This window comes from Pan troglodytes, chromosome 1 (assembly GCF_028858775.2).
Source record: "Pan troglodytes isolate AG18354 chromosome 1, NHGRI_mPanTro3-v2.0_pri, whole genome shotgun sequence".
In the NCBI taxonomy this organism is placed as follows: domain Eukaryota; kingdom Metazoa; phylum Chordata; class Mammalia; order Primates; family Hominidae; genus Pan; species Pan troglodytes.
Genome location: NC_072398.2, coordinates 116,460,162 through 116,748,519, shown reverse-complemented (window position 1 = coordinate 116,748,519; position 288,358 = coordinate 116,460,162). Strand labels below are relative to the sequence as shown.

At 41.9% G+C, this 288,358-nt stretch overlaps 3 protein-coding genes, 5 long non-coding RNA genes and 7 pseudogenes across 17 annotated transcripts in view; 8 read left to right on the top strand and 7 right to left on the bottom strand.

The window, feature by feature from the left end:
* The window catches only part of LOC107967697 (uncharacterized), a 71,940-nt gene extending 1,069 nt beyond the window's left edge, over window positions 1–70,871 (top strand). The window contains exons 3-9 of one of the 2 annotated variants that reach the window (XR_010152750.1): window positions 294–671; window positions 836–946; window positions 1,944–2,048; window positions 28,247–28,371; window positions 28,903–29,010; window positions 45,921–46,076; window positions 70,450–70,871. This is a non-coding gene — a long non-coding RNA (uncharacterized LOC107967697). Of the gene's footprint in view, window positions 1–293; window positions 672–835; window positions 947–1,943; window positions 2,049–28,246; window positions 28,372–28,902; window positions 30,387–45,920; window positions 46,077–70,449 lie in introns of those variants that run through there. The other variant, XR_010152749.1, reaches the window with a different exon arrangement.
* LOC469809 (3 beta-hydroxysteroid dehydrogenase/Delta 5-->4-isomerase type 1-like) lies at window positions 10,157–17,727 on the bottom strand (annotated as a pseudogene).
* Window positions 21,307–22,578, top strand: LOC134808839 (glyceraldehyde-3-phosphate dehydrogenase-like; annotated as a pseudogene).
* On the bottom strand, window positions 41,112–48,698 carry LOC469446 (3 beta-hydroxysteroid dehydrogenase/Delta 5-->4-isomerase type 1). Its single transcript, XM_009428209.4, has 3 exons — window positions 48,478–48,698; window positions 44,486–44,650; window positions 41,112–42,336 (listed from the first exon to the last, which is right to left on the bottom strand). The coding sequence occupies exons 1-3, from the start codon at window positions 48,626–48,628 to the stop codon at window positions 41,525–41,527; spliced, it is 1,128 nt and encodes a 375-aa protein (XP_009426484.1). The 5' UTR covers window positions 48,629–48,698; the 3' UTR covers window positions 41,112–41,524.
* On the top strand, window positions 59,158–60,316 carry LOC134808842 (glyceraldehyde-3-phosphate dehydrogenase-like; annotated as a pseudogene).
* An 11,357-nt stretch (window positions 70,872–82,228) lies between the features above and the next one.
* Window positions 82,229–88,815, bottom strand: LOC469444 (3 beta-hydroxysteroid dehydrogenase/Delta 5-->4-isomerase type 1-like; annotated as a pseudogene).
* Window positions 88,816–92,920: 4,105 nt separating this feature from the next.
* LOC134808843 (glyceraldehyde-3-phosphate dehydrogenase-like) lies at window positions 92,921–94,098 on the top strand (annotated as a pseudogene).
* Window positions 94,099–109,430: 15,332 nt separating this feature from the next.
* On the bottom strand, window positions 109,431–117,251 carry LOC469442 (3 beta-hydroxysteroid dehydrogenase/Delta 5-->4-isomerase type 1-like; annotated as a pseudogene).
* Window positions 117,252–120,507: 3,256 nt separating this feature from the next.
* LOC469441 (glyceraldehyde-3-phosphate dehydrogenase-like) lies at window positions 120,508–121,847 on the top strand (annotated as a pseudogene).
* A 10,746-nt stretch (window positions 121,848–132,593) lies between these two features.
* Window positions 132,594–161,467, bottom strand: HSD3B2 (hydroxy-delta-5-steroid dehydrogenase, 3 beta- and steroid delta-isomerase 2). Of its 2 annotated transcripts, none has more exons than XM_009428261.5 (4): window positions 157,409–161,467; window positions 140,558–140,788; window positions 136,563–136,727; window positions 132,594–134,314 (listed from the first exon to the last, which is right to left on the bottom strand). In XM_009428261.5, exons 2-4 carry the CDS (start codon window positions 140,697–140,699, stop codon window positions 133,503–133,505), a joined length of 1,119 nt encoding a protein of 372 aa, XP_009426536.1. In that variant the 5' UTR covers window positions 140,700–140,788; window positions 157,409–161,467; the 3' UTR covers window positions 132,594–133,502. The 2 variants fall into 2 exon arrangements, with proteins under 2 accessions (XP_009426536.1, XP_513690.2); XM_513690.9 differs by lacking the exon at window positions 157,409–161,467 and adding an exon at window positions 140,917–140,984.
* A 553-nt stretch (window positions 161,468–162,020) lies between these two features.
* On the bottom strand, window positions 162,021–194,065 carry HAO2 (hydroxyacid oxidase 2). Of its 6 annotated transcripts, XM_003308289.7 has the most exons (9): window positions 187,277–187,404; window positions 175,451–175,670; window positions 174,958–175,096; window positions 173,107–173,258; window positions 171,105–171,382; window positions 169,322–169,531; window positions 163,872–164,030; window positions 163,451–163,520; window positions 162,021–162,353 (listed from the first exon to the last, which is right to left on the bottom strand). In XM_003308289.7, the coding sequence occupies exons 2-9, from the start codon at window positions 175,479–175,481 to the stop codon at window positions 162,298–162,300; spliced, it is 1,095 nt and encodes a 364-aa protein (XP_003308337.4). In that variant the 5' UTR covers window positions 175,482–175,670; window positions 187,277–187,404; the 3' UTR covers window positions 162,021–162,297. The 6 variants fall into 6 exon arrangements, with proteins under 6 accessions (XP_003308337.4, XP_016780250.3, XP_016780258.3 ...); XM_016924761.4 differs by lacking the exon at window positions 163,451–163,520 and having other exon boundaries at window positions 187,277–187,405; XM_016924769.4 differs by lacking the exon at window positions 163,451–163,520 and having other exon boundaries at window positions 171,105–171,307; window positions 187,277–187,405.
* LOC107967721 (uncharacterized) lies at window positions 176,878–218,726 on the top strand. Of its 2 annotated transcripts, XR_008548479.1 has the most exons (8): window positions 176,878–176,998; window positions 195,306–195,447; window positions 199,612–199,762; window positions 207,611–207,650; window positions 211,727–211,815; window positions 211,953–212,046; window positions 217,094–218,023; window positions 218,124–218,726. It is a non-coding gene; the product is annotated as an uncharacterized LOC107967721 (long non-coding RNA). The 2 variants fall into 2 exon arrangements; XR_002938868.2 differs by lacking the exons at window positions 217,094–218,023; window positions 218,124–218,726 and adding an exon at window positions 212,543–213,343.
* On the top strand, window positions 182,841–186,201 carry LOC107967719 (uncharacterized). The gene is made up of 3 exons (XR_001708449.3): window positions 182,841–183,574; window positions 184,800–184,921; window positions 186,066–186,201. It is a non-coding gene; the product is annotated as an uncharacterized LOC107967719 (long non-coding RNA).
* Window positions 218,727–222,077: 3,351 nt separating the features above from the next.
* LOC104002118 (uncharacterized) lies at window positions 222,078–228,398 on the bottom strand. Its single transcript, XR_674200.5, has 4 exons — window positions 227,899–228,398; window positions 227,528–227,684; window positions 226,965–227,071; window positions 222,078–225,282 (listed from the first exon to the last, which is right to left on the bottom strand). It is a non-coding gene; the product is annotated as an uncharacterized LOC104002118 (long non-coding RNA).
* On the top strand, window positions 227,106–280,861 carry LOC107967725 (uncharacterized). 2 transcript variants are annotated; one of them, XR_008548480.2, is made up of 5 exons: window positions 227,106–227,733; window positions 227,873–228,012; window positions 230,687–230,753; window positions 246,682–246,749; window positions 278,877–280,861. It is a non-coding gene; the product is annotated as an uncharacterized LOC107967725 (long non-coding RNA). The 2 variants fall into 2 exon arrangements; XR_010152735.1 differs by lacking the exons at window positions 227,106–227,733; window positions 227,873–228,012 and adding an exon at window positions 228,480–228,856.
* The last annotated feature ends 7,497 nt before the right edge of the window (window positions 280,862–288,358 follow it).

Sequence of the window (288,358 nt, the reverse complement as noted above, 5' to 3'; positions counted from 1 at the left end):
GACAGGCATGTTATTCGTGGAAGTGTAAGTTAACACAAACATCTGGTGAGTATGTGACAAGATATTTTAAACTTTCACACTTGACCCAGCAAGTTCAGCCAGATATTTATTTTAAGGAATAATCAGTTGAGATTAGACCAAGAGGTCATATGGGACATCTCCTTGCACATAGAAAGCTCTACATATGAGCTCTAACATATTAATCGAGCCCTTTACTATGTATCAGGTGCTTTACATATATTATCTCATTTAGTTTTTAAAACGGACTTTATTTTCTATGATAGTTTTAACAGCTAGGAGGAGAGAAACAGTGTGATGTGATGAGTGAAGCAGAGCCTATTCGGGAGAGGATGGTCAGGGATGTCTCACCTCACTGGGGCGGTGACAGTTCAGCTGAGATCTACATGTCAACAGAAAGCCAACCATGAGAAGAGGGGGAACATCATTTTATGTAAAAGGAATGATAAATGTGAAGATCCAGAGGCAAGAAAGTATTGCGTGTTTACAGAATTGAAGGAAGGCCAATCTGGCTGGGACACCATGAGTAAAAGAGAGAGTGATGAAGACAGGAGTTGGAAGGATGAGCAGATCATGCGGTGCCCAGGAGAGCTGGAGATCAGTTTAGAGTCTATAGTAAATGGAATGGGAAGCCCCAGAAAGGTTTTATATAGGTGAGACATAGGATTTGAGTTTACTTAAAACATCTCTCAGGCTGTTGTATGGAGAACAGAATGTGGCAAGCAGCAAGAGAGATCATGGGAAAAGCCAGTGCTGAGGGTGTTCATTTAGAGAGAGATTTTTTTTCTCTAACCTTCTTTCGTTTTTTGTTTTTTAGTGACAGGGTCTTCCTCTGTCACCCAGAGCACTGGTGTGCAGTGGCGCAATCCTCAACTTCCCAGACCAAGAGATTCTCCTACCCCAGTCCCAGGAGTGTCTAGGACAACAGGTATGCACCACCATGGCTGGCTAGGCTTTTAACAAATTTTTAATTCTGTAGAGATGGGGTCTCCCTATGTTGCCCAGGGTGGTCTTGAAATCTTAGACTCAAGTGATCCTCCTGCCTTGGCCTCCCAGAGTGCTGGGATTATAGACATGAGATTTTGTGCCCAGCTATCTCTAACTTTGATGTGTGTGAGCCTCTGCCCAGATTCCAATTAAAGAAACTATACCTGGTCACCGTGGAATTCTTGAGGTTTGATTAGTTTAAGCGACAGATTTTCTTAACCTTGGAGAACTTTTCTGTTTGTCTTTTAAATGTAGAGAGCAATTAGTTGAAGTGAAGCCTAAGTACCTGTAATTTTGTAGAAACTCCCTGGGTGATTTTAATGGGCAAAGAGGGTGAGAACTCTTTAGGACCAATTAGGGACCCCCTTTCTTTCTTGGGGATTACAGTAAGTATAATACATAAGGCTCAAATCCTCTCCTCCCCCAGAATTATGGAGGCAAAGGGCAGTGCAAGGTGCATCAGGCTTTGTCTGCTCCTGGCAGGCCACCTTTCACACAACTACTCCAAATAGGGAAGACAATATCATAAGTAAGAGCCAGGAAAAGTGCCTGTCTTGGCTGTCCATCAGATGACAATGGAATAGGTGTGGAAGGCTGCTGCTGGCCTTCACTGTCTTCACCACTCACAGTCAGCCTTCTTCTGCTTCTCTCAGATCTTTATTCCCCCAACTCAGCTCACTTAACAAAGCAAAACCACAGGAGTGACTTGTTTTCTCAGCTGCCCTTGGCAATCACATAATTTCCATCCTCTCTGCCCCTGGCGGGAGGGGAGGAGCACACTTGGCCCGTCTCCAGCATGAATTGCCTAGTGCTTGCTCCTCTGTCTCCCTATCACAGCTGCAAGTACCCTGTAGATAGCAGTTTTTCTGCTGCCAGACTGTGGTTTTAAGGTCATTTCTGCTAACGCAAAGCACATTCCAATGGATTTCAATTTCCAGCTGCTCCTGTGAGATCCAGGCCACTTTTCTCAGTGCTCTCTGCATCCAGCCAGTGCCCTGCCTTATTCTAGCAGCCAGGAATGTTCAACTTTGGAAGCCAGTGAGGTGGGTGGCAAGTTGTTCCATATACCACGTTTCCCTCTGTTTAAGAAGTTTGAAAATGGTATCAGTGTATGTGCGGTGTTCAAGCTGGCATTCTCACGAACATATTTGAAGGATGTTCAACACAAGTAAAGCAATTGACAGACTCCTGTTCATGGAGACTAGGGAATCACTGGAAGCAGTTCCATGCAGTCTTTTTATTCACTGAAGACACTCCACTGAGATGCTTTTCTGAAAGCATCAAGGGCTGAGGTAGGGAGTGGTTCTGCCTGGGTGTTCTGATACCATCTGTGTATGGCTGGCCTTCCCCAGGCCCCAAGACTGTGACTCATTAAGAGCAGAGACTCTGGGAAGTTCACCCCTCAGCTGAGTGGACATGTTCCAGGCATAGTTCTCAATGCTGGGGAGACAGATATGAGAGAGGTAGAGATGCTTACACATTCCAACACCATTTAAGGGTGAAGGTGAAGGCTGATTTTGTTTCCTGCCTGCCCAACCTGCTTGGGGTGAATTATTTTGCCAACTGTACATATGACTTTAAGGATTTGGCCCCTGGGGCTGCAGGTGGTGAGAGGTGGACAGGGTGAACTTCATGTCAAGGCTTCCCATGTTATGCTAGGGCAAGACGGTACATTCAACAAAGGCTCAGTGTTAAGCAGATTCTCTGCCAAGGACTTTGCAACTATAAGTCAGGGTTCCCACCACTGCTGCAAATTAGGCAATGTCCACTGTACCTGGCTTTGTTGGGTGAGGGAAGGGACAGTGTGTAACCTTGGAAAAGCTAATTCACTTTGTCAAGGGGCTGGAAAAGGATCTGGCTAGACAGGCCTCTTGTCAAGGGCAGCATTAGCTAATGTCTGAAATGAGGGTCTCCTCAAGGTTTCACCTGAAGTAGCTCTGCCGATTTCTGTGTTGAAGTTAATAGAGTTGGTAGAAATCACAGACATGACTTCATAGCCTGAGATTCACTGGACTGACACAGCCACTGCTGAGTGTTGCTGCAGCCTAGACCAAGCCCTATAGGTATTCTTCATCTTGCTCTCATCTGTGCAGTGGAAAGATGCAGGTATGAGGTGTGGGGAAATCAAACCAAATGACAAACACGAAGGCTCTTGTAAGATTCAGGGGCTCGTGTGAATGTTAGGAAGCAAGGTGGTTACCAGGTGGTTGTGCTCAGTGCTGCAGAGAAGGGGCTGCTGAGGGGCATCCTAAAGTCTTGTGTCATAGCTCCTGGGAGCCTAGAAGGAGGAGAGGTAGTTGCTGTGCATGTGGCCTCTGTCCTCTGGGATTTCCAGCTCCTGGGGCAGGGTGATGAGGGAGTGAGAAGGCATGGCCTCCCTTTCCTGAGAACAGGAAGAAAGAAGGAACTAGTTCTGCTTCTCCTTTGAGGGTGTGCTGTGCGTGGAGTGTGCAGGGCAGAGCTTTGACATTAACTGGCAGTGGACTTGAGCAAGGCATGACTTTTCTGGGTTTCTGATTCCTCTTCAGTAGGCACTATCTCTATTGGCTCTGCCCACTTTTATGTCTAGTGATTTTCTAAGAATTTTAAAACCTACTTGGGAAACATCCACATTTTAATGTAAAGACAAAAGTCCTTATTTAAGTCATCACTAAGTTCTGCAGTTCAGTGGTCAGCAGATATCAGGGAGGGAGGGCATAGGCCACACTTTTTGGCCCCACTTCTTGATCCTTGACAACCCTATGAGAGGTATGATGCCCCTTTCCCAGTGAGGTGCCAGGTGCCACTAGAGCCAGGGAAGTGCTGGGAAACCACTTTCTCAAGCGGCTTCAGCTTCATGCAAACAAATAAGCACATGGAGGCTTGTGTTATTATGAAGTTTAGCTGCAGAAGTGTGCAGGTGCCAGAGGATGCAAACCATCCTACTTTTTTACAGCCCAATGTCACTGGCAACAGACCTTAGAAATGAGCCATAACCTTCATTTCGCAGGAAGGGAAACAGACCCAGGAAGGTGAAGAGATTTGCTTAACTTTGATGGCAAAATTGAAATGAGACCTCAAGATTTGCACCCCTCACTCTCATTTGTAGAAATATTGTTTCTAAAATGAAAGAATACTTGTTTCTTTTTGCCCTCCTCTCCCCCTTTCCTTAGTCCCTCTCACAGCCAGCTACTTTTATTTCTGTATCGTGAAACATCTGCCTGTCTCCGTTCGTGGAGCACCCTCGTTCCTCAAGCTGTTGTTCCCATGGGAGGTTGGGCTGTATGGGCCAGACAAATGGCTTAGATAGCTGACTTCTGGTTAAACCTGCCCTCTGCCCTCTTTCAAATGTCTCCCATCCCAGTTTTTTTAAATCCCTTCATAAATATGTTGGTAGGGCAACCTTCTAGTTCTATGCCTTCACCCCCCTTTTCATCTTAAAGGTAGCAAATCCTAGGTCACTATTACAGATGGTGGTCTAGGTGAACATTGGGAAAGTCATCTTGCTTCCCAGGCCTCAGTTTCCTCATTGGTAAAATGAAATAAGGAAAGGAGCCCACAGTTAAAAGCTGGAGTAAAGGTCTCTAGATCCTTCTTTAACTTCAATTTAATAAAAATTTTAGAGATGAGGTCTTGTCTGGCCTTGAACTCCTGGATTCAAGTGATCCTCCTGCCTCAGTCTCCTAGTAGCTGGGGCTATAGGTGTGCCCCTCCATGCCTGAGGAAGCTTTCTTTAGCTCTAAAATCTGAACTCCTCAAGGACATTGATCTGCCCTGGAAGAACCAGGGAGCCTTTTCCATTTACCCACCATAGGTCAGGCAACAGGTGTTTTGCCTGCTGCTGAAAGAAGTTCTCATAATCAAGACTGCCTGCGTATTTTACAGGGATCAGTGCAAAATGAAATGTGGGGTCCCATGGCAGCCCCTTAAGCCAAGCTCAGGGCCTGGGTGATGGCACAGGCCATGTGCCCATGGAACTGCTCTGCTCAGGGCTACACCAGGGATTTGACAGACTCCAGCTGATGCAGGAAGGAGTTAGGTCTGGGCTCATGAGAAGGGTATTCCTACCTCAGTGGCCAGGGTTCATGCTAGGATGACAATAGTCCCACAGCCCACCTCACGCCCACACCTCTGTCACCAGTATCTGTTTAGGAAGAATGGCTGACTTTGCTAGTGCTGGTTCTTCCATTTCTTGAGGAAAGAGTCCGCTGTTCAATAGGGAGCTTCAGGTTTCCAGAACAGATTACTGACTGTTTTGGAGTCTGCAACTGACCCCAGTGCCCCTGCTTTTGGGGACAGAGTGGCCAAGCCACTTTCTTCTGTTCATCTAGCCTTCCCCCTTCACTTCCTCATAATGAACCTCTTTCATGCCTCAGATCACCGACTCCATTCCCTGCTCATTAGACTTGGGTGGCATCTTGGTCCATGATTTAAAAAAAAAAAAAAAAAAGGAAAAAAATCCCTCCAAATTGCCACCAGAGTCTCTTGATGTCTCAAGAAGAACATGTAGCCAGAGATGTTGAGTGATCCTCACTTGAGTTGCCTAAGAGTGTGAGATTCTCTTCTGAATTTAATTTTTAAAACAAAATTTCTTTTTCTTATAGTATAAAAATGCTCTGGGCCTTGAACCATTTCAGGTTTTGGATTTAATTCCCAGTCCCTTTATAACCTTGGCAGCTGGGCTTCACTTTCATCAGCCTTTCCATTTCCCTGCTTGTAGGCCTCTCACAACCCCACTCACTCTTCATATCACACAAATGAGTTCATTCTTAGCTCCATACACTCTGTGCGCCTTCTCTTTCTCCTGGATCTCTTTATGATGATCTAGCTTCTTCAGGTTCATGGACACCTTGAAAAGTCATCTGTGAATTCTTTCTTACTTTGTCATTCAAAGCATTCTGCTCCCTGACTGTCTATCCCTTCCTCTCTCCATTCTAACAGATGAGTTTACTTGTGTTTCATCCTTCCATCCATCCATCCCTCCATCAGCCCATGTGTCTATTTTGTGTCAGTCACTGGGGACAGAGAGATGACATGGTGAGTTACTGTCCTCAGGACACGGCAGTGTAGGGGTGCGGAACAGGATATATAAATGAAAAATTAGTGAGAGTGCAACTCGATATGCACAAGACACAGAGGCTGTAAAATGAGACATATTGGATAGTAAATAAGGAGCTGGGAAGGATGTGCTGGCAGGAGAGCTGGGCACCCTTTAAGCGGAAGGAACACCATGCACCGGCCTGGGTGGATATAAAAGCATGCTGCATGCAGGAAGCGCTGAGTTTGGAAAATTGTTGAGGCACAAAGTAGGAGAATCTGGGGACAGGGCAGGGATTGGTGAGAATTAGTCTGGAGTGTCAGGCAGGGTCCAGGGCTTCAGAGGCCCTCTATGTTATGCTAAGGCTCTCAGGCTCATCCTGACAGTCCTGGGGCTCCTCCTATTGGTTGGTTTTAAGGAAGGGAGTGACGTGGTGAGACTAGTTTGGAGAGAACTCTGGCAACACTGCTGAGGATAGGTTTCACGGGTGATTCTCCAAGACAAGGAGGCCTGTTGGGGGTACGAGTAGGAATGATGTTACCAGGGAGGAAGACGACACGTTCAAGAGGTGTTGTGGAGGTAAAGTTGGTAGCACTGAATGATAGGTGGGCGGAGTGGGGGGCTGCCATCCAGGTTTCTGGCTTGAGAAAGTGTGTGCTTGGGAATTCTGTGCCCACACCCAGTCCTGTCTCAACTAGCGGCCATTCTGTCTCAGGCCTGCCGCAGTTGCCCCTGTATTCTGTTTTGTTACCAACACATAAATCAGGCCTTCATTTCTTACCTAGATTCTTCAAGTATCCTCTTCATCTCTTTCAGTCCATCCTACAACGTGCTGCCAAGGTAATCTTCCAGGGACAGCTGAACAATTTCCATTGCAGAGTGAATGATGTCCCAGCTTTTAGCATCACCATCAATATTCATTGCTAAAGGAGACATTCTTTTCCTGTAGAGTCCAATTTTTGAGAGAAGATGAGCCATGTAATATGTGAAGTAATTGAATGTCAAGTCTTCTTTAAGCGGGGGTGGGGCACAGAATTCCTACTCTGAGGGCAATGAAGGAAGCAGGCAGGATGTCTCCAGGGATGACCCCAGGTGATCCTGCCTGTGCCCATCATTTTTTTCAGGTGTATCTTCCATGTCTCCCCTGGCCTTGGGCTTTCTGGTCTGGTCTCATTGCTGCTTAAAATGGACCCCTTTCTCACCTGGGTCTTTGCAGACTGCATTGTCTCTGCCTGGAATAATTTCACTCACATTCCTGTCTGTTGAAATCCTACCCATCTTTTGATATCCAGCCAAAATGCAAGGACCCCATGAGTCCCCTGTGGGAATGGATCCTTCAGAAGCATTTTCCTTTCTATGGCACTCTGCATATTTACTATGCACAGCACCTAACATGTCTTGTATTTTATCTCCCCCACTGGACCACTAGATTGGGAGCAGAAATGGAAAATCAGAGCTCTTAATCCTGGGTCCAGCCTGTGAATGTGTTTTGCTAGTTTGCATGTTTTTTCCCCACCAAATTTAATTTATTAAAAAATTATAACCTATGTTAAATATACAGAAAAGGTGACAATACGATATAATAATGTATATTTGGGACTTTTCACCAAGAATGAACAGATTTGCTGCTGACATCTCACCACCTACTTTTTAAGAAATAAAATATTACACATACATTTTGAATACTAGCCCACGCATTCCTCTCTTGGAGCAGGTCTTTGAGCTGTTTTTTAAAATTTAGAGTTAGTTGCTAATATTTAGAAATCAAGAGATTTCACATAAAAGTTGGCCTCTGGCTACTTTCCTGCCAGTTCTCAGCAGGCCATCACGGGTTCCCAGCCCCATCCTGGCCCTCAGAGCCTGGCTCTCAGGTGGTGGAAACTTTTGTCAAGTACCTGAGCTCCTCATCTGCCCTCCATACATGCTTCCCAGAAGACGGGGGGCCTCCTTATGCCCCTCGTCTTCCTCTGCACCACTGCCCATGCTGTGCCCCCTGTCTGGACCCAGGAATTCAAGGCCTCATTTAAGTCCCACTGGTTCCTGTGGCTTTTCCCAGTGACCAGCTCAGCTCCATTCTCTGTACTCATATACACCTAGCCCTTAAGCCGGTGGCTGAGAACTTGCCTGTGTTTTCATTCATTCCCTTGCCAGGTACCCTGCAGAGCCACCTAGATGGAGGAAAGGGACCCAAAAATCCCCACTGGGTCAGGCTTCCTTGCTCTTCCCTCCGAGACTTGCTGCCTCCATGTGGTGCATGGCGTGAGGTTCAGCGAGGCTTGCTTGGTGCAGGAGCTCTGCCTGCCTGGCACCCTCAGTTGTAAGAAGGGATGGCACATTTTGTTGGCCGCAACACTCCGAGGCCTTTGTGCTTGTCCAGTTGAGACTGCTGGCCCATCCAATTTCTTCCTGTCTTTCTGTGATGACCCCTCACTGCCCATTGGAGGTATAATATTTCCCATCACTTCTCTGTGAACATTGCCCTCATTGGTCAATAGGAGTGGGGTTTCACTAGGCTGAAAAACCAGGGGGAAAGGCTCTTGTCCCAGATTCCACCACCCTCCTATCCTTCCCATGCTATTTGTCATAAACATATGGATGGTGGGCATGCCTTACAAGAGCTGGAGAGGTGCTGGCTCTTGCATTTTGTTCAGTGGATGGGGCAAGAGGGGTGTTCCATTTTTCACTTTACCCCACTGCCTAGGGCCATTCCACCCTGATGCTGGTGCTGATCACCTGTCCCTTGGTGCTTTGAGGTTAATCATCTGTAAATTTTCTGTGTAAGAAAGAAGCCATCTTGATGTTGAGTGTTACCCTCATCATGGCTGTGATATACCCAGGTCCAGAGGGAGACAGCTTCCCTTCCCACACTCTGGACCCACAGCAACCTCCTCACCCGCTTCAGTTCAACTGTGTCCCTAATCCCCCTGAAAGTGTTTCTTTTGACCGTTGCTTCTTTGGTTGATTAATGACTATGTCATCACTGAAGTCCCCAAACTTGTCTTTATTGGCCTCCTCTCCTCAGGGAAATTGAGAAGAATGCGAGGGCCAGTGATAAAAGGGGAGATGTAGGGAAGGAGAAGCTTAAGGAGTTGGAAGAATAAAGGAAGAAAGGATATGATTTAATGGAAAGATGGATAAAAAAGGAGGGAGAGGCAGTTATATCTGGGGATGTGGGATAGTAGACTTCTACTTTTTGAGCTGAGTAGGAGATAAATTTTCTGGGAAGCTCACCCTTGTTCTCTTTACTTGCCCAGGAACCTATGGTATGGCTTCATTGTGTGATTTGAAAGGTTGAAATGCAGGGTTATGAATAACCAGAATGACCAGCACACATATAGCCATGGGAGGTATGTTCTACAGACCTTCAAGGAAATTGGCACTGAAGCTGGTGGAGGCTAAATGCATTTTTCCTTCTCTCTCCCCTGCTCAGGGCGGTTTGGTAAGGCATGCAAACCTTTTCAGGTGCCCCTCAGGGATTCTCTTGGGTTCTAGAGAGTTTCCTGCATGGAATTGGGCAAGAAGGAGGTAACCCATGGGAGTTGGGGCTCTCTCAAGGAATGGCACCCCATGCTCCAGTGCTCTGCTGTACCACTGACAAGACAAATTCAGGCTGAGTGTTTCAGTGGAAAGATAAGGACTTTCAAGGCTGACTCCCTGGTAGCAGGTCTAGTCACTAATCAGTTGGTATGAACGTGAACAAGTTTCCCCCCTGATAAAATGGAAATAGTCATCTCACATCAGAGGTTTCTGATGAGTATTAAATAAGGTAATATATGTCATATGTAGGTCATGTTGTAGTTGCCCGAAACATACTAGAGCTTATTCAGTCTTCATCCACCCTTCCTGACCCTCCCACTACTCTGCCCACCCCTCAAACCCTGGTTTCATGGTACTCTTCTAAATTGGAGATGGTGATACCTTGAAATGAAGGGAAAGGAGGAAAGTATGTATTAATAGAAACCACACCTCCCTCCAGTTAAGCATTAAAGCATTTATTGCTCTTTTCATTGAACTGTGTGAAGAAATAGGAGATTAAAAAAAAAAAAAGAAATACTTTCTCATTTAAGAGGGGAAATGGAGCTCTAGTAGTCACAAGAGACCCTCAAGTTAAAAGAGATCCCAAATTGTTCAGAATTAGCCACTGATATTTGGTAACGGCAAATCACATTGTCTGTCCTTTGGTATATGGTTAGCACAGAAAGCTTCTGGTTGGGCCAGTGACTGCGCAGGTTTTGATGACACGAGGAAGACAATAAGTTGGCCATTGTGTGAAAGGGAGGCAGCAGGACTTGGGCTTGTGCCCTTGTCACCTTCTGTATGAAGCCAGGAGGATGAAGCTTGATGATATCTCCTGTAGCGATTGAAGGGGAGTTGACAGGTATAAATTGGCCTGAGCAGGAATCTCACTATTTCCAGCAGGAAGCCAATCCAGCATATCAGGGCTAAAGGAAGGCTCCATCTGGAATCAAGGCAGAGGCCAAATTCTTTGCTCAGGGTGTAACTAAGGTTGTCATAGCTTTGGTAAGACGTGTCATCTGAGATATAGTAGAACTGTCCTCGGATGCTTAGGGCCTTCTTGGGGTCCTGCAGGGACCACAAGACCAGAATGTGGGCCCAGGCCATATTGCCAACATAGACTGTGTTGATATGGATAACTTGCTGACACTTGACAGGATCCCATTGTAATGGGGCCTCATTTGTAGTGGCAGAAAGTATAGGGCTTCCTTCCTCATAGATATACATGAGTCTTAAGGCACATATGTACAAGATACCGCTATTTTTCAGTGTTCACCCATTAGCTGCCAGCACGGCCTCCTCAGCAAGCTTTTTGCTCTATGGATATGGAGCAGGCCATATGTTTTCCAAAGGCTCTTATTCGTGGCCATTCTGGATGATCTCATTGCAGGAGTTGGGCCTGGATACTTCTATGATGCTGGTGTGGATGAAGCCTGGCATACTAGCTTGGACACAGGTTCCCAACAGAAGTTGGGTACCTGCCCACGAAGAGTATGCTGTCAGTGTCAGGAAATATCCCTATGGGGCCGCAACCACGTGCACAGATCCATGTGCCCCACTCCCCACTCCCAAGTGCAGTGGTTGTAACACACTTGGGTTACAACTGAGTGTTGTATTCTTCTGTGGCTCTGACAGAGATTGGGCCATGCTGCAGCCATAGGAAAAACATAAAAATAAAAATAAATGAACATTTGGGCTCTAGAGAGGAAGAATTTCTAGACTTTTGGGTTTTGTGGACGTGTGTGTGTGTGTGTGTGTGTACGTGTATACTTTAATTTTGGAAAAGAATCTAGGGTTATCACTTTATATTTTGGCAAGTAAGAATATTGGAAAATTATGATTTTTCATTGATACCATTAAAGACAGATTATTTAAAATCTAAAAAATCAGGAAGCTACACTCTGAGAATATGGACAGTCCCAGTCCTTAGGCACAAAAGGGCAGTGGAAGAATTCACATCACGCACACACATTCACAGTTGTATATTAAGGCAATATACGCTCTTAAATATATACATGCAATTGCTGGTATTTTTCTCATTTTGTTGAGGACTAATAAAACTTTTTCTCATTTTATTGAAGACTAATAAAACTTTGACTAGCAAAACCAAATCCCTGAAGTCACTGAGCAAATAGTGTGTTTGGGGAGATTCTGGATACCCACACACTTTTCCTGATTGTGTGTTCTCCAGGCAAGCTGCTTCCAATTCTGGTTGTGACTCTGTTTACCCAGTTATGTAAAGGGGGGGTGGTGGTAATAAATAAACCTTCCTTCTACTTAGTATTCCAAACCCTGCACTGGTGTTTCCTGTGGAGCCTGGTGGAGGACTGGGGAGGGAGTGTGCCCTCTGCTGGTAACACCTGCATGGGGAGGACCTTGCAGCCTCCCCTGAGCTGTGTGAAAGCAAAGCTCATGGAGGTATCCAGAGCATCTTCCCTTGAAGAAGGAAGAAAAATCATGGGCAAAGGATCATTTTTATTTGCTTATTTTTGTACTGTTGGCTCCTTTTAAAGTCTCTGTGCAATTTGAGTTTCTGGAGAGACAGTATCATCTTCAAAAATTAATCTAGTGGCAGAGAAAATATGGAGTTAGTTTACCTTCAAGGGGTAAATGACCAACGTTGTGAAGTATTCTCTAAGCCTGCCAGTGGTAATGGTTTTAGGAAACAGATGCCTCTAACACTTCCCCTGTCATTTCACATCCCCTGTTGCTGGGAGCTGTAGAGAGTAAGAATTAAAATGAAAAACTAGTTTTCTTAGCATACTCCTTGCACTGTAGGGGTACTTACAGGTTATGGGTAAGTAGAAACTGAAAAGGTTTTTTTTTTTTTTTTTTCTTTTAGATGGTGCTGGAGACCCAAAAGCAATTAGTTGCATTAGAAAAGGCATCAGAGTAGACTGAATATGGAGGGCCAGGCCAGCAGTGGGGTGCTATGGTCCTGAAGAGACTGGGCTCTGGGAATCAGAGGGTGAGACTACATGACAAGATTCTTTAAGCCAATGTGTCTGAATTTAAAGTAGGTTGGAAAGCCACAATTTGCAAAAACCACCCAATATTTAAGGGATGAGGATCGAATGAGGCTGCACTTTGGGCACCTGGCAAGAAATGGCTCTGTAATAGTAGGCCCGGTGGTGAGCTGAAGAGATTGTATTCTGGATACGGGGAAAATCTTATGGTTAAGAAAATATTGTGGGAAGGCATGTGCTGGATAATTCTGTCCTGACAGACCTCTGTGAACCAGCTTTGCTAGTTCTCTCAAGAGGACTTCTTCTTTGAGGTGGGCAGGAGGGCTCTGAATGTTCTCATCAGCCTGCACACAAGGTTCAAAATGATGACTATGGTGACATCTGGAAGGTATGATTTTTGCGCTGGGAGGCAAGCGGTGGCTTGACATCAAGAGTCTGAAGTTGGAGTTTAGTTTATCTTTTATTGGAGCCACAGTAGAAAGAGCATCCACAGCCTTTGGAGTCACACAGGAGTGAATTTAAAGCCTAACTCACCTACTTACTTACTTACCTGGGGAGCCTAGGACAAGTTACTTGTCATCTCTTAGCCCTAGTTTTATCATCTAAAAAACTAAAGTTAGCAGTCTTGAACTCCCTAGTTGGTAGTGATCAGCAAAGACACTTGGCCCAGAGTACAGCAGGTGTTCAGTGGAGAAACTTCTCTTTCCATCCTGTCCTTCTTTCTGATTCTCATTTTCCCACATTGCTCCATCTCCTCCCCAGGATACTGTACCTTTCACATTGGCTTTCATGATAGACTGTCTGTGAGTGACACCGAAGACGTCAATGATAGAGGCAGTGTGGACGACGACCAAGACGTCCTGGCAGGCTCTTTTAAGGCATGACTCATTCAGAATGTCTCCTTCCAACACTGTTAGCTTGGTCTTGTTTTGGAGCTTTGCATGAACATGGGTCAGGTCATTGCAATGATTTCTGGATCTGGCTAGGAAGTTTTCTGATAAAGGTGATGTTTCATAAGTGCTCAAGGATGTTAGAGTCGGGGTGTTAGAGTGGAGGGTGTACATTCCATAAAAGGAACAAGTAAACAAAGACAGAGAAATCAGCATGTGTTGTGGTTGATTGGGAAAGAACAAATATTTGTTTGTACCTCACCTCACTCCAGGAAAGTAATCTGAACAGTGAGTTGTCAGGTGTGCTTAGAATGTAAGCATTGCTAGAGCCATGGGAATCTCACCAAATTTCTTAAGGGGAGTAGGGTGATTGTGGAGAGTTGGGTATAAGAGGAAAATATTTTAATTTAATTCTATATGTAACCAGGAATAATGATTTTGGGTCTCTAGCATCATGTCAAATAAAACCTATTATTTATGTTTAAAAGAAGTACAAAAACAGACTGGCCATGGTGGCTCACCCCTGTAATTCCAGCCAGCACTTCGGAGGTTGAGGTGGGTGGATCACTTGAGCCCAGGAAGTTGAAACCAGTCTGGACACCGTGGTGAAACCCTGTCTCTACTAAAAATATAAAAATTACCCAGGCTATAGTGCCTATAGTCTCAGCTACTTGCGAGGCTGAGGCAGGAGGATGGATGGAGCCCAGGAGGTGAAGGTAGCAGTGAGCCAAGATTATGTCTCTGCACTCCAGCCTGGGTAGCAGAGCAAAACGCTGTTTCAAGAAAAGAAAGAAAGAAAGAAAAAAAAAAAAAACCGTAAAAGGGAAACAGAAGCAGAGTTGTGATGCAGGAAGTTAACCTTGGCTTGAGGATATAAAACGGACTGGTATAGGGGAAATGAGAAAGCCAGGTGATCAAGAGATTAATCGGAATGTCTGTGCCAACATTTAGATGAGGACTGGAACCAGGGTCGAACAGTGGAAGCAGAGGAGGGGAGAGATACACCAGGTTTGAATTTCAGACCTTACCTTGAAGGTCCTGGTACCTATTGGAGCTGGGCTGAGAGGAAAAGGAGAAGATAAAATCACCCCTACAGTTTCCTGCTTGGGCAACTGGGAGGAGAGTGGAGCCATGACTCAGGAATTGTACATAAAATGATGAAATGATGAATTATGAATGAATGAATTTCATTGAAATGATGAATTTCGTTGAAAACTCTTATCAAAATAGCATCAAAAGCAGACAGCGATGCTGACAATGAGTTAGCCATGGATGAACTGACATTCCAACTGTCTAGCCAGGGGCAGTGGTTACAACATCAATGTCTTCAGGCTTCTCTGAAATCCACAGGTAGTTATGCTGCCAGTAAAGTTATCACCTGGAATTAACCCACAAAATGAGCACCATGCTACATGGAGCTCGGATAAATACTCTACTCTCATTTGTGCTTTATAATTTGCATACGGCTCACAGCTTGCTTATTTCCTTGTATCTCTATCTCAAGAGGTAGGTATTCTGAGTCCCACTTTATTGGTGAGGAAACTGAGGCTAAGAGGTTAAGGAGAGATCTAAGGCCAGGCTTCTAGTGAAGGCTCAAACCTGCCCATCCCACCTGCCATTTTTGTACCCCGTACCCCAGGTGCAGGACTGGCTGTTTAGAATCAGCTTTTCTGAGAAAGGGTAAGAATAAGCCAGTTTAACTGAAACTGGCAACAAAGGCTAAAGAACAGTGAGAGTAAAAATCAGAGTGAAAAATTCAAGGCTGGAGAAATTCCTTCTTGGGGTACAAGCAGGACCGTTTGCTCTCCTGATGCCTCTGCCATGTTTTGTTTACTTCCAGACCCTTCCCTTTGTCAGGCAACTCTAAGAAGGTCCTGCAGTGGGGGGAGGTAGGAAAGAGGCTGTTGGGGAGGAGGTGGCTCACAGCCTGAGAGTGGAATTTTCTCTGGTTGTTTTTCCACCTCTGCCCTTCCTACTCCCTTCCTCTGCTTCTTCTTTGCTGCCAACTTCAGACAGACTGGCTCAAAGGAATTGCTATGTCAAAGCAGAAGAACTCCAAAGCAGAGAGAAAAGGACTCTTCCCCCAATGAGTTTTCAGGGATCTAGAGGGACCAAGAAAGGGGACTTTTGTTGATGAAGCCATAGCTCCCTCCTTCTCCAAGGCACTGTGGACTTGGCAAGTGTTTTATGTAGACTAAATGCAGTTGCTTTTATGGCATGACTTGAGCTAGAGGGAGGTCTAGAGAAGCTGCTAGACAACTACAGCTTAAGAGCACAGAAGCTGCACTACACTGTCTGGGTTCAAATCCAGCTTTGCCATAATCTAACTGTGGTACCTTGGACAAGTTGATTAACTTCTCTGTCTCGTCATCTGTAAGAAATAAGACTAATAATATTACCAATCTCATAGGGTTGTTATGGGAAGTAAATGAGTCAGCACATGCAAAACCTTTAGCACAGTGCCTGGCACAGAAAGAACACTGAAAGGATTCTCTGTTTTTGTCTTCATACAGGCCCTGCCCATCCATTATGCCCCCTGCATTTTCACCATAGCGGAACTGTTCCTCTAGGCTGAGCATTGCTTTTTTCCTGATATCAGATGTTAGATTGCAAATATTGCTGAGACACAAGGATTACAAACATTTAATATTGGTCGTGCATTCATATTTGTTTATCAAAGACACCATTAAAACAGAGAGTGGAGGAAATCTGACATTTGAAGAGGTCAGAGAAGAGTGAAAGGAAGAGTAGATTGTTGGGTGTGGTCCCAGAGTGCTGTCAATGGGGGGCTTCTCTGTGCACAGGGCAGGACCCTCTGGGCAGCCAGAGCCCACATGTAGACACACAGTCCCCCCAATCATTTGGGTTGGGGAAGATGACAGGGAATTGGTTTGGGACACACATGGAGGCAAAGGAAGAGACTGAAGACCCACCTTGCCAAGCATCAGCTCAAGGGCCAAGTGATGAAGCCTCTGGATGAAGCTCTGGTCTGAGCTCTGCTACACATTAATCAGATGTTCTTGGCAAGTCACTCTGTTTCTGCACCTTGATGGGTTCGTAGTTCAGTTGGATGTTACCCCTCTTCTTTTTTTTTTTTTTTTTTTTTGAGATGGAGTCTTTCTCTGTCATACAGGCTGGAGTGCAGTGGCATGATCTCAGCTCACTGCAACCTCCACTTCCTGGGTTCAAGTGATTCTCCTGCCTCAGCCTCCCGAGTAGCTGGGATTATAGGGGCACACCACCATGCCTGGCTAATTTTTGTATTTTTAGTAGAGACGGGGTTTCACTATGTTGGCCAGGCTGGTCTCAAACGTCTGACCTCGTGATCTGCCCGCCTTGGCTTCCCAAAATGCTGGGATTAGAGGCATGAGCCACCGCACCTGGCCTGTGACCCCTCTTCTAACTCCCTCATGGGTCTATTCATACAAGGAGTTGCTACTTCAAATTCTGCAGTCAACTTATTGTGGTGATAACAGACAAATGGTTAAAAAAAGTCATATATGTGAAATCTAAATGAAGCATGTCTGGCCTCATACTGCCTCTTACTCTGTCTCTGCTCTGTGCTGTGCACTAGTGCGCACTCTCTCCCTCTCACTGATGCTCTCTCTCTCTCACTCTGTCTTTCTCATTCTCTCTTTGTGATTCTCTCTCCCCTCATTTCTCTCTGTCACACACAAATGCACACACACACTGACACACTCATCTTTTTTTTTTCCATTTCCTTTTATTTTACCTTCACTAAAGATGCTAAGGATGCTACAAAACGAAACAAAGCCCGGGGCAGTCTAGAGAGACAGGGACTCACTGGTGAGGTCTCCAGATAAATAGTGTTTTCTGTGAGTGTTGCACAGCAATTGGCAAGACAAAAAGCTTCAGAACATAAATGAGTTGTAGACAAGAAAGAGAATTGATGTGGGATTTTTTAGATGAGAAGAAAAAATGCATGGAGGCTGAGGTGGCTACCTCTCAAGTTCTGTGTCAGGGCCAGAATCCAGTCTCCGGACATCCCATCCAGTATCTTTCCCACTATGCCATTTTATACTATTTAATATTTCTTTTTTGATTACTGTGGATGTGGTATTGGCTTTGATTTGACTACAACTTTCCATAACTTGCTAGACAAGTTCCACCTCCCAACATGCATGGAGGGTTTAAGATGGAGCCAAACACCTATAACTCAAGTTTACTTACTGGAAAATTCCTTCCTCAATTCTGGTCTGAAGGCCTTTTCCAAGGCCCTGATCTCCTTCAGCTCCTTCTCCTTCACCAAGAGATGGATGATTCTCTGATCCAGAAACATTCCTGCTCCTGTCACAAGGAAGTTCCAGGCCATCATGGCTAATCCAAAGTAGCAGGAAACCCTCGCCAGGGAGCAGAAGATGCTGGGGAACAGATCTGATTCTAAGGTGACCCAGGAGAGGGCTAAGAAGACTGGTCAAATGGTTATATACTCACACAGATCCCTTATTTTCCTCCACCCTCTTTTTTTGCAAAAATTCTGTGTCCCCACCACTGCCAGTGGTAGTTAAAAAAAAATGAAAAAGCTCTAGCCATTTGTTAGATTGTTAAAAGGTGGACTGAGTAATCAGGGTGCTGGTCACCTCATCCCCTGTGGCAGGTCTGAAGCTTTATGCACTGTGGCTTCTGGCCCAGCTCGTTATCAATTTGTACTCTGGCCACATACTCATTGCTGTCTCCTCCTGCAGGATCCCTTATCTCAGGAGAATAGTGACCTTTAGGTTATATCTAGTTCTTCCCAGGAACAGTAGGAGAAATCCAATCTTAAGGCTGCAGTGTGATAGAGTCTTGGGTTTAGTCTTAACATGATACTGGCCAGTTGATACCAGCTGTCTGGGATCTGCAACCTGTGATCTTAAACTAGAGTGGGAGAAATCTCCCAGTGAAATGTGAATTTTGTCCTTGTGCAATAAATACATCTGGAGGGAAATCTACGTTAGCCCATTATCTCCTCTGTCAGAGTATCATTTGAAATGTTGCTGCTATCTTGCAGAGTTTAGAAATTTGCAAGGGTGACAGCTCCAATCACTAAGTTTTATGGAGGTGACTTTCTTTCGAGCTCAATATATCCAAAACTTCAATCGCCATTTTCCCCTGGAGACTTCTGTGTTCCTAGATGAAGAACATCATTGAAGGAAAGCTATCTAGTGATAACCACTTAATGATATGACCTGTACCACAAGAATAGGGATTTTTAGTTGTATGCCACAATGACTTTTATCATAGATGTTTGAACTTATCTTATATTTTTGCCTGCAAAACAATTCTCAGCAAATTCCTGGAGATGCTGTAAGTGCTTTTGAAGCCTATGCCCCAGAACTGCCCACATATCTCCATCGTAAGCTCCCCAAGACACTTTCCTCTATTTTAAAAAATCGAGATGTAATTTATAAATAAATCAATGCCCAGATCTCCAGTGTTCAGTGTCAGTGAACCTTGACAGTCATATATGCCCATTTAAGTACCACCCAAAAGAAGATATAGATCATTTCTTTCACTCCAGAAAGATTTTTCTGCCTGTTCTCTGTTATCTCTCTGCCCTTCCCTCAATCCACCTCATAGGTATTGTGCATGGAGTATAGAAAAATTGACCATTGGTTGTCTCTATTGTTTGTTCATTTTTCTATTTCATGATTTTCATTATTTTTTAATTGACTTACATTTATTGACTTTGGGTTTATTTCACTCTTCTTTTTCAGGATTCTTATGATAAAATCATAGATAATTAACTTTACTCCTTTGCTCATTTCCAGTATAGACAATTAAAGTTGTAAATTTCTCTCTAGACACTATGTTAGCTGTATCCAACATTTTAATGCTGGGTTATCATCATTCAGTTAATGATGTTTAAAATATTTTCTTGTGATTTCTTCTTTGACCCAAGTGTTAATCAGAAGCATGCTGCTTGTTTTCTAAAAGTTGGGGATTTTCTAGATATCTTATTATTATGCCTTTATAATCAAATACTATTGTGGCCAGAGCATATACTCTGTATGATTTTGATCTTTGGATATATATTGAGACTTGTTTTATGGTGCAGCATATGGTCTATGTTGGTGAACATGCCATAAGCCCTTAACAAGAATGCTTTCTGCAATTGTTGGAAGTAATACTCCAGAAATGGTTTGGTTTGAAACCCCACTCTAGGTCTTGCCCTCCTCCCATGTTGTAGACATTCACCTTCTAGTTGGGATCTGAATATCAATGCTTCAAACGCACTTGCCTAGGAAAGGTTAGCCCTGTGACCCAGGATGCAGCAGCTTGTTCTCTGAAGCTAAGAGAACTAGCTGCAGGCCCTGGATCTTGCTGAGACATGTGGAGCACTACCTGAAACCACTCAGGTGCATCATGTGCCTTTACGTGCTATAACAGATGCTGGAGTGCACCTTAACAATCCCCATCGCCTTCAGGAGAGGGTCACTCATTTCCTTAGCTGTTGAGAGTTCTGGAGGCTGGTAGATTTCAGCCAGTGTCTCTTGGAGTCTCTGAGTGAAACTAATACATGTAAGCACTAAAGAAAGCAAGAAATAAAACAAAGAGCAAGACTGATTAGGGGTCAATAAGGCCACACTGCTAACATTCTTTTGTTTTTAAACAGCTTTACTGAGGTATAATTGACATATCATAACATTCACCTGTTTTAAGTGTACAGTTTAATTATTTTTAGTAAAATTTTAGACTTGTTTGACCATCATCACAATCTTGTTTTGGAACATTTCTATAATTCCTAAGAAATCCCTCATGCTCATCAATACCACCCCTTATTCCCACTCCCCAGCTCCAGACAACCCCTAATTGACTTACTGACACTACAGATTTGTCTTTTCTGGATATCATAAAAATAGAGTCATACAACATGTGGTTTTTTGTATCTGTCTTCTTTCACTTAGATTAATGTGCTTTTGTGGTTCACCTGTGTTGTAGCACGTATCAATATTTTATTTTTTTAGGTGCTAAATTCTATTAAATTGTATGGATCACTCCCATTTGTTTATTCTTTCATCAGCTGATAGATATTTGATGTGTTGCTACTTTATGGACTATTATGGATAAAGCTGCTACTAATATTCACATTCATGTGTTGTGTGGAAATAGGTTTTTTTCCTTTGGAGTAGACAACAAGGAATGAAAGTGCTAGGTAATACGGTAAATGTATCTTCAACATTTTAAGAAACTGCCAAACTGCTTTCCAACATGGCTGCATGTCCCATCAACAATGCATGAGTATTTCAATTTTTCCACATCATTGTTATTTCACTTCCTCAATTGTTATTGTCCTTCATTTTTATCATAGCATTCTAGTGGGTAAGAAGTGGTGTCTCATTGTAGTTTTGATTTGCATTTCCCTGCTGACTGATGATACTGACCATCTTTTCATGTGCTTTATTAGCTATTCCTACACCTTTTGGTGCAATGGCTATTCAAATATTTTGCCCAACTTAAAATTGGTTTATTTATCTTTTTGCTATTTAGTTGTCAGTGTATTTTATATTTTGGATACAAATCTTTTATCAAATGTATGACTTGAAATTTTTTTCTCAGTCTCTGGATTATATTTCCATTATCTTATTGATGTCTTTTAAAATGCAAACAGTTTTAGTTTTGATCATGACTCAATATTTCAACTTTTTTCTTCTACCAGGAAACATCGGGATTTTGTCGAACTCAAGTTCATGAGTATGTTAATCTATGTTTTCTCCTAAGAGGTGTATAATTTGGCCTTTAAATTTAGGCCTATAATCCATTTTGAGGAAATTATTGCTTATGTGTTAGTTAACGGCCAAAATCATAGGGTCAATTGATTTTCACAAAAGTAATTCATTGGAGCAAAAGGATAGTCTTTTAAACAAGTAATACTGAGACAACTGAATTGTCCACATGATGCTCGGGGAAGGTCAGCATGCTATGTCAAGTGATACCCATCTGAGTCACCACCTATTGGTATCAGATTTTGCAAAGAATTTCTCAATATGATAATTATGGGTGAAATAATATGCTGTAGCTTTCTGCTTCTCCCGTTCGACAGACAGCCACATTTTCTTGTGCAACGCCAGCGGCATCCCCAAGGCACCACAGTGAAGGTGAAGCCTGGAGTCAATGGGTTTGGCTATATTGGGTGCCTGGCCTCCAGGGCTGCTTTTAACTCTGTTAAAGTGGATACTGTTGCCATCAATGACCCCATCATTGACCTCGACTACGTGGTCTACATATTCCAGTATGATTCCACCCACGGCAAATTCCATGACACCGTCAAAGCTGAAAACGGGAAGCTTGTCATGAATACAAATTTAACCACCATTTTCCAAAAGCTAGATCCCACCAGAATCAAATAGGGTGATGCTGGCCTTGAGTACATCATAGAGTCCACCGACATCTTCACCACCATAGAGAAGGCTGGGGCTCGCTTGCAGGAGGGATCCAAAAGGGTCATTATCTCTGCCCCTCTGCTGACGCCCCCATATCTGAGACGCGCATGAACCATGAGAAGTATGACAACAACCTCAAGATCATCAGCAATGTCACCTGTACCACTAACTGCTTAGCACCCCTGGCCAAGTTCATCCATGACAACTTTGGTGTCATGGAAGGACTTATGGCGACAGTCCACACATCGCTGCCACCCAGAAGACTGTGGATAGCCCCTCCAGGAAAGTATGCCATGACAGTCGCGGGGCTCTCCATAATGCCATTCCTGCATCTCCTGGCACTGTCAAGGCTATGGGAAATGTCATCCCTGAGTTGAACAGGAGGCTTACTGGCATGACGTTTCGTGTCCCCACTGCCAACATGTTATTTGTGGACCTGACTTGCCTATGTAAATCCTGCCAAAAATGATGACATCAAGAAAGTGTTGAAGCAGCATCGGAGTTCCCCTTCGAGGGCATCTTGGGCTGCACTGAGAACCAGCTTGTCTCCTCTGACTTTAACTGCGACACCCACTCTTCCACCTTCGATCCTGGGACTGGCATTGCCCTCAGTGACCACTTTCTCAAGCTCATTTTCTGGTATGACAGTGAATTTGGCTACAGCAAAAGGGTGATCGACCTCATTGCCCACAGGGCCTTCAAAGAGTAAGATCTCTGGACCACCAGCCCCAGCGAGAGCATGAGAGGAAAACAGAGGCCCTCAGCTTCTGGGGAGTCCCTGCCACACTCAGTGCCCCACCACAATGAGAATCTCCCCTCCTCACAGTTTCCATGCAGACCCTCTGAAGAGGGAGAGGCCTAGGGAGCCCCACCTTGTTGTGTACCATCAATAAATTCGTCTGCGTTCAGCCAAAAAAAAAATGCTGTATTAGGAAAACTCACAAAGATTACTAATCAGCAAAAGAATAGATTGCATGATTTCCCCATCCTCCTATCTTACACTGATGCATAAATGGTCAGGAAATTACTGGGCTCACAATATGAGTCTGTGTTTCAGTGTAGGAAGACTAGTTTCCCTTACTATAATTTTTTATCGTGTTAGCATGAGGACACAGCTTTATCAATGGAGGAACACACAGGCTTTTGGTGTGAAACAGTCTAGATTTAGGTGCCAGCTGTTCACAACATTATCTGGGAAAATCAACTGCCCAGAACCTAGAGTTTTTGGGGCTCGTGCAAAGGGTTTTCCTTTTCTTAGGAGAGAAAGCCACCCATTCTATAGGGACATATACTAGGTAGAGTCCCTCATGCTGGGAAAAAGAAAATCCCTCTTCTTGGCCAGCTTATTAAACTTCTGGGTTACTTTAGAATAATTATACCCCTTGTGCTATAGTCCTAGAGAGGTCAACTTGGACATGAGTAGCGTAAAGTGATTTTTAAAAGCCCAGGACTAGATGAAATAAGCTAGGGTAAGAATATTCAAGGATAAAAGGAAAAGTTTCTAGGCTGAATCCTGGAATAGACATATCGACATTTAGAGGTTGAACAGAGGAGGAGGGACCAGCTAAAGATACTGAGTAGGAGTCGGTGGCCGGCAGGAGGAAAATTAGGAGCGGATGGCGTTGTAAAAGTCAAGTGAAGAAAGTATTTCAAAAAGAATGTGGTCCACTATGTTGGATGCTTCTGATGCATGAAATGTAACAGGAAGAGAATTGATCATTTGTTTTGGCAACATCATAAGTAATTTGGTAATAGCAATTTCCACAAATAGTTGGGTTGAAAGTTCAACTGGAAAGTCCAACCCACATTTCTTCTGTATGTTGAGGAATAGAAGAAAAATGTGAAGAGAGTGACTATTGAAAACAACACTTGTTCAAGAAGTTGTGCCATGAAGATCTCAGAGTAGAAAGGTGTTACAGCCAGTGGAGTGAAGAGTTTGTTTTTGTTGTGTTGTCTTAAACTGCACTACTCCTTTATTGATCCTTAGCACCTTGTACACAGTAGATGTTCAAATATTGTTGAGTGTTTGACTAAATAAAGTGTCTATGTCTCATACATCTTTTTATTACCATAAGAATTTGCACATCTGACATAATAGGAACTTAATACATGTTTATTGAATAAAGAAATGGAAGGATGGGTGAACAATCAAGGACTCTAGAATGTCTTAGTGCTTTCAAAACTTAGTGCTTATGGACTAATACATAAAAGGATATAGAAGAGAACAGTGACCACAAAAATGAAAAAAGTGGAAAGTTTCCCATACTAATGAGAGCCTGGGACTTTTGCCCAGGCCAAAGATGTTTGCCAAGGAGGAGCAATTTTCTTCCCATTCAGAGAATGGATATGAATAGGTTCTCAGGTATTTGAAGTGTACTTGAAGAGCCAGTTGTCAGAAGTAAGAAAGAATGGGCAATTCTCCCCACCATACAGGGAGAACTGGGACCAGAGCTTTTGGTTTATATGAGCTCAACTTTGCTGTCTTTCCCAGAAGGCCTTCAAAGTGAGGAAGGAGTAGGCTTTAGAAAAATCTGATTTCCTTCTTCTACTTATTACTCTGTCTGCCAGTTATCTTGGGTGGGGTGAGGTCACATAGATGGCATTCAACCAGGTGCTCTAGATGCTGACAGTGATGGTATAGTAGCCAGCCTCTAAGGTGAATCCAGTGATCTCTACCTCCTGGTATTCATTCCCTTGTACGTGGGCTAAAACTAGTGAATTGTTTTAGCCGGTATAATAGGACAAAAGTGATGAAATATTACTTCCATGATTAGATTAGAAAGTATTGTGACTTCCATCTTGCTTTTACACTTCCGCTTTCTCATTGGCTTTGATGAAGCAAGCTGCCATGCTGGAGAGGACAATATAGCAAGGGACTGAAGGCATCCAACAGTCAAGGGGGAACTGAGGTTTTCAGTTTAGTAACCTGCAAGGAACTGAATCTCCCAAGAACTCTGCAAGGGAGCTTGAAATTAGATCTTTCCCCAGTTGAGTTTTCAGAGGAAATCAAACTTTATGCTGATGCAAGAGCTCTTGAAATTCCAATGTTTAAGAAAAAAAAAGGTAGATTGTCATACTTCCAGTGAGGTGCCTTTTTCTGTGGGGATTTCTTTTGCATTACAAAGAACATGAACCCTTCATCGAACCCAGTGTGAAAGCCACAAGTAGTTTAGTAAATATTAAAATATCTCAAGTTACTAAGTGTTGGTGAAGATGTGGGGAAACAGGCGTGTTATTTTTGGAAGTGTAAGTTGATGAAAATTTCGAGTGAGTATCTGACAAAATATTTTAAACTTTCACACACTTGACCCAGCAAGTCCACTCTAGAACTTTATTTTAAAGATGAATCAGTTAAGATCAGACCAATAGGTCATACGGGACATCTCCTTGCACATAGAAAGCTCTACATATGAGCTCTAATAATATATTAATTGAGCCCTTTACTATATATCAGGTGCTTTGCATGTATTATCTCATTTAAGTTTTAAAGTGGGCTTTATTTTCTATAATAGTTTTAACTTCACAACAAGATTAAGGGAAACAGCAGATAGTTCTTGTATACTCCCACATCCAAACATACATAACCTCCCCCACTATCAACACCCTCCACCAGGATGGTACATTTATTAAAATGAATTGACCTGCATTGACACATCTTTATCACTCAAAGTCCAAAGTTTACTCTTGGTCTTCTACATTCTCTGAGTTTTGACAAATGTATAATGACATATCACCACCATTTTAGTATCATCTGCCCTAAAATCTTTGTCCTCTACCTATTCATTCCTTTGTGCACCCTGACCCTGACAGCCATTGATGTTTTTACTGTCTCCAAGGTTTTGCCTTTTCTAGAATGTCATACAGTTGGAATCACAGTGCATGTACCCCGTTCATTTTGGCTTCTTCCATTTATATACATTTAAGTTTCCTCCATGTCTTTTTATGGCTTGATTGCTTTTCTCTTCTTTATCACTGAATAATATATCATTGTCTGGATGTACCACAGTTTGTTTATGCATTCAATTTTCGAAAGACAATTTGACTTCTTCGAAGTTTTGATAATCATGAATAAAACCCCTATAAAGATCTAACCAGCCAGGCACGATGACTCATGCCTGTAATCCCAGCACTTTGGGAGGCTGAGGTGGGCATATCACCTGAGGTTGGGAGTTCAAAACCAGCCTGACCAACATGAAGAAACCCCGTCTCTAATAAAAACACAACATTAGCCAGGCATGGTGGTGAATGCCTGTAATCCCAGCTACTTGGGAGGCTGAGGCAGGAGAATCACTTGAACCCTGGAGGCAAAGGTTTCAGTGAGCCAAGATCATGCCATTGCATTCCAGCCCGTGCAACAAGAGCGAAACTCTGTCCAAAAAAAAAAAAAAAAAAGAAAGAAAGAAAGAAAAAAAAGATCTAACTTCAAAGTAAGTTTTAAGAAATAAGTTTCCAATTTGTTTGTGTAAATTAAATAAAGCATGATTGCTGGATCATATGGTAAGAATATAAGAATATGTTTAGTTTTAAAAAAAACTGCCAAACTGCCTTACAAAGAGTCTGTACCATTTTGCATCCCCACCAGCAATGGATGAGCATTCTTGATGCTCCACATTCTTGCTAGCATTTGGTGTTGTCAGTGTTGTGGATTTTCACCATTCTAATGGATGTGCAGTGGTATCTTATTTTCATTTTAGTTTGCAATTCTCTAATGACATATGATGTTGAATATCTTTTTACATGGTTTTTTGCATTCTATACATCTTCTTTGGCAAGGTGTCTGTTCAGGTCTTTTGCCTATGTTTGTATCAGATTGCATTACAAATGTAAGAATTTCTAGGAGTTAAGAGATTCCTTCTGAGATTTTATATGCACCTCTTCAGTTTACTGTGGACATTCATTTTTCCCTGTTTCTTAGCAGTGGAGAAAAGTATTTTGGCATTATCTTAATATTCTTGCCATTTCCCTTGGAATTTTGGATCTTGTCCTCTGAGTACAGACACAACTTAAAAAATTACACACATGTGTGTCCAGGAGCACAGTTATCACCAGGTGGATGTATTCAAAGAGAGCTTCTACTACATTCTCTTATAAAGTAAGCTAACATCATTGTCTGCATTGTCTGTATACCAGATTGCTTTAATACTATATGCTCATGTGATTTGTTTCACTCTTACCACAAACCAATCTCTGTTGAATCCCAGAAGTCCTCAGCTGGTGATTTCAGGGTTGAAGAGATGACCTTAAGCAGTCCGTTATGCCTGCTTTGAAGTCCCTGTAATAAAAAGAAACTTTGGTAAATTTTGCAACATGATTACTAGCCAGCATGAAAGCATGAAAAAAATTGATTCATGAGACTGTGATTGGGTGTTTGGAGAGGTGGATGTTATCCTGCTTATGTTTTCTCTGATTTCAAGTCTTATCTTCAAGGCTTTACTTATTTATTTATTTAACCACAAAGAACAATTTAGTACTGAGATGTTCTTATCTTTTTCTGATGTGAGGAGAATCATGAGACCATGGCTATGAATTGAACACAAATAAAAAGAGAGTGAGAAAAGTTGTATGTGAGAAAGAGTTCTATGATCTAGATGTGAACTTCCAAAGAGTAAATATCTAGAAAGGGCACCAAGTCCCACTGTCTGCGAGGCAGATTCCTGATGGAGGACAAGGGTATGAGGGTTGGGGAACAGGCCAGAGGAGAGCAAAGTCTGCCTAGGTTTGATCATATGCTGTAGGACATGGCTGGTGGGAGAGCTCTCTAATGAGTCTGCCCAATGTCTGAGGTCATGTTCTTGGAGACTCCTGAGTAAGAGGAGATTTCTTAGACTTAAGTCTCTGCCATTTATTTAGCTCTGTAGTACTTTATTGAGAAAGCCTCCATCTATCTACTAAAGCTATCCAATATGACCAAAATAAAGATATATCCTTTCTTATTTACTCTTGAAGAACTGAACTAGTCAATTTTAATTTGTTTCTATGGTTCCTGAATCCCTGATCTGAAAACTCTCTGCTACTTTTCTTGAAGGTCATTGCATTGCACAGAATAAATATTAGTCAATGGGCCATAAAATCCTGTAACATTCTAGGTCTTGACAATGAATATTTTACTCTTTCCTTCACTCCTGTGTTTTTTCTTGTCTCTGGCCTTGGCTCTGTGACTTGAAGTAAAAAATATTCCCAAAGTCCCTTGCAGCAGTGCATGAGTTAGGCTATACCAAGATTACCCTTGTCCCGTATTCCTTCTTGATCTTGTGAAATTGTATGGTCTTAATATATCTCTTCCAGATCCATAGGTTGAATTTTAATTGCCAATGTGATAGGATTTAAACTGGTTCCTTTAGGAAATGATTAATATATGATGACAGGGTCCTCATGAATGGGACTGTGACCTTATAAGAGGGCTTGAAAGAACTAGGTGGCTCCTTCCATTCTCCCACCATGTGAAGACACAGTGTCCATCTCTTGCAGAGAATGCAGCAACAAGATGCTGTCTTGGAAGGAGATGCTGGGCTCTCACCACACATGGAACATAACAGGACCTTCATTACTGACTTCCCAGCCTCTAGAACATGAGAAATAAGTTCCAATTGTTTGTAAGTTATCCGACCTCATATATTTTGTTATACTAGCACAAACAGACGAAATCATAAAGCTTCCATTTTTTTCCAAGTCACATGTTGCCACACAAATCAGGGTAATGGAGGTCATCTTCAAGGATCATGGTCATCTGGGCATCCTGTCCCACTATGGCACTGTTACTGCTGCAACAGCCAGACAGTCACCCATAGACATGTTCTTTCTTAGTATGTCCCTGAACTTTCAGCACAAGCACTCCATCTTTGCTGCCAGATTAAAGACCCTCCACTCTGTGTCCTGAAATTATCAGTCCACCAAAGCAGCAGCCAATTTGAGACCTGAATAAAAAGTGAAGGCCTAACAGTGGAATCATGGTCAATTTCCCTTTTCTTTTTATCAACCCATTTACAGTGACATCTAATTTAGACTTCTGAGCTTCTTTTAAATGACCACAATTCTCCAAAGTACCTACTATTTTTCCAAGTATTCTAATGACACCTGCTTTTTTCCCCTTTCCTCTGATTTTCCTCTGCTGCACTGTTTAATAGATAGAGAGTATGGGAATCTGGCAACATGGCTGAATAAGAACAGCTCCAATCTACAGCTCCCAGTGAGACCAACGCAGAAGGCGGGTGATTTCTGCATTTCCAACTGAGGTACCTGGTTCATCTCATTGGGACTGGTTAGACAGTGGACGCAGCCCATGGAGGGTGAGCAGAAGCAGGGTGGGGTGTCGCCTCACCCAGGAAGCACAAGGGGTCTGGAAACTACCTTCCCTAGCCAAGGGAAGCCATGAGGGACTGTGATATCTGGCCAAGATACCATGCTTTTCCCGCAGATTTTGCAACCTGCAGACCAGGATATTCCCTTTGGTGCCTACACCACCAGGGCCCTGGGTTTCATGCACAAAACTGGGTGGCCATTTGGGCAGACATTGAGCTAGCTGCAGGAGTTATTTTTTGTACCCCAGTGGTGCCTGGAACACCAGCAAGACAGAACCATTTCACTCCCTTGAAAGGGGCTGAAGCCAGGGAGCCAAGTGGTCTTGCTCAGTGTGCCCCACCAGCATGGAGCCCAGCAAGCTAAGATCTACTAGCTTGAAATTTCCACTGCCAGCACAGCATTCTGAAGTCAACCAGGGGAGCTTGAGCTTGGTGGGGAGAGGGGCATCTGCCATTACTGAACCTTGTGTAGGCGGTTTTCCTCTGACAGTGTAAACAAAGCCACTGGGAAGTTTGGACTGGGTGGAACTCACCACAGAACAGCAAAGCTACTATAGCCAGACTGCTTCTCTAGATTCCTCCACTCTTGGCAAGGCATCTCTGAAAGAAAGGCAGCAACCCCAGTCAGAAGGTCATAAATAAAAGTCCCATCTCCCGGAGACAGAGCACTGGGGGATGGGGTGGTTGTGGGCACAGCTTCAGCAGAATTAAACGTTTCTGCCTGCCAGCTCTGAAGAGAGCAGTGGATCTCCCAGAACAGTGCTTGAGCTTTGCTAAGGGACAGACTGCCTCCTCAAGTGGGTCCCTGACCCCACATGCCTCCTGACTGGGAGACATGTCCCAGCATGGGTCAACAGGCAGCTCATACAGGAGAGCTCTGACTGGCATCTGGCAGGTGCCCCTCTGGGATGAAGCTTCCAGAGGAAGGAGAAGGCAGCAATCTTTGCTGTTCTGCAGCCTCCACTGCTGATACCCAGGCAAACAGGGTTTTCAGCAGACCTCCAGCAAACTCCAGCAGACCTGCAGAAGAGAGGCCTGACTGTTAGAAGAAAAACTAACAAACAGAAAGCAATAACATCAACATCATCAAAAAGGACACCCACACAAAAACCCCATCTGAAGGTCATTAGCATCAAAGATCAAAGGTAGATAAATCCACGAAGATGAGGAAAAACCAGTGCAGAAATGCTGAAAATTCCCAAAACCAGAATGCCTCTTCTCCTCCAAAGGATCACAACTCCTCACCAGCAAGGGAACAAAACTCAACAGAAAAATGAGTTTGACCAATTGACAGAAGTAGGATTCAGAAGGTGGGTAATAACAAACTCCTCTGAACTAAAGGAGCATGTTCTTTTTTTTATTATTATTATACTTTAAGTTCTAGGGTACATGTGCACAACCTGCAGGTTTGTTACATATGTACACATGTGCCATGATCGTGTGCTGCACTCATTAACTTGTCATTTACATTAGGTATATCTCCTAATGCTATCCCTCCCCCCTCCCCCACCAAACGACAGGCCCCAGTATGTGGTGTTCCCCACCCTGTGTCCAAGTATTCTCATTGTTCAATTCCCACCTATGAGTGAGAACATGCGGTGTTTGGCTTTCTGTCCTTGTGATAGTTTGCTCAGAATGATGGTTTCCAGCTTCATCCATGTCCCTACAAAGGACAAGAACTCATCCATTTTTATGGCTACATAGTATTCCATGGTGTATATGTGCCACAGTTTCTTAATCCAGTCTATCATTGATGGACATTTGGGTTGGTTCCAAGTCTTTGCTATTGTGAATAGTGTCTCAATAAACATACATGTGCATGTGTCTTTATAGCAGCATGATTTACAATCCTCTGGGTATATACCCAGTAATGGGATGGCTGGGTCAAGTGGTATTTCTAGTTCTAGATCCTTGAGGAATAGCCACACTGTCTTCCACAATGGTTGAACTAGTTTACAGTCCCACCAACATTGTAAAAGTGTTCCTATTTCTCCACATCCTCTACAGCACCTGCTTTTTCCTGACTTTTTAATGATGGCCATTCTGACTGGTGAGAGATGGTATCTCATTGTGGTTTTGATTTGCATTTCTCTGATGGCCAGTGATGATGAACATTTTTTCATGTGTCTGTTGGCTGCATAAATGTCTTCTTTTGAGAAGTGTCTGTTCACATCCTTTGCCCACTTTTTGATGGGATTGTTTGATTTTTTCTTGTAAATTTGTTTAGGTTCTTTGTGGATTCTGGATATTAGCCCTTTGTCAGATGAGTAGGTTGGGAAAATTTTCTCCCATTCTGTAGGTTGCCTGTTCACTCTGATGGTAGTTTCTTTTGCTGTGCACAAGCTCTTTAGTTTAATTAGATCCCATTTGTCAATTTTGGCTTTTGTAGCCATTGCTTTTGGTGTTTTAGACATGAAGTCCTTGCCCATGCCTATGTCCTGAATGGTACTGCCTAGGTTTTCTCTTAGGGTTTTTATGGTTTTAGGTCTGACATTTAAGTCTTTAATCCATCATGAATTAATTTTTGTATAAGGTGTAAGGAAGGGATCCAGTTTCAGCTTTCTACATATAGGTAGCCAGTTTTCCCAGCATCATTTATTAAATAGGGAATCCTTTCCCCATTTCTTGTTTTTGTCAGGTTTGTCAGAGATCAGATGGTTGTAGATGTGTGGTATTATTTTTGAGGGCTCTGTTCTGTTCCATTGGTCTATATCTCTGTTTTGGTACCAGTATCATGCTGTCTTGGTTACTGTAGCCTTGTAGTGTAGTTTGAAGTCAGGTAGTGTGATGCCTCCAGCTTTGTTCTTTTGGCTTAGGATTGACTAGGCATGCAGGCTCTTTTTTGGTTCCATATGAACTTTAAAGTAATTTTTTCCAATTCTGTGAAGAAAGTCACTTGTAGCTTGATGGGGATGGCATTGAATCTATAAATTACCTTGGGCAGTATGGCCATTTTCACGACATTGATTCTTCCTACCCATGAGCATGGAATGTTATTCCATTTGTTCGTATCCTCTTTTATTTCATTGAGCAGTGGTTTGTAGTTCTCCTTGAGGAGGTCCTTCACATCCCTTGTAAGTTGGATTCCTAGGTATTTTATTCTCTTTGAAGCAATTGTGATTGGGAGTTCACTCATGATTTGGCTCTCTGTTTGTCTGTTATTGGTGTATAGGAATGCTTGTGATTTTTGCACATTGATTTTGTATCCTGAGAATTTGCTGAAGTTGCTTATCAGCTTAAGGAGATTTGGGGCTGAGACGATGGGGTTTTCTAAATATACAATCATGTCGTCTGCAAACAGGGACAATTTGACTTCCTTTTTTTCTATTTGAATACCCTTTATTTCCTTCTCCTGTTTAATTGCCCTGGCCAGCACTTCCAACACTATGTTGAATAGGAGTGGTGAGAGAGGGCATCCCTGTCCTGTGCCAGTTTTCAAAGGGAATGCTTCCAGTTTTTGCCCATTCAGTATGATATTGGCTGTGGGTTTGTCATAGATATCTCCTATTATTTTGAGATACATCCCATCAATACCTAGTTTATTGAGAGTTTTTAGCATGAAGGGCTGTTGAATTTTGTCAAAGGCCTTTTATGCATATAATGAGATAATCATGTGGTTTTTGTCTTTGGTTCTATTTATATGCTGGATTATGTTCATTGATTTGCGTATTTTGAACCTACCTTGCATCCCATGGACGAAGCCCACTTGATCATGGTGGATAAGTTTTCGATGTGCTGCTGGATTCGGTTTGCCAGTATTTTATTGAGGATTTTTGCATCGATGTTTATCAGGGTTATTGGTGTGAAATTCTCTTTTTTGGTTGTGTCTCTGCCAGGCTTTGGTATCAGGATGATGCTGGCCTTATGAAATGAGTTAGGGAGGATTCCCTCTTTTTCTATTGATTGGAATAGTTTCAGAAGGAATGGTACCAGCTCCTCTTTGCAACTCTGGTAGAATTCAGCTGTGAATGCATCTGGTCCTGGACTTTTTTTGGTTGGTAGACTCTTAATTATTGCCTCAATTTCAGAGCCTGTTATTGTTCTATTCAGAGATTCAACTTCTTCCTGGTTTAGTTTTGGGAGGGTGTATGTGTCGAGGAATTTATCCATTTCTTCTAGATTTTCTAGTTTATTTGTGTAGAGGTGTTTATAGTATTCTCTGATGGTAGTTTGTATTTCTGTGGTATTGGTGGTGGTATCCCCTTTATCATTTTTTATTGCGTCTATTTGATTCTTCTCTCTTTTCTTCTTTATTAGTCTTGCTAGCAGTCTATCAATTTTATTGATCTTTTCAAAAAACCAGCTCCTGGATTCATTGATTTTTTGAAGGGATTTTTGTGTCTCTATCTCTTCAGTTCTGCTCTGATCTTAGTTATGTCTTGTCTTCTGCTAGCTTTTGAATGTGTTTGCTCTTGCTTCTCTAGTTCTTTTATTTGTGATGTTAGGGTGTCAATTTCGGATCTTTCCTGCTTTCTCTTGTGGGCATTTAGTGCTATAAATTTCCCTCTACACGCTGCTTTGAATGTGTCCCAGAGATTCTGGTATGTTGTGTCTTTGTTCTCGTTGATTTCAAAAACATCTTTTTTTCTGCCTTCATTTTGTTATGTACCCAGTAGTCCTTCAGGAGCAGGTTGTTCAGTTTCCATGTAGTTGAGTGGTTTTGAGTGAGTTTCTTAATCCTGAGTTCTAGTTTGATTGCACTGTGGTCTGAGAGACAGTTTGTTATAATTTCTGTTGTTTCACATTTGCTGAGGAGTGCTTTACTTCCAAGTATGTGGTCAATTTTGGAATAGGTGTGGTGCGGTGCTGAAAAAAATGTGTAGTCTGTTGATTTGGGGTGGAGAGTTCTGTAGATGTCCACTTGATGCAGAGCTGAGTTCAATTCCTGGGTATCCTTGTTAACTTTCTGTCTCATGGACATGTCTAATGTTGATAGTGTGGTGTTAAAGTCTCCCATTATTATCGTATGGGAGTCTAAGTTTCTTTGTAGGTCTCTAAGGACTTGTTTTATGAATCTGGGTGCTCCTGTGTTGCATGCATATTTATTTAGGATAGTTAGCTCTTCTTGTCTAATTGATCCCTTTACCATTATGTAGTGGCCTTCTTCGTCTCTTCTGATCTTTGTTGGTTTAAAGTCTGTTTTATCAGAGACTAGGATTGCAACCCCTGCTTTTTTTTTTGTTTTCCATTTGTTTGGTAGATCTTCCTCCATCCCTTTATTTTGAACCTATGTGTGTCTCTGCACATGAGATGGGTTTCTTGAATACAGCACATGGATGGGTCATGACTCTTTATCCAATAAACTAGAAAATCTAGAAGAAATGGATAAATTCCTCGACACATACACCCTCCCAAGACTAAACCAGGAAAAAGTCCAATTCCTGAATAGGCCAATAACAAGTTCCGAAACTGAGGCAGTAATTAATAGCCTACCAACAAAAAAGCCCAGGACCAGATGGATTCACAGCTGAATTCTACTGGAGGTACAAAGAGGAGCTGGTACCATTCCTTCTAAAACTATTCCAAACAACAGAAAAAGAGGAACTTCTCCGTAACTAGTTTTCTGAGGCCAGCATCATCCTGATATGAAAACCTGGCAGAGATACAACAACAAAAAAGAAAATTTCAGGCCAAAATCCCTGATGAACATTGATGCGAAAATCATCAATAAAATACTGGCAAACCGAATCCAGCAGCAAATTCAAAAGGTTATGCACCATGATCAAGTTGGCTTTATCCCTGGGATGCAAGGGTGATTCATCATACACAAATCAGTAAATGTAATCCATCACATAAACAGAACCAATGACAAAAAACACATGATTAGCTCAATAGATGCAGAAAAGGCCTTAGACAAAATTCAACACCCCTTCACGCTAAAAACACTTAATAAACTAGGTATTGATGGAACATATCTGAAAATAATAGGAGATATTTATGACAAACCCACAGCCAATATCATACTGAATGGACAAAAGCTGGAAGTATTCCCTTTGAAAACTGGCACGAAACTAGGATGCCCTCTCTTAACACTCTTATTCAACACAGTATTGGAAGTTCTGGCCAGGGTAAGCAGGCAAGAGAAAGGAATAAAGGGCATTCAAATAGGAAGAGAGGAAGTCAAATTGTCTCTGTTTGTAGATGACATAATTGTATATTTAGAAAACCCCATCATCTCAGTACAAAAACTCCTTAAGCTGATAAGCAACTTCAGCAAAGTGTCAGGATACAAAATCAATGTGCAAAAATCACAAGCATTCCTATACACCAATAACAGACAAACAGAGAGCCAAATCATGAGTGAACTCCCACTCACAATTGCTACAAAGAGAATAAAATACCTAGGGATCCAACTTACAACAGATGTGAAGGACCTGTTCAATGAGAGCTACAAACCACTGCTCACAGAAATAAGAGAGGGCACAAACAAAAGGAAAAACAGTCCATGCTCATGGATAGAAAGAATCAATATTGTGAAAATAGTGATACTACCCAAAGTAATTTATAGATTCAATGCTATTCCCATCAGGCTACCATTGATTTTCTTCACAGAATTATAAAAAACTGCTTTAAATTTTATATGGAACCAAAAGAGAGCCTGTATAGCCAAGACAATCCTAAGCAAAAAGAACAAAGCTGGAGGCATCACACTCTCAAAAGAAGACATTTGTGTGGCCAATAAACATATGAAAAAAAGCTCATCATCACTGACCATTAGAGAAATGCAAATCAAAACCACAATGAGAGACCATCTCACTCCAGTTAGAATGGTGATCATTAAAAAGTCAGGAAACAACAGATGCTGGAGAGGTTGTGGAGAAACAGGAACACTTTTACATTGTTGGTGTGAGTGTACATGAGTTCAATCATTGTGGAAGACAATGTGGTGATTTCCCAAGGATCTAGAACCAGAAATACCATTTGATGCAGCAATCCCATTACTGGGTATATACCTGAAAGATTATAAAGACCCATGCTTATGTATGTTTATTGCAGGACTATTTATAATAGCAAAGACTTGGAACCAACCCAAATGCCCATCAATGATAGACTGGATAAAGAAAATGTGGCATATATATACCATGGAATACTATGCACCCATAAAAAAAATGAGTTCATGTCCTTTGAAGGGACACGGATGAAGCTGAAAACCATCATTCTCAGCAAACTAACACAGGAACAGAAAACCAAACACAGCATGTTGTCACTCATAAGTGGAAAGTGCACAATGAGAACACATGGACACAGGGAGGGGAACATCACACACCAGGGCCTATCGGGGGGTGGGGGGCAAGGGGAGGGATAGCATTAGGAGAAATACCTAATGTAGATGACGGGTTGATGGGTGCAGTAAACCACCATGGCATGTGTATACCTATGTAATAAACCTGCACATTCTGCACATGTATCCCATAACTTAAAGTATAATAAAAAAATAAAATAACATAAAAAATAGAGAGTATGATTTTTGTTGGGGAATATTTTATAAGTATTGCTCTTCTGTCCAGAGTGCAACATTCCATAGTTATCTCCTAGCGATATAAAGGATGTGGAAAAAAAACTATAATCCACTGGCTGTTTCAGTCATTACTGAGCTGCTCTTTTAAGATCTTTTGTTCTGAGAAGAATCAAAGGAGCTCCTTTGAGTCAGACACTATGGAAAACAATTTTTTTAAGTCACTGCTGATTTGAAAGTTTGTTGTTCACTTTCCTGAATTCTGTGTTCTGAATTGCAGTTATATGAAAGCAGAGCTGTACAATGGTAGTTTATTTTTCCTTTATAATATGTGGATGGTATACGTCCTATACATATATTTGGGTTAAACAAATAGTCTTAAAAGTTATTACCAGAGGGACTGCCTGTGGGACTGCTTTCTCTTTTGGTGTTTTCCATGCAAATGTTTCCTTGACCCAGCTCTTGGCTCTGTGGGTTAATCTGGGCAAAAGTGGACCTGCACAATGGCATGGGTTCATGCAGGAAAGTGTCCAGTCAAGGAATGATAGAAGACTTTTCAAGTCTGTTGGCTTAGGTAGTGACCCATTCTGCTGGGTTCCATCCTAACTCACTGTTTTCCTCCTCTGACTGCTATAATTCTCCAGATGTGCTGATGTAGTTTGGTCCAGCTTTGCCTCCATGGATTAATTTATTTAATAAATATTTATGGGGCTCTCTATGACATTGGGCATGATTCTAGATTCTTGGGAATGTAGCGGGGAGCAAGACTGTCTAAGGTCCCTATTCAGGTACAGATAAACAATAAAATAGACAACTGATAAGTTAGTTACAGGTTGCGGTAACAGCTAGAAGGGGAGAAACAGGGTGATGTGATGAGTGAAGCAGATTGTTTTTGGGAGAGGATGGTCAGGGATGTCTCACCTCATCCTTAACAGTTCAGCTGAGATCTACATGTCAACAGAGAGCCAATCATGAGATATGAGGAATACCGTTTTATGTTAAGGGAATGATAAATGTGAAGATCCAAAGGCAAGAAAGATTTGCTTGTTTATGGAATATAAGGGAGGTCAATCTGGCTCAGGCATCATGAGTGAAAGGGAGAGTGATGAGGAAATGCGTTGGAAGGATGAGCAGATCATGCAGTGCCCAGGAGAGCTGGAGATCAGTTTAGAGCGTATAGTAAATGGATCGGGAAGCCACAGAAAGGTTTTAAATAGGTGGGGCATAGGATTTGGATTTACTTAAAAACATGTCTCAGGCTGTTGTATGGAGAACAGAGTGTGGCAAGTAGCAAAAGATCATGGGGAATCCAGCGCTGACATTATTCATTTAGACATTCTTTTTTTTCTCTAACCTTTTTTCCTTTTTTATTGTTTTCTTATTTTCTGACAGCGTCTTGCTCTGTCACTCAGAGTACTGGAGTGCAGTGGCATGATCCTCAACTTCCCAGGCCAAGTGATTCTACTACCTTAGCCTTGGGAGTGGCTGGGACCACAGGTGCACACCACCAAGCCCTGATTGGCTTTTGATACATTTTTAATTTTGTAAAGATGGAGTCTCCCTATGTTGCCCAGGGTGATCTTGAAATCCTAGGCTCAAGTGATCCTTCTGCCTTGGCCTCCCAGAATTCTGGGATTATAGACATGAGCCTTAGTGCCCAGCTATCTCTAACTTTGCTGTTAATGCTTATTCCCCTGTCTCCCTGTCACAACCTCAAGTGCCATGCAGATTGCAGTTTTCTGCTGCCAGACTGCAGTGTCAAGGTCATCTCTGCTAACCCAAAGCACATTCCAATGGATTTCAATTGCCATCTGTTCCCCTGAGATCCAGGCCATCTCTGCTAACCCAAAGCACATTCCAATGGATTTCAATTGCCAGCTGTTCCCCTGAGATCCAGGCCACTGTTCTCAGTGCTCTCTATATCCAGCTGGTGCCCTGCCTCATTCCAGCAGCCAGGAATGCTCAGCTTTGGAAGCCAATGAGGTGGGCAGCAAGTTGTTCTGTATCCCATGTTTCCCTCTGTTTAAGAAATTTGAAAAAGGTATAAGTGTACATGCTGTGTTCAAGCTGGCATTCCCATACATATATTTGAAGAATGTTCAACACTAGTAAAAGGACTGACAGAGTTCAGTTCCTGGAGACCAGGGATTCATTGAAAGTAGTTCCATGCATTCTTTTTATTCACTGAAGACACTCCACTGAGATGCTTTTCTGGACCTACTATAGCTGAAGTAGGGAGTGGTTCTGCCTGGGTGTTCTGATACCATCTGTGTATGGCTGGCCTTCCCCGGGCCCCAAGGCTGTGTCTCATTGAGAGCAGAGCCCCTGGGAAGTTCACCCCTCAGCTGAGTGGGCAAGTGCCGGGTATAGTGCTCAATGCTAGGGAGACATATATGAGAGAGGTACAGAGGCTTACATATTCCAACACCATTTAAGGGTGAAGGTGAAGGTTGGTTTTGTTCCCTGTCTGCCCAATCTGCTTGTGGTGAATTATTGTGCCAACTATAAGTATGACTTTAGGAATTTTGGGCCAGGGGCTGCAGGGGGTGGGAGGTAGACAGAGGGAATGTCTTCATATGAAGGCTTCACATGTTATGCTAGGGCAAGATGGTACATTCAGCAAAAGCTCAGGCTGTGCTGGCTAGTGCTTTCATTCATTCCTGTGCCAGGTACCTTGCAGAGCCACCCAGCTGGAGAAAAGGAACCCAAAATTCCCTACCAGGTCAGGCTTCCTTGTTCTTCCCTCGGAGCCTTTTCAGCCCCCCCATGTGGTGCATCAGGTGAGGTGCAGCAGGGCTTGGTGCAGGAGCTCTGCCCGCCTGGCACCTGCAGGTGTAATAAGGGATGGCACATTTTGTTAGCCACAAGACTCTGAGGCCTTCGTGCTTGTTCAGTTGAGACCATTGGCCAATCCAGTCTTCTATTCTCTTACTTCAAACACCCCTCACTGCCTGTTGGAGATAAATCCTTTTTCTTCCCTTGCCTGTGAAAATTGCCCTGGTGGATTAATAGGTGTGGGGTTTCACTAGGCAGAAAAACAAGGAGGAAGGGCCCTTTTCCAAGATTCCACCACCCTCCTTTCCTTTCACTGCTATTTTGCATTAACATATACATGGTGTGCATGCCTTTCAAGAGCTGAACAGATGCTGGTTCTTGCATTTTGTGCAGTGCCAGGGAAGGATGGGTGTTCCATTTTCCATGTTACCCTACTGCCTGGGGCCACTCCATGCTGATGCTGGTGCTGATCATCTGTCTCTTGGGGTGTTGATGGTGGTGGAAACCTGTTCTTCTGGACCAGAATGTGCTTACCTTTTCCCTTCAGAATGAATACTGAAACTATCTCTTTGCAGTAATCAAATTCAACTGATTAATAATCTGTAAATTTCCCATGTAAGAAGCAAGCCATCTTGAAGTTGGGTGTGACTCCTATCATGGCTGTGATACACCCAAGTCCACAGGGAGATAATTTTCCCCTCCCCACACTCTGGACCCACAGCAACTTCCTCACCCACTTCAGTTCAACTCTGTCACTGATGCCCCTGAGAGTATTTTTTATTTGACTGTTGCTCCTTTGGTTGGTTAATGACTATGTCATCATCGAAGTCCCCAAGCTTGTCTTGATTAGCCTCCTCTCCTCAGGGAAATTGAGAAGAATGAGAGAGCCAGTGATTTAAGGGGATTTGGAGGGAAGGAAAGAGGCTAAGGAGATGAAAGAATAAAGGAGGAAAAGATATGATCTCAAGAAGAGAAGGAGAATGAAGAGAGAGGCAGTTAAATCTGGGGATGTGGGACAGTAGACTTACTTCTTGGGCTGAATAGAAGGCACATTTTGGGGGAAGTTTAAACTTGTTCCCTTTACTTGCCCAGGAACCCATGGTGTGGCTTCACTGTGTGATTTGAAAGGGTGAAATGCAGGGTTATGTATGATCAGAATGACTAACACACATATAGCCAGGTGTGTTCTAGAGACCTTCAAGGAAATTGGCATTGAAGGTGGAGGCTGGAGGCATTTTTACTTCACTCACCCCTGCTCAGGGCCATTTGGTAAGGCATTCAAACCCTTCCAGATGCTCCCCAGGGATTCTCCTGGGTTCTAGAGAGTCCCCTGCATGGGACTGGGCAAGAAGGAGGTAACCCAACGGAGACGGGTCTCTTCCATGTATCGGCACCGCATGCTCCAGTGCTCTGCTGTACCACTGACAAGACCAGTTCAGGCTGCGTGATTCCGTGGAAAGATAAGGACTTTCAAGGCCAACTCCCTGGTAGCAGGCATAGCCACTAATCAGTTAGTGTGACTGTGAACAAGTTTCCTCAGTGGTAAAATGGGATTAGTCACCCCCACCAGATAGGTTTCTGATGAGTATTAAATAAGATAATATATGTCATATGTAGGTCATGTTGTACATGCCTGAAAGGTAGTAGAGCTTATTCAGTCTTCATCCGCCCTTCCTGGCCCTCCCACTACTCTGCCCTCTCCCCAACCCAGGTTTTATGCTACTCTTCTAAATTGGAGATGGCAATACCTGGAAAAGAAGGAGAAAGGAGGAAAGTATGTATTAACATAACTCACACCTCCCTCCACATTAAACATTCAAACATTTATTGATCTTTTTATCAAACTATGTGAAGGAATGGAAGATTAAAAAGAAAGGAAATCCTTTCTCATTTAAGAGTAGAAATGGAGCTCTAGCAGTCAAAACGACCCTCAAGTTAAAAGAGTCCCTAAATTGTTCAGAATCAGCTACTGAGACTTGGTAACAGCAAACCACATGGTCTTTCCTCTGGTATATGATTAGGACAGAAACCTTCTTGTTGGGCCAATGACTGCGCAGGTTTTGATGACATGAGGAATACAATAAGTTGGCCATTGTATGAAAGGGTGGCAGCAGGACCTGAGCTTGTGCCCTTGTCACTTTCTGTATGAGGCCAGGAGGGTGGAGCTTGATGACATCTCCTAACAATACCCACATGCACATCTCTGTCATCCTTAAATCACTGAGTCTTGGACTTCAGGGTCTCCTTGTGCCGGTCCACAAGGGAACCAACCCACTCCACCGTTTTCTGCTTGGCTTCCTCCCAGCTGTAGAGTGGCTTATATGCCAGATCTCGCTGAGCCTTCTTATAAGAGAAGGTGAATACGCTATTTGACAATGTGACTATGTGGCGGTTGAAGGGAGGTCGATAGGTGTAAATTGGCCTGAGTAGGAAGCTCACTATTTCCAGCAGGAAGCCAATCCAATACATCAGGGATAAAGGAAGGCTCCATCTGGAATCAAGGCGGAGGCCGAACTCTTTGCTCAGGGTGTAATTAAGGTTATCATAGCTTTGGTGAGGCGTGTCATCTGAGATATAGTAGAACTGTCCTCGGATGCTTGGGGCCTTCTTGGGGTCCTGCAGGGCCCTCAAGGCCAGAATGTGGGCCCAGGCCACATTGCCAACATAGACTGGGTTAACAGTGGAGAACTTTCCAACACTTGACAGGATCCCATTGTTGTTCAGGGCCTCGTTTACACTAGCAGAAAGGAATCGGCTTCCTTCCCCATAGATATACATGGGTCGTAAGGCACAAGTGTACAGGGTGCCGCCGTTTTTCAGATTCCACCCGTTAGCCGCCAGCACAGCCTTCTCAGCAAGCTTTTTGCTATGTGGGTATGGAGCGGGCCATGTGTTTTCCAGAGGCTCTTCTTCGTGGCCATTCTGGATGATTTCCTTGTAGGAGTTGGGCCCGGCTACCTCTATGCTACTGGTGTAGATGAAGACTGGCACACTAGCTTGGACACAGGCCTCTAACAGGAGCTGGGTACCTGTCCATGAAGAGCATATTGTCACTGTCAGGATATATCCCTAAGAGGTGCCAACCACGAGCACAGATCTATGTGCCCCACCCCCCACTCCCAAATATGGTGGTTGTAACAGACTCAGGGTACATTCTTCTGTGGTTCTGTCTGAGATTTGGTCGTATTACAGCCATAAGAAAAATACCAAAATGAAGAGAAACTGACATGTGGGTTCTGGAGAGTAAGAATTTCTAGACTTTTGGGTTTCATGGATGTGTGTGTGTGTGTACTTTAATTTTGGAAAGGGACCTAGGGTTATCACTTTTTATTTTGCCAAGTAAGGGTATTGACAAATTATGATTTGTAATCAGTACCATTAAAGTCAGATCATTTAAAATCTAAAAAATCAGGAGGCTATACTCTGTGAATATGGACAGTTCCAGTCCTTAGGCAAAATGGGCAGTTGAAGAATTCACATCACACACACACATACACCATTGTATATAGGCAATATAAACTCTTCAATATATATGAAATTGTTGGTACTTTTCTCATTTTGCTGGGCTCTAATAAAACTTTGTCACAAGGACCACCCTGGAGTCACTGAGCAAGCAGTGGATTGTGGGGAGATGCTGGAAACCCACACTCTTCCTGATTGTGTGTTCCCTGGGAAAGCTGCTTCCAATTCTGGCTGTGACTCTGTTTACCCAGTTATGTAAAGTGGAGGTGATAAACCTTCTTTTAAACTCTGCCCTGGCGTTTCCTGTGGAGCCTGGTGGAGGGCTGGGGAGAGAAGTGTGTCCTCTGCTGGTAACACCTGCAGTGGGAGGACCTTGTAGCCTCCCCTGAGCTGTGTAGAAGCAAAGCTCATGGAGGTACCCATAGTGCCTTCCCTTGAAGAAGGAAGGAATTTCCTAGGGAAAGGATCATTTTTATTTACAAATTTTTGTATCTTAGCCCTTTTAATGTCTCTGTGCAATTTGAGTTTCTGGAAAGACAGCCTCATGTGTTCAAAAATTAATCTTGTGGCAGAGAAAATTTGGAGTTAGTTTACCTTCAAGGGGGAAATGACCAACATTGTGAAGTATTTTCTAAGCTTGGGAGTTATAATGGTTTTAGCAAACAGATGCCTCTAACACTTCCCCTGTCATTTCATATCCCCTCCTTTTGGGAGCTGTTGAAGTAGTAATTAAAATTAAAAACTGGTTACTCTTAGCACCCTCCTTGCACAGCAGGGGTACTTAGAAGTATGGGTAAGTAGAAACTGGAAGTTTTTTTTTTTTTTTCTTTTATGGTGCTGGAGACTCAAAAGCAATTGGTTGCTTTGGAAAAAGAGTCAGAGTAGACTAAATGCGGAGGGCCAGGCCGGGGTTTGGGGTGCTATGGTGCTGAAGAGACTGGACTCTGGAGATCAGAGGGTGAGATTTCTGAGAAGATTCCTTAAGGAAATGTGTCTGAATTTAAGGTAGTTGGAAAGCCATACTTTGAAAGGAAACCCCAAGCATTTAAGGGATGAAGATTAAATGAGGGTGCACTTTGTGCACCTGGCTGAAAACGGCTCTGGAATAGTAGGCCCTGTGGTGAGCTGAAGAGATTGTATTCTTGATACTGGAAAAATCTTACTGTTAAAAAAATATTGTGGGAAGGCATGTGCTGGATAATTCTGTCCTGACAGACCTTGTGAACCAGCTTTGCTAGTTCTCTCGAGAGGACTTCTTGTTTGAGGTGGGCAGGAGGGCTCTGAATGTTCTCATCAACCTACACACAAGGTTCAAAATGGTGACTACAGTGGCACCTGCAAGGTCTGCTTCTGGCCTGGGAGGCAAGGGGTGGCTGGGTATCAAGAGTCTGAAGTCAGAAATTAGTTGACTTTTGATTGGAACCACAGTAGAAAGAGCCTTTGGAGTCACACAGGGGTGAGTTTAAAGTCTAACTCTCCTACTTGCTTACTTACCTGGGGGACCTTGGACAAGTTACTTGCCCTCTCTCAGTCCTAGTTTTATCATCTAAAAAACTAAAGTTAGCAGTCTTGAACTCCCCTATTCGTAGCGATCAGCAAAGGCACTTGGCCCAGAGCACAGCAGGTGTTCAGTGGAGGGACTTCTTTTCCCTTCCTGCCCTTCTTTGTGATCCTTAATTCCCCACCTTGCTGCATCTCCTCCCCAGCCTACCATACCTTTCACATTGACATTCATGATAGACTCCCTGTGAGTGACACCGAAGACATCAATGATACAGGCGGTGTGGATGATGACCGAGACGTCCTGGCAGGCTCTCTTCAGGAATGGCTCATCCAGAATGTCTCCTTCCAGCACTGTCAGCTTGGTCTTGTTCTGGAGTTCTGTGTGAACACAGGTCAGGTCATTGGAATGATTTCTGTATCTGGCTGAGAAGTTTTCTGATAAAGGTGATGTTACATAAGTGTTCAAGGATGGTTAGAGTAGGGTGTTAGAGTGGAGGGTGTACATTCTACGGAAAGAACAAGTAAAAAAGGCACAGAAATCAGCATGTGTATCAATTTCTTGGAAAGAGCAAACATCTATTTCTCTCCCATCTCATTTTAGAAAAGTAATCTGAGCAGTGAGCTGTCAGGTATGCCTGGAATATAAGCATTGCTAGAGTCATGGGAAGCCCATCAAATTTTCTAAGGAGAGTAGTGTGATTGTAGAGAGTATGAGGGAAAAGTTTGAAGTTAATTCTGTAAGTAATGAGAAATCATGTATAGAATCATAATTTTGGGACTCCAGCATCATGTTAAAGAAAACCCCTTATTTATATTTGGAATAAAATGACAAAAAGGCCAAGCCCCGTGGCTCATGCCTGTTATTCCAGCACTTTGGGAGGCTGTGATGGATGGATCACTGGAGCGCAGGAGGTTGAGACCAGCTTGGACAACATGGGGAAATCCCATTTCTATTAAAATACATGAAATAGCTGGGCATGGTGGCATGTGCCTGCCTGCAGTCCCAGCTACTCTGCAGACTGAGGTGGGAGGATAAATGGAGGCTGGGGTCTCTGGTTCCTGGCAGTGAGCCAAGATCACACCTCTGCACTCTAGCCTGGGTGATAGAGCAAGACCTTGTCTCAAAAAAAAAAATCCACACAAGCAACAACAAAAAAAGGAACAAAAGCAGGGTTGTGGTATAGGAAGTTAATCTTGGCTTGAGGATATAAAATGGACTGGTATAGGGGATTTGAGAAAGACTGATGATCAAATGATTAATCAGAATGTCTGTGCCAAAGTTTCGATGAGGACTGGAAGCAGGGTCCAGCAGTGGAAGCAGAGGAGGGGAGAGATATACCAGGTTTGAATTTCAGACCTTACCTTGAAGGTCCTGGTACCTATTGGATCTGAGCTGATAGGAAAAGGAGAAGATAAAATCACCCCTACAGTTTCCTGCTTGGGCAACTGGGAGGAGAGTGGAATCATTACTCAGGAATTGTGGGTGGGCTTCAATGATGAATTTCCCTGGAAAACTTTTATCAGATATCATCAAAAGCAGGTAGCAATGCTGAAAATGAGTTAACCACCAATGAACTAACATCGCAGCTGTCTAGCCGGAGGCAGTGGTTACAACATCAATGACTTCAGGTTCCTTTGAAATCCACAGGAAGTGACGCTGCCAGTAAGGTTGTCACCTGGAATTAGCCCACAAAATGAACACCATGCTACATGGAGCTTGGATAAATACTCTACGCTTGTTTGTGCTTTATCATCTGTATGCAACTTACAGGATATTTATTTCTTTTTACAGCTATCTCATGAGGTAGGTATTCTGAGTCCCACTTTACCAGTGAGGAAACTGAGTCTCAGAGAGGTTAAGGGACAGATCTAAGGTCACGTTTCTAGTGAAGGCTTAAACACGCCCACCCTGCCTCCAAGCTTGTACCCTGTACACCAGGTGCAGGACTGGCTGTTTAATATCAACTTTTCTGTTGTTTAATATCATTCTTTTCCAAAGAATAAGCCAGTTTAACTGAAATTGGCAACAAAGACCAAAGACCAGTGAGAGCAAAATTCAGAGTGAAAAATTCGAAGCTGGAGAAATTCCTTCCTGGGGTACAAGCAGGACCACTTGCTCTCCTGATGCCTCTGCCATGTTTTGTCTACTCCCAACCTCTTCCCATTGTCAGGCAACTCCAAGAAGGTCCTGGAGTGGGGGAGTCAGAGAAGAGGCTGCTGGTGGTGATGTGGGTAACAGCCTGAGAGTGGGATGTTCTCTGGTTCTATTTCCACCTCTGCCCTTCCTGCTGCCTTCCTCTGCTTCTTCTTTGCTGCCACTTCAGACAGACTGGCTCAAAGGAGTGTCAAAGTGGAAGAAGTCCAAAGCTGAGAGAAAAGGACTCTTCCCCAGTGAGTTCCCAGGGATCTAGAGGGACTAGGAAAAGGGACTTTGTTGATGAAGACATGGCTCCCTTCTTCTCCAAGGCACTGTAGACTTGGCAAGTGTTTTATGTAGACTAAATGGAGTTGCTTTTATGGTGTAAGTTGGGCTAGAGGAAGGCCTAAAGGAGCTGTAGGACAAACTACTGCTTAAGAGCACAGACGCTGCACTAGTCTGTCTGGGTTCAAATCTAGCTTTGCCATATGCTAACTGTGGGACCTTCAAAAAGTTAACTAACCTCTCTGTTTCTATCTCCTCATCTTTAAAAAAGGAGGATAATATTACCGATCTCATAGGGTTGTTATGAGGAGCAAATGAGTTGGCAAACCTTTGGCCAAGTGCCTGGCACAAAAAGAACACTGAATGCTTTCTCTGTTTTTATCTTCATACAGACCCCTGCCTGTCTATTATATGATCTGCATTTTTACCATAGGGGAACAATACCTCTAGGCTGAGCATTGCTTTTTTCTGGCTTCAGATGTTAAATTGCAAATATTGGTGAGACACAGGCAAGGATTATAAGCATTTAATATTTGTTTATCAAAGACAACATTAAAACAGAGGGTGGAAGAAATCGAACATTTCAAGAGGTCAGAGAAGAGCAAAAGTAGAGTGTTGGGTGTGGTCCCTGAATGCTGTCAAGTGGGGGATTCTCTGTGGGCAGGGCAGGACCCTCTGGGCAGCCAGAGCCCACATGTAGACACACAGTCCCCCAAATCCCCTGGGTTGGGGAGGAGGACAGGGAATTGTTTTGGGGCACACCAAGGAGCAAAGGGAGAGACTGAAGATCCACTTTGCCAAGCATCAGCTCTGGGGCCAAGTGAAATAGCCTATGGATAAAGCTCTGGTCTGAGCTCTGCTACACATCAATCAGATGGCCTTAGCAAGTTGCTTTGTGATTCCGGACCTTGATGCGTTCATTGTCCAGTTGGATGTGATGCCTTTTCTACCTGCCTCATGGGGCCATTTGTACAAGGAGTTGCCACAGAAAATTCTGCAGTCAATTTCTTTTTGATGATGAGCAACAGAGGTAAATGTTTTTTTTTTTTTTTTAAAAGCCATATATGCAAAATCTAAATGAGGCATGTCTGGCCTTATACTGCCTCTTACTCTGTCTCCGCTCTGTGCTGTGCACTGTGCACACACACTCTCTCACTGATGCTCTCTCTCTCACTATATATTTTTCATTATTTCTCTGTCTTTCTCATTGTCTCTGTCTCTGAGTCTCTCTCCCCGACTCTCTCTCCCCCTTATTGTTTTCCTCTCTCTCTGTCACACACACCCACTTATACACTCATCTTTACCTTAACTTCCTTTTATTTTGCCCTCACTAAGGATACTAAGGAAGCTGCAAAACAAAACACAGCCTGGCACGTTCTAGAGAGACAATGACCCATTGGTGAGGTCTCCAGGGTAATGGTGTCCTTTATGAATGTTGTACAGCAATTGCCAAGACAAAAGCTTCAGAACATAAAAGAGTTGCAGACAAGAAAAAGAACTGATGTGGGATTTTCTAGACGAGAAGAAAAGAGGCCTGGAGGCTGAGGTGGCTGCTTCTCAAGTTCCGGGTCAGGGCCAGAATCTAGTCTCTGGAAATCCCACCCAGTATCTTTCATACTATGCCATTTTATACTATTTAATATTTATTTCTTGATGACTTTGGATGTGAGATTGGCTTAGATTTGGCTACAAATTTCAATAACTTGCTAGACAAGGTCCATCTCCCCCCACACACATGCAGTGTTAAGATGGAACCACACACCCATGACCCAAGTTTACTTACTAGAAAATTCCTCTCTCAATTCTGGTCTGAAGGCCTTGTCCAAGACCCTGATCTCCTTCAGCTCCTTCTCCTTCACCAAGAGGCGGATGATCCTCTGTCCCAGAAACCCTCCTGCTCCTGTCACAAGGCAGCTCCAGCCCGTCATGGCCATCCAAAGTAGCAGGAATCACTCACCAGGAAACAGAAGATGCTGGAGATCTGATTCTAGGGTGACCCTGGAGAGGGCTAAAAAGAGACGTCAAATGGTTATATACTCACACAGATGCCTTATTTTCCTCTACCCCATTGTTTTGCAAACATTCGGTGTCCCCATCACTGCAGGAGTAGCTGAAAGAAAATGAAAAATCTCTAACCTTTAGTTAGATTGTTAAAAGCTGGACAGAAGAGTGGACGTACTTTTCACCTCATTTCCTGTGGCAAGTCTGAAGCTTTATGCACTGTGGCTTCTGGCCCAACCCTTATCACTTTGATCTCTGGCCATGTACTCATTGCTCTCTCCTCCTGTGGGATCCTTATCTCAGAAAAATAGTGACCTTTGGGTTACATCTCTAATTCTTCCCAGGAACAGGAAGAGAAGTCCCATCCTAATGCTGCAGTGTGGCAGAGTCTTGGGTTTAGCCTTAATAGGACACTAGTCAGTTGATACCAGCTGTCTGGGATCCACAATCTGTGAACTTAAACTAGACCAGGAGAAATCTGCAAGTGCAATTTGAATTGTGCCCTTGTTCAGTAAATCCATCTGGAGGGAAATCCATGTAAGCCCATTATCTCCTCTCTCAGACTATCATTTGAAATGTTGCTGCTGTCTTACAAAATTTAGAAATTTGCAATGGTGACAGCCCCAATCACTTAGTTTCATGTGCGGTGACTTTCTTTCCTACCCAATATATCTGAAACCTCAATGGTCATTTGCCCCTGGAGAGCCCTGGGTTCCTAGATGAACAACATCATTGAAGGAAAGCTATCTGGTGATAACCACTTAATGATATGGCCTGTATCACAAGAGTGGGGATTTGTGGTTGTATGCCCCAATGACTCTTATCATAGGTGTTTGAACTTATCCATATTTTTGGCTGCAAAACGATTCTCAGCAAATTCTTGAACTGGACATACTGTGAATGCTTCTGAAGCCTATGCCCCAGAACTGCCCAAATATCACCGCCATAAGCTTCCCAAGACACTTTACTCAAAAAAATTGAAATATAATTTACATGCATTAAAATGCCCAGGTCTTAAGTGTTCAGTTCAGTGGAACTTGACGGTTATATATGCCCATGTAAGTAGCACCCCAAAAAAGATATAGACCATTTCCATCACTCCAGAAAGTTGTTTTCTGCCTGTTCCCTGTTAATTCCCTGCCCTTCCCCCAATCTACCTCATAGGCAACTACTTCCTGATTTTTATTCCCACAGTTCTCATTTTATTTCTATATTTCTCTAATTTTTTCTTCTAAGATCTCTGTGGTTCTGGATATATATTTAAATATAAAATTATTTTGAAATGAAGTTTTGTGCAGGGAGTACAGAAAAATTGACCGTTGATTGTCTCTTTTGTTTATTTTTCTATTTCATGATTTTCATTATTTTTATTATTGGCTTACATTTATTAATTTTGTTTTTTTTTTCACTCGTTTTTCACATTTTTTTTTTTTTTTGAGATGGAGTCTTGCTCTGTCACCCAGGCTGAAGTGCAGGGGCACCATCTCAGCTCACTGCAACCTCTGCCTCCCGGGTTCAAGCAATTCTCCCACCTCAGCCTCCGAAGTAGCTGGGATTACAGGTGCCCGCCACTGCACCGGGCTAATTTTTGTATTTTCAGTAGAGGTGGGGTTTCATCACGTTGACCAGCTGGTATCAAACTCCTGACTTTGTGATCTGCACGCCTCAGCCTCCCAAAGTGCTGGGATTACAGGCGTGGGCCACTGCACCCAGCCCCGTTTTTCAGGATCCTGAGTAATCCTTTCCTATTTCCACTATAGGCATTAAAAGTTGTAAATTTCTCTTTAAGCACTGTGTGAGCTGTACCCAACATTTTGATGTATTGGGTTATCATCATTCAGTTAATAATATTTAAAGTTTTGTCTTGTGGTTTCTTCTCTGACCCAAGTGTTATTCAGAAGTGTGTTGCTTGTTTTCTAAAATTGAGGATTTTCTAGATATCTCATTGTTATGGATTTCTAATTAAATACTACTGTGGCCAGAGCATATGCACTGTATGATTTTGATTCTTGAATATTTAGTGAGATTTGTTTTATGGTCCAGCATATGGTCTACATTGGTGAACATGCCATAAGCACTTGAAAAGAATGCTTTCTGCAGTTATTGAAAGTAATACTCTACAAATGATTTAGTTTGACACCCCACTCTGGGTCTTGCCCTCCTTCATGTTGTAGACATTCATCTTCTACTTTGGACCTCACTACCAATGCTTCAAAACCACTTGCCTAGGAAAGGTTGGCCTTGTGCTACAAGATGTAGCAGCTTGTTCTCTGAAACTATCAGAACTATTTACAGGCCCTGGGTCTTGCTGAGACTTGTGGAGTACTATCTGAAACTACCCAGGTGCATCGCATGCCTTTGCCTGCTGTAGCAGTGCTGGAGAGCACCTTAAAGATCCCCCATTGCCTTCAGTGTGGGGCTGGACTTTCCTTCAGCTGTTGAACGTTCTGGAGGCTCGTAGATTTCAGCTCATGTGTCTTGGAGTCTCTGAGTGGAAGCAATAAATATAAGCCCTAAAGAAAGGGAGAAATAAAACAAAGGTCCAGAGTGACTGGGAACCATACTACCAACTTTCTTTTATTTTTAAATAGGTTTACTGAGGTATAATTGACATCACATTTGCTTGTTTTAAGTGTACAGTTCAATTATTTTTAGTAAAATTTTATACTTGTGTGGACCATCACTGTAATCCTGTTTTCCAACATTTCTATCATTCCTAAGAAATCCCTCGTGCTCATCAGTCACCATTCCTTACTCTTACTCACAGCTCAAGGCAACCTTTAATTGACTCACTGACTTTACAGATTTGCCTTTTCTAGACATTATATAAATGGAATCATAGAATATTTGGTCTTTGTATTTCTATTCTTTCACTTAGCTTAATATACTTTTTTTTTTTTTTTTTTTTTTGACACAGAGTCTTGCTCTGTTGCCCAGGCTGGAGTGCAGTGGTGTGATGTTGGCTCACTTCAACCTCCACTTCCGGGTTCAAGTGATTCTCCTGCCTCAGCCTCCAGGCACCTGCCACCATGCCTGGGTAATTTTTGTATTTTTAGTAGAGGCAGGATTTCATCATGTTGGCCAGGCTGATCTAAACTTTTGACCCCAAATGATCCACCCACCTTGGCCTCCCAAAGTGCTGGGATTACAGGTGTGAGTCAACACACCTGGCCAGCTTAATGTTCTTTTGTGGTTCATGTATGTTGTAGCACGTATCAATATTTTACTCCTTTTAGGTGCCAAACCCTATTAAATTGTATGGATGGCTCCCATTTGTTTATTCATTCATCAGTTGATCGATATTTGATGTGTTTCCACTTTATGGACTATTATGGATAAAGCTGCTATGAATATTCACATTCATGTTTTCTGTTTCTTTGGGGTAGACAGCTAGGAGTGAAAGTGCTAGATCATAAGGTAAATGTATATTTAACATTTTAAGAAACTGGCAATCTGTTTTCCAATGTGGCTGCATGTCCCATCAACACTGCATGAGTAGTTCAATTTTTCACATCATTGTTTTTTCACTTCTTTCAATTGTTTATTTATTTATTTATTTATTTATTTTATTATTATTATACTTTAAGTTTAGGGTACATGTGCACAATGTGCAGGTTTGTTACATATGTATACATGTGCCATGTTGGTGTGCCACACCCATTAATTCGGCATTTAGCATTAGGTATATCTCCAAATGCTCTCCCTCCCCCCTCCCCCCACCCCACAACTGTCCCTGGAGTGTGATGTTCCCCTTCCTGTGTCCATGTGTTCTCATTGTTCAATTCCCACCTATGAGTGAGAACATGTGGTGTTTCGTTTTTTGTCCTTGCAATAGTTTGCTGAGAATGATGGTTTCCAGCTTCATCCATGTCCCTACAAAGGACATGAACTCATCATTTTTTATGGCCGCATAGTATTCCATGGTGTATATGTGCCACATTTTCTTAATCCAGTCTATCATTGTTGGACATTTGGGTTGGTTCCAAGTCTTTGCTATTGTGAATAGTGCCACAATAAACATACGTGTGCATGTGTCTTTATAGCAGCATGATTTATAATCCTTTGGGTATATACCCAGTAATGGGATGGCTGTGTCAAATGGTATTTCTAGTTCTAGATCCCTGAGGAATCACCACACTGACTTCCACAATGGTTGAACTAGTTTACAGTCCCACCAATAGTGTAAAAGTGTTCCTATTTCTCCACATCCTCTCCAGCACTTGTTGTTTTCTGACTTTTTAATGATTGCCATTCTAACTGGTGTGAGATGGTGTCTCATTGTGCTTTTGATTTGCATTTCTCTGATGGCCAGTGATGATGAGCATTTTTTCATGTGTTTTTTGGCTGCATAAATGTCTTCTTTTGAGAAATGTCTGTTCATATCCTTTGCCCACTTTTTTATGGGGTTGTTTGATTTTTTCTTGTAAATTTGCCTGGGTTCATTGTAGATTCTGGATATTAGCCCTTTGTCAGATGAGTACGTTGTGAAAATTTTCTCCCATTTTGTAAGTTGCCTGTTCACTCTGATGGTAGTTTCTCCTGCTGTGCAGAAGCTCTTTAGTTTCATTAGATCCCATTTGTCAATTTTGGCTTTTGTAGCCATTGCTTTTGGTGTTTTAGACATGAAGTCCTTACCCATGCCTATGTCCTGAATGGTATTGCCTAAGTTTTCTTCTAGGGTTTTCATGGTTTTAGGTCTAACATGTAAGTCTTTAACCCATCTTGAATTAATTTTCATATAATGTGTAAGGAAGGAATCCAGTTTCAGCTTTCTACACATGGCTAGCCAGTTTTCCCAGCACCATTTATTAAATAGGGAATCCCTTCCCCATTTCTTGTTTTTGTCAGGTTTGTCAAAGATCAGATAGTTGTAGATATGCGGCATTATTTCTGAAGGCTCTGTTCTGTTCCATTGATCTATATCTCTGTTTTGGTACCAGTACCATGCTGTTTTGGTTACTGTAGCCTTTAATATAGTTTGACGTCAGGTAGCATGTTGCCTCTGGCTGTGTTCTTTTGACTTAGGATTGACTTGGCAATGCAGGCTCTTTTTTGTTTCCATATGAACTTTAAAGTAGTTTTTTCCAATTCTGTGAAAAAAGTCATTGGTAGCTTGATGGGGATGGCATTGAATCTATAAATTACCTTGGGCAGTATGGCCATTTTCATGATATTTATTCTTCCTACCCATGAGCATGGAATGTTCTTCCATTTGTTTGTATCCTCTTTTATTTCATTGAGCAGTGGTTTGTAGTTCTCCTTGAGGAGGTCCTTCACATCCCTTGTAAGTTGGATTCCTAGGTATTTTCTTCTCTTTGAAGCAATTGTGAATGGAAGTTCACTCATGATTTGGCTCTCTGTTTGTCTGTTATTGGTGTATAGGAATGCTTGTGATTTTTGCACATTGATTTTGTATCCTGAGGCTTTGCTGAAGTTGCTTATCAGCTTAAGGAGATTTTGGGCTGAGACAATGGGGTTTTCTAGATATACAATCATGTCATCTGCAAAAAGGGACAATTAGATCTCCTCTTTTTCTATTTGAATACCCTTTATTTCCTTCTCCTGCTTAATTGCCCCGGCCAGCACTTCCAACACTATGTTGAATAGGAGTGGTGGAGAGGGCATCCCTGTCCTGTGCCAGTTTTCAAAGGGAATGCTTCCAGTTTTTGCCCATTCAGTATGATATTGGCTTGGGTTGTCATAGATAGCTCTTATTATTTTGAGATACATCCCATCAATACCTAATTTATTGAGAGTTTTTAGCATGAAGAGTTGTTGAATTTTGTCAAAGGCCTTTTCTGCATCTATTGAGATAATCATGTGGTTTTTGTCTTTGGTTCTTTTTATACCTTGGATTACATTTATTGATTTAGTGTATGTTGAACCAGCCTTGCATCTCAGGGATGAAGCCCACTTGATCATGATGGATAAGCTTTTTGATGTGCTGCTGGATTCGGTTTGCCAGTATTTTATTGAGGATTTTTGCATTAATGTTCATCAAGGATATTGGTCTAAAATTCTCTTTTTTGTTGTGTCTCTGCCCAGCTTTGGTATAAGGATGATGCTGGCCTCATAAAATGAGTTAGGGAGGATTCCCTCTTTTTCTATTGATTGGAATAGTTTCAGAAAGAATGGTACCAGCTCCTCCTTGTACCTCTGGTAGAATTCGGCTGTGAATCCATCTGGTCCTGGACTCTTTTTGGTTGGTAAGCTTTTGATTATTGCCACAATTTCAGAGCCTGTTATTGGTCTATTCAGAGATTCAACTTCTTCCTGGTTTAGTCTTGGGAGGGTGTATGTGTCGAGGAATTTATCCATTTCTTCTAGATTTTCTAGTTTATTTGCATAGAGGTGTTTATAGTATTCACTGATGGTAGTTTGTATTTCTGTGGGATTGGTGGTGGTATCCCCTTTATCATTTTTTATTGCGTCTATTTGATTCTTCTCTCTTTTCTTCTTTATTAGTCTTGCTAGTGGTCTATCAATTTTGTTGATCTTTTCAAAAAACCAGCTCCTGGATTCATTAATTTTTTGAAGGGTTTTTTGTGTCTCTATGTCCTTCAGTTCTGCTCTGATTTTAGTTAATTCTTGCCTTCTGCTAGCTTTTGAATGTGTTTGCTCTTGCTTTTCTGGTTCTTTTAATTGTGATGTTAGGGTGTCAATTTTGGATCTTTCCTGCTTTCTCTTGTGGGCATTTAGTGCTATAAATTTCCCTCTACATGCTGCTTTGAATGTTTCCCAGAGATCCTGATATGTTGTGTCTTTGTTCTCGTTGGTTTCAAAAAACATGTTTATTTCTGCCTTCATTTTGTTATGTACCCAGTAGTCCTTCAGGAGCAAGTTGTTCAGTTTCCATGTAGTTGAGCAGTTTTGAGTGAGTTTTTTAATCCTGAGTTGTAGTTTGATTGCACTGTGGTCTGAGAGAGAGTTTGCTATAATTTCTGTTGTTTCACATTTGCTGAGGAGTGCTTTACTTCCAAGTATGTGGTCAATTTTGGAATAGGTGTGGTGCGGTGCTGAAAAAAATGTATATTCTGTTGATTTGGGGTGGAGAGTTCTGTAGATGTCTATTAGGTACACTTGATGCAGAGCTGAGTTCAATTCCTGGGTATCCTTGTTAAGTTTCTGTCTCGTTGATCTGTCTAATGTTGACAGTGTGGTGTTAAAGTCTCCCATTATTATTGTGTGGGAGTCTAAGTCTCTTTGTAGGTCACTAAGGACTTGCTTTATGAATCTGTGTGTTCCTGTATTGGGTCCATATTTATTTAGGATAGTTAGTTCTTCTTGTCTAATTGATCCCTTTACCATTATGTAATGTCCTTCTTTGTCTCTTTTGATCTTTGTTGGTTTAAAGTCTGTTTTATCCGAGACTAGGATTGCTACCCCTGCCTTTTTTTGTTTTCCATTTGCTTGGTAGATCTTCCTCCATCCCTTTATTTTGAGTCTATGTGTGTCTGCACGTGAGATGGGTTTCCTGAATACAGCACACTGATGGGTCTTGACTCTTTATCCTATTTGCCAGTCTGTGTCTTTTAATTGGAGCATTTAGCCCATTTACATTTAAAGTTAATATTGTTGTGTGTGAATTTGGTCCTGAGATTATGATGTTAGTTGGTTATTTTGCTCATTAGTTGATGCAGTTTCTTCCTAGCCTTGATAGTCTTTACATTTTGGCATGTTTTTGCAGTGGCTGGTACCAGTTGTTCCTTTCCATGTTTAGTGCTTCTTTCAGGAGCTCTTTTAGGGCAGACCTGGTGGTGACAAAATCTCTCAGCATTTGCTTGTCTGTAAAGTATTTTATTTCTCCTTCACTTAAGAAGCTTAGTTTGGTGGATATGAAATTCTGGGTTGAAAATTCTTTTCTTTAAGAATGTTGAATATTGGCCCCCACTCTCTTCTGGCTTGTAGAGTTTCTGCCGAGAGATGCGCTGTAAGTCTGATGGGATTCTCTTTGTGGGTAACCCGACCTTTCCCTCTGGCTGCCCTTAACATTTTTTCCTTGATTTCAACTTTGGTGAATCTGACAATTATGTTCTTGGAGTTGCTCTTCTCAAGGAGTATCTTTGTGGCATTCTCTGTATTTCCTGAATCTGAATGTTGGCCTGCCTTGCTAGATTGGGGAAGTTCTCCTGGATAATATACTGCAGAGTGTTTTCCAACTTGGTTCCATTCTCCCCATCACTTCCAGGTACACCAATCAGACGTAGATTTGGTCTTTTCACATAGTCCCACATTTCTTGGAGGCTTTGTTCATTTCTTTTTATTCTTTTTTCTCTAAACTTCCCTTCTCGCTTCATTTCATTCATTTCATCTTCCATCACTGATACCCTTTCTTCCAGTTGATCGCATCAGCTCCTGAGGCTTCTGCATTCTTCATGTAGTTCCCGAACCTTGGCTTTCAGCTCCGTCAGCCCCTTTAAGGACTTCTCTGCATTGGTTATTCTAGGTATCCATTCGTCTAATTTTTTTTTCAAAGTTTTTAACTTCTTTGACATTGGTTTGAATTTCCTCCTGTAGCTCAGAGTAATTTGATCATCTGAAGCCTTCTTCTCTCAACTCGTCAAAGTCATTCTCCATCCAGCTTTGTTCCATTGCTGGTGAGGAGCTGCATTCCTTTGGAGGAGGAGAGGTGCTCTGCTTTTTAGATTTTCCAGTTTTTCTGCTCTGTTTTTTTCCCCATCTTTGTGGTTTTATCTACTTTTGGTCTTTGATGATGGTGATGTACAGATGGGTTTTTGGTGTGGATGTCCTTTCTGTTTGTTAGTTTTCCTTCTAACAGACAGGACTCTCAGCTGCAGGTCTGTTGAAATTTGCTAGAGGTCCACTCCAGACCCTGTTTGCCTGGGTATCAGCAGTGGTGGCTGCAGAACAGTGGTGGCTGCAGAACAGCGGATATTGGTGAACGGAAAATGCTGCTGCCTGATCGTTCTGGAAGTTTTGTCTCAGAGGAGTACCCGGCCGTGTGAGGTGTCAGTCTGCCCCTAATGGGGGGTGCCTCCCAGTTAGGCTGCTCAGGGGTCAGGGACCCACTAGAGGAGGCAGTCTGCCCATTCTCAGATCTCCAGCTGTGTGCTGGGAGAACCACTACTCTCTTCAAAGCTGTCAGACAGGGACATTTAAGTCTGCAGAGGTTACTGCTATCTTTTTGTTTGTCTGTGCCCTGCCCCCAGAGGTGAAGCCTACAGAGGCAGGAAGGCCTCCTTGAGCTGTGGTGGGCTCCACCCAGTTCGAGCTTCCCAGCTTTTTTGTTTACCTAATCAAGCCTAGGCAATGGCGGGCACCCTTCCCCCAGCCTCGCTGCCACCTTGCAGTTTGATCTCAGACTGCTGTGCTAGCAATCAGCGAGACTCTGTGGGTGTAGGACCCTCTAAGCCATGTGCGGGATATAATCTCCTGGTGTGCCATTTTTTAAGCCCATTGGAAAAGCACAGTATTAGGGTGGGAGTGACCCGATTTTCCAGGTGCTGTCTGTCACCCCTTTCTTTGACTAGGAAAGGGAACTCCCTGACCCCTTGTGCTTCCTGAGTGAGGCAATGCCTCTCCCTGCTTCAGCTCACGTACGGTGTGCTGCACCCACTGTCCTGCTGCCGCTGTCTGGCACTCCCTAGTGAGATGAACCCTGTACCTCAGATGGAAATGCAGAAATCACCCATCTTCTGCATCGCTCATGCTGGGAGCTGTAGACTGGAGCTGTTCCTATTCAGTCATCTTGGCTCCACCCCTCTTCCAATTGTTTTTGTCCTTCTGTTTTGTTATAGCATTCTAGTGGGTAAGAAGTGGTGTCACATTGTAGTTTTGATTTTCATTTCCCTGCTGACTGGTGATGCTGACTGTCTTTTCATGTACTTTATTGGCTATTCTTACACCTTTTTGGTTAAGTGACTATTCAAATATTGTGCTGATTTTAAAATTAAGTCATTTATCCTTGTGTTCTTTAGTTGTAATTGTATTTTATATTCTGGATAGAAGTCCTTTACCAAATATATGTTTTGATATTTTTTCTCATTCTGTGGCTTGTCTTTTCATTTTCTTTTTGATGTCTTTTAAAGAGCAAATGTTTTTAGTTTTGATCATGTCTCATTTTTTAACTTTTTTTGTTTAGCAGAAAAAGATTTTTTTCTTTATTTAAGGTCATGAACATGTTAATTTATGTTTTCTTCGAAGAAGTGTATGGTTTACCCCTGAAATTTAGGCCTGTAACCCATTTTGAGAGAACATTTGCTTATGTGTGAGTTAATGGCCAAAATCATATGGCCAATTGATTTTGACAAAAGTAAATTCAATGAGGGAAAAGGATAGTCTTTTAAACAAGTGATACTGAGACAACTGAATTGTCCACATGCTCAGGGGATGTTAGCCTGCTATGTCAAGTGATGCCCATCTGAGTCACCACCTATTGGCATCAGAGTTAACAAAGAATATCTCAATATGATAATTATGGGTTAAATAATACACTGTAGCTTTCTGCTTTTCCCGTTCAACAGACAGTCACATCTCATGCAGCGCCAGCTGCATCCCTGAGACACCATGGTGAAGGTGAAGCCTGGAGTCAATGGATTTGGCCATATTTGGGCTCCTGGTCACAAGGGCTGCTCTGAACTCTGGTAAAGTGGATATTGTGGCCATCAATGACCCCTTCATTGACCTTAACTTCATGCCCTACATGTTCCAGTATAATTCCACCCATGGCAAATTCCATGGCACTCCCAAGGCTGAGAACGGGAAGCTTGTCATCAATGGAAATTCCATCACCATCTTCTGGGAGCTAGAGCTCACCAAAATCAAATATGGTAATGCTGGCACTGAGTACACCATGGAGTCCACTGGTGTCTTCACCACCATGGAGAAGGCTGGGGCTCACTTTCAGGGGTGAGCCACAAGGGTCATCATCTCTGCCCCCTCTGCTGACATCCCCATGTTTGTGATGGGTGTGAACCATCAGAACTGTGACAACAGCCTCAAGATCATCAGCAATACATCCTGTACCACCAACTGCTTAGCACTCCTGGCCAAGGTCATCCATGACAACTTTGGTGTTATGGGAAGACTCATGACCATAGTCCATGCCATCACTGCCACCCAGAAAACTGTGGATGGCTCCTTCAGGAAACTGGCATAATGGACATGGGGTTCTCCAGAACATCATCACTACATCTGCTGTCACTGCCAAGCCTAAGGGCAAAGTCATCCCTCAGCTGAACAGGAAGCTCAATGGCATGGCCTTCCGTGTCCCCACCACTAATGTGTTGGTCATGAATCTGACCTGCCATCAGAAAATACCTGCCAAATATGATGACATCAAGAAGGTGGTGAAGCAGAATTGGTAGGCTCCCTCAAGGGCATCCTGGGCTACATTGAGCACCAGATTGTCTCCTCCAACTTTATCAGCATCATGCACTTTTCCACCTTCGATGCTGGGACTGGCATTGCCCTCAATGACCACTTTATCAAGTTCATTTCCTGGTATGACAATGAATTTGACTACAACAACAGGGTGGTGAACCTCATTGCCCACATGGCCTTCAAGGAATAAGACCTCTGGACCACCAGCCCCAGCGATAGTATGAGAGGAAAAGAGAGGCTTTAGCAAAATCTCTTTTCCATTGCCTACTTATTACTCTGTCTACCAATTATCTTGGAGGAGAGGTCAAATAGATGCCATTCAGCCAAGAGTTCCAGAGGCTAACAGTAATGATATGGTAGCCAGCCTCTAAGGTGACTCCAGTGATCTCTACCTCCTGATATTTGTACCCTTGTGTGTGGGTTGAACCTAGTAACTTGCTTTTAACTAGTATAATATAACAAAAATGATGGAATGCCACTATCATGATTAGGTTAGTAGGGATTGTGACTTTCAACTTGCTTTTACAGTTGCTCTTTCTCTTTGGCTTTGATGAAGCAAGTTGCCCTGGTGGAGAGGACAATATAGTAAGAAACTGAGAGCAGCCAACAGTCAAGGGGAAACTGAGGCTCTCAGTCTAATAACCTTAGAAGAACTGAATCTTCCAACAACTATATAAGTGAACTTGAAAGTAGACCTTTCTCCAGTGGAATCTTCAGATGAAAACAGAGCTTTATGCCAATTCAAGAGCTCTTGGAACCCCAATGTTTAAGGGAAAAAAAGAGGTAGACTGTCATATTTCCAACAAGCTGCCTTCTTTCCTTGGGGATTTCTTTTGCATTACAAAGAACATTATCCCTTCATTGAACCCAGTTTGAAAGCCACAAGTAGTTTAGCAAATATTAGAATACCTGAAGTTACTAAGTGTTGGTGAAGATGTGGGGAGACAAGCATGTTATTTGTGGAAGTGTAAGTTGATACAAATTTCTAATGAGTATCTGACAAAATATTGTAAACTTTCACACACTTGACCCAGCAAGTCCACTCCAGAAATTTATTTTAAAGAATAATCAGTTAAGATCAGACCAAGAGGTCATATGGGACATCTCCTTGCACATAGAAAGCTCTACATATGAGCTTTAATATATTAATTGAGTCCTTTACAATGTATCAGGTGCTTTACATATATTATCTCATTTAACTTTTAAAATGGACTTTATTTTCTGTAATAGTTTTAGCTTCACAACAAAACTGAGGGAAAATGCAGAGAGTTCTCGTATACTCCCACCCCAACACATACATAGCCTCCCCCACTATCAACACGCTCTACCAGAATGGTATATTTGTTACAATGAGTTGACCTGCATTGATACATCTTTATCACTCAAAGTCCAAAGTTTACTCTTGTTCTTGCATATTCTCTGAGTTTTGACAAATGTGTAATGACATGTCACCACCATTTTAGTATCCTCTGCCCTAAAAATCGTCTGTGCTTTGCCTATTCATTCCTCTGTGCACCCTGACTCTGACAGCCATTGGTCTTTTTACTGTCTCCACGGTTTTGCCTTTTCCAGAATGTCATATAGTTGGAAACACACTGCATGTAGCCTGTTCATATTAGCTTCTTGCATTTAATAATATACATTTAAGTTTCCTCCATGTTATTTATGGCTTGATAGCTATTTTTTGGCACTGAAAAACATACCATTGTCTGGATGTACCACCGTTTATTTGTATATTCTCCTACTGAAGGACAATTTGGCTGCTTCCAAGTTTTGATAATCATGGATAAAACTACTTTAAAGATGAAACCTAAAAGTAGGTATTTGTGTAGACATAAGTTTACTATTTATTTGTGTAAATGCAATGGAGCATGATTGCTGGATCATATGGTAAGGATACGTTCAATTTTATAAGAAACTGCCAAACTGCCTTACAAAGTATCTGTACCATTTTGCATCCCCACCAGCAATGGGTGAGCATTCCTCATGCTCCACATTCTTGCTAGCACTTGGTGTTGTCAGTGTTGTGGATTTTCACCATTCTAATAGGTGTGCAGTGGTATCTCATTTTCATTTTAGTTTGCAATTCTCTAATGACATATGATGTTTAGTATCTTTTCATATGCTTTTTTTAAAAGCTGTATATCTTCTTTGGCGAGGTGTCTGCTCAGGTCTTGTGAATACCTATATCAGATTGCATTCCAAATGTAACACATTTTTAGAAGTTAAGAGATTCCTTCTGAGATTTCATATGTACCCTTCAGTTTACTGTGGGCATTCCTTTTTTCATGTTTCTGAGCAATGGAGAACAGCCTTTTGATATTATCTTGACAATATTCTTGCTCATTTCCCTTGTAATTTTGGATCTAGACCTCTAAGCCCAGAGACAACTTAAAAAATTACATACATGTGTATCTGGGAGCAATGTTATCACCAGATAGCTGTATTCAAAGACAGCTTCTACTATATTCTTTTATAAAGTAAGTTAACATCATTGTGTGTATACCACATTGCTTTAATACCATATGCCCATGTGATTTGTTTCACTCTTAGCCCAAACCAATCTGTAATGTCTCCCGCAAGTACTCAGCTGGTGATTTCAGGGTCAAAGGGATGACCTTATGCAGGCCATTATGCCTGCACTGAAGTGCCTGTAAAAATAAAAATAAAAAAAAGCACTTTGGGAATTTTTGCGAAGTGATTAGCAGCCAGCAGGAAAGCATGAAATAAAATTGATTTACAGGACTGTGATTGGCTATTTGGAGGGGTGGACGTTATGCTACTTACCTTTTCTCTGATTTCAAGTCTTATCTTCAAGGCTTTATTTATTTATATTCTTAACCACAAAGAACAATTTAGTTGAGATGTTCTTATCTTTTTCTGATGTGAGGAGAATCATGAAACCATGGTTATGAACTTAATACAAATGAAAGGAGGCTGAGAAAAGTGGTATCTGACAAAGAGTTCAATGATCTAGAAGTGAACTTCCAAAGAGTAAAGATCTAGAAAGGGCACAAAGTCCAACTGTTCATGAGGCTGATTCCTGATAGATGGCTGGGGTGTGAAGGCTGGGGAACAGGCCAGAGGAGAGCAAAATCTGCTAGGTTTTGTCATATGCCATGAGATGTGGCTGGTGAGACAGCTCTCTCATGAGTCTGCCCACTGTCTGAGGTCATGTTCGTGGGGACCCCAGGGTAAGAGAAGATTTCTTAGACTTAAATCTGTGCCATTAGTTTAGCTCTTTTGTACTTTATTGAGAAAGCCTTCATCTGTCTACTAAAGCTATCCAATATGACCAGAATAAACATGTCTCCTTTCTCATTTACTGTGGAAGAACAGGACTAGTCAATTTTAATTTGTTTTGACAGTTCCTGAATCTCTTATCTGAAAACTCTCTTTCTACTACTTTTCTTGGAGGTCAGTGCATTGCACAGAATAGCCATTAGCCAATGGGCCATAAAATCCTGTAACATCCTAGGTCATGAGAATGAATATTTTAGGGTATTTTTTTCTCCCCGTTCCTTCTTGTCTCTGGCCTTGGCTCTGTGATATAAAGTAAAAATAATGGCCAAAGTTCATTGCAGCAGTGTGTGAGTTAGGCTATACCAAGATCACCCTTGTCCCATATTCCTTCTTGATCTTGTGAAATTATATGGTCTGAATATGTTCCCTCCAAATTCATGTGTTGAAACTTAATTGCCAACGCATTAGTATTTAGAGCTGAGGACTTTAGAAAGAGATTAATGTATGAGGACAGGGCCCTCATGAATGGGATTAGTGACCTTATAAAAGAACTTGAGGGAAGTAGGTGGCCCCTTCCATTCTTCTGCCTCATGAAAACACATTGTCCATCTCCTGCTGAGGATGCAGCAACAAGAACCCATCTTGGAAAGAGACACTGGGCTCTCACCAGACATGGAACATACTGATACCTTGATCATGGACTTTCCAGCCTCTAGAACATGAGAAGTAACATTCTTTTATGTGTAAATTATCTGATCAAATATATTTTATTATACTAGCACAAACAGACTAAACCATGATGCTTCCATTTTTTACAAGTCACATGTAACAGAAATCAGGGTCTTGAAGGTCATCTTCAAGGCCCATGGTCATCTAGGTATCCTGTCCCACAACGCAACTGTGACTGCTGTGTCAGCCAGACAGTTGCCTCTAGACATGTGCTTTCTTAATATGTCCCTAAACTTTCAGCATGGGCACTCCATCCTTGCTGCCATATCAAAGACCTCTCTTTGGCCTCAAATTATCAGCCCACCAATGCAGCAGCCAATTTGAGACCTGAATATAAAGTTAAGGCCTAACACTGGGATCATGGTCAATTTTCCTTTTGTTTTTACCAACCCATTAACAATGACATCTAATGTGGCCTTCTGAGAACCCTTTTCAATGACCACAATTCCCCAAGTATCCACTATTCTTCCAAGTATTCTAATGACACCTGCTTTTTTCCCCCTTTAATCTGGGTTTTCTGTGCTGTACTGTTTAATAGATAGAGTATGATTTCTGTTGGGGAATATTTTATAGGTATAGCTCTTCTGTCGAGAGTGCAATGTTCCATAATAATCTCCTAGAGGTATAAAGGATGTGCAAAAAATTAGAATCCACTGGCTGTTTCAGTCATTTCTGATCTGCTCTGTTAAGATCTTTTGTTCTGAGAAGAATCAAAGAAACTGCTTTGAGTCATACACTTTATGAATTTGTTTTTTAAACAGACTACTCATTTGAAGGTTTGGGTGTTCACTTCTTTTTAATTATGGGTTCTGAATTTCAGTTATAGGCAAGAAGGCTGTATGACTTTACTTCATTTTCCCTTTCTAAATATGTGGGTGGTGGACACCCTATACATATATTTGGGTTAAGCAAATAGGCCTTCCAAGTTATTACCAGGGAGACTGCTGTGGGACTGCTTTCTCTTTTGACATTTTCCAGGCTAATGTTCCCTTGACCCAGCCCTTGACTCTGTGGGTTAATCTGGGCAAAAGTGGACCTTTACTGTGGCATGGGTTCATGCAGGAAAGTGTCCAGTTGAGGAATGATAGAAGACTTTTCAGGTCTGTTGGCTTACGTAGTGACCCATTCTGCTGAGTTCCATCATAACTTACAGTTTTCCTCCTCTAACTGCTATAATTCTCCAGATGTGATGATGTATTTTGATCTGGCTTTGTCTTCCTGGATTAATTTACTTAATAAATATTTAGAAGGCCCTCTATGACATTGGACATGATTCTAGGCTCTTGGGAATGTAGCAGGGAGCAAGACTGTCTAAGGTCCCTATGCAGGTACAGATAAACAATAAAATCTACAACTGAGAAGTTAGTTGCATATTGTTTTAACAGTTAAGAGGGGAGAAACAGTGTGATGTGATGAGTGAAGCAGAGCGTATTCAGGAGAGGATGATCAGGGACATCTCACTTCATCAGGGCAGTGACAGTTCAGCTGAGATCTACATGTCAACAGAGAGGCAACCATGAGAAGATGAGGAACACCATTTTATATAAAGGGAATGATAAATGTGAAGATCTAGAGGCAAGAAAGTATTGCATATTTATGGAAGAGAAGAGAGGCCAGTCTGGCTGAGGCATCGTGAGTAAAAGGGAGAGTGATGAGGAAGTGAGTTGGAAGGATGAGCAGATCATGCAGTGCCCAGGAGAGCTGGAGATCAGTTTAGAGTGTATAGTTAATGGAATGGGAAGCCACAGAAAGGTTTTAAATAGGTGGGACATAGGATTTGAATTTACTTAAAAACATGTCTCAGGCTGTTGTATGGAGAACAGAATGTGGTAAACAGCCACAGAATGGGAAAAGCCAGTGCTGAGGCTATTCATTTAGATATTCTTTCTTTTTTTTTTTAACTTACTTTTTTACTTGTTTTTTGTTATTTTGAGACAGGGACTTGCTATGTTACCCAGAGTACTGGAGTGCAGTGGCATGATCCTCAACTCCCCAGGCCAAGTGATTCTACTACTTCAGCCTTGGGAGTGGCTGGAAGCACAGGCGTGCACCACCATGCCCAGGTAGGCTTTTAACACATTTTTAATTTTGTAGAGACAGGGTCTCCCTATGTTGCCTAGAGTGATCTCAAATTCCTAGACTCAAGTGATCCTCCTGCCTCAGCTTCCCAGAGTGCTGGGACTATGAACATGAGTCTTCATGCCCAGCTATCTCTAACTTTGCTTTTGAGTTGGCCTCTGCCCACATTCCAGTAAGAGAAACTGTACTGGGTCAACTTGGAATTTTTGAGGTTTGATTATTTTAAGCTATAGATTTTCTTAACCTTGAAGAGCTTTATTGTTTGTTTGTCTTTTCAATGTAAAGAGCGATTAATTGGAGTGAGGTCTAAGTACCTGTATTTTGTAGAAACTCCCCAGGTGATTTTAATTGGCAAACAGGGTTGAGAACTCCGTAGGACCAATTAGGGACTGACAGAGCAGGAACTCGCCATCTTGGCCAAGCACTGTCATTTTAAAATTCACCTTGATCAGAAACTGACTAAATCCAAAGCAGATCAGCCTAATGGCTAAGGTCAGCAACATCCTGTCAACATCTCTTACCAGAAACATTCCAAACCCCTTCCCAACGAGAGACATGCCAGCCCTGAAATAACCTCCTGTCTGGTCAGAAAGACGTCAGCCCCAAGATAACCTTCCCTCCAGCCCAAAGACATTCCAACCCTGCCATAAACTTCTTCCCTACACAGAAATATTCCTAGCTTGTCATAAGCGCCCTCACCCTAATACCAATATATACTCTTAGTCTGTAAGAGAGAATGCTCCTGACTGAAATTGGCCAAAAGCCCCTCTCAGGTTTATTTTTCTAAAATAAATCTGTCTTTGACTGTTGAGCCACATTTTGTGTTTCTTTCCTCTTTAACTCTTATATTTGGTGCCAAAACCCGGGATGAGTGCTGAGGGTAGAGCTCTCTTGCAACCCAGGAAACAGTGGGCAATGGCAGCTCATCCTGAGCTAACTCCTGGATTCTGAGGGTCTCTGGCCACCTGCCCCGTCTTCTCTCCTATTTCACTTTTTTGAGCAATTTGCATGAGGAGGACAAGTAACCTGAAGGGAACTGTGAGGCTCTGGCAAGGGCTACTCCCTAGAGTATTCAAAACCCTCAGTCTTGGGAATCCACCTCCAACCACTGGCAATGTGTATTTCACTCTCTTCCCTCCTCCTCCCTCAACCTCTCTCTCTCTCCTCTCTCTCTCTTTCTTCCTTCCTTGTGCAGCTCCAGCCTAAGAGGCCCTTTGCCAATTCCAACTGGAACATCCAGCATCAGACACTAATCCAGCTGACTGGTAAAATTTGCCCTCCCCTGGTTTTCTCATGGTACCCAGGAAAGTCAGGTCGGCCATCCCGGTCCTTGGAGGACCAGTGGGACTAAGCTAGAGGAAATCTTGGGAACACCAAGTTTTTTCTCAGCTTGACTGTCCTCTTTAGAAAGAGTATTCCAGGTCTCTGTCTTTTGTCTGGGGACACCTAGAAAAAAACAGACACCCTCGGCTTTTTCTCACCAGTCTACATGGTTGCCAAACAATCCCACATTCATATGCCCTCTCCACTGTGCTGTCTCCTTCATAACCGCAACAAACTTGGCTTACGTATTTAGTTTTTTATTGTAACATGGCCTGGCCCCAATAGAAATTACATAATGACAGCAGATGGCCTGAAAATGGCACCTTTAACTTCCAAATTCTCAGGAACCTTGACAACTTTATAACCAGGAATGTCAAACGGCAAGAGGTTCTCTATATTCAGGCTTTCTTCTGCTTCTACTTAGATCCCAACCCTCCCTGTGTCAAGCTTGCACCCCTCATGAAATCTTTCTTCTTAATAAAAACCCTCCCCGGTCTCTTCTTCCTCTGAAACCCCTTTTTACCCTGCAGATGAACCTGTCTGTATTCTCATCCACCTACATCTGCTACTTGCCTGTTCAAACCCTCTGCCTTGGTGGCCCCTCCTGTCCCCAAGCCTTCAGCCCCAAACCCTGCTCTTCCTCCTTCTCCACCTGTTACATGTTCAAAAACCACCTCTGCTATTCTCCCTCTCTGGGAAGTGGCTGGGGCTGAAGGCATTGCTCGCGTTCATGTCCCTTTTTCCATGTGTGATTTGTCACACATCAAGCAGTGTCTGCGATCTTTCTCTAAAAATCCCTCTCATTAGCGCAGGGAGTTCCTGCACATGACCCAGTAAAAAAGAGTGCTGAGCTTAATTAAAATGGATATTCAAGCTATGAGTATATTCAAAAGGCCTTTATGTTTTTTTCTTCTTATATCTTATTTTCCTGGAAAAGGTTTTTTCTCAGTTAACTGAATTACTTTTCTCCACTCCCTCTTGCCACTCCTGGTGCATGTATGAAAAACCCTAAAATGACTTCTGATGGCCTGGGACTCCTTGGGAAAACACAAAAGGTTCCACAAATCCCATTTTGGGAAAAATTTCTGTTTTCCTTATGGAACCCCTGGAATTAAAGGTGAATAAGTACCTCTCAAAATCTGTCTTTGTCTTCCAGCTATGCTTGTTTATTAGGCCCTGGAAACTGTGTTCCTAGCCCTGTTCTTAAAGAGCCTCACCCAAAGGCCAATAATCCAATTGGGAAATTAGCAAAAAAAAATCTTATAACTACTGAATCTACTTCTGGTTGTCTGTGTGGCTATATATGTGTTATGCGTGCAGTGTCTATTAAAAGAGCTCTAATTAATTGACCTAAGAAAAATAAGCACTTAAATATTTTTAAGGGAAAAGTAAAAGCTGTGGGACCTTTCAGTTCATGTGACTTTAATCTTTAAAACTTGCTGGTACAGTAAGATTAGAAATGTCTTAAGAGTTGCCAGCATACATTTTTGTTTGCATTAATTGATCAAGCAATTTCATACTTATTTCTGCCAAGTATTACAAGGTGTCAAAATTTGACATAGATGTTACAAAACTATAACTCAGCCCAAACAGAATAAACTTTGCTTGTGTAATTTTTTAATAAGTGAAACATTAATATTGGTTTAATGAAGACAGCCACATCTTGAACTATTTAGTAAAATGCCCTAACTTCTAATTTTATGGCCTTAGGCAGTCTTGTCCTAAGGAAGTTTGTTTGGGGAAAGGACTGTTATCATCTTTAATATTAAAGAAAAGAGAATTTATGTAAAAATGAATCTTATATGGTAAATTCTTGTCCTAAAGTAAATTAACTGGTTGTTTAAAGAAAGAAATGTTTACAACAATTCAGAAAGTCGAGGCATGTCTGAGATTGTCTGTGAAGGTCGTGAAAAGTTTTATAAAGGGAATTTGTGTAAGAAATGTTGAACAATTTAAAAGTGAGTAGACCTCCTGAATACTTTATGAAATGTCACTATAACTCTTAGCCATACAAATTGCCTGATTTGTAGCTAGGTAAAACCTAGGACACATGGAGTTAAATGCTGGAATAAGCTAGACCTTAACTGCATTTCTGTCTAGGTCCTAGACTCTACATCTAGTACATAATTAAAATCCCAAACTTACCAACAAAAGTAAAGGTTGCTAAAAGTTAACAGTGTAACATGCATGTAATACTATTGAAAAAACAGTTTGCAAATACTTTTGACAAAAAGATTATAAGGAGGCATGAGAGTGTGGATTTTTACCTAGATTAAAAGGTTAAAAATTTTTTTGGAGGTTTAAGAAAATTTTGGAAGGTTAATTGTACAGGAAATTCTGTGTGTAAACATATTGGCTAAAGTTGAAGAGGTATCATCTAGTTTTCCTGCAAATTGAGCATTAAAATAAAAGCACAATGGATTTCTCTTAAAACACTAACCTGCTCTTTAACAAAAATTATAAAGTGTTAAAAAGAGTCTATAAAAATCTTATATTAAAATTGGGTAAATGCGTCTACAAGGTTTTATTAACAATTGAGTTTAACATTAATAGCACACTAATATAAAGGTAAAATTTAGCTTATTTGGTATAAAATCATACAGGAAGCATTGTAAAATATAAAATGGTGTTTGGCTTTCTTTGGGCTATATTTGTATAAATACGTTATTGGTATGTGCTCCAAAGTTACGGGAGACTGCTATAATTCTGATATATCTCAGTGTATGTTATCAGTAATAATTATAATTGTTACGTTAAAATTATTGTGTGCCACAGAGGTAACAGATATCCTTATCAATTATGCCTTTAACTATGGCTACCCTAAAACTTTGTGTCATCCATAAACAATTGTTGTCTTCTTTAGATCCTCTTTAGAAGGTGGTTTTATAGTCAGCTATAAAGCACTAACAAAATTTGGAGTATACTTGTTTCTCTCTACCTGATTTTCTCCAGAATTTGGAAACTGTGAGTATTCTTAAGTTATGGCAATATAGTTGTTTGCATAAGTGCAGTAAGAATCTGTTTTCTTTTGTAACAGGACACAATTGGAGAAACTGGTTATTTCACCAAGGCTTTGACTGGAATGGTGTGCCTTCCTTCAAGGAATCAAACTTGACTTATGAAGCCAATAAAGCCCTTGGGAAACTGGCCTCATATTTTGTGTACACAGTCCCTGTACAGGGTTTCTGATCTGTGGTAAGTAATGAAGGTCACTTTCTGACAGGCCGGGAGGCCCAACTTATTTGGAACCTCAAGAGGAGAGGAATTCACCAAACTCATAGTTATTTGATGGTACAAATCCATGGCTGCGCTTGGCTTTAAAAAGGTCTTATCTCATATTCCTTCTATGGAACAAAGTTCTGTCAAAGCCAGTTTAAGAGGCCTATGTAACAAATCATTATTCTTGCTGTGCTGTATGCAAATAATTAAGCCAAGTACAATAAAGCAAACCAGTCCTACCATGATTTGTCTTTTAATAAAAATGGGAAACTGAAGAGAGAAAATTATGTTTCAAAAACTGTAGCATACCTGTTGTTAAATTCTAGTGTTGCCTAACATTTTTCAATTCTTATTATTTTCTACTGTTTAAATTAAATTCTAACTTTTCTGACTACAAATTTCCAAAATAATCTGTGCTTTCTTAAACCCTATAAACTGAAAACCAGATGTTTCAGCAGGCACTGCCTCTAGGACCCTGACCCTCACATGAGGAAATAAAGAAATAGGAAATCTTAAGCCAAAAATCATAAAAAAATGAGTAACCAAGTAACAATTACTCATCTTACTCAGTCTCACCCCTACCTCACCAAATACTTTTTGTCATTCTTACTTCTCCTTTTAAGCCAAATATTAAAACTTTTAAATGGTAATTATTACTATGCCACCCTTGTGGGAATTGCTTTACTCACTCTATTATTTGCAATAGGACTATATACTGTAGCACCCTTCAGGTAAATATCAGAGAAACTCAATTACCATAACATTTTGCTTAATTATTATCTTCATAGCAGGAATAATGGTTACCAACAGAAAATAACACATGGGCCTTTCCAAACATGTGCCTCTGCCTCTCATTAGGTGAGGAATATTTCTATCTCAACCAATTGGGCCTGGTAAACAGGTAAAACAGAAAAGAAAAGAAAAAGCTGGAATACCAAAACAACCAAATAGATCTTTGGTTTGGGAACAAAATCATAGCATGGACCATCCCATGCCTGGGCCCTCTCCTAATAATATGCCTAGGACTAATGTTTTTACCCTGCCTAATTAACCTTTTTCAAAGATTTTTAACTGAAAGGATCAGGGCCATTTCACAAACAACTACCGAAAAACATCCACACAAGGCGTTGCTCCTACAGTCAATCTGAGACCAGAAAACTCTCTGTGTCCTCATCAGCAGGAGGTAGCCAGAAAGAACATGTCGCCCCTCATCCTTTTTATAACTGTAGGGTCAGGATTGACAGAGCAGGAGCATTGCCATCTTGGACAAGCACTGTCATTTTAAAATTCACCTTGATCAGAAACTGCCTAAATCCAAAGGGCATCAACCTAATGGCTAAAGTCAGCAACATCCCGTCAACATCTCTTACCAGAAACATTCCAAACCCCTCCCCAATGAGAGACATGCCAGCCCCGAGATAACCTCCTCTCCAGCCAGAAAGACATCAGCCCCAAGATAACCTCCCCTCCACCCAAAGACATTCCAACCCTGCCATAAACTTCTCCCCCACACAGAAACATTCCAACCTTGTGATAAGCTCCTTCACCCTAAAACTAATATATATATGCTTAGTCTGTAAGAGAGAATGCTTCTGACTGAAATTGGCCAGAAGACACTCTCTGGTTTATTTCTCTAAAATACATCTGTCTTTGACTGTTGAGCCACATTTCATGTTACTACCCTCTTTCTTTAACTCTTACAGGGATCCCGTTTCTTTTTGGGGGATTACAGTAAGTATAACACAGAAGGATCAAATGCTTCCCTCTGCCATGGCGTATGGAGACAAAGGGCAGTGCAAGATGCAACAGGCTTTGTCTGCTCCTGGTAGGCCTGCCTTTCACACAACTGCTCCAAATAGTGAAGACAATATAATAAGTAAGAGCCAGGAAAAGTCCTGTCTTGGCTGTCCATCAGATAACAATGGAATAGGTGTGGAAGGCTGCTGCTGGCCTTCACCATCGTCTTCACTACTCATAGTCTGCCTTCTTCCCGTTCTCTCAGATCTTCATTCCCCCAACTCAGCTCACTTAACACTTAACAAAGCAAACCCCAGGCATGACTCCTTTTCTCAGCTGCCCTTGGCATTCACATAATTTCCATCCTCTCTGCCCCTGGTGGGAGGGGAGGAGCACATCTGGCCAACCTCCAGCACGAATTGCTTAGTGCTTGCTCCTCTGTCTCCCTATCACAGCCACAAGTGCCATGCAGATTGCAGTTTTCTGGTTTTCAAGGTCATCTCCACTAACCCAAAGCACATTCCAATGGGTTTCAATTTCCAGCTGCTCCCCTGAGATTCAGGCCACTGTTCACAATGCTCTCTGAATCCAGCCAGTGCCCTGCCTCATTCCAGCAGTCGGGAATGCTCAGCTTTGGAAGCCAGTGAGGTGGGCGGTAAGGTGTTTTATATGCCAAGTTGCCCTGTGTTTAAGAAGATTGAAAAAGGTGTCAGTGTACGTGTGGTGTTCATGTTGGCATTCTCACACATATATTTGAAGAATGTTTGATCTAAGTAAAAGGAATGACAGACTCCAGTTCCTGGAAACCAGGGATTCTTTGGAAGCAGTTCCATGCATTCTTTTTACTCACTGAAGACACACCACTGAGATGCCTTTCTGGACCTACTAGAGCTGAAGTAGGGAGTGGTTCTGCCTGGGTGTTCTGATACCATCTGTGTATGACTGGCCTACTCCAGGCCCCAAGGCTGTGTCTCATTAAGAGCAGAGCCCCTAATAAGTTCACCTGTCAGTTGAGTGGGCATGTGCTGGACGTAGTGCTCAATGCTAGGGAGACAGACATGAGAGAGGTAGAGATGCTTACACATTTCAACATCATTTAAGGGTGAAGGTGAAGGCTGATATTGTTCCCTACCTGCCCAATATGCTTGTAGTGAATTATTCTGCCAACTTTAAGTATTACTTTAGGGATTGGCACTAGGAGCTTCAGGGGGTGGGAGGTGGTCAGGGGGAACTTCATGTCAAAGCTTCACATGTTATGTTAGGGCAAGATGGTACATTCAGCAAAGGCAGAGCATTAAGTAGATTCTCTGCCAAGGACTTTACAACTATAAGTCAGGGTCCCCACCACTGCTGCAAATCAGGTAATGTTCACTTTAGCTGGCTTTGTTGGGCAAGGGAAGGGACAGTGTGTGACCTTGTAAAAGCTAGTTCACTTTGGCAAGAGGCTGAAAAAGGGTCTGGCAAGACATTTCTCTTGTCAAGAGTAGCATTAGCAAATGTCTGCAATGAGTATCATCTCAAGAATTCAGCTGAAGTAGCTATATTGCTTTCTGTGTTGAAGTTAATAGAGTTGGTAGAAATCACAGACATGACTTCACAGCCTGAGATTCACTGGACTGACACAGCCACTGTTCAATGCTGCTGCAGCCCAGACCAAGCCCTGTACGTATTCTTGATCTTGGCCTCATCTGTGCAGTGGAAAGATAAAGGTATAAGGTGTGGGGAAATCAAACAAAATGACAAACATGAAGGCTCTTGTAAGATTCAGGGGCTTGTGTGAATGTTAGGAAGCAAGGTGGTTACCGGGTGGTTGTGCCCAAGTGCTGCAGAGAAGGGGCTGCTGAGGGGCATCCTAAAGTCTTGTGTCATAGCTCCTGGGAGCCTAGAAGGAGGAGAGAGGCAGTTGCTGTGCATGTGGCCTGTGTCCTCTGGGATTTCCAGCTCCTGGGGCAGGGTAATGAGGGAGTGAGAAGGCATGGCCTCCCTTTCCTGAGAACAGGAAGAAAGAAGGAACTAGTTCTGCTTCTCTTTGAGGGTGTGCTGTGTGTGGAGTGTGCAGGGCAGAGCTTTGGCATTAACTGGCAGTGGACTTGAGCAAGGCATGACTTTTCTGGGTTTCTGATTCCTTTTCAGTAGGCACTGTCTCTATTGGCTCTGCCCACTTTTATGTCAAGTGATTGTCTATGAATTTTAAAACCTACTTGGGAAACGTCCATAGCTAAATGCAAAAACAAGAGACCATATTTAAGTCAGCATTAAGTTCTGCAGTTCAGTGGTCATCAGATATCAGGGAGGGAGGGAATCGGTTCCTACTTGGCTCCACTTCTTGATCTTTTACAACCCTATGAGAAGTATGATGCCCCATGCCCAGTGAGGTGCCAGGTGCCATTAGACCCAAGGAAGGGCTGGAAAACCACTTTCTCGAATAGCTTTGGCTTCACACAAACAAACAAGCATGTAGAGGCATGTGTTATTATGACGTTTAGCTGCAGAAGTGTGCAGGTGCCAGAGGATGCAAATCATCTTACACTTTTAAAGCCCAATGTCACTGGCAACAGACCTTAGAAATGAGCCATAGCCTTCATTTTTCAGGAAAGGAAACAGACGCAAGAAGGTGAAGAGATTTGCTTGACTTTGATAGCAAAATTGAAATGAGAACCCAGGATTTGCACCCTTCACTCTCATTTGCAGAAATATTCTGTTTCTAAAATGAAAAAATACTGGCTTCTTTTTGCCATCCTCTCCCCCTTTCCTTAGTCTCAGTCACCCCAGCTACTTTTATTTCTATACCATGAAGTACCTGCCTATCTCCATTCATGCAGAACTCTCATCCTACAGGCTGATGTTGAGGTGGGAGATGGGCTGTTTGAGCCAGGCAGATGACTTAGGCAGCTGGCTGGTTGTTAGGCCTGCCTTCTGCCCTCTTTTCAAATGTCTCATTCCAGTTTTTTTTTTTTTTTTTTTTTCTTAATACATATGTTGGCAGGACAACCTCCTGGCTCTGTGGCTTCATCTGCCTTCTCAGCTTAGGGTTAGCAAATACTGGGTCACCACTGCAGGTGAGAATACAGTCCAACTTTGTCTTCCTTAGGGAACACTCATACTTCAACAGCCTTTAGATCATTTCCTAAGATCTCATTTATTCTGGTCCAGGGTCCCTTTCTTTTGAGAACTAACTTCCTTCTTTCCTTCCTTCCTTCCTTCCTTCCTTCCTTCCTTCCTTCCTTCTTTCCTTCCTTCCTTCCTTCTTTCCTTCCTTCCTTCTTTCCTTTCTGCTTCCTTCCCTCCCTCCCTCCCTTCCTTTCTTCTTTCCTTCTTTCCTTCTTCCCTCCTTCCCTCCCTTCCTTTCTTCCTCCTTCTTTCCTTCTTTCTTCCTTCCTTCCTTTTTTCCTTCCCTCCGTTCCTCCCTCTCTCCCTCAAGTCAAGTTAGTGGACACCCACACTGTACTGGAAGTGATCTCTAGCAGACAGACCCTTCACTGGTCCTTGGAAGGCTGGAAACCTCCTGGGAAAGGTGCAGCCTGACCGTGAGGAGGAGTCAGCTGAGGAAAGGGTGCCAAGGGGATGGGACATGCTGCAGACAGAAGCAGCCATGGCAGAATCTTGGTGTGGCTGGTTGTGTGCAGATGGTGTTGGGAGCTGTGGCAGAATCTATAATTCCCCTGGGCTGTGCTGTGCTTCTGCTCTGAAATCTGTGTATCTTCTGGACCTGGGACGCTTGCCACAAACTCTTCTCCTTTCTTTACCATGTGGATTCCAGCATGTTTTAAAGTAGCAGAGCGGAGAGACCGGTGTTCTAGTTCAGCTCCGGTACTGATGGTTTCAGTGACTATTGGAAAGTCACTTCACTTCACAGGTCTCAGTTTTCTCACTGGTAAACGGAAGAAGGAAAGGAGTCCACAGCTAAAAGCTGAAGTAAATGTCTCTAGAGCCTTCTTTAAGTTTTAATTTTTTAAAAAAATTTAGAGACGAGGTCATGGCTGGCCTTGAAATCCTGGGCTTGAGTGATCCTCACTCCTCAGCTTCCTGAGTAGCTGGGACTACAGGCATGCCCCACCATCCCTAATGAAGCCTTTTTAGTTAAAAGATCTGAATTTCACAAAAACATTGATCTGCTCTTGAGGAGCCAGGGAGCCTTTTTCATGTACCCACGATTGATCTGAGGCCATAGCTGTTTAGCCTGCTGATGAAAGAAGTTCTCATAATGAGGGCTGGCTGCATATTTTACAGAAATAGAATCGGTGCAAAATAAAATGTGGGGTCCCGTGGCAGCCCTTTAGGCCAAGCACAGGCCCTGGGTGACTGCACCAGCTGTGTGCCCACAGAACTGCCCTGCTCAGAGCTACACCAGGGATTTCACAGACTCCAGAAGGTGTGAGAGAGAGTTAGGGCCGTGCTCATGAGAAGAGTATTCCTACCTCAGTGGCCAGAGTTCATGCTAGGATGACAATAGGCCCACAGCCCATCTCATGCCCACCTCTCTATCACCAGTACCTGTTTTAGAAGAAGGGCTGACTTCACTAGTGCTGGTTCTTCCATTTCTCGAGGAAAGATTGCGCTGTTCAATAGGGAGCTTCAGGTTTCCAGAACAGATTACTGACTGTTTTGGAGTCTGCAACTGACCCTAGTGCTCCCTACCTTTGGGGAGAGAGTGGCCAAGCCATTTTGTTCTGTTCATCTGGCCTTCCCCCTCCACTTCCTCATAACAATCTTCTTTCATGCTTCAAAACACAGACTCCATTCTCTGCTCATTACCCTTGGGTGGCATCTTGGGCCATGATAAAGAAAAAGAACTCCCTCCAAATATGCAGCAGAGTCCCCTGATGTCTTAAGAATTACATGCAACCAGAGATGTTGAGTGATTCTCACCTGTATCACCTAAGAGTGGGAGATTCTCTTCTGAATTCAATTTTCAAAAGCAGATTTTCGTTTTTTTTTGTTGTATAAAAATGCTCTGGGCATTGCATGATTTCAGGTTTTGGATCTAATTCCCAGTCCCTTTATAACCTTGGCAGCTGGGCTTCACCTTCATTAGCCTTTCCCTTTCCCTGCTCATTGGCCTCTCACAACCCCACTCCCTCTTCATATCACACAAATCAGTTCATTCTCAGCCCCATACACCCCATGTGTCTTCTCTTTTTTTCCAGTTTTCAACACGATAATCCAGCTTCTTCAGCTTCATTGACACATTAAAAAGTCATCTTTGAATTCGTTCTTACTTTGCCATTCAAAGCATTCTGTTCCCTGACTCCCCAGCCCTTCTTCGCTCCATTCTAACAGTTGAGTTTGCTTGTGTTTTATCCATCCATCCATCCATCCATCCATCCATCCATCCACCCACCTACCCATGTGCCTATTTTGAATCAGGCACTGGGGACAGAGAGATGACATGATGAATTACTGTCCTCATGACATGGCAGCGTAGGGGTGGGGAACAGGATATATAAATGAAAAATTAGTAGCAGTGCAATTAGATATGCACAAGGCACAGAGGCTGTAAAAAGAGATGTTTGGATGGTGAATAAGGAGCTGGGAAGGCAATAAGGTGCTGGCAAGAGATCTGGGGACCCTTTAAGCAGAAGGAATGCTGTGCACCGGCCTGGGTGGATATAAAAGCATGCTGCATGCAGGAAGCGCTGTTTGGAAAATTGTTGAGGCACAAAGTAGGAGAATCTGGGGATAGGGCAGGGATTGGTGAGAATTAGTCTGGACTATTGGGCAGGGCCCAGGGCTTCAGAGGCCCTCTATGTTATGCTAAGGCTCTCAGGCTCATCCTGACAGTCCTGGGCCTCCACCCAGTGGTTGGTTTTAGGGAAGGTCATGACATGGTGAGACTAGTTTGGAGAGAAAACTCTGGCAACACTGCTGAGGATACGTTTCACGGGTGACTCTCCAAGACAGGGAGGCCTATGGGGTGTAAAATTAGGAATGACGTTACCAGGGAGGAAGACGACACATTCAAGAGGTGTTGTGGAGGTAAAGTTGGTAGCGCTGAATGATAGGTGGTAGGAGTGGGGACTGCCATCTAGGTTTCTGGCTTGAGAAAGTGGGTGCATGAGAGTTTTGTGCCCACACCCAGTGCTGTCTAAACTAGTGGCCATTCTGCCTCAGGCCTACCTCGGTTGCCCCTGTCTTCCATTTTGTTACCAACATATAAATCAGGCCTTCATTTCTTACCTAGATTCTTGAAGTATCCTCAGCATCTCTTTCAGTCCATCCTACGAAATACTGCCATCATAATCTTCCAGGGACAGCTGAACAATTCCCATTGCATAGTGAATGATGTCCCATCTTTTAGTATCACCATCAATATTCACAGCTAGAGGAGACATTCTTTTTCCTTGGAGTCCAATTTTTGAGAGAAGATGAGGCATGTTATATGTGAAGTAATTGAATGTGAAGTGGTCTTTAAGAGGGGTCACAGAATTCCTACTCTGAAGGCAACTGAAGGAAGGAGGCAGGGTGTCTCCAGGGGTGATCATGAGTGATCATGGTCTGTGCCCATCATTTTTTTCCAGGTGCATCTTCCACTTCTCCCCTCGCCTTGTGCTCTCTGGTCTGGTTTCATTGTTGCCTAAAAGTGACCCCTTTTCCCACCTGGGTCTTTGCAGACTGCATTGCCTCTGCCTGGAATACTTTCGCTCACATTCCTGTCTGTTGAAATCCTACCCATCTTTTGATATCCAGTCCAAATGCAAGAACCCCATGAACGCCCAGGGGAATGGATCCTCCAGAAGCACTATCCTCTCTTATGACACTGCACATTTACTGTGCACAGCATCTAACATGTCTCGTATTTTATCTCCCCCACTGGACCGCTAGACCAGGAGCAGAAGTGGAAAATCAGAGGCCTTAAGCCTGGGGTCAACCTTTGTATGTGTTTTGTTAATTTGCATATTTTTCCCTCACAGAATTTAATTTTTTAAAAAAATCATGACCTGTGTTAAACATACAGAAAAACTGAGAATATTATATAATAATGTATATTTGGGACTTATCACCAAGAATGAACAGATTTGCTGCTGACACCTCGCCACCCACTTTTTAAGATACAAAATATTACACATACAGTTTGAACACTAGCCCACATATCCCTCCCCTGGAGCTGGTCTTCACACTGCTTTTTCAAATTTAGGGTTAGTCACTAATATTTAGAAATGAAAAGATTTCACATAAGAGTTGGACTTTGGCCACTTTTCTGCAAGATCTCTCTAGGCCATTGTGGGCTCCCCACTCCATCCCTGGCCTAGGAGCCTGCCTGTCGGGTCCATGGCTGAGTCTTGCACCTGAGCTCCTCATCTGCCCTCTGTACACGTTTCCCAGAAGGCGGGTGGGCATCCTCATGTCCCTCATCCTCCTCTTCACCACTGCCCAAACTGTGCCCCCTGCCTTGGAACCAGGAATCCAAGGCCTCCTTCAAGCCCCACTGGCTCCTGTGGCTTTTCCCAGTGACTTCAGCTCAGCTCCATTCTCTGTACTCACATATACCTAAACCCTTAAGCTGGTGGCTGAGCACTTGCCTGTGTTTTCACTCATTCCTTTGCCAGGTACCCTGCAGAGCCACCCCGGTGGAGAAAAGACACCTAAAAGTCCGTGCTGGGTCAGGTTTCCTTCCTTGTTCTTCCCTCTGAGACTTTGCTGCCGCTGTGTGGTGAGTCTCGTGAGGTGCAGCAGAGTTTGGTGCAGGAGCTCTGCCGGCCTCACACCCTCAGGTATAAGAAGTGATGGCACATTTTGTTGGCCACAACACAACAAGGCCTTTTTGCTTGTTCAGTTGAGAATCCTGGCCCATCCGATTCCCTCGTCTCTTTCTTTAAGCAACCCTTGCTGCCCGTTGAAAATATGTCCTTTTCTTTACCTTCCCTGTGAAAATTGCCCTGGTGGTTTTATAGGCATGGGGTTTCGCAAGGCTGAAAAACCAGGGGGAAGGGCTCTTTCCTCAGATTCCACCACTCTCCTTTTCTTCCCATTCTATTTGACATTAACATACGGATGGTGTGCATGCCTTTCAAGAGCTGGACAGATGCTGGCTCTTGCATTTTGTGCAGCGGCCGGGGAAGGATGGGTGTTCCATTTTCCACGTTACCCCACTGCCTGGGGCCACACCCCCTGATGCTAGTGCTGATCATCTGTCCCTTGTGGTTTTGACGGTGGTGGAAACCTGTTCATCTGGGCCAGAATATGGTTTCCTTTACAGGATGAACACTGAAACTAATTCCTTTGTGGTAATCAAATTCAACTGATTAATGATCTGTAAATTTCCTCTGTAAGAAAGAAGTCATCTTGATGTTGTGTATTACTCTAATCATGCTGTGATACACCCAGGTCCAGAGGAGATAGCTTCCCCTCCCCACACTGTTGACCCACAGCAACCTCCTCACCTGCTTCCATTCAATTCTGTCCCTGATGCCCCTAACAGTGTTTCTTTTGACTGTGTTTTTGTTGGTTGCTTAATAACTATGTCATCATTGAAGTCCCCAAACTTATATTGATTGGCCTCATCTCTTCAGGGAAATTGAGACAAATGAGAGGACCAGTGATTAAAGGGGAGATAGAGAGAAGAAAGTGGCTAAGGAGATGGAAGAATGAAGGAAGAACAGATGTAATTTAAAATGAAAAAGAGAAAGGAGAGACAGACCATTAAATCTGGGGATATGGGATAGTAGACTTCTACTTTGAGGCTGAATAGAAGGTATATTTTGGGGAAAGTTCACACTTGTTTTCTTTACTTGCCCAGGAACCCATGATGTGGCTTCATTGTGTGATTGGAAGGGTGAAATGCAGGGTTATGAATAACCAGAATGATCAACACACATATAGCCAGGTGTGTTCTACAGACCTTCAAGGAAACTGGCACTGAAGGTGGTGGCTGGATGCATTTTTGCTTCTCTCTCCCCTGCTCAGGGCCATTTGCTAAGGCATGCAAACCCTTCCAGATACTCCTCAAGGATTCTCCTGGGTTCTAGAGAGTCCCCTGCAAGGGACTGGGCAAGAAGGAGGTAATCCAAAGTAGCCGGGGCTCTCCCATAAATCGGGACCCCATGCTTCAGTGCTCTGCTGTACCACGGACAAGACCAGTTCAAGCTGTGTAATTGGGTGGAAAGATAAGGACTTTCAAGGCCAACTCCCTCATAGCAGGCCTAGTCACTAATCAGTGTGACTGTGCACAAGTTTCCTTGCTAATAAAATGGAAATAGTCACTCTACCTCATAGGTTTCTGATGAGTATTAAATGAGATAATATATGTCATATGTAGGTTATGTTGTACATGTGTGAAACATAGCAGAGCTTATTCATTCAGTCTTCATCTGCCCTCCCTGACCCTCCCACTACTCTGCCCACCTCCTAAACCCTGTTTCATCCTACTCTTCTAAATGAGAGATGGTGATACCTGGAAATGTAAAAGAAAGGAGAAAAGTATGTATTAACAGTAACCACACTTTTCTCCACTTTAAGCATTAAATCATTTATTACTCTTTTCATTGAACTCTGTGAAGAAATAGGAGATTTAAAAGAAAAGAAATCCCTTCTCATTTAAGAGGGGAAATGGAGCTATAGTAGTCGAAAGAGACCCTCAAGTTAAAAGAGATCCCAAATTGTTCAGAATCAGCCCACGAGATTTGGTAACAGCAAATCACCTTGTGTGTCCTCTGGCATATGATTAGGACAGAAAGCTTTTGGTTAGGCCACTGACTGCACAGGTTTTGATGGCACAGGAAGACAATAAGTTGGCTATTGTGTGAAAGGGAGGCAACAGGATCTGGGCTTGTGCCCTTGTCACCTTCTGTATGAAGCCAGGAGGATGGAGCTTGATAACATCGCCTAACAATACCCACATGCACATCTCTGTCATCCTTAAATCACTGAGTCTTGGACTTTAGGGTCTCCTTGTTCCAGTCCACAAGGGAACCAACCCACTCCACGGTTTTCTGCTCGGCTTCCTCCCAGCTGTAAATTGGCTTATATGCCAGATCTCGCTGAGCCTTCTTGTAAGAGAAGGTGACCATGCTGTTGGACAATGTCACTGTGTGGCAGTTGAAGGGAGGTCAATAGGTATAAATTGACCTGAGCAGGAAGCTCACTATTTCCAGCAGGAAGCCAATTCAGTACCTCAGGGCTAAAGGAAGCCTCCATCTGGAATCAAGGCAGAGGCCGAACTCTTTGCTCAAGGCGTAATTAAGGTTATCATAGCTTTGGTGAGGCATGTCATCTGAGATGTAGTAGAACTGTCCTCGGACACTTGGGACCTTCTTGGGGCCCCACAGGGCCTCAAGGCCAGAATGTGGGCCCAGCCCACATAGACTGGGTTGGTTGTGGAGAACTTTCCAACAGTTGACAGGATCGCATTGTTTTTCAAGGCCTTATTTATATTGTCAGTAAGAAATGGGCTTCCTTCCCCATAGATATGCATTGAGCTTAAGGCACAAGTGTACAACATGCCAGCATTTTTCAGAGTCCACACATTAGCCACCAGCACAGCCTTCTCAGCAAGCTTTTTGCTGTATGGATATGGAGCAGACCATGTGTTTTCCAGATGCTCTTGTTTGTGTCGATTCTGGAAAATCTCTTTGTAAGAGTTGGGCCAGGCTACCTGTATGCTGCTGGTATGGATGAAGACTAGCACACTAGCTTGGACACAGGCCTCCAACAGCTGTTGGGTACCTGCCCATGAAGAGCATGCTGTCAATGTCAGGAAATATCCCTAAGGGGGACCAACCACGTGAACAGATCCACGTGTCTCACTCCCCACTCCCAAGTTCAGTGGTTGTAATAGACTCGAGGTACATTCTTCAGTGGATCTGACTGAGATTGGGTCATGCTACAGCCATAGGAAAAACACAAAAATGAAAATCCTACTGGAAAGGCTAAGTGAGGTCTTAGTAAAGCACACCTCTCTATCTCCTGCGTCAGTCGAGAGACATCTAAACGATAAATTTATTACTCAGGCAGCTCCTGTCATCAGGAGGAAGTTGCAGAAACAGGCTCTGGGATCAGATAGTACATTAGAGGAGCTCCTGAAAGTGGCCATCTCGGTCTTTCCTCATAGAGACAGAAAAGCCCAGGAAAGAGAGAGGAGATACAGAAAAAAACCAAAAGCTTTACTGGCCTTGGTGCAAGCCCACAAACCCCAGAATTCCTGGGGTGCATCTGTTAACTGCTAAAGATATGCCAAGAACAGTTATGTCTCTTCTAAAGTTTAACCAGTCCAGGGTGAAACAGCTCATACAATTTTGTTAGTATATTTTACTTCTTGTCTCTGTAATCTTTGGCACTAAATTCTTTCCTTGTATAATACACATGTTTAATTCTGTGCCTGTTAAAAAGCCCCAAGATTCTAGCAGACACACACAAGCTGCTGGATGTCAAGAGGAGCAGATCAGGGGAAGAAGACAGAAGCAGCTAGATGTTGAGGGAAGCACATCAGTGAAGAAACACAGGGCAGCTGGATGTTGAGAGGGATGCACTGACCAGCAGAAGGATGCAGAGTTTGGCCAAGCAGTTAGGGAAGTGTCAGGCCACTGAGCAGCACACTCCAGGGGAAAACCATTCTTTTCTGGCTTCCTCCATCTGCTGAGAGCTACCTCCACTCAATAAAAGCTTGCACTCATTCTCCAAGCTCAGGTGTGATTCAATTTTTCTGGTACACTAAGAGAAGAACCCAGGATATAGAAAGCCCTCCGTCCTTGTGGCAAGCTGGACGGTCTAAGGTCTAATTGAGCTGGTTAACACAAGCTGCCTATAGACGGCAAAACTAAAAGAGCAAAACTAAAAGAGCACCATGTAACACATGCCCACTGGGGCTTCAAGAGCTGTGAACATTTGCCCCTAGATGCTGCTTTGGAGTTGGAGCCCTCCAGCCTGCTCATCTGTATGCTCCCCTAGTGGTCTGAGCAGGGGCACTGAAGGAGGGAGCCACACCCCCATCACACGCACTGTGAAGGGGACAAGGGATTTTTCCCATTTCATTCTCATCAGTGTACAACAAGATTTAAAATGATGACTATAGTGGCACTTGGAAGGTTTGATTCTGGCCCACAGAGGCAAGGGGTGGCTGGATATCAAGAGTCTGAAGTCGGAGTTTAGCTGAATTTGATTGGAGCCACAGTAGAAAGAGCATCCACAGCCTTTGGAGTCACACAGGGGTGAGTTTAAAGTCTCATTCTCCTACTTACTTACTTACCTGGGGGGCCTTGGACAAGTTACTTGCCATCTCTCAGCCCTAGTCTTCTCATGTAAAAAACTGAAGGTAGCAGCTTTGAACTCCCCCAGTTGGTAGTGATTAGCAAAGACACTTGGCCCAGAGCATAGCAGGTGTTCAGTGGAGGGACTTCTCTTCCTTCATTGTTTATCTTTCTGATCCTTGTTTGCTCCACCTTGCTCCATCTCCTCCTCAGGCTACTGTACCTTTCACGTTGAAGTTCAAGATAGACTCTCTGTGAGTGACACCGAAGATGTCAATGATAGAGGCGGTGTGGATGACTACCGAGATGTCCTGGCAGGCTCTCTTCAGGCATGACTGATCCAGAATGTCTCCTTCTAGCACTGTCAGCTTGGTCTTGTTCTGGAGCTCTGCAAGAACACAGGTCAGGTCATTGGAAGGGTTTCCGAATCTGGCTTGGAAGTTTCCTGATAAAGATGATGTTACATAGGTGTTCGAGGATGGTTAGAGTTGGGTTGTTAGAGTGGAGGGTGTACATTCCATGGAAGGAACAATTAAACAAAGGCACAGAAGTCAGCACGTTTAGCAATTTTTTGGGAAAGAGCAAACATCTGTTTCTACCCCATCTCATTTCAGAAAAGTAATCTGAGCAATGAGCTGTCAGGTGTGCCTGGAATATAAGCACTGCTAGGGTCATGGGAGACTCACCAAAATTTTTAAGGAGAGTAGGGTGATTGTGGAGAGTTGGGTATAAGAGGGAAAAGTCTGAATTTAATTCTGTAGGTAATGCAGAATTGTGATTTTCGGTCTCCAGCACCATGTCACAGAAAACCCCTTATTTATATTTGGAACAAGTAGAGAAACAGGCCAGGGGTGGTGGCTCACACCTGTGATTTGGGAGACGGAGGCAGGCGGATCGCTTGCATCCAGGAGGTTGAGACCAGCCTGGACAACCTGGTGAAACCCCGTCTCTACCAAAAATACAAAAATTAGCCAGACATAGTGGTGAATGCCTATACTCCCAGCTAATAAGAAGCCTGAGGTAGGAGGATGGATGGGTCCCAGGAGGTGAAGGTGGCAGTGAGCAGAGATCATGCCTCTGGACTCCAGCCTGCGTGGCACAGCAAAATCCTGTTTCAAAAAGAAAAAGAAAAACAGAAGCAGAATTGTAGTGTAGGAAGTTAACCTTGCCTCAAGGATATAAAATGGACTGGTATAGGGGATATGAGAAAGCCAGGGGATCAAGAGATTAATCAGAATGTCTGTGCCAAAGTTTAGATGAGGACTGGAAGCAGGGTCCCACAGTGGAAGCAGAGGAGGGGAGAGATACACCAGGTTGGAATTTCAGACCTCACCTTGAAGGTCCTGGTACCTGTTGGATCTTGGCTGAGAGGAAAAGGAGAAGATAAAATCACCCCTATGGTTTCCTGCTTGAGCAACTGGGAGGAGAGTGGAGCCATTACTAGGGAATTGCAGAAGAGTTTAAATAATGAATTTTTTTGAAAATTCTTATTGGATATTATCGAAAGCAAGTACAAATGCTGAAAATGAGTCAGTCACCAATGAACTAACATCCAGCTGTGTAGCCCAGGGCAGCAGTTACAACATCAATGTCTTCAGGCTCCTCTGAAATCCACAAGTAGTGATGCTGCCAGTAAAGTTGTCACCTGGAATTAGCCCACAAAATGAACACCATGCTACATGGAGCTCAGATAAATACTTTACACTCATTTGTGCTTTATAATCTGCACATGGCTCACAGCTTGCTTATTTCCTTTTACAGCTGTCTCATGAGGTAGGTATTCTGAAACCCATTTTATTGGTGAAGAAACTGGGGCTCAGAGAGGTTAAAGAGATTAAAGGTCATGTTTCTAGTGAAGGCTCAAAGTTGCCCACCCCACCTCCAAGTCTTGTACCCTGTACACCAGGTGCAGGAATAGCTGTTTAGAATCAACTTTTCTGAGAAAGAGTAAGAATAAGTCAGTTTAACTGAAATTGGCAACAAAGGCCAAAGAACAGTGAGAGTAAAATTCAGAGTGAAAAATTCAAAGCTGGAGAAATTCCTTCCTGGGATACAGGTGGGATCATTTGCTCTCCTGATGCCTCTGCCTTGTTTTGTCTACTCCCAGCCCCTTCCCACTGTCAGGCAACTCCAAGGAGGCTCTGCAATGGGGGAGGCAGGGAAGAGGCTGCTGGGGAGGAGGTGGGTGACAGCCTGAGAGTGGAATTTTCTCTGGTTGTATTTCCACCTCTGTACTTCCTGCTCCCTTCGTCTGCTTCCCATTTGCTGCCAACTTCAGACTGGCTCAAAGGAATTGCTATTTCAAAGCTGAAGAAGTCTAAAGCCAAGAGAAAATGACTCTTCCGCAGTGAGTTCACAGGGAACTAGAGACACCAGGAAAGGGGACTTTGTGGATGGAGCCATTGCTCCCTCCTTCCTCAAGCTGCTAGATGAACTACTGCTTAAGAGCACAGATGCTGCACTAGACCACATGGGTTCAAATCCAGCTTTGCCATATTCTAACTGTGGAACATTGGACAAGTTCATTAATCTCTCTCTGACTGTTTCCTCATCTGTAAGAAAGGAGGCTAATAACATTAACAATCTCATAGGGCTGTTATGAGCAGCAAATGAGTGGGCACAGGCAAACCATGTAGCACAGTGCCTGGCACAGAAAAAACACTAAAAGGATTCTGTTTTTATCTTCATACAGTCTTTTGCCCATCCATTATACCCTTGCATTTTCACCACAGGGGAATTGTTCCTCTAGGCTAAGCATTGCTTTTTCTTTGTATTACGTGTTAGAGTACAAATATTGGTGAGACATAATGATTACAATCATTTAAAATTCATGAAGTGTTAATATTTGTTTATCAAAGACACCATTAGAACAGAGGGTGGAGGAAATCAGAAGAGGTCAGAGAAGAGTGAAAGAAGAGTAGAGTGCTGGGTGTGGTCCCTGAGTGCTGTCAAGTGGGGACTCTTCTGTGGGCAGCACATGACCCTCTGCACAGTCAGAGCCCACATGTAGACACACAGTCCTCCCAATCCCATGGGATGGGGAGGAGGACAGGGAATTGGACACACAGGGAGGCAAAAGGAGAGACTGAAGACCCATTTTGCCAAGTGTCAGCCCCAGGGCCAAGTGAAGCCTCTGGATGAAGCTTTGGTCTGAGCTCTGCTACACATTAATCAGATGGCCTTGGCAAATCGCTTTGTTTCTGGACCTTGATGCGTTCATTGTCCACTTGGATGTCACCCCTTTTCTACCCCCTTCCTCATAGTGTTATTTGCACAAGGAGTTGCTACAACAAATTCTGCAATTGCAGGGTGGGGGTGGGGGGGGGCGGGTATTGAGCAACAGAGACAAATGGTTTTTAAAAAAAAGCCATATGTGAGAAATGAAAATGAGGAATGCCTGGCCTTATACTGCCTCTTACTCTGTCTCTGCTCTGTGCTGTGTGCTTGTGCACACTGTCTCCCTCTCACTGATGCTCTCTCTCTCACTCTTTCTCATTCATTCTCCATCTTTCTCATTTTCTCTCTCTGATTTTTCTCTCCCCTTCATTTTCTCTCTCTTTCTCACTCTCTGACATGCACACACAGGCACATATGCACACACACACACACACACACTTAAACACTCATCTTTACCTCCGCTTCCTTTTATTTTACCTCCACTAAAGATGCTGAGGATGCTATGAAACAAAACAAAGCTTGGGGCAGTCTAGACAGGCAGGGACCCACTGGTGAGGTCTCCAGGTAAATGCTGTCCTTTGTGAATGTTGTAAAGCAATTGCCAAGACAAAAAGCTTCAGAGCATAAAAGAGTTGTAGACAAGAATGAGAACTGATGTGGGATTTTCTAGATGAAAAGGGGCCTGGAGGCTGAGGTGGCTGCCTCTCAAGTTCTGGGTCAGGGCCAGAATCCAGTCTCTTGACAGCCTGTCCAGTATCTTTCACACTATGCCATTTTATACTATTTAATTTTCTTTTTTGATGACTTTGGATGTGGGATTGGCTTAGGTTTGGCTACAACTTGCCATAACTTGCCAGAAAAGCTCCACCTTCCCACACCCATGCAAGGTTTAAAATGTAGCCACACACCCATGACTCAAGTTTACTTACTAGAAAATTTCTCCCTCAATCCTGATCTGAAGGCCTTGTCCAAGGCCCTGATCTCCTTTAGCTCCTTCTCCTTCACCAAGAGGTTGACGATCCTCTGACCCGGAAACCCTCCTGCTCCTGTCACAAGGCAGCTCCAGCCCATCATGGCCAATCCAAGATTGCAGGAAACACTCGCCAGGAAATAGAAGATCCTGGGGAGCAGATCTTATTCTAGGGTGACCATGGAGAGGACTAAAAACAGAGGTAAAGTGGTTATAGACTTGCACAGATGCCTTATTTTCCTCCACCACATTGTTTGCAAAAATTCCATGTCCCCACCACTGCCAAGAGTAGCTGAAAGAAAATGAAAAAGCTTTCACCATTAATTAAATGGTTAAAAGGCTGGACAGAAAAGTCGAGGTGCTGGCCACTTCATTCCCTAAGGCAGCCCTGGAGCTTTATGCTCTGTGGCTCCTAGCTTGTCCCTTATCACTCTGAACTCATGCCACATACTCATTGCTCCCATCTCCTCCAGCATCCCTTTTCTCAGAAGAATAGTGACCTTTAGGTTATATCTCTAATTCTTCCCAGGAACATGAAGAGAAATCCAATCCTAAGGCCACTCTTCGAAAAAGATTAAGTGGTAAAATGTGTGGTAAAGAGTCTGTGGAAAAGAGTGTGGTAAAGAGTCTTAGGTTTAGCCTTAACAGGACGCTGGTCAGTTCATACCAGCTGTCTGGGATCTGCAATCTGTGAAGTTAAACTAGACTGGGAGATATCTCCAAGTGCAATGTGAACTTTGCCTTTGTACAGTAAATATGTTTGGAGGGGAATCCACATTAGCCCATTATTTCCTGTCTAAGTGTCATTTGAAATGTTGCTGTTATCTTGTAAAGTTTAGAAATTTTCAATGGTGACAGCTCCAATCACTTAGTTATATGTGAGGTGACTTTCTTTCCTACTGAATATATCCAAGACCTCAATTGCAACTTTCCCCTGAAGAGCTCTGGGTTACTAGATGAAGAACATCATTGAAGGAAAGGTATCTATTGATAACTGCTTAATAATATGGCCCGTACCACAAGAGTGGAGATTGTAGTTGTTTGCCCCAATGACTCTTGTCATAGATGTTTGAACTTATGCCATATTTTTGGCTGCAAAACCATTTTCAGCAAATTCCTGAACTGAACATGCTGTGAGTGCTTCTGAAGCCTATGCATTAGAACTGCCCAAATTTACCCACCGTAAGCTCCTGAGACACTTTCTTTACTTAAAAAAATGTAATTTGTATTCATTAAACTGCCCAGATCTCAAGTGTTCAGTCCAGTGAAACTTGACAGTTATGTATGCCCGTGTAAGTACCACCCAAAAAAACAGAGGCCATTTTCTTCTTGAAAAGAAGTTCTTAGTTAATTCCTTGCACTGTACCCAACCTACTTGGTAGGCAACTACTTTCTGTTTTTATTCTCATAGAATTCTTATTTTATTCCCATATTTTCCTAACTTTTTATTTTAAGATTTCTGTGGTTCTGGATACATATTTAAATATAAAATCATTCTGAAATGAAGTTTTGTTCATGGAGTATAGAAAAATTGACCATTAATTGTCTCTATTGTTTGTTCATTTTTTATTTCATGATTTTCTTTATTATTGGCTTACATTTATTAATTTTGGGTTTATTTTACAGTTATTTTTCAGTATTCTTATGATGAAAATATAGATAATTGACTTTACTCCTTTGTTCATTTCCACTATAGGCATTTAAAGTTGTAAATTTCTCTCTAAGCACTATGTCAGCTGTAGCCAACATTTTGATGCATTATCATCACTCAGTTACTGATGTTTTAAATTGTTTCTTGTGAGTTCATCTACGACCAAAGTGTAATTCAGATTATGTTGCTTGTTTTCTAAGACTGGGGGCTTTCCAGATATCTTTTTTTTTTTTTTTTTTTTTTTTTTTTTTTTGAGACGGAGTTTCGCTCTGTCGCCCAGGCTGGAGTGCCGTGGCAAGACCTCAGCTCACTGCAAGCTCCGCCTCCCGGGTTCATGCCATTCTCCTGCCTCAGCCTCCAGAGTAGCTGGGACTACAGGCGCCCGCCATCACGCCCGGCTAATTTTTCTATTTTTAGTAGAGATGGAGTTTCACCGTGTTAGCCAGGATGGTCTTGATCTCCTGACCTTGTGATCCGCCCACCTCGGCCTCCCAAAGTGCTGGGATTACAGGTGTGAGCCATCTATATATCTTATTGTTACAGATTTCTAATTAAATACTATTGTGGCCATAGCATATTCTCCACATGATTCTGATCCTTGGATATATATTGAGACTTATTTTATGGTGCAGCAAATAGTCTATGTTGGTGAAAATGCCATAAGCATGTGAAAAGAATGCTTTTTGCTGTTGCTGGAAATAATACTCTACAAATGATTTGGTTTGAAACCCCACTCTGGGTCTTGCCCTCCTCCCATGTTGTAGACATTCATCTGCTACTTGGGGTCTGACTACCAATGCTTCAAACCCACTTGCCTAGGAAAGGTTGGCCCTGTGCTGGAAGATGTAGCAGCTGGTTCTCTGAAACTATCGGAATTAGCTACAGGCCCTGGGTCTTGCTGAGACTTGTGGAGCACTATCTGAAACCACTCAGGTGCATCGCATGCCTTTGTCTGCTGTATCAGATGCTGGAGTGTACCTTATAGATACCCCATCACCTTCAGGTTGGGGCCGGACATTCCCTCAGCTGTTGAGAGTTCTAGAGGCTGATAGATTTCAGCCAGTGTCTCTTGGAATCTCTGAGTGGAAGCAATAAATATAAGCCCTAAAGAAAGTGAGAAATTAAACAAAGGGCAAGACAGATGGGGCCCACACTACTAAACTTTTTTGTTTTTAAACAGCTTTACTGAGGTATAATTAACATATCATAACATTCACCTTTTTTAAGTGTACAGTTCAATTATTTTTAGTAAAATTTTAGACATGTGTGACCATTACCACGATCCTGTTTTGCAACATTTCTATCATTCCTAAAAAATCCCTCATGCTTATCAGTTGCCACCTTTTATTCCCACTCCCCAACTCAAGGCAACCCTTAATTGACTTTCTGACTCTACAGATTTGCCTTTTCTGGACACCATATAAATAGAATCATGCAATATGTGGTCTTTTTTTATCTGTCTTCTTTCACCTAACTTAATATACTTTTGTGTTTTATCTATGTTGTAGCACATATCAATATTTCATTCCTTTTAGGTGTCAAATCCTATTAAATTGTTTTGATAGTTCCCATTTGTTTGTTCATTCATCTGTTGATAGATATTTGATGTGTTTCCACTTTATGGACTGTTATGGATAAAGCTGCTATGAATATTCATTCACATTCATGTGTTGTGTGGACATAGGTTTTTATTTCTTTTGGGTAAACAGCTAGGAGTGAAAGTGCTAGGTCATATGGTAAATGTATCTTCAAAGTTTTTAAGAAACTGCCAAACTGGTTTTCAACATGGCTGCATGTCCCATCGACAATGCATGAGTAGTTTGATTTTTCCACATCATTGTTTTTTCACTTCCTCCAGTTGCTTCTGTCCTTTTTTATTATAGCATTCTAGTGGGTAAGAAGTAGTGTCTCATTGTAGTTTCAATTTGCATTTCCCTGCTCACTAATGATGCCGACTATCTTTTCATGTACTTTATTGGCTATTCCTACACCTTTTTGGTGAAATGGCTATTTAAATATTTTGCCCATTTATAAAATTAGGTTATTTATCTTTTCGTTGTTCAGTTGCAAGTGTGTTTTATATCCTGGATATAAGTCCTTTATCAAACATAGAATTTGATATTTTTTCTCAGTCTGTGGCTTATCTTTTCATTTTCTTATTGTTGTCTTTAAGTGCAAACATTTTTAGTTTTGATCATGTTTCATTTTTCAACTTTTTTTTAACCAGGAAAAGTTGAGTTTTTGTCTAATTCAGGATCATGAATACGCTAACCTATGTTTTCTTCTAAGAGGTGTATAATTTAGCCTTTACATTTAAGCCTATAATTTATTATGAGGGAATTTTTGCCTATGTCTGTGTTAATGGCCTGGATTCATATGGCCAATTGATTTTGACAATAGGAAATCCAATGGGGGAAAGCATAGTCTTTTAACCAAGTGATAATTAGACAACTGAATTGTCCACATGCTCAGGGAATGTCAGCCTGCTGTATCAAGTGATGCTCATCTGAGTCACCACCTATTGGCATCTGAGCATGTGAAGAATTTCTCAGTGTGATAATTATGGGTTAAATAATATGCTGTAGCTTTCTGCTTCTCCCATTTGACAGACAGCATCATCTTCTCGTGCAGAGCCAGCCACATCCCTGAGGCACCATGGTGAAAACGAAGGCCTAAGTCAATGGATTTGGCTTTATTGGATGCTGGGTCACCAGGGCTACTTATAACTCTGATAAAGTGAATATTCTCACCATCAATCACCCCTTCATAGAGCTCAACTACATGGTCTACATGTTCCAGTATGAGTCCACCTATGACAAATTCCATGGCACCATCAAGGCTGAGAACAAGAAGCTTGTCATCAGTGGAAATCCCACCACCATCATCCAAAAGCTAGATCCCACCAAAATCAAATAGGGTGATTCTGGAACTGAGTACATCATAGAGTCCACTGGTGTCTTCACTACCATGGAAAAGGCTGGAGATCTCTTGCAAGGTTGAGCTAAAAGGGTCATCATTTCTGCCCTCTCTGCTGATACCCCCATGTTTATAATGGGTATGAACCATGAGAAGTATGAAAACAGCCTCAAGAACATCAGCAATGCCTCCTGTACCACCAACTGTATAGCACCTCTAGCCAAGATGACTCATGACAACTTTGGAATAGTGGAATGACCCATGGCCACAGTCAGCGCTATCACTGCTACCCAGAAGACTGTGAATGCCCCTTCGTGAAACTGTGGCATCATGGCCGCAGAGATCTCATCTTTGCATCTACTGGCACCATCAAGGCTGTGGGCAATGAGATCCATGGGCTGAACTGGAAGCTCACTGGCATGGCCTTCCATGTACCCACCACCAATATGTTGGTCATGGACCTAACCTGCCATCTGGAAAAACCTGCCAAATATAACATCAAGAAGGTGGTGAAGCAGACATCAGAGGATCCCCTCAAGGGCATCCTGTGCTACACTGAGCACTAGGTTGTCTACTTCAGCTTAACCATTGACACCCACTCTTCCACCTTTGATCCTGGGGCTGTCATTGCCCTCACTGACCACTTTCTCAAGCTCATTTTCTGGTATGACAATGAATTTGGTCATAGCAACAGAGTGGTGAACCTCATGGCCCACACGGCCTCCAAGGAGTAAGACCTCTGGACCATCAGCCCCAGTGAGAGCATGAGAGGAAAAGAGAGGCCCTCAGGTGCTGGGGAGTCTCTGCCACACTCAGTCCCCCACCACACTGAGAATCTCCCCTCCTCACAGTTTCCATGCAGAACCCCTGAAGAGGGAGGGGCCTAGGGAACCCCACCTTGTCCTGTACCATCAATAAAGTCCCCTGTCTGTGCTAGGCCAAAAAAAAAATGCTATATTAGGAAAACTCACAAAGATTACTGATCAGAAAAAGAATAGACAGCATGATTTCTCTATCCTCTTTTTTATGCTAACGCATAAATGGTCAAGAAATGATGGGCTCACAACGGCAATCTGCATTCCAATGTAGGAACACTAGTCTCCCTTATTATAATTTTTTTTTTTGTCATGTAAGCAGAAGGACACAACTTTAACAATGGAGGAACACACAGGCTGTTGGTGTGAAACAGTCTGGATTTAGGTGCCAACTGTTCACAAGATGGTGAAACTCAACTGCCCAGCACCTAGAGTCCTTGGGCCTCATGCAAAGAGTTTTCCTTTTCTTAGGGGATAAAGACACCCATTGTACAGGGAGCTATAGTAGGCACAGCCCCTCATGTTGGGAAAAGGAAATCCCTCTTCTAGGCCAGCTTATTAAATTTCTGGGTTACTTTAGGATAATTACACCCCTTGTGCTATAGTCCTAGAGAGGTCAATTTGGACATGAGTAGCATAGAATAATTTTTAAAGGCACAGGACTAGATGAAATAAATTAGGGTAAGAATATTCATGGATAAAAGGGAAAGTTCCTGGACTGAATCCTGGAATAGATATATCAATATTTAGAGGTTGAACAGAGAAGGAGGGACCAGCTAAATGTACTGAGTAGGAGTTGGTAGCAGGCAAGAGGAAAATTAGGAGATGGCCTTGTAAAAGTCAAGCAAAGAAAGTGTTTCAAGAAGAGTGTGGACCACTATGTTGGATGCTGCTGATGCATCAAATGCAATAGTAAAATAATTGATTATTGATTTTGACAACATTGTAAGTAATTTGGTAAGAGAAATTTCCAGGAGCTGTTGGGTTGAAAGTTCAATTGGAAAGTCCAACACACAATTCATCTGTGTGTTGAGGAATAGAAGAAAAATGTGAAGACAGTGACTTAATGAACACCTGTTCAAGAATTAGTGTCATGAAGATCTCAGTAAAAAGGTGTTACAGCCAGTGGAGTCAAGAGTTTGTTTTTGTTGTCTTAAAACTGGAGTGCTGCCTTTATGAATCCTCAGCACCTTGTACCGAGCAAATGTTCAAACATTTTTGAGTGTTTGACTCAATAAAGCATCTGTGTCTCATACACCTTTTTATTACCATAAGAATTTTCACAACATCTGACACGTAATAGAAACTTAATAAATGTTTACTGAATAAATGAAAGGAAGGATGAGTGAACAATCAAGGACTCTAGAATGTCTTAGTGCTTTTGAAACTTAGTGCTTATGAACTAATACATAAAAAGAAATAGAAGAGAACAGTGACCACAAAAATGAAAAAAGTAGAAAGTTTTCCATACTAATGTGAGGCTGGGACCAATGAACAGGCCAAAGCTGTTTGCCAAGGAGAAGCAATTTTCCTCCCAGCTAAAACATGGATATGATTAGGGTCCCAGGTATTTGAAGGGTACTTGAAGAGCCAGTTTTCAGAAGTAGGGAAAAATGGGCCATCTCCTCCACCATACAGGAGAACTGGGGGCAGAGCTTTTGGTTTATATGAGCTCAACTTGGCTATCTTTCCCAGCAAGGCCTTTGGAGTGAGGAAGAAGAAGTCTTTGGCAAAATCTCTTTTCCATCTCCTACTTAATTCTCTGTTTGTCAGTTATTCTGGGAAGGTCACATAGCTGCCATTTAACCAGGTGCTCCAGAGGCTGACAATGATGGTATGGTAGCCAGCCTCTAAGGTGACTCCAGTGGTTCTACTTCTTCATATTCATTCCCTTGTGTGTGGGCTGAACCTAGTAACTTGCTTTTAATCAATATGATAAGACAAAAATGATGGGATGTTACTTCCATGATTAGGTTAGAAAAGATCGTTACTTCCATCTTGATTTTACATTTCCTCTTTCTCACTGGGCTGGATGAAGCAAGCTGCCATGCTGGAGAGGACAATATAGCGATGAACTGAGGGCAGCCAACAGTCAAAGGGGAGCTGAGGCTCTCGGTCCAATAAGCTTCGAGGAAGTGAGTCTTCCAACAATTATGTAAGTGAGCTTGAAAGTAGCTATTTTCCTAGTTGAGTCTTCTGATGAAATTGGAACTTTGTGCCAATCCCAGAGTTCTTGGAACTCCAATGTTTAAGAAAAAAAAAATGCCAGGTGCAGTGGCTCACACCTGTTAATTCCAGCACTTTGGGAGGCCATGGAGAGTGGATCACCTGAGGCCAGGAGTGTGAGACCCACGTGGCCAACATGGTGAAACCCCATCTCTACTAAAAATACAAAAAAATTAGCTGGGCATGGTGGCATGTGCCTGTAATCCCAGCTTAATGGGAGACTGAGGCAGGATAATTGCTAGAACCCAGGAGGTGGAGGTTGCGGTGAGCCAAAGGTTGCGGTGAGCCGAGATCATGCCACTGCACTCCAGCCTAGGTGACAGAGGGAGACTCCATCTCAAAAGAAAAAAAAAAAAAGAAAGAAAGAAAGAAAGAAAAAAGAAAAAAAAGGTAGACTGTCATACTTTCAACAAGCTACCTTCTTTCCTTGGGGACTTCTCTTGCATTACAAAGAACATTCACCCTTAGTTAAACTCAGTTTGAAAACTACAAGTGGTTTAGCAAATATTAGATACAGTGAAGTTTCTATGTGTTGGTGAAGATGTGGGGAGACAGGCATGTTATTTGTGGAAGTGTAAGTTTATGCAAATTTCTGGTGAGTATTTGACAAAATATTTTAAACTTTCACACACTTTACCCAGCAAGTCCACTCCAGATATTTATTTTAAGGAAAAATCAGTTGAGATCAGACCAAGAGGTCATATGGGACATCTCCTTGCACATAGAAAGCTCTACATATGAGCTCTAATATATTAATTGAGTCATTTACTATATATGGCACTTTACATATATTTTCTCATTTAATTTTTAAAATAGACTTTATTTTCTATAACAGTTTTAGCTTCACAACAAAATTGAGGGAAAGTGCACAGAGTTCTCATATACTCTCATTCCCACACATACACAGACTCCGCCACGATCAACATCCTGCACCAGAATGGTACATTTTGTACAATCAATTGATTTGCATTGAGACAACTTTATCACTCAAAGTCCACAGTTTACTCTTGGCCTTGCACATTCTCTGAGTTTTTACAAATGTATACTGACATGTAAACACCATTTTAGTATCATCTGCCCTAAAAATCCTCTGTGCTCTGCCTATTCATCCCTCTATGCATCTTGACTAGTACAGCCATTGACTTTTTACTGTCTCCAAGGTTTTGCCTTTTCCAGAATGTCATATATTTGGAATCGCACTGCATGTAGCCTGTTCATTTTGGTTTCTTGCATCTAGTAATATACGTTTATGCTTCCTCCGTGTCTTTTTAAGGCTTGATATCTCTTATTTTTTTACCACTTAATAATATTCCACTATCCATTGAACTACTGAAGGGTGATTTGACTGCCTCCAAGTTTCAATAATCATGAACAAAGCTGCTGTAAAGATCTAACCTAAAAATATGTTTTTGTGTGGACATAGTTTCTTATTTATTTGTGTAAATGCAATAGAGCATAATTGCTGGATAATGCATTAAGAATATGTATAGCTTTATAAGAAACCGCCAAACTGCCTTACAAACTCTACCATTTTGCATCCCCACCAGCAATGGATGAGCATTCCTGATGCTCCACATTCTTGCTAGCATTTGATGTTGTCAGTGTTATGGATTTTCACCATTCTAATAGATGTGCAGGGGTATTTTTGTTTTAGTTTGCAATTCTCTAATGACATATGATATTTAGTATCTTTTCATATGCTTTTTTTGTAATCTATGTATCTTCTTTGGCAAGTGTCTGTTCAGGTCTTTTGCCTGTTCAGGTCTTTGTCTTTTGCCTTTCTATCAGATTGCATTCCAAATGTAAGACATTTTCAGAATTGAAGAGATTCCTTCTGAGATTTTTATATGCATCTCTTCAGTTTACTGTGGGTATTCCTTTTCCCATGTTTCTGAGCAATGGAGAACAGCTTTTTGGTATTATCTTGATAATATTCTTGCTCATTTCCCTTGGAATTTTTGATCTAGCCCTCTGAGCCCAGTTGCAACCTAAAAAATTATACCCATGTGTGTCCAGGAGCACAGTTATCACCAGGTAGATGTATACAAAGAGAGCTTCTACTACATTTTCTTGTAAAGTAAGCTAATGTCATTGTCTGTATGCCACATTGTTTTAATACCATATGCTCATGTGATTTGTTTCACTCTTACCACAAACCAATCTCTAATGACTCTCCTAAGTCCTCAGCTTGTGATTTCATGGTTGAAGAGATGACCTTAAGTGGGCCACTACACCTGCATTGAAGTCCTTGTAATAAAAGAAACTTGGGGAAATTTTGCAACGTGATCACTAACAAGCAGGAAAGCATGAAAAAAAACTGATTTGCAAGATTCTGACTGGGTGTTTGGAGGGGTGGACATTATCGTACTTATGTTTTCTCTGATTTCAAGTCTTATCTTCAAGGCTTTTTTATTTGTTTACTTAACCACAAAGAACAATTTAATACTGAAATGTTCTTATCTTTTTCTAATGTGAGGAGAATCATGAGACCACAGTTATGAACTTAACACAAATGGAAGGAGGCTAACTAAGAAAGATGGTATCTGACAAAGAGTTCTATGATTTAGAAGGGAAATTCCAAAGAGTAAAGTTCTAGAAATGGCACCAAGTCCCACTGTCCATGAGGGTGATTCCTGATGGATGACAGGGGTATTAGGGTTGGGGAACAGGCCAGAGGAGAGCAAAGTCAGCCTAGGTTTGGTCATTTACTGTGGGACGTGGCTGGTGGGACAGCTCTTCATGAGTCTGCCCACAGTCTGAGGCTGTGTTCTTGGGGACTGCTGGGTAAGAGAAGATTTCTTAGACTTTAATCTCTGCCATTCATTTAGCTCTGTAGTAATTTATTGAGAAAGCCTCCATCTATCTACTAAAACTATCCAATATGACCAAAATAAACATATCTCCTTTCTCATTTACTGGTGAAGAACTGGACTTGTCAATATTAATTTGCTTCCAGGGTCCCTGAATCTCTTATTTGAAAACTCTGCTACTTTTCTTGGAAGTCAGTGCATTGCACAGAATAGACATTAGCCAATGTGCCATAAAATCCTGTAACATTGTATGTCATGACAAAGAATATTTTAGGCTTTTCTTTGCTCCTCTGTTCTTTCTTGTTCTGCTCTTTCTGGCCTTGGCTCTGTGACTCAAAGTAAAAAATATGCCCAAAGTTCCTTGCAGCAGTGCATGAGTTAAGCTAAACCAAGATCACTCTTGTCTCATATTCTTTTTAATCTCATGAACTTGTATGGTCTGAATATATCCCCTTCAGATTCACATGTTGAAACTCAATTGCCAATGTGATACTGTTTAGAGCTGGGGCCTTTAGGAAGTGATTAACATATGAGGACAGGGCTTTCATGAATGGAGTAAGTGACCTTATAAAAGGGCTTCAGAAAACTAGCTGACCCCTTCCATTCTTCTGCCACATAAGGACACAGTGTCCACCTTTTGCAGAGGATGTGGCAAGAAGATGCTGTCTTGGAAGGAGACACAGGGCTCTCACCATACATGGAACCTACCGACACCTTGATCATGGACTTCCCAGACTCTGGAACATTAGAAATAAGTTTCTGTTATTTGTAAATTATCCAATCTGGTATATTTTGTTATACTAGTAAAAAACGGCTTAAACCATGAAGCTTCCATTTTGTTTCAAGTCACATGTTGCCATGCAAATAAGGGTGTTGAAGGTCATCTTCAAGGCCCATGGTCATCTTGTCATCCTGTCCCATAATGCAGCTGTGACTGCTGTGTCAGCCAGCCAATCACCCCTAGATATGTGATTTCTTAGTATGTCCCTAAACTTTCAGCACAAGCACTCCCTGCTTGCTGCCAGATTAAAGACCCCTCCCTGACCTCAAATTATCAGCCACCAATGCAGCAGACAATTTGACAGCTACATAAAAAGTTAAGGCCTAACACTGGGAGCATGGTGATTTCATTTTTCTTTTTATCAACCCATTAACAGTGACATCTAATTTAGACTTCTGAGCTTCTTTTCAATGATCATGATTCTCCAAAGTATGCACTACTCTTCCAAATATTCTAACGACACCTGCTTCATATTTTCCTTTCATCTGGCTTGACTGTGCTGCTGTTTAACAGATAGAGAGCATGAGTTCTGTTGGAAAACATTTTATAGGTGTAGCTCTTTTGTCCAGAGTTCAAAGTTCCATACTTATTTCCTAGAGATATACGGGATGTGCAAAAAATTATAATCCACTGATGGTTTCAGTCATTACTGATCTGCCTTTTAAGATCTTTTATTCTGAGAAGAACCAAAGGGACTGCTTTGAGTCACACATTTTATGAACTAATTTTTTAAGGGACTGCTGTTTTGAAAGTTTGGGGGTTCACTTCTTTTTACTTCTGGGTTCTGAATTGCAGTTATAGGCAAGTAGAGCTGTACCGCCATACTTCATTTTTCCTTTCTAAATATGTGGTGGTAGACACCCTATATATATATATATATATATATGTTTGGGTTCAGCAAATAGACCTTAAAAGTTATTACCAGGTAGTCTGCTATGGGACTGCTTTCTCTTTTGGTGTTTTCCATGCTAATGTTCTTTTGACCCAGCTCTTGGCTCTGTGGGTTAATATGGGCAAAAGTGAACCTGTACTATGGTGTGGGTTCATGCAGGAAAGTGTCCAGTCAAGGAATGATAGAAGACTTTTCAGGTCTGTTGGCTTAGGTAGTGACCCATTCTGCTGGGTTCCATCCTAACTCACAGTTTTCCTCCTTGGACGGTTATAATTTTCCAGATCTGCTAATGTATTTTGATCCAGCTTTGCCTTCCTGGATTAATTTATTTAATAAATATTTATGAGGCCCTCTATGACACTGGGCATGATTCTAAGCTCTTGGGAACGTAGCAGGGAGCAAGACTGCCTAAGGTCCCTATGCGGGTACAGATAAACAATAAAATCTACAACTGAGGTTAGTTGCAGGTTTTGGTAAGAGCTAGGAGGAGAGAGACAACGTGATGTGATGAGTGAAGCAGAGCGTATTTCGGAGAGGATAGTGAGGATGTCTCACCTCTTTAGGGAGGTGACAGTTCAGCTGAGATCTACATGTCAACAGAGAGCCAACCATGAGAAGATGAGGAACGCCATTTTATGTAAAGGGAATGACAAATGTGAAGATTCAGAGGCAAGAAAGTTTTGCTTGTTTATGGAATAGAAGGAAGGTCGATCTCTCTGGGCATCATGAGTAAAAGGGAAGTGATGAGGAGTTGGAAAGTTGAGCAGATCATTCAGTGCCCGGGAGAGCTGGAGATCAGTTTATAGTGTGGTAAATGGAATGGGAAGCCACGGGAAGGTTTTAAATAGGTGAGACATAGGATTTGATTTTACTTTAAAAAAATCTCAGGCTCTTGTATGGAGAACAGAGTTTGGCAAGCAGCAAGAGAGATCATGGGAAAAGCCGCTGCTGCCACTATTCATTTAGACAAATATATTTTTTTCTCTAACCTTCTTTCTTTCTTGTTTTTTTTTTTTTTTGAGACAGGGTCTTGCTCTGTCACTCAGAATACTGATGTGCAGTGGCACGATCCTCAACTTCCCAGGCCAAGAGATTCTCCTACCTCAGTCTAAGGAGTGGCTGGGACCACAGGTGTGCACCACCATGCCTGGCTAGACTTTTAACAAATTTTTAATTTTGTAGAGATAGGGGTCTCCCTATGTTGCCCAGGGTGGTCTCAAAATCCTAGATTCAAGTGATCCTCCCACCTCGGCCTCCCAGAGTGCTGGGATTACAGACGTGAGTATCCATGCCCAGCTATCTCTAACTTTGCTGTGAGTGGGCCTCTGCCCACCTTCCAATTAGAGAAACTGTACCTGGTCACCTTGGAATTCTTGAGGTTTGATTGGTTTAAGCTACAGATTTTCTTAACCTTGGAGAGCTGTTTTGTTTTTCTTTTAAATGTAGAGAGTGATTAGTTAGAGTGAGGCCTAAGTATCTGTAATTTTGTAGAAACTCCCCAGGTGATTTTAATGAGGAAACAGGGTTGAGAACACTGTGGGACCAATTAGGGACCCCCCATTCTTTCTTGGGGATTACAGTAAGTATAAAACATAAGGCTCAAATCCTGTCCTCCACCAATATTATGGAGGCAAAGGGCAGTGCAAGGTGCAACAGGTTTTGTCTGCTTCTGGTAGACCACCTTTCACACAACTGCTCCAAATAGTGAAGACAGTAAAATAAGAGCCAGGAAAAGTGCCTGTCTTGGCTGTCCATTAGATAACTTCCACTGCTTCCATCAGTCCAGCAGTGGAAGGCTGCTGCTGGCCTTCACCTTCCTCACCATTCATAGTCTGTCTTCCTCCCCTTCTCTCATATCTTTATTTTCCCAACTCAGCTCACTTAACAAATCAAAACCACAAGCATGACTCCTTTTCTCAGTTGCCCTTGGCATTCACATAATTTCCGTCCTCTCTGCCCCGTGGGAGGGGAGGAGCACACCTGGCCAATCTCCAGCATGAATTGCCTAGTGCTTGCTCCTCTCTCTCATTGTCACAGCCACAAGTGCCCTGCAGATTGCAGTTTTCTGCTGCCAGACTGTGGTTTTAAGTTCATCTCTGCTAACCCAAAGCACATTCCAATAGGTTTCAATTTCCAGCTGCTCCCCTGGGATCCAAACCACTGTTCACATTGCTCTCTGCATCCAGCTGGTGCTCTGCCTCATTCCAGCATCTGGGAATGTCAACTTTGGAAGCCAATGTGGTAGGCGGCAATTTGTTCCATATACCACTTTGCCCTGTGTTCAAGAAGGTTGAAAAAGGTATCAGTGTACATGCTGTATTCAAGCTGACTTTCCCACTCATGTATTTGAAAGATGTTTAGCCTAAGTAAAAGTATTGGCAGACTCCATTTCCTGGAGACCAGGGATTCATTGAAAGCAGTTCCACGCATTCTTTTTATTCACTAAAGACACTCCACTGAGATGCTTTTCTGGACCTACCAGGGCTGAAGTAGGGAGTGATTCTGCCTGGGGGTTCTGATACCGCCTGTGTATAGCTGGCTTTCCCCGGGCCCCAAGACTGTGACTCATTAAGAGCAGAGCCCCTGAGAAGTTCACCCCTCAGCTGAGTGGGCAAGTGCCGGGCCTAGTGCTCAATGCTAGGGAGACAGATATGAGAGAGGTACAGATGCTTACATATTCCAACACCACTTAAGGGCAAAGGTGAAAGCTGATTTGTTTCCTTCCTGCCCAACCGGCTTGTGGTGAATTATTTTGCCAACCATAAGTATGATTTTCAGGGGCACAAGGGACTGCAAGGGATGGGAGGTGGTTAGGGGGAACTTCTTCCTGTCAAGGCTTCACATGTTATGCTAGGGCAAGATTGTAGATTCAGCAAAAGCTCAGAGTTAAGCAGATTCTCTGCCAAGGACTTTGGAACTGTAAGTCAGGGTCCCTGCCATTGCTGCAAATCAGGCAATGTCCACTGTACCTGGCTTTGCTGGGTGAGGGAAAGGACAGTGTGTGACCTTGGAAAAGCTAGTTTACTTTGTCAAGGGGCTGGAAAAGGATCTGACTAGACAGTTATCTTGTCAAGTATAGCATTAGGGAATGTCTGAAACGAGAGTCACCTCAAGGTTTCTGCTGAAGTAGCTCTGCTGATTTCTGCGTCGAAGTTAATAGATTTGGTAGAAATCACAGACAGGACTTCACAGCCTGAGATTCACTGGACTGACACAGCCAATGTTCAGTGCTGCTGAAGCCTGCACCACCATGCCTGATGAAGCCATCTTTAGCTCTATAATCTGAACTCCACAAAGATATTGAACTGCCCTAGGGGAGCCAGAGAGCCTTTTCCATTTACCCATGATTGATCGATGAACGATAGTTGTTTTACCTGCTGCTAAAAGAAGTTCTCATAATCAGGACTGGCTACATATTTTACAGGGATAGGGTCAATGCAAAATAAAATGTGGGGTCTCATGTCAGTCCCTTAAGCCAAGCACAGGCCCTGTGTGACCTCACCAGCCATGTGCCCTCACAGCCGCCCTGCTCAGAGCTACACCAGGGATTTGACAGACTCCAGATGGTGCGAGAAGGAGTTAGGGCCGGGCTCATGAGAAGGGTATTCCTACCTCAGTGGCCAGAGTTCATGTTAGGATGACCATAGGCCTGCAGCCCATCTCACACCCACCCCTCTGTCGCCAGTACCTGATTAGGAAGAAGGGCTGACTTCACTAGTGCTGGTTCTTCCATTTCTTGAGGAAAGATTACACTATTCAAAAGGGAGCTTCAGGTTTCCAGAACAGACTACTGACTGTTTTGGAGTCTGTAACTGACCCCAGTGCCCCCTGCCTTCAGGGAGAGAATGGCCGAGGCACTTTCTGTTCATCCAGACTCCCCTCTCCACTTCCTCATAATGAACCTCTTTCACGCCTCAGATCACTGACTCCATTCCCTGCTCATTAGTCTTGGGTGAGACCTTGGGCTGTGATAAAGGAAAAGAACTCCCACCCAAATTCCCACCAGAGTCCTCTGATGTCTTAAGAAGCACATGTACCCAGAGAGGTTGAGTGGCCCTCACCTGAGTCTCCTAAGAGTGGGAAACTCTCTTTTGAATTCAGTTTTTAAAAGCAAATTTTCTTTCTCTCTTTCTTTCTTTTCTTTCTTTCTTTCTCTTTTTCTTTCTTTCTTTCTCTTTTTCTTTCTTTCTTTCTTTCTTCTTTCATCTTTTCTTTTTCTTTCTTTTTTTTTGTAGTATAAAAATACTCCAGGCATTGCATGATTTCAGGTTTTGGATCTAATTCCCAGTCCCTTTATAACCATGACAGCTGGACTTCACCTTCATCAGCATTTCCTTTTCCCTGCTCATGGGCCTCTCACTCCCACATTCACTCTTCACATCACACAAACAAGTTCATTCTCAACCCCATACCTGCTGTGTGGCTTCCCTTTTTTCCTATTCTCATCATGATAATCCAGGTTCTTCAGGTTCATCAACACCTTGAAAAGTCATCTTTGAATTCTTTCTTGCTTTGTCATTCAAAGCATTCTGCTCCCTGACTCCCCATCTCTTCCTCTCTCCATTCTAACAGTTCCATTTGCTTGTGTTTTATCCATCCATCCACCCACCCATTCATCCATCCATGCATCCATCCATTCTTCCATCAGCCCACATGTCTATTTTGTGTCAGACACTGAGGAGAGAGAGATTATATGGTGAGTTACTGTCCTCGAGACATGGCAGTGTAGGGGTGGGGAACAGGATATATAAGTGAAAATTTAATGGCACTGCAACTGATATGCACAAAGCATGAAGGCTGTAAAATAAAAAGCTGGGAAGGATGCACTGGCAGGAGAGCTGGGCACCCTCTAAGCAGAGAGAATGCCGTGCACCGGCCTGGGTGGACGTAAAAGCATGCTGCATGCAGGAAGCCCTGGGTTTTGGAAAATTGTTGAGGCACAAAGTAGGAGAATCTGGGGATAGGACAGGGATTGGTGGTAAGAATTAGTCTGGAGTGTTAGGCAGGGCCCAGGGCTTCAGAGGTCCTATATGTTATGCTAAGGCGCTCAGGCTCACCCTAACAGTCCTGGGGCTCCACCCAGTGGTTCGATTTAAGGAAGGGTGTGACATGGTGAGACTAGTTTGGAGAGACAACTCTGGCAACACTGCTGCGGATAGGTTTCACAGGTGACTCTCCAAGGTGGGAAGGCCTGTGGGGGGCACAGGGGGGTAAAAGTAGGAATGATGTTACCAGGGAGGAAGAGGACACATTCAAGAGGTGTCCTGGAGGTAAAGTTGGTAGCAATGAATGATAGGTGGGTGGAGTGGGGGGCTACCATTCAGGTTTCTGGCTTGAGAAAGTGGGTGCATGAGAGTTCTGTGCCTACACCCAGTCCTGTCTAAACTAGTGGCCATTCTGCGTCGGGCCTGCCTCAGTTGCCCCTGTATTTGGTTTTGTTACCAATGCATAAATCAGGCCTTCATTTCTTACCTAGATTCTTGAAGTATCCTCATCATCTCTTTCAGTCCATCCTACAAAATACTGCCATCATAATCTTCCAGGGACAGCTGAACAATTCCCATTGCATAATGAATGATGTCCCAACTTTTAGCATCAACATCAATATTCATCACTGGAGGAGACATTCTTTTCCCATACAGTCCAATTTTTGAGAAAAGATGAGGCATGTTATATGTGAAATAATTGATTGTCAAGTGGTCTTTAAGAGGGGCACAGACTCGTACTCTGAGGGCAAAGAAGGAAGAAGGCAGGGTGTCTCTAGAAGTGACGCCGGGTGATCCTGTCTGTGCCCATCATGTCTTTCTAGGTGTATCTTCCACCTTTCCCCTGGCCTAGTGTTCTCTGGTCTTGTCTCATTGTTGCCTAAAGGTGACCCCTTTTACCAGCTGGGTCTTTGCAGACTGCATTGCCTCTGCCTGGAATACTTTCACTCACATTCCTGTCTGTTGAAATCCTACCCATCTTTTGATATCCAGCCCAAATGCAAGGACTCCATGAATCCCCTGTGGGAATGGATCCTCCAGAAGCACTTTCTTTTCATATGACACTCTGCACATTTACTGTGCACAGCACCTAACATGTCTCATATTTTATCTCCCTCACTGGACCACTAGACTGGGGGCAGAAGTGGAAAATCGGAGGCCTTAAGCCTGGGTCCAGCCTTTGAATGTGTTTTGTTAGTTTGCATATTATTCCCCAGCCAAATTTAATTTATTAAACAAAAACCTGTGTTAAACATACAGAAAATTTGAAAATATGATATAATAATGTATATTTGGGACATCACCAAGAATGAACGGATTTGCTGCTGACACCTCGCCTCCCACTTTTTAAGATACAAAATATTACACATGCAGTTTGAACACTAGCCCACACATCCCTCTTAAAGCTGGTCTTCACACTGCTTTTTCAAGTTTAGAGTTACTAATATTTAGAAATCAAAATACTTCACATAAGAATTGGCCTCCCACTACTTTCCTGCCTGTTCCCAGCAGACCACTGCGAGTTCCACACCCCACCCAGGCCCTCAGAGCCTGCCTGTCTGGTCTGTGGCTGAGTCTTGCACCTGAGCTCCCTCATCTGCCCTCTGTACATACTTCCCAGCAGTTGGGGGGGCTCTTCATGCCCCTTATCCTCCTCCAAACCACTGTCCTGGCTGTGCCCCCACCTGGATCCAAGAATCCAAGGCCTCATTCAAGCCCCATGGGCTCCTGTGGCTTTTCCCAGTGATTTCAGCTCAGATCCATTCTCTGTATTCATATACACCTAGCTCTTAAGCTGGTGGCTGAGCACTTGCCTGTGCTTTCATTTATTCCTTTGCCAGGTACCTTGCAGAGCCACCCTGGTGAAGAAAATGGACCCAAAAGTTCCCACTGAGTCTGCTTTCCTTGTTCTTCCCTCTGAGATTTTGCTGCCCCCATGTGATGCATTGCATGAGGTGCAGCGGGGCTTGGTGCAGGATCTCTGCCCACCTGGCACCAGTAGGTGTAAGAAGGGATGGCACATATTGTTGGCCACAACACAACAAGGCCTCTATGCTTGTTCAGTTGAGAATGCTGGCCATCCGATTCCCTCATCTCTCTTCAATCACTCCTTGCTGCCTGATGGAGATATGTCCTTTCCCTTTCCTTCCCAGTGAAAATTGCCCTGGTGGTTCATAGGTGTGGGGTTTCACTAGGTTGAAAAACAGGGAGGAAGGGCTCTTATCCCAGATTCCACCACCCTCCTTTCCCTCCCATGCAATTTTGCATTAACATATGGATGGTGCGCATGCCTTTCAAGAGATGGACAGATGCTGACTCTTGCATTTCATGCAGAGGACAGGGCAGGAGGGGTGTTCCATTTTTTTAACTTACCCCACTGCCTAGGGCCACTCCACCCTGATGCTAGTGCTGATCATCTGTTCCTTGGGGTTTTGAAAGTGGTTCACCTGGGGTAGAATGTTCTTCTCTTTTCCCATCAGAATGAACACTGATACTATATCCTTTTTGATAATCCAATTCAACTGATTAATGATGTGTAAATTTCCTGTGTAGGAAAGAAGCCATCTTGATCTTGGGTGTGACTCTCATCATTGCTATCACATCCAGGTGCAGAGAGAGACAGCTTCCCCTCCACACACTCTGACCCCACAACAACCTCCTCACCTGCTTCAGTTCAACTTTGTCCCTGATGCCCCTGAGACTGGACTTTTTTGTTTGTTTGTTTTTACTGTTGCTTCTTTGGTTGGTTATTGACTATGTCATCATTGAAGTCCCCAAACTTGTCCTGATTTGCCTCCACTTCTCAGGCACATTGAGAAGAATAGGAGGGCCAGTGATTAAAAGGGAGATGGAGGGAAGGAAAGTGGCTAAGGAGATGGAAGAATAAAGGAAGAAAGGATGTGATTCAAAGGAGAGAAGGATAAAGAAAAAGGAAGAGGCAGTTAAATCTGGGGATGTGGGATAGTACACTTCTACTTTTTGAGCTGAATAAGAGCTGTATTTTGAAGAAGTTCACACTTGTTCCCTTTACTTGCCCAAGAACCCATGATGTGGCTTCATCATGTGATTTGAAAGGGTGAAATGCAAGGTTGTTAATGACCAGAATGGCCAACACACATATAGCCAGGCTTGTCTTAGAGACCTTCAAGGAAATTGGCACTAAAGCTGGTGGAGGCTGGATGCATTTTTGCTTGCTCTCCCCTGCTCAAGACCATTTGGTAAGGCATGCAAGCCCTTCCAGATGCCCCTCGGGGAATTTCCTGAGTTCTAGAGAATCCCCTGCATGGGATTGTGCAAGAAGGAGGTAACCCAACTAAGCTAGGGTTCTCCCAAGTATTGGCACCCCATGCTCCAGTGCTCTGCCATACCACTGACAAGACCAGTTCAGGCTGTTTGATTTGGTGGAAAGATAAGGACTTTCAGGGTCAATTTTCTGATAGCAGGCCTAGCCACTAATCAGTTGACTGTGAACAAATTTCCTCACCAATAAAATGGAAATAGTCACCCCACCTCATAGGTTTCCGATGAGTATTAAATGAGGTAATATATGTCATATGTAGCTCATGTTGTACATGCCTGCAATAAGGGCAGAGCTTATTCAGCCTTCAACCACCCTTCCTGACCCTCCCACTACTCTGCCCACCCCCCAACCCCAGTTTCATGCAACTCTTCTAAGTTGGAGATGGTGATACCTGGAAATGAAAGGGAAAGGAGGAAAGTATGTATTAACAGAAACCATACCTCCCTCCAGGTTAAGCATTAAAACATTTATTGCTCATTTCCTTGAACTGTGTGAAGAAATAGGAGACTTAAAAGAAAAGAAATCCTTCTCTTTTAGGAGGAGAAATGGAGAGCTCTAGCAGTTAAAAGAGACCCTTAAGATAAAAGAGACCACAGTTGTTCAGAATCAGCCACTGAGATTTGGAAAAAGCAAATCACATTGTCTGTCTTCTGGTATATGATTAGGACAGAAAGCTTCTGGTTGGGTCAGGGAATGGGCAGGTTTTGATGACACGAGGAAGACAATAAGTTGGGCATTGTGTGAAAGGGAGGCAGCAGGACCTGGGCTTATGCCCTTGTCACATTCTGTATGAAGCCAGGAGGATGGAGCTTGATGACATCTCCTAACAATACCCACATGCACATCTCTGTCATCCTTAAAGCACTGAGTCTTGGACTTCAGGTTCTCCTTGCGCCGGTCCACAAGGGAACCAACCCACTCCATGGTTTTCTGCTTGGCTTCCTCCCAGCTGTAAAGTGGCTTATATGCCAGATCTCGCTGAGCCTTCTTGTAAGAGAAGGTGAACATGCTATTTGACAATGTCACTGTGTGGCAGTCGAAGGGCGGTTGATAGGTGCAAATTGGCCTGAGCAGGAGGCTCACTATTTCCAGCAGGACGCCAATCCAGTACATCAGGGATAAAAGAAGACTTCATCTGGAATCAAGGCAGAGGCCGAACTCTTTGCTCAGGATGTAATTAAGGTTATCATAGTTTGGTGAGGCGTGTCATCTGAGATGTAGTAGAACTGTCCTAGCACACTTGGGGTTTTCTTGGGCTCCCGCAGGGCCCTCAAGGCCAGAATGTGGGCCCAGGCCACGTTGCCAACATAGACTGGGTTGGCTGTGGAGAACTTGCTGACACTCGACAGGATCCCATTGTTGTTCAGGGCCTCAATTATATTGGTAGTAAGAAATGGGCTTCCTTCCCCATAGATATACATGGGTCTTAAGGCACAAGTGTACAAGGTATCACCATTTTTCAGAGTCCACCCATTAGCTGCCAGCACAGCCTTCTCAGCAAGCTTTTTGCTGTATGGATATGGAGCAGACCATGTGTTTTCCAGAAAGTCTTCTTCATGGGCATTCTCAATGATTTCCTTGTAGGAGTTGGGCCCAGCTAACTGTAGGGTACTGGTGTAGATGAAGACTGGCACAGTAGCTTGGACACAGGCCTCCAAGAGGAGCTGGATACCCGCCCAGAAAGAGCATGCTTTCAGTGTCAGGAAGTATCCCTAAGGGAGGGCCAAACACATGAACAGATCCATGTGCCCCACTCCCCACTCCCAAGTGCAGTGGTTGTAACAGACTCAGGATACATTCTTCTGTGGCTCTGACTGACACTGGGCCACACTACAGCCATAGGAAAATCACAAAAATGAAAAGAAACTGAGAAGTGGGTTCTGGAGAGCAAGAATTTTTAGACTTTTGGGTTTCAAGGACGTGTGTGTGTGTGTGTGTGTGTGTGTGTGTACCTTAATTTTGGAAAATGACCTAGGGTTATCACTCTTTGTTTTGCCAACTAAAGACATTGAAAAATTATGATTTTTCATCAATACCATTAAAGACAGATTGTTTAAAATTTAAAAATACTCTGAGTATATGGATAGTCCCAATCCTTAGGCAGAAAAGGGCAGTGGAAGAATTCACATGACACACACACAAATACACAGTATTCAGGCAATATACACTCTTCAATATACATGAAATTGTTGACATTTTCCTCATTTTGTTGAGGACTAATAAAACTTTGTCACAAGGACCATCTCTGGGGTCACTGAGTAAACAGTGGGTTGTGGGAACATGCTGGAGACCCACACTCTTTTCCTGATTGTGTGTTCCCTGGGAAAGAGGCTCCCAATTTAAAGTCTCTGTGCAATTTGAATTTCTGGAGAGACAGTCTTAGGCTTTCAAAAATTAATCTAACGAGGGAGCAAATTTGGAGTTAGTTTACCTTCAAGGGGGAATTGATCAACATTGTGAAGTATTTTCTAAGCCTGGGAATGATAATGGTTTTAGGAAACAGATGTCTCTAACACTTTCCTTGTCATTTCATATCCCCTGTTGTATGGAGCTGTGGAGAACAGGAATTAAAATAAAAAACTGGTTACTCTTAGCATCCTCCTTGCACTGTAGGGGTACTTAGAGGTATGGGTAAGTAGCAACTGGAAAAGGTTTTTTTTTTTTTTTAGTTGGTGCTGGAGACTCAAAAGCAATTAGTTGCTTTAGAAAAGGAGTTTGAGGCCGGGTGCAATGGCTCAAGCCTATAATCCCAGCACTTTGGGAGGCAGAGGTGGGTGGATCACCTGAGGTCAGGAATTTAAGACCTGCCTGGCCAACATGGTGACACCCCTCTCTACTAAAAATACAAAAAAAAAAAAAAAAAATTAGCTTGGCATGGTGTTAGGCACCTGTAATCTCAGATACACTGGGAGGCTGAGGCAGGAGAATCGCCTGAACCCGGGAGGTGGAGGTTGCAGTGAGCTGAGATCGTGCCATTGCACTCCAGCCTGGGTGACAAGAGCGAAACTCTGTCAAAAAAAAAAAAAAAAAGAAAAAAAGAAAAGGAGTTTGAGTAGACTGAATGTGGAGGGCCAGGCCAGGGGTTGGAATGCTGTAGTGCTGAAGACTGGGTTCTGGAGATCAGAGAGTGAGAGTGCATTAGAAGATTCCTTAAGAAAATGTGTCTGAATTTAAAGTAGGTTGGAAAGCCAGGATTCAGAAAGACCACCAAGCATTTAAGGGATGAGGATTGAATGAGGGTGCACTTTGGGCACCTGGCTGGAAACAGCTATGTAATTAGCAGACCCTGTGGTGAGCTGAAGAGACTGTATCCTGGACACTGGGAAACTCTTATTGTTAAGAACATATAGTGGGAAGGCATGTGCTGGATAATTCTGTCCTGACAGACCTCTGTGAACCAGATTTGCTAGTTCTCTCGAGAGGATTTCTTCTTTGAGGTGGGCAGGAAGACTCTGAATGTTCTCATCAGCCTACACATAAGGTTCAAAATGATGACTATGGTGGCACCTGGAAGGTCAGATTCTGGTCCGGGGAGCCAACGGGTAGCTGGATTTCAAGAGTCTGAAGTTGGAGATTAGTTGACTTTTGACTGGGGCCACATTAGAAAGAGCTTCCACAGCCTTCGGAGTCACACAGGAGTGAGTTTAAAGTCACACTCTCCTACTTACTTACTCAACTGTGGGACTTTGGACAAGTTGCTTGTCATTGCTCAGTCCTAGTTTTCTCATCTATAAAACTGAAAATAGCAGCCTTGAGTTCCCCCAGTTGGTAGTGATCAGCAAAGTCACTTGGCCCAGAGCACAGCAGGTGTTCAATGGATAGACTTCTCTTTCCTTCCTGTCCTTCTTTCTGATCCTCATTTCACCACCTTGCTTTATCTCCTCCCCAGGCTACCCTACCTTTCACATTGACATTCATGATAGACTGTCTGTGAGTGACTCCGAAGACATCAATGATACAGGCGGTGTGGATGATGACCGAGACGTCCTGGCAGGCTCTCTTCAGGAATGGCTCATCCAGAATGTCTCCTTCCAGCACTGTCAGCTTGGTCTTGTTCTGGAGTTCTGTGTGAGCAGAGGTTAGGTCATTGGAATGATTTCTGTATCTAGCTGAGAAGTTTTCTGATAAAGGTGATGTTACATAGGTGCTCAAGGATGGTTAGAGTGGGGTGTTAGAATGGAGGGCATACATTCAATGGAAAGAACAAGCAAACAAAGGCACAGAAATCAGCATGTGCAGCAGTTTACTAGGAAAGAGCAAACATCTGTTTCTACCTTATCTCATTCAGAAAAGTAATCTGAGCAGTGAGCTGTCAGGTGTGCCTAGAATGTAAGCATTGCTGGAGTCATGGGACACTCACCAAATTTCTTAAGGAGCCTAGGGTGATTGTGGAGAGTTGGGTATAAGAGGGAAAAAGTGAATTTAATTTTGTAGGTGATGAGGAATCAGGTATGGAATCATGATTTTGGGTCTCCAGCATCATGTCAAAGAAAAATGCTTATTGATATTTGGAATAAAAGAGAAACAGGTCGGGTGTGGCGGCTCATGCCTATTTCTTTTTGCATTGCAAATATAAATAAGCAATTTTTGGAACTTTGGGAGGCCAAGGCGGGTGGCTAGTTTGAGCCTAGAGGGTTGAGACCAGCCTAGACAACCTGATGAAACCCCGTCTCTACTAAAAATACAAAAATTAGCCCTGTGTGGTGGCATCCGTCTATAGTCTTCACTACTCAGGAGGCTGAGGCAGAAAGATGGATGCAGATGGATGGAGCCCAAGAGGTGAAGGTGGCAGTGAGCTGAGATTGCACCTCTGCACTCCAGCCTGGGGGGTAGAGCAAGACCCTTTCTCAAAAAAAAAAAAAAAAAAAAAAAAAAAAGAAAGAAAAAGAGAGAGAGAAACAGAGGCAGAGTTGTGGTGTAGGTAGTTAACCTTGGCTTGAGGATATAAAACGGACTGGTACAGGGGAAATGAGAGAGCCAGGTGATCAAGTGATTAATCAGAATGTCTGTGCCAAAGTTTAGATGAGGACTGGAACCAGGGTCCAGCAGTGGAAGCAGAGGAGGGGAGAGATACACCAGGTTAGAATTTCAGACCTTACCTTGAAGGTCCTGGTACCTATTGGAGCTGGGCTGAGAGGAAAAGGAGAAGACAAAATCACCCCTATGGTTTCCTGCTTGGGCAACTAGGAGGAGAGTGGAGCCATTACTAGGGAATTGAGGTTGGGCATAAATGATGAATGTTATTGAAAAACTATTATCAGATATCATCAAAAGCAGATAGCAATGCCGAAAATGAGTTGGCCGCCGATGAATTAACAGCCCAGCTGTCTAGTGTCTAGCCAAGGGCAGCAGATACAACATCCATATCTTCAGGCTCCTCTGAAATCCACAGGAAGTAATGCTGCCAGTAAAGTTGTCACCGGAATTAGTCCACAAAATGAACACCATGCTACATGGAGCTCAGATAAATACTCTACACTCATTTGTGCTTTATAATCTGCATACGGCCCATACCTTGCTTATTTCCTTTTACAGCTATCTTGTGAGGTAGGTATTTTGAGTCCCACTTTACTGGTGAGGAAACTGAGGCTCAGATAAGTTAAAGGACAGATCTAAGGTCAGGCTTCTAGTAAGGCTCAAACCTGCCCATCCCACCAGAAGCCTTGTATTCTGCACCCCAGGTGCAGGACTGGCTGTTTAGAATCAACTTTTCTGAGAAAGAGTAAGAATAAGCCAGTTTAATTGAAATTGGCAACAAAGTCCAAAGAATTGTAACAGTGAAATTCAGAGTGAAAAAAATCAAGGCTGGAGAAATTCCTTCCTGGGGTACAGGCGGGACCATTTACTCTCCTAATGCGTGTGCCATGTTTTGTCTACTCCCAGCCCCTTCCCATAGTCAGGCAACTCCAAGAAGGGCCTGCAGTGGGAGGAGTCAGGGAAGAGGCTGCTGGGGAGGAGGTGGTAACAGCCTGAGAGTGGAATTTTCTCTGGTTGTATTTCCCCCTCTTCTCCCTTCTCTGCTGCCTTCCTCTGCTTCTCCTTTGCTGCCGACTTCAGACAGACTGGCTCAAAGAAATTGCTATTTCAAAGCGGAAGAAGTCCAAAGCAGAGATAAAAGGACTCTTTGCGAACGAGTTTGCAGGGATCAAGAGGCACCAGGAAAGGGGACTTTGTTGATGGAGCTATAGCTTACTCCTTCTAGAAGCTGCTAGACTAACTACTGCTTAAGCGCACAGATGCTGCACTAGACTGCGTGTGTTCAAATCCAGCTTTACCACATTCTAACTGCGGAACCTTGAACAAGTTAATTAACCTCTCTCTGGTTGTCTCCTCATCTGTAAGAAAGGAGGATAATAAAAAACCGATCTCATAGGGTTGTTATGAAGAGCAAATGAGTCGACACATGCAAAAGGTTTAGCACAGTGCCTGACACAGAAAGAACACTGAAAAGATTCTCTGTTTTTATCTTCATGCAGGCCCCTGCCCATTTATTATACCTTCTGAATTTTCACCATAGGAGAATGGTTCCCTTAGGCTGAGCATTGTTTTTTGTTTGTTTGTTTGTTTGTTTTTTCTGGTATCAGGTGTTACAGCAAATATTGGTGAGATATAAAGATTACAAACATTTAATATTGGTCGTATGTTAATCAAAGACACCATTAAAACAGAAGGTGGAGGAAATTGGACATTTGAAGAGGTCAGAGAAGAGTGAAAGAACAGATTGTTGGGTGTGGTCCTGAGTGCTGTCAAGTGGGGGCTTTTCTGTGGGCAGGGGAGTACCCACTGGGCAGCCAGAGCCCACATGTAGATATACAGTCCCCCCAAACCCCTGGGTTGGGGAGGTGGACAGGGAATTGGTTTGGGGCACACAGAGAGGCAAAGAGAGAGTCTGAAGACCCACTTTGCCAAGCATCAACCCAATGGCCAAGTGATGGAGCCTCTGGAAGGAAGCTCTGGCCTGAGCGTTGCTATACATTGATCAGATGGCATTGGCAAGTAACTTTATGTTTCTAGACCTTGCTGGGTTCATTGTCCAGTTGGATGTGACCCATTTTGTACCTTCCTCACGGGGTTATTTGCACAAGGAGTTGCTACAGCAAACTCTGCAATCAATTCCTTTGGGGTATTGAGCGACAGAGAGAAATGGTTTTTAAAAAAGCCATTTATAAGAAATCTAAATGAGGCATATCTGGCCTCATACTGCCTCCTACTCTGTCTCTGCTCTGTGCTGTGCACTTGTGCACACTCTCTCCCTCTCACTGATGCCCTCTCTCTCTCTTATCCTCTCTCTTTCTCATTCATTCAGACTTTCTCATTCTCTCTCCTCATTTTCTCTCTCTCTCTGACACACACACACAAACCACACAAACACTTATACACTCATCTTTACCTTTGCTCCCTTTTATTTTGCCTTCACTAAAAATCCTAAGGAAGCTTCCAAACAAAACAAAGTCCAGCACAGTCTAGAAAGGCAGGATCCACTGGTGAGGTCTTTAGGGTAATGGTGTCCTTTGTGAATGTTGCAAAGCAATCGCCAAGACAAAAAGCTTCAGACATAAAAGAGTTGTAGGCAAGAAAGATAACAGATGTAGGATTTTCTTAATAGAAGAAGAGAGGCCCGGAGGCTGAGGTGGCTGCCTCTCAAGTTCTGAGTCAGGGCCAGAATCCAGTCTCTGGACACTCCTTTAAGTATATTTCACACTATGAAATTTTATGCTATTTAATATTTCCTTTTTGATGACTTTGGATGTGGGATTGGCCTAGATTTTGCTACGACTTTCCATAACTTGCTAGACAAGGTCCACCTCCCCACACCAATGCAGGGTTTAAGCTGGAGCCACACAACTATGACTCAAGTTTACTTACTAGAAAATTCCTCCCTCAATCCTGGTCTGAAGGCCTGTCCAAGGCCCTGATCTCCTTCAGCTCTGTCTCCTCCACTAACAGGCAGATGATCCTCTGACCCAGAAACCCTCCTGCTCCTGTCACAAGGCAGCTCCAGCCTGTCATGGCCAATCCGAGGTAGCAGGAAACACTCTCCAGGAAACAGAAGATGCTGGGGAGAAGATCTTATTCTAGGGTGCCCCTGGAGAGGGCTAAAAAGGGAGATCAGATATTTATATACTCACACAGATGCCTTTTTACTTCCACCCATTTTTTTTGCAAAAATTCCATATCCTCACCATTGCCAGAAGTAGCTGAAAGAAAACGAAATAGCTCTAACCATTAGTTAGATTATTAATAGCTGGACAGAGTAGTCAGGGTGCTGGTCACCTCATCCTTTGAGGCAAGCCTGGAGCTTTGTGCACTGTGGCTTCTGGCTCAGCCATTATCACCATGAACTCCTGCCACAAACTCATTGCTCTCTGCTCCTCCAGGATCCCTTTTCTCAGAAGAATAGTGACCTTTAAGTTTTATCTCCCAGGAACAGAAAGAGAAATTCAAGGCTGCAATGTGACAAAGAGTCTTGGGTTTAGACTTAACAGGACACTGGTCAGTTGATACCAGCTCTCTGGGATCTGCAATCTGTGAACTTAAAGTAGACTGGGAGAAATCTTCAAGTGCAATGTGAATTCTGACCTTGTGCAGTGAATACATTTGGAAGGAAATCCACATTAGCCCATTATCTCCTCTCTCAGACTATCATTTGAGATGTTGCTCCTGTCTTGCAAGGTCTAGAAATTTGCGATGTTGACAGCTCTAATCACTAAGTTTTATGTGAAGTGACTTTCTCTCCTACCCAATATATCCAAAACCTCAATTGCAATTTTCCCCTGGAGAGCTCTGGATTCCTAGACAAAGAACATCACTGAAGGGAAGCTATCTAGTGATAACTGCTTAATAATATGGCCTGTACCACAAGAGTGGGGATTTCTGGTTGTATGACCCAGTGACTCTTATCATAGATGTTTGAACTTTTCCCATATTTTTGGCTGCAAAACCATTCTCAGCAAATTCCTGAACTGAATATGCTATGAATGCTTCTGTAGCCTATGCCTGACAACTGCCCAATATCACTACCATAAGCTCCCCAAAACACTTTCCTCTATTTTAAAAAATCAAGATGTAATTTGTATGCATTAAAATGCCCAGATCTTAAGTGTTCAGTGCCAATGAACTTTGACAGTTATATATGCCCATGTAAGTACCACTCAAAGAAGATATAGACCATTTCCTTCACTCCATAAAGTTGTTTTCCAACTGTTGCCTGTTATTTCCCTGCCCTTCACCCAATCAGTCTCATAGGCAACTACTTTCTGATTTTTATTCCCACAGAATTCCCATTTTCTCTTTCAATTTCCTATATTGTCATAATTTATTCTTCTAAGATCTCTGTGGTTCTGGATATATGTTTAAATATAAAATCATTTTAAAATTTAGTTTTGTGCATGGTGTACAGAAAAATTAACTATTCATTTTCTCTATTGTTTGTTCATTTTTATATTTCATGATTTTCATAATTGGATTACATTTATTAACTTTGGGTTTATTATACTCTTATTTTTCAGTATTCTTATGATGAAAGCATTGATAATTGACTTTAGTCCTTTGCTCATTTCCACTATAAGCATTTAAAGTTGTAAATTTCTCTCTAAGCACTGTGTCAGCTGTATCCAACATTTTGAGGCACTGGGTTATCATCACTCAGTTAATGATGTTTTGAATTTTTTCTTGTGAGTTCGTCTATGACCAAAGTGTTATTCAACGTATGTTGCTTGTTTTCCAGGATTGGGAGTTTTCTAGATATCTTATTGTTATGGATTTCTAATTAAATACTATTGTGGCCAGAGCATATACTCTGTATGATTTTGATCCTTGGATATATATTGAGACTTGTTTTATGATGCAGCATATGGTCTATGTTGGTGAAAATGCAATAAGCACTTGAAAAGAATGCTTTCTGAAGTTGTTGGAAGTCATACTCTACCAAGGATTTGGTTTGAAACCCCACTCTGGGTCTTGCCTTCTTCCCACATTGCAGACATTCACCTAATACTTGAAACCTGACTACCAGTGCTTCAAACCCACTTGCCTAGGAAAGGTTGGCCTTGTGCTGCAAGATGTAGCAGCTTGTCCTCTGAAGCTATCAGAACTAGCTACAGGCCCTGGGTCTTGCTGAGACTTGTGGAGCACTGTCTGAGGCCACCCAGGTGCATCGCAGGCCTTTGCCTGCTGTAGCAGGTGCTGGAGTGCACCTTAGATAGCCCTCATCTCCTTCAGGACAGTATTGCTCATTCCCTCAGCTGTTGAGAGTTCTGGAGGCTAATAGACCAACCAGTGTCTCTCTTGGAGTCTCTGAGTGGAACCAATAAATATAAGCTTTCTTTAAACCAATAAATATCTCACTTTCTTTAGGAAAATGAGAAATAAAACAAAGACTGAAAGACTGATGCGAGCCAAACTACCAACTTTCTTTTATTTTTAAACAGCTTTACTGAGGCATAATTGACATATCATAACATTCACCTGTTTTAAGGCACAGTTCAATTACTTTTAGTAACATTTTAGAGTTGTGTGACCATCATCACAATCCTGTTTTGGAACATTTCTATCATTCCTAAGGAATTCCTCATGCTCATCAGTTGCCACCCCTTATTCCAAACCCCCCAGCTCTAGGAAGCCCCTAATTGATTTTCTGACTCCACAGATTTGATTTTCTGGACACCATATAAATAGAATCATACAATATGTGGTCCTTTGTATCCATCTTCTTTCACTTAGGTTAATATACGTTTGTGGTTCATCTATGTTGTAGCATGTATCAATATTTCGTTCCTTTTAGGTGTCAAATCCTATTAAATTGTATGGATGGCTCCCATTAGTTTATTCACTTATCAGTTGATAGACATTCAATGTGTTTCCACTTTTTGGACTATTATGGATAAATCTGATGTAAATATTCACATTCACTTGTCGTGCTGACATACATTTTTACTTCTTTGCAGTAGACAGGTAGGAGTGAAACTGCTAGGTCACATGGTAAACGTATCTTTAATGTTTTAAGAAACTACCAAATTGTTTTCCAATGTGGCTGCCTGTCCCATCAATAATGCATGAGTATTTCAATTTTTCACATCATTGTGTTTTCAGTTCCTCCAATTGTTACTGTCTTTCCTTTTTATTATAGCATTCTAGTGGGTAAGAAGTGGTATCACATTGTAGTTTTGATTTGCACTTCCCTGCTGACTGATGATGCTGACCATCTTTTCATGTGCTTTATTGGCCATTCCTACACTTTTTGGTGAAATGGCTATTCAATATCTTCCCCATTTTAAAATTGGGTTATTTATCTTTTTGTTGTTTAATTGTAAGTATATTTTATATTATAGATACAATTCTTTATCAAATACATGATTTTAAATTTTTTTCTTAGTCTGTGGCTTATCTTTTCATTTTTTTATTGATGTCTTTCAAAATGCAAACATTTTTAGTTTTGATCATGTCTCATTTTTAAACTTTTTCCCTTTGACCAGGAAAAGGTGGGGTTTTGCCTAATTCAAGGTCATGAATATATTAATCTATGCTTTCTTCTAAGATGTGCATAATTTAACCCTTACATTTAGGCCTATAATCAATTTTGAGGGAATTTTTGCTTATGTGTGAGTTAATGGCCTAAATTCTTATGGCCACTTTATTTTGACAAAAGTAAATTCAATGAAGGAAAAGGATAGTCTTTTAAAGAAGTGATACTGAGACAACTGAATCATCTACATGCTCAGGGAATTTCAGCATACTGTGTAAAGTGATGCCAATCTGAGTCATACACTATTGGCATCAGAGTTTGTGAAGACTTTCTCGATATGATAACCATGTGTTAAATAATACGCTGTAGCTAGTTCTCCTCTCTTCCTTTTCCACAGGCGGCCACATTGTCCTGTTTTGCTCCAGCCACATCCCTGAGACACCAGGGTGAAGTTGAGGGCCTGAGTCAATGGATTTGGCTGTATTGGGTGTCTGGTCACCAGGGCTACTTTTAACTCTGGTAAAGTGGATATTATTGCCATCGATGACCCCTTCATTTAGCTCAACTACATGGCCTACATGTTCCAGTATGATTCCACCCATGGCGAATTCCATGGCACTGTCAAGGCTGAGAATGGGAAGCTTGTCATTAATGGAAAGCTAGATCCTACCAAAATCAAATAGGGCGATACTGGCACTGAGTACATTGTGGAGTCCATCAGTGTCTTCACTACCATGGAGAAGGTTGGGGCTTGCTTTCAGAGGGGAGCCAAAAGGGCCATCATCTCTGCCCCAGCTGCTAACGTCCCCAGGTTTCTGATGGATGTGAGCCATGAGAAGTATGACAACAGGTTCAAGATCATCAGCAATGACTCCTGTACCACCAACTGTTTAGCACCCCTGTCCAAGGTCATCCATGACAATTTTGGTATCGTGGAAGGACTCATGATCACGGTACACACCATCACTGCCAGCCAGAAGACTTTGGATAGCCCCTCTGGGAAGCTGTGGCATGACGGTCACAGGTCTCTCCAGAATATCATCCCCACATCTACTGGTGCTGCCAAGGCTGTGGGTGAGGTCATCCTTGCCCAAATGCAAGGACCCTATAAATCCCCTATGGGAATAAATCCTCTGGAAGCACTTTCCTTTCTTATGGCACTCTGCACATTTACTGTGCACAGCACCTAACATGTCTCATATTTCATCTCCCCCACTGGACCACTAAACTGGGAGCAGAAATGGAAAATTGGAAGTATTAGTCCTGGGTCCAGCCTGCAGACTTGTTTTGTTAGTTTGCATGCTTTTCCCCCCACAAAGTTTAATTTATTTAAAAAAATATAACCTATGATAAACATACAGAAAATTTGAGAATATGGTATAATAACGTATATTTGTGGCATATCACCAAGAATGAACAGATTTGCTGCTGACACCTGTCCACCCACTTTTTAAGGTATAAAATATTACACATACAATTTGAACACTACCCCATGCGTCCCCCTCCTGCAGCAGGTCTTCACGCTGCTTTTTCAAATTTAGAGTTAGTCATTAATATTTAGAAATCAAGAGATTTCACACAAGAGTTGGCCTCTGGCCACTTTCCTGTCAGTTCTCACCAGGACATCATGGGCTCCGCACCCCACCCCAACCACTGGACCCTGCCTGTCAGGTCTGTGGCTGACCCTTGCACCTGAGCTCCCTCATCTGCCCTCTGTACACACTTCCCAGAAGGTGGGGGCAGGGAGCTCCTCATACCCCTCATCCTCCTCTGCACCATTGCCCAGGCTGCCCTCCCTACCTGGACCCAGGAATCTAAGTCCTCATGCAAGCCCCATGGGCTCCTGTGGCTTTTCCCAGTGACTTCAGCTTAGCTCCATTCTCTGTACTTATATACATCTAGTCTTTAGGCCAGTGGTTGAGCACTTTCCTGTGCGTTCATTCATTCCTTGCCAGGTAACCCGCAGAGCCACCTAGGTGGAGAAAAGGGACCCAAAAGTCCCCACCAGGTCAGGTTTCCTTGTTCTTCCCTCTGAGCCTTTGATGTCTCCATGTGGTGCATCGCATGAGGTGCAGCAGAGCTTGGTGCAGGAGCTCTGCCTACCTGGCACCCTCAGGTATATGAAGGGATGGCACATTTTGTTGGCTACAACACTCCAAGGCCTTTTTGCTTGTTCAATTGAGACTGCTGGCCCATCCGATTCCCTCGTCTCTTTCTTCAAACACCCCTTGCTGCCTGTTGGAGATATGTCCTTTTCCTTCCCTTCCTTGTGAAAATTGCCCTGGTGGTTTTATAGGTGTGAAGTTTCACTAGGCTGACACACAAGAGGGAAGGGCTCTTGCCCCAGATTCCACCACCCTCCTATCCTTCCTATGCTGTTTGTCATCAATATATGGACTGTGTGCCTGCCTTACAAGAGCTGGACGGATGCTGACTCTTGTATTTTGTGCAGCGGCCAGGGAAGAATGGGTGTTCCATTTTTCACCTTACCCCACTGCCTGGGGCCACTGCACCCTGATGTTCATGCTGATCATCTGTTCCTTGGGGTTTTGAAGGTGGTGGAAACTTGTTCGTCTGAGCCAGAATTACTTCCTTTTTCCCTTCAGAACAAACACTGAAACTATCTCCTTTGCAATAATCAAATTCAGCTGATTAATGATCTGTACATTTCCTGTGTAAGAAAGAAGCCATTTTGATGTTGGATGTGACTCTCTTCATTGCTGTCACACCCAGGTCCAGAGGGAGACAGCTTCCGTTCCCCACACTCTGGACCCACAGCAACCTCCTCACCTGCTTCAGTTCAACTCTGTCCCTGACGCCCCTGACAGTTTTTGTGTGTTTTTTTTTAAACCTATTTCTTCTTTGGTTGGTTAATGACTACATCATCATTGAAGTCCCCACATTTGTCTTGATTGGTCTCCTTTTCTCATGGAAATTGAGAAGAATGAGAGGGCTAGTGATTAAAGGGGAGATTGAGGTAAGAAAATAGGCTAAAGAAATGGAAGAATAAAGGACGAAAAGATGTGAATGAAAGAAGAGAAAGAAATGAGAGAGAGGCAGTTAAATCTGGGGATGTGGGATAGTAGACTTCCACTTCTTGGGCTGAATAGAAGGTACATTTTCAGGGAAGCTCATGCTTGTTCCCTTTACTTGCCCAGGAACCCATGGTGTGGCTCATTGTGTGATTTGAAAGGGTGAAATGCAAGGTTAGGTATGACCAAAATGGCCAGCACACATATAGCCAGGTGTGTTCTAGAGACCTTCAAGGAAATTGGCACTGAAGCTGGTGGAGTCTGGATGCATTTTTGCATCTCTCTACCCTGCTCAGGCCCATTTGGTCAGGCATGCAAACCCTCCCAGATGCCCCTCAGGGAATCTTCTGGGTTCTAGAGAGTCCCTTGCATGGGATTGGGCGAAAAGAGGTAAACCAAATGAGCTGGGGCTCTCCCAAGAATTGGCACCCCATGCTCCAGTACTCTGCTGTACCACTGACAAGACCAGTTCAGGCTGTGTGATTCAGTGGAAAGATAAGGACTTTCAAGGCCGACTCCCTGGTAGAAGGCTTAGTCACTAATCAGTGTGACTGTGAACAAGTTTCCTCACTGATAAAATGAGAATAGTCGCTCTCACCTCATAGGTTTGTGAAAGAAAATTAAGTTTTGGGACCCCAAACTCATTTAGCCAAAGGGAAAACTCAAGCTAGGAACTGGGTCATGCAAACCTGCCTCCCCCTTTTGGTGCCTAAATAAGAAGGCTACAAGATGAAAAGCTACATGCCTCCCCCGTATTTTGCCCACAAAGAAATTTCCAGTGAGCTGTTAAAACTTCATCATGGCAATGCAAATTGATAACTTATCTTTACAGGTGCAGTCACCCAGGGTGCCAGACACAAATGCATATCTGATTGTTCCCCTACCCAGTGTTTTCTGTGTTACCTTATGTATAATGCAGATTCCCTGCATTTTCCCTCTGCCTCTTTTATGTCATCTTATGTAAAAAGTGCAGATTCATTGAGCCAGACAAGGGCATGAATGGCTATTTTTCCCTCCCCTCCCCTTACATAAAAACTGTGTGCTTCTCAATATCCCACTCTTTCCCCCTTTGAATTTGGAACACTCAGAATCATCTACAGAGAAAGGCATAGACCTGTCTCTTGGATGTGCCCTTAACTTTAAAAAATGAAGCTGCTAAAATGATTGAGACTTGTCTCATCATTTTCCTCGACTGACATCTGGTAACCATGGAGGGATCCTGAGTGAAAGTAACCTGGCCTGTGGAAATTTGCCTCTCAATGCTTGGTACCTGCTTGGGCACTTTATATCCCAAAATGACAGGAAGATTTGCCGAAGTCAGGCACCTCTTTCCTCCAAGGATCCCTTCTAATATTTTTCAGTTAGGGGTCTGAGGTTTATTTGCTGTTAAAACAACTCGCCTTTTTTGTGGTAGTTCTTTTACTTGCTTCCATCAAGGAAAGTGAGCTCATCTGCTTCTGCATCGGTGGAGAGTGGTCTCCGGCTTGGGCCCCATCACTAGGTAAGAAACTGGTTTGGGATTGCGTCTTATCAATTCTTTTAAATGACTAAAATTAACATTAACAACAAGCTGGTGTTACTTTCCTGCTTACACTTAGAGCGCTCAGTGTGATCATTGTTAGTTTTGCTTAACTGTTTTGTTGTTTGTTTCTGTGTGTGTGTGTATGTGTATATTTCAGTCCCTTCTCCTGTCGGATTTGACCAACTCTGAACCCTCTAGCTCATGAGTGTGGAATCTTCCACTATGAAGAAATAGAGCACCTTGCTCCCCTCAGCCTTTCGAGGCATTCACAGGTGACAGAATCATGTGAGGGTGTCTGAGAGAAACACTCCCTGAAATGTGCCCTAAATAGGTTTCTCCCTCAGAAGAACATACTTAGGGTCTAATCTCAACCGGCAGGTACATATAAGGAAGTGATCCCTCCTGCACCTTGAGCCCCTGACACATTGTGCCAGGTAGCCATGACACAGGTGGACCAAACTGGGTCAAGGGGTAATGGATCTGAAAAGCTAGACCTGCAAGCAGCACATTTTGCGCCCGACACATGTCCCAGCTTGGTCAAATTTGAAGAGGAGCTCTAAATTATGGCGAACAAGGCCTCTAAGATCCCAGCAGCTGCAAAACATAAAGTTCCCCCTTTAGGAACTCTAGCTAGGTATATGCAAAATACTTATGGCAAATGATCGTGCAAATATTTAACTGAGTGGACCACTGTAACTAAAGCAGATTCTAAGTTACAATGGCCTAAATGGGAATCTTTTGAGATGCCCAAATTAGTGTACCTGTGAACCAGGATGGAAACGCAGGCACAAAAACCAAGCAACCAGAATGGGAGAACTATTTTCAGTGGTATCTAGAAAGTAACAAAAATGGGGAAGACCACCTCATCTCCCTACAGGAGGGGAACAAACAACTTAGGAATGCTAATAAAGAACTCTCTAATATTTTATCTCTCTTAAAGAAATCCTTGGGATCCCCTAATTCCCGTTTGGCACCTTCCCCACCTCCACCTACACTCCCACTCTACCCTGACCTCTCTGAGCTTCCCAGACCAGATCTGTCCCCACCTTCCCCTGTATGTTTAACACTTGCTCAACAGGAGGCAGTCGGGAATCTGACTTCGAAGACCCCACCCACTGAGGATTCCCTGACAACGCCAATGGCACTCTCACCTGGAAGTTGTGGGAAAGGGGGACCCCGCAGGGACTTCTCTCATGATTTCCTCATTTTGGGAACAACCAGTAACAGGTAGGGGAACCCCAGCAGTTGTCTACCAACCCTAGTCAAAGGCTGAATTATGAGGCATAAAGAATTTGCTGACCCCATAAAGATCCAATTGGGTTTGCCCGAGAAGTTGAGCTTATTATCAGAACCTATGACGAAGGTCATTCAGATCATTATCAGCTAGTCCACATTGTTGGTCTCAGAAGCTAAAGCTAAGGAATGGCTGGAAAAAGCACAATGGTCAGACCCTATAGCAGATTTGACTCCTGAAGGCACAATAGAGCCACAATAATCAGCCCCCACAAATCCAGAAGACGGGTGTAAAGACGCATGGGAACAAACAACCACTCTGTTAAATATTATTCCTTCAGTGTTCCAAAGGGTTGTGGATTGGAATAAAATCCAACAATGCTGCCAGAACCCAAGTGAATCAGTTTTAGATTATTTCACATGTTCTGATAAACTTTAAGACAATATTGCGGGATGTCAGCTGATTGCTTTGAAAACACCAAAAATGATATATTACTAAATGCAAATTTCTTAAACAGACTAGATGATGATTCAGCCACCCTTGTAAAACACCACATGACAAATTGGGCCACAGCCAGAACTAATGAACTAGTTAACTTATCTGACCAGTTATCTCGCATTATGATAACGAAGGAAAAAAGAAGATGGCCTGAGTTATGCATTTACAGCTAAAGCAATTAACTTCTCAAACCTGTCAGTCCCAGAAAGATTTTAAGCTCCCTCAGTCTGAGAACTCTTTCCTCCCAGTCTGTTACTACTGTAAAAGACTGGGACACCTCAAGAGGGATTGCCTTAGGCCGAAGCAAAAGAAAAGGCCAGAGAATGCAACTCGGGAAGACTAGGGATTCTCTGAGGAAATATAGGGGTTTCACCTCTTTAAGTATTCTACCCTGACAAACAAATTGGGAGAGATTAATATAATAATAAACGATGAGGTTAAAACTGCCTTGACACAGGCACGACTATTTCTCTGGTAAATCCCACCTTATTTAGAAATCCAAAGAAACCCCTACCCAACTTTAAACAATATCCTCTATGACAGGAAGCCATAGACAGAATTGCCCGTATTATGCAAGATTATCTGAAAAAAAAAAAACAAGACTCATTATTCCCTGCATAAGCCCCTGCAACAGCCCTATATTTCCTGTAAAAAATCCAAGTGGGAGAGGATGAAGATTTGTGCATGACTTGAGAGCAATTAACAATATTGTAATACCCAGGCACTAAGTAGTCCCCACACCACATACCCTTCTATCAGCCATAGCCACTACCAGCCAGTATTTCTCAGTTGTGGATTTCTGCGGTGCCTTTTTTTAGTATTCCTGTAGATCCAGACAGCCAGTATTTGTTTGCCTTTACTTGGAAAGAATGGCAATATATGTGGACTGTAATGCCCGAAGCGTATACAGAAAGTCTCACTTACTTTTCCCAAATATTAAAAGCTGATTTAGAGGATTTAATTTTTCCCCAGGGCTCAACATTCATCCAGTACATGGAAGACTTTCTCCTTTGTTCAGGCACACTATCTTCCTCCCAGGAAGATAGTCTGTATTTACTCAAACAGCCACCAAAGGACACATAGTGTCCAAAGACAAATTTCAGGTATGCTTACCACAAGTTAAGTATTTGGGGCATATTATCTCAGTCAAAGGACTGAGTATTCACCCTGACAGAGTGAGAGAAATTTCAGCTTTCCCAATGCCCATCACTATGAAACAACATAGAGGATTTTTGGGCCTGCCAGGCTGTTGTAGAAACTGGATACCAATTTTCTCCCTTATGGCTCAACCTCTGTATTCATACCTAAAAAATGAACAACCTGATCCCATCATGTGGACTTCAGAGGGACAAGCAGCTGTACAACAAATAAAGGAAATTCTAACTAATGCCTCAGCATTAGGACACTCAAACTATTGGCTTTCTCCCTTTTTGTGCATGAAACTGGAGGTACTGCATGCAGGATACTGATCCAGAAACATGGTGATCATCGGAGACCTATAGCCTACTATAGCCAACACCTGGACCCTGTGGGTTAAGGGCTGCCTCCTGTGTGAGAGCAATAGTAGCCATGGCCCTTCTGTACAAGTCTGTTGAAGAAATAATTATGGGTTCCCCCCTTACCATTTTTGTGCCACATTCTCTTAAGACCCTTCTAAACTCTCATCATACTCAGCATCTGTCAACTTGTTAGCCTCTTATGAAATTTTGCTTTTATCATTTCCCAATATTACTATTTCCCACTGTAATAATCTTAATGCAGCCACTCCCTTGACAGGCCCTACCAAGGAAACCCCTCATGACTATGTTCTGATGACTGACCAACTTCTCACCCCCAGGACAGACCTATAAGAGACGCCACTGGATAATACTGAGATAGAATCATACACAGATGGGTGTTATTTAAGAGGAGAGGAAGGAAATTTTAGAGCAGGATATGCTGTGGTTTCTGTACCAGAGGTAACTAAAGCCAGTCTTCTTCCCCAAGCCAGATCAGCTCAAGTGGCCGAATTGATTTTCCTGATCCAAGCTTGTCAATTGTCAAAAGACAAGGCTTTTGCCATTTACACTGAGAGCCACTATGCTTTTGGGTTGCTCATGACTTTGGGATGCTATGGAAAGAGACAGCATATTTAACCTCCTCAGGAAAAATCCATAAAAAATGGACACCAATTATGAGAGCTGTTAGAAGCTATTTTGAAACCAAAACGTTTGGCAATTATAAAAATCCCAGGTCACTCAAAATTAGACACCACAGAAAGTCAGGTAACCAATTGGCTGACACTACAGCTAAAAGAGCAGCATCTAAGCCACCAGCCCCAGTACAAGAAATGGCCATAAAACCCAAAAACACTTAGAAACATGTTGAAAGAAACCCAGAGCTCCTACAAAAGGGAAATCTACTTGGAAACAGGCAGGGAAATACTTGGCTCCCAAAACTGAAATATGATGTGGACCTAATAATAAACCTGTTATTCTAATTGGATGTCAGGTGCCCCTTGTGGAATATGTTCATAATCTAAGCCATTGGAATCCAGATAAAGTAATATCCTGGTGTTAACAGTATTACTGGAAACCATCCTTCACAGTGGCACAAAAAGTTTACTCTTGTTATGTTATTTGTCCCAAATATAACCCACGAAAGCCCCTCCATGGGGCCCAGGGTCATTTTTCCTTTCTGATTGGACCTCTTGAGGTATGGCACCTTGATTTTATCCAGCTGCCATCATCTCAAGTTTACAGGTATGTTTTAGTAATAGTCTACATGTTTTACCATTGGGTTGAACCTTTTCCCTGTAGGCAAGCAACAGCTATGGCGGTTGGAAAAATCCTACTAGAAAAAAGTATCCCACTGTGGGGAGTCCCCTGTGAACTTCACAATGACAGGGGAACTCACTTTACTGGCCAGGTTATTCAAAATATTTGAAAAATTTGGCCCATATTTCAACATTTCCATTGTGCCTACCATCCCCAATCCTCAGGCCTGGTGGAGAGAACCAATGGAATAATTAAAACACAATTGGCTAAGTTCACAGAGGCATTTTCCCTCCCCTCATTCGAAGCACTCACCCTAGTGCTGCTTACACTGTGATCAACCCCTTTTGGAAAACATCAATTGTCCCCTTATGAAATTATAGTGGGAAGGCCCATGTATATGGGAACAAACATAACAAATCCAACTTTTCTCAAGGGAGATATATTGCAATATTGTGAGCGACTTTTTTTATCACCTTAAAAAAGTCAAGATTTGGTAAGGAATTCCTTTCATAGTGTGCTCCCTGAAGATAAGGCACCTGGTCACAATCTGCAGCCCAGAAATTTTGTCTATTGGAAAAGACATCTAATAAAGAATTCCCTTCAACCCCGATGGAAGGGCCCATACCGGGCACTATTGACTAATCCATGTGCCACAAAATTAGAGGGTATAGACTCTTGGATTCACATCACTCATCTTAAAAAGTCACAATCTCCTGAGCTGGCTGTAACTTCCACCAAAGACCTTCACCTCACGTTCACTAAACATCAACTTTCAACCCAGGATTAGAAGCAGATGACAGCTATTGTGGACTGCTTAAACCCAAGATACAGGACCAGGCCTGTATACAAAGAAATGTCTATGTTCATTGTACAATAACCATTACAATGATTGTCCTAGATATACTGGCAACTGCTGTCTTATACAGAACAGGGCACTTGCTTTGTCTAATTTAACATCTGTTAGTAACTAAAATGAATTTCACAACCTTGCTATTATTAATTATATATCCCTACATCTTCTTGCCACTGATGCCCATGAAACAAATCTGTTTCTGCAATAGGCTCAGGATTATGCAGACAGATTACAAAAGGACACCTGCTGGATATGTGGGCTCATGCCTCTCTCCAGTGGCTGTGGCCTGCCATGGTGAGTATCCTTCTTCCAAGGTCAGGACTGGATAGAATACCAAAAATGTATTACATCACAGAAACGGTCTGGTATTCTTAGTGCTGGCATAACAAAAGACAATATATATAGTTGGCCCATTAAAAACACTCTTAAGAACAAGGGACATAGGAAAAGTTTTTCAATGGAAAAGACCAGCTCATTTGCTCTCACTTTAGCATCTCCCCAAGTAAAAGAGAAGGTGGTAACCATGCCTCAAACAATGACCCATTTTCAGAATGGAATAATACAAATTTGGGATGGATTTATCTGGCTCACCCATTCTTTGGCCAACTTAGCAAAACAGTATGAGAGATGTGGGGTGGATACCTGGAGAACATTGAGACCACATTATCATATTATAAGACACTGACTGGCATGCCAACAATTGGGTGCAGCAACCAGATATTTATTGGCTAGCTCCAAATGGGACATATTGGCTATGTGGCACTACCTTATGGCCACGGTTACCTCCAAGGTGGTTAGGATGATGTTCCCTAGGTTATGCTTGGGCACAAGGACAAGTAATTCAGACCCTGCCAAAACCAGCAAACCTTTTTCATTTACACTCTTATTGGATGTGTTCAGTATTCCAATGGCATGATCATTTAGCTTCAATCTTTGTACCACAGATAGATATTGAAGATGTTATATGGCATATAGAGGCCTTAACGAATTACACCCAAAAGGCCCTGAATGATAGCCGCATGAGTATCCCCTTGCTAAACAATGAGGTTATGCTTATGAGGAAAGCTGTGCTGCAAAATCATATGGCTTTAGATACTCATGACAGCACAAGAGGGGACCTGTGCCATCATAAAACTAAATGTTGTGTGTATGTTCCAGATGAATCAAAGAACATAATGCAACATATGACTGCTATGAAAACCCAGATAACCAACCTGTCAGATCCAAAACCCTCACTAATCGATTGGTTGAGTGGTTGGCTTGGATCCTGGGGAACATGGTGGTAGAAACTATTGTTTATAATAGGAATAATAGTAATAATTTGTGTTCCATCCTGTTTTTGCTTACAATGTTGTTATGGTATGTGCTTGCATGTAAGTCAACGTGCAACTAAAAGGCCCAAAGAATTGCTCTAATTGAGGAGGCAGTAATATACCCTCACCCAGCTTCCAGGTTTGCTTTCCTTTTGTTGCTATAAATCTGGCCTAGGTCCCTATATATTTTCTTTTCTCTCTCTCTCTCTCTTTCTGGTTTCCTCTCATTTTCCCTTCTTCCACCCTACCCCTCCATTTTTTTTTTCTTCATGGGACAAGATTTCCTAGGAATAAGCCTTCCTAGCAAGGTGAGACATAACCTCCCAGGAATGAGCCTTCCTAGTGATGTGGGACCTGAACTTCTAGGAATAAACCATCCTAGCCATGAGAAACCAGCAAAAAAAAAAAAAAAAAAAAAAAAAAAAAAAAGAAAAAAGAAAGAAAGAAAGAAAAAGAAAAAGCAACCAGAGGCCAGGAATGCATATTTCTTTCAAAATGCAGTACTTCAAAAGAGTTTAGAGAAAAAAAGGGGGAAAACGTGAAAAAAATTAAATTATGGGACCCCAATCTCATTTAGCCAAAGGGAAAAATCAAGCTGGGAACTGGGTCAGGCAAACCTGCCTCCCCGCTTTTGGTGCCTAAATAAGATGGCTACAAGATGAAAAGCTACATGCCTCCCCCATATTTTGCCCACAAGGAATTTCCTAGTGAGCTGTTAAAACTTCACCACGGCAATGCAAATTGATAGCTTATCACTACCGGTGCAGTTACCCCAGACACAAATGCCTATCTGATTTTTCCCCTACCCCATTTTGTCTGTTATTTTATGTAAAATGCAGGGAATCTGCATTTCCCTCTGCCCCTACTGTTTATGTCATCTTATGTAAAAAATGCAGATTCACTGAGCCAGACAAAGGCATGAATGACTATTTTTTTCCTACCATCCCATTACATAAAAACTGTGTGCTTCTCAATATCCCTCTCTTTCCCTCCTTTGAATTGGAGACCTCAAAATCATCTTTGGAGAAAGGCATAGGCCTGTCTCCTGGGCACATCTTCAAGTGAATCTCCTAAAATGATTGAGACGTGTCTTGTCATTTTCCTCAATTGACAGGTTTCTGATGAGTATTAAATGAGATAATATATGTCATATGTAGTTCATTTCATACATGCCTAAAACATAGTAGAGCTTATTCAGTATTCATCTGCCCTTTCTGTACCTCCTACTACTCTGCCCACCCCCCAACCCCGGTTTCATGCTACTCTTCTAAGTTGGAGATGGTGATAGTTGGAAATGAAAGGAAAAGGATGAAAGTATGTATTAACAGAAACCATGCTTCTCTCCATGTTAAGCATTAAAACATTTATTGCTCTTTATGTTGAACTGTGTGAAGGAATAGGAGATTAAAGAGAAAAGAAATGCTTTCTCATTTAAGAGGGGAAATGGAGCTCTATTAGTCAAAAGAGAACCTCAAGTTAAAAGAGACCACAATTGTTCAGAATCAGCCACTGAGATTTGGTAACAGCAAATCATATTGTTTGTCTTCTGGTGGATGATTAGGACAGAAAGTTCTGGTTGGGCCAGTGACTGTGCAGATTTTGATGACATGAAGAAGACAGTAAGTTGGGCATTGTGTGAAAGAGAGGCAGCAGGACCTGGGCTTGTGCCCTTGTTGCCTTCTGTATGAAGCCAGGTGGGTGGAGTTTGATGACATTTCCTAACAATACCCACATGCACATCTCTGTCATCCTTAAATCACTGAGTCTTGGACTTCAGGGTCTCCTTGTGCCGGTCCACAAGGGAACCAACCCACTCCACGGTTTTCTGCTTGGCTTCCTCCCAGCTGTAGAGCGGCTTATACGCCAGATCTCGCTGAGCCTTCTTGTAAGAGAAGGTGAACACACTATTTGATAATGTGACTGTGTGGCGGTTGAAGGGGGGTTGATAGGAGTAAATTGGGCTGAGTAGGAAGCTCACTACTTCCAGCAGGAAGCCAATCCAGTACATCAGGGTTAAAGGAAGGCTCCATCTGGAATCAAGGCGGAGGCCAAACTCTTTGCTCAGGATGTAATTAAGGTTATCATAGCTTTGGTGAGGCGTGTCATCTGAGATGTAATAGAATTGACCTCGGACACTTGGGGCCTTCTTGGGGTCCCGCAGAGCCCTCAAGGCCAGAATGTGGGCCCAGGCCACGTTGCCAACATAGACTGGGTTGACTGTAGAGAACTTTCCAACACTTGACAGGATCCCATTGTTGTTCAGGGCCTCATTTATACTGGCAGAAAGGAATGGGCCTCCTTCCCCATAGATATACGTGGGTCTTAAGGCACAAGTGTACAAGGTATCACCATTTTTTAGATTCCACCCATTAGCCGCCAGCACAGCCTTCTCAGCAAGCTTTTTGCTGTACGGGTATGGAGTGCGCCATGTGTTTTCCAGAGGCTCTTCTTCGTGGCCGTTCTGGATGATTTCCTTGTAGGAGTTGGGCCCGGCTACCTCTATGCTACTGGTGTAGATGAAGACTGGCACACTGGCTTGGACACAGGCCTCCAACAGTAGCTGGGTACCTGCCCATGAAGAGCATGATGACAGTGTCAGGAAATATCCCAAAGGAGCTGCAACCACATGCACAGATCCATGTGCCCCACTCCCCACTCCCAAGTGCAGTGGTTATAACAGACTCAGGGTGCATTCTTCTGTGGCTCTGACTGAGATTGGGTCATGATACAGCCATAGGAAAAACGCAAAAATAAAAAGAAACTGACATTTGGGTTCTAGAAAGCAAGAATTTCTAGACTTTTGGGTTTCATGGACCTATGTTTGTGTGTGGTGTGTGTGTGTGTGTGTATGTATACGTGTGTATATATATATAATATATATTATAAAATATATATACATATATGTATATATAATATATATTATAATATATATACACATATATATGTATATATATATATACACATATATATGTATATATATAATATATATATAATATATATACATATATATGTGTATATATATACACACTTTAATTTTGGAAAAGGACCTAGGGTAATCACTTTATTTTTTGCCAAGTAAGGATATTGAAAAAGTATGATTTGTCATCAATACAATTAAAGACAGATCATTTAAAATCTAAAAAATCAGGAGGCTATACTCTGAGAATATGAGCAGTCCCAGTCAGTCCTTAGGCAAGAAAGGGCAGTGGAAGAATTTGCGTTACACACACAAATTCACAGTTGAATATAGGCAATATACACTCATAGATATACATAGAATTGCTGGTATTTTTCTCATTTTGCAATGGATTAATAAAACTTTGTCACAAAGACCATCCCTGGAGTCATCGAGCAAACAGTGGGTTGTGGGGAGATGCTGGAAACCCACACTCCTTTCCTGATTGTGTGTTCCCTGGAAAAGCTGCTTCCAATTCTGGCTATGACTCTGTTACCCAGTTATATAAAGTGGGGGTGATAAACCTTCCTTTAAATCCTGCTCTGGCATTTCCTGTGGAGCCTGGTGGAGGACTGGGGAGGGAGTGTGCCCTCTCCTGATAACACCTGCACTGGGAAGACCTGTAAGCATCACCTGAGCTGTGTGGAAGCAAAGCTCATGGAGGTATCTGGAGTGTCTTCCCTTGAAGAAGGAAGGAATTTCCTAGGCAAAGGATCATTTTTATTTACTTATTTTATATTCTTAGCCACTTTTAAAGTCTCTGTGCAATTTGAGTTTCTGGAGAGACAGCCTCATGAAATGGCCATCATTGTGAAGTATTTTCTAAGCCCGGGAATGATAACGGTTTTAAGAAACAGACGCCTCTAACACTCCCCTTGTCATTTCTTATCCCTTGTTTTTGGGAGCTGTGGAAAGTCAAAATTAAAACAAAAAACTATTCACTCTTAGCACACTCCTTGAACTATAGCGGTACTTAGGGGTATGGCTATGTAGAAAGTGGAAAGGTTTTTTCTGTTTGTTTGTTTTTTTAGACAGTGCTGGAGACTCAAAAGCAATTAGTTGCTTTATAAAAGGAGTTTGGGTAGTCTGAATGTGGAGGGTCAGGCCAGCAGTGGGGAGCTGTGGTTTGAAGAGACTGGGCTCTGGGAATCAGAGGGTGAGACTGCATGGCAAGATTCCTTTAAAAAATGTGGATCAAATGAGGGTGCACTTTGGGCACCTGGCTGGAAACGGCTCTGTAATAATAGACCCTGTGGTGAGCTGAAGAGATTGTATTCTGGACACTGGGAAACTCTTTTTGTTAAGAAAATATTATGGGAAGGCATGTGCTGGATAATTCTGTCCTGACAGACCTCTGTGAACCAGCTTTGCTAGTTCTCTTGAGAGGACTTCTTTGAGGTGGGCAGGAAGACTCTGAATGTTCTCATCAGCCTACACACAAGGTTCAAAATGATGACTATGGTGGCACCTGGAAGGTCTGATTCTGGCCCGGGGAGCCAAGGAGTAGCTGGATATCATAAATTTGAAGTTGGAGTTTAGTTGACTTTTGATTGGGGCCACAGTAGAAAGAGCTTCCACAGCCTTTGGAGTCACACAGGAGTGAGTTTAAAGTCTAACTCTCCTACTTACTTACTTACTTTTGGGGCCTTGGACAAGTTACTTGCTGTCTCTCAGCCCTAGTTTTCTCATCTAAAAAACTGAGGTTACCAGCCTTGAACTCCCCAGTCAGTAGTGATCAGCAAAGGCACTTGGCCAAGAGCTCAGCAGGTGTTCAATGGAGTGACTTCTCTTCCCTTTCTTGTCCTTCTTTCTGATCCTCATTTAACCAACTTGTTTTATCTCCTCCCCAGGCTACTGTACCTTTCACATTGACATTCATGATGGACTCTCTGTGAGTGACACCAAAGACATCAATGATACAGGCGGTGTGGATGATGACCGAGATGTCCTGGCAGGCTCTCTTCAGGAATGGCTCATCCAGAATGTCTCCTTCAAGTACAGTCAGCTTGGTCTTGTTCTGGAGTTCTGTGTGAACACAGGTCAGGTCATTGGAAAGATTTCTGGATCTGGCTGGGAAGTTTTCTGATAAAGGCGATGTTACATAGGTGCTCAAAGAGATTAGAGTGTGGGTGTTAGAGTGGAGGGTGTACTACATTCCATAAAAGGAACAAGTAAACAAAAGCACAGAAATCAGCATGTGTAGCAGTTTATTGGGAAAGAGCAAACATCTGTTTCTACCCCATCTTATTCCAGAAAAGTAATGTGAGCAGTGAATTGTCACACATCCGTGAAATATAAGCATTGCTAGAGTCATGGGAGACTCACCAAATTTTTTATGGAGAATAGAGTGATTGTGGAGAGTTGGGTATAAGAGGGAAAGTTTGAATTTAATTCTGTAGGCGATGAGGAATCAAGTATAGAATTATGATTTTGGGTCTCCAGCACCATATCAAAGAAAAACCCTTATTTATGTTGGAATAAGTAGAGAAACAGGCCGGGTGCAGTGGCTCATTCCTGTAATTCCAGCTGTTTGGGACTCTGAGGTGGTGAATCACTTGATTTCTGGAGGTGGAGGTCTGGCTGGAAAACATGGCAAAACCCTGTCTTTACTAAAATTACAAAAATTAGCTGGGCGTGATGGTATGTGCCTATAGTCCCAGCTAATCACAAACCTGAAGCAGGAGGATGGATGGAGTCTGGGAGGTGGAGGTTGCAGTGAATTGAGATCATGCCACTGCATGCTAGCCTCAGTGGCAGAGAAAGACCCTGTCTCAAAATAATAATAATAATAATAAAAGATAAACAGACGCAGAGTTGTGGCGTAGGAAGTTTACCTTGGCTTGAGGATATAAAACGGACTGGTACAGGGGAAATGAGAAAGCCAGGGGATCAAGAGATTAATCAGAATGTCTGTGCCAAAGTTTAGATGAGGACTGGAACCAGGGTCCAGCAGTGGAAGCAGAGGAGGGGAGAGATACACTCCAGGTTTGAATTTCAGACCTCACCTTGAAGGTCCTGGTACCTACTGGAGCTGGGATGAGAGGAAAAGGAGACAAAATCACCCTTACAGTTTCCTGCTTGGGCAACTGGGAGGAGAGTGGAGCCATTACTCAGGAATTGCAGATGGGCTTAAATGATGAATTTCATTGAGAAACTTTTATCAGATATCATAAAAAGCAGATAGCAATGCTGAAAATGAGTTAGCCACCAATGAACTAACATCTCAGCTGTCTAATGTCTAGCCAAAGGCAGTGGATGTAACATCCATATCTTCAGGCTCCTCCGAAATCCACAGGTAGTGACGCTGCCGGTAAAGTTGTCACCTGGAATTAGCCCACAAAATGAACACCATGCTACATGGAGCTCAGATAAATACTCTACACTCATTTGTGCTTTATAATCTGCATACGGCTCACAGCTTGCTTATTTCCTTTTACAGCTATCTCGTGAGGAAGGTATTCTGAGTCCCACTTTATTGGTGAGGAAACTGAAGCTCAGAGAGGTTAAGGGACAGATCTAAAGTCAATTTTCTAGTGAAGGCTCAAACCTGCCCATTCCACCTGCCATTTTTGTACCCTGTACCCCAGGTGCAGGAATAGCTGTTTAGAATCAACTTTTCTGAGAAAGAGTAAGAATAAGCCAGTTTAACTGAAAATGCCAACAAAGGCCAAAGAACAGTGAGAGCAAAATTCAGAATGAAAAATTCAAGGCTGGAGAAATTCCTTCCTGGGTTACAGGCAGGACCATTTGCTCTCCTGATGCCTCTGCCTTGTTTTGTCTACTCCCAGCCCCTTCCCATTGTCAGGCAACTCCAAGAAGGCCCTGGAATGGTGGAGGCAGGGAAGAGGCTGCTGGGGAGGAGGTGGGTGTCAGCCCGAGAGTGGAATTTTCTCTGGTTGTATTTCCACCTCTACCTTTTCTACTCCCTTCATCTGCTTCTCCTTTGCTGCCGACTTTAGACAGACTGGCTCAAAGGAATTGCCATTTCATAGCAGAAGTCCAAAGCCGATAGAAAATGACTCTTCCCTGGTGAGTTTCCATGGATCTAGAGAGACCAGAAAAGCGCAATTTTTGATGGAGTCTTAGCTCCCTCCTTCTCCAAGGCACTGTGGACTTGGCAAGTGTTTCACGTAGACTAAATTCAGTTGCTTTTGTGTTGTGTGTTGGGCTGGAAGGAGGCTCAGAGAAGCTGCTAGACAAACTACTACTTAAGAGCACAGAAGCTGCACTAGACTGCCTGGATTCAAATCCAGCTTTGCCGTAATCTAACTTGGGACCTTCGACAAGTTGATTAACCTCTCTGTGTCTGTCTCCTCATCTATAAAAAAGGAGGATAATAATATTACCCATCTCATAGGGTTGTTATGGGGAGTAAATGAGTCAGCACATGCAAAACCTTCAGCACAGTGCCTGGCACAGAAAGAACACTGAAAGGATTCTCTGTTTTTATCTTCATACAGGCCCTGCCCATCCATTATGCCCCCTGCATTTTCACCATAGCAGAACTCTTCCTCTAGACTGAGCATTGCTTTTTCCTGGTATCAGATGTTAGATTGTAAATATTGCTGAGACATAAGGATTACAAACATTTAATATCAGTCATGTGTTAATATCTGTTCACTATTAGAACAGAGAGTGGAGGAAATTGGACGTTTAAAGAGGTCAGAGAAGAGTGAAAGAAGAGAAGAGTGTCAAGGGGAGCTTCTGTGTAAACAGGGCAGGACCTTCTAGGCAGCCAGAACCTGCATGAAGAAGACACATAGTTCCCCCAGTCCCCTGGGTTGGGAGGAAAACATGGAATTGGTTTGGGGCACACAGAGAAGCAAAGGGAGAGACTGAAGACCCACCAAGGATTAGCCTGGGGGTCAAGTGATGAAGCTTCTGGAATGAAGCTCTGGTCTGAGCTCTGCTACACATTAATCAGCTGTTCTTGGCAAGTAACTTTATGTTTCTGGAACTTGATGTGTTCATTGTCCAGTTGGAGGTGACCCCTTTTCTACCTTCCTCACAGGGTTATTTGCACAAAGAGTTACTACAGCAAATTCTGCAGTCAATTTATTTGGAGTATTGAACAATAGATACAAATGGTTTTTTTTAAAAAAGGCTATATATGAGAAATATAAATGAGGCATGCTGGCCTCATACTGCCTTTTACTCTGTCTCTGCTCTGTGCTGTGCACTTGTGCATGCTCTCTTTCTCTCTTTCTCTCTCTCTCACTGATGATCTCTCTCACTTTCACTCTCTCTCTCTCTCTTGCTGATGCTCTCCCTCACACTATCTTTCTCATTCATTCTCTGTCTTTCTCATTCTCTGTCTCTGATTTTCTTTCCCCCTCATTTTCTTTCTCTGTCTGACACACACACACAATTACACACACATCCGTACCTTCACTTCCTTTAATTTTGCCCTCACTAAAGATACTAAGGAAGCTATAAAATGAAATGAAGCCTGGGGCAGTCTAGACAGGCAGGACCCACTGGTGAGGTCTCCAGGTAAATGATGTCCTTTGTGAATGTCGCACAGCAATCGCCAAGACAAAAAGCTTCAGAACATAAGAGTTGTAGACAAGAAGGAGAACTCATGTGTGACTTTCTAGAAGAGAAGAAAAGGGGCCTTGAGGCTGACATGGCTGCCTCTCAAGTTCTGCGTCAGGGCCAGAATCCAGTCTCTGGACACCCCATCCAGTATCTTTCACTCTATACCATTTTATTCTATTTCCTTTCTGATGACTTTAGATGTGTGATTGGCCTTCATTTGGCTACAACTTTCCTTAACTTGTTAGACAAGGTCAACCTCCCCACACCCATGCAGAGTTTAAGATGGAGCCACAGACCCATGACTCAAGTTTACTTACTAGAAAATTCCTCTCTCAATTCTGGTCTGAAGGCCTTGTCCAAGGCCCTGATCTCCTTCAGTTCCTTCTCTTCCACCAACAGGCGGACGATCCTCTGACCCAGAAGCCCTCCTGCTCCTGTCACAAGGCAGCTCCAGCCCATCGTGGCCAATCCAAAGTAGCAGGAAACACTTGCCAGGAAACAGAAAATGCTGGAGAGCAGATCTGATTCTAGCGTGACCCAGAAGAGGGCTAAAAACAAGAGGTAAAATGGTTATACACTCAGCAGATGCCTTATTTTCCTCCACCCCATTTTTTACAAAAATTCCACGACCCCACTACTGCCAGGAGTAGTTGAAAGAAAAGGAAAAAGCTCTAACCCTAACTTAGATTGTTAAAAGCTGGACAGAGGAGTCCAAGTCCTTATTGCCTCATCCCTGGAGGAAGGACTGGAGCTTTATGCTCTGTGGCTTCTGGCTCAGCCCTTATTACCTTGAACTCCTGCCACATACTCATTGCTCCCTCCTCCTCCAGAATCCCTTTTCTCAGAATAATAGTGACCTTTAGGTTATATCTCTAATTCTTCCCAGGAACAGGAAGAGAAATCCAATCTTAAGGCCACAGTGTGATAAACAGTCTTGGCTTTAGCCTTAACAGAACACTGGTCAGTTGATACCAGCTGTCTGGGATCTGCAATCTGTGAACTTAAACCAAACTGGGAGAAGTCTCCAAGTGCAATGTAAATGTTGTCCTTGTACAGTAAATCCACCTGGAGGGAGATCTATTTTAGCCCATTATCAACTCTCTGAGAGTGTCATTTGAAACGTCACTGCTGTCTTGCAAAGTTTAGAAATTTTCAATGGTGACAGCTCCAATCACTAAGTTTTATGTGAGGTGACTTTCTTTTCCACCCAATATATCCAAAACCTCAATTGCAATTTTTCCCTGCAGAGCTCTGGGTTCCTAATGGAAGAACCTCATTGAAGGAAAGGTATCTAGTGATAACGAATTAATCATATGGCCTGTACTACAAGTGTGGGGATTTGTAGTTGTATGCCCAATGACTCTAATCATAGATATTTGTACTTATCTTACATTTTTGGCTGCAAAACCATTCTTAGCAAATTGTTGAACTGAAGATGCTATGAATGCTTCTGAAACCTATGCCCCAGTCTGCCCAAACATCACTGCCATAAACTCCCCAAGACACTTTTCTCTACTTAAAAAAATAGAGATGTAGTTTACATGCATTACAAGGCCCAGATCTTAAGCGTTCAGTGTACACTTAAGTGTTCGTTGTCAATGAACCTTGACAGTTATATATGTCCATGTAAGTACCACCGAAAAGAAGACCACCATTTCCTTCACTCCAGAAAGTTTTATCTGCCTGTTCTTAGTCAATTGCCTGCCCTCCCCCGAGTTTACCTGGTAGGCAATTACTTTCTGATTTTTATTCCCACAGAGTTCCCACTTTATTCCTATATTTTCCTAATTTTTTCTTCTAAGATCTTTGTGATTCTGGATATATATTTAAATATAAAATCATTCTGAACTGAAGTTTTGTTCATGGAGTACAGAAAAATTGACCACTGATTGTCTCTATTGTTTGTTCATTTTTCTATTTCATGATTTTCATTATTTTTATTATTGGCTTAAATGTTTATTAACTTTGGGTTTATTTTACTCTTCTTTTTCAGGGTTCTTATGATAAAAGCGTAGATAATTGACTTTACTTCTTTGCTCATTTCCACCATAGGCATTTAAAGTTGTAAATTTCTCTCTAAACACTATGTTAGCTGTATCCAACATTTTGATGCATTGGGTTCTCATTATTCAGTTACTGATGTTTTGAATTTTTTCTTGTGATGTCTTCTTTGACCCAAGTGTTATTGAGAAGCATGTTGCATGTTTTCTAAAACTGGGGATTTTCTTATTGTTATGTATTTCTAATTAAATATTATTGTGGCCAGAGCATATACTCTGTATGATTTTGATTCTTTGATATATATTGAGATTTGTTTTATGGTCCAGCCTATGGTCTATGTTGGTGGAAATGCCATAAGCACTTCAAAAGAATGCTTTCTGAAGTTGTTGGAAGTCATACTCTACAAATGATTTAGCTTGACTCCCCATTCTGGGTCTTGCCTTTCTCCTGTGTTGTAGATATTCACCTTCTACTTGGAAACTGGCTGCCAATGCTTCAAACCCACTTGCCTAGGAAAGGTTGGTCCTGTGATGCAAGGTGTAGCAGCTTGTCTTCTGAAGCTCTCAGAACTAGATACGGGCCCTGGGACTTGTGGAGCACTATCTGAAACCACCCAGGTGCATCACACACCTTTGCCTGCCATATCAGACGCTGGACTGCACCTTACAGACCCCCATCACCTTCAGGGTGGGACCAAATGTTCCTTCAGCTGTTGAGAGTTCTGGAGGCTCTTAGAGTTCAGGCAGTGTCTCTTGGAGTCTGAGTGGAAGCAATAACTGTAAGCTTTCTTTAAACCAATAAATATTTTGCTTTCTTTAGGAAAGTGAGCAGTAAGACAAAGAGCAAGGCTGCTGGGGGCCACACTACCAACTTTGTTTTTAAACAGCTTTACTGAAGTATAATTGACATATTATAACATTCCCGTTTTAAGTGTACAGTTCAATTATTTTTAGTAAAATTTTAGACTTGTGTAACCATCATCACAATCCTGTTTTGGAACATTTCTATCTTTCCTAAGAAATCCCCCATGCTTATCATTTGCCACCTCTTATTCCCAGCCCCCAGCTCTAGGCAGCCCCCATGACTTCCTGACTCCACAGATTTGATTTTCTGGACACCATATAACTAGAATCATGTAATATGTGGTCTTTTGCATCTGCCTTCTTTCACATAGCTTAATATACTTATGTGTTTCATCTATGTTGTAGCACGTATCAATATTTCATTCCTTTTAGGTGGCAAATTCTATTAAATTGTATGGATAGCTGCCATCAGTTTATTCATTTATCAGTTGATAGATATTTATGTGTTCCCCCCCCCCCTTTTTTTTTTTTGAGATGGAGTGTCACTCTGTCACCAGGCTGGAGTGCAGTAGCATAATCTCAGCTCACTGCAACCTCCGCCTCCTGGGTTCAAGCGATTCTCCTGCCTCAGCCTCCCGAGTAGCTAGGACTACAGGTGCACGCCACCATGCCCAGCTAATTTTTGTATTTTTAGGAGAGACAAGGTCTCACCGTGTTGGCCAGGATGGTCTCGATCTCTTGACCTCATGATCTGCCCACCTTGGCCTCCCAAAGTGCATTATGGATAAAGCTGCTATGAATATTCACATTCATGTGTTGTGTAGACATACATTTTTATTTCTTTAGGGTTGACAGGAGTAAAACTGCTAGGTCATATGGTAAGTGCATCTTTAATGTTTTAAGGAACTGCCAAAATGTTTTTGAACATGGCTGCCTGTCCCATCAACAATGCATGAGTATTTCAATTTTCCCACATCATTGTGCTTTCACTTCCTCCAATTGTTATTGTTTTATTTTTAGTATAGCATTCTAGTGGGTAAGAAGTGGTGTCACATTGTAGTTTTGATTTGTATTTCCCTGCTGACTGATGATGCTCACCATCTTTTCTGTACTTTATTGGCCATTCCTACACCTTTTTGGTGAAATGGTTATTCAAATATCTTGCTCATTTTAAAATTGGGTTATTTATCTTTTTGTTGTTTAGTTGTGAGTGCATTTTACATTCTGGATATGAGTCCTTTATCAAATATATGATTTAAATTTTTTTCCTCCAGTCTGTGGCTTATCTTTTCATTTTCTTATTGATGTCTTTTAACATGTAAACATTTTTAGTTTTGATCATGTCTCATTTTTCGACTTTTTTCCTTCTACCAGGAAAATTTGGGCTTTTGCCTAATCCAGTGTCATGTATGTATTAATCTCCGATTTCTTCAAGAAGTGTATAGTTTAGCCCTTACATTTAGGCCTATAATCCATGTTGAGAGAATTTTTGCTTATGTGTGAGTTAATGGCCTAAATTCGTACGACCAATTGATTTTGACAAAAGCAAATTCAATGGAAAAAATTATAGTCTTTCATACATGCGATCCTGAGACAATGAAATTGTCCTCCACATGCTCAGAGAAGGTCAGCATGCTGTGTAAAGTGATACTCATCTGAGTTACCACCTATTGGCATCAGAGTTTGTAAAGAATTTCTCAATATGATGATCACAGGTTAAATAATATGCTGTATTAGGAAAACTCACAAAGATTACTGATCAGCAAAAGAATAGGCAGCATGATTTCCCCATCCTCCTATCTTATGCTGATGCATAAATTGTTAGGAAATTGCTGGGCTAACAATGTGAGTATTCATTCCAGTGTAGGAACACTAATCTCCCTTATTATAACTTTTTATGATGTAAGCACAAGGACACAGGCTTACATCCCTTATTATAAGTTTTTATGATGTAAGCACAAGGACACAGGATCCTCAAGGGAGGAACACAGGCTGTTGGTGTGAAACAGTCTGGATTTAGGTGCCAGCTATTCACAAGATTGTCTGCGAAAATCAACTACCCAGCACCTAGAGTCCTTGGGACTCATGCAAAGAGTTTCCCTTTTCTTAGGGGAGAAGCCACCCGTTCTACAGGGAGCTATATTAGGCACAGTCCCTCATGCTGGAAAAAGGAAAATCCCTCTTCTTGGCCAGCTTATTAAAATTCTGGGTTACTTTAGGATAATTACACCCACTGTGCTAGTCCTAGAGAGGTCAATTTGTATGTGAGAAGCATATAATAATTTTTAAAGGCACAGGACTAGATGAAATAAGCTAGGGTAATAATATTCATGGATAAAAGGAAAAGTTTCCAGACTGAATCCTGGAATAGATATATCAACATTTAGAGGTTGAAAAGAGGAGGAGGGGCCAGCTAAAGATACTGAGTAGAAGTTGGTGGCAGGAGGAAAATTAGGAGGGGATGGCATTGTAAAAGTCAACTGGAGAAAGTGTTTCAAGAGGAGCGTGGTCCACTATGATGGATGCTGCTGGTGCATCAAATACAATAGGAAGAGAATTGACCATTGGTTTTGGCAACATCCTAAGTAATTTGGTAAGAGCAATTTCCTCGAATATTTGGGTTGAAAGTTCAACTGGAAAGTACAGCCCACAATTCATCTGTGCGTTGAGGAGTAGAAGGAAAAAGTGAAGAGAGTGACCACTAAAAAAAAATACCTGTTCATCAATAATTTGTGCCATGAAGATCTCAGTAGAAAGGTGTTACAGCCAGTGGAGTTGAGAGTTTGTTTTTGTTGTGTTGTCTTAAAACTGGACTACTCCTTTATTGATCCTTAGCACCATGTACAGAGTAGATGTTGAAACATTGTTGAGTGTTTGACTAAATAAAATGTCTATGTCTCATACATCTTTTTATTACCATGAGAATTTTCACAACATCTGACATATAAAGGAACTTAATAAATGTTTATTTAAAAAATGAATGGAAAGATGAGTGAACAATCAAGGACTCTAGAATGTCTTAGTCCTTTTGAAACATAGTGCTTATGAACTAATACATAAAAGGAAATAGAAGAGAACAGTGACCACAAAAATGAAAATACTGGAAAGTTTCTCATACTAATGACAGATTGGGACCATTGCCCAGGCCAAAGCTGTTTGCCAAGGAGAAGCAATTTTCTTCCCATTCAGAGGATGGATATGAATAGGTTCCCAGGTATTTGAAGTGTATTTGAAGAGCCAGTTGTCAGAAGTAAGGAAGAATGGGCCATTCCCCCCACCATGCAGGTAGAGCTGGGGCCAGAGCTTTTGGTTTATATGAGCTCAACTTTGCTGTCTTTCCCAGAAGGCCTTCGAAGTGAGGAAGGAGAAGGCTTTAGTAAAATCTCATTTCCATTTTCTACTTACTATGCTGTCTGCCAATTATCTTGGTGGGAGAGGTTACATAGATGCCATTCAACCAGGTGCTCCAGAGGCTGACAATAATGGTATGATAGGCAGCCTCTAAGGTGGCACCATTGATCTCTGCCTCCTGGTATTCATACCTTTGATTTGTTCTTTTTGCTTAGTCTTACTTTGGCTATGCAGGCTCTTGTTTGATTTCATATGAATTTTAGGATTGTTTTCTCTAGTTCTGTGAACAATAATGGTGGTATTTTGATGAGAATTGCATTTAATTTGTAGATCGCTTTTTGCAGTCTACAATTTTTTCACGATGTTGATTCTACCCATTCATGAGCATGGGATGTGTTTCCATTTGTTTGAGTCATCTATGATTTCTTTCAGCAGTGTTTTGTTGTTTTCCTTGTAGAGGTCTTTCGCCTACTTGGTTAGGTATATTCCTAAGTATTTTATTATTATTATTATTTTGCAGCTATTGTAAAAGGGGTTGAGTTCTTGATTTGGTTCTCAGTTTGGTAGCTGTTAATATATAGCAGAGCTACTGATTTGCGTACATTAATTTTGTATCCTGAAATTTTGTGCCAAATTCAGCAAATGATAAAAGGACAAGGCCTTTTATAATTTTCTTAAATTTATTTGAGATTTGTCAGTTCTAGGAGCTTTCTGGAGGAGTCTTTAGGGTTTTGTAGATATACAATCATATTGTCAGCAGACAGCAAGAGTTTGACTTCCTCTTTACCGATTTGGATGCCCTTTCTTTCTTTCTGTTGTCTGACTGCCCTTGCTAGGACTTCCAGTACTGTGTTGAATAGAAGTGGTGAGAGTGGGCATCCTTGTCTTGTTCCAGTTCTCAGAGGGAATGCTTTCAACTTTTCCCCATTCAGTATTTTGTTGGCTGTGGATTTGTCATAGATGGCTTTTATTACATTGAGGTATGTTTCCTGTATGCCAATTTTGCTGAGGGTTTTAGTCATAAGGGGATGTTGAATTTTGTCAAATGCTTTTTTTGTGTTTGTTGAAATGATCATGTGATTTTTTTGTTTTTAATTCTGTTTATGTGGTGTATCACATTTATTGACTTGTGTATGTTAAACCATCCCTGCATCCCTGGTATGAAATGCACTTGACCATGGAGGATTATCTTTTTGATATGCTGTTAGATTCAGTTAGCTAATATGTTGTGAAAGATTTTTGCATCTATGTTAATCAGGGATATTGCTCTGTAGTTTTCTTTTTTTTGTCATGTTCTTTCCTGGTTTTGGTATTAGGGTGACACTAGCTTCATAGAATGGTTTAGGGAGGATTCCCTCTTTCTCAGTCTTGTGGAATAGTGTCAATAGGATTGGTACCAATTCTTCTTTGAATGTCTTGTAGAAATGCACTGTGAATCCATCTGGTCCTGGACATTTTTTTGTTGATAATATTTTTATTACCTTTTCATCCTCATTGCTTGTTATTGGTCTGTTCAGGGTTTCGAATTCTTCCCGATTTAAGCTAGGATGATTGTATCTTTCCAGGAATTTATCCATCTCCTCTAGCTTTTTCAGTTTATGCACATAAAAGTGTTCATAGTAGCCTTGAATAATCTTTTGTATTTCCGTGGTGTTGGTTGGAATGTCTCCTGTTTTGTTTCTAGTTGAACTTATTTGGCTCTCTTCCTGGTTAATCTTGCTAATGGTCTATCAATTTTATTTATCTTTTTAAAGATCCACCTTTTTATTTTATTTATCATTTCTATTTTTTGTTTCAATTTCATTTAGTTCTGCTCTGATCTTGTTTTTTTCTTTCTTCTGCTGGGTTTGGATTTGGTTTGTTCTTGTTTCTCTAGTTCTGTAGGTATGACCTTAGATTATCTGTTTGTGCTCTTTCAGATTTTTGATGTAGGCATTTAAGGCTATGAACTTTCTTTTTAGCACTGCCTTTGCTGTATCCCAGAAATTTTGCTATGTTCTGCCATTATTATCATTTAGTTTGAAGAATTCTTTAATTTTTATCTTGATTTCATTGTTGACCCAATGATCACTCAGGAGCAGGTTATTTAATTTCCATGTAGTTGCTTGGTTTTGAAGGTTCCTTTTGAAGTTTATTTCCAATTTTAGTCCACTGTGGTCTGAGAGTGTACTTGATATAATCTGAATTTTCTTAAATTTATTGAGATTTGTTTTGCAGCCTATCATATGGTCTGTCTTGGAGAAAGTTCCATGCACTGATGAATAGAATGTATATTCTGAAGTTGTTCGGTAGAATGCTCTGTAAATATATGTTAAGTCCATTTGTTCCAGGGTATAGTTAAATCTATAGTTTCTTTGTTGACTTTTGTTTTGATGACCTGTCTAGTTCTGTCAGTGGGGTATTGAAGTCCCCTACTATTATTGTGTTACTGTCTATCTCACTTCTTAGGTCTAGTAGTAATTGTTTTATAAATTTGGGACCTCCAGTGTTAGGTGCATGTACATTTTGGATTGTGGCATTTATCTGTTGGACAAAGCCTTTTGTCATTATACAATGTCCCTCTTTTCCTTTTTTTAACTGCTGTTGATTTAAAGTTTGTTTTGTCTGACATAAGAATAGCTACTTTTGCTCACTTTTGGTGTCCATTTGCATGAAATGTCTTTTTCCACCCCTTTACCCTAAGTTTATATGAGTCCTTATGTGTTAGGTCAGTATCTTGAAGGCAGCAGATACTTGGCTGGTGAATTCTTATCCATTCTGCAATACTGTATCTTTTAAGTGAAGCATTTAGGCCATTTATATCCAACATTAGTATTGATATTTGAGATACTGTTCCATTCATTATGCTATTTGTTGCCTGTACACCTTGAGGTTCTTTTTATTGTATTTTTGTTTTATAGGTCTTGTGAGATTTATGCTTTAGAGAGGTTCTGTTTAGATGTATTTTCAGGATTTATTTTAAGATTTAGAGCTTCTTTTACCAGTTTTTGTAGTGGTGGCTTGGTAGTGGTGAATTCTCTCAGCATTTATTTGTCAGAAAAAGATTGTATCTTTCCTTTAATTATGAAGCTTAGTTTTGCTGGATACAAAATTCTTGGCTGATAATTGTGTCGTTTAAGGAGGCTGATGATAGGGCCCCAATCCCTTCTGCTGAGAAATCTGCTGTTAATCTGATAGGTTTTCCTTTACGGGTTTTGCCTACAAGGAAAAAGCACCTGGTGCTTTTGCCTCACAGCTCTTAAGATTCTTTCCTTCATCTTGACTTTAGATAACCTAATGACAGTGTGCCTAGGCAGTGATCTTTTTGCAATGAATTTCCCAGGTGTTCTTTGAGTTTCTTGTATTTGAATGTCTAGGTGTCTAGCAAGGCCAGGAAAGTTTTCCTCGATTATTCCCCCAAATAAGTTTTCCAAGCTTTTAGATTTCTCTTCTTTTTCAGGAATGACAGTTAGTCTTAGGTTTGGTCATTTAATGTAACCACCAACTTCTTGGAGCCTTTGTTCATTTTCTAAATTCTTTTTTCTTTGTCTTTATTGAATAGGGTTAATTCTAAAACCTTGTCTTTGAGCTCTGAAGTTCTTTCTTCTGCTTGTTCAATTCTATTGCTGAGACTTTCCAGTATATTTTGCATTTCTCTAAGTTTGTCTTTTATTTCCTGAAGTTGTGATTGTTTTTTATTTATGCTATATATTTTACTGAAGACTTTTCCCCTCACATCTTCTATCTTTTTTTATTTCCTTAAATTGGACTTCACCTTTCTCTGGTGCCTCCTTGATTAGCTTAATAATCAACCTTCTGAATTCTTTTTCAGGTAAATCAGGGATTTCTTCTTGGTTCAGATCCATTCCTCATGAGCTGGTATGATTTTTTTTGGGGGGGGGTGGGTTGTTTAAAAACCTTGTTTTGTCATATTACCAGGATTGTTATTCTGGTTCCTTCTCATTTGGGTAGGCTATGTCAGAGGGAAGATCTGGGGCTCAAGGCTGCTGTTCAGATTCTCTGTCCCACAGAGTGTTCCCCTGATGTATATTCTCCCCCTTTTCCTAGGGATGTGACTTCCTGAAAGCTGAACAATCGTGAATGTTATTTCTCTTCTGGATCTAGCTACCCAGCAAGGCCACTAGGCTCTGGGCTGGCACTTGGGGTTGTTTGCACAGAATCCTGGGATGTGAACCATCTTCAGATCTCTCAGCTGTGGATACCAGCACCTGCTCTGGTGGAGGTAGCAGGAGAGTGAAATGGACTCTGAGAGGGTTCTTAGTTTTGGTTGTTTAATGCACTGTTTTTGTGCTGGTTGACCTCTTGCCAAGAGGTAGCACTTTCAAGAGAGCACCAGCTGTGGCAGTATAGGGAGGATCAGGCAGTGGGCAGGGCCCTAGAACTCCCAAGAAAATATGCCCTTTGTCTTCAACTACCAGGGTAGGTAGGGAAGGACCATCAGGTGGGGACAGGGTTAGGCATGTTTGAGCTCAGACTCTCCTGGGCAGGCTTGTTGCAGCTGCTGGGCTGTAGGGCTGTGGTTCCCAGGTCAATGGAGTTATGTTCCAGGAGGATTATGGCTGCCTCTGCTGTGTCATGCAGGTTGTGAGAGAAGTGGGGGAAATCTAGCAATCACAGGTCTCACCCAGCTCCCACACAACCCAAAAAGCTGGTCTCACTCCCAACATGCCCCCAACCCAACATCACCGAGTTTGTTTCCAGGCAGTGTGTCAGCAGAGCTGAGGCCCTGCACCAGGCTACCAGCCTCCCAGCTGAGAAAGTAAGCCAGGTTTTCACACCTTCCTGCTTGTTGAGTCTGCACATCAGATTCACACCCTCCGTTGAGTTTGTTTGTTTGGAATTGTTACAAAAGTCAGCTGAAGATTTCCTTCTCCCTGTGGTCTTTTCCCAGTTCCTCTGGCAGCCCTTCCCAAGGACCCTTTTGAGAAAAGTCAGAAATGGCTTCCCTGGGGACCCAGAGAGTCCACAGGGCTTTTCCCACTGCTTCCTCTACCCCTGTATTTTGCTCAGCTCTCTAAATTGACTCAGCTCCAGGATAAGATCAAATCCTTCTCCCATGATCTAGACCTTCAGGTTCTCTATTGAGGGTCTGTGTTTGGGAGCATATGATTACCCTTTTCTCACTTTCACACCTTGGGCACTCAGAGTATTTGGGCTCTCTTCCGAGTTCTGCAGGAGCAATCTGCTTTCTTCAGAGAGTCTGCAGGTTCTCTCAGCTTTCCTGATATATTCCTGCAGTAGTTCTGGAGCTGAAGTTCACGATGCAAGTTTCCACATGCTGCTCTGTCCATCCAAGTGGGGGGAGCAATTCAGTCCTACCTCCCATTGTCCATTTTCCCTCCACTCCAGGCATTCATTTTAAGGAATAATTAGTTAATATCAGACCAAGAGGTCATATGGGATATCTCTTTGCACACAAAAAGCTCTACACAAGAGCTATAATATATTAATTGAGCCCTTTACTACGTATCAGGAGCTTTACTATATTATTTCATTTAATTTTTTAAATGGACTTCATTTTCTATAATAGTTTTACCTTCACAACAAAACTGAGGGAAACTGCAGAGAGTTTTCATGTACTCCCTACCCCCACACATACGTAGCCTCCCCCACCATCAACAGCCTGCACCAGAATGGTACCTTTGATACAATCTATCGACCTGCATTGACACATCTTTGTCTCTCAAAGTCCACAGTTTACTCTTGGTCTTGCACATTCTGTGAGTTTTGACAGAAGTATAAAGACATGTAACCACCATTATAGTATCATCTGCCCTAAAAATCCTCTGTGCTCTGCCTATTCATCCCTCTGTTCACTCTAACTCCAACAGCCATTGACCTTTGTACTGTCACCAAGGTTTTTTCTTTTCCAGAATGTATATATTTGGAATAACACTGCATGTAGCCCATTCATATTGGCTTCTTGCATTTAGTATAATACATTTAAGTTTCCTCCGTGTCTTTTTATGGCTTGATAGCATTTTTCTTTTTTTTAAGCACTGAATAATATTCCATTTTCTGGATGTACCATAGTTTATTTATCCATTCACCTACTGAAGGACAATTTGGCTGCTTCCAAGTTTTGATAATCATGAATAAAACTTCTATGAAAATCTAATCTAAAAGTAGGCTTTGGTGTGGAAATAGATTTCCAAATTATTTCTGTAAATGCAATGGAGCATGATTGCTGGATCATATGGTAAGAATATATTTAGTTTTATAAGGAACAACTGGTACCAGCCACTGCAAAAATATGCCAAACTGTAAAGACCATCAAGGTTAGGAAGAAACTGCATCAACTAATGAGCAAAGTAACCAGCTAACATCATAATAACAGGATCAAATTCACATATAACAATACTAACCTTAAATGTAAATGGGCTAAATGCTCCAATTAAAAGGCACAGTCTGGCAAATTGGATAAAGAGTCAAGATCCATCAGTGTGCTGTATTCAGGAAACCCATCTCATGTGCAGAGACACACATAGGCTCAAGATAAAGGGATGGAAGAAGATCTACCAAGCAAATGGAAAACAAAAAAAGGCAGGGGTTGCAATTCTAGTCTCTGATAAAACAGCCTTTAAAGCAACAAAGATCAGAAGAGACAAAGAAGGCCATTACATAATGGTAAAGGGATCAATTCCGCAAGAAGAGCTAACTATCCTAAATATACATGCACCCAATACAGGAGCACCCAGATTCATAAAGCAAGTCCTTAGTTACCTACAAAGAGACTTAGACTCCCACACAATAATAATGGGAGACTTTAACACCCCACTGTCAACATTAGACAGATCAACGAGACAGAAAGTTAACAAGGATATCCAGGAGTTGAACTCAGCTCTGCACATAGCGGACCCAATAGACATCTACAGAACTCTCCACCCCAAATCAACAGAATATACATTATTTTCAGCACCACACCACACCTATTCCAAAATTGACCACATAGTTGGAAGTAAAGCACTCCTCAGCAAATGTGAAACAACAGAAATTATAACAAACTCTCTCTCAGACCACAGTGCAATCAAACTACAACTCAGGATTAAAAAACTCACTCAAAACCGCTCAACTACATGGAAACTGAACAACCTGCTCCTGAATGACTACTGGGTACATAACGAAATGAAGGCAGAAATAAAGATGTTCTTTGAAACCAATGAGAACAAAGACACGACATACCAGAATCTCTGGGATACATTCAAATCAGTGTGTAGAGGGAAATTTATGGCACTAAATGCCCACAAGAGAAAGCAGGAAAGATCTAAAATTGACACCCTAACATCACAATTAAAAGAACTAGAGAAGCAAGAGCAAACACATTCAAAAGCTAGCAGAAGGCAAGAAATAACTAAGATCAGAGCAGAACTGAAGAGATAGAGACACAAAAAACCCTTCAAAAAATCAATGAATCCAGGAGCTGGTTTTTTGAAAAGATCAACAAAATTGATAGACCACTAGCAAAACTAATAAAGAAGAAAAGAGAGAAGAATCAAATAGAGGCAACAAAAAATGACAAAAGGGATATCACCACCAATCCCACAGAAATACAAACTACCATCAGAGAATACTATAAACACCTCTATGCAAATAAACTAGAAAATCTAGAAGAAATGGATAAATTCCTTGAGACATACACTCTCCCAAGACTAAACCAGGAAGAAGTTGAATCTCTGAATAGAACAATAACAGGCTCTGAAATTGAAGCAATAATCAATAGCTTACCAACCAAAAAAAGTCCAGGACCAGATGGATTCACAGCCGAATTCTACCAGAGGTACAAGGAGGAGCTGGTACCATTCCTTCTGAAATTATTCCAATCAATAGAAAAAGAGGGAATCCTCCCTAACTCATTTTATGAGGCCAGCATCATCCTGATACCAAAGCTGGGCAGAGACACAACAAAAAAAAGAGAATTTTAGACCAATATCCTTGATGAACATTGATGCAAAAATCCTCAATAAAATGCAGGCAAACCGAATCCAGCAACACTTCAAAAAGCTTATCCACCATGATCAAGTGGGCTTCATCCCTGGGATGCAAGGCTTGTTCGACATATGCAAATCAATAAACGTAATCCAGCATATAAACAGAACCAAAGACAAAAACCACATGATTATCTCAATAGATGCACAAAAGGCCTTTGACAAAATTCAACAGCAGTTCATGCTAAAAACTTTCAACAAATTAGGTATTGATGGGACATATCTCAAAATAATAGGAGCTATCTATGACAAACCCACAGCCAATATCATACTAAATGGACAAAAACTGGAAGCATTCCCTTTGAAAACTGGCACAAGACAAGGATGCCCTCTCTCACCACTCCTATTCAACATAGTGTTGGAATTTCTGGCCAGGGCAATCAGGCAGGAGAAGGGAATAAAGGGCATTCAATTAGGAAAAAAGGAAGTCAAATTGTCCCTGTTTGCAGATGACATGATTGTATATCTAGAAAACCCCATCGTCTCAGCCCAAAATCTCCTTAAGCTGATAAGCAACTTCAGCAAAGTCTCAGGATACAAAATCAATGTGCAAAAATCACAAGCATTCTTATACACCAATAACAGACAAGCAGAGAGCCAAATCATGAGTGAACTCCCATTCACAATTGCTTCAAAGAGAATAAAATACCTAGGAATCCAACTTACAAGGGATACGAAGGACCTCTTCAAGGAGAACTACAAACCACTGCTCAATGAAATAAAAGAGGATACGAACAAATGGAATAACATTCCATGCTCATGGGTAGGAAGAATCAATATCGTGAAAATGGCCGTGCTGCGCAAGGTAATTTATAGATTCAATGCCATCCCCATCAAGCTACCAATGACTTTCTTCACAGAATTGGAAAAAACTACTTTAAAGTTTATATGGAACCAAAAAAGAGCCCGCATTGCCAAGTCAATCCTAAGCCAAAAGAATAAAGCTGGATGCATCATGCTACCTGACTTCAAACTATACTACAAGGCTACAGTAACCAAAACAGCATGGTACTGTTACCAAAACAGAGATATAGATCAATGGAACAGAACAGAGCCCTCAGAAATAATGCTGCATATCTACAACTATCTGATCTTTGACAAACTGACAAAAAGAAGAAATTCCCTATTTAATAAATGGTGCTGGGAAAACTGGCTAGCCATGTGTAGAAAGCTGAAACTGGATCCTTTCCTTACACCTTATACAAAAAGTAATTCAAGATGGATTAAAGACTTACATGTTAGACCTAAAACCATAAAAACCCTAGAAGAAAATCTAGGCAATACCATTCAGGACATAGGCATGGACAAGGACTTCATGTCTAAAACACCAAAAGCAATGGCAACAAAAGCCAAAATTGACAAATGGGATCTAATTAAACTAAAGAGCTTCTGCACAGCAAAAGAAACCACCATCAGAGTGAACAGGCAACCTACAAAATGGGAGAAAATTTTTGCAACCTACTCATCTGACAGAGGGCTAATATCCAGAATCTACAATGAACTCAAACAAATTTACAAGAAAAAAAAAAAACAACCCCATCAAAAAGTGGGCAAAGGATATGAACAGACACTTCTCAAAAGAAGACATTTATGCAGCCAAAAAACACATGAAAAAATGCTCATCATCACTGGCCATCAGAGAAATGCAAATCAAAACCACAATGAGATACCATCTCACACCAGTTAGAATGGCGATCATTAAAAAGTCAGGAAACAACAGGTGCTGGAGAGGATGTGGAGAAATAGGAACACTTTTACACTATTGGTGGGACTGTAAACTAGTTCAACCATTGTGGATGTCGGTGTGACAATTCCTCAGGGATCTAGAACTAGCAATACCATTTGACCCAGCTGTCCCATTACTGGGTATGTACCCAAAGGATTATAAATCATGCTGCTATAAAGACACATGCACACGTATGTTTATTGTGGCACTATTCACAATAGCAAAGACTTGGAACCAACACAAATGTCCAACAATGATAGACTGGATTAAGAAAATGTGGTGCATATATAACATGAAATACTATGCAGCCATAAAAAATGATGAGTTCATGTCCTTTGTAGGGACATGGATGAAGCTGGAAACCATCATTCTCAGCAAACTATCACAAGGACAAAAAACCAAACACCTCATGTTCTCACTCATAGGTGGGAATTGAACAATGAGAACACATGGACACAGGAAAGGGAACATCACACACCAGGGCGTGTAGTGAGGTGGGGGGAGGCGGGAGGGATAGCATTAGGAGATATACCTAATGCTAAATGCTGAGTTAGTGGGTGCAGCACACCAACATGGCACATGTGTACATATGTAACAAACCTGCACGTTGTGCACATGTACCCTAAAACTTAAAGTATAATAATAATAATAATAATAATAATAATAAAAAGAAACTGCCAAACTGCCTTACAAAGTGTCTGTACCATTTTGCATCCCACTAGCAATGGATGAGCATTCTTGATGCTCCACATTCTTGCTAGCATTTGGTGTTGACAGTGTTGCGGATTTTGCCATTCTAATGGGTGTGCAGTGTTATCTCATTTTTGTTTTAGTTTGCAATTCTCTAATAACATATGGTGTTGAATATCTTTTCATGTGCTTTTTTGTAATCAATATATGTTCTTTTGTTAGGTGTCTGTTCAGGTGTTTTGCCATCTTAAATCAGATTGCATTCCAAATGTAAGACATTTTTAGGAGTTAAGAGATTGCTTCTGAGATTTCATATGCATCTCTTCAGTTTACTGTGGGTATTCCTTTTTCCATGTTTCTGAGCAGTAGAGAACAGCCTTTTGGCATTATCTTGATAACATTCTGGCTCATTTCCCTTATAATTTTGGATCTAGCCCTCTGAGCCCAGACAAACTTAAAAAACTACACACTTGTATCTGGGAGCACAGCTATCACCAGGTAGATGTATACAGAGAACTTCTACTATATTCTCTTATAAAGTAAGCTAACATAATTATCTATATACCACATTGCTTTAATACCATATGCTCATGTGATTTGTTTCACTCTTACCCCAAACCTATCTGTAATGTCTCCCACAAGTCCTCAGCTGATGATTTCAGGTTTGAAGAGATGACCTTAAGCAGACAATTATGCCTGCTTGAAGTACCTGTAATAAAAGAAACTTTGGGAAATTTTGCAACATGATCACTAGCCAACATGAAAGCATGAAAAAAAAATGATTTACAAAAAAAAATGATTTACGAGACTGTGATTGGGTGTTTGGAGGGGTGGATGTTATCCTACTTATGTTTTCTATAATTTCAAGTTTTATCTTCAAGGCTTTATTTATTTGTTTACTTAACCACAAAAAAAATTTAGTACTGAGATGTTCTTATCTTTTTCTGATGTGAGGAGAATCATGAGACTGTAGTTATAAACTTAACACAAATGGAACGAGGCTGAGAAAGTGGTATCTGACAAAGAGTTCTATGATATAGAAGTGAAATTCCAGAGAGTAAAGTTTTAGAAAGGGCGCCAAGTCCCACTGTCTCTGTGGCTGATTTCTGATGGAGGACAAGGGTATGAGTGCAGGGGAACAAGCCAGAGGAGAGCAAAGTCTGTTTAGGTTTGGTCATATGCTAGTGAGTCAGCTCTTTCATGAGTTTGCCCACGGTCTGAGGCAAACTTGGGGACCCCTGGGAAAGAGAAGATTTCTTAGACTTTAATCTCTGCCATTAGTTTAGCTCTTTAGTACTTTATTGAGAAAGCCTCCATCTATCCACTAAAACTATCCAATGTGACCAAAATAAAGGTTTCTCCTTTCTCATTTACTGTGGAAGAACTGGAGTAGCCAATATTACTTTGTTCCAGGGTCCCTAAATCTCTTATCTGAAAACTCTCTTTCTGCTACTTTTCTTGGAGGTCAGTGCATTGCACAGAATAACATTAGCCATTGGGTCATAAAATCCTGTATCATCCTAGGTCATGAGAATGAATATTTTAGGCTTTCTTTTGCTCCTCTGTTCTGTCTTGTCTCTGGCCTTGGCAGTGTGACTCAAAGTAAGAGATATTCCCAAAGTCCATTGCAGCAGTGCAGGAGTTAGCCTACACCAAAATCACCCTTGTCCCATATTCTTTCTTGATCTCGTGAAATTGTATGGTCTGAAGGTGTTACCTCCAAATTCATATGTTGAAACTTAATTGCCAATGTGATAGTATTTAGAGCTGGGGTCATTAGGAAGTGATTAACATATGAGGACAAGGCCCTCATGAATGGGATTAGTGACCTTATAAAAGGGCTTGAGGGAACTAGGTGGCCCCTTCCATTCCTCTGCCACGTGAGGACACAGTATCCATCTCCTGCAGAGGATGCAGCAACAAGAAGCCATCTTGGAAGGAGACTCTGGGCTTTTACCAGACTTACCAGCCTCCAGAATGTGAGATATAAGTTTCTGTTGTTTATAAATGATCTGATCTCATATATTTTGTTATACTAGCACAAACAGACTAAATCATGAAGCTTCCATTTTTTACAAGTCACATGTTGCTATGCAAATCAGGGCGTTGAAGGTCATCTACAAGGCCCATGGTCATCTAGGTCTCCTGTCCCATAATGCAACTGTGACTTGCTGTGTCATCCAGACAGTCATCCCTAGATATGTGCTTTCTTAGTATGTCCCTAAACTTTCAGCACAAGCACTCCATCCTGGCTGCCAGATTAAAGACCTCTCCTTGACCTCAAATTATCAGCCCACCAATGCAGCAGCCAATTTGACATCTGAGTAAAAAGTTAAGGCCTAACACTGGGATCATGGTCAATTTCCCTTTTCTTTTTATCAACCCATTAACAATTACATCTAATTTAGCCTTCTGAGCCCCTTTTCAATGACCATGATTCTCCAAAGTATCTGATGCTCTTCCAAGTCTTCTAGCAACATCTGCTTTTTTTCTTTTCTTCTGATTTCTCTATGCTGCACTATTTAATAGATAGTATGATTTTTGTTGGGGCATATTTTATAAGTATAGCTCTTCTGTCCACAGTGCCAACTTCCACAGTTATTTCATAGATATATATAGGATGCGCAAAATTGTATAATCCACTGGCTGTTTCAGTCTTTTCTGATTTGCCCTTTAAGATCTTTTGCTCTGAGAAGAATCAAAGGGTCTTCTTTGAGTCACACACTTTATGAACTTTTTTTTAAAAAGGGACTGCTGATTTGAAAGTTTGGGTGTTCACTTCTCCTAAATTCTGGGTTCTGAATTGCAGTTATAGGCAAGCAGGTTGTATGACCTTACTTCATTTTCCCTTTTCTAAATATGTGGGTGGTGGACATCCTATGCATATATTTGGGTTAAGCAAATAATCCTTAAAAGCTATTACCAGGGAGACTGCTGTGGGACTGCATTCTCTTTTGGTGTTTTCCATGCTAAAGTTCCTTTGACCCAGCCCTTGGCTCTGTGGGTTGATCTGGGCAAAAGTGGACCTGTACTATGGCGTGGTTTCATGCAGGGAAGTGTCCAGTCAAGGAATGATAGAAGACTTTTCAGGTCTATTGGCTTAGGTAGTGAACCATTCTGCTGGATTCCATCCTAACTCACAGTTTTCCTCCTCTGACTGCTATAATTCTCTAGATGTGCTGATGTAGTTTGATCCAGCTTTGCCTTCCTGGATTAATTTATTTAATAAATATGTATGGGGCCCTCTATGACATTGGACATGATTATAGGCTTTTTGGAACGTAGCAGGAAGCAAGACAGTCTAAGGTCCCTATGCAGGTACAGATAAACAATAAAGTAGACAACTGATAAGTTAGTTGCAGGTTGTGGTAACAGCTAGGAGGGGAGAAACAGTGTGATGTGATGAGTGAAGCAGATTGTTTTTGGGAGAGGATGGTCAGGGATGTCTCATCTCATCAGGACGGTGACAGTTCAGCTGAGATCTACATGCCAACAGACAGCCAATCATGAGAAGGTGAGGAACACCATTTTATGAAAAGGGAATGATAAATGTGAAGATCCAGAGGCAAGAAAGTTTTGATTGTTTATGGAATAGAAGGGAGGCCAATCTGGCTGTGGCATTATGAGTAAAAGGGAGAGTGATGAGGAAATGCGTTGGAAGGATGAGCAGATCATGCAGTGCCCGAGAGAGCTAGAGATCAGTTTAGGGTGGAATGGGAAGGTATAGAAAGGTTTTAAATAGGTGAGACATAGGATTTGATTTTACTTTTAAAAACTCTTTCAGGCTGTTTTATGGAGAACAGTGTGGCAAGCAGCAGGAGAGATGATGGGGAAGCCGTTGCTGAAGCTATTAGTTTAGACTTAGATTTTTTTTCTCTAACCTTCTTCTTCTATTTTTTTTTTTGGTTTTGTTGTTGTTGTTTGAGATGGGATCTTGCACTGTCACCCAGAACACTGGAGTGCAGTGGCATAATCCTCAACTTCCCAGACCAAATGATTCTCCTACCTCAGCCTCCTGAGTGGCTAGAACCATAGCTGCACACCAGCACATCCGGCTAGGTTTTTAACGAATTTTTAAATTTTGCAGAGGTATCCCTTTGTTGCCCATGAAGGCCTCAAAATTCTAGGCTCAATTGATCCTCCTGCCTCAGCCTCCCAGAGTACTGGGATTATAGGCATACGCCTTCATGCCCAACCATCTCTAACCTTCTTGATGTCTTCAAGTGCCAGATCTTATTCAGCTGGGTATCCCTGCTCTAGAAATCTATTCTAGCTGACTACTGGTCTCAGGAGGTTTTATTCTGATAGGTCATTTATATATTTTCCAACTATCCTTTATCTATCCCTCTATCCATCCATCTATCCCAGAAATGTTCATTGAGATGTTCCTATATGCCAAGCCCAGAATCAAGCATACAGTTTCTTGTCTGGAGCCATTCATAGTCTATTTGTGGAGAAAGACATGCAAATAAAGAAATATGACCAGGTGTAATAAGGGTTGTAATATTGGAATGTGCAAAGTACAATAGGAAGGACAGAGCAAATAGCCGGGGTTAATATTCGATGATAGTTGAAAGTTGAACAACGCCTTGAAAAGTTAATAGGAATTTTCCAAACAATAAGTATAGTATATATATGAGTATATATATATATACACATATGAGTATATATATATAAGTATATATATATGAGTATATATATATACATATGAGTATATATATATAAGTATATATATGAGTATATATATATGAGTATATATATATGAGTGTGTATATATATGAGTGTATATATATATATGAGTACATATGTATATATACTCATTAAGTATGAAACACTATTATTTCTTAAACTCCTACTAGGTGCTAAGAATTGTGTTCTGAACTTCAAATACATCATCTTACTCTAACTTTTTCCCAACCTACTGGCTGAGGGAGTATAATCCCCATTTTATACACCAGGACTCAGAAACACAGAGAGATCAGAAAACTTGCCCAAGTCACGTAGCTTGCCAGCAGTAGTCCTGACTGTCAAACCCATGTCTGTGTGGCTCCAAAGTCCATGTCCTTAACTATTTCCCTATTTTCTGTAGATAGGATTATGTTTTTATTGGAAAAATGCCTTGTATATACAGCTCCTCAGTCCAGAGTGCAAAGTTAGAGAGTCATTTCATAGAGTTGTATAGAGTATGCAAAAAATATCACCCACTAGTGGTTCCAGTCATTAATGATCTGTCCTTTTGAGATCTTTTACTTTAGAGGAAGATTTAGGCAAGAGAGCAACATATAATAGTCAGTGATACAAAGAAGGGCATGGAACATTTGGGGAACACAGGGGTTTGGAGGGCCTGAAGCACAGGGGTGGAGGTATTAGAAATGTGGGAAATATGGGCCATGAGCCTCCGGACAGAATGGGGTCCAGGAAGGACAGCATCACACACTGTGCTGTGAGTTTGTGATCCTCCTGTGGGCAACCTCAGCAGTCTGGTTATTGGCCCTTTTTTCTTACAGCCTGGAAAACTGGACCAAGTTTCGATTGATCTCAGCGACCGACCGGCAGCCTAAAAGAACAATGTGGTTACAAGCTCATTTTTGTCAAACACAAGCAACTCACCTCATCATGGGTAAGGGGTGATGAAGGGGAGCAAGTCTGACTTGATCTTTGTGCTCACTCTTATAAAATGGTTTACATACAGAATGAATAATGTAATTCTGTTTGCGTTGGGTATTATTCTGTGAACCTGAGCCCAGGTCATCTCTGAACATGGCCATGTCAAAATGTCAGGGTAAACATGTAAAAACCCTATTTTAGCATTTTCTAAATCAACTCTTGTGTGCAATAGATGTCTTTGATCTTTATCTTGGTTCTGATAAGGCTCAGGGATATAGGAAGTATCTTTTCGGGAGGAATATGACACACAGATAGCAAAAGAGATGGGGTGAGTATTCCACATGACAATTGCCTTCTAAGGGAAAGTTCTGTCAAAGGAAAAGACTCTTCTTTAGAAGAAGATATTAATTAATACGTAAAATTATGACTGTAGCTCAGATTGGACATAAGGATTGAAGAGAGTAACTCCAGATAAGTAAAAGAAGGGAGAAAGAGAAGCTGGCATGATGTTATGGGGCTGGGGAGTTGTGGGCTTGAGTAGGCAATGAGAAGTCCCTGGTGATGAGAAGGCTGAAAGAATGCAATAACAGGCTGCGTAACGTTTAACTGGGAGTTCTTTCCATATTTATGATGTGTGCACCATAACTTTGGCAAAATGTATTATTCACAAAAATATACTAATGAGAGAGTCTTTTCCTAAAAGTAGAAGCATAGAAAAGAGTTGAGTTTCATGCCTGGGTTGACTGGAGTGGACAGAAACAGCAGGCATGGGATATGTCAATAGTCCGTAAATTGAACGAATTCAACAGAAGCAAGAATTCAGAGCCAGAGGTGACACTCCCCAGAGCTGACAATGATCTTGAGGACAGCTCTGGTTTCCACTGTGCAGAGAATAGTGCTTAATCTTTGTCTTGAAAGTTGCCTGCCTGTCCTATCTTTTGGACAGCTACCACGTCAGGAAAGGGTCTGCTAGAGGGAAGGACTGCTGCTCCTATTCTTTAGCCATCCTGCTTTAAGTTCCAAATCAGGGAAAACATGTTAACTTACCTGTAAGGGCCATGGAAGTGTGGAACTCATTTGTTAAAATGTTCAAAACTTCCTTAACACCATGTTCACCCTGCTCCCGAGGCAGACAGACAGAGACACAAAGAGACATAAAGGAACATTCTGACCATCCACTGAGTATAAATTCTAGATGTAGTCAGAGCTATAATGGGAAAGATGGGGATTATCTGTGAAGTGAGAATTACCTTGGGAATAAAGGAAAGCACAGAGACAAAGATAGGGGATGAAAGCTATTGAACATTTTGCAATGGGCTTCAGAAGAAGCATGGAGATGCACCTTAGGTGTAACTATCCTTTAGGAATCATTTTGAAAATGGCTAAGCTTGGAAAATGAACCACAGGAAAGCACAGAAATGAATGAGAAACTCTGTATCTTCTTGCTGGTTTGCTTTGCCACTCTCACCTTACAGGCAAGGCCCCATAGGATTGGTCTCCCAAGAAAAATGCACTTAGCTCCAAGGGCCAGAGCCTTCAGCACATCATTGCCAGTTCGGACCCCGCCATCCAGGTAGACTTCAATTTTCCCCTTTACAGCAGCCACCACTTCTGTCAAAGCATCAATCTGAAAAGGAGATACACATGGGCTGGAGGGCTTTCGATTTTGACTCTCAGACTTGGTCTTCCTGGCATATGACCAGGAAAACCAAGCTGAGGAGATGCCCTTGACAATTTCTTCCCCTCCCATGCTTGAGGCTGCTAGCGCTGATCAACTGCAGCGGCAGTCACATTCCTGAGGCCCTCCTGCCTTGACTTTCTGCTTTGACTCCAGTCTAGCTTCTCTCTGACTCACTTAACTGTCTTACAAGTTGGAAGAACTGCTTGGTTACTCTTTCCATCCTAAAAGGGACATTTTCCACTTATAATGTTTACTTCAACTTTCTTCTTTTCAAACAACATTTTGACTTTTGATTTTCTTCTACTCTCTCTGTTTCTAGGGTGGCACAACTAGAAAGGCTCTCCACTGCAAAGGCACTAAGTCTTTTTGGCAAGACAAGTACACTTGGCCATGGCCTGCATGTCTGGATTGCATCCTGACTTGGGAAACTGGGTTGAACATTATTTCTCATGCACCACTTGACCAACTTGTCCCTGACTTCCTCATGGCGTATCTGAGAAAATGAGATAGGACTAAAGTACAACACGGTAAAACTAAAGTTTGAGCCTTTGACAGACAAAATAAAAACATCTTATCATCTTGGCCTGATTTTCCTAAGGAACTTTGTCTCTTATGTTGCTTCTTCAATTCCAGGGAACAGGCAAATAGGCCTTGACCACACAAGGTGCCCCAGGCCAATCTATGCTTCTAGGCACCTACAAGTCTGTAAAGAGGAGTGACAAACAGGCCCCTTATGGATCAAGGCGGAAGTCCTTGGAGAGGGAATTCTGGAACTCCCTCAGGGTTTTTGTCTGTGCTTCTCTGAGGGATGGCCTGAGAAGAAGAGTCAAAACTGGGCCCTATGAGGCCTTCTGCTGCCAAAGGAATCCATTAGCATTCTACCTGAATGGGATACTTTGGCTGAGACTGAACAGTATAAGAAACTAGTAAGGAAATAATTTTCTACTTTAACTTATAGGTGGGGGCGGGGAATTGAATATGTTTTGAACTTACATGTAATAACTAGAGAGAATTCACATTCTAATAAGAGGCATTTTTTATAGTCCCAGCATGGTATTATTTGGAGTATTTTTATAATGTTGTGAAAGAGGTGGGAACTTCTATGAGGAACTTTGAAATCAACTGATTTCAAACTATAGTATCTGAGTTTTTGGCACTCCCTTAGAGTCTGTGCCTGAGGTCAGTGTCCCACTCCCTGCAGGTTGTTGCCAGTGCTATAAAAGGTAAGGATTTTGAGAAAAGTTCCCACCTCTATGAGGTTTCATATTTAACATTGTTCTTGTACTTCCTCCTAGGACCAGGGGAAAGGATAAGTCAGCTGTTGTCCCCAGAAGACTCTAATGAATGTCCTGTTCTGTCCTATTAAAAATTAACTCTAAAGCCTCACCCTAAGGTAAAATTCACTCCCTATTTTATTTCACAATTATTATCAACTCCACTGCATAGTATGGCTCACTAGAAGAGTTTGTACAAACATATTTCTCTTTCACAACATCATAAAAATATTCCAGCTGGGCACAGTGGCTCATGCCTATAATTCCAGCACTTTGGGAGGCTGAGGCGGGTGAACCACCTGAGGTGAGGAGTTCGAGACCAGCCTGGCCAACATGGTGAAATCACATATCTACTAAAAATGCAAATAGCCAGGCGTGGTGGCCAGTGCCTGTAATCCCAGCTACTTGGGAGGCTGAGGCAGGAGAATTGCTTGAACCTGGGAGGTGGAGGTTGTAGTGAGCTGAGACTGCGCCATTGCCCTCCAGCGTGGGTGACAAGAGTGAAACTACAAATAAAAAAAAATAAATCCAAATGATACCATGCTGGGGCTATAAAAATGTCTTTTATTTGGACATGAATTCTCTCTCGTTACTAATAGTCACCAAAACAGCATGGAACTGGTATAAAAATAGGCACATGGACCAATGGAACAGAATAGAGAACCCAGAAATAAATCCAAATACTTACAGCCAACTGATCTTTGGTGAAGCAAACAAAAACATAAAGTAGGGAAAGGATACTATATTTAACAATGCTGCTGGGATAATTGGCTAGCCACATGTAGGACAATGACACTGGATCATCATCTCTCACTTTATATAAAAATCAACTCAAGATGGATCAAGGACTTAATTCTAAGACCTGAAACTATAAAAATTCTAGAATATAACATAGGAAAAACCCTTCCAGATATTGGCTTAGGCAAGGATTTTATGACCAAGAACCCAAAAGCAAATACAGTAAAAACAAAGATAAATAGCTGGCACTTAATTAAACTAAGGAGCTTTTGTATGGCAAAGGAACAGTCTGCAGAGTAAACAGACAACCCACAGAGTAGAAGAAAACCTTCAAAATCTATACATCTGACAAAAGACTAACAACCAGAATCTACGAGGAACTCAAACAAATTAACAAGAAAAAAAAAAAAAATCTCATCAAAAAGTGAGCTAAGGACACGAATAGATAATTCTCAAAATAAAATATACAAATAGCCAACAAACATATGAAAAAGTGCTCAACATCACTAATGATTAGGGAAATGCAAATCAAAATTACAATGCAATACTTCCTTACTGCTACAAGAATGGCCATAATCAAAAAATAATAGATGTTCATGTGGATGCAGTGAACAGGGAACACTTCTACACTGCTGGTGGGAATGTGAGCTAGTACAACTGCTATGGAAAACAGTGTGGAGATTCCTTATAGAACTAAAAGTAGAACTACCATTTGATCCAGCAATCCCACTACCAGGTATCTACCCAGGGGAAAAGAAGTCATTATATGAAAATGATACTTGCACGCATGTTTATAGCAGCAGAATTAACAATTGCAAAAATGTGGAACCCACCCAAATGCCCATCAATCAATGAGTGGATAAAGAAACTGTGATATATATATATATATATATATATATATATATATATATATATATATGATGAAATACTACTCAGCCATAAGAAGGAATGAATTAATGGCATTCGCAGCAACCTGGATGAGATTGGAGAGTGTTATTCTAAGTGAAGTAATTCAGGAATGGAAAACCAAACATCATATATTCTCACTCATAAGTGGGAGCTAAGCTATGAGGATGCAAAGGCATAAGAGTGACACCATGTACTTTGGGGACTAAGGGAGAAAGGGTGTGAAGGGGGTGGGAATAAAAGACTACAAATAGGGTGCAGTGTATACTGCTCAGGTGATGGTTGCACCAAAATCTCACAAATCATCACTAAAGAACTTACTCATGTAGCAGACACCACTTGTTCCTTAATAACCTGTGGAAATAATTTTTTTAAAAAAACTCAGATAAATGCTGTTTGAACAGAATGTTTTTAAAAAACAAATGGCAAACTCTGACCTGTGAGCTGGAAGTTTGTTTTTATAAATAAATAGACCTGGGGCTAGGATTAAGGTGAGGCAAGTGAGGCAGGGTTATACAAGCACAGGGTCAGGTTTCACCTGAAGCAAAACCCTCACGAGACTCACACTGATATTTGTGCTGTCTCCGAGTGAACTTGAGTTTGGATGTGAAGCCAAATGGCTTGGGAGAATATCAAGTTGATTAGCACAATAAGATAGGAGAAATTCTCCTCTCCCTGGCCCCTACCTTAGCCAATACTCATTCTCTAGTGGGGAAGCACAATGGGAGAATTAGTCTTCCTCTTTGTCTACTCATTACTCAGTTCTTCCAAAAGAACAAGACCAGCTAAGTTGATTAATGAGAGCCTGACACCTATTGTATGATGTATTTTATTAGCTTTCTTTCAAAAGCCTATATTCTACTGTTTGCTGCTTGTTGGCAATGGGCTCTTCATTGCCTTCTGCTCCTATTTAGGCATAGTTGGGATGACTCAGGGCATGCTATGCTCTTTTGCTTTCTCTGTTTTGCTAAATACTGGATGGCTTGTAGGCATCCTGGCAGGGGTTGGGTGAGAGAGCTCAGTGTGTGCTCAGCCCAACCACTTTCTCCTAAGTTTGCAGGTCAATAGGTGGGATGAAAAGCAGGAGACCCAACCACTTCGGTTCAGCTCTTACCAGAGAGACACAGTGAAGGGTGACCCCTGCTCTCCACGTGGGCTTGCATTCCACTGCCTTTAGCAGTTAGAGCTGGTGCAGAGGAGGAGGTGAGTGGCTGGCTCTTAGGCTTCCAAGCATCACGTGTCTTGGAATGTACCAACCAGCTAGTGCAAATTTCTAATTCCTGGAATTTATCTTAAAGAAGTACTTGAGATTGTGCTATGGATTCAGTCACTGATGTGTTGTTTAAAATAGGGAAAGATTAGAGGCAATACAGATGTTCTACAATGGAGGTTGGTTATATAGTTGTCTGTTCATACTACATACCATTAAAAATAAGAGGAGCATATATACTGAAACAAAAAGTTGCTCTTAATATAATGCTAAGTAAAAGAAAAAAACAAAATATTATTTATACTTTTCTTAAACACCAAAAATTGTATTTGCATTAAGAAGATGTTAACAGTGACCAAAATGTTGACATTAGTGATAGTGATAAAATTAGTGTTAATTTTTATCTTTTGCTTATGTATATTTTCTAATTTATCTGCAGTGAACATGTTTTATTTATATAAGTGTCAATGAAACTGAAGAGGAAAAAACCTCATTTCTCTTTCTTAAAACAAGTCAAGCAGCAATAGAACATTTGAAAAAATATAACTCAATGAAAACAAATCAACAACAAATTCCCATGTAAAGATTCTTTCCCTGCCTTACTTTCTCTCACTTTCTTGCCCTCAAACTTCATTTATAATGGACATAAATTTATGAGTTAAGGGAAAAAATTATGGACTTTTATAGATTTTAGCAAAAGACACATCAGGGTGTTTTTAGAATTTTGCCATGAAACGTGTTTACTTTAGAACATCTGTCTAATCAAATTCAACATTAATTATTTATTATCTTAAGTGAACTAAAGATAAGTTATTTAACATCACTAAACTACAGTATCCCCATTTGCAGAACAGGGATAATAACACCCATCTTGCAGCATTGGCATGAGACTTAGAGATGCTATATGTAAACGTTGAAAAACCAGCTTAGCACACAGTAGGCTACTAATAATAATTAACAGTCCTTAAAATTCACAGATACATACCAACACATGTGGTACAGAGGAGTGAAATATGCTCAGATTTCACAGAGTCCCTTGATGTGGACACACTCACACATACACACACAGCACTCACAAACACACTCTTCTCTGAAGTAATCCTACTTACTGAAGCGAGAACCTCATCAAGCTGCCTCCCACCATGGTTGGAAACAATGATACCCTGGACATTGTGCTTCACAGCTAACTCTGCATCCTCTTTTGTCAAAATCCCTTTCAGGATGATGGGCAATCGAGTTATGCTCTGAAACCAGGAGAGATCATTCCAGCAGAGAGAAGTGCTGATAGGAGTCATCTGGAAATAAGGTATTGCATTTCCCTATAGGAAATAAAAAGGGAACTTAGTCCTGAGCTCTCACAAGGCTACTTGATGCATTCCAAAGATGAGACACATTTAGAGAGCTGCCATTTATAAACTGGAAGGAGGAAGAACAGGGCTGTGCATGGTGGCTCATGCCTGTAATCCCAGCACTTTGTGGAGCTGAGGCGGAAGGATCTTTTGAGCCTAGTAGTTTGAGACAAGCATGGGCAACACACAGAGACCCTGCTGCTGCTCCTCTAAAAAAATAAATCGTGGTGCATGCCTGTAGTCCCAGCTACTCGGGAGGCTGAAGTGGGAGGATCGCTTGGGCTCAGGAGGTCTAGACTGCAGTGAGTAGTGATGGCGCCACCACATACCAGCCTGGCTGACAGAGTGAGACCTTGTCTCAAAAACAAACAAACAAACAAACAAACAACAAAGAAAACAAAAAGAAACAGGAGCAACAAAACCCAACAACGTTTCTAGCTCCTTTGTCTAACAAAATTTGTATAAAAGAATTTCTACTTCAATTGCTTATCATTGACCATGAATCATGTTGTTGCTCAGTAATTGTGCTAGGATCTGGGGACACAAAGACAAATAAGACAAAGTTTCTACTTTAAAAAATTCAGAGTTTAGTATATAAGATGGATAAGCAAAAGCATTTATTGGTCAATGTGATATGTTATGGTTGAGGCATACCCAGGATAAGAACTAAGCAATACTAAATCAGTTATTACCCAATATTTACTCTTGGCTCACCATGTACATCAAATATTTATAAATCTCAATGTGCTTCTGGAATTTGAATAAGGATTTTGGAGCACCTCAAGGCCAATCTGTGATTAATGAGAACTGTTGAGTTACTTGGCTTGGTGTCACAGCTGCCCACTGGTTGAAAAGGCTGGCTTTAGTATCTCTACTATAGCCAGGGATTCCCACTTTATCATGGCTGTCTCTCTCTGAGGCACTTCTTGCCATTTAATTGTAGGATATTAATGGGGAAGGTCCCCTTTGTAGTCACCTAGTTCAGAGATTACAAACAAATGTGCTATAGCATCCTGGTGCTCCACAAATGAGTTCTATGTGTGCAGAGATATTGATTCCTCAGTTTCAAGGCAGTAAGGTAGAACCTGGCCTGTCTAGACTGTCTGGCCAGTCACCTTGGTCATGAACATCCCCTTTGGAGAGTCAGTTTGTCTATGTATGCCATCCAAAATTAGCATTTTCTGAGTGTGTCATAAAGTAGAAAATGTTACATGAACTTTTTTAGTTTACTCTCCAGTTCGTGCAAAAATCTTTTCCGTGGCTTTCCTATTTCTCAGCATCCAGCTCTGGCCAGAACACTTCTGGTGACAAGTTGGGCAGCTCCAAGGGTGAGAACATTTGGTCTTATATTGATTGTGCTTGTCTGGAAACTCTAGGGAGCAGGAACCATATCTGCTTTTTCAAACTGCTTTATCCGCAGTGTCTGGCACAGAGCAGGTGTTCGATAAATGCTTGTGGAAAGAAAGAATGGAGGAAAGGAGAAAAGAGGGAAGGAAATTTGCCTCTTGTAATGCCTGTCCATCGAATTTGGTATCTTTCCTACCTTTTTAGGTGATTGAAGATCTGTTAGTGTTAAGTTCCTCCTCAACTGGTTTCGAATGTCATGTCGCCTGTTGCCACATACAGGTGTATCCAAAGTTATTACCAAAGCTTTGAAACCTAGGGATTCTACCCTCTGGATCAACTGTTTGTTCAGCTGCAGGACTGGATGCACATAGAGTTGGAACCATCGGAGGCCTTCGGGAGCTGCAATGACAATGTCTTCAAGGCTACAGCTGGCAAATGTGCTGGTGATGTAGCAGATACCAGCCGCTTGGGCAGCTGTAAAGCAAAGGACATGACTCAGGCTGGAGGGCAGAGGCCTCTGGACTGGGCTGAAAACCTTGGGAGTCTGTGTAGCCTCTGGCCATCTTGCCCCATGAATGCAGATAAAGCTTAATTTCATTCTGCTTCCTCGTAAGAAAGGGATGGAAGGCAATTTGATCAGGCTGAGAGACCTAAACCTTTTTGGGTTCTCCTCTGTATAACCTGTCTTACAAACCCTCTACTCGATAACAAAATATTTCCAGCTAAAGATGCCATGCAATCTCCAGAATCATGTTGGTTGTGTTATAGCCTTCAGACAGGCAACTGGGCCTCTTATGAGCTCCTTAATGAAGCAGAAGAGAATTAGAGAGGGCAGAGGATGAGGGAATGTAATTCCAGTGGAGAATCCTGAACTTCATGGTGGAAAAAGCATAGCATATGAAATTAGAAGAATGCTAGTTCTACTCCTTCTTTGCTGTGTGGCATTGAGTCTCTCATTTTCTTTATCTGTAAAATGGGGAAAATAATAATACATGTCTTTAGGGTTGTTGGGAGACTGAATAAGATACTAGCTATGGGAGCATTCTTTACATTGCAAAGTGGTGTACTGCATAGATACCAGTGCTAATGAAGTTGATGGTGATGACGTTCATACGGCTGCTGCTGACTGGCAGATTTCCCATTTCCTACTTTATTCATTTCAATGAAATCTCCAACAGGTTAATGTCACTGTCCCACTATAACTCATGGGCAGCGAATTTGGGCTAATCAAAAATTAACATTTTCAATTTTTCATGTCAACAGGAGATACCCCATTCTTTCATCCTACCCCCAAACAACACATTCAACCATGATGACTTAGTAAACTAGTCACATTCATATAGGATATTAATATCTCAACCTAGCTAGACCTGGTCCCTAGACCCCATCAAGATGGATGTCACATTCAGCTCTAGAATCCTTGAATCCATAGCTTCCTTCATCATGGAGTCAAAGGAAAAGACCTCAGGGAAGCCCTGAGAAATTCACAAAAACAGATGTGACTTAGATTGAAGATTATGAAAGAGTCCCAAGAGCATTTTCAGCCCCATCTCTCCTTTTCTAATTATTATTATTATTATTATTATTATTATTATTATTATTGGCGGTGGTGGTGGTGGTGGTGGTGTTGGAGAATGTGGGATGAGAATTAGGTTGACTGGGAAGGAGATGTAACCCAACAATAAAATCTTTGTCAAACAAGATGACAAGGTCAATTGAAGAGAAGGAAAATGGAATGTTTGGGCAACAGCAGCTTCCAGGGCCTTGTGTTAGGACCTAATGTCGTGATTCTCTCCTCATCCTAAATTCAGAGACTGCCATTCAGCCCTAGCCCTGGCCCATCAGGGACCAAAGAGGGCCCTAGCCTTGGGGCTGCGTTAAGCATCCCTTTCCCTACAGATGGTGTGAGCCAGAAGGGCCAGCACCCGTGTTCTGAGGGATGACTTGGTTAGATTTTAGCACCTTCTTAATCATCTGTAAACCCCCTTCCACTCTAACTATTCTTTATTATGGAAAATGAATGTTTTCTCAATCTTAGGTTACACAAACGTAGCTTTAAGCATTCCCTTTCTTGCCTTCCTTAGTGTTAACCAGATTATGTTCCTAAGGCCCTTCTAGAGAGAATCTTGGAGCCTCTGCCACTGCTCTGAGGGACACCTCCTCCCAGAAAGGAGCCTCGAGGTGGGGATGGTTCATACCTCTTGCTGTGCTCATTTCCCCATCAGGCCAGACAAGGCAGTGGAACCCTGTGGGTGCGATACAAATAGGGGCACTGATCTCCTCCCCTTGGATTGTGGTTCTGGTGTCCACCTCAGACACATCTCTCAGGTACCGGGGACGGAGGCGAATTCTGTGCCGGACAACAAAGAGATCTTCTGTTGGTGAGATGATTCTGCAGCAGGGAGGCGCTGTCTGGGGTGGACCCCCCTGATTCCTGATACAAGTCTAAACCAGACAGGGTCATGTGGAACCTTGGTGGGTTCAGTTGGCTGAGAGCTGAGTAACCTGTGTTGATCCAGGAGGAGACTTATCTCCAGAAAGCCGCTTCCAACACCTCATTCCCCATTTCCCAACCTTCTCTGAACCACTTTGTGCATACCAAGTCCACACTATTCCTGCTTTGCTCTGTCAGAAGTCTGTGTCTTTGAGTCATGCCTCCCAGACTACACTGCAGCACTTGGATGGTTTGGTTCATCATAACAAGGACTTAAAAGAAAAGAATAGGTAGGAAGAGGTTCCAGACTCTTTTCCTCTCAGGTTAGGACCAAGTCTCCAGAAAGTAAGAAAAGGCCACTGAATGAGAACGAATCCCAGGGAGTGATTGAGGCTTTTGTGATAGAGGCTAGTTAGTTTGAAGATTTGACTTAAACACTGCTTTAGAAGAAGGTAGGAGAATTTACAAATAACAAATATGCAAAACACACTTTTTAAATAAATGCATACTTAGCCTCAGGTGTCTAAAATTTTCATTGTTTATACAGTATTATTATTTTTGCACATAAACTTAGAAAAATTTTCTGAAAATTCTTAATTGTGCAAATTTGAGTAAGGTAGCCTCAGTCACTTCATCTGAAATAGGAATAATAATCCAAATTTCCTAATAGTTTTGTGAAGACAGACTGAAATAAATGATGTAAGGTGCCTCGTATAGTGCTAACTAAGTATGAAAATACAGAATATAGGGCTCCCTTTTATACCATTTTTCAGTTTTCTCCTGACCTCTGTACCACAGGAATCAGCAAGCTTTTTCTATAAAGGGCCAGAGAGTAAATATTTGAGGCTTTGTGGGCCATGTAATCTTTGTCACGGTTATTCAACACTGCTCTTGAAGTGCAAAAGCAGCCATAAACAATAGTAAATGGCTGAGCATGGTTGTGTTAAAATAAAACTTTATTTATGGACACCAAAATTTGAACTTCATACAATTTTTATGTATTACAAATTATTCTTCTTTTGACTCCCCACCCTCAGCCATTCAAAATTGAAAAACCATCGTTAGCTCATGGACCATACAAAAATAAGTGGCGGGTCAGCCTCTGCCTGTGGACTGCTGTTGGTTGACCGATGCTCCATCTCCTACTTTTTCAGACCAACTCTTCTCCCCTGACTCAATCTCTTATTATCTCTGAGACTCCTTGGATCTCCATATTTTCTCCAAACCTGAGTGTTCTCTCCTGCCTTCCATTTTCTTCTCCAAGCCAGAGTTTAGGAACTCAGGAGATCTAGGCCTCCCAGCAGGCCCATCCTTCCTGCCTAGGGAACTGGTCATTCTGGGACTCTTGTTCTATCTTGTCAGGTTGCAAAGTTGCTGAGATGAAGGAGAATGACTCACTTATGCTGGCTATAACAGAAATTCCCTCTTTTTCCATCTTCCCATCAGCTCTCCCTCCCCTGCCCCTAACAAACCAAAACAACAACAAAATCATCCACATTATTAGGTCTTGAGTGATCTGTGTTTTTTGGAGGCAGAAACCAGGACTACTACTGTCCAAGTTGCTCTCCACCAGTGCACCTTAACCTAACAATAGACAGGCTACAGAAGACCACACCTTTTAAATGCTGCAATGTTGTCATCCCGCGTGATGCTGTCATCTGCTCCACCTTCAATAAAATCCCGAGTTGACTTAGACAGCTGCTCTCGCGCATGGGCCTGAAAGTCTGTCAAACACACCAAGGACATTTCTGGACCTTCCAAGGAGAAAACAAAACCAAACCAAACCCAGTGAGAACATTTCAGATGCAGAAAAGGAAGTGAAGGGGAAGCTGCAGTATGAAATTGTTTGGACTGAACATTGGTCTCCCTGTATTCTTATCTTAACAGAGTTATTTCCAAATCCAGTGATCCCTAAGCCAGAAGGCAGAGAGTAATGGTCCACCCTTCCATTCTCCCATTCCCATTCCCATTCCCAAATCCTGATTATTTGGCCTTCTGAGTATTTCTCATATTTTCTCCTCCACTCTACACACACCACCTTAGACCTAGTTGAGGCCCCACCACTTCTTAAAAGCTTATTACAAAAAATTCTTATTTTTGTGTCTTGCCTTCACATTCACTCCCCATCTTGTCTTCCATCAGCTGCCTGGGATCTTCCTAAAGTTCAAGGCTGATCATGCCTGCCTCTTGTCTTTCAATGTGCCCACGTCATGGCATTCCCAGCTTTCTAGGCCCTGGATTTTCACTGCCTCACCAGCTTCATTTATTGGTGGACTGATGCTACTATCTGGTAGTTCCCAGGAATCTCAATGTTTGAATTGTCTGGAGCTGTGGATTACAGAGTAGGGAAAGGACAAGACAAAGTTTACTTTGTAATTCTTGGCTGGGTCGCTGAACATGTTGCTTAATATTATTAGGAGGCTCAAGGGTCACCATCTACCTTTTTCCTATTTTTGCTAATTTGGGTACCTGAGAAACAATGTATGTTGGCTCCATTTATTCCCATCTTCAATTTGAGCCCTATAAACGCAGAGCTTGGTACTTTTGATACAACACCCTGAAAGAGGAAAGAGGACAGGGCTTGGGGGTAATGAATAAATCTCTCCAGTAGAAACAGGGCAGTAGAAACAGCAGCAGAGATGCTGAAGACACTAGTTGCTTTCAGTTACAGCATGTAGAGCTCCTGCATGAGAGGATTCCAGAAGGAAAAACAGAGAAACCTGAAGTTTCTAAGCTCCAGCCAACTCCCAGGCAGTTGGCAGCCATGTGAAAATTAACCAAAGGTTTTGGGTGGAAACTGAATGGCTTTTAAGTCATTATCTAAAGGAAGAAGATAGGCCACAGTAACTAGGGCTTCAACCAGGAATGGGTTAGTTCCTCTAATGGACAAAGGGGACACAGAGGCCAGATGAGATGTGAGGTGCTGGGAATCTTGGCTGGAGCAGGGATGGGGCAGAACTTGCTTGAGGATACCTCAAGTCAAGCCAGGATCTGGTCAGGCCAGATTCTGTTGAAGTCAAACAGAGAAGTAGCCCTTAGCACTTACTTAAGGGCTAAGCAGGAAGAAATTATATGACAGACAGGAAACAGAGCCCCCAGGAAGTGCATTGGGCTCTAGATGGAGGCTACGAGGAGTAATTTGGAGCCCAGCCATAGCACCTTTTATAGAAAAAGTACTCTGCCAGTGAGTGAGGAGAGAACATTGAGGTATGGAGTTGAGTCTGACAAATTACTACAACCATATCTAATTTAGCTCATTCTTACTCCACCCTTCAAAGGGTTAATAAACCTTAGTCAAATGAATTAATCATTGCAAGTATCCAATTATATCACAGTTGCTTATTTATATCTCTGTGTGCATAAAAGCATAAAAGAACTAATATATGATGCCTGGGAATTTTATTCTTCCAGAGATCTGCTTGCAATATTGGACCTTGGTTGGTGTCTGGGAACTTGGATTTCAACAGGGTTCCCAGTGTTCCCTGATAAGAGTGCCTCCCTGTGTATAAACTGTTTGTATAAACAATGCGGTTTATGATGAACATTTGCTTCTCCTCTGGGACTCTAGAATTTTGGTATGGGCTAGGCAGAGGGTGACCATATGACCAGCCTCCAACATGAAACTCTGGGCATTGAATCTCTACTGACCTGCTCGGGTAGGTAACATTTTACATGTGTCATCACATCTTGTTGCTGGGGGAATTAACTGCATCCCGCATGAGTCCACTGGCAGAGGACTCATGGAAGCTTATCCCTGGTTTCCTCCAGATTTTGCTGCAAGAGCCATTTTTCCCTTTGCTAAGTTTGCTTTGCATCCTTTCAGTAATAAAGCATAGCCTCGACTATTTGTTCCTCCTAATGAAGAACCAAACCTGGGACCCCCAACACACTTTGTATTCCCAGGCATTAGGATAGTACATGGCACTGAGTTGCTGCTTACAAATGTTCATTACTTGAATTTAACATTCCCCTGCCTGTCATTTATCTTCATTATTGGATGAGAATTCTCCACCAGGTTTCAACTCCTGATATCTCAATAAATACACATATCCTATACATTACACACTCATAGAAAGGCTGTTCTATACAATTCTAGAATATAAATGCCACAAACATTATGTCTAATCCAGAAGAAATGGCTCATGCTCACTCAGAGTCATGTGTCTAGAATAGTGTCAGTTATGTGATTTGAAAGCTGCTTGGACATAAAGAATCAAACCTAGCATCTTATATATAACAAACACTATTTTATCTCATTTCGATACCTCTTCTAATTTTTCCTTAGAATCTTTTCTATCTACAGCTTTTTCTCAGTGTCCCTGTGAAGAAGACAGAGAAGGTATTAGTCTTCCTACTTTGCATTTAAAGAGACTGAGGCCTCAGAAATAAAATAACTTGTGAAAGATCAGTGATATGGTTTGGCTGTTTCCCCACCCAAATATCTTCTTGAATTATAGCTCCTATAATCCCCACATGTCATGGGAGGGGCCTGGTGGGAGGTAATTGAATCATGGGGCTGGATTTTCCAGTGCTGTTCCTGTGAGAGTGAATGAGTCTCATGAGATCTGATGGGTTTATTTATTTATTTATTTTGAGATGGAGTCTCACTTTGTCACCCAGGCTGGAGTGCAGTTGGTTCTGGACTCATGTGTTCTGGTAGCTTCTAAAGATAGACATTCTCTATTTTCAATTTAACGTAAAGAACAAAATAGTTGGTTCTCATAAATTGCTTGCTATATTTAAGAGAATTTTCTAGGTTTAAAAATACAATTATGCATTTTTTTCTTTTTATAATGTATGTAAAGCTTAGCATGATCTCAGCTCACTGTAACTTCTGTCTCCCCAGTTCAAGCAATTCTTCTGCCTCAGCCTCCTGAGTAGCTGGAATTACAGGCATGTGCCACCACACCCAGCTCATTTTTGTATTTTTAGTAGAAACGGGGTTTCACCATGTTGGCCAGGCTGGTCTCAAACTCCTGACCTCAGAAGATCCACCCACCTTGGCCTCCCAAAGTGCTGGGATTACAGCCATGAGCCACCATGCCTGGCTGAGCTGATGGCTTTATAAAGGGCAGTTCCCTGCATGTGCTTTCTTACCTGCTGCCATTTAAAACATGCCTTTGCTCCTCCTTCACCTTTCACCATGATTGTGAGGCCTCCCCAACCATGTGGAACTGGAAGTCCATTAAACCTGTTTTTCGTTATAAATTATCTAGTCTCAAGTATTTCTTTTACAGTATGAAAATGGACTAATACAGTAAATTGGTACCTGGTAGTGGGACGCTGCTATAAAGATACCCGAAAATGTGGAAGTGACTTTGGAACTGAATAATAGGCAGAGGTTGGAACAGTTTGGAGGGCTTAGAAGAAGACAGGAAAATGTGGGAAAGTTTGGAACTTCCTAGAGACATCTTGAATGGCTTTGACTAAAATTTTGATAGTAATATGGACAACGAAGTCCAGGCTGAGGTGGTCTCAGATGGAGATGAGGAACTTGTTGGCAACTAGAATGAAGGTGACTCTTGCTATGTTTTAGTAAAGAGACTGGCAGTATTTTGCCCCTCCCTTAGAGATCTGTGGAACTTTGAACTTGAGAAAGATGATTTAGGGTATCTGGCAGAAGAAATTTCTAAGCAGCAAAGCATTCAAGAGGTGACTTGGAGGCTGTTAACAGCATTCAGTTTTATGTATTCAAAAATATATGGTTTAGAATTGAAACTTATTTTTAAAAGGGGAGCAGAGCATAATAAAAGTCTGGAAAATTTGCAGCCTGATGATGTGATGATAGAAAAGAAAAACCAATTTTCTGAGGAGAAATTCAAGCTGGCTGCAGAAATTTGCATATGTAATGAGGAGCCAAATGTTAATTGCCAAGACAATGGGGAAAATGATTCCAGGGCATATCAGACATCTTCTCTGCAGACCCTCCCATCATAGGACTGGAGGCCTAAGATGCAGGGCACCAGGGCCTTGCTGCTTTGTGCAGTCTCAGGACTGGTTGCCCTGTGTTCCAGCCATGGCTAAAAGGGGCCAAAGTACAGCTCAGATTGTAGCTTCAGAGGGTGCAAGCCTCAAAGCTTGGCAGCTTCCACGTGGTATTGGGCATGTGGATGTGCGGAAGATAAGAACTGAGATTTGGGAAGCTCTGCCTAGATTTCAGAGGATGTATAGAAACACTTGGATGTCCAGGCAGAAATCTGCTTAAAGGGGCAGAGCCCTAATGGAGAACCTCTGCTAGGACAGTGCAGCAGGAAAATGTAGGGTTGGAGCCTTCACACAGAGTCCCCACTGGGGCACTGCCTAGTGGAGCTGTGAGAAGAGGGCCATCATCCTCCAGACTCCAGAATGGTAGATCCACTGACAGCTTGCACTGTGCACCTGGAAAAGCCACAGACACTCAACACTAGCCTGTGGAAGCAGCCAGAAGAGAGGCTGTACCCTGAAAAGCCACAGAGGCAGAGCTGCCCAAGACCATGGGAACCCACCTCTTGCATCAGTGTGACCTGGATGTGAGATATGGAGTCAAAAAGATCATTTTGGAGCTTTAAGATTTGACTGCTCTGCTGGATTTTAGACTTGCATGGGGCCGTAGCACCTTTGATTTGGCTAATTTCTCCCATTTGGAATGGCTGTATTTACCCAATGCCTGTATCCCCATTGTATCTAGGAAGTAACTAACTTGCTTTTGATTTTACAGGCTCATAGGTAGAAGGGACTTGCCTTGTCTCAGATGAGACTTTGGACTGTGAATTTTTGAGTTAATGCTGAAATTAGTTATGACTTTGAGGAACTGTTGGGAAGGCATGATTGGTTTTGAAATGTGAGGACATGAGATTTGTGAGGGGCCAGGAGTGGAGTGATATGGTTTGGCTGTGTCCCCAACCAAACCTCATCTTGAATTTTAGCTCCCATAATCCACACATGTCATAGGAGGGTCCTGGTGGGAGGTAATTGAATCATGGGGGAGCGGGTTTCACCATGCTGTTCTCATGATAGTGAAAAAGTCTCATGAGATCCGATGGTCTTATAAAGGGCAGTTCCCCTGCACACACTCTCTTGCCTGCCACCATGTAAGACTTGCCTTTGCTCCTCCTTTGCCTTCTGCCATAATTGTGAGGCCCCTTCAGCTATGTGGAACTGGGAGTCCATTAAACCTTTTTTTCTTTATAAGTTACCCAGTCTCAGGTATTTCTTCATAGCACTATGAAAATGGACTAATACAATCAGGTAGTAAGTTATTATGAGAGATGGTTCTGAACTCATGTGTCCTGGTAGCTTCTAAAGATAGACATTCTCATTTTCAATTTCAGGTAAAGAACACAATAGTTGGTTCTCATAAATGACTTGCTATATTGAACTCGAGATAATTTTGTAGGTTGAAAAATACAATTATATATTTTTAATATAATATATGTAAATCTTAGTAGTCTATTATTTTTGTTAGAGGTTTAATATAAGGTTTATAATTAAAGAAAAGGATACCTTCCTTGTTCAAAGCTTTTCCTAAATTTGGAAGTGAAGAACTTAGCACAATATATTTGTATATACTTTATTTCAATTTGATCCCTACCAGCCTTGAGGCCACCAGAAATTAAAGGGAAGATTCAAGTAATCTAATGGTTTTCTTGTATTCCCACTTTATTTTGTCTTCTTGTATTCCCATTTTATTTTGTCTCCATTTCAATGTTTTTTCTTTTTTCCTTTTTTATTCCTACTGCCCAAGAAGAAGAGACAGAGGAGAAAAGAATAAAATTGCAACTTGACCAATTGCCAGCTATCGTTCTAGAAATTTTAGCTCATTTTAGCTCCTTGAACCTCTTTAGGCTTTTTGTCTGATAAAACAGTGAGGTACAATTAGCAGACCAGTGACAAAGAGGAGGAAATCTGAGGGCAAGGACATTCAGGAGTACCTGTTGCTAACAATCTGAAGTTCAAACTCTCCTGACTGAGGGAAGGAGGAAGGAAGTAGAGAAGCTGGCAGGCTTTTCAAGGAAGACGTGGTTTTCTTTAATATTGTAATCTGATTTAACACCAGACAGATAAAAAGTTGTCTTCCTTTGAAGATTTTGTATGATTCATATGATTCATGTTGGTGTTGCTTTAGGAACTCAGGGTTATCACAGCTTATATTTGTATGGAAACCCCCTACACAGTCTGTGGGAAATCTCAGCGTGAAAATTGCAGGGTAGGCTGTGGAGATACAACGGGGGAGAAAAGTCAGCCTCTGATGACTCACTTTAAGGTACACTTGCTTGGTGCTATAGGATGGTGTCCTTCCAGAACCTCTGGCCTAGTTCTTTAGGAACTTATGCCAAGTTTCCCAATGGAATGTCAGATAATATCAAGGCTACATTTTACGGGCCTAGTTTGAGAGATTAGACTGTTCAAAGTTGGCTGAAAATGCTGTAATCAGTCTTCCCCTCAAGGATAGTGGATACAAAGGGTATAGCCATCACCATGGCATTGTCAACAACAGCACTGTCAGGGGAGAGGCTGAAGCTAGAGGAGACCCTGAGAATGAAAGAGGTGATGGGAGAGGAGAAGGGTCCCAGAGCTGATGGAGACTAGGAGAGCCATGTGCAGATGGCAGTGTTGGGTTCAGGGAAGACATGAATCAATGGCACTGGAAAATGCTCCTGTGACTGAGGCAGATGAGCCCCCAGCATGGGGAAGAGAGGGCAGGGGGAAGAATTTGGATGCCCAGGAACAGCAGGTCAGCCCTCAGAGTAAAAAGGGAACTGAGTGTTTCTAACATTGCAGTGATCTGAGGAATCAAGGATGGCATTTGTATGGGAGTGAGGGGAAAAGAAGCCAGTCCAGTTCAGATCTGGCAAGGATTAATTCCTGGTGCCTGTCAGCCCAGAATCAGCTCTGGCTTCTTCCCTGAGCTCTCACACATTGTGAATCAAGGATGCAGGAGCCTTCTGAACCATAATGGCCCTTTTTTTGTTTGTTTTATTCTGATTTATATAATAATCTCTCCTTTTTAGGCTGCCACTCCTCAACCACTCTCATTAGCTTTTTTTGTTTCTACTAATGAAAATTCCCTTCTCAACCTGTAAGCATGTTCTACCACGAGGAGTATGATGCTTGAGTTCTTCAGAGTGGCTTCTTTAGTCATGATAGGGAGTGACTCATATCTTTGCTTTACTCTAGGAGCTTTGTGTGTCACGGATTGAAAGAGTTTTTGAGATTTGCCCTGGTGGCGCATGTTTATGTTAAGGACATGCTCACTCTGAAGTTATTGTGACCTAATTAGGCAATTACCTACCATTGTCCTGCCTCCCACACATCCTGCCTATTGAGGATTGGAAGACTATGAGAATATCTTGCTTGATGGAGCCAAGAAGGACCCTAGAGAGACAGAGAGATGTGCACAAGTTTGGCAGCACAGCTAATAAATGAACTCAGGTCTTCTGTCTCTGCATTTAGGGTTCTTTCTGAAACACGATATGACTCTTGAAATTGCTTCTGGATAGCCTGGCAATATAACTTAGAATTAGCTTCTCTTTACATGAGAATTAGCTTCTCAGCACAGACCTAAGATTTCTAGAGACTCAACTCATCTACACTAGATTTTATCATTCCACCTTCACCTCTACTCCTTCTGACCCTGCTTAGCCATGCCAGTAAAAGGAGCTCCACTTGAAGTTGGAATATGGAATAAACTTTTGCTTCCTCCAGTCAGTGGAGTGGTGTGTGTGGCAGCCTGAGAGGCAGGCTACTTCAAGAGAGATAGCTACTAACACTTATTTGAACAGTGGCAGGCTACATGTCTTCTCTCCAAGTCTCAGTTTCCTCATTTGAGAAAATATACATTTTTGTATATTTCAGCTTAATCCATGATAGATTTGAAGCCACCTGAAATTAAAAGCTGAGCTGAGGTCCTTCAAGTACTCATATTCTGTGCTTTCTTTGCCCATAAACATAGGGAGCTGTTTAGATGAGGTCATATGAACATTCTAGTTCAGCATTTACTTTATGGCAATAAAGTATAGAACAGGGAACCAGCACAATATTTAGACATATTTGCCAACAACAAACAGCTGGGTGCTCAAGCCTGCCTTTGCTCCTCCTCCCCAGCCTGGAGGTCTTTCTTTTCAAGAACTTTTCTGGTCCCGTGGCACCACCTTATGGTTTCAGTGGATAACTACTTGACCAGTCTTGTCACTATTCCCTTTTACAAGAGGTACGGCCTGTCACACCACCTGTTTTTCCTGTTCTCAGACCAGGTAATTGAAATCCGTTTTACTACACAGATGTGCCTCTTCCTCCTTTCTCGATTTCTCCAAACTATTGAGTGCCTTTCTCAGGGAAATCTTTCTCACGCCTTCTTCTCTTTTCCTAATCTCTCCCATCTCATTTCCTTTTTCATTTGCAAACCAAAAATAATTGTGCTATGAGTCCCTTATGTCAAGAAGAACAAAGTGAAACAATTTTGAAGTCGCATTAGACCTAGCAAAGAACTTCAAAAACCTTTGAAAATACCCTCAAAGGCATCTTAACATTTCTTACTTACATTTCCACTGAATTATCTCTTCCTCTAATTAAGCCTACTTTTCTTCATCAGTTGCATACACAAGAAATTTTTAAAACTGATTTATTACACAGTTTTCTTAGTTTTCAGTTTTGGTTAATGACCAGCAATACAATAACATTGCTTTACAGTAATTTGCATTGCAAATATGCCAGATCTTCTGCTATTTTGTGTATCAAGTGGGTATTTTCAGTCACCTGGGAATCCAACCGCTATTTTAATAGCATTCTTTTGTGGGAAAATCTGTTCTGAGTTTCAAACAAATGCCCTCCAAGTAGAGTTTTGGAACCCAGCCATGTTGTAAACTGTGTGCTGTCCATAGAGCGTTGAACATAGTTTAGGGCATACTGGGAGACATTGATCCAAATGTTTATATACTGTTTTGAAAGATAAGGACTTTCTTATTCTTTCAAACAGTGGAATAATTTGATTATGCAAAGAGCCCTGGAGGCAGCATGATGGTTCCTTAATATGAATAATAATAACGACAATAATATTGCAACCATTTATCAAGTACTCCATGATGTACCATGCACTGTGTAAATTGCTTTACATGCATGACTGTTTTAATCCTTGTGGAAATGTTCAACACAAATATTATCATCCCCATTTCACGGGTGAGAAACCTGAAGTTCAAGAGGTTAAAATACTTTGTTCAATATTACATATCTAGTAATGTGTCACGATTCCAGTGGCCTGGCTCTTAAGCACTATAGAAAGAAGAAAATGGGCACAGCCAAGTGTGGTTTATGGAATGACAGAGTTGGCACGGACCTTAGAGGATTAAAATGTCATGGACATATGCAACTTTGCTTTCTTCCCTCAAAAAAATCATAACTCAATCAGAAAGTTAAAAAAAATCTTCATTATTCAGCCAATCACTAAAAAATAACTTCTTATGTTTAAATCTGTCTTAACAGTCTACAGAGCACTCTTCTATACGTTATTCCATTTGGTGCTTACAACAATCCAGTGGGCAATCAGAGAGTGTATGTATGAGCCCCATGTTATAGATGAAAACATTAAAGCTCGGATAATTCACGTGAGTATCCAAGCTAATGCAACAGAAATGGCAAAGCCTGACCTGGAATCCTTCTGACTTGTTTCCAATGTCTTTGAGCCAGTATGGAGTGTTAGTGGTATGGGGGAGACATTTAAGTCTCTGTTCTGAATGGGCAGAGAGCTGCATAAAATGAGCTTGGTCAATTCCCACAAAATCCAGGCCATTGGGAAAGGAGTTCTATGTGACACTGTGAGATCACTGCACCTGCCTCTTCATCTGCTCAACAAGGATAAAATGTGCAAAACAGACATCAGAATTCACACAAAGCTCCAAAACAGGCTCTGACGTCTACTCTGTCCACTAGTGACTTCAGGTCTTGCAGGTGTACCTATATCTCACAGTGGCAATCACTGGGTTGTAGCAGGAGAGAGAGGAGAAAAGGCAGAGCAGTTGGGGATGGAAGAGCCCAGCTATGGAGTGCAATTTTTTCTCTCTTTGCCTTCCTCCTGGCTTCTCTGTCTACGGCAACTACCCAGACTGTGTTTCTGAAGGCCATTGCTTTCCACCGATCAACTGTGCCCAAGGAACTAATGACTGAGGGAGTCAGTGGAGTAGAGAAGACAGACTATATTATAAGCTTTGGCACCTGGCAAACATAGGCTGAAATCTCAGCTCTACTACTGGCTCACCACGGTTCTGTGCAAAATTTATTTGTTAAAGGAGAATATTAACATCCATCCCATAGGGCTGCCATGAGGACTAAGCAGTATGGCCCCTTGGAAATTTCTAGAACAGTGCCTTGTATAGACTAGATTGTTAATAAAGGCAGCTCCATGTTCATTATTCCTCCTGTTGATGACATGTGTGATTTCATCTGAGGCTCTGGAAGTGGAAAGCTGCTTCAGGATTTGAGTATTTCTGTCATAGTATAATTTAAACCCTCTGTCAGATTTACTCATTAGTTTATCCAAGAAGGTTTATTGACACACACTCTCAGCCAGGGTGGCGGAGGCATATACTGCTCCCCACATGCTTAACATTTCGCTGTTGCTTAAATACAGGCATGGCTCTGTGACTAGTTCTTCTGGCCAATGGCCTGGGAGTGGGAATAGCAGGTGTGAATTCTAGGCCAAGGATTGAAGAGCTGGTATGTGACCCTCCAGCTTTGTTTCCTCCTCTACAGCGATCCTCCATCCTCAAGAAGGCAAAGCTGTAAGAGAAAGGCCACTTGGATTCCCAAAACGCCATTTGGAAAAGAGTAGCCCTGGAGATCAGCTGATATTGTGTAAGGAAGAAATAAATATTTATGTGTTATCTCACTAAGTTGTTAAGGTTTATTCTTTACTATAACATAGCCTGATTTAACATAATATATCGAAGTATTATGCTAAACGCTAGAGATATGGGGGGGGGGGACCTTTATCACATCAGTTTCTGCTCTCAAGAAGCTTACAGTTGAAGAAGACAGACTTTAATAGCTCATCATTTGATAGCTGATACGATTTAGAGTATAACAGGAGTCCCTTTGAGGGGAGAGTTACCTGGGAATTTGGCAATATTCCCATTACCTCTCAAATGATATACCACAAGTGATGTTCCACTTAATCTATTCTAGACAAGCTCCAATTCTCATCTATCTTTAAATTAGGTTATTACTGTCTATCTCATAGGGATCTTGTGAGAATTGAAGGATCTTGTAAAATGCAGAATATAGTAGTAGTTAAGAATAAAAGTTTGCGGATTTTGCTTCCTGCTAATGGACTCTTTATTCTGTTCCATTGATCTGTTATCTATCTTTATACCAGTACCTCCCTGTCTTCATTAGCGTTCTTGGCAGTTCTCCCCAGGTTGATCTGTAGATTCAAATTAACACAATCAGAGGCTCTTCATTAGTGGGACTTTGTAACCCATTTGTTCCAAATAAGCTTATTGCTCAAAGGAACTGCATTGTTTGAGACACATTAACTTCTTTACTTTTTTAGGAGCATAGCCATGTCACTGTTTTCTTTTGCTTGTGGCCAGGAAGCAGTGGTCAGAATACTAAATATATCCCTGAAGGCAATAGCAATACCTTTTAGGTTTTCAGAACGCTGTCAAGTGAAAACATTTTAACCCATTTTTCCTCCTATGGACACCCACGGATATTCCACCATACAATTCTAAGACTCAACTTCCTAGACTTAACCTTCTCTGTCTGTATCCTTTTTGAAACCAAATCTTCCTTTGCCCATGCCCTCTGAGTTCCCTAACATCTGTCTCCCTAGGACCATCTTTGCCAAGGTCCTTGCCTTGCAAACTCATAGTTGGCTTCCACGATATCTTCCATTCCCATCCTATCTGGCACTTCATCACCCTTCTCAGTTCCAAGCACACAGAACACACTCAATGACAAACCTGATTCTAATGTCTTCCAGTCCTCAGGAAAAGAAGTGTTTAGACGCAGCCACTCAAAGCCTGGCTCACTGCCGGAGGTGTTAGGAAACACACCACATCACTACCCACAGTTCAGGCTAAAGAAGAGGCTGAAGTCTCAAAGTTAATCTTTTAATGAAAACATCCAGCTTAGCAGTAAATAAGCAACTAGGCCAGAGCAAGGTTGACTTTGAAAGAATTTTGCTGACTTTGCAAATTTACTTCAAAATTAAGTGAAGTTTATTACAAAATTAAACTTCAAAGTGAAGTTGTAATTTCCTACCTGAAATCACCCATTCCCTACCTCTAAACTTCAAACTTTATGTTGTCCTCTGCTCATCACAGATTGTTAGAGGTAGGGAGTGGATGATTTCAGGTAGGAAATTACAAAAGTCCCCGGGTTGGAGGAGGGACTTTTTGTGGTGATGGGGTTGGGGTGGGAGAAGAGCAAGCACAGCCTGGGAGCCCATGGGCAGGACAGCAGTGGGGACCCAGGCCAGGACGGTCCGAGCTTTGGGGATTTTGGAGGGTGCATAGTGTAGAGCCCTCCCTGCCCACAGAACTGTTCTGGGGAATTAATTATGTCTAGATTAATATGGGAGTCAGGGAGAACCAGTGAAATTTTTGAGTGGAAAATTATTCAGGAATGTAGAAGAAATGCTAGGAAAAGCAAACTTAAAAGTACATGGAAAAATAGAATTAATTTCTCCAGAAGAGTTCTGTAGGGGTCCCAGAAAGGTCACTAATTTGTCCAGGTCTGTTCGTCTCCACTCCTCCCCCAGCTCTTGCCACTGCTCCTTAGTATTGCCACAGCTCACGTGTGTGATGCGCTTACGACGTGCCAGACACACTACACGCGTTACTTCATTTGATCTTCACGGAAGGTCAATCTTTTCAAGATTGTCTCTTTTTCAGAAGAGAAAATGAGATTAACGAACATGCCCAAAGCCTTTCAGCAGTAAAGAGCAGAATTGGGATTTGAACCTAGCCTGTAGCCAACACACGGAGCAGAGGAGGCCGAAATCCTGAGCTGTACCGATGACCATAGCAGTGGGGTTTGCCTTTCCTTTAGAACCTGTAGTTAGAGAGCAAAATGATGAATTTGCCACTAACTTGTCATACCATCTCCACTCAAGGCTCATTGGCTATTTATTTGGAGGGTAATCCCTACCTGCTATCTAGCCACTAGAGGACAGTATTACCTCAAAAATGCTTTCAAAAGTAGCCAAAATCTGGGTTCTGGAAATTTCTTTTCCATAGCAATTTTCACAGTCTCCATAATCAGCCTCTAGGCCATGTCCTCAGTCAGCTCTCACAACACCTGGCCTGCTCACAGTCCCCTGATCCAGACCCTCCCTTGCTGTTTTCCAGACTCCGACTCTGTCTCTCCCTTCCAGAAGGAAGCCTGGTGATGAGCACACACTGGAACATGGTGCTCAAGCTCCAAACTGCAGCCACTCACTCACTAACATCCACATGTTACTTAAATTCCCTGTGCCTCAGTTTCCTCATAATACCTCCCACACTGTAATGAGAAGTAAGTGAGTTAATACTTAAAAGATGCTGGCAGTAGATAGAAAGAACAGTAGAGCTTCTCATGAGAGATTCTCAAGTTTGAAATAATGACCTTCTTGGAGACCTTTTAAATCTGATGATTGCACTGAGTTAAAGAACATCATCTCTACAAGGTAACACACTCTAATATCAGCCTCTAATGTTTGCACCTAAGTGAACTAATCTCAAATAGGGGATATAGGGCCACAGGCAGAGCTATTTGAGGCAGCATTTTTGCAGCACCTCTTGAATTCCAGAGAATGGGTCCATGGATAAGACAGACCAGCTTTGGACCCACCAGCAGGCTTGGAGAATGTTTCAGGATGAGGTTATGAAAAGATATTGGTTTTATTCAGGTGGTCATAGGGTACCCATTGAGCAATATGCCTGCTTATTTTGGATGAAGAGAAATGTCGGGTCATTCTTGAGCTGTCATGACCCAGTCTCTTAGAAAGCAAATGTAGTTTCACAGTAGAATAGAATGCCAAAATTCTTCTTAATGGAGGGGATTAAAAACATGCTAAGTCCTCCTGATCACTGTGGTCCTGTCCTAATCCAGCCATCTATTTTTCCTGAGGTAATTCTGGAAGTCAGGATGAGCCCAGGACTTTGCAGTCTGTGCTCAAGCCCATCAGGGTTAAAGATGAACACTTTGGTGCTGTGGTCAGGTTAATATTAGGTTGGTGCAAAAGTAACCGTGGTTTTGCTATTGAAAGTAATTAATGCAAACTTGGGTCATTGCAAACTGAAGCCAAACCAGTCATAGATGGCTAAGTCAAACTAAAGACAGTTTGGGTATTTCTGCAGCCACCAAGCCCCTTATAGGCTATGAACCTCTTTGTAATGGCTACCCGGTGAATGGGGGCAGCTCTGCAGAGTCAGTTACAGGAAGAGATGGGAAGAAAACCTGAAAGAGAGCCTGCTGAAGACCTTAGTCCAAGGCCAATGACTTCTGTCGTAGGGTTGCATTGTTTGTGTTCGCTTTACAGGGTCTAAAGTAGGAAGGAAGTGTGTCCCTCTAGCTGCTGAGCTTGCTACATAGATCAGATCTGACTGGAGGAAGTGGGGTTTCTGGATGTGAAGATGAGTTAGGTAGCAAGAGCTGGGATTGTACACCTTCCCAAGATCATGGAGAAAGTCAGTTGCTGGGCACAGGAAAAACAATCAGGATTTCAGAATCTGCTGGGTATCTGGGGTTGAGGGCATGGGTGCCTATGTGTGAAATGCTGTGGGATCCACTGTCAACAGCCTGTTGATGTGAGAGTCCCTGGCATCTTGGAGACTGTGTGTTCTTCAAGGCATTTATGTTGATCCAGGATCAAACACAACTTACTGTGAGTTAGGTGGCTTCAGCAGGAGAGAAAGTTTCTTCTACTCAGAAAGCAACAATGTGCTCCCTAAAGTCACCTAATATTGTAACATCCTCTGTGCTCAGACACTCAGCACCCTGTGCCGAGCAATGATAAGGCATGTAAAGGGCCTAGCATTGCCCTTAGTACCAATAAATGCTCAAGAAATGGTTGCATTATATTCAATAATAGTAATTAATAACACTTACAGAGCATTTACTATGTGCCAAGCAGTGTATTAAGGGTTTAGCAGTTCTTCACTCATTAGGTAGGGATCATTTTTATCTCTGTTTTACAGATATGGAGGTGGAGGCCAGGCATTCCAGAATTCAAAGCCAGGCATTCTGGCCCCAGAGTCCACACTTAACTATTGTGCTTTTAATTAATACTGCAAAGAGTTGCCAATAGGAGACCAGAGGAGGGCAAGATGGCTTCTGGCTAGGGTGACCAGGGAACACTGCCAGAATGACAGGTATTTCAGCTGGCCCTTTCACATAAATTGAACTATATTTTCTTCTACTAGCCCTAGTCCTTGGGTCTGAAACTGAGCCCACAGGTCCTGCTGTTACATGAACTGGGGTATGGGTATATAGCCAAGGCCTCAGGCCTGCTGAACCAAGAGTTTATTCAGCAGGGAGTGGGAAGCCAGTAGTTAAGCTGGTAAGGAACTCTTCAAGACTCTCTGAGTCTTCAAGAAAGTTCTAACAGCCCACTGGGGGACTTTTGCCTCTGCCTACATCAAAACACATTTTTTAAAAAGCTTCTGCTTTGTACTTGCTGTTCCTTCATTCTGGAACATACTAATCATTCCTCATCCTTAGGACTCAGTTGATGTGTTTCTCCATCCATGAAACCTTCCTCAGTGCCACTGGGCAGAGCTGGCTGTGTGTGTGTGTGTGTGTGTGTGTGAGAGAGAGAGAGAGACAGGGAGGGAGAAACTTGTCACACGGTATTGCGGCTTGTCATTACAGTGTGGCTTTTTCAGGACTTTGAGTTCCTTGAGGCCAGGAGCCATGTTGCATTCATTCTTGAATCCCACTGCCCGGCCCAGAACCTGGTACATAGTAGGTGCATGATGATTGTTTATTGTGGAATTAGAGAACAGATTTTAAAACCTGAATTCTCAAAGAAGGAGGGGCAGGATGCAGTCAGCATTACTCATTCCCATCTCTGCCCAGTCTCACCCTGCTCTCTCTGCTTTCTACCATGGTATCCTCTGGAAGGGTATGGCCAACTTAATGCAAAGGTCAGGGCATCTTTGGTTCTTGGACTGATGTTTACATTTTTGAACTCTCAAGGACGTTGACATAACCAGCAGCTGAACTCCAAGTGAGCACACCAGCTTATGTTGGTACAATCAGCTTCACTGGGGGTAGCTTTATTATATTATAAAAGTCTAGTGAGACCCTCAGTCCCTTCCTCATATGGGCACCACTGACTCCCAGTTAGAGCCTAATATGGTTTGGCTGTGTCCCCACCCAAATCTCAACTTGAATTGTATCTCCCAGAATTCCCAACAACCCAAGGTTGCATTAATTACTTTTAATGGCAAAACCACTGTTACTTTTGCACCAACCTAATATTAACCTATTGTGGGAGGGACCCATGGGGAGGTAATTGAATCATGGGGCCCGTCTTTCCTGTGCTATTCTCATGATAGTCAATAAGTCTCATGAGATCTGATGGATTTATCAGAGGTTTCTGCTTTTGCTTCTTCCTCATTTTCTCTTGCTGCCCCCATGTAAGAAGTGCCTTTTGCCTCCCGCCATGATCCTGAGGACTCCCCAGCCATGTGGAACTGTAAGTCCAATTAAACCTCTTTTCTTCCCAGTCTCGGATATGACTTTATCAACAGCATGAAAATAGACTAATACAATAAATAGGTGCCAGTAGAGTGGAGCATTATTGAAAAGATACCCAAACATCTGGAAGCGACTTTGGAACTGGGTAACAGGCAGAGACTGGAACAGTTTGGAGGGCTCAGAAGAAGACAGGAAAATGTGGGAACTTCCTAGAGACTTGTTGAATAGCTTTACCCAAAATACTGATAGCAATATGGACAATAAGGTCCAGGCTGAAGTGGTCTCAGGTGGAGATGAGGAACTTGTTGGGAACTCGAGTAAAGGTGACAGTTGTTATGTTTTAACAGAGAGACGAGCAGCATTTTGCCCCTGCCCTAGAGATTTGTGGAACTTTGAAATTGAGAGAGATGATTTAGGGTATCTGGTGGAAGAAATTTCTAAGCAGCAAAGTATTCAAAAGGTGACTTGGGTGTTGTTAAAAACATTTCATTTTTAAATGGAAACAGAGCGTAAACGTTCAGAAAACTTGCAGCCTGATAATGCAGTAGAAAAAGAAAATTTTTTTTTTTTTGAGGAGAAATTCAAGCCCGCTGCAGACATTTGCATAAATATCAAGGAGCCTAATGTTAATCCCCAAGACCACGGAAAAATGTCTCCAGGCCCTGTCAGAGACCTTCACGGCAGCCTCTCCCATCAGAGGCCCGAAAGCCCAGGAGGAAAAAGTGGTTTCATGAGTGGGATCCAGGGTCCCCATGCTGTGTGCAGCCTACGGACTTGGTGCCCTGTGTCACAGCTGCTCCAGCTGTGGCTGAAAGGGGCCAAAGTACAGCTCAGGCTGTGGCTTCAGAAGATGGAAGAAAGCCCCAAGCCTTGGCAGCTTCCATGTCGTGTTGAGCCTGCGGGTGCACGGAAGTCAAGAATTGAGGTCTGGAAACCTCCACGTAGATATCAGATGTATAGAAATGCCTGGATGCCCAGGCAAATGTTTGCTGCAGGGGTAGCATTTAAGGCTTGAAGCATAAAAGAAAGAAATAGAAGAGAAGGCAGGAGTGGAAACAGAACATAGTTATGATCTTCCAGTAGCTGAAATCATCTTAGGTTTCATTTTTTTAAATTAGAATATAATTCACACACCGTAAAACACATCCATTTTAAGTGTACAGCTCTTCAAGTTTCGGCAAGACAGGCATCAAGTTACCACCACATTCAAGATAATTGAACATTTTCATCATTACAGAACGTTTCGTTGTCTTTTCCCAGTCAATGCTGTTTCACCCACAGAGGTAGTCACTGTTCTGACTTTTTGCATCATCACATAGAATTTCAAATTGTTGCTCTGGAATTTCAAATTATTGGAATCAATTATATGTTTATTTATGACTCTTTTTGTTCAACATGCTCTTTTGAGTCAACTGTGTTTTGCTTGCATGAGTATTTCACTGTTTTTTCCATTGCTCAGCATTGTTCTATTGTATGAATTTAATCTACATTTGTTTCATCCATTCACCTGTTGGTGGGCATTCTAATGGTTTCCAGTTTGGGGGGCTATTATGAATAAAACCACTGTGAATATTCTTACACAATTTTTTGTGACTATATTTTATTTCTCTGAGATAAATGCTTCATAGTAAAGTTGGTGAGTAACAAGGCAGGTGTATTTTTAACTATAAGAAAAAGTAGTCCCATTTTACATTTCTACCTTTAAAGTATACAAGTTCTAGTTATTTTACTTCACTTAGGCTTCATTCTAATAGCGCATAGTCACTAATTAGAGAGAACATATAACCATAATACTGGTTTCTACAAACCTGTTTCACAGGGTCTTCTGCTTCTCAGGAGATGCTTCACCCTTGAATGATCCTGATAGGAGAAGGGTTTTCCACTCACTGGGACCTTCAGTCCAGCATGCACATTTGGGAAGATTGTTCAAAGAGCAATGAGCGAGGAAGGCAGAACAGCTCAGCCCACTATGCAGGGTCAAAACCAACCAGCAATTTGATGCAGATGATAGAGCCTCATCACCATCGTATCCAGGAATGGCTTTGTAACAAGTCACTATTCCACCCCTGAAAGTAATCAGAGAATTTATTTGCAATCTGTTAGCTAATTGTTCTCATACTGAGCACAGATCTTAACTAAATGACCTTAACTTAAATTTAAGTGACATTTAAATTTCTGCTCTCTGATATGAAAGTTACCATGCTCATATTTGGGTAGTAGGGTTTAATTTAATTTGCCTAAGATTGCAGCTGATTTCTGAGATCCCAAAAACAAATTTGATGCACATATCACAAGATATTATGTAAATGCTGAGAAGACAGGGACTTTCCAGGCAGAAGAGGGATGATGCACATCAGCTGTACAGCATCCAGCAAGTTGCATCCCTGCCGCTGGCGTCAGGGGACTCAAAGCCAAAGTGAGAACAGTAATTCCTGTTTCTAGCCACCTACTGCCTAGGATGGGGGTGAGAGTCAAATATGAAACAGTTGCATTCACATCCTACCAAGAGCTTGACCAAATCTGGGTTTAACTTTCAAATCTGGGTTTAACTTTCCAAATCTGGGTTTTCATCCTCATGAAATAAAGGTAACAGTATGTGCCTTACAGAGTTGTTATAGGAATTAGGTAGTGTAGATAAAGCACCATCACAGTGGGTGCACAATAAACGAAAGCCTAAATATTAAGTAGGCTTGTCTGAGTTATACAAGGGTGCCATTTACCAAACACATATTCACTCAGCTGACAACCAGTCTTTCGTAAGTGCCTACTCTGAAAGAGGTACATTGTTTATTCTGTTGATAAATCTCACACAGTGACAGCAACACTACCTGGGCTGTGATTTGTAACCCAAGTTTCAGCCTCCCAAATGTTCCTGATCCTCTTGTCATATGGAGCCACCTTCTCTTCAGTATTACAAAGCAAACTGGCTCTAGCTCCCATATCACATAGAATTTGGAATTCCTATTCCTCCCTTTCCATATTTCCATGGATTCTCAGAGGATGGACACTTCTTTTAGATACTTCATAAGTTCCAGCTTCTGCTGAATTATTGATCTCTGTTTATGTCTTGCCTCCTGTAGCTGCATTCTTTTATTCATTCTCCATGGACCCAAATGTAAAACATATTTCCTTTCCTCATTGATTAAGGTTATTTCCTTTTATCTCTTATCACATACAAATAATCAGGCTGGTCTATTGTTATTTACCTGAATCAAGGTTTTATTCTAGTGTCCAGTATTTCTGCTGTTTCGTTTTCCTGCACTTCTTGTACGGAGTGTCTTCTGATATTATTATTATTATTTTCAGACAGGGTTTTACTCTATCACCCAGGCTGGAGTTCAGAGGCACCATCTCAGCTTACTGCAGCCTTGACCTCTCAGGCTCAACAGATCCTCCCACTTCAGCCTCCTGAGTAGCTGGGGCTACAGGCGCGCACCACCATATCCCGGTAATTTTTTTTTTTTTTTTGGTAGAGATGGGGCCCCACTTTGCTGTCCAGCCTTGGCTCAAAACTCCTAGGTTCAAATGGTCCTCCTGTCTCAGCCTCCTAAAGTTCTGGGATTACAGGCATGGTGTTATTATTATTTTTTTAATTCAAACTATTATTTTAAGTAGGTGCAAGCATGTGACCCAATTATGTCCTCTGGTCTGTTTATGTGTGAATATATACATATTGAGTTGCATATTTTTATCACAGAGTACTATGTTTTCACCTGTCTATTACAGTTAGGATAGTATATTGTTTGTTTTTTTAAGACACAGTCATACTCTGTCACCAGGGTGGAGTGCCGTGGCGTGATCTCAGCTCACTGCAATCTCTGCCTCCCAGGTTCAAGGGATTCTCCTGCCTCAGCCTCCCGAGTAGCTGAGATTACAGGTGCATGCCACCACACCCAGCTAATTTTTGTATTTTTAATAGAGACAGGGTTTCACCATGTTGGCCAGGATGGTCTCAATCTCTGACCTCATGATCTGCCCACCTTGGCCTCCCAAAGTGCTGGAATTATAGGCGTGAGCCACCACGCCTGGCCTATTGATTTTTATAAAAATGTGCAGAGGTAGGTTAAACTATGAATTTAATCTTAGGATGGTAAAGGGGCAACAATTACACCTGTATTATAAAAAGAACTGTTGGTCTGATGGTGTCGGGAACCTCTGTGAAGGGTGTTGTACGGGTGAACTGGAGAAACAGCTTTACATTCCTATGGCTTCTCTTTGTGCCATGTGCACTCAGCAGAAACCATGCTTTGCATACCCATACGATCATTCTGTTTTTCACTTTCAGTACAGTATTCAATAAATTACATGAGACATTCAACCCTTTATTATAAAATAGCTACTATTAGAGAATAAGCAAGGCGGCTGGACCACACTTATTCCAAAAAATATGCAAGGTGCTCAGGGAGAGAACCTGTCAGCATAGTCAGAGTGGGAGCACCTCATTCAAATATCACATGCATAGTGTCATTTGACCTTCAGAACAACATCTTGTGGTAGGTGCTATGGGTTTTACAGCTGAGGAAGCAGGAGGCCAGAAAGGATAAGAAGCTCACTCAAGATCATGCAGCCAGGAAGGTGCCAGCCTCAGTTTTCACTGAGATTCTAGCACTTTTGGCCTAGTGTTCAAATTCAACGAAATTAAACACATTCTAAACATTCTCATACTCTTGTTTCTAGTACCTCAATAGACAAATGATTGGGAAAGAAGATAATAAAACTGAGATTATAATATGCATTGTTTTATATAACTCCTTGAATACCTTAATTTTAATACAATAACTAGTTCTCCCACCATGAGGTTTTAAACGTTAGGAGCAGAGGATGGTTTTGAGCCATCAGTCTCTGAGTTAGGGCCCCAGCACTTCCCAGGCACCATTCTGCAGCATGGCTACTTATCAAATAATAGTGATGATGATAATTAAATAATAATATACCAACTTTTAGCAGTCTTATACCCTAATACAAAAGATTCAGCTGTGGCCTCTACCTACTGAGAGCAGAACTACTATCAGTGTAATAGCCTTCTGCTTCAAAGAGGAGGATGCTTACAGCCTTGTTGTTTATGTGGAAGCAGAAGAACCTGGAGCATCCTAAGGTGAGCTATTCATTCAGTGAGCTCATACTGGGTGCCTCTTGTGTGCCAGGCACTGTTGCAGGTATCGTCTACACTCTTGGCACTATAGCACTCAGTGATTCCTCAGCACCTCCTGGGAATGTCAAACTCACTAACTTGACATTTAGGATTCTTCAACATCTAGCCCCGGCTTGCCTGTAGGGGCTGCCACACACGTCCCTGCATGCACAGTTCTGGCTGATTCAGCATCATTGGCTGCCTGCATGGACACTCCTCGCTGCTTCCTGGAATCCCTCCCTAAGCCATGCACTCAAACATCTCTGAAAGCGGGGGCCATTCTTCCGTCAAGGATTACATGTACAAAGCTCTCTCATATGCAGAATTCTTCTATGGTACTTAGTTCTTCTGGCTGTGGCAAAGCCTCTGGGAAACCAAATGTAGAAAAGTTGTGCAAAGTCTGTTGAAACTGTCACAAACAACATGAATTGCTACAAACTCTAGGAGCAGCTAACATCAACAAGAATTTAGTAAGTACTAGTTTGGAAAATTAATAATTCAGCAAATGAATGATTTTACAAAACTGATTTTTAGCTACCTTATTTTTAGCCAATTGGGTTTTGTAAATTTGCTTGTAGTTTCCCCGTTCCTAACACTTCAATCTTCCTACCCCCCCTAAAATGTCACTGCTCATTAGTGACCCATCTTTCCAGGAGACTTCTTGGATGTTGGGGACCCAAAGCCTCATATAATAACAGAGTATTTGTTTGGCTGAGGTCTGCATTCCTATGATTCCTTAGAAACTTGGACCATATAGAAAAGGTTGCAGCCACTGTCAGCAGCCAATATAATTCTCTCTGCTACTCACTAGCTAGGTGACCCTTGTAAGCCACCAGCTCCTCTGAGCCTTGATTTCTTCATTTGTAATAGGAGAATAATACTGTGTATATTTGAAGGGCTCTTATGAAGATTCAATAGGATAATGTGTGTGGATATCCTAAGGCAGTGCTTGGTATATAGATGCATTTCCGGGTTGGCTTTCAGCTCCTCCCTACTGAGACTTCACACCCCATTGGCTCTTCAGCTGCGTGAGGCCTCAGGCTCTCAGTCTTTCCTGTGTGTTTTATTCCTTCTCCCCAGCAAAGCCTTTCTGACCCAGATCCCACCTTCTCACAGCTCCGTTCCTAGAACTGATGAAATAATTCAATCTAAGGTGAGGTGAAATTCAATAGACATTGCTATCATGTGTTATTTTGTTAGACACTATAGGTTGCATACACCAAATTTATCCCCCAATCCCCATCCTTCTCCAACTTCTTCCTTGGTAGTAGAACTCTGAATTTTTTTTTTTTTTTAAGATGGAGTCTTGCTCTGTCGCCCAGGCTGGAGTGCAGTAGTGCGATCTGAGCTCACTGCAACCTCTGCTTCCCAGGTTTGAGCGATTCTACTGCTTCAGCCTCCCCAGTAACTGGGACTAGAGGCATGTGCCACCACTCCCAGATAATTTTTTGTATTTTTAGTAGGGTTTCACTGTGTTAGCCAGGATGGTCTCAATCTCCTGACCTCGTGATCCGCCCACCTCGGCCTCCCAAAGTGCTGGGATTACAGGCATGAGCCACCACACCCGGCCAGAACCTGATTTTTTTCAGGTATTCACCTTCTTCCACTGAACCATGTGTTTGGAAAAGTTGATCCCATTACTCCAGTGCCTGCTTAGAAAAGTTGATCCCATTACTCAAGGGTAAAAACTGATTAGTCTTCATCATGGGAAGCCTATTTCTATGCCAGTGCCTGGTTAAGGGATGGGCATGGTACTCTGTTCCACCAATGAATACAAGGGGATGTCTGCCTGGGAGCTTCTGAGAAAGATTTCCTTGTTCCTACCTACAAAGGGCCATCCCTAGAGACTGCCATGTCTGCAGGTAACAGCAGGCTCATGACTGTGAGGAGGGTTCACTGGGGTTGGGAGTTTAAAAAGTAAAGTAGAGGTTCAAAAGAAAGTCTTCAAAGACTTTCCTCCCCATCTAATTAGGAATAAATAGTAACTTCTCTTAGGAGCAAAATTTATTCAAAGACCTGTGCTAACATTCTTAAATATCTGCTAGCTGTAACAAAGAAATCAATGTACTTTATGTTCTTAGCTCCCACAATTTAGCCTAAATATTTACCCTGGCATGCTTATACTGGTCCAAGCAAGCATTAGGTCATACCTGTTCCTATTCCTTATTTGAAGGTGTTTTTACCTTTCTCAGCATTCCACAAGTTACTTCCTCCTTCCTTTGTTATCCTCTGCCTTTGCCTCTTTTGAACAGTTCTAAGTTGCTAGCCGATCAGGACAAATACAGAATGGGAGGTCCCCTTCCAGACAACAGACACCGGACACAGCAGTAGGGTGGACGCGTAAAGTTATAAATGACCCCGTCTCCTTTGTTCAGTGTACTCTTGTGGCAAAACTGCTGGCGAGTGTACCCTTTCTGCAGAAAGTAAAAATGGCCTTGCTGAGGAAGTTAAAATTTATGTTCAAGTGCTATTTCTTTACAGCACTGGGGAAGAAGCATTTCTAACAGGAGCCTGCATGCTGAGGATGGCAGAGGAAAAAGACAGAGCCACTCTGAGCCCTTGGAGATGCCACTGAGGAGCTACGCTAACCAATCCTGGAGGCACCATAACCTAGGACTTCTTATTATACAAGGTAATAACTACCCTTGACATCCATGTGAGTCAGGTTCCCTGTGACTTTGGCTAAAAGCAACTTGTAAGGCACTAGGTGTGAGTGTGAAAGATAAAGAGATGAATATGGCAGAACATTGGTTCTCAGTGAGTATAAAATCTATGGCAAAAGGCAGGGAAGTACATTAAAAATTCTGAGAAGCATTTAAGTACAGGCATGGAAAAAGCAGAGTGGAGGCAGACAGAGTGGAGTGTTGGTTATAATTCGACCACAAAATGAACATGTAGATCCATAGTCTTCTTTTCCAAAGTGTGACTGAGGCCAGGCATGGTGGCTCATGCTGTAATCCTGCCACCTCAGGAGGCTACGGTGGAAGAATTGCTAGAGTCCAGGAGTTCAAGACCAGCCTGAGCAATGTGGCAAGACCTCGTCTCTACAAAAAACAAAAATAAAAATTAGACCAATGTGGTGGTGCACTCCTGTAGTTCCAGCTGCGTGGGAGGCTGAGGTAGGCGGATACATTGAGCCAGGGAGGTCAAGCCTGCAGTGAGCCATGTCGATGCCATAGCACTTCAGTCTGGGTGACAGAGCAAGACCCTGTCTCCAAACAAAACAAAACAAAACAAAAACAAAAAAGTGAAGCTGCTTAGTATGTTTTTCTGACATGCTAAACAATGACATGATGACCTGGGTCTCGAAGCTCTTGAACTGGCAAGTGGCTGGTGGTAGGGCAGTTGGAATTGAGCAGTGTCCAGCAAGGCAGTCACTGGAGGAAAGAACCCCATAGTTTCAAAAACTGGTGCCACCAAAGAACTGAGACTCACGGACAGGATACCATGTGGTGAGCATGCTTGCAGTTCAAAGTCATCCCTAAATCCAGGGTTTAATTCTTACTTCTCATCTTGGGCTGTCAATAGCATCTGAGATAGGTTGTCATTACCTTCTGGAAACGCTTCTTCAGTTGGCCTTTAGGACATAATTATCTCTTGGTTCTCCTCTCACCTCACTGGCTGCTCTTTCTCAGTCTCCTCTGCTGATCCCTCCTCATTTTCCTGACTTCTCAACTTTGGAGTGGCCCAGGATTCAACCCTGCAAGTTTCTTCATCTTAGCAGATGGAAAGTCTATGCTTCTAGTTGCACAGGACACTTTAGTCAGGCCTATCCCAACACCCTGCCAAAGCAAGATGAACTGACCTTTGATCTGTCCCACACATGCCCTCAGGGAGATGGGGTCTTTCTGTGGCTGTTCACCCTAACCCTGTTTCACCTGGCTGCATTGCTAGAGAAGAAGTGGTTTAGAATTGTGATGATGTGTGAAGAAGGAGTCACTTAAACCAGGTGATATCAGTATCATAAAGAGCATATTTAATCTCCCCTCCTCCCCATCCCTTTCAACCTCTCCTTTTCTGTTCCATGTCTGTTCTGTTGTGACCTGTATGTGGGCTCCTTTTATAAAGATTACAAGTTCATCTCTGAGTTCCTACAACACCCAGACTATTTCCTTGAGCAGAATAATTAAATAATTAGATAGAGAACTTTTTATTTAAGCATCCATTCTTACTTAGGTAATCCCAGCCTGAATATTTTACTTTGGTGAAAATGACAAAAGGGGCTTGGATAAAATGACTGAACCATGTCAGTCTTTTGTCCAGAGGCATAAATGTGAAAAGGAAAGAGATGAGAAGGCACATATATGACTTCTTTTCCTGACTCTATCTGGTTCCACATTTGGGAAAATCTCCCCACAGTTTCCTGCCTTTATTTTTGTTTATCATGAAAAATGAAACTAAGTTTAAGATGGGTCAGGATCTCACATACCAAGTAAACAGGAAATCAGAATTAGAATGCTTGGTATTTGTGAGTGAGGGCAGTGAGAGAGCTAGTGCTTACCTTTTCTTTCTTTCTTTTTTAATTATGAAAATCACAAAGTAAGATAAAAATCTTTGCTCCTTGTCTTCTTACCACTGAAGATCTTTAACATTATCCTAGTGGTTGCTTGCTGAAGCTCTGCAGGGAGAAAGATTAGTTTTAAAAACTGATACAGGGTCCACAATTCCATATGTAAAAGGATTTAAGGATCACCAAACAGGAGTGGGCCCCAAAGCTTCACTGAGCCCTGATGAATGAATAGAACCACATTATAAGGTTCTCCAGAGAGTAGGGCAAAAGTTACCAATTGTTTTCCTGAAATATATCAACGAGAATGCAGGCCTAATTAACGAACCTCAAGGTTGATTTTTCTTGCTGCCTTTTTCTCTGAAAGACAAATAATAAATGAATAAGGCTGAAAGTAAATGAGAACCATATTGGGAAAGTGAAGCCTAGTCAAACTTTTGGCTGGGCTGGTTGCGAAGAGCTAAAGTTCTTTAATCATCTCACTGGAGATGTAGCCAAAAAATGCAATTTGAAACACACGCACACAGACACACACACACACAGACACACGCACACAAACACACACACACATCAACACACACATCTAACGTATTTCCACACCCACACCCTCCCCCCTTTTTACTGTAGATGAATCAAGATGGTGGAGACAGGACATGATGAGAACCATTCCTGCTCTCCACCTATTTTATAAAAGGCTTTGACAATCAGTAATCTTTGCTGCCTTGGTTTGGGGAATCCATCTATGAATTCTTATAGTATAAATGTTCACTGTGCACCGTGCATTGGCTACAAGAAGCTAATAAGCAACTGGATTTGGTAATGAATTGGGAATATGCTAAGAAGACAACCTATTTAAAATCCAGATTCTTCTAACAGATAATTTTTCTAGAAGATAAATTTGTTTGGGCTAAAAAGAATACTACTATCAGCCAGGTGTGGTAGCTTGAGCCTGTAATCCCAGCACTTTGGGAGGCAGAGGTGGGCAGATCACCTGAGGTCAGGAGTTTGAGACCAACCTGGCCAACATGGAGAAACCCTGTCTCTACTGAAAATACAAAAAGTAGCTGGGCATGGTGGCACGCATCTGTAATCCTAGCTACTCTGGAGGCTGAGGCAGGAAAATTGCTTGAACCCAGGTGGCGGAGGTTGCAGTGAGCTAAGTTCGCACCACTGCACTCCAGCCTGGGCAACAGAGAGAGACTCCGTCTTAAAAAAAAAAAAAAAAAAAAAAAAGAATACTACATCTGAAGGTGGGAATGGAATGAGAAATGACAACTATATTATAATTGAGGTAGTTTCTTATTAGTTGACAAATTGACAAAACACAGAGAGGTTTTTCTTTTGTCAGGGTCAGTCAGGTCAATTTTATACAGAGGCAGAACTAATAGTTGAATATGGTGGTGTGATTTCAGGATGGTTAATATACACTCCATTCCACTCTACTTCACAGTACTTCAGAGTTTAAGGCTTGAAAAATTGCTATTGTCTTTGCTAACAGAGGGGCAGAAGGCATATCTATCTGGCTTAATGGAAGTTGGATGGGTGAGATGTGGACTTTTCAAACGAGGCCTCACTTAGATTGACATTAAATAAATTTGGCATATTGTAAGAATATTTTTACACAACTTATGATGTTTCCTTTTGTTAAAGGGAGCTCATTGAGCATTACTCCTGTCCTCCTCCTCTCCATTGCTCACCCTTCCAGGGTGAATGGATTATCTTACCTGACTGTTACATCTGGGCATGCTCGGCTCCATGTTCCTTCCTATTGGGAGTGAGTTGCTCACAGAGAGAAAGCGTTTTAGTTTGCTCTTCTAGGGGAGGGTTTTTCTTTATTGGGGTTCAGTACAGGCAGGCCAACTTGGCTAACAGATTGCCACATCCTCCAACCTGGCCTCTACCAGAAACAAAGGATATTTTGGTTTTCCATTTGCCAGTCCTTTTTCAATTTGTACAGAACATAGGCAAAGAGGAGAGCTATTTATTGGGATTCCTTAGACACCCTAACATGGCTTAAGAATCAAGCAAACTGAATGGAGAACTTGAAAATTTTAGTTCTGATCCTAGTTCTGTCTTTCCTTAGGTGTTTGAATTTTGGGGAGACATATAACATTTCTCTGCTTCATTTTTCTTAAATGTAAAGCAAGTTCATAAAATCACTACCCTACAATTATACAGCAGTTTCCCTTTATCTGTGGAGCATATATATTAAGACCTCCCAGTGGATGCCTAAAACTGCAGATAGTACCAAACCCTATATATACTATGTTTTTCCATCTGGTAACTGAGACAGCTGCTAAGTGACTAACAGGTGGGTAGCATGTACAGAATGGATATGCTGAACAAAGGCATGATTCACATCATGGGCAGGATGGACTGGGTGGCATGAGATTTAATCACATTAGCTAGAATGACATGCAATCTAAAACTTAGGAATTGTTCATTTCTGAAATTTTCCATTTACTATTTTCAGACTGTAGTTGACCACAGGTAGCTGAAACAGTGGACTGCGAATAAGGGGGGACTATTGTATGTGTAGTAGAGTGCCACACCATGACACATGTATATAATACAGTGTATTGTTGGAGACTTTTTTCTAGACAGAGAAGCTTTCAAGGCTCTATAAAGGCATAGCCTGAAAAATACCTGTGAGTTACATAAGAATTGGCTGATCAGATTATCATTTCTGGGAGAAGGATATAAATAGACTTTCTGATATTTGAGCCTTCACAAACTTGCCTATCTCCTTGGGAAGGGAAGCTCTGGCAAGGGGCTACGACGTTTTTGCAAAATGATCAAGAGGGCTTCTGGGAAAACAGGAGCTGAGATCTCAGTCCTGTGTTCCAAGGACCAAAGTTAAAATGATCCATAGGAGGTAGGCTAGGGGAGCCCCTAACCAAGGCCAGGGATAGGGAAGACCAATAAACTCCCTGAAAACTAAATTATATTGAGGAAAGGGGGAATCATGATGGCCTGGGCTCAACACAGAGTGATAGTCCATGGACCAATTAACAGTGACCACACTAATGCTGTAAAACAAACAACCACAAAATATCAGTGGCAAAACCAATAAACACTATTTTGCTAAGGAGTCTTTTAGTTGACTAAGGGTTGGCTGATATTTGCTAGGCTCAGCAGCAAGGCTCTGATGATTTCCAATAGGCTCATTCAAATGTGTGTGGGTTTGCTGGAGCTCAGTCGATCTAGGCTGTCCTTGACTGCAGTGGCTCAGCTGAGTTCTGCAGTCAAATATACATGAGGCTTCTTAAGGCTCAGCCATAGAGCTAACACACTATTTTCAACTTTTTCTATTGGCCAAGGCAAGTCACATGGCCAAATCCAAATTTAAGAGTGGGAAAATATATTCTGCCCCTCCCTGCTATCCTTGTTTTGAGACAGGGTCTCACTCTATTGCCCAGGCTGGAGTGCAGTGGATGGTTACAGCTAACTGCAGCCTTGACCTCCTAGGCTCAATTGATCTTCCCACCTCAGCCTCCTGAGTAGCTGGGACTACAGGTGCATGCCACTATGCCTGGCTAATTTTTGTATTTTCTGTAGAGATGAGGTCTCACTATGTTGCCCAGTCTGGTCTCAAACTCTTGGGCTCAAGCAATCCTTTTGCCTTAGCCTCTCGAAGTATTGGGATTATAGGCATGAGCCACCACAACTAGCCACTCTGCCCCTTTAGTAGGGAAACTTCAAAGTTACATGGCAAAGGACATGGATATAAGGAGGGATGGAGAACTGACTAAAGATGCAATCTGTCAGAGTAGAGGAGGGTAGTTTTGGGCACACATCATAAGGTTCATAGTGAGAGGTCCTCCAGACACCAGCACCTAGGCACCAATGTTTGTGCTGTTAAAAGAAAAACTTCAGCTGAATTAAATTTAAAGGAGTTTAATTGAGCAATGAACAATTCGTGAATTTGGCAGCCCCCAGAATCACAGCAGATTCAGAGAGACTACAGGGATGCCCCATGGTCAGAACAAATTTATAGACAAAAAAGGAAAGTGATGTATAGAAATCAGAAGTGAGGTACAGGCACAGCTGGATTCGTTACAGGTTGGCATTTGCCTTACTTGAGCACAGTTTGAACACTTAGCAGTGTAGGAGTGGTTGAAGTATGGCCACTGGGAGTGGTCAAGACTCAGCTATTATTACAGGTGCACACTCCTAAGTTTTCAATCTTGTCTGCGTATTAAGCTAGGTTACAGTTCATCCACAAGGACTCAAATATAGAAGTACAGAGTCCTTCTCAGGCCATATTTACTTTGCTTTAACAGTGCTCTGGAGAATGATGGCCGAGTAAGGAAATGTGAGCTTAAAAGGGTTGTAATCATTGCATGGAGAACTACAGTGACCTAAGCAAGGCCATCTTAACATCAGAAGCCAAGGGTAGCTGTCAACTTCTGTAGGGCCTACAGTGATTAGTGGATCTGGAAAATGTTCAATTCTTTCACTAGAAGATAATGTGTAAGTTCTTGGAACTCTTGGACAATCTGAGGGTATGATTGAGATGCGGGGGAGAAGAATTCAAAAATAAGATTCTCGATTTCCTGATAATACACGCATAAGCTATGAGTTGTTCAAATAAGTTTAGCCTAAAGCTGCCTCCTTACATATTTTAAGTTCAACCTAAAGGTTTCTCTATACATCATGAACCCTAATAAGTGAAGGTGTAAACAGACCGTAGCCTACATTTGTGCCAGTCACTGAGTTTTGGCCAATGAAATGTGGCCAACTATTCGAACTGTGTTCAAATAAGGCAAACGCTGAGCTATAATCAATCCAGCTTTTTGTGCCTCATTTCTGTTTTCCATATGTCACCTTCCTTTTTTTCTGTCCATAAATCTTCTCCCACCATGTGCTGTGCTGGAGTCTTAAAGCCTATTCTGGCTCAGGAGGCTGCCTGATTTGGGAATCATTCATTTCTCAATTAAACTCCTTTAAATTTAATTCAGCTGAGGTTTTTCTTTTATCAGGGTTAAATGGAAAATTTAATAGAGAGATAGTTAAGTATGCACCCTGAATTAGTGATACAGATAATTTCATGTACAAATGAAAACGACTCACAAATGAATCCCCCTCATCTATCGCTGCCACTCTCCTCTTTTTCCTTTCATTCTCCTTTTTCTTTCTGATTTTCCAAAGTTTATAGTTATAGATATTGAAGAAAGTGTCAAGATTTGGTGAAAGGAAAATATCTTGGGCCCCTTCAAGCTGGGCACTACTCAGGGCACTACTGTCTCCCATTCTATTCAAAGTCGCCCCTCTGCTCACAGAGATAGATGCATATTCCGATTGCCTCCTTTGGAAAGACTCATTAGGAAATCAAAAGAATGCAATCATTTGTCTCTCACCTACCTGTGACCCATAAGCCCCCAAGGTTGGAGCGGGGAGGGCCTTGCTGGATGGAACTAATGTACTTCTTACATATGTTGGTTGATGTGTCATGTTGCCCTAAAATGTATAAAACCAAGCTGTGCCCCAATCACCTTGGGCACATGTCATCAGGACTTCCTGAAGCTGTATGAGGAACTGGCGCATCCTCAGCCTTGGCAAAATAAACTTTCTAAATTAACTGAGACCTGTCTCAGATTTTCTGGGTTCACATTTTGGTAACCATGGGGGATTCTGAGTGGAGATGCCCCTGATCTTTCACAAATCTCCTGTCAGTGCTTGGTACCAGCACAAACTAACTTTATGGCTCAAACCAATAGGACAATTTGCTGAGGTCTGAGTGCACCCCCTCCAGAGAATCCCTGATCTCCCAAAATTTGGTTGAGATCTAAAGTTTATTTTGCTGTACAACTCCTATTTGTTTTTTGGAGTTTTACTTGCTTCCAACACAAGGAAGGCAAGTTTTTCCTGCTTCCATGATAATGGAAGGCAGGTAACTCCTTTATGGAGTTTGAGCTGGCTTCCAATAAGGAAGATGAGTTTTTTTGTTTTGTTTTTTTTCCCTTCTTCTAGAATGCTAGAGAGCAGTCTTCAGCCTGAGACCCATCTCTAGGTAAGTAACTGAATTGGAACTTGTCTTGGCTAAAGTTAAGGTTAACAACAAGCTGGTCTTAATTTCTCCTTACCATTAGAGGGCTCAGTGATCATATTGTTGGGGTTTTTGTTGTTGTTTGTTCCTGTCTAAAGTTGTTGTTTAAGGATCCCAATTGGAGTTTGGAGAAGCATTCTAAAGGGTCTCCACTATTGCTTTTTCTCCCTAATTTAATCTTAATTTGGTTTGTCTGTGTGCATTTGCATGAGGAACTGAACTGTTGTTTTCATATGTTAATGAGAGACTGAGCTTTCTCAGCTCTGAAGGAAAGGGCATTTTGCTCCTCCCAGTCAAAGGGTGTCCCTGGGTGACCAAGGCCTCATGGGAGTTGACCCCTCCATGATGTGAAGTAGCCCTGCAGGGAAATCCCCACAAAAATTAATTTTAAAAATGGCTCATCCAGGAAATGCATATAAGGGCTGATCACCCAGTGTTTTGAGCCCTCTATGAGGTCATAGACCTTTGGAGAGAGAAACTGAGACATGTAAAAGGGTGGAAATGACTCAGTGGTGACACACTGTGGAGTCCTGCCCACAAGCAGCACATATTGATCCACCACACAAAAACCCTAGACCATAGCTCAGTTCCTCCTTTTTTTTTTTTTAAAAAAAGGCAGGAAACAATCTAAGAATGAGGAGAAAACAAGGAGAATGATCCCCTTTTGAGCACTCCATAGGTTTTATGGCACCTCTACTAGCCAAAGTTTATGTAAAATGGAAATAATATGGTCTTTGTGCACATTTACATTAAGAAAAAAGAGCCCTAAGGTCGACCTGCAAACTATGGAGTTCCTAAGTCCTATTTTTCTCTGTTTTCCTTTTCTGCCTGCTCTAAATCTGCTGTTATATTTCCATTAAGATAAAAACCACTGTTTAGACCCAAGAAGTTCTTTTTGCAAGCTGGTAAATTTGTATTTATCTCATGGCTAAAAGTTCTGAAGTAAAAGCTGTAGGAACTTCGTGTGTGTGTGTGTGTGTGTACGTGTGTATGTATATATTTAAAAGGCCTTTATAATTTATATAATCCAAACTTTTTCTCTCTGCATCTTACCATGGAAATTTTGCTATTTGACTTTCACATGAACAGCTTCCTTTAATATGCAAATTTAAGGCTATTTAGCTGACAACTGCCCAGGGTGGTAAAACAGGTTATCAAGAATCTGAAATTCTAAGATAGGAAAAAAATGTTTTTATGAATCTATAAAATGTACTTTTATCGGCATGCCTAATATGTCTCTGTATTTATGTGTGTGTACACAATGTTTCACTACTAAAAAAAAAAGAGCTCTAATTGGCTTAAAAAAAATAAAAGTGCCTAAATCAGATAGTAAAAAAGCAAAGACTAGTCAAATACTTTTTCAAGTTTATGTGACTTAAGTAAAATCTTTAATAAATAAGCTAGCTTTAAAATTACTGGTAAAGTAATATGAAAAATGTCTTAAGAATTGCCAGCATACATTTTTTATTTGCATTTATTAGTCAAGCAATTTCATTCTCATCCCTGCCAAATACTATAAGGTGTCAAAATTTGGCACAGGGGTTACAAAACTATAAACCCGGCCCCAAACAGAATGATCATTGCTTTTGTAATTTTTAATAAATAAGACATTGATAATGGTTTAATGAAAATAGCTGCATCTTAAATTTAGTAAGATTACTATGAATTCTAATCTTGTGGCTTTAGGCAGTCTAGTCCACAGGCAATAAGGATGTTAGTTTTGGGTAAGGACTGTTTGTTTCAAAGCTAAACTATAAACTAACTTCCTCCTAAAGTTAATTTGGCCTGTGCCTACAAATGAACGAGGATAGCTTGGAGGTTAACAGCAAGATGGAGTCAATTAGGTCAAATCTTTTTTTCACTGTCTTTGTTATAATTTTGCAATGGTGGTTTTATCACTTTAAATCATGACTATCACAATTTTCATAAATAATCTAGGTAAAAAATTAAAACAAAATAATTAGGTAAATGTAACGGGATAAACACCTGCAGACAAACTGGTCATAATTTAGAATATAAAGTTATATTAAATTAAATAATAGATACTTTATTTTTTTGGGTATTTTCCAATAAACATATATTGTAGGAAAACATTCTTGCTAAAAAAAAAAAGGGGGTGTCCTTTTTTAAGAGAAAGGTGAATAAGTTTTGTCTAATTCAAAGCTTATTTAAAGGTTGTATATAAAACAAAATAAAAAGAACCAGAAAATAAAAAGAGATGTAAAGAAAGTCATAACAATAAAGAGGTTCGTTTTGTGATAAGAAAACTTAAAGAGAAATAATTTTATATGAGAAAGAATCTCGTATGGTAAATGCAGTTTTAAAATAAAATAATTAAATAACTGGTTGTTTAAGAAAGAGAGATGTCCAGGACAAACCGGAAAGTCCAAGCATTTCATGAACGGTCTGCATAAGTCACAATAAGAGGCTTTATATTTTTAAAAAAAAACTTTAATATGATCCAGCTGTCATATTGTCATTAAGTTTTGGTTTGCTTAGGAAAAAAAAATGAGACAACTTTTTTTTTAATTAAGGTTATTACATCCATGTATCTTCCTGTACGTACTTTTAAAGCCCCTGTGATATTGAGTTACAGGCTTTTGACTCCTGGGTCTAAAAAGGACACCAAGTCCTGCTAAATCTTAAACACTGACAGCAATTAAAGCCTCATCTTCAGGCCCAATAGAAGATGCCAATCAAAATAAAATGCATTCCTGCCACATGGGGCAATAAATTAAAGCTATTCAACTCCTCAAGGCCCAGGCACTATTGAGGGAGAGGTGGACACATAAGATTGTAAGGGTTGATTTTGAAAGATTAAATAAGTTCTGTTTCTCTATAAGTAAATCATTAATGTTAAAGGCATACTTCTGCAAGACCAACACATGGACCCCTGTGTCAGATTAACAAGGGTTTCTTCAAGCATTAACCAACAACTATATAAAGGTTATAAAGGTTATAAAAGGCTTATGGAAGCTATATCTTACAGTCAAGATTAAAATTTTACAGATTATTTATAAAATTTTGAAAAAATTAATTGGCTTCATACTGTTTTTATTAGGGCTTATTGTTTGGAAAATTAAGCCTTCTCTCTCAAAGAATAAAGACTTTTGTCTGTGTTTTTTTTTTAAATCTTTGAGTTATCACTTTGGTTAAATGAATGACTTATTTTACTATGACCTGTGACCCTATTTTATGATATCAAATGTTTAAAACCTTTGATGTTTGACAAACTGTCCAAAATCAAATTATAAATTATGTCTTTTTATGACCTAATTAATTCTTTAAGACATTAGGTTCCCTAAAGTCCAAAAAATACCACATAATTTGGCTTATTTGGCACAAAAATTACACAGGAAGCATTGTCAAATATGAAATGGTATTTGGTTTCCTTTGGGCTATATTTGTATAAATAGGTTATTGTTAATAGTTCCAAAATTATAGGAAACTCCTATAATTCTGATATAACTTAGTGTACATTATCAGTAATAATCATAATTGTTATGTTAAAATTATTGTGTGCTACAGAGGTAACAAATTTCCTTGTCAATTGTGTCTTTGACTGTGGCTGCCCTAAAAGTTTTTGTCATCCACAGACAATTGTTGTTTTGGTCCTATTTAGAAGGTGGTTTTATAGCACCTGTAGTCCCAGCTACTTGGGAGGCTGAGGCAAGAGAATGGTGTGAACCTGGGAGGCAGAGCTTGCAGTGAGCAGAGATCATGCCACTGCACTCCAGCCTGGGTGACAGAGAGAGACTCTGTCTCAAAAAATAAATAATTAAGGTGGTTCTATAATCAGCTATAAAACTCTAACAGGTGCTCTTGAATGCGGGTTTCCGATAACTTTGGAGACTGTGATATCAGAATAGAGGAAAAACTTTCAGGACTCATGGACAGCTAAAATGTTCATGAATATCAAGAAGAACAGGAATATACTACATGGACTGAACTAATCTTTTTGACTTTTTTGCTTAAAATGTTTGCTGATCCTTTGTTTTGTTTTTCAGAGTCTTAATACCTTTATTTTATGCTATTGACAGCTTCTAACAACTCAGTATACTCCTATGATCAAAATTTGGAGCATATTTGTTTCTCTCTACCTGATTTCTTCAGACTGTGGAAACTATTTGTGAGTATTTTTAACTTATGGCAATACAGTTATTTGCATAAGTGCAATAAGAATCTGTTTTCATTTGTAACAGGAAACAACTGGAGAAACGTTATTTCACCAAGGCTTTGACTGGAATGTTGTGCTTTTTTTTTAAGGAATCAAACTTGACTTATGGATCCAATAAAGCCCTTGGAAAAACTGGCCTCATATTTTGTGTACACAGTCCCTGTACAGGGTTTCTGACTTGTGGTAAGTAATGAATGTCACTTTCCGACAGGCCCAGAAGCCCCTGGTTTATCTTGAAACCTCAAGAGGAGAGCAAATTAACCCAACTCATAGATATTTGATGACAAAATCCATGCCTGGTTTGGCTTTTAAAAGTCTCATCTGAGATTCTTCTTATGAACAAGTTCCATCAAAGCCAATTTAAAAGCCTATGTTTTATATATATATATACACACACACACACACACATATATATAATTGCCACATTATATACAAATAATTAGGCCAAGTATAATAAAGCAAACCTGTTCTGCCATAATTTGTCTTCAGTACAAATGGGAAGTTGGAGAGAGAAAAATTATGTTTCAAAACTATAGTACCCCTGTTGTTAGATTGTGGTCTTGCCTAATGTTTTTTTCAAGTTTTATTATTTTCTACAGTTTGAACTGAATTCTAATTTTTCTTGGCTACAAGTCTTCAAAATAATGTTTTCAATTATTTTTCCTTCTTTTTTTTCAAGTTTTCCTAATTTGGAATCACTGAAAACTAAGTTTTGCTTTCTTAAAACCCTGTGAACTGAAGCCAGACAACTTAAACTTCAGAAGAAAATAACAGCAACCTATTTGCATACATAAGCCACTTGCATACCTGCCTACTAATGTATGGACTTCAGAGTAATGTGGCTGATATACATTTTTCCAGGATTGTTCTTTTGTTTGTTGTTGTTTTTCTCCATTCTTCCCCCAATTTTCTCTTCATAGGACATGAGAATTCACAGCCTGCTAAAAATAAGCTTTTGGGACCTACCCATCTAGGAATAAACAGTCCTAGCCTTGAGAGATCAGATGAAATCTGAGGCCAGAGAATCATTTTCTTCTAAAATGCTTTCTCCAAAAGATTTTTAAATAGAAAAGAGGGGAAATGTGAAAGGAAAATGTCTTCAGCCCCTTCAAGCTGGGAACTCTCAGGACAAATATGTCTCTCATTCTATTCAAAGTCATTTCTCTGCTCAGAGATAGATGCATATTCTGATTGCCTTCTTTGGAAAGACTTATCAGAAACTCAAAAGAATGCAACCATCTGTCTCTCACCTACCTGTGACCTGGAAGCCCATAGGGTAAAGGGGGCTTGCTTTGAGTTGTCTCTACTTTTCTGAATGGAACGAATGTACTTCTTACATATATTGATTGATGTCTCATGTTTCCCTAAAATGTATAAAACCAAGCTGTGCCCCGGCCACCTTGGGCATGTGTTGTCAGGACTTCCTGAGGCTATGTCACAGGTGCATCCTCAACTTTGGCAAATAAACTTTCTAAATTAACTGAGACCTCTCTCAGATTTTCTGGGTTCACGATTCCTACTTGGAAAATTGTCGATATTGTGAATGAGGGGGATTTGAATTATCATTGTTTCTCTCCCTCCCCAAAATCAGTTTTGGAATTACCCTTTCTCTCTCATTTCCAAAGATTAGGTATGAAATGAAAATGTAACCCCCAAGGCTGCATCCAATCAGGGCAATGATTTTTTGATTTTTATCTCTTGTTCAGGTGAGGAATCCCTTTTTCTTATAGCACTATGGGCAATCTGATGATAGGAAAACAGTGGTGCTGGTTTTGAAACTGCCTTTGCAAAATTATAACTGAGGAAATTATAACAGTGAAAGAAATCAGACCTGACTGACTCTATCTTGCTTCCAACCCTTAAGCTGTCATTCATTCCTGGGCATAGGTGGAACTAACTTTGGGAAGGATTTCAATTCACGGTTTGACTCTGAAACAAAATTGATAACAGCCCTTTCCCGAAAAGACCCCCTTCTTGTCTGAGGCCCAGTCTGCCTTTGCAGGACTAACAAATTAGCTACAAGATTGGAAATTACAATTTAGGGCTCATGCAGCCTCTGGCTCCAAGAGTCTGAACCTCCCCAAATTGCTCCTGGGGGTAACATCACTATTGTAAAACCTAAATTCAACACTTGAGATATTTTGCAGACCCTGCACTCGATGAATCAGCTGACACCTCCCAGGCCTGTTATCTGGCCCAACTAGTTCTGCCATTACACCCAGGAATAGAAGACATTAAGAAAACCTAACTTCAACCCACTATGATTCCATCTCCATCCTGACCAACCAGCAGTCCCCACTTTCCAAGCCCCTACCTACAAAATTCTTTAAAAACTCTGATCCCCAAATGCTCGGCGAGACTGATTTGAGTAATAATAAAACTCTGGTCTCCCACATAGCCGGCTCTGCATGAACTACTCTTTCTCCATTGCAATTCCCCTGTCTTGATAAATCGGTTCTGTCTAGGTAGCAGGCAAGGTGAACGCATTGTGCAGTTACAGCTGGCTATGTGTTTAGAGGAGGATGATTTGAGAACAAGAGATATTCTGCTGTGTACAGTGCTCCCCCTTCCCCAAACATGTGAGGTCAGCCAGCATATCTCTTCCACATTCTCACACTGTCCAAAGTCTGAAGTCACATAGGTAATGAGCAAACATGTTTAATAAGTAAAGAAAGAACTGCTGGTCTTACAGACCTTTTAAAGGGCTTGCCCCAACAAGTTCAATAGTCTTGTTTGCTCTCCAGGGCCTGTGAAGCCCTCTTAGCCTACCCTACCTGCTCATCTCTACTAAAGGAAAGGACAACTTTGAAAGCTGAAGTCTATTTATCAGGAGTTAGTGCTTTTATGCACACCTGTAAAGAAGGAGGGGAAAGGAATTCAGTGCTTTGGGAATATCAATATGCTTTTGTGTAGACAGGATATGTAGATGTGGCTTGCAGAGTCCAATTAACAAAGACTGAGGTCTGGTATAAAGAAAGTGATTTAATCCAAAGCCAGTTTAGGGGAAAAAGTACAGGCTTCCTGCCTAAGGGTACCACTTTTCTTGTGGGGCAGAAACCGGGTACTTTTAAAGGGGAAGGCACACAGGGGAGGAAGTCAGCAGGTAGGAGGGCATCCAAGTGCTAGCTCTGGTGCTTTATCTACTGAGCTGTAGAACTGTTGACTGCTGGTGCCTTTGTGGGCAGGACTAGGCCAAAAACTCCCCAGGTGGGAGAGAGTTTTTGTAGTGGGACTTTGGGTTGTAAATCAACTGTTTTCTCTTGAGGCGTTCTCCTGGTGGGTGAGAGTTCCTTTCTGGAGTATCTAAGCACATAGATAAACTTGCCTTATAGGGAGTGTCTGGTGAAGGGGAGGAAAAAGACTATATTTGCACTTCTAAAGGGCCAAGTAGGAAGTGGCTTAAAAGACAAAGTTACAAATGGTGTATTGGAAAATCTCTCCCCTCCAATCCCAGGAATGTATGTTTTGGATTCATATAGATGCAGATACAAATCCTGGCTTTGTTGATGATTAAAACTGACCAGGGGTAGATAACTGAGTCTCTTCCAGTTCACATAGTGGGGACAGTAATGAATACCTCATAAATTTATTATGATTAGATGAGATGATATGTATAAAGTACTTGGCATAAAACAATAGCTAATATAGCAACTAGTCATTCACGAAACACAGATAAAGGTAGGCAAAAAAAGTACCTTTCTTTACTCTTCTTGTTTTTGGCCTTACCCTCTATCTTGAATACTCATTACATTGAAAGAGAAAAATTAATGTAATTGTTTGTTATTATTATTATTTGAGACAGAGTCTTGCCCTGTTGCCCAGTTTGGAGTGCAGTGGTGCAACCTTGGCTCATTGCAACCTCCACTCCCCAGGCTCAAGGCATTCTTTTCCCTCTGCCTTCCAAGCAGCTGAGATTACAGGGGCATGCCACCAAACCTGGCTAATTTTTCTATATTTTTTTGGTAGAGACAAGGTTTCACCATATTGGCCAGGCTGGTCTCTAACTCCTGACCTCAAGTGATCCTCCCACCTTGGCCTCCCAAAGTGCTGAGATTACAGGCATAAGCCACCATGCCCAGACCAAAAATAATTATTAACATTGTACTTTAGGGTTCAGGGTAAACCCAGTAAATTCACCATTTTCCCAGTCATTATGGGCAATTATTATTTAATATAACCAAGTTACAGTCAAGAGTTTCTTCTCCCACTTTCTCCTTATCCTTGGTTGGTCTTCGTTTTAATAAGAAGAGGACCTTCAGCCATTAATGTCTGGCTCTTCTCACACTTGACCAACATAGCGTTGGGTGACAGGGGAGGAGGTAGGCTTGACACCTTCTTCTCAGCCTCAGTTTGTCTTGGTGCTTTGTTAACCTAGTGCTTCAGATGTACCCTGTCCTGTATCCACCCAAGTTACCCTCCCATTTACCAGCAACCCTCCAATATGCAGCTGTATTCTCCTAGAATCTAAGCAGTCCTGTCCTCGCTGGGCTGCATTTTTCTGATACGATGTTCCCTTGTGCTGGCCCCAAGGCCCCATAGGCTTGCCCCAAACCAGATAGCTTTTGTGTCTCACTCAAGGTCTTGGGTGTTTTCATATGGCCATTCACACCCCTTCAAGGGTATAGGAAACACAGGGTGGCCTCTGGCTTCATTATGTCAGGACACCATTTCCTCCCCAGTGTTGATCTATAACAACAGGTCAGGCTTGCATCTTTCTGGATTTCATGCAGGGAGCAAGACACAGTCCTCTCCATTCTCAAATCTCAAAATTCAAAAGGGGTTTCTTTGTGTATTCCCACCAGACACATCTGCATCTGTCATCTGACCATGAGGGGAAAGATTGGAAAAATACACAACTTCTACACTGCATCAGATCCTCATATTTCCTCTTCAACTCTCTTCTCTCTACCCAGCTTAGAGAGTGTTATCTATTGGGCTTGGTAGCGGAGGAGGATGCAGATGAAGGGAGGGCAGGAAAAAATGAATGCTGCTGGCTCATAGCTCTATTCAGATGTTTTCTGTCTTATTTCTGGATAATGCCTTCTGAAGTCAAGGAATTTGTTGTTCCTGCTCCCTGTTTCTGCAGTATCTGGATTATGGGCAGCTATTCAGGGCACAGGTGAATAATGTGTGTGAGAATATGTGTGGGGAATGTGTTCATTAATACTACATATTAGTCCATACCTAGTTTGCTATCACTGCTGATGCATCTGGTTGGTCTTTGTTCCAGTACGCAGCGCACTGTCCAGTGATCCTCAAGAGGAGGGGTTTTATTTTCTAAAAAGGCATCTACGGATGAAGAAGAGCACTGACCGTGGTGGGAGATGACCTGGGTGGAGTACAGACACTGCCTCTTCATTGCTACATTGCTAGGTGACCTTGAACATTTAATCCCTTTGAGCCCAGGTTTTCTCATTTTAAATTAGGGCAACGGTCATAATAATACCTTTCTTTCAATGCTGTTAAAAAATTAAGTAAAGCCCATTAAAATTGCAAGTACAGTTTTTCTAAATTTCCCATACAACTTAATTATCTTACTACTGAAGGCTGCACATATAAAATGGGAAGTGAAAAGTTAACTGTCCTCCCAGATATTTTGGTAAGAATACTAAGGTGATGATGATACCAACATAAATAAGTAATTTACAAGAATAGTTCTATAGATTTCCGGTGTTTAAAGTTATCTCAAATAGGATTTCAAAAACATTAGCAAATCTTGATGTAGTCTGTATTATGGACTTGACACTTTTCTGAGCATTTCAGATATATTATTTCATTTAATTCCATGCTAAGCAGTATAATCTTAGAGAAAATTTAGCTTTGACTTGAAATTTGACAAAATCATTTATATGTCTGCCATGGACTGAATTTTTTCCACCCAAAATTCACATGCTAAAGTCCTAGCCCACGATATGATGGTTTTTGGAAGTGGAGTCTCTGGGAGGTAATTAGTGTTACATGAAGTCCTGAGAGTGGGGCCTTCATGATGGGATTCGTGCCCTTATGAGAAGAGACACCAGTGTTTGCTCTCTCTTGTGCTGTCTCTCTCCCTGCGATGTGAGGTTGCAGCATGTTGGTGCTGTCTACAAGCCAGGAAGACACCCTCACCAGAAACCAACCATGCTGACACTTTGATCCTGGACTTCCAGCTTCCAACACTGTGAGAAAATAAATTTATATTGTTTAAGCCACCTAGGCTAGTATTTTTTATGGCAGCCCAAACTGACTAATACAATAATCTTAATGCTCTCTTTCTCTAGGGTTGGTTCTGTCTGCACTGGCCCTGGGCAACATCTGTTGATAGAACTTTGCTTCATTATAATTGAAAAAGCAAGCAAACATGTATCAACATCTGTAAACGTTTTCATTCAGTCCACCATGGAACTAAAATACATCCTATGTTTACCATGCCTTTATCCTCTTTTCCACCCACCTTCAACCAACACAGTTATTTCTAGAAAGAATTTGGGCAAGCTTCTGCCTTTGTTCAAATATGCATGTGGCCAAGAGGTATTTTTCCTCCATTTTTTTTGAAAGAAACCTAATGAGTTTTTTTCTCATCCTCTCTATTAAATTATCAATTCCTTGAAAACAGTATCATTCTTGTTATTGAGTGATATGCAAATTATAGTGTATTTGTATATCTTGGACACTCAACACATGTCTGTTAAATTGTGTCAAATTTTTTAAAAGGGGACCTCAGATCAGTTTTGGCTTAGAAGAATGGTGGAGTTGGGAGGGGGGTGAGCCCAAACCCGAGGCCTTGAGAACAAAATGCAGGGAAAACCAAAGCGCAAACAACAAGGCCAAGTCCCAGGGCAAGAGAAGCAGCCTGAAATAAGGAGTCATTTGAAATTGGAGGGGAGTGGGAGCCACTCTAGAATGCAGAGAGGAGGCCTGCCACAGCTGCTAAAAGTATTGCTACTGTCCCTAGGCTTCCTGATAGGTCAGCTGGAGCATGGGACATGCCACTCACATATACAAGGCTGTTTATGTACAGGCTGGGGCCTGACATTTCATTTTTGTATTCATCCTCATGCCGTTCTTTCAAGGGCGGTTCCGTCTTATCTTGGTTTGTTTATAAACATCCAGCCCAGCAGTCCCCTGCACACTGTAAGGGTTAAATCTTTGTTGACATGGATTGCAAGTCATTGTCCACGGGGCTTGGGTGGGGAGGGAAGCTGGGATTAGCCTGGAGCCTCCGTAGAAGATCTGCTTCATCCTAAATTACATTCAGAACAGTAAACAATTCTTAGAATGCATTTCACAAGTGCAACACACTCATTTTAGTGTCCTGGATATGGTCCAGGGAATTGTAATCTAAATTCTCCATTTCATATGGTCATGTTTCCAACATTGCCAGAAAGGTCATTCCTGGGTTGCAATGGATTGAGAGGCAGGAAATAAGAACTCAATCTTGGCCCCACCACCAAATCATTCTGTTGTTCTAGGTCCCTGAGCAAGCTGTCTCCCGACTCTGCTCTCAGTTACTCCATCTGGGAAACGGGAATAACAAACTCCCTGTTGAAAACATGAAGATGAATTAGAGATAGTATTTTTAAAGTGATTTCCCAGCTAGAAAGAGAATGCTGCATATTTCATAGATGCTCCCAGGGACAAAATCACACACATGTAGTAGTCATTTTCTTTCCTCTGGAATTGAGAAAATATAGAACTTGAACTGGGCAATTCATTGTTCTGATGTTTGAGAGGGTGTGGATAGTGATCTTAAAAAATCAGCCAGTCACAGCTGATGTTCAGAAAGGGTAAACACTAGTGGAATCAATTGGCTTTAGAAGGAGGCAGTGAAACCTCCAATCAAATAGCTCACTAAATCCTAGTCTTGGCTCTGGCTCAAATCCCCTCACTAGAGTCTTAAAGTATGATGGGAAGCTTCTGGCGTTATACCTGGCACGGCACGACCCCGGGTTCCAGCTGGCCTTATAAAACTCTTTCACTCATACACAAGGCTGCTCCTGTTCACCATGCAGGGAAGGCACCCACAGTGTGCTCTCCTGGTGGATGCAGGTGGTAGCCAAGGTGGAAAGTCACGTTGACCCTCCAAAGCATAGGGCTTGGTACCTTGTGGGCACTCGGAAATCTCTGTCCTGGAAATAAATGAATGAATGAAGGTACTTGTTCCATGCAGCTGAAAGTTTGGGCAGCTTTCCTTACCTTCTCCTGGAAGAAGACACAAGTCTGTGCACACTAAAGGGACATTTGGTGGGCACCCGAAGCTTGAGAGAGGTTCGCAGTAACAAAACTAACACCTATGTAGTACCTGCTGAACGTGCCAGGCGTAATTAGAAGCATTTTTAAGTTTTTAACTTGTTTAATCTTCATAATAATCCCATGAGGTATGCTCTGTGATTATTATTCCCATTTTACAGATAAAGTCAAGGCCCAAAGGAGTTCTGTAACTTGCCTAATGGTTAGGATGCTGGATGATCTGAATGCAGGCCGCCTGACTTTGGATCTCACCACCTTAACCACCCAATTATAGTGTACTTCAATGACCTATGACTCCTACCACAGGAGCAGACTTTGGGAGAAGATACCACTTGGTGTCCTGTGCCACCGTCCCAGCATGAGACCAGAGCGGTGCTCAGTTTCCTGACACACTTGGGTAGGTTGGGCCTGGTGTTTCTGTTTCCTAATGGGGACACTGAGGTGGAGAGCAGTTGTGTGTCTCACTCATAGTCACCAGGCTAACTGCGGCACAACAGGGATCAGGAATCGGGTCTCCTGGTCCCTGCCATGCCGCTTGGGGCTCTGCAGTTCAGCCATTTGTGCCAGAGACAGACACTTAGCATACGTCTCAGCCCCGTCCCCCCTAGACTCCTTTGCCCACGGCCAAAAATAGTGGCCATGCCTGCCCAATGCATTGATAGACACCTGCTTTGTGTGAAGGACTTTGGGCACTGGATAGAAAGCCAGAAATGGAAGACTTCAATGAACATTTAATCCAACCTCTCATTTGGTGCCGGAATTGGTGGGTTCTTAGTCTCACTGACTTCAAGAATGAAGCAGGGGACCCTCACGCTGAGTGTTACAGTTCTTAAAGACAGCATGTCCAGAGTTTGTTCCTTCTGATGTGTTCGGAGTTTCTTCCTTCTGGTGGGTTCCTGGTCTCGCCGACTCAGGAGTGAAGCTGCATACCTTCGCTGTGACTGCTACAGCTCTTAAGGCAGCGCGTCTGGAGTTGTTCGCTCCTCCCGGTGGATTCGTGGTCTCGCTGGCTTCAGGAGTGAAGCTGCAGACCTTCGCAGTGAGTGTTACAGCTCATAAAGACAATGTAGACCCAATGAGCGAGCAGCAGCAACATTTTTTGCAAAGAGCCAAAGAACAAAGCTTCCACACTGCAGATGGTGAGGCCAGAGGGTTGCCTCTGCCGCCTGGGGCAGCCTGCTTTTATTCTCTTATCTGGCCCCACCCACATCCTGCTGATTGGTCCATTTTACAGAGAGCCGATTGGTCTGTTTTACAGAGAGCTGATTGGTCCGTTTTGACAGGGTGCTGATTGGTGCGTTTACAATCCCTGAGCTAGAGGTTCTCCTAGTCCCCATCAGAGTAGCTAGATACAGAGTGTCCATTGGTGCATTCACAAACCCTGAGCTAGACACAGGGTGCTGAATGGTGTGTTTACAAACCTTGAGCTAGATACAGAGTGCCGATTGGTGTATTTACAATCCCTTAGCTAGACACAAAAGTTCTCCACGTCCCCACTAGATTAGCTGGATACAGAGTGTCTACACCAAGGTTCTCCAAGTCCCCACCAGACTCAGGAGCCCAGCTGGCTTCACCCAGTGGATCCGGCACTGGCGCCGTAGGTGGAGCTGCCTGCCAGTCCCGCGCCATGCGCCCGTACTCCTCAGCCCTTGGGTGGTCGATGGGACTGGGCGCCGTGGAGCAGGGGGCGGCGATCCTGGGGGAGGCTCCAGCCACACAGGAGCCCACAGCGAGGGGAGGCTTAGGCATGGTGGGCTGCAGGTCCCGAGCCCTGCCCGGCGGGGAGGCAGCTAAGGCCCAGCGAGAAATTGAGCACAGCAGCTGCTGGCCCAGGAGCTAAACCCCTCACTGCCCGGGGTTCGCAGGCCTGCTGGCCGCTCGGAGTGCGCAGCCGCTGAGCCCATGCCCACCTGGAACTCGCGCTGGCCAGCAAGCCCCGCGCGCAGCCCCGGTTCCCACCCACACCTCTCCCTCCACACCTCCCCGCAAGCTGAGGGAGCTGGCTCCAGCCTTGGCCAGCCCAGAAAGGGGCTCCCACAGTGCGGCAGTGGGCCGAAGGGCTCCTCAAGCGCAGCCAGAGTAGGCACCAAGGCCGAGAGCGAGGGCTGCGAGGGCTGCCAGCACACTGTCCACCTCTCAATTTCACAAATGGAGAAATTGAGGCAGCTCATTCAAGGTCCCAAACTACTTGGTAGCAGTCTGGAGCAGGGCCCAGGTCTCCCAACAAGACATGGCATATGCGTTTGCTACTCTGCCGTGCTGTGCTGCGCAGTGGCAACGGGAGGTACCAAGAGCCTCTCTGTACTGTCTGTAGAGCCTCTCCTTTCAGCCTCTCACTGCCTCGCTCCATGGGTCTGGCTGCGGCGTACTCACTGCCCCCTGTAGCTGTCAGTGCACGGGGTAAGCCCTGACATGTGGAGGGAAATAGGCACCCAGACTAAGGGATTCTCCCCAGGCCTGTATATGAAAAGGATCCTCAGCAAGCCATCAGTTCCCACTGCCCTCCTCCCACTCCTCACCAGAAACTTAATTAATCATGTTTGCATCTGGATCCAGACAAGACAATAGCAGGGATGTGTTTTTGGTTAGGAACTGAAGCTGCATTCGCAAAGGAATGTTGATTAGTTAGTGGTCGGTATCATTTTTCATGCCTTTTTAAGTTACAAAAATTTTAATATCAAAGCATTTCTCCCTGCACCGCACGTATCTATTTCTCGTAAGTGCATTATGCTGGCATAATTTTCTTTTCCTTCCTGCAGGCTCTGTTTATGAGATGATCCATCAGGTTGTCTCAGAGTCTCCATCCAGCCCTTCAGCAACCGGAGGCATTCCAGGTGAGCTCTGAGCCCACGGCCCCTCCCCATGTGGAGGGGGAAGGAGAAAGGCAGGCTTAGGCTGGGATATGATACGTTGTTGATCAGGGAAACAACAGTCACCCACTGCAGAGATAACAGGCTCTCCCCTCTCCCCCGCATTTCCTGGGCCCTCATTATAAATGCTGCTGCTCTTTACAACAGGAGTGGGCCCCTGAAGAGAAGAAAAGAAAACGTCCCAAACCTCCTCCAGACCCGTAGATGTTGAGGTCAATCTGAATGCCTCAATTCAGTCTTCAATTCTACACCAGGAAAATGCCCTCAATATGGGAAAATCTTTGAATGCAGGAAGCATGTCTCAATGTGTACAACATGCCCGTGTGTGCAGAACATGTCAAGTCACAGATGATAAGTCATGGCAGAGAAGCAATGTGGGATCTATGTGGCACAGTCAGAAACCTGTCTGCGTGCTCAGCCCTCCAGCTAAACTTCCCTTTAGACAAAAGTGGTGAAGAGGTAACAAAAGAGAGTAAGGTGCCTCCTCCTTCTGTTCAGTGACCTTTCCGAAGACAGGCCTGCAGTAACAAACCTGGCTTAGGCACTATGTGTACAGCTTGGACGGGATTGACCAGTGGGAACAAAATAACATGTTCTAAGATGCTCAGATGCAGGCTGACCTTCCCTTCAGCTGAGAAACCATCCTGTGGTCACTGATTTCCTGAATGCACTGGCCTGAGGGGATGCGGAGGGCCTGTTACAGGACAGGATCACCAGGGGGAATTCAGGGGATTCAGTATACATTTGTGTCACATTGGTCCCCAAAGCAGTTTGGGTTTGTTGAGGCAGGGTTTGACTTGCTGAGAGCCCAGCCCCAGGTCATTGTTGTTACTCCAGACACTGGGAAATGTGGATTGTGGGGTGAGATACTGAAGCTGGGATTGGCCTGGAGACAGAGAGTACTCTGCACAACTCAACAGCAAAGTCACATTCCCAGAGAGCAACCAATTGATCCAAGAGTTATTTATTCAGAAAATAAACTGCAATTTTGTGCCAGGCACTGTGCTAGAGGTACACCACACTGGGCCCACCTACCTGCAGGCCTCACCCCATGGGGGATGGCCTGACTTGGTCTCATTATTTGTTCCTCTATCCCCCAGGCCTCTTCCTTGGTGCTGGCTAAGGGCTAGGCTGGATGTTTAGTTGTAGCCCTAAGGAAAAATTTTAGTATGTCCACTTTTATACACAGAGGCACAGATGGTAAGCAGCTATGAAAGTTGTCCGAATCAAAATGGAGTAATTTATGTTAAAACCCTGGCAAATGGAGCCAGGGAAGGCCATCAAGGGAGAGTTCTTACACATGAATGCCTGATAAGAACTGTCACAATATTTATTTGGCAGGGGAGATACCATGATCACGAAGATTTTCCGAGGGCAAGGCTTATCCATTGCAGTACCGTTGTACTGACCCCTGTGATTTACTACAGCTTTGCAAAAAGGCCACTGCAACCTTATACAGAAAATACTTCTGTAAGGATGTCTGTCTAGCAACTGCCTGTTCAAGCTTGGACTTGTGCCACCCTTGTAGCCAAGGATAATTGATTTGAACGATTGTAATCCTCTTCGTTTTGCCTTTATAAACTTCCCCTTGCCCCAATCTCTTTGAATACGCTCATAATTTACTATGGCACACATATTCCCATTGCAATGCTACTCCCAAATGAATATAATTTTTTTAAAAGAGTCTCCCTCTCTGTTTGTTATTGAGTTTGGCAAAGCAGGGGTCAGAAAGCTATAGCTTGTGGGCCAAATCTGGCCTGCTGCCTATTTTTGTAAATAAAGTTTTATTGGAATGCAGCCATACTTGTCGTACTATTGTTTATGGCTGCTTTTATGCTATGCTGAAGAGTTAAGTAGTTGGGAGAGAGACTGTATGGCCCACAATTCCTAAAATATTTGCTGTCTGGCCCTTTACTGAAAAATTTGCCCTGGTATAAAAGATTTGCCCATTTCCACTAGAGAATCAATGGTCAAATAGCAAGTATAGTCAGAGTTCTTGATTTCTTTCCAAAGACTCAAACCACGGACTGACCTTCTCATTAAAAGTTATTTTGTTTTGTCTTTAATATTTGTTATCTTCATGATTCCTGCCTTCTGGCAGAAAATATCTAAAACATTTAATGGCTGTGATAGAAAGCAAAGAAGGATAAATGTCTTGAAATCTTTAGCCCAATAACATACTTTAGAAACCAGAGGACAACTGCCGGCTCTGAATCTTCTTGGGGCCTGGACTGAACTCAGGACCGTGGCCCTCCTCAGTTACTGACTTAAGGCAAAGGTCAAACTTTGGGGTAGGTTCTTGTTGACTCTAGACAGCCATCTGCGGAACACATAAAAAATCAGGTAACTTATACTCTTGTATTATAAAATTTTAAAGTATTTATGTATCTGTTTTAACCACAGATACAGGTCTATAAAGCATGCATAAACAAACTCTTAGGATATTGTGGTAATCTAAAAATATCCTGGGGGAAGATGAAGCAATATGTAAATATTCTGTTTTATTATCCTCTGAATAAAAACAGATATTTTTGTGGTACTTTCAGGACCTTGGGGTAGGTAAACAGATAAAGAATGAAGCCCAGAGATATTAAGTTCCTTGCACAGGGCCACGTCACCCTTGGTTCCGCTAACCCAAGTCAGCCTCACTTGAAAGCCCATGTCTTAAACATTCTGCTTGCTCTATAGCCTTGCTTTCTAGGGGAGGGGAAGCTTGATGCCTCTGTAAAGTTGGGCTCATGAACTGGCTCTAGGATGCCCCTTGCAGTTTGGCTCATAAAGAGTCTTCCAGGCTGGCTTCTGCAGATGCCTGTACCCTCAAATCAAACATGAAGCTATTTTCTTGGCTCATCTCCCAGCCCCGGGTCTTTTTTCTGGTTTTGTTGGGATGCTGCTGAGTGAGAATTGCAGGATACCCAAGAATTTGCCAGAACTGAGGGTGCCTTCACACTTCTCCTAGATCACCTTCTTTTTGGACTATACATGGTGTGGTCCAAGAGGAATGGGTTCGACAAAGATGAGGAGGGTCGTTGTGTTCACACACTCATGAATATCAAAGAAGAGGCACCAGCTAAGTCTTCTGGGAAAATTTCCAAACTGACACTGCAGTGAAGGAACAGCTGCAATCCCTGCACCTCCCGTTCTGCTCAGACCAGCACAATAGCCTTCACCGAGAGTCTGCTCAGAGACAAGCCTGTATGGAGTGTTGGGTGCCAGGGTATCTAAGACCTTGGCCTATCCCTGCCAAGGATGGAATGGCAGATAACAGCAATGAAGCCTCCACTGGGAGGATCTGAGGCAACTCCAGGGCTGCTGTTGGGCACCTGCAGAAAATATCCTGCTGTTGGCAGGGCCTGACCACCTGCTGTCCCTTTACTCACTCTAAGGCCCAAGACAGACACAGGTATCTCTTAAAGGCCCTTCCAGCTCAAAGATTTAAAATCTTCTCCTAATCCTTCATCTTGTAAAGAAGGAGTGTCATTAGCTATGTGAGTGGATGGGCCTAGAATATCCAGATGAGTGCTCATTGGAAACCACTTCACCCTCATAAAGCCATGTGAGAGAAGTAGCCCTACCTCCATTTCAGAAAAGAAAGTAACTCAGAGAGATGAACTGATGTGCCCTAATCATACAGTTTGTAAATGGCAGAGCGGGGAATCCATAGCTCTGGATGCCAGGTTTCAACAATGAGCTCCGAGGGAGGCCTGGCAGGGAAAGACAAGTTACAGAAGGGCAGATGAGGGCCAGGCCTCCCGTTCAGTTGAGCAGGCTGACCACTGTACTTAAAACCTTATAGGGACTGAAATTCAGCCTGGGTTCTGCTCCCCATGCCATGAGTCCCAGCAAGGTACTGAGCCCTCCAGGGAAGACTCTAATATGCACAGAAGAGCACTGGGGGCTAGTGCTGCCCTGCTTGTGGGTGTGCAGGTAGTGAAGTCAGGTGTGGGGAGGGATAGCAGATCCACTTCTATCTGGATGATGCTGGCAGGGTTATGGACTGACCTTATGACTACCCCCTTCATACTGTAGGTTTTGCTGTTGTTGCTTTGAGTGTTCTCCTTACTTCTTCAGCCACTCCTCTTCATCACTGAACACCTTTATGAGGTCATCTAGCAGGACATTTAATCAGCAAATGTTTTTTCCAAGACCAGGGCAGGAGATGAAAATAGAGGGAGGATGAGAGACAAGAGCATGTCGATGCTTTAAATTAAATTTATCTCCTAATTTGGCTCATAATTTAATTAATCCTAATTTAATTAAATGTATCTCCTAATTTAAAAAGCCTATCAATATCCCAATTTGGAATATTAACAAAATTTTTGCAAACAAAATGTAGAGTTAGCCCATTTCCAAAGATGATGACAGAATGGAGTTTTAGGACAGAGTAACAAGCACATATTTCAAATATTGTGGGCCCAAGAATAAGCTTGCACTTTAATTGAAGACAGAACAATTAGTGACAGATGAGCTCCAATTCATCAAATTGGTCAAAATCTTAAAACTCCCATTGACATGGGGTACAAATGCAGTTTATATCTCTTTTTTTCAAGCCCTTCCCCACCTACCTGGTGAACAGTAAACCCAAGGTCCTCTTCTTTGCCTCCATCCTTACTCTGAATTGTCTGTGAATTCAGGGACTTACAGTTTCAAGATATAAGACCTGGAGTCTGACCGGTAGACTAAACATCCACTCCAGGCCCCTGCTAACCCCGAGGAAGAAGCCTGGAGGTAGAGGGAGGAGAAATGAGACCAACTCAGGCCGGTGGCCAAGGTGAGGCCTGCGGGTAGGGGGCGCAGTGCCTGGCACACGAATGGCACTTAATTTTCTGAATAAATAACTGATTACTTGGTTCATCTCTGGGAACATTGAGTTTGCTATTGAGTTGCCCCATCAAACTCTTGGTCCACAGGTCAATCCCCAGCTTCAATATCTCACCCCACGATCGACCTCTTTCGCTGAAGTCAGGAGTGACAGCAATTAACTCCTCCGCTGCACCGTCCCCAGGGCCAGATGCCACGTGAGAGACCCCAGGCTGGAGCGAGAGAGAACGTGAGGGCCCGGCGCTCCGGGGCAGGGCGGAGGGATAGCGACCTGGGGCATCCCTTGCTTGCAGGCCCGGCTAGGGCGGCTGCCAGCCACGGGGGAGAGGCGCTGGCAAGAGCCAGAGAGGATCCCCTGCAAGAAATATATCGCGTGCTGACACTTTTACGACCCGGGCCGGCTTACAGTACACAGGCCGGTGCACAGCTCCGCTTTCCTCTGCCCAGCTTGACATCACATGCTCGCCCCGGGGCTGCCACTTGGAGTCAGGAAAGCCCATATATTTCCCTCCTCAGATAGGCCTAGTGGTTCTCGTCAGGTGCAGAAAGCCAATAAATCACCAGCGAAGTCTCCATGTATCTATCAGTCAGGAGCTTGTCATCCTCCAGCCTTGATCCACATGAAAGCCGGGAGCAGGAGGGGCGGGGTGCGGGGAGGGGGGCGCGGTGGGGGCGGGGCGCGGTCGGGCCTCGGACACCTGGCAGGGAGCTAGCGGGAGGGCTCGGGGAATCTGCAAATGTTCACAGTTCCAAGGGACCGCGGGGGAAATTTACACCTCCTCCCCCTACTGCTTGTGCTTCCTTTCGCTTTGAAGTTCTGTGGCTCCGCACTGGAGTTGGGGAGGCAAGTCCTCCAGCCTCGGGCTTTTAATATTCACATCACGTCCTCTTTGCAGCTACTTTGGGAGGAATGAAAGCTACAAAGGACGTTTGGGTGACCTCCCCACAACACAAGGTGGGGTGGGGGGTTTCACCCCACACTGCCCCATCTTGATTCGCCATGGATGACCAAGTAGTTGAAACACGACTGGGGACTTAGGTGCCAGTCCTTCTAGGCAGAAGGGCCCTCTTGGGTAAGTCCCTTTTCAGTCCTTAGTGTCTTCCAGATAGCAGTATAGTATCTGCGGAATCCGATGGACCTTGGTTTAAATCCCACCTCTGCCACGTTCACCTTTTGGATTTAGTACATTTACTTATAGCTTCACTTTCAATTTCCCCATGTCTAAATGGGAATACAAGTCTCTGGGGAATACAAGTCTCTAGTTCGCAGAATTGGTGTGGGAATTAAATGCGGCGTATGTAGCAAGTGCTCAGCACTGCATTTCATGTAGTAAAATCATGGAAAGGAGATAGTTGCATTTTAATTATTTTCCTGATCTATGAAATGTTGGTTTGGGACTAAGGCCATTCTAGCTTTCAGCTGCTTGCCCTGAGCCAATAGTGCAGCTTGGGCACTGGGCGCTACAGCTGCACGGCTCCCACTCTGCCAGGAAGGCCTGACCTCATGCTGCCATTTACCATGAGGCTCCTGAGCATCATAGGTCAGCGAGGTCTGGCTCTGCTTTTGATGAGTGCCTTTCTTTGGAGCCATTCAGGGGGCCTCTTTCTATGTCCTGGTCACATCTGCATGAGAAACACTACAGGTCATTGAATAGGAGACCCCATGTCTCACACTGAGAACCTGAGTCTTCAAAGATAACAAGGGAAGGGCTCTTGATCACATGGTCAGCCGTGCACCTGGGACTGGAACTCAGTGGCCTTTTCCCATTCCGCAGCCACACCAACATGTACAAGTGTTACTGGAAAGGGGTCCCCATCCAGACCCCAAGAGAGGGTTCTTGGATCTCACACAAGAAAGAATTCTGGGAGAGTCTACAGAGTAAAGTGAAAGCAAGTTTATTAGAGAAGAAACAAAAGAATGGCTACTCCATAGGCAGAGCAGCCCCAAGAACGGCTATATGCTAAATGAGGGATGGATTATTCATGAATTTTCCGGGAAAGGGGCGGGGAATTCCTGGAACTGAAGTTTTCTCTTCCTTTTAGACCATATAGTGTAGCTTCTGGACATTGCCATGGCATTTATAAACTGTCTTGGCACTCTAAGGAATGTCTTTTTTGCATGCTAATGCATTATTATTAGCATATAATGTGCAGTGAGAAGGATCAGAGGTCACTTTTGCCATCTTGGATTTGGTGGGTTTGGGCTGGCTTCTTTACTGCATTCTGTTTTATTACTGGGGTCTTTGTGACCTGTATCTTGTGCCAACCTCCTACCTTACCCTGTGACTAAGAATGCCCAACCACCTGGGGATGTAGCCCAGCAGGTCTCAGCCTCATTTTACGCTGCTCCTATTCAAGGTCTGGTTCCAATGCCTCTGACATAGGTACTGCATTCACCATGTAGAGGAGCAAAAGCAGAAAGTTCCCTTAATGGACTGCATTTCTCTTTTTTAATATCTCTCACTCAAGAAAGTTTTTTTATAATCTACTGTGTGAAAGCCACCTGTCACTCACCTCTCTGTCTTCAGTTTCTTCAGTTGTAAAATGAGGGGACAGGAATACCTGTGTTTTTCAACTGGGAGCTATTAGAATCTGGGGTCAGGACTGTCATGCACATTGGAGAATCTTTAGCATTTGGAGCTTCAGACATTAAATGCCAGCAGATCCCCCAGGCATTGCGATAATCAAAATGGTCCTCATGTTTCCAAAACCCTTGAGTTGAGAACCACTGGATGATCCTGTTTACTTTCTAGTTTTAATATTGTATCGGTTGAGGAGTCCTGGTTCAGGTACTAACCAATTACCCCTGCTGTGACTTTGGCTAAGCTCTTTAACCTTCTTCTTCTTTTAAATATCTGTATCATGGGAATAATCAAACTTGTCCCATACTGTCTATGTTACAGAGCTATTGTGAAGATATGATGACAAGAAAAAAAAGTCGATGTGAAAACATTAAAGTAGTCTCTGAAGGTAAGATACCATCATTATTATGCAAATTTTTTTTTGCAAAATAATTTTTATTGCATGAAAATAAATAATTATCCTTAAATTTTAACAAATAATTACAATACCCTTTAAATTGATTTTCTTTATTTAGAAAAAAGAAAACAGATTAAAAGGGTAAATGATTTACCCAAGGCTATGAAGCTAGAATTTTAATTCAGACTGTCTGACTACAAAACCTGTGCGCTAAATAGTGTCCTCTATTTCTTGTTCATGTGGGTCAGAAAGGGCTTGGCCCCAGATCAGTGCATTTTCTGTCCGTAAGTGAGTTATGTAGGAAGCTAACTATTAGATTGTTGCTTATCGGGACGTTCCATCCAGGGGAGCTAGTGATCGGAAGAAGGGCTCTCATTTTTGAAGGGAGGTGAGTCTCACTCTGTTGCCTAGGCTAGAGTGCAGTGGTATGATCACAGTTTACTGCAGCCTCCAACTCCTGGCCTCAAGTGACTGTCCTGCCTCAGCCTCCTAAGTAGCTGGGACTACAGATATGCACCACCATATGCCTGGCTAATTTATTTTTTATTTTTTTAGAGAGGGAGTGTCACTATGTTGTCTAGGCTGGTCTTAAACTCCTGGCCTTAAGTGATCCTCACACCTCAGCCTCCCACGTAGCTAGACACCCAGCAGAGAAAGGCTCTAAGCCACTCTGCTCAATTGCCTCCCTTAGTGTGACTCTCACTTTTTGGTTTCTTGTGCCTTCTCCACTTCCTCTGTGAAAATGAAGCCTTCTTAAGGTCACTTAAATCTTTTGTATATCCCATTACTTGCACACAACTCTTTGTTCCTGCTGTCTACTCTAAACACACACACACACACACACACCCCTAGAACCAGGGTTGCCAGATTTACCAAATAAAAATAAAAGATTCCCAGTTAAAATTGAAGTTCATATAAACAATACAATTTTTAGTATATCTCAAATATTGCATGGAACATACTTACATTAAAAATTATTCATTTTATCAGAAATTCAAATTTAATTGGGTGTCCTGTCTTTTATCTGACAACTTTAACCATAACTCATATTCCAGTGCTCCCCAGCCTCGCTCTGCCCCTCAGACAGAGAGCAAGAGAGGAGCAGGGCTCTGTATGAGACATGATCAGACACCTCCAGAACACAGAAGTCTCTGTCCTAAGGGCATTTTCAGTCTAGCTGAGAATACAGAAGTCACAAGAGGCAGCTGCTTGACATTTGACTTGCATCTCATGTCAGCACCCTCTGGGAGTCTCACTGGACCACTTCCTCTCCTGCTACCCACATCCACTCAGTCCCTTACTCCCCTCTCCTTTTCACATCCTCTCAGATATTTTCTCTTCTCTGCATCTCCAATTTTGATCCACTTTCTCAACAATTTGCAATTCTCCTAATTTGGCTTCCTGTTTCTATTCCTGATATTGAATGTCCTCTACCCTCCATATGGACACCAAGCAGATTTTGCTTTCTTTTAAAATAACGTGCTTCCTCTGATGAGTGTAGTCATCTACATTCATTACAGAAATATTCCCACAGGAATATTATAGAACATTCCCATAGGAATACAGAAAAAAAATTGCAAAGTTCTCATCTCCTACACCAAACAAATCCAAGCTTCGAGACCGAGTGGTCATGGCCCCTGAGATCTGGCCTTTCCTGACTATCCTGGCCCTGCCTGACATAATATAGCTTACAGCCCAAACTCACTCTACACAACCATGTTCCAGTTCCCTAAGTAACAAACCATGCTTTTTGTCTGGTAGGCCTTTGCAAAGCCTTTTTCTTCTCCTCCCGAGAAGCGGCTTCTTCCATTACCCACCAGTGGACTCTTAATTATACTTGAGAACCCAGTTCCAGTGTCATTTCCCTGAACTTGGCTTCCTGAAACAGTCTTAGCTATCTCCTTAGTGCTCCTAAAGTCATCTGAGCTTACACAGTCCTTGCAAATACCTTTCTTGCAGATATTTAAAAAAATAATGTGTTGCAATTATTTATTTCCACATATATCATCCCATCTAAACTTAAGATCCTTAAGGGTAGAGACCATGTATCTCTCAAGCCTAGCAAAATGCCTCATGCAATTAGGAGCTCAATAAAATGTTTGTTAATCATTAAATTACTTAAATAATGGGGCCATTTCTTTTCCTGTGTGTTTTATGCATTTCACTGATGGCCTCACACTAATTGTCCTACCAGTGAAATGCTGGTTTAAATGCTGCTGTTACTTAACACTTGTCAATCCCATTAGATTATAAATATCTGTGATCCCCCACAGTGTATCTTTCAGGGCTAGCCATAAATAATTGTTGAATGACTGAATTATCTTCCTGCAGACCTAGTGGATGATGCAAATGGTAAAAAGGTCCCAGATAAACATTCAGGGACTTGGGTTCCAGTCTCTGCTTTTCCAAGCTGAGTACATTACTATGGCTCTCTGGGTCTTGGTTTCCTTGCCTGTAAAGTGTGAGGGTGGGTCCAGGTCATTTGTTCGGTCCTCTAAATTTGTAAAGGGCAATGAATTTATAAATAATCTTATCAGTTGTGACTTGCTAATAAGCTGCTCCTTCTGTGTTCATGGGGGAAAAAAGGAACTAATGTTTGTTGCATACCTGGTATGTGCTAGTCAGTCCCTGTCCTAGGAACTTTCCATGTTTCCCCATTCAAGACAAGAGGAGAGCATTATGTGGCACAGGTGACATCTGCAAATCAGAGCATATTCCTCTGTACCCTCATCTACTCCCACGTGTTGAATATTAAATACTGTGCTAAAAACCTCATGAATTCACCCGAATGTGTTAAGTGGATTGCATTTCCTAATGTGGGTGGGCCTCATCTAATAAGTTGAAGGTTGAAAAGAACAAAAAGGCTTACCCTCATGTGAGTAAGGGGGAACTCCTCCTGCCTGAGCTCTTGAGCTGGGACACTGGCCTTTTCCTAACTTTGGACTAAATTGGGGTTTTCTTGGGTCTTAAGCCTTCAGACTGAACTATGCCGTTGGCTCTCCTGGGTCTCCAGCTTGCTGACCGCAGATCCTGGGACTCCTCAGCCTCCATAGTTGCGTGAGCCAATTACTTATAATAAATCTCTCCCTCTCTCTATCTTGCTGTCTGTGTGTGTGTGTATACTGTATACACACACACACACACACAACTTTTTGGTTCTGTTTCTATGGAGAACCCTGATTAATACAACCTGTCAGTCAATGATCAGCCAGCCAGATGTCAAGGGCTCTTGCCAAGTTTAATAGCTTGGGAGAGGAATTCAAAGCCTGCCGTGTTTCTACCCTCCTCTGTCCCATCCATCTCCTTGGATGACCTCAGCAGGGCCAGCCTTTGACTTCAGTTTGAAACCCCCTCTCCCCTGCCATCTACTCTCTGTAGATATTTTCCCCTGCTAACTGTTCAATGTCCTTCCATTCTGATTTAGAAACTTCTTGCAGAAAAGGGAGCTACCTCAGATTTCCGCACTATTATAACTAATATGTCATCATAGATTATAATAATTACACTATAATGTTAGTGCTAATGGCTAACATTCATTAACTAAGTGCTGTAAATGAGTAATCTCATCTGCTCTCACTCTGTAGTAACTACTGTCAGGCATGTTATAGGTGATAAAATTCAAGCACAGAGAAGTTAAATGCTTTTCTCAAGATTCAATAGCAAGTGACAGAGCTGGGTGTGAATTCAGTAAACTTGATTCCAATCTTGGGCTCTTGAACAGATAATCTTTTTTTTTTTTTTTTTTTTTGAGACGGAGTCTCGCTGTGTCTCCCAGGTTGGAGTGCAGTGGCGCGATCTTGAACAGATAATCTTTAAAGTCTCATTTCACCCTGATATTCCCCAAGTCTCTAAAACCATTCATACCACGACATGAGTTGCCTGCCTCTACAACTCTGTAATAGGCCCCAGGTTTCTAGGGCCTGTACTGCTGCTAGAAAGTATCAGAGGTTACGTAAGCATGGGGGAGCAGAAAGAGACTGGGCCCAGGAGCCACAAAGCTTGAAAATGAGCCTCCGCTACATGGCAAGCCATCTGTGGGAACTTGCGCTCATAAACTCTGAATCTCAGTATTTTCTTCTCTTAAATGGTAATAATCGTGATCATGTCTGCTTCTCGTAACCCACAGCACTATTCTAAAGATCAGGAGATCAAGGGCATGTGAGAGTGCTTTGTAAATTGTAAAGTGCCATACAAATATGAATTATTATTGTTTCCAGCTGGAGTTGTCTGGGCCTACTTCAATGAGGGCATTATAAATGATTGATAAAACTTTATGTGGTATCTGTGCTTTAAGGGGGGAACAAGTCTTAAACCAAATGGCTAAAAACTCTGGTATGGAATGTTGGTTGCAGCACCCTAGACAGAAAGATTTGGGCACATGAATAGGGATTGGGCCCAGATCCAAGATACTGGTCAGCTTAACTTAGATTCCAGGGTTAGAAAGTGCTATTAAATGTTGATTGCTAGTTAGTTATTCACTGAACAGATAAAATAAAGTAATAATAGAAAATGTGTATTTGAGTGCTTACCCTGTATCACACATTGTTCTAAGTAATTTATATGTACATGTTATTTAAATCTTACAACAATCCAGTGAGATGAATATGTCTATAGAGAATATGACTATTCCCATTTTCCAAATGAAGAAAATAAGGCTCAGAGAATTTAGGAAACTTTTCTAGAGTCACACAGTTAATAAGTAGTGGTAAAGCTTGGATTTGAACCTGGTCATTCTGACCCTAGAGCCAGAAGGAACAAAGAAAGGATGAAAGGGGGGAGGAAAAAAGAAAAGAAGGGAAAGGAAAGGGAAAAGGAAAGAGTAGGGAAAGAAAAATGAAAGAAGGAAGGAAGGAAAGAAGGAAGGAAGGAAAAAGGAAGGGAGGGAGGAAAGAAGGAAGGAAAAAGGAAGGAAGGATGGAAGGAAGGAAGGAAGGGAGGGAGGGAGAGAGGGAGAAGGGGAAGGGAGGGGAGGGGAGAGAGGAGGGGAGGCAAGAAGACTATATACTGAGTACTCCTCAGGTAGATTATAATGAGACCTAAGGAAGGAAATGACAAAGATCTGGAACCAAATAATCTCCAAATAAAACATGTCTTGAGGGAGTCAAAAAAGATCCTTGGCCTATTTTTGCCTGTCAAGAAGTGCATGTTTACTCTCATGTGTATGAACAACAGTGGAGCCACAACACTGTAATAAAAATTGAAATTGGGTGCTATGAAAATACAGAGGAAGGGTGAAGGTGAGGACTAGGGAAGGCCCTCTGGCAGAGATGATGTCCAGGTAAATCTTAGATAGTTGATACAGTCTAGCCAGGTACAGAGTCAGGAAAGGAGGCATGAGACTGCACAATGCAGGTGGAGCTATAAGGAATTAGGAAGTATTAATATTACAATTGCAAAAGGCAATGTGGCAGAGGTCAGACAGCAGGCCGGAGGTTCAGGTAGGGTCCAGGCCATGTGTGCTAGGATGCCTCTGTGACAAGCCAAAAAGTTCAGGCTTTATTTTGTAGGTGTCAGAGACTCACAAGTGGTTTTAAACATGGTCAGACTTGTAATTTAGACGATCTCCTCTGACTAGAGTGGGGAGGGTAGATTTGACAGGTGGAGGTCAGGGCAAGAGAGAGAAGAATGGTCAAGATTGGATTCCACCAGTCCAGGCAAGTCTTTACAGAGCCGATGAGGAAGGTGAAGAGATATTTAGGAGGTATTTTTATAAGCATTTCGTGATTCACTGGAGTGGGGTGGCAATGGAAGGTTTCTGGGCTGATTCCTCTTTCTTGGTTCAATAACTCGAGAGTCTGCTGTGCTACTAACAGAGGTATGGAATACTAGAAGAGGAGCAGTTCTGGGAAATGGACTTCTCTAGAAGCAGATGGGAACAATAAATATGAAACTGTGGGAAGCAGTGAGGGATAAAGATGGCTATTTGTTTTGTTAATACAAATTGTTTATTAACTACTAGATGTTGATATAAGGCTAGGTACTAGACTTCGAAGTCAGGACAAGACAGGTCATGTTGCAGTAACAGACTATCCCCACATCTCAGTGACTTAATGCAAAAAAGGTGTTTATTTTTTAACTCATACTGTCAAGTGTGTGTTATTGAGGGAATCTGTTTCCTATCATTACTTAGGGACTCAAGTTGGCAAGGTTGCATCATCTTGTAACTTCAGTATCTAGAACATGAGTGCGTCTCAGTCACTTGGGAAAGAGAAAAGAAAGACTAAATAATCACACCTATGCCTTTTACTCCTCAGCCTGGAAGTGACACAGATCATGTCTGCTCACATTTCATTGACAGAATTAGTTTTATGGCCCCACCTAACTGCAGGGGCTGAGAAATGTAGAGGTGCGAATGTAACTTGTGGTGAGCGTTACTGTCTCTGCTGCATGTCATCAGCATATGGGAGGTGATTAAATCTGAAAGAGAAAGGACAAGATCAATCAAGGTAAAGCCCACAGAGCGAAAAGAGAATAGTCAAGGACAAAACCCAGGGAATCACCTTCTATAAGTAAAACAAGGAAGAGAGGAGCCCAAGGATGACACCAAAAAGTGACATGAAAAGAGTTAAGAATTATGAGCCAATGGTGTTACTCGAGCCAAGGAAGTATGTCTATACAGAGGTGCAGAGCAGCAAATACAGCCTGGAGGAGCAGTAGGATAAAGACTGAAGTCTCCACTGCATTTGACCATCAAGAGGGGGCTGGAGAACGTCTTAATAGAAGTGTCTCCTTGCAGTGAATATTTACCCAGGTTTTTGTTCTAGAAAAAAATGGTCACTTCTAGAGCTGTATGGGACAGGGCTGTGTTCCTGAGGCCATAGCCCCCAGAAGTCTTCTGAAAGTGATGTTGGCAATTCAGGTAGGTAGTCTGTCTTTAGCTCACAATATCATTTGAAATGTTTAATAAATTTGCAATTGATGACTAGCTAACGGGCTGAGATAAGACCTGTAAAAGTACAGACCCTGATAATTGAAAGAAACCGTAAGCTGTGTAAACTGAAATGAAAAGTGATGTTTATCTATTATTCATTAGTATTCTTATAGAGTGGCAATATCATAACTTGGGAAGTTTATCTAAAGTGCAGTTATTATTACACTTGATCTTAGCCAAAAGGCCGAGAAGCAATTAAAGGTCAGTTACTTTTAACTAATAAAATTCCTTAGATTGAATTAAGAATTGCATTTGTGGTTTCTTCATCCAGGAGAAGAAAGTTTTATTTCCTTTTTGTATTCTCACTTGAAAAAAAGTGAGAAGAGTGTGACTAGTCGATGATATTTTGACCATACAGCTGTTGAGCACTTCTGAGGAAGAGGAACATGGAAGAGACATTTGTTGAGTACCTATTACATGCCAGGCAATTCCCATACATATTTTACTTAATCTTCACAACCGCCCAGAGAAAGAGATCTCTTTTATCCTTATTTTACGGACATGACAAAACTGAATAGAAGGCCCTAGTTTACAAACTCCAGGGGCTCCGCTCCATTTGCTATCATCTAAGCAGACTTGGAGTGTGGACCCCTATTTCTGCTTCTCCCGGGACACTGTAAATCTCTCCATTTGCCATCAGTCTGGAGCTGTGAGCACGCAGATGAAAGGCCTTGTGGATCTGTGAACTACCGCTCTACCTTCAGAGGAACTGACTTTCAGCTTTCAGCCACTTGCATGAGAAGGGCTGATTCCATCTGTCGACCTGTCAGGCTGCCTGTCTTTTGGGCTTCTTTCCTCCCTTCTTGGAGTTTCTTTAATAAAACATTTCACTCTCTTGAAAAGCGTCTCCCCGAGTGGCTGAGGAGGGCCCAATATGGTTCCATTTAGCTCTCTGGGGATGAGGAGGAAGCATCCTCCCGTTACATAACTTTCCCAGCAAGTGGTATTTCTGTTTACTCTCCCTCAAAAAACTATACAAAAATAAATGCTAGTTGTCCTCCCAGCTCATGAGTTCCACTCTGCCCACAGTTTCTGCTCGGAACTTCCCCACTCCCTTGCCGTCCCCCTCATTCTCCTCCATTCTTGGACTCCTGACTCCCATAAATACTGATGGGAGGGCGAGTGTGGCGCGACCTTGTGGTCATGCGGTGGAGCTTCACCTTTCTCAGCGGCTCTGCTTCAGCCGCAGAGAGACTCTCTGGCCTTTCTCTCCAGGGGGCTTCAGCTACTCATCCACAAGACCTCTGTGAGAAGCATAACCCGCTCTGTCCTAGGCTCCCTTGAACAAGCCAAGACACGGGCGGCAAGCCCACACGTGGGGAAGGACAGATCAGATTTTTCAGATCCTACAGAAAGGAAGTTTATCTTCTGATCAGGCTCCCCTTCCAGAATCTTCTCTTACCCCTCCAGTGCCCAAGGCTAGGTCCTCTCCCTGTACCTGTTGTTCTCTCCCATGGAGGCTCATTAACCCCACTAGAGGACTGACCCAGATCACCTGGGAGGCTTAAGAAAACACCAAGTGCTGAGGTCCAACCCACAGTTTATGATTTGCCTTTCACTGAGAATTTGCATTTCAGGCCACTACCATTGGTTTGCAACCCTAGATGCAAATTTGAATCACTGTTTTAAAAAATACATAGTATATGTGGCCCAGACCAATTAGCACATTGATAGCTTTAAAAACACCCCCAGGTAAGCCGGGCACGGTGGCTCACGCCTGTAATCCCAGCACTTTGGGAGGCCGAGGCTGGCGGATCACGAGGTCAGGAGATCGAGACCATCCTGGCTAACACAGTGAAACTCTGTCTCTACTAAAAATACAAAAATTAGCCGGGCATAGTGGCGGGCGCTCATGTAGTCCCAGCTACTCGGGAGGCGGAGGCAGGAGAATGGCGTGAACCCGGGAGGCGACGCTTGCGGTGAGCGGAGATTACAAGATCAGGCCACTGCACTCCAGCCTGGGCGACAGAGGGAGACTCCGTCTCAAAAAAGAAAAACAAAAACAAAAACAAAAAACAAACAAAAAACAACCCAGGTGCTTCTAAAGTGCCCTGAGGCTGAGAACCTTTGCATATTCAAACCAGCTCTTCACCTCCCAGAGGTATTCAGACCTGAATAGTGGATTTGAGAAACTTTCCCTCCTAACCCTTCAGGCCCCTAAGAAATAATTTTTTTTTTTTTTTTTTTTTTTTTTTTTTGAGACGGAGTCTCGCTCTGTCTCCCAGGCTGGAGTGCAGAGGCGCGATCTCGGCTCACTGCAAGCTCCGCCTCCCGGGTTCACGCCATTCTCCTGCCTCAGCCTCCAAGTAGCTGGGACTACAGGCGCCCGCCACCAAGCCCAGCTAATTTTTTGTATTTTTTTTTTTAGTAGAGATGGGGTTTCACCGTGTTAGCCAGGATGGTCTCGATCTCCTGACCTCATGATCCGCCCGCCTCGGCCTCCCAAAGTGCTGGGATTACAGGCATGAGCCACCGCGCCTGGCCAGAAATACATTTTTTAAAGTTAAAAATTTTAGGCATATGCGCATATTGAGGGACGGGGTTGATATTTTATTGAAAGAGATCAACCTTCCTGGAACTCCGTATGTTACCCTGCCAGCCTAAGTTGCCAGAATACTGCACTGGTAACTGGCATGGAGATCTGGAGACAAGAGTTAAGTTCTGGCTCCACCCCTTACTACTGTGTGACTTGGGCTACCTATTTAACTTCTCTAAGCCTTAGTTATCACATCTGTGACACGGGGACAATAAGTACACCTATTATTTATAAGGTTAGTATGAGGAATAAAAGAAATAATCCAGCCCCTCACACATAGTTAGAATTCTGTAAAACACAGTTTTATTACAAAATTGTATTACTGTTATCACTATTGTTCTTCTTGTGACTCTTTGGACCAGCCATTGGAAGAGCTAGTGCATTCTTATCCTGATTCCAAGCTTATGGGGCCTTCCTCTGTGAGTTGTGGAGAAATAAACTGGCTATCTGAGAACTTTCTCAATTCCAGTTTCAATTCCATGGTTTGTTACTGGTCTGTGATTTACCCCAACCACCATCCTTGCCCAAATATCTACCAAAATCCTTAGACTCTACTCCTCCTAACCTAACACAGGATCTTACTCCTTAACCTACCCTCACATCCTTCTAAACCCTTCTCTAGGAATGGCATCTCTGTGTACCATTGACTCAGCTGCCCTAACTAAAAACCGGAGAGCATTCTAGAGTCTCCCCTCTTGTTCTCGGCTCGCCACTACTACCAAGGAATGAGACAAACAAACAAAAAATGGACAACCAATTCTTCTAATTTTTAAATCAATTTTACATCTGTCCTCTCTTCCTCTGCCCTCATTCAGGTGCTCCCGTCTGGATTATTTTAGCTGTCTCTTACTTGTCTCTATCTCTTATTCTTAATTTCTCTGCCTTATGTACCATGTCACTACCAAGGAGATATAAATATAATTATGTTGTTCCCCTGCTCAGAACTCCTCAGTAGTTTTCGATCATCTGTCAGGTTGAACTGTCTTTGCAAACACAGACACTGGCAGGGACAGGCAGGCAACACAAACTCATGCCATGGAATGTTGCTAAAACAATATGCAGTCACACTGTGACTTGTCTAGCTAGGCATGTTGCTTTTTAAAAACTGTGCAAACCAAATGAAACATCTCTTAGCCATGAAGCCCTTGGGCTAACAGTCTGAATCACCCCCCTGGCCTAACATGTAGATTCTGATTTCTTTGATATGACCTGCAAGGCCTTTCCTGATGTGGTTCTCGTTACCTATGTAGCCCCATACCAATCCCTGTCTTCTTGCACTTTATACATGAGTAATCCTAAAGTTCTCAGAATAGATCATGTGTTCTTGTACCCTCATGTTTTTCTTTCATTTTGTTTTTCTTTTTAGCTTACATCTGTTGCAGCCAGAAACCTTCATGTTTTTGCTTATGCTGTGCCTTCAACCTAGAATGCCCTTCTTCTTTTCGGTACCCTGGCCAAACCTAGTTAATACTTGACAGTTCAGTTCAGAGGTTAGCTATACATGGTTCCACTAGCCTAATACAGTTCTCACTCTCCCACTCCTAATCCTTGAATCTAATAGTGACCATATTGCATTGAATCGCTTATTTGCATGTCTATTTCCTCCACTAGTCTCATAAGCTCCTTAAAGTCGGGGGCTGTCTTTTTACTTTAGTATCCTCAACTCTTACCATAGTGCCTGGCATCTTGTCTAATGAGTACAAGAATGGAGGAATGGTAATAGGTAACATGTTGAGTGCTTCCTTAATTTCAGACACTAACGTAAGTACTTTACATACATAATTTGCTTTAATTCCTTTATCAAGTACCAAAAAATGAGAAGGAGGAGACAAGTCTAGGATGTCTCTGTGTAATATATACATTGATTTTTCCTAAATGCTCTCAACTCAACTGAAAATGATTTAAAATGTATGCAAAGGCACTGTTCACAATAGCAAAGACATGGAATCAACCCAAATGCCCATCAATAATAGACTGGATAAAGAAAATGTGATACATATACACCATGAAATACTATGCAGACATAAAAAGGAATGAGATCATGTCCTTTTCAGGGACATGGACAGAGCTGGAAGCCAATATCCTCAGCAAACTAACACAGGAGCAGAACACCAAACACCGCTTGTTCTCACTCATAAGTGGGAGCTGAGCAATGAGAACACATGCACACAGGGAGGGGAACAGCACACACTGGTGCTGTCGGGGGGGCGAGGGGAAGGAGAGCATTAGGATAAATAGCCAATGCATGTGGGGCTTAATACCTAAGTGATGGATTGATAGGTGCAGCAAACCACATGACATATGTTTACTTAAGTAACAAACCTGCACATCCTGCACGTGTATCCTGGAATGTAACATAAAATTAAATTAAAGAAAGAAAAAGAAATGTCTGCAAAGGTAGGGTTTGACTATCTGGGATGCTCCAGAGTGACCTATAATTACCTCTACTTTACTATACGAAAATTACTTCCTTTATTCCCTATAAGATAGTGGAGCTCTTGAGGGCAAGTTCTACAGTTTTCATCCCATAATTCTTAGCACCCAACTTCCTTCCTGGTACACAGTGAGATTTGTATAAATGTTAGATAAGTAAATGAATAAAATCTCTTATTACACAAGTTTCTGAGGCTCTGAAATTCTGGCTTTAGGTCTCTGGTAGGCTCAGTAACTTCTTTTGACTTTTTTTCAGAAATGTGCTGAGTATCTTGGGTGTATAGGTTATATATGTTTGTATAACCATATGTTGCACCTGAGATAAAGGAAGAAAGAGAAAGAAAGATTCGGTAGAGGAATATAATATAAAGGAAGGCAAAGAAAGTGATAGAGAATAAGGAATTTTAAAAAAATTTGCAGCTATTACTAAATGATTTTAGCGTATAACTTCAATGCATTTTATTTGCCACTTTAAGAAAAATTCTGCCATTAAGCTACACAGTCATTAGATGTCAGTAAAGTAATAATGTGTCTCATCACGTTCACCAAGGTCTTGAGTTCCAGACTATAGCTTTAGGCTCAGTCTCCTGCAGAGATTTATAATCATGAAGTTCTATTGTTATGGTGATGAAAAACAAATCTTATTAAAGAATATAACATTAAAGAAGTAAAGTAAGAATCAAAACATATAACACTTTCAAAGGAAAATATAAAAGCAGCCAAATTCTACAAATATCTAAATATATTTCTCAACTATCATATAATAATTAAAATTCCTAGTTCAAATTTCATCTGTTATAGTCCTTTCAAAAATTTTTATCTAAAATTAGAAATGTTAAATTTGGTTGATTCATCTAAATATACTTTTATCAATTCCTTCCTTCCCACTTTTCCCTGCTCCCCCATCCTACCCCTTTCTACACAGAAATAGCCACTTGTCACTCAGATTTTGCTGTAGAAACTTTTGTATAGGATATAATTAATATTTACTTCTATAGCTGATTATTATGCAATTCATTGAGTGAATCTGTAAGTACCTCTAACTTTCATCTCTCTTAGACAAAAAAACAGCTAACTGAGGTTTTGCAATGTCATCCCTCAGTCCTCTGATCAGTCACATTAGGCTCCCTCTCTATCCTCCCCAAGACCGTTAAAACGTCTTCATGTTTTAATTTTTTCAAAGTTACGCAGTGCTAAATTTTACTCATCAGCCCTAGTTCAAGGATTGGCTTTAGTAACACCCTTGCAACTGGCAGGGAGGTAATGGCCAAGATTTGACCTCTGAGTCAGATGGAACTGAGTTTGAATCCTGGTTCTACCTCTTCTTTCTGCCTTTGGGAATGGCAAGTGTATCATTCAGAACAGAAAAACTTATGCTGCAGAAAAAGCAGCTGCTAAAATTTCAGTGGCTTAAAGCAAAAGTGTATTTCTCACTCACACTGCATGTTCAAAACAGACTGGTAGAAATCTTCTTCTCATTGTAGTCCCTCAGGGACCCAGGCTGATGAAGGCTCCTTCCTCTGCATGGAGTAAGATGGTCTTCAAGTAATCCACAGTCATCCAAGTTAGTAATGAGCAGAGACAGAGGGTCTTGAGTTGTTATTTTAGTGCTCTGGCCCATATCATTTCTGCCCACAACCCATTGGCCAGAGCTAATTAGAGGGCCATGTCTGACTTCAAGGGTGTGGGTAAGTGTAGTCTCTACATTCTTCAAAGAAGAGAACTCAGTATTGATAACAGTAGAAAGATCTGATATAGACTGACTTCAGTCTCCAAATATTTAGTTCTGTCCTCTTAATACATGTGGAACATACTCCTCCCTTTCCCGACAAGATAACATAAATATCCTGCTAAGTCAAGACATTAAATTCAAAGTCTCAGATCTCTGAATGAAGCGTCATGGAATCTTCCTTACGGAATCTCACCTTGTGGTTTCTCCATCAGGTCTGGATGCGGCAACTCTTTTTTTTTTTTTTAAACAGAGTCTCGCTCTGTCGCCCAGGTTGGGGTGCAATCTGAGCTCACCGCACCTTCTACCTCCCAGGCTCAAGCAATTCTCCTGCCTCATCCTCCTGAGTAGCTGGGACCACAGGCATCCATCACCATGCCTGGCTAATTTTTTTTTTTTTTTTTTAATAGCGATGGGGTTTCACCATGTTGTCCAGGCTGGTCTTGAACTCCTGACCTCAGGTGATCCACCTGCCTCGGTCTCCCAGTGTGCTGGGGTTGCAGGTGTGAGCCACCACGCCTGGCACAACTCTTGACCTTAAGGAGCTGTGAACTAAAAAAACATGTGCTCTGCATCCTCCTTTCTGCTCCACCCAATACACAGTGATACAAGAGGAAAGTGATCATCTTGATAACACCTATTCAGAAAGGGGGAGAATGGGAGATGTGAGTGGCCTGTGGAAGTTCTGGATCCTGCTGGGTTAACTTTTGAGGCCCTCTCCTTGGAGTGGAAATATATTTTAATTAATCTCTGATTCTTCAGGTTAGAGGAGCTTTTGGATCCATTATTCTCTGTCACTTCTGGTCTACTCCATGGGAGCTTCTTTATTTTTCTTTGTCCCTCTTGACTACATCTAAAATAGGCATTGGGGAATATGATTTCATAGGAGATCGAGCATCTATTCCAGTCTACTTCCTTCCCTGAATGATTTGAAGTCAGGGTCTCAACAGTCACTGCCCTTTTAGCCAAGCACCATGGCTCCTTTGGCTGCATGCCTCTCTCAAAAATTCAGTGAGCCGAGACTCCCTGTATGTTGTATTTCAGTCGCTTTAAGTGCCACTAACCATTCCCTCAGCCCTTTCTCAAATGTGGTTCCCTTATTTGCTGTTTGGTTTCTCACTCCCAAACCTATCTCTAGACTTAAGTGCATGCCACATCTTTCTTTCCTTCCTTGAGTGCTTTTATCCAATTAAAAGGATTTACTGGCACCCTGTCCTTCATTGGATCTTACTTTAAGACGCCTTACTCCACTCAGAGCTCTTAACAACTGTATTTAATGACTACACTCTTAATTTGATCCTCCCCACAAGGCTGAGTTTTATTAACCTTTGTTTTTCACAGTCTTCCTCATTCTTATCTTTTATAGTTTAGAATTGAGAAGCAGTTGACTTTGCAACCCCACCACTCCCTGAAGTTTTAGATGCTCTCTATTCTCTTTCATTCCTATTTCCAAGTAAGTGAATTCTTTGCTGAGACCATCTCTTGCTTATAGGACCTTGACAGGTATAGCCAACAGCAACCAGTGCACACTACGATATTCTTTCCCAACCTCTTCTCCTAACTAGAAGCATGATATGGCTCCAAAATAGTTAGATGCATGATATGCCTCCAAAATGACTGAAGGTGGCAACTTTATAAAATGCTTTGCCATTAAATGAAGTGGATTACCAACTTTCAAGCCTCTAATATCAGTTTTCTCACCACCTATCACCTGGCACATAAGCCAATGTCATATATTTCGGGACTGTTTTTTTTCCCCATTTGGCCATATTATTGTTGTTGTTGCTGTTGTTATACTAGCCCTTCTTTCGGCTCCAATATTTGTATCAGTAGAATAGTCTAGGTTATGCTTTGGTAAACAACCACCCTAGAATTTTAGAAATTTAAAACAATAAAGGTTTTTGGTTACTCAGACTATGTGTTCAACAAAGATTGTCAGGAAGACTTTGCTCATTGTAATCACATAGGAACCCAGGTTGATGGGGGCTCTGTCACTGCACCCAGCATGGGAGGGTCTTAGGCTGATAATTAAATGCTCCAGCCTCAAAGGAACTTGCATCATGTCCCCCTACAACTCATTAAGTAGCACTAGTCATATGGCCATGCTGCCTTCAAAGGGTCACATCCTTAATCCATTGAGTGGTTTTTCTTTTTTACTTTCCTATCCTAGATACACAAAGCAGGCCACTGATAATAACATCTACCACACTACATAGCTGCTCCATGTACTTCAGTTTATTCATTTGTGAAAAAGAAACCCAAGTAATATTATCTGATTTGTGTTTTCCAGAGATTCTTTCAGATTTCACTAAGGAGAAGGAATTGTGGGCATAATGGTAGTGGAACACAAGGATGGAGGTAAGGAGACCAGCTAAGAAGCTGCTTCAGTGGTCCAGGTGAGAGTGATAATGGACGTGAACTTACGGATTTGAACTTTTTGAAGATCAGTCAAGATCAAGACAGTGAATAAGACAGGGAAAGGTCCAACTCAAACAAATCCAACTGTGGGTTGGTGGAGAAAGATGATTTTTTTTCAGCAATGATAACTCTGAGTGACATTCAGGCTAAAATAAAACCACCAACCCACAGAAAAGCACCTCTAATACCAAAGGGTGAATGTTTCAGAGCATGAAGGAGGAAAGCCAGCAACTAAAATTCTTTGTCAACCACGCCTCCATTTAGCCTTACTATTAATAATTGAGTCCTCACTTAAACAGCAGCTTGTAACCCCAGACCTCCAAACCTTGCAGCTGCTCATGGCTGTGATTTTTACTTTACACATACAGAAACAGATGCTAAGACCTACTTTTCTATCTCTCTGACCTTACACTGTAGTTCTTTTATTTTCCTCTCCAAGTCTCCTTTTGAGATTGATGAAAACTCTGTGTGTTAGAAAAAGAAGCCCTTTCCATTTTCCTACCCAAATTCCTCCTCTGTCAAGTTGCTTAGTTTCTATGAAGGAGTTACTGCTGCAGAATCTTCAGACTTCATTATTAGGTTTGGTTTTGGTTAATGTCTTTTAATGATGCGGAGAGAGGTGATAACTGCATATTAATGAGATTCACAAAAGGAACCAAATGGAAAGCTGTTGCAAACTCCAGTGGTGACAGCAATAAACTAGAACTCTGGAGAGAACTGACTGACAAGCAGGGAGCAACAAGATGTGCTGAAACCTGCACATGTGATACTGACACTGCAGGGGAAAGAAGCAGAAGTTTAAACATTTTTTTTTAAAGGGAAGAAGCAATGTATAAAACAGCAGTCAGAGAAGTCTTAAGGATGAAATGAAAAAACAAATGCTGAAATTGAAAAAACCTAGTCTCCACGGGAGGAAGTTGAAAGGATGTGGTAATTCTGCTGACCTCACTCAGCACCTTCCACCTTACCTTTCTCCCCCATGATGATGGTCACAGGTCCCAGGTCGAGAAAGCCAGTATATCCCAATCTCATAAACACAGTGGTTCTGGTGTAGACATGTAACCTGATGAGTCAAATAAGACTCGTTTCTGGGATTTTGTATTTTATTTTATTAGAACTAGTATAAAAATAAGAAGCTTTCTTCCTACAAGGATTGGAAGTTATACAGGTAGTATAAACCTATAGCTGTCAGAGTTCACCTAATAGAGAAGACCTGGCTGTGACTGAAATCAACATAAAGAAAAGCAGAGTTGACAACAGAGAGAGAGAGAGAGAGAGGGATAGGGGAAAGGGGAAGAGAGGGAGAAAAAGCAAAAGAGAATAAGCCTTCTGGAACCAGCCATGCCTGATGTCATAACCTTTGATTGCTCAATTATGTGTATTAATAAATTTCTTTTTGTATAAGGCAGTTTCAGAGCACTAACCCAAGATATCTTTTCAAACATACTGCCTTTTTTTTTCTATACCCTTTACTTTCTAGCCATACTGGATGACTCCAATTTCCAGAGTATTTTGGAAAAATTATTCTTCTGAGGTCTCGCTCAAGCAGCTTTCCTCCCCTTATAACGGAATAACACTGATTCTGCTATATTTGTGAAAATTCTCCTATCCTCAGGGTCCAGTTCAGACTATCTCTTTTGGACATTCCTCCTGAACATTCAGTGGGATGTGATCTTTCCCTTCTTTTTTATTATATGTGAGTAGACTAGTATAGATTTGGAAAGTTTGAATAAGAACAAAGTTGGAGGATTAAGACTACTTGATTTGAAGAGTCACTATAAAGCTATAGTGATTGTGTCAGTCAGGAGTCTCTAGAGAAACAGAACCAATAGGGTGCTTTTCCTCTCTTTCTTACTCTCCGTGGTGTGTGTGTGTGTGTGTGTGTGTGTGTGTCAGTTGGCTCAATTCATATGTATATCACACGATCGTGGGGGCTGGCAAGTATGAAATTTGTAAGGCAGGGTGGCACTGGAAGCCCAGGCAGGAGTTGAGATTGCAGTTGTGAAGCAGAATTTCTTCTTCTCCTGGAAACCTCAGTTTTTGTTCTTAAAGCCTTTCAAATGATTGGATGAGACTTACCCACATTACTGAGGGTAACCTCCTTTACTTAAAGTCAACTGATTTTTTGTCCTTGTGATAGTTCGCTGAGAATGATGGTTTCCAGCTTCATCCATGTCCCTACAAAGGACATGAACTCATCATTTTTTATGGCTGCATAGTATTCCATGGTGTATACATGCCACATTTTCTTAATCCAGTCTATAATTGTTGGACATGAGAACACTTGGACAGAGGAAGGGGAACATCACACACCAGGGCCTGTTGTGGGGTGGGGGGAGGGGGGGAGGGATAGCATTAGGAGATATACCTAATGTAAATGACGAGTTAATGGGTGCAGCACACCAACATGGCACATATATACATATGTAACAAACCTGCACGTTGTGCACATGTACCCTAGAACTTAAAGTATAATTTTAAAAAAAGTCAACTGATTGGAGATGTTAACCACATCTACAAAATGTTTTCACAAAAAAATCTACAAAATACCTTCACAGCAACATCTAGATAGATGTCTGATTGTACAACTGGGTACTATAGCCTAGCCAAATTGGCACATAAAACTAGACTTCACAGTAATCAAGACAATGTGGTATTGGTATAAAGATAAACAGATAAACTGATGGAATAGAATAGAGAGACTAAATAGCAAAGTACACACATATGGACAAGTGATTTCCACAAACGTCCAATGGCAGAAAGTAGTGAGAAAATAGTCTTTTATACAATAGATTAATTGGATATCCATATGCAAAAATGAACTTTGATCCATACCTCTCACCATATACAAAAATTAACTCAAAATGGATCATAGACATAAATGCAAATCCTAAAACTATAAAATTTCTAGAAGAAATCATTAGAGTAAACCTTTGTTATCTTGGGTTTAGCAAAGATTTCTTAGTTATAATATCAAAAGCATGATCCAGAAGAGAACAGATTGATAAGTTGGACTTAATACAAGTTTTATAAAGACAGAGAATGAACAGACAAAGCATAGACTGTGAGTAAATATTTGCAAAGCATATATCTAATAAGTGACTTATACTCAGAATTTAGAAAGAACTGTAAAAAACCCGACAATAAGAAAACAACATAATTTTAAAATGGACGAAAGATGTTAACAGACATTTTGCCAACGTAGATATACAGATGGCAAATAAGCACATGAAAAGATGCTCAACATAATTAGTCACTAAGAAAAGCAAATTGAGGAAATGTGCATTAAGGAAATACGCAAGAGGTATTACTGCTACACACCTATTAAATTGGCTAAAATTAAAAGACTGAGTATATCTAGTGTTGGCAAGGAAGAGGAGGAATTGGGACACTCATATACTGCTGGTAGGATGTAACATAGTACAACCGCTTTGGAATACAATTTGGGAGCTTCGTAAAATGCCCCACATACACCTAATATGTTATGCAAACATCCCACTTCTACATATTGACCCAGGAGAAATGAAGACATTTGTTTATATAAGACTTGTAGTGGCTGGGCGTGGTGGCTCATGCCTGTAATCCCAGCACTTTGGGAGGCTGAGGTAGGTGGATCATCTAAGGTCGGGAGTTTAAGACCAGCCTGGCCTACATGGCAAAACCTCATCTCTACTAAAAATACAAAAATTAGCTGGGCGTGGTGGTGCATGCCTGTAGTCCCAGCTACTCAGGGGGCTGAGGCAGAATTGCTTGAACCCGGGAGGTGGAGGTTGCAGCAAGCTGAGATCGTGCCACTGCACTCCAGCCTGGGTGACAGCAAGACTCTATCTCAAAAAAAAAAACAAAAACAAAAACAAAAACAAAAAAAAACTTGTACATAAATATTTATGGGAACTTTATTTGTAATAGCCGAAACCCCAAATCAAGCCAAATGTTAATCAACTGGTGAACGGATAAACAAACTGTGACATAGCAATAGAATACAATACAATTCCCCAATAAAAACAAATGAATTGTTGATACATGCTACAAAATTATTGAATCTTATGCTGCAAGAAAGAAGTCAATAAAAAAAGAGTACATACCATAAGATTTCATTTATGTAAAATCCTAAGAAATGCAAACTAATATATAGTGACAGGAAGCAAATCAGTGGTTGCCTGGGGACAGTTGGGGAGAGCAAGAAGGAAGGCCCAAGGAAACTTTTGGAAATGATGATATGTTCGCTATCTTAATTATGGTGCTGATTTCACGGGTATATACATATGTCAAAACTTACCAAGTTGTGCTCTTTAAATATGTGCAGTTTATGGTATGTCAATTATACTTTAATGAAGATGTTAAATAAAAAGTAAACGCAGGCTAATGACAGGAAATTTCAAACAAAGTAACTAAAGAACTCCAAGGGCTAAAGTTGCATATTTTTCAGCCTAGGAGTTCTTTTTCTTTTCTCTTTTTTTTTTTTGAGACGGAGTCTCGCTCAGTCGCCCGGGCTGGAGTGCAGTGGCGCGATCTCCGCTCACTGCAAGCTCCGCCTCCCAGATTCACGCCATTCTCCTGCCTCAGCCTCCAAGTAGCTGGGACTACAGGCGCCCGCCACGCCCGGCTAATTTTTTGTATTTTTAGTAGAGATGGGGTTTCACCGTGTTAGCCAGAATGGTCTCGATCTCCTGACCTCATGATCCGCCCGCCTCGGCCTCCCAAAGTGCTGGGATTACAGGCATGAGCCACTGCGCCAGGCCCAGCCTGGGAGTTCTTAAGTGGAATTTGTCAAGTTCTGACTCTGCCATTTTTAGCCTCTCTAAGTCCCATATTTATCACTTGTAAAATGGGAGTAATAATCTTTCTTCCTCTACTACCTATCTCAAGGGGATTATCGTGAGGACCAAAAGTGATACGGCATGTGAAAGTGCTTTGCAAACTACAGCACATTGCACAAATGTCAGCCATTGGTTTAGTTGTTATACACCATCTGCATACTATTCTTGCCTAATATATATGCCTTATGCCAGCTCAAGTCCTAATAGCCCGTATATAAAGTGTAATTAATTGTACAAGTTACTGGAATAGCCCTGAAACCCAGTATTCCGGGCATGGCACATCCTAAATACATAACAGATTTTGAAATAAATCAGTTTCAGCCCAAAGAAGAATGCAGGAAACAGACAGATGCCTTCACACATATGCCAAGTGAGTGAGACCCACCCAATCAGGGACAGAGTCCAGGGCAAGGGAATGCAGCCAGGATACAGGCTTTTTGTTCCCTGCTGGAGGCTGTCATAGGGGACAGTGACCCCATAATATGGCTAGCCCCAATGTGCTGAGAGGCTCTCTACATTTAGAGCCAAGCTCACTTGGAAATTAACTGCTTTTTTCTTGGCTTCTGACACTAGCCAGCCAGAATAATGGGGCCACAAATCACATTGGTTTAAAGTTGAAGACTACAGAAGGAGAAATGGGTAAATGTGCTTAGTGTTGCCCACCTTCTTTTCGTGCCTTTGGCTTTGTTATTTAGCTGATTCTAAATCACAACTAACACTGTCCCTATAATTTGGATTTATTTGAACTTGTTGGAACTTTTCCCCCCAAATCTTGCCAGGTCCCTTGAACAGTTAAGACCTACTGTTTGAGCCCATGTTTCTCCTGCTGACCTAGGAAGGGGAAATCCTGTGGGGTTGGGCTATGCATGGGAAGGGCTGCATTTGATGCCGCACAAAACCAGGGCTGGCATTCCCTGGGTGAACTGTGCCTGAAAGGAGCATTTGGGAAACAAAGAAGGAAGTTTGAGAGATGGCTTGGATGGAAGGAACAAAGGTGTCATGCAGGTGTGGGTGTGTGTGTGTGTGTGTGTGTGTGTGTGTGTTATAGGGAAGCAGAGCAGAATTACATCAAAAAGTGGGAAGAAGTCAGGGAACACAGTGCCCTCAAAAGCTGAATGGTCAGTAATAAGTCAAGGAATAGATGTAAGAGGCATCCTACAAACAAATGTCTCAGATGAGGCTGGACCTTCTTCTTTCATGGGACTCTATGCATCTCTCTGGCTGGGGCTGGTTTTCCGAGACTGAGTGCGCTGGTCACCATGACCCCTTGACGCCATGCAGCAGAGGCTTCTGTGGTTGGGCATCTCCTCATCCCACACTCAGGCTGGGAGGAGTGGACAGACAGCTTGTGGGAATTCATAGGTGTATTTAAAAGCTCTAGGCAGAGACATTGCAGCAATTACTGCATATTGAAGGAGTACAGTTTGGCTCAAGGAATCTCCTCTGGGATTTGGAAGTACATTTTTCTAATTCTCAAAATATTAATCCCAGCTCAACTGAGCTACGCTGATGGCCTGGGTTGCTTGACCATTGCCCCAAGCAGATTTTGCTGTCAGGTACTCATAAAGTCCAGTTAAGGGGTTCCTGATAGGACCTGCCTTTTCTAGAAAGGGAATGATGATTTGAGGGATGCTGAAGCTTCACTGCAAAACAACATGAAATAGAATTCCTCTGTAGATGCTTGAGAGTTTATCATTAAAGATTTATTCATCTTGTTTGCCATTTTCTTTGCTTTTTTAAAAAAATAAGTTTTATTGTGAATATTTAAGGTATGCAATATGATGTTATGGGATACATACTGATACTGCAAAGGTTGCTATAGGGAAGCAGATTAACATATCCATCATCTCACATAGTTAACCACTTTTGTTTGTTAAATGAGCTGCTAAAATATACTCATTTAGCATGAATTCCATGTAAAGTACAATTTTATTACCTGTAGTCCTCATGTTGTATTTTGATCTCTAGACTTATTTATCCTATATCTCTGCTACTTTGTATCTTCTGATCTACACTTCCCCATTTCCACCTCTCCACACCACCTGCTTCTGGTAATCGCTGTTTTGTTCTCTCTCTCTGTATAATGGAATTTTTTTTAGATTCCATATGTAAGTGAGATCATATAATATTTTTCTTTTGGCATCTGGCTTATTTCATTTAGCATAATATCCTCTACGCTTATCCATATTGTGGCAGATGGCAAGGTCTCATTCTTTTTGAAGGCAGAATATGTATTAATATGTAGCACATTCACTGTTTCATATAGACATCTGCACTCCCATGTTCACTGCAGGGGGTATTTCTAAGAGGATTTAGCCACCAAGTCCTAGACACCTCAATGTACATTTCCTGATCATTTTTTTTCCACTATGGTTAGAGGGCTGACTATAAGTCTACATTGGTAGAGTCCTATGTCTCAGAGGAGAGGAAGCTCCTATGAGGGGCAAAGGACAGAAAGTGAAGGGGACAGGAAACTAGGCAGAAAGGATCAAAGACAAACCTCATTTTTGTCACCTTTTTCCTCAATGTCAAGAGTCCAGTGTCCACCTTCAATAATTTGAAGGCTATTATTGTTTGGTAAATGTGATATCTGTTAACTTCAGATAAAGGAGCACAGACAAGAACACCAGTAGTCAAATGGGAGATGCATTTTGTTATCACCGGTAAAGGGGCAGATTCCAGGCTTCAGCACTCAGCCCAAGCTCAGCCAGGCCCCAGCACATCTCTGTTGTTAATAATGCTATTCCTCATGTCTCCATGGTGCCTCTAGCAAAGCCAGCCTGGCCATGTTGGGGGATGCTCTTTCTGCCAAATGCCTGTGCACTCTTAAGGGACAGGCTGAGAAGCACAGCCCTGTAGAATTGTAATTTGAAATATGAAAGCATGAAACTCTTCCAGATACTGGATATTCCTTTGTGTCCCATGCTGTAGAGTCCTTCTCTTGAGCCAAAGCTGCTCCTGCAAGCTCCATGCTAAATGAATGAAAGTGTGCTTCTCTACCTGGGGTACACACAACCAAGGGGGCCCATGACAGATAGCAGGGTGGGACAGGGAACCACAGGATAATAATTTTGCGTCTTCTCATACAGTCAGTTTTATTCAACAGGAAATAGCTGAAAACATTTTTCTGCATGGAATAGAATAAAAATTGCATATGAGATTTCAAAAACGTACTTTTGAGCTTTCTTTCTGCTGCCTCAGGTGGTGCCTTGCAGACTCCCAAAAGGAGGCTTGAGTCACCCCTTACAGAGGGACAGCCTTGCCCTTAAGCCCACCGTGGATTTAAAAGACTTCTCAGAAATACTTTGGGTTCTTCTTCATTTCTGAAATTAATTCTACTAGTAGAATATAATTCTTTAACTCTAAGGCTTTGAATTTCAGTAACATAAGGATACCAACCCCTGTCTCCAAACACTTTTTGACCATTGTCAGTTACAGCTGATGGATTCAGTGTGAACAGAATCCATCGGGCTTTTAAACCCAAGCAAAATCTGGTGAAAAGGAGAGAGGAACACTATGTGGGTAGCGTTAGAGTGTATTTCCCTGATTTCATGACTGTGCCAAAGATCAGTCTTTATCACGTAATGTTGTAGCTTTGCCTGCAAACACCTAGCCCTGAATTTGTCCACAGCCTTATCCAGTGATGTGCCCTGACAGTTTGAACCTAACTTCATTACATTTGGTCTGAAGGAACTATTCCAACAGGGTTTCCTGGGCTAGGAAGAGAGGTTCTCATTTAGCAGGGGCACCATCAACATTGTTGTTGATTTGCTACTGAACATTTCAGCCTGCCCTGGGGTTAGATCCAGGTTTTGTGTCCTATGAAGCTTATGCAACTTGGGGGAGCCCTATTTAAGAAAAATAAATGTTAAAATAGCTTATCTTTGCAAATTTACAAAAATATATGAAGAACACATTGTTAGGCTCTCCCAAGCACTTGGAAGGGGCCGACACAATTGAGACAATTGAGGGGTCTGAAGTCTCAGCCTTGTTAGCTTGACAGTAATCTACCTCTGTTCCTACGCTTAAATGTATTTTTATATTTGGTGATGGTGCTTGCAGGGGTTGCTAGTGACATATTATTTTCTCTCCCAGATGTAGCAATCTGTATTTTTCCAAGTTGCATCTCATTTCATAGCTTCCTGCCCAAATTTTCCAGTCTCATTGGGTCCGTATCTATTTCTTCTTTCTGGCCAGGCTTTAGAGCAGCTCCTTGGGAGATGTGCAGGGGCATTCAAACAATGGGGTTGGCCCAGGAGCATGGAATTTCCTGAAAGACAGCAGGCGTCTCTGGTGGGTTGTTGGGATAGATGGTCAACAATGTTTAACACTGGAGATGGAGTTGTACCTGTCCATGCCAAGAGCCTTTCAGAGGCAGCTCATGTGGAAACCATCAGTCCCAGTCCCACTCATTAGCTAACTCAAAGGCAGCCAAGCCTAGGGACCAGAGCTCCCATAGCCAAGAACAAAAGTACCATATGCCCCAAACCAGCTAAGAGTGCTGATGAGGAATCTCCCAAAAAGAGTCCCCATTTTCCCATCTATCTATCTAAAAATAGGTATAATAAAAATTTACTGGATTTGTTAGTACTCACACATATACCTCAGTCAAGATGAAACATCACAACATCAGTTACTTTATTTCTAGGCTTACAATCCTTCAAAGGCCCCCCACTGCATTTATGATATTTATGACATTCTAAATAATACTTCCCTCTCTCATCTTATTCCTCTTCCTCACACTTCAGGATCAGGCTGCACTAAAGTTACATCAGCTCCTTAGAAAAGCTCTGCACTCTTTCTTTCTTGCCCTCACACAAGCCCATGCCTTTGGAACCCACATCTCTTTTATAAATGGTTAACTCCTACACTAACATCTCAACTTGGAGACATATTCTATACTCTCATAGTACCTTGGACGCTCATCACATTTTACCACTGTACTTAATGCCGATCTTCTCTGCTACACTAGAAGCATTATGTTTTCATTATCTACTCCATCATAAAAAATGACCAAATAGTGGCTTAAAACAATATTGATTTTATTAACTCTCATGATTCTGCAGGGTGACTGGGCTAGGCTGGGTGATTCTTCTCCTCTAAATGATGTTTGGAGCTTCAGTCATCTGGGGACTGGACCAGCTGGTGTGTCTAAGACAGCTTATCCATAAAGCTGTTAGTTGATGCAGGCTGTTGCCTGGAAATTCAGTGAGGGCTGTTGACTGGAGGGCCTCAGTATTCCTTCCATGTAGCCGCTCCATTTGGCTTGGCTTCTTACAGCATAGTTGCTGAATTCCAACAGGAAGAAAGTGGAAATGGCAAGTCTTTGTAAAACCTGGGGTCAAAAGTCCCAGGATTTCACTTCTACTGCATTTTATTGGTTTAAGTAGTCATAAATCCAAGGGGAGGAGAAATAAACCCCACTAGGTATGCACATATAGGGAGGAAAAAAATTGATGGCAGTCATTTAAAAAAATTATATAGCACACTATGAGACCAGTGAATAGGTCTGTCTTGTTCTCCAGCACCTGGCTTAGTGCCTAACCACTAAGGGTTGGCAATTTGCCTATTCAACCAAAGCATCTCTTTCTTCTAATTCTTTGCTAATGCTTAGGTTTGGTCTTCCTGTTTGATGTATGTTCTACTCTCCAAACCATGTAGGTTGACTTTTCCTCTTTATGGTTTGCCAAAAGTAAAAGTAACAACTCTGATAATATATTACTTAAATAAGAGATGTATTACTCAAAACCAAAAGGGTACTGGATGCAACCAGAATGTTATATGCATTAGCTGAAAGTCTGCTTCCAGCTGCTGCTTAGCAGATTATTAGGGCCTCCAGGAACAGCACCTGCCTCCACCACCCCCATTTCTGTTGCTGTTACATCTGACCACCAGAGTATAGGCAAGGATGAGGGATCAGAAATTGGGGTTCTCCAGGAGGTGGAGGTTGCAGTGAGCTGAGATTGCACACCACTGCACTCTAGCATGGGCAGCAGAGTGAGACTCTGCCTCAAAAAAAAAAAAAAAAAAAGGAAAAGAAAAAGAAAAAAAAGAAATTGGTCTGTTATCTGGTGATATACACTTGGAATCTGGCTACTCTAGCTGGTTTCTTTGGGCCAGCTTTACAGTTTCAATAGAGCATGGTAAGTGTGATTAAAAATGTTTCCTAATCACTCGCTTTTAGGTTAGAAACGCCTAGGGTTCCATTTAACTTCAATCATTAGGAAAGAAGGAGAGCGTGATGAAGTCAGTTATCAGTGGAACTTTAGGCAGAACATTAAATATGGGGTTGACTGCCACTATCACCACCGTAACTGGTGCCACAGGCTGGCACCAGAGGAACGGGCATTAAGATCACATATATTATCCTGGGAAGAGAGTGTCTCGAGGACCAAGACTTCTGTCTTTCTTGGTCTTCGGCTGTGATACCTACCCAGGCTTATGCTTTCCATGCTCTCACTTACCCTCAAGGTACAGAAATGAGATGACTATACTTCTCAACTCATGGCACCCTCCTCAAGCCATGGCAAATTAGAAAATTTAGATTCAAAGTTCCTTTCTTCCTTGCACATTTTTGAAGATATTAACTACCCTTTTGTTCTTCTTGTTTTCAGTGTTGATAAGTCTGATATGAATCAGATTCTTATTCTTTTGTAGTCAGTCTTCCTTTCCTCTCTGGAAGCTGTTTTTGATACTCTTACTTTTCATTATAATGTGTCCTAAAGAGTTTTGTTGTTGTCGTTATTAATCCTGTTTGGCATTTGGAGTTGAGAATTACAGAATTTACCAATTTATGAAGGCCCACTAACTAGTACATTATGCAGATGGACATAAACATCATTTTTATTCAAAATTATAAGTGTTGAACTTTTCTGGATGCATAGAGACACACATATGGTAAGCATTTAAAATAGGCTTTACGGACTACCACAGGTACTCAATAAACATTTGTGGGTCAGTGAATGAATAAATGAATGAGTAGCACATTGCCTAGCACATAGTAAATTCAAGGTAGCTATTATTATTAACAGAAGTGCCACATAAATTTAGAAAACTGCAAAAGACTTGATCTCTGCTCTGTAGTGATCTTAGTCTAGTTGAAATAGGTAGACAAACTTGCAGTACTTATCACATCATAATGTTCATTTGAAATACTACAGCATCACTGGAGAGGGAGTTAACTAACTCTCTGAGAAGCTTTCCCAGAGAAAATAGAGCTGAGTTTTGAGGATAGTGTAGGACATTACAGGATAGAATAAAATAGGACAGGACAGGGTAGGATAAGATAGGACAAGATAGGTCAAGATAGGCTAGGCTAGGCTAGGCTGGGCTGGGCTGGGCTGGGCTGGGCTAGGCTAGGCTAGGCTAGGACAAGACAGGATAGGATAAGAAAGGATGGGATGGGATGGGATGGGATGGGTTGGGATGGGATGGGATGGGATGGGATGGGATGGGATAGGATAGGATAGGATAGCATAGCATAGCATAGCATAGCACAGGACAGAACAAGAAAGGATAGGACAGGACAGGATAGGATCGGGTCGGACAGGACAGGACAAGAAAGGATAGGCCAAGACAGGACAAGACAGAACAGTATAGGACAGGACAGAATAGGATAGGATAGCATAGCAGAGAAATGAAAAAAGGGCATTTTAGCCAGAGAAAGGCTCATGCAAAGGCCCACATGGGACATGCCATCTTCAGTTTGTTGTGGCTAGAATGAAGACTAGAGGGAGAGAGAGGAAGAGGAGTGAGAAATTATCTCAGATAAGTGAGAGAGCTGCCTTCTGAATCCTTACTTGATCCTCAGTTACTCTTCACACAGTGCCCTAAGTAAGTTTTACAGATGAGGAGACTGAGTTGAGAATGGTTAGGGGAGTCACCAAGGCCACCTGGTTTTGAGAGGCAGAGCCAGGACATGAGCCCAGATCTGCACCATCTGCTAAGAACTTCAAGAACAAGGACTGCCTGTAGCAAATTCCCTGCACTTGGTTTTATCCGTCTCCAAAAAATTATCAGGGAAAAAAACTCAACAAAGGAAAGGGCTCTGTAATTGTTTTTAGGGACAGTGACAAAGCAAGGGCATCTGCCTTGCTCTGCACAAATAGGAGCAAGACTTAAGAGGACCAAAGGGCCAGAAACAGCTGAAGGGAGGAAGGTAAATGGCTCAGCTGTGAGACTCACAGAGACAAAAAAGGGAGGCTTGGGGTAAGGGTCAAGAGGCCTATTCCTATTTGGGGCTAATGAAGACTGTTAGATGCCCAAAGCACTGAAAAGAGGATACTCTCATCAAGTTATAGAAAATTAAAAAATAGGGGCCAGGCGCGGTGGCTCATGCCTGTAATCCCAGCATTTTGGGAGGCTGAGGCAGGAGGATCACAAGGTCAGGAGATAAAGACCATCCTGGCTAATATGGTGAAACCACATCTCTACTAAAAAAATACAAAAAAATTAGCTGGGCATGGTGGCGGGCACCTGTAGTCCCAGCTACTTGGGAGGCTAAGGCGGGAGAATGGTGTGAACCCGGGAGGCAGAGTTTGCAGTGAGCCGAGATCGTGCCACTGCACTCCAGCCTGGGTGACAGAGCCAGACTCCGTCTCAAAAAAAAAAAGAAAAAAATTAAAAAATATATATGAAAACATAAAGTAATGATAAGGAAGTCCAACAGAATTCTCTCTCTATTTTTCTTTTTGCATGACAGCTCTAATTTATTAATTTTTTTGAGGGTGCTAAGGTTGTATTTGGGGAACCTGATGCCCACCGAGTGGTGTTAAGAACTACTCCCCCATTTTGCAGACAAGGTGACTTCAGTCACAGGAGAGATGGGTCCAGGGCTTTGCCTGAGCCTTCAATCTGGCCTGGGAAATGAACAGCCTTAACTCAGATGAAAGTCTCGGTTTTTCCATTAAAAGCACTTTCCCATAGCAAAGTCTGAATGCAGCCTGAAATCAAGATGTGCTATGAAATTTATTCCTCTGGGGCATACGTGCAGCTTAAACCGCTTGTTTTACAAACAGGAGAAAATTTATGGTTAAAAATTTTCTCTGGGGAGAGGTTAATTAGAGTTTGTACTCTGGTTCTTGAAATACCACTAGCAAATCTCATGCTATTACCCAGAGCTCATCTTACTTGGCCAGAGGATAACCCAGGGCTTAAAATCAGCTGAGGTTCAGTTTTAGAGAAAGCAGGAGAGCTCTCTCCAAAACTTGCCCTCTTCATACCTGCTTGAAGCTCCAAAATTTGACATGAGGAAGGAATATGATTTCAGAATGCAGAATATGGACTGTTCTGGCAGAAAAGTAAGCTTGAAGAGAGGCCTCATAATACAAAGCAGTAAAGATCAAGAAAAGACACTCCAACTTCTTTACCTGTATAATTTCCTAGTGGGTCTGAAGGGGTGCTGAGACCTCTGATATTTTCAGCAAAGTGAACCTTCTTATAGCCTGGTTCTTAAAGCAGCATGGTCGTCCTGACCTCTAGGAAGCTTAATATCAGGTCTAATGAAATACAACACGTGGCTGACATCAGAGCCTGTCTCAGACCACACATCAAAGGGAAGGAAGTAGATGCTTTGATCCTCTCAGTCATTGCTCTCTACAGAAAGCTTTAACAAAAGAAGGAGGGAACTGGATGGGGGTGGGGGTGGGATTCAGGGACTGGTTTTTCCTTCTGCTGGTAATGTTATTCTTCAAGTTTTGGAGAACATGCAGGAGGGTGGGTGTAGGGAGTGATTTTCCTGTTGTAATTTCCATGGGCTGAGGTGTCTATCTTCCCCCAAACCCCTGCCCTGCCTGTACAGTGATTCCTGAATTCTAGGGTTTAGTTTGCTTAGCTTGAGTTTTTACTTTTATTAAAATATAAACCCCTCCTAGGACAGGCAATAACGAATGCCATATTATCCCACTCTTCAGTAAAAGTATCATGTTAGAATGCATTTCAGAATTTGTCATTATACCAGCTAAAAGAATCTTGGCTCCTGGTGAGCACAGGGTGCAGTCTGCATGTGTTCCTGGGAGGGCTCGCCTTCCCACTAGGACCTCAACCCTGCCTAGCCTCTGGTCCCCATGTCTGCCTCTCCCTGCATGAACATTAATCTCCAGCAATTGCCCTGAGCTGTCCTGTGGCTTTTCATCCCTATTCATGCAGTTGCTTGCTCCTGCCCTAAGATATGCTGTCCTCTGGGGTGGAACACCAGCCAAAGGTCAAATGTTATCCTGGTTCCTTACAAAGATTAGGCCATGAAAATATTTATCATATAAATAAAAAAAGATAAATTGCACCATGGCGTATCTGTCTTTTGTTCGCTTGTTTTTCTATTCTGCAGGTTTTCAATATAAGGAAGAGTTTGAGGCATTAAGAAGCCTGAGGAAGAGAGGAGAGAGGGGCTAGGGGCTCCCGCCTGGGAACAGGGAACTGCAAGAGGGCCTGTTCAGTGCTTTGGCCTAACTCGAAGTGGTGCCGCTAAGGTAGGGGTAGGAATCTGACTCAGAGCTGATGAGCACAGGGACAAGCCTGGCACACTTGGTTGGGGTGGGGAGGAGGGACAGAGGAAGCAAGAGCCAGAGGAGGGGGTTAGGCAGAGGAGGCAGAGCAAAGCTTAGGAAACCCTGGCTAGCAAGGCAGAAAGGAACAGGAAGTTTGCTGCCCCAGGTGCAGTGGAGTCAAAGGCCAAAGAAGCCCAAAATAGTTGCCTATGAACTTTTTAGCGTCCATCATGTTGAGTCTGTTTTCCCTCGGCAGTTAAAACAAGTCTTAATAAAATGTGAGGGAGTAATTGCTAAAGCCCGGATGAACCTGAGGAGGTGGCAGGTTAAATTGTGGTTGGAGGTGTGTGATGGGAGACTGAAGCTCACTTCTTCTATACAGGGGTATAGAGAAAAATGGCCAGTGCCCAAATGGCCTTCCCCTTCTCTCCCCTGGGGCTGCGGAGGTCCATGGAAGGAAGACCTCTCTCCCCCAGCGCCCCTCCTTTCCACCTGATAGGGCTGAGGCCAAGGTTTTCTCTAGGACCTTGACTTTGACATCTGCCCCGGGGGAAGATGACAGGGTGGTGACTGGCCAGGAGTGAAAGCACTGAGATAGGGACATGGGGACAACATGGCATCATTCTCTGCTTCTTTTCCTGCAGCATGTGCTATTTTCACTATTCTCCTCATGCTGGTGGCACCTATGCTCCCTACCTACAAACTGAGAGTGGTAGCCACCTGTCACCCTGAATGGAAGTCATGGGTAAGAATGTGGCAGAGAGCAAGCACTTTGTAATCCATTAGCTTTGCTTCTTTGATATGCCTTGTGACGGCGGACATTACCTGTGTTAGTCAGAGTAATGTCCTAGAGGGACCCTGACTAGAGGGACAGAACTAATAGGATACACACACACACACACACACACACACACACACACACACACATATACATATATGAGTGTATATATATATACATATATGAGTTTATTAAGTATTAACTCACACGGTCACAAGTTCACACAATAGGCCGTCTGCAAGCTAAGGAGCAAATAGAGCCAGTCTGAATTCCAAAACTGAGAACTTGGAGTTCAAGAGCAGGAAGTATCCAGCACGGGAGAAAGATGTAGGCTGGGAGGCTAGGCCAGTCTCTTTTTCACATTTTTCTGCCTGCTTATATTCTAGCCTCACTGGCAACTGATTAGATGGTGCCCACCCAGATTAAGGGTGGGTCTGCCTTCCCCAGCCCACTGATTCAAATATTAATCTCCTTTGGCAACACCCTCCCAGACACACCCAGGATCAATACTTTGTATTCTTCAATCTGATCAAGTTGACACTCAGTATTAACCACCACATTACCTAAGCAATCTGAGCATCAGTTTCTCCCCTGGAAAATGGAAGTAACAATAACATCCACTTCTTGGATCATTGTAAAAAGTAACTAAAGGAAGGTATATAAAGCATATAAAACAGCACCTGGCACAAGGATATGCTTAACATACTGTACAAGAGGAAGCTGGAACATCTTCCAAGGCATTGAGGAGCTTGGTGTGGGCACCTTGGATTTTGGCTTCTCTTTATTACCTATAGTAATAAAGATAATGCATGTTTTTACAATAAAAAAGTATGCAGAGAAATTTCAAATGCACTAAAGGCCTATCTCTGAAAAAGTAAAGGCATTATACACATCTGTCTTCTTGCTTTTCTTAGCTCAGCATTGCAGCATTCATCAAGGAAGAGGATAAAAATGGTGATTTTGTCCCACTGAAGTCCTAATTATGCTCATTGAAATTTACATATTTAAGTATTCTTCAGAGGTACTATTCTCCATTCTTAGATAAGGGGGTGTATGAATACCTCTTAAATGTGTGTATGTTTACTCTTTAAAGTCAAGTCTCTACAGACAGAAACAATCCCCCAGCAGAAAGAAGTTGGGGAGAGAAAAGGGAAATAATGAAAGAAAGAAAGAAAGAAGAGAGAGGAAGAGAGAGAGAGAGAGATAAAAAGAGAAAAAGAGAGAGAGACAAAGGGAGGCAGAAAGAGAGAAAGAGAAAGAACAAAGGAAGGAAGGAAGGAAGGAAGGAAGGAAGGAAGGAAGGAAGGAAGGAAGGAAGGAAGGGAGACAATTTATCCAATACTCCTCTCTCACTCTTTCCCTCCAATTGGTTAATGTTCTGCCCTAGAAAAGTAACTCCCTGGCACTTCTGGGTTGTATGACCAGTCCTTTGGTTATGCCCTGGGGAAGCCAGATTCCATGCCTTGTGGTGTGGAGCTTCATCCAAATTTGGACTTGGTGGTAGGAGCTAGAGACTCTAGCTGGTGCAGAGCTGGTCACCCTGACAGCAAAGCAAGCAATTGAGGGCCTGAGAGACAGTGGGGCTGAGAAAATCTGTGGAGACCCTTAAGATGAGTCTGATACAGAAAGTTAATTTCTTAAGATGGAAATTGGCTCATTCCAAGTAATCATTTCCTTAATATTGAATGTATTTCTCTTGCTTCTGGAGACTTTGACATTAAAAAAACTTTGAGTCATTTATAAATAACCAAATCTAAGCTTCTCATCTATCAGCTTCTTAAATTTTATTTGGAGGAATGAATAAAATAATATTTGAAATCAAATTTTTATTTGGAACCCTGGCATTCAAATCACCAGTGCTTTTATTTTAAATTTAGATTTTTAGGCATTACCTTACATATTTTAAAATTCATATTTATTATTGTTCTACTTCGAAATGGGAGGTCTTTTATGTGGATGGCTTTAGTAGTAGATACTTGATAGAGAACTGGGTCCTAATCGTGTTTGGTGTCATGTCACCTGGTCTTTCCCTATGGACTAGAAGAGTAGTTTTAATTTTTTGGGATTTGAGGTACACTAGGAGTTCTGGTAGTACTCCCTGAAGGGATGAAAAGCCTCTGAACCACATGAATTCACCCCATAATCATCATATCAGTACAGAAAAGTCTCACGGTGCCTGTAACAGTGTCCTCTTAGGGCTCTAAGCACAGTCACCCTTTAGTTCTGGGCGGCTGTTTCAGTAGAATCTGCTCTGACCTTGGCTTCTCTTGCCTGCTCCCAATATTCTCGTGCGTGTTTTGGTAAAGGTCATACCCCTTAGCTCTTGGTCCCAGTGATCTCTTCTTACCAGATCACATGACCTGCTCAATTCTGTATTCTGTTAGACAGTATTGCCATAATGGCAATTCACATATAACAGAAATGGACATATCAGTGAACATTTGGCAGCACGCTTTTTTTTTTTTTTTTTTTTTTTGAGAAGGAGTCTCACTCTGTTGCCCAGGCTGGAGTGCAGTGGTGTAATCTCAGCTCACTGCAACCTCTCTGTCTGCTGAGTTCAAGTGGTTCTTGTGCCTCAGCCTTCCCAGTAGCTGGGATTATAAGTTAGCACCACCACGCCCAGCTAATTTTTGTACTTTTAGTAGAAACGGGGTTTCACGTGTTGGCCAGTTTGGTCTCCAACTCCCTAACTCAGGTGATTCAACCACCTCAGCCTTCCAAAGTGCTGAGATTACAGGCGTGAGCCACCATGCCCAGCCAGCAGCACCCTTCTGGAGGGACTGTACTTCCCTGTTGTGCTGTGACACACAGTTGCAAAACTCTGGACTAAACGTTAGACCAAATCCCTTCTAGATCTAACCTCTTTTTTTAAACAGCTTTATTGAGGTATAACTGATATACAAAAGGCTGTACACATTTAATGTACACAACTTGATGAGTTTGAGATGAGTAAGTTCTAGAGATCTGCTGTGCAATTTAATTGTGACTGTAGTTAACAAGACTGTATTGTGCACTTAAAAATTTGTTAAGAGGTAGATCTTGTATTTTCTTATTACAAAAGCAAACAAAACCCCCAAGAAACAAACAAAGAGTCACGAGGAAACTTTTGGAGGTGGTCTATATGTCTCTTACCTTAATTGTGGCAACCATTTCCTGAGTATATGCAGAGATCTAACATCCATTTTTATAATCACAACAGAGAATAGGGAAAATGACAAAGCAAGTTAATGACAAGCAACCTTAAAACCCAGAGATCTCCTATTCAATGCTAAGTTGTGGAAACTCTGGTTCCTGTTTAAGAAGCACATGTTTCAGTCTCCTTACACCCCTACCCCCACCCTGCCATTTTCTTGTCTGAGAAACACTGTTGTTAGACATTATTATTATTATTATTTTGACACAGAGTCTCACTCTGTCGCCCAGGCTGGAGCGCAGTGGTGCAATCTTGGCTCACTGCAACCTCCGCCTCCTGGGTTCAAGCGATTCTCCTGCCTCAGCCTCCTGAGTAGCTGGGATTACAGGCATGCACCACCATGCCCAGATAATTTTTGTATTTTTAGTAGAGACGGGGTTTCACCATGTTGGCCAGGCTGGTCTTGAACTCCTGACATCATGATCTGCCCACCACAGCCTCCCAAAGTGCTGGGATTACAGGCGTGAGCCACCGTGCCCAGCTGTTGTTAGACATTATTATCCATTCTTGATACTCCCAAGATCTCTTTTCCAGGAAAAAAGAAAGTGGGATGACTAGGTACGTTAGTCCATTCTCATGCTGCTAATAAAGACATACCTAAGACTGCATAATTTATAAAGGAAAGAGGCTTAATTGACTCACAGTTCAGCATGGCTGGGGAGGCCTCAGGAAACTTACAGTCATGGCAGAAGGGGAAGCAAACTTGTCCTTCTTCACAAGGTGGCAGAAAGGAGAAGTGCCCAGCAAAAGGTGGAAAAGCTCCTTATAAAACCATCAGATCGTGTTAGAACTCACTATCACGAGAACAGCAGCATGAGGGTAACTGCCCAATGATTCAATTACCTCCCACCAGGTCCCTCCCACTACATGAGGGGATTATGGGAACTACAATTCAAGATGAGATTTTGTTGGGGACACAGCCAAACCATATCACTAGTGGACTGTTATTTAGTTTGGGTCTGGGTTCCCACACTTCTTCTGCTACACCAACCAGCTATGTGACGTTGAGCAAGTCATTTAAATTCTTTCTCTTTCCGGCCTTCAGTCCTGTGAGATAAATATAGTAGCTGCTCCAGCTTCCATACTGGTACATTCTGAAGTGATGACTCCCCACCGTCACCTTCTTCATTCAGTCCTCCTCTTCTCACACGTGGTTCATTCTACTCCCTGACCCCCAGCAGTCAGCCCTGTGCCAAGTGTGTCCTTGGTCCAACCTCCTACACCTATGGCCACAGCATTTTTCTAAGCATACATCTAGTCATGTTTCTTACTACAAAAACCTTATGAAAATACTTTATTATTATTATTTTTTAAGAGACAGGGTCTATCTCTGTCACCCAGGCTAGAGTGCCATGGCATGATTATAGCTCACTGTAACCTCAAACTCCTGGAATCAAGGGATTCTCCTGCCTCAGCTTCCCAAATAGCTGGGACTAGAGGTGCACACCACTGCACCTGGCTAATTTTTAAATTTTTTGTAGAGACAGGGTCTCATTATGTTGCCAGTCTGGTCTTGAACTTCTGGACTCAAGGGATCTTCCTGCCTCAGCCTCCCAAAGTGCTGTGATTACAGGTGTGAGTCACTGTGCCTGGGCTTTTAAAAAATATATTTCTTTTGAAAAATGTTTATTTTTGTAGAGATAGAGTCTATGTTGCTCAGGCTGGACTCAAACTCTTGGCCTCAAGTGATCTTCCCACCTCTGTCTCACAAAGTGCTGGGATTACAGGGTAAGCCACCATCTCTGGACATGATAATACTCCCTTAATGGCTTCTAGCTGTTCATGAAATAAAGATTAAACTGCTTAGCTTGGCCTTCAATGTCCCCTAACCGTGCCCCTGTCTAACTTCATTTCTCACCACTTCTACCCTCATCTTCATCCTCAGGGTATCTTGGCACTCCTTTAGTTTCTCTACCTTAGGATCTTTGTACATGCTGTTCCTTCTGTCTGGAATGCTTTCCTCCATCTGACCCTGTCCACCTCCTCTTTGCCTAATAACTAACTTCTTATCCTTTACATCTCAGCTGAAATGGTCCTTCCTCCAGGAAGGCCTTCCCTGAACATTCCATGCCCAACTTGATCAGCCCCCCATTACATTCCTTCATAGATGCCTACACTTTTACTTCCTAGAACTTGCTGCCATTTATAAATATATACTCATATGATTTTATTGATTAATGTCTATTTTTTCTCTACTAGAATGCATGTTGCCTAAAGTCAAGAACTATGTCTGTTTTGCTCACTATTTTCTTCCCAGGGCTTATTATGGTGCCAATTGCTCAATAAATATTTGTTGGTAGAATAAAAGGAAAGATGGGTGGATGACAGATAAATGCAAAGGAGAAATATGTGACCTTTCCTATCCTGGCCTGATTTGCCTTTCCCAGCTCCATTTCCCATACTCTCTGCCTTGATTTTTCAAGGTTCCTCTATGTCTCTTGCATTCCAGTCACCTAAAGCTACTAAACTATTATTAAGATGACACTGTGTTTACTGCCTCTGCTGCTGTTTAGCAAGACAAAAATGCCTTGATATGTTATATCAGTTGTTGCTATGAAGATGATTCTAGTGTCACAATAAAAACAAAATTATAGTCTGTTTAAGGGAACAACCAATAAATAAGGAAGAGATTTTGGTTTAGAAAACCGAAGACACCCAGGAGCAATGGTGGCTGTTTGAATGCTTGAAGGACTGTTATTAAGATGACTAGACTAATTCCCTACAATATAGAGATTAGACCCAGAAACAAAAAGTGGAAGATACAGGGAAACAAATTTTGGCTTGATAGAAAGCAAGAATTGTGTGATAAACATACGTGGCAGAAAAGGAAATGGGTTGCTTCGAGTGCTGGTGACTCCATATACCAAGAGGTGCTTCAGCTGAGGTTAGATGGTCACTTTGAGATAGTTGGATTTGCTCATCTCCAGGTCTGCTTACACACATTCTGCCTGTGGAGTGATGTTTCTATTAAACCAGCATCTGAACCGGACACTACAAGAACTCTAGAGATGGCGGTAGGACCCAATCAGTAACTTAAATACTGAGGCCTTTTACTTCAAAATTTTACAAAGGGCTTAGATAAAATTGAAAAGTAATCTCTGGGCAGGCGGAAACCAATATAGACTCATGACATTACAGAATGCTCTCTCCTTTTTTTCTCCTTTTTAACCTATCAAGGAACCCAGTTCTCATGCGAAGGTTACACATGCTTCCCGACAACTCAGCACACATCTTTTTCAAAGATTTTGGCTCCACCTAGTGGTTTGACTAGGTGTTTTGCACACCGTGGGTGCGGGGGTGGGGCTGTAGTGGAGGGTCGGGGGACCTCCTGTTGCTGGAATAGGTTTCCATGCTCCTTGACTGGACCCTTCTCCCCAGTCTTGCTCTGTTGATTAAGAACTAGTTGACTGGAGTTGGTACTAAACCACTCCACTTTGCACCTCTAAGAGGTTTGTCCTCCAGGTCCGTATTAACCCACATGGTATTAGCAAGGAAAAAACTTTAGAGGTCATTTTTTCTACTTACTGCTCCTCAAACTATGCCTTATGGAGACCAAAGTGTTCCAGAGAGGTGTTTTGGGAGTCATTGCAGGGTGTGAAGTAAGAAAGGCTGAGCTGTAGGCCAGGCGCGGTGTCTCAGGCCTGCAATCCAAGTGCTTTGGGAGGCCGAGGCGGGTGGATCTCTTGAGGTCACGAGTTCAAGACCAGCCTGGCCAACATGGTGAAACCTCCATCTCTACTAAAAATACAAAAAATAGCCAGGTGCAGTGGCACGCACCTGTAGTCCCAGCTACTCAGGAGGCTGAGGCAGAAGAATCGCTTGAATCTGGGAGACAGAGATTGCTTTGAGCCAAGATCACACTGCACTGCAGCCTGGGAGACAGAGCCAGACTCCATCTTAAAAAAAAAAAGCTGAACTGTCAGGGATGGTAACATGCATATAGATGGTTTTCTGCTCCACTTCAGAATAAATTGAACTAAAATCTTTTCCATCTTGATAACATTTTTATTAGAGTAAACAGTTTAAGAAATGTTGAGCCAGGTGTGTCCAATATGCCTGTGTATGGTTTTATTCCTCAATAATAGAGGGTATTCTTAGAATATAATCATGTAAGATATAAAGGGATAACAGGAAAAAGGAAGTAAGTGTTCTAGGTCAGTACTCTATAGTTGCTTTACTGATGATGTTATAGGACCAACAGGTTCATATGCCCCCTGTGCAGTAACAGATTAAATACGCTGAGACAGCAGGATTTGCAGTAGAAAAAGAGTTTAACGATCTCAGGGCACTGCACAAGGAGGTGGAAGGAGACTCTCAAGTCCATCTCCATGAGGAGTCCTTGGCTAGGGTTTTAAGGGGATTATGGAGGGTGAGGGGCTGGAAACTTGAGGCTGTTGATTGGTTGGGGCAAGCAGGGATGAAAACATTAGGATGTGGAAACTGCCTTGTTTGATGAGTCAGCTCCTCTTGGGATCCTTCAGACCAGCTGAGTCAGTAGTTTCATCAGTACACAGAAACTGAAGGAATATCTCAACGGGAAAATGTAATGTTTCATAATGTTCAAGTCATTATCTATAGAACAGTTCAGGAGAACTATAATCTAGGGTCTACCTGATTCTAGCACAGTAGGCACCAAACAACTGTAAGGAAGCAGGTCCGAGAGCAGGCTTCCCTCATGAGTAATGTGGAATGTGCTGCAAGCTTGTTTATTTTTGTTTATCTCCCTCCCTTCTTCCCTGATTAATTTTATAAAGTTTATAGGGAAGATTTCAGTGATTGAACACCAATAACGTAATGCTTTTCTATTTAATAATAAACTATTAACAATTATCTTTGGGTTTTGGTCTCACTACTCAGGAGGCTCCTAATCCATGTACATTTAGCCAAATGTCACCCAGATTTCCTATGCTAGTGTCCAAATCAGCACCTCAACTTGTCATTAATCACAGGCAAAGAAGTCTATAGAAGGTGATGACAATTATTACAATGAATGGTGTAGTGAAAATGTGTATTTCAGTTATTTATTTATTTATTTATTTATTTATTTATTTATTTATTGTATGTTAACTGTGAATTGTAACTGAAAGAAGGTATGGAGCACAAAATTCCTGCCCAGTGAGGAGAATTTCATGATAATTCTTTGACTACATAAGAAATAAGCAGATTTCATGGTTCTCTGGGGAGACTAAGAACACATAGTTTGAGGAGAACACACAGAAGCACTTTCTCATAATCAACATAACTCCTTGGAAGATTTTATCTCTGCACTATGATCATATGAGATTAGATATTAGATACATCTTAAAAGTCATTCCTAGGTTTTGAAGAATTTCAGACACGTAGATTCTCAAGTCCAATTTTCACCATTGCTAAAGTGCAGCCCTTAAGTTATCTACAAAAGACTGTGAAAACTTGAATCATATAGATTATATACAGGTCAAAAATCACTGGGCTGTGGCTCAGCTTGACCTATGTAGATCCAGTGTACTTCACAATTTAAGATCTGAATCAAAAGCACATGTATTTTTAGCATATATTTTTATTAGGGTGACAATGGTTTTGACAACTGTATTCTCCTGAATTTTTATTTGGTGGTTGAATACCATGGAAACTTTAGAAAACCTGTACTGATAAGCTGTGGAGGTACCCCATTTCAAATACCAGGGCAAGAAAATTGATGGTATCTTAAGGGTTGATGCCTTTTGAAAATTAGGCTAGAGGGAGAGAAAGAGAGAGAATCCTCTAATGCTCATATCAATTATTGGAATGATATGCTTCAAAGTAATACCTGCACTGCTGTTAACCCCTTCTCAGCAACTTGCTTTATGTAGTCCTTCTTGAATACTATGTACTATGGAATCCAAGCTTGTTACATCATATCTTATTGTGCAGCACACATAGAAGGGTCTTTTGTGAACTAATGCTGGGATAGATCACTAAATGCCAAATTGCTCCTGTAATTAGAGATGAGCTTTTTTGGCTAATTTCAAGTGGTCATTCTACCTGATCTTCTTTGGGAACCAGAAGACAAATTGGACCAATTATTTGCATTGTATCAGAATTCTTCTGATCAAAGATTCCAGAGACACAGATCTTTATTGGATATGGACTGTCAGCTTGAGTGGCTTTAACCAGAGTGAGGACTCAACTGTCTTCCTGAGATAGCTGAGTGCTGGTGGCTTGGGCTGGGCAAGGGCTCTACCTCTTCACTTGAGAAGTCTTTTTTATTTTATTTTTTGAGATGGAGTCTTGTGCTATAATCTGTAGAGCTACAGAGCACACTTCAGTGGGAAAAGAGGAAGAAGAAAGAGGAATAATGGTTAAGCAAAAATAGAGAGATTGATTCTAAAAACCAGAGTAAAATTGGGAACAGAGTGAGGGGTAAGATGTATTTAAGAAATTCTGCTGTATAAATCCTGGTATAACCTGACAATTTGGAGTTGTCACATATAATCAAGTCTCTATTGGCTCTGAGACCAGATAACTAACTTGCAGTAAAATATCCATCTTTCTTTAATATCATCCTTCAAATCTCAGTGTCCTTATCTGTAAAATAGGAATTTTAATATCTTTCATTCAGGGATATTAGGTGGATTAAATTGAATACTGCAGGTGAGCTGGTAAGCACTCTACAAGTACTCTTTGATGTGACCTGAAATATATCTTCAGAAACATTTTGTTTTTGTGAAGATCTACATTATGGATGGAAAATAAGTTTCAACGTGAATGTTAAGTTCAGTAGTTGGGAGTGGCAGTCTGAGCACAGTGCTGAAAAATCTTTGTTTCTTAAGTTTTCTTTGAGCATTCATTCATAGACTTATGCTATCTGTGAAGCTCTCAAATTAATAAACATTTGTAATATTTGTAAAGCAATGCAGCTTTTATGGCTGTTTGTAAACATTTGCCCCATCCACCATGGGTGCCATAATGATATCATTGACCACATGAAAACCAGAAGAAAAATATGCTGAGATTCTCTCCCATCTACTGTAAACATAGAAGTATTCAAGCATGTTATTCAACAAGTGGAGCCCTTTCCAAAATTTCAGATCTGAAGATCTTAGCAAATTAAAATTATTAAAAAACCCAGCTTGCCAGCGGGAATATACTGAAAGTATAATCACGTTCAAATTAACCATACAATGCAAATTTAAAGCATATGAAGCCAATATAATCTGAAAAGTCTTTGAGGGACAACTCTTAGTACCATAGGAACAAGCTCTGTGATCAATTAGCAATGTCTGTAATGGGTATGGGAGGGTTGAGTCACAACATAGATGTTAAGTGTTTCCTATCCAGAATTTAGATGACTAAATATCTAATGTGAAAACTCAAGCCTCTTTGGAGCTGAGGTTTTCATTTTATAGTTAGCATATCTATACCATTATTATATGTATATAATTTATAATTTCAGATTTTTTAAGAGGTCTAAGATTGTATTGATAATGACTATTGCAGATATATTTCTATAGGGCTCCTGGAATGAGCATTTTGCCATGAACTGTGTATACTAATTTCTACTGAACTAATAATACTGAACTTTCAAATACTTTCCCTTTAGTGGTATTTTACTGATGACACCCATCATGATTTGATCATAGTTTAAGCATATATTTAATGACACTCTATCAATGGTAACATAATTCAAGTGCTATGTAGTTTGTGTAAAAGAAAACATGTTAGGCATAGATTTACTTTCTTTGAAATATTCCTGGTTGAGTACCTTCCCCTCCCTGTAACACTCCTGACCATAGTTTTCCTGCCTCTCTGGAGCAAGGCCCAATGAACAAAGGTGACGTGAGATTATTCCCATCCGAATGGCAAATGATGGTTACAGTGAACAGGCTTTTAGAAAAGGGAATTCCAAGTACTGAACTGAGAGCCCAAGAGGACTTCTTTGATTCACAAGGATTGGGTGAACTCTGCTACCTAACATAGCTTAGGTGTTAGGTGCCACTGTAGGTGGCAATAGGTCCAGAAAAGCACCGCATGGAGTGCTTAGGTGACAGTGCACATCTGTTTCATTGAAGCTCATGAAAACAGGATGATTTTACTGCTTTGCATTTCACATTTGGTACATTTAATGTTTTCGCCTTCTGCCCAAGCTATTTCATTATCATCATTATCAAGACTTTTGATAATCCTCCCCATTATCATGGGAAGTATTTATTATGCATCTATTTCTATTCTGCTAGGCTTACCACAATGTGGGCTGGAGCTCATGGCTTTCCATAGTATCTGGCCTCCACCACACAGCAACAAAGCCATTTAACAACTATTAGAAATTAATATAATTCAGTCACTGGCAGACTGAGAGAGATAAAAATTGGAGATAAAAAATGGGCCCTGTAATGCACAGGTGAGATAAAGTATGTGGTTAAAAAAAAGTAAGTGAATACCATGCCAAATGCTACCCATCCTATAAAGCCTACTCAAATGCATCCTTCTCTAAGAAGCTCACCCATAGAACTTGCTTTACAAAAGCACATTTTTTGGTACTTCTTGAATTCTGTGCCTTTTATGCACATCTTATTTTCTGCTCTCTGAACTCACTGAGGAACATGTCACATATCATGAACATGTTTCATGATACCTAGCACAATGCATGAAATATTCAACAAAGTTTGATGAATGAGAAAGCAAATCAACAAACTCTGTCAAAAAACGTGTTGAATGCCTAAGCACTATGCAAAGCATTGGGGGTATAATGATGAACAAGACAGCCAAGGCCCCTGCCTTCAGCAAGCTCACAGTCTAATAGGGAAGGAAGCCCAAGAACTCAACAGGCAATTACTTTAACATGGTATGTACATTGATGTGATTGAATGATATAGAAAAGAGGAAAAGTCATACTTTCTAGCCTGCCAAGTATCTTATGATTCAATATTAAATTTCCCTTTCTCTATTTAGAGCACAAGCGGCAAATTCAAATGTTTTCATGAGCCAGGTAGGTAATATCAAGTAAGACAATAGTGGGGAGTGGGGACTTTAGTGACCTGGAGAGTTTATGCTCCACTTCTAGGATGGAGGAGCTACTCAGCTTCAGCCAATTGTATCATGGAAGCCTGAACGTTGATTCAGTGTTGCCAGATCTAATTTTCTTCTGGGAAGCAAGCAATTTGGATTTTTATGTGAAATCTTCTGATTTTTAAATGTTGGCAACCAATTTTCTATTTTGTGGCTTAGATGTGACCTGAGAACTACCATTGACTGCCTCTAATTCAGGGCTTCCATAGAGTGGTGCCCCTTATGAGGAGCCCACACGCCATGCCTCCCCTGTATGGGTCCCAGAGCCCACGCTATCAACTCTCCACCTCTCAGCCCTCTCTCTTCTCCTCGTCTTCCTTTCACACCCTATTCCAGTAAGTGTGAAGGGCTCTCAAGCTAAATCAGTTAGGGAAGGGCTGACATCTACAGTTTGTGGGAAAATAGTTTAACCTTTATGAAAAGTCAGAGGTACAGGGCCCCTGGGAGTTGGGGATGTGAGTGGGATGGAAGAGCCTAGTGGGGAACTCTCCCAAGCTTCTTGCATTATGGGCAATGCTCTCCTTTAAAAAGCATTAACAAAGGTCAGATTAACAAGTCAACACTGAAACTGTATCCAAACAAGTCTCCCTAATTGTAGGGAGAAAGCAGAGAAGGGGCTAGTGGAAAAAGTCCAGAGGACAAGACTGAATCCAAAGCCTTTCCCTCTCCATCCACTGGCAGGCTTGGGGCATATTCGATAAGGTGAAGGGAAATTGCAAAATTAGAACTGGCAACTTATACAGAGAGGCCCAGTGCAAGGCCATGGGCCTGAGGCAGGCTCAGAAAGTTGAGGAATTGTGGGGGAAAGAGGATTTGGCAGCCTGACTTCCTGTGGCTGTATCCAAGGCTAATTAGTTTGCAGTGTTCTGTGTGTGCCTGAATGGAAATGATCCCAGTCTTGAGAGGCAGGGGGGTAAGGAAATCAAAAACACATGCAGAAAGAAAGAAGGGGAAGGGATTGGTGGGAGAGGAAGGCCAGGGGTTGTGGGGGGCCGGGGGGGAACCCGTCCTTTGGCTACATTTTCTTTTTTCAGGAGAGGGCTCTCATCATTCTGTTTCATGACCAGTAAATCACCACCACAGCCCTGTCCATCACATCTCACATCTGCTGCAGAACTCGTTAAACATCAAAAGACAGGCCTATCAGTTCTGCTTAGTTAGAAGTCTGACTTACTAGAGGTCTAACCAAGGAGGAGTTTGCATGTTTTTAATAATAGCTTAAGGAACTTCGTAGCACCCCATAAATTACTTAATGCAACAAACTCTTCCTGTAGTCCAGCTGGCATTTGAAAGTTGCTGAACCAACCCAGACCTGCCCCTATGGCAATGGCTTTTTGGTGGTCACATTCCAGGACACCACAGGGTGTTAGTTAATGCTTTAATTCATAATTCTGAGCCCGTTATTAAAAATGAGTTACGTTGCTGTGTATGTCCTCCCTGGAATGCATGACTCACAATTCCTTTGCCTTTGTCTTTCTGACTCACTTGTCTAAAGAGGTAACCTGGCCAGGCTATTCCATATGTGTGCTGTGGGATCACATTGCCGGGCACCTCAGAGCAAAAAGAAATGGTCTAGTGGAGAAATGGATCAATAACTAGGGGCAATAAAATCAGAACCTTGTCCCAAACTTGAAGGTACATGCTCGACAGATATATTAATATAAATCAGTAAATATTTACCGAGTGCTTACTCTGTGCTAGAAACGAGACATACAAAAACAAATTCTGACATTCTGACTCCTTTTAAAGAGTCCACAATATTGTGGACACATATGAACACTCTGAGGTTTAAAAAACAAACAAACTAACACAAATGGAAGGATAATATTATTCCACCAGTAACCCTTTAGAAGTTCCTTGGGTGTTGGTGCATTTTTCTGTCCCTGTTTGAAGCTAACCTCCTAGGTCTCCAGCCCCTGTGAGGGACACAGTCTCAGTAAAACCCACAACATCTGCTCAAGAGAAGCTTCAAAGAAGCACAATGCTTGGAATCATATCTTCTCTAAGAAAATGTAGGGTCAAAAACTCAACCCAGACCTCCTGACTTCATTTTTTCTACCCATTTGACAAGGCCACAAAAGAAATCTTTAAGCACCTATCTAAGTAATATTTCCTCTACACAACAGTCTATATGGCATGAGGCTAATATTCAGACAAAAATCAAGGGAATACACATCATACTACTAATTTATTATTTATGGCATTCTTGCATTGTGCCAGGAATTGAGCCATGCTGATAAATATTATTAGAACATAATCCCTCATTTCATAGAACTTCCCTTCATGTCAAGAGACAAAGTCCACCACAGTAAGAGAAATGACCAAAGTGTGCAGAGGATTCTATGGTAGCAGGAGAAGGTACTCAACTCAGACATGAGTACTGGTACTAAGGTACTGAGGACAGAAGGCTTTCTTAGCAAAGATGGTGTGTTAAACTGAGTCTCAAAGAAGCAATTAGCCAGAGGTAGGAGATGGGACATTCTAGGAATTCTAGTATCAGTGGTGTAGCTGTTTGCAATGATCTGTCTCCCAAACCCTCAGATGGTCTCATTATCATTGTCTTCACTAGAAAATTAATGAACAATTGCTTTGTGCAGAAGCTGTAGAAACTGTACTAGGTATTATAGATTCAACAATGTTTTCTATCCTTCTGTCACACACAGCTTAGGAGTGATTAGACAGCATGGATGGATGGATAGATATAGAGACAGACAGATGATGGCAATACCCAACCTGTACTTTACTTTTGTGTGGCAGTACCAGTTCTAAGGAGCTTCACAGTGGGCTTCATTTACCCTCACTGTCCTGAGATGGAGGTAGGGAAGACATTGCTTAATCCATTTTGAAAAAGAATAGATTCCTAGGCTAACGAATAGTGCAGATGACCAGTGCACATGCCTGATTACTTGAAAGGAGGTCAAGGGAAGAAAAACATCAAGGGAGGAAAAACATGGGTAAAGGGGGTAGATGTTCTGAAGGGAAGCAGATGAACTGGCCAAGCTGAGATGGGAAGAGAAAGCCATTGCTCTGAGCACCTGGAGCAGGTGCAGGTTCTCAGTCTTGGCAGCAAACTCACCTCTGGCTGAAGCAGCACCTCCATGAAGACCTAGAGGCTAGGCTGAGGGTGCTGTGGACATACCATTAACAGGAAGGCTGAAAGACACATAAAGTAGGAGTGACCTAGGAGAGTCTTCCCTGAGTTGGCCCTTTACAATATGTTTGACCACTTGAGCACCAGCTCTGTGGGGGTCAGCATGGTCTGGGGCTGGGATTATCACTATGATGACTCTTCTTCCACCCCTTCTCTCCATCTCTAAATGCTGCATCCCCCTGGGCTTAAGTCTAGATTCTGTTTAAGTGCCTCTTCCTTAATTTCACAACTAGGTTTAGAGGCTCAACTGAACTACCATTTGCCACAAGGTATTGGAACTCAGAGTGTCTCTGTCTCTCCTACTAGTCTGTGGGCCTTCGAGGGTAAGGATCATGTTCCTATAGTGTCAGCACTTACTACAGAGACTAGCAAATAGTAAGTATGCAATGAAATTTGTTGAATAACTAAATAAATGAATGGGTTTATGTACATAAGAATATCACCAGATCCCCCAGACCATGACATCTATGGTTTCTATATAAAGAATCCAGTTCCTAGGGCATACGGGATTTTTTTTTTTTTTTAATCTAGAAGCGCTTCTACTCAGAAACAGTCTTATTTCCAAACACTATTTATGATGGTCTTAATTTTCTTCTTCTTTTTTTTTTTTTTAGAAAGAGTGTCTTACTCTGTTACCTAGGCAGCTGGAGTGCAGTGATCACAGCTCACGGCAGCCTTGAACTCCAGGGCTCAAGCAATCCTACTGCCTCAGCCTCCCAAGTAGCTGCAACTACAGGCACATGCCACCATACTCAGCTAAGTTTTTTTTTTTTTTAAATTTTTTGTAGAAATGGGGTCTCATTTTGTTGCCCAGGCTGGTCTTGAATGCCTGGCCTCAAGCCATCCTCCTGCCTCTGCTTCCCAAACTGTAGGATTACAGGTATGAGCCACCGCATCTAGCCTGTGATTGTCTTTTTGTTGTGTCAACTTGGATAGACTACAGTCTCTGGTTACAGAATCAAATACAAATCTAGGTGTTATTGTGAATGGAATTTGTAAATGTAATTTAAGACTATAATTAGTAGACTTTAACAAAGGGAGCGTATCCTAGATAATCCAGGTGAGCCCAATTTAATCAGCTGAAAGGCCTTAATAGCAGAGCTGAGGCTTCCCTGAAGAGGAAGAAATTCCACCTGCGGATGGCAGCTTCCACCTGTGCCTGACAGTTCCAGCCTGCCCTCCTGAGTGCCTGCCCTACAGACTTCAGACTTGCCTAGCCATCCCCCACAATCACATAAGCCAATTCTTTGTAATAAACCTCTTAATATTTATGTCCTATTCGTTCTACTTCTCTAATTGGATCCTGACTGATACACTATAAATTCAAAGTGTCTTAGAGAGGCTGAGCTTGCAGTTTCCCAGTGTACTTTCAGTAAATAACAGAATATCAAACTTTCAGAGCTTTAAATCAGACATACTCTTATTCCTGCTGATACATTCTACCAAGCATCTTTTCCTAACATGGACCAGTTAAATGTCTCATTTTTCTTTTTTTTTTTCCAAGCAATAGTGTCACTTGCCAAAGATGTTTTAAGTTCATTAATTTAACCCTTCTCCCCAACCATTTCTGCAGGTGTGGTAGAGAAGAGACCTCCTTAGCAGTTATGGTTAGTGTCAGACTGGGCTGCCTTGCCACCTTGAAGTAGCGTAGATTTGAGAGTATAGATTGTCTTTCAGATTACAGAACTAGTCCCTGAAGTTAAGTAGCAGAGCTTTTACCATGCTTAGTTCCAAATTCTAGAACAACCCCCAGCCTTCTCCAAAGTTAAAAACAGTCTAATTGACAGTGGTTGATTTTGGCTGGCTGGGTGATGATGAAAGAAAGGAGAGCACTTGCATAGTTTATGGTGAAGATAAAGCACATATCAGGCATTGTAATTATCTAGCCGCACACTATAAACTTTTCCATTTCATTCATTTCTGTATCTCTTGCTCTTTATTGTCAGTTGCAGAGGCACAACACTTTTCTCAGGATTCATGATCAACTCTGCCCTTTGCAATTGTTCCTACTGTCTAAAAATTAATTCCACATGCATGTACAAACTTACATTTTATTTTCTCACTGCCTTCTGATTTTAAAAATGTTTCTACTTTCATTTTGTCATAATTATGCTCCTTTTTTAAGTAACACTTTTAATATTATTGCTACTTTTGCACTTCTCAGATATGTGGAGTCAAAAATGTTTCTAGAACATTTCAAAATCATGCACAAATGCAGCAAATTACCAAGTATTAAGGAGTAAGTGGTTGGCAGAGACCTAAATGGCAGGGCATTGGACAATAGCGCCATCTGTTGGTTGTGGATAGAGCTGGCTTCTCTCTATCCGGTCTTTATTCTTAGGTATAAAGGGTAATTTCCTATGATAGTTCCTAGGAGGAGGAACTTCTGTCATGATTTCACACACCCTTGACGTACTTTCTTTCTGTGAATGTTAAAAGCCTTTAATAGTAAGGGTCACTTTGGTCCCAAGTGGTCAGGCTGGGCCTTTGGAAGGCCAGGTGAGCCCACACAGGGAGTTCTGCGTGAGCCCCTCATTGCTCCTATACCAGTGCCACAGCTGTTTTCCAGTGAGAGCCATTACCTAGATCACAGGTTCTATACTCTGGCTGCACCTCAGAACCTCTGGGTTGTGGCATAGGCTTTGTGATTTTTTCAAAGTTTGCCAGTTGATTCCAATGTATAGCTAGGGCTGAAAAACACCTAAAGGAAGAGAAAGACATGGAAGAATTAACATTCTACACATTTGTTAAGATCTCCATTTTCCTCATGCCGGCATCCACTCTTTTTCAGCCAAAGCACTGTTTACCAAATGTATCCCAAGGAGATATTAGAAACAAACAGGTTTCATGATTTTTCCAAGATCAGCCGATACTTCTGTGGCAGGTCCAGGTCTGGAACCTGGCACCCAGAGACCTAAGCCACAAGAGCTGTGAGCTGAAAGCCATCAAGTGTCCCAGTTTATAATTGTGTCCTCATCTGTAAATGGATGGCTTTAGACCTGAGTTTCCTTTTCCTGGAAAGATAAAGCCACCAGAGGTGAACTTCATTCTTCTTTTAGAGAAAGGAGGAAACAGGACGACTTTTGCAGCCTAATGTGACAAGGCAGCTTTCTACCATCTCAAGAGAGACCATAGCTCTTGGCTACAGTTGCCTGCAAGCCCAAGGATGGGACAGAGGAAGCTGAATGCAAAATCCTCCTATCTTAGAAGCTTCCCAGGAATTTCATTAGGGCTGTTTATCATGAAAAGTTGTTTAAGATTTAGGGATACCTCAATATGTGTTCTAACGTGGAAAACAGACCTTTCTTTACTCAGTGGAAGAAAATAATGAATTGACAAATGTATTTACAAGACATTTCTGTGCCAACAGGTCACTCTCTACATTTCCTGATAGACCATCTCCTGACACATTCTTTCAGAATTTTATGACTATTAGGATCTAAGATTGGATGGAACTAGGATTGGATCCAGTTCAGCAGTTCCTTAGACCAGGAAAATAGCCCCAGCTGTCAAGTAGCTCTAAGCAAATGACTTTAATCTTCCTAAACTTGAGTCTGTATCAGCAATAAATGGAGTTATTGTTATAATCAAATAACAGAGAGCACAAGAAAGGTTTGTAAACTATAATGTGCCATATAAAGCTCAAGCAATATGATGAGGACTGTTTTTCACTCTCCAAAGGGAATCTTTCCTCCAACCAAGTCCCCTCTTTGTCAATCACAGTGAGTGGAATATGCTTGGCCCCACCCTCTCCAAGACTGTCCCTGTGTCCCCATCTTACCCTCTCATCCTGTCCAAATCCTGCCATTATTCCACACCCAAATCAATTTTACCAAGTTCAAGAAAACACTTTCTGACCAATATAGTTCAGTGATTTCTCCCTTCTCTAAATTTCTGTAGCATTTTACAATTGATGCCAAAGAATGTATAAATTCAGATGACTTGCCTTGCCTCCTATTCTTTCATCTATGTCCTTTCTGTCTCCATAACCTTTTTTTAAATACACCTTTTATAGAATTAAAACACACATACAGAAAATATGCATGTAGCACAAAATAACCCATGCAAGCACCACCCAGATCACTCACCTACAGAACCCTGACAGCATCTGAGAAGCCCTTCTTGGGCACCTTTCCAACCACTGTCTCCACTCTCCTTCCAAAAGATGCCCACTCTGCTGACTGCTAATACCATACATTAGTTTCACCTGCTTTTGAGTTTTCTATAAAGTGTGTATTATTTGATGTCTAGCTTCTTTTGCTCAACTTTACACTTGTGATAATCATCCATTTTGTTGTACGTGGCAGCAGTGTCTTCATTTTAATTAGTTTGCCATTTCATGGATATATCACAGTTTATCTCTCCATTCTATTGTTTGAGGACATTTGAATTGTTTTTAATTTGGCTATTTTAAATAATGCTGTTATGGACATTCTTATGTTCGGCTTTTAGTAAACACTTGTATGCATTTCTTCTGGGCATATATCTAGGAATAGAACTAGTGGGTCATAGGGTGGGCATATGTTCAACTTCGGTATATACTAACAGTTTCTCAACGTGATTGCACCAATTTACACTCCCAATAGTAACGTATGTGTGTTCCATTACTCTATAGCTTCACAAATACCTGGTATTTTCAGTCTTTTAAATGTTAGCCACGTTGTTGATATACCATATATTTCACTGTAATTTTAATTTGCTTTTTCCTGATAGCTAATGAGGTTGAGCACTTTAAAAAAATGCTTATTGGCAATGTGGATATTCTGTTTTGTGAAGAAAATAGCATCCAATTTTTACTAGGTTTTCTGACTTTTTAAATTGTGAAAAATTTATATGAAATGTCATTTTATATATAATATTTTTATACATACATTTTCTTCCATTCTATAACTTTCTTTTCCTTCTCATAATGGTGTCTTTTTATAAACAGAAAATGCCAATATTTTAATTTTTTTTGGGAATGTTATTTCTTATTTAAGAAATCCTTGCCTGCTCCAGGCATACAAAATATCATTCTATGTTATTTTTTAGAAACTTTACTATTTTACATATCATTTTTTGATCTAAAATCACCTGGAAATGATTTTTTTTCTTTTTCTTTTTTTTTTTTAAGAGACGGAATCTCATCCTGTCGCCCAGGCTGGAGTGCATGGAGTGCAGTGACACAATTTTGACTCACTGCAACCTCTGCCTCCTGGGTTCAAGCAGTTCTCCTGCCTCAGTCTCCCAAGTAGCTGGGACTACAGGTGCACACTGCCATGCCTGGCTATTTTTTTTTTTGTATTTTTTAGTAGAGACGGGGTTTCACCATCTTGCCCAGGCTGGTCTTGAACTCCTGAGCTCAGGTGATCTGCCCGCCTTGGCCTCCCAAAGTGCTAGGATTACAGGGGCGAGCCACTGCGCCTGGCCCTGGAATTGATTCTTTACATAATGTATGGACAGGAGTCAAGATTGTTTTTTCTCATATGGATATCCAATTGACCATTAATTAAAATAGTGTCTTTTTCCCACTGCTCTGCATGGACCAATGGTGTCCATATACGTGTGGGTCTGATTCTAGACTTTCTATTGTGTTCCATTGGTCTATTTGTCTATTTTTGTGCCTCTATTCGCATTGTATTAATTATTTGATAATAATTATTGTATATAATAGGATAAGTGTTCAAACTCTAATCTTCTTAAAGATTCTCTTACCTATTGCTGTCATTGTACATTTCTATATGTAATTCCACATAAATTTATCTACTTTTAAAAAGAACATCTGTTGGAATTTTAATTGAGATTGCATTGAATGTATAGATCAATTTGAGGAGACTTAATATTTTTGCACTATTGAGTCTTCCAATCTATGGATCTCCATTTTAGCTCTTCTTTAATTTCTCTAATATTGTTTTATAGTTTTCTGTGTAAGGTAATACACATTTTTCATTATATTTATGCCTAGATATTTGATGTTCTTTTATTCCACTGTATTTTCTTTAAATTTCATTTTCTACTTGTTCGTTGCTACTATACCCTTACTTGATTTTTATTAATTGTCCTTGAATCCAGTGAGTTTACTAAATTGACTTATTAACTTTGGAAGTTTATCTATAAATTCCTTTGGATTTTCTAGGTACACAATTGTGTTCTGTGTAAATAATACATTTTACTTCTTTCTTCCCAGTCCTTATATGCTTTATTTCTTTTCTTTTCCTTATTGTACCATTACAATTTTAACCTCTAGTATCATGTTAATTAGAAGTAATGAAACCAGAGATTCTTGTCTTATTTTTAATTTTGGGAGGAAAATTATATTTCACCATTTAGTATAATATTTATAGTAGATTTTTGGTAGATGCCTTTTATCTTTTCAGCTCCAGAATTTCTATTTGGCACTTTTTAATAACTTCTATTTCTTTGCTGAGATTCCACATCTCTTCATTAATTATAATCATGTTTTTAAAAAAATCTTTGAAAATATTTATATAGCTGCTTTAAAGTCTTTGTTAACCCCAGAATCTGGGTCATGTCAGAGTATGTTTCTATTGACTGCTATTTCTTTTGATTGTATTTTCTTGTCACTGTGTGTGTGTGTAATACTCTTTTATAGTATGCCAGACATTTTGGAGGGAACACTGTAGCGACTGGATACTGTTATCACCCTCTGAAAAATGTTGATTATTTTTTCTCTCAGGCAATTAACTTGGGTGGACTCAAACCCCAAACTCCCTCCCATATGAGAGGAAGTAGCTGAAATCTCTAGTAAGTTCTTTCAGACTTTCACCTGTTGCTTTTCACTGGGCTCCTCAGAGTCTTCCTCATACATACATAGTTTAGGGATCATCCAGATGTTTGGGCAGAGTTTATGTGCACATTTTGGGGTTCTCTCTTAGGCTCCCGCCTTCCTGACACCTCACTCTCTGTTCTGTTAACCCTAACTCCATTTAATGATTCCTTGAACTGCTAAGAATAATGTTCTCTTCTTGAATTCTTGTAGCCCTATATTGTACAGACTGCAGAGTGCCTTCAGACAAAAGGCATATCAAGGCAAATCTCCATAAAAAATGCTATATTGAAGGGATGAATTCCTCTCCAATTTCTGTCTGCTTTTGGCCACTATCCAGTGCCTTCAAGTATTTTTTTATTTCTCTCAAGAATAATTGTTTTCTACAGAAAGGTTTATCTAATACAAGCTACTACAAAATTAATGGAAGTGGAATGTAGTGAAAGGCTTTGAATTATGGATTACACTTCTTTATTAGGCATAAGACTATTCAGATGTCTTATATTTTTCCCCAGCTTTAGTAAATTGTGTTGTTTGAGAAATTTGACTCATCTAAAAGTTCAAATTTTTTGGCATAAAGCTGTTTATAATATCTCACATTATATACTTTTGTAGATTAAGTATTTTGAATTTATATAAAACTGAGGAAGAAACTAGAGAAAATTGCAGGGCATGGTCCAAATTTAAATCCAACAATACTTTTAAAAATATTCCATATGACATATATATGTACTATTTAAATAGTACCTGTGTGACATTTACTTATATTTTCTTATATTATTCATTTGATTTCAACTTTATAAAACTTAAATGACAAGAATTTTTTAAATTAAAATAGTTTTCAAAATATAAAATGTTTACATACTTAAGAATTTCTATTTTTTCCAAATATTATCATCTATAAGTTAAAATAGATTTGAATTACCTCTCTTCATCAGTTATATATCCTAAAAATTGCCTCAGCCTTTTGCTTATTTTTTTTTTTACTAATAAAATATGCTTTTGAAAGTGGCACTCTAATTCAATTATAAATGAACTAGTGTATACTGCCTAAAAAGTAGCCTTCTTATGACATCTAGATTCAGGTTCTGTATCCAAAAGAAAAAATTTCAAAAAGATGTTGATTTAAAATCAAATAAAAAATTTAAAAGGCTAGTTCTGTGAATTTTAATTCTTAATGTGATCCATGGTAACCTCATCTGGGAAGTAAATTTCACTTGATACTCAACAAGAGAAAGTTTTTGTATGCTTCTCATGTATCCTTTGTTCATTTTCCTTGTCACAGCCTATAATTCAGTTATCACAATGCATCCTTAATTCATTATTTGAAATTTATACTTACTTTTCTACACTTAATATAACCCCATGTTTTCTTTTCCATTCAACAAATATCAATTTCACCATTTCTGTTTTCCATCAAAGGGTGAGGTAAAAATAGGAAAAGTGAGGTTAGATCTGTGTCTTCTTCATTCTAATGAAAAAAAACTACTTTACTTTGACATTCTTTTCTTTGTTTTAAAGTCAGGTTTGTTGAGAAACAGTTTGTGTACAGCAAAATCTACCCTTTGTAAATGCAATGAATTTTGAAAAACATACACAGTTCAGTGTCCACCGCCACCATCAAGATAAAGAACATGTATCTTAACCCAAAAATTTCCTCATGCACTTTTGTTGTCAAATTCTTTCCTAAATTCCCAGCCCACAAACAACCACTTAGTTTTTTCTGCTCCATGTTTGCCTTTTCCAGAATGTCTTATAAATGTAATTGTGCAGTATGTAGCTTATTGAGTCTGTTTTTTCCCATTTATTATAGTGCATTTGAGATTTATTCATGTTGTTGCCAATAGTTTGATTCTATTTTATTGGTGAGTAATATTCCATTGTATGGATGTACCACCACATTTTGTTAATACAATTACTACTTGACGGACACTTGAAATATTTCCAGTTTGTAGTAATATGAATAAGGCCACTATAAACATCTGTGGATGTGTCTTTGTGTGAACATATATTTTCACTTATCAGGCATATATCCAGGAGTGGAATTGCTGAGTCATATAGTAATTGCATATTTAATTTTATAAAAAACAGCCAAACTGTTTTTCAAAGTGGCTGTGCTATTCACATTCCCATCAGCAATGTATGAGAGTTCCAGTTGCTCTTCATTCTTCTTAGCAGCTTTTCTAACAGCTGGTGTCTTGTTTTAATCTGCAATTCTCTATCATTAGTGTTGCTGGACACCATTTCATGTGCATTTTTGCTGTCTGTGTATTGTCTTTGATGAGGCATTTGTTCAAATGCTTTGCCCAGTTTTTAAATTGGATTGTTGTTTTCTCCTTTCGAAAAACAAAAGAAAAAGAAATTGGATTGTTGTTTTCTTATTATTGAGTTGTGAGGGTTCTTCATGTATTCTGGGTATCAGTCCTTTTCCAGATATGTGTTTTAAAAATATTTTCCCCAAACTTATGTCTATATTTGAATGACATTTTCCTAAAACTGTTATTTAAATATGGGTGGCTTTTAAATTTTAATAAAGTCTCATTTATCAATTTTTTTTCATTTATGGAATGTGCCTTTTGTATTCTACCTAATAAATCTCACCTAGCCCAGAGTCACAAAGATTTTCTCCTATATTTTCTTCCAGAATTTTTACACTTGAGTTTTACATTTAGGCCTCTAATCAATTTTCAGTTAATTTTTGCATATAGTTTAATGCATGGGTCAAGATACATTTTTTGCATATAAATGTCCAACTGTTCCAGTATTATTTGATGAAAAGACTATCCTTTCAGCATTGAATTGCCTATGGTGGATTACCTATGTCTGGATTCTCTACTGATCTTTATCTCTTTCTCAACTCTTGTGTGTGTGTGTGTTTGTGTGTGTGGCAGAGTCTCACTCTGTAGCCCAGGCTGGAGTGCAGTGATGTGATCTAGGCTCACTGCAACCTTTGTCTCCCAGGCTCAAGCGATTCTCCTGCCTCACCCTCCCGAGTAACTGGGATTACAGGCATGCACCACCATGCTGGGCTAATTTTTGTATTTTTAGTAGAGACAGGGTTTCACTATGTTGGCCAGGCTGGTCTCGAACTCCTGACCACAAGTGGTCCGCCCACCTCAGCCTCCCAAAGTGCTGGGATTACAGGCATGAGCCACCACACCTGGCCCTCAACTCATTTTTTGAGACCAGCATTAACCTCACACCAAAATCAGACGTTATAAGAAAATAGAACTACAAACAAATATCGTCATGAATATAGATACAAAACACCAACAAAATATTAGCAAACCAAATTGTGTAATATATTAAAATAATGATCTATCATGACCA

Bases quoted from the DNA above. Each gene is read 5' to 3' on its own strand.
- LOC469446 (XM_009428209.4), bottom strand. From the start codon at position 48,628: ATGGCCATGACGGGCTGGAGCTGCCTTGTGACAGGAGCAGGAGGGTTT. The intron at 44,651-48,477 runs GTAAGTAAACTT...GTGTTCACACAG, and splicing joins ATTGAGAGAGGAATTTTCTA to AACTCCAGAACAAGACCAAG. The intron at 42,337-44,485 runs GTATGGTAGGCT...CTTCATGGACAG, and splicing joins CATGAATGTCAATGTGAAAG to GTACCCAGCTCCTGTTAGAG.
- HSD3B2 (XM_009428261.5), bottom strand. From the start codon at position 140,699: ATGGGCTGGAGCTGCCTTGTGACAGGAGCAGGAGGGCTTCTGGGTCAG. The intron at 136,728-140,557 runs GTAAGTAAACTT...GTGTTCACACAG, and splicing joins ATTGAGAGAGGAATTTTCTA to AACTCCAGAACAAGACCAAG. The intron at 134,315-136,562 runs GTACAGTAGCCT...CTTCATGGGCAG, and splicing joins CATGAATGTCAATGTGAAAG to GTACCCAGCTACTGTTGGAG.
- HAO2 (XM_016924761.4), bottom strand. From the start codon at position 175,481: ATGGAAGACAAGATGGGGAGTGAATGTGAAG. The intron at 173,259-174,957 runs GTGTGGTCTTCT...TGTCCGGCACAG, and splicing joins AACATTGCAGCATTTAAAAG to AATTCGCCTCCGTCCCCGGT. The intron at 169,532-171,104 runs GTAGGAAAGATA...TATTTCCTATAG, and splicing joins ATCTTCAATCACCTAAAAAG to GGAAATGCAATACCTTATTT.